The sequence below is a fragment of the Nelumbo nucifera genome, chromosome 1, assembly GCF_055504915.1.
Source record: "Nelumbo nucifera cultivar China Antique chromosome 1, China Antique-T2T, whole genome shotgun sequence".
Taxonomy (NCBI): Eukaryota; Viridiplantae; Streptophyta; class Magnoliopsida; order Proteales; family Nelumbonaceae; genus Nelumbo; species Nelumbo nucifera.
In genome coordinates this window covers 82,202,263-82,441,375 of record NC_142649.1, presented here as the reverse complement: position 1 = coordinate 82,441,375, position 239,113 = coordinate 82,202,263, and the positions used below count along the sequence as shown (strand labels likewise).

Genomic DNA, 239,113 nt, shown 5'->3' with positions numbered 1-239,113 from the left:
TATATGAACTTTTCCTCAAAGTAATAAAAGATCCGAATGTCCTTTTCATGTTGTGCATTCAATGTATGGAGCCTTGCTTCTTTTACTGATGAGGGCGGTTACAAATATTTAATTAGCTTTATTGATGATTACTCGAGGTGAACATGGATATTTCCTCTCCACTCTAGGAGGAAGTTCCCAAGGATTCAAGACTTCCATCATATGGCCTCTACTTAGTTTTATATTGAGATACAGATGTTTCAGTATGACAACACAAAGAATAGGATCTGTTGGGGTTGGTCAAAGTCTGAAGCCTTTTCAGTGAAATCTTTTTATTCTGGTTTGGAGCCTGCATCCCTAGGCTCTTTCCCCAGTCAATTAGTGTGGGGTGGTTTGGCCCCCTCTAAAGTGAAGTTTTTTGTTTGGGTGGCTGCTGAAGAAAAGTGCTTGACGACACGATACGATATGGGCTGGTACATAACGGTTTTTTGAACCTTGATTTACAAGTATGCCTTTTGCAAAGCAAATCAGGCTACGGATTAACTGGCCCACCATGCTCATGAAGCCTAATTATCGAGTGATAGCTGTATTTCTTTGAACCTTTGTAAACTACCTTGGCCTTTTGCGTTTATTTGTTGTAGTTATTTGTGGGGACATGCTACCTCTATCTTGTGTAGCCCCTTCTTTTATTATCAAAAAAAGTAATAATGATTTTTTTTACGAAAGAAATTAAAGTATTATTCATTTGTGTCGAAACTCAGAAGACCCACCTTACATTTCTTCTGTTACTAATATGAGGTTCCAGGCCACTAATAAATTCATAGGCCCCATGGTAAAAAGTATGGGTCCATATATTTAAATGCTGACGTGGAACCTTAACATTGGTTCCACAGCCTTTGAACAAGCACCTCGTTTCGATTTCTGCAAAAACTAACTACAGCTAAATCTCCACCATCAGGTTAGTTCAGTCAAATGGAAAATGTCCTTCCTCTCTTCTTCCTACACCTTCAGAACTACAACCTTTGAGTACACAATTCTTCATCTCAGCTTTAATCTTGTCGATCTTGTAGAGCTTCTCAGGGAGGTCAATCATGTTACTGTACCTTCGTCCGCTATCTTCCTCCTCGGATTCCTTTTCCCCTTCTCCCTTGATAATCAAGGTGTTCTTCTCCATGGAAGCCTTAACATTCTCTTTCCTAAGCCCTAGCATGTCGATCCTCACATAGAGACCATTTTCATCTTCTTTCACCTCCCATCCTTTTCTCGATCCAGCTTCCATCCCTCTCAATGGAGCCAAGAACAAGCTTCTCTTGTTGTCTGGAAGCTCTGTTGTTCTCACCTGTAAGAATCATCATATTTGGAATTAAATGATCGCCCAAAGTTGATTGGGTGAAAAATTTCGGAAGCCAAAGGTGTCCTTTTTCCATTGATACCTTATGATATTTATATACAAACGATGGAGTTCCTTGTTCCCCAAAACTTTCTAAAAACAAAGGTCTTCCTAATCCAAAAAGAAAAGCAAAACAAAAAGACTTCCTATCCGGGACTCTCACGAGTCAATCTGGGACTCTACTTCTTATCCGGGACTCTCATGAGTCTTATCTTTGTCCAATACTCCCCCTCAAGGTGGTGCATGAGGATTGCGAATGCCCAGCTTGGGAAAGAAAAAATCAAACTGTTTTTGTCCGAGAGTCTTTGTGAAAACGTTGGTAACTTGTTCACCGGTACGTACATAGGAAGGTGCAATGGTGCCAACTTGAGTTTATTGCGAATGAAATGACAATCAACTTCAATATGTTTGGTTCGCTCATGGAAGACAGGGTTCACAGCAATGTGCAGAGCAGCTTGATTGTCACAAAACAAGCGTATAGGTTGAGGATGAGATATACCCAAAAATGACAACAGACCTTTCAGCCACTTCAACTCACAACTGGTAGTAGCCATTGACCGGTATTCAGCCTCGGCAGAGGACTGGGAGACAGTATGTTGTTTCTTAGTCTTCTAGGAGATGGGGGAATGTCCTAAAATGACAAAGTACCTAGTAAGAGAGTGACGAGTTAGAGAGCAACTCGCCCAGTCGGAATCATAATAGGCATATAATTGTAAACCACAATCAGAACGCAAAAATATTCCTTGACCAGGATGTCCTTTCAGATAACGAACCACATGTAATGCCGCATCCCAATGATCAACACGAGGACACTGCATAAATTGAGCCAGGACATGGATGTAATAACTGAGCTCCGGCCGTGTAATGGTTAAATAAATCAAACGGTCCACAAGACGTCGATATCGTTCAGGGTCATACAGGAGTGCTCCGTCAGCAAGGGCAAGTTTATGATTCTGAGTAATAGGAAAGGGAGCAGGTTTGGACCCTAATATGCCAGTTTCTGTAATAATATCAAGTGCATATTTTCTTTGGCAAAGAAATATCCCTGATGATCTGCGAGTCACTTCGATGCCCAAAAAATATTTAAGAACACTCAAGTCCTTCATGTGAAAACACCAGTTCATATACTGTTTAAATTTGTGTATGAACTCCGGGTTATTCCCACCAACAATTAAGTCATCAACATAAACCAGGATGTGCAAGACAAGCCCATTCTTGTGATATGTAAATAAGGAATAATTGGAATAGGACTGTTCAAACCCAAAAGTTTTCAAGGCAGCACCTAACTTAGAGAACCAGTTCCGGGGGGCTTGCCACAGACCATACAAAGATTTCCGGAGTTTGCATACCTTTCCAGTCCCGGAGGCCGAAAAACCTGGAGGAGGTTTCATATAGACCTCCTCATGGAAATCACCGTACAGAAAAGCATTGTGGACATCCATCTGATGCAATTCCTAATGTTGGGCCGCAACAACTGCTAAGAAAGTTCAAACTGTGACCATTTTAGCCACATTGGCAAAGGTCTCGTTATAATCAAGACCTTCAACTTGAGTGTTGCCCAGGACTACCAACTGTGCTTTAAATCTTTCAATGAATCCATCAGAGTTGTACTTGATTTTGTAAACCCATTTACACCCGATTGCCTTTTTTCCAAGTGGGAGGTCTTCCAAGGTCCATGTCCCATTGTCTTCTAAAGCCTGTATCTCTTGGCGCATAGCCTCACGCCACTGAGCATCAGTCATTGCCTCAGAGAAACGAGTAGGTTCTCGGCCTGTAGTAACAACTGCCAAGAAATGCTTGTGTTTCACAGAAAAATTATCATACGTCACATAATGAGTTATGGGATAAGGAGTACCTGAGGACTGAGATGATGCGGGAGAAACAACGGAGGGGTCTAAATGACGAGAAGAGTGTGTGACAAAGTCCTATAAATAGCTGGGGGGCGTTTTTCTTGATTTCCGTGGCCTAATATCTCCGTGGTGGGCTGAGGAGCAGTTGGAGTTTCATTATTTCTGCAATCTGTATGGCTCCTTGTCTCATCAAGAGGACCTGCCTCCTCATCATTACCCGTGTTCTGATGTCCTTCTTCATTGATCGTGTCGCTTCCTCTAACTTCTATATGAAGTGACTCAGATACCATGTTATGAGGAGTGGCCCAAGGCAACCCAACATTTTCTTTGGCTACGGGAGGACTGGTTACTAAGGGTTGATGTTCCGGAGTGGCAAAGGGAAACTCGGCCTCACCAAACACCACGTCTTGTGAGACGAAGTAATCACAACACTCAAGATCGTATAATTTCCATCCCTTTTTCCCAAAAGGATACCCAACAAAGACACATTTCCTACTCTTAGCAGCAAATTTGTCACAGTCCCGAGTATAAGAAAAACACAAGCAACCAAAAACTCTGAGATGTTTATAAGAAGAACTTTGTCCAAACAGCATCTCGTAAGGTGTTTTACCACCAAGAAGGGTCGAAGGTGTCCGGTTAATCAAGTACCTTGCGGTCAAAACACACTCACCCCAGAAATTGATCGGAAGATGTGCTTGAAACCTGAGTGCTCTGGCCACATTCAAGATATGACGATGCTTTCTCCACACGACCATTTTGTTGTGGTGTTCCAACACAGAAAGTCTGAAATAAAATCCCTTGCTCGTCAAAATATGATTTCAAGGATTTAAACTCTGTTCCATTATCACTTCTCACCACCTTAACCTTTTTATTAAATTGTCGTTCAATCATTGCACATAAATTTTTGAGTGTTCGACCAACTTCACTTTTTTTAGCCAGCAAATAAATCCAAACTGCTCGAGAATAATCATCAACAATTGTAAAAAAATATATAGCATCGCAAGATGCAGGTACTCTATAAGCACCCCATAAGTCACAATGAATCAATGCAAAACAATTGGTCGCTTTATTGCCGCTTTGAATAAAAACATCTCTAGTTTGCTTTGCCTTCAAACAAACATCATAGGTTTTGTTCTTACTATTACTGATATTAAGAAGCAAAATAACCGTTTGATAAGAAGGGTGTCCCAATCTCCGCTGCCACAAATCGCATGATCCAATTCCATCTGTCTTGTAAGCACGAACCGGCGCCACACCCTTGAAGACATAGACCCCATCAAGTTGTTCACCCGCACCGATCAGAGTCCTCGAGATGCGGTCCTTTATCACACACAACTTATTAGTAAACGTCCAATACAATCTGTGTCACGAAGTAACCGACCTACTGACAATAAATTACAATTGAGTTTTGGGGCATATAATACGTACAGTAATTTAAAATTATTTCCAAGTTCAACAGTGCCTTCTTTCACGGCCTCGGTGTGTGCACCGTTGGGTAAGCTAACAGGACAAGGTGCAACATCATAGGTGTCGACGAGCACCTTTAAATTCCCTGTCATGTGATGTGATGTCCCAGAGTCAGCAATCCATTCAGTGGAGTAATTCTTACTAGAGAGTTTTTCATTAGTCCTAGTTTTGTAAGCATTAAGCATGCTTACAAGAGTCTACCATTGTTCGTCATTAAGCCCATTCAGTCCAGTCCTGTCTTCGTCAGTCACAACTGCATTAGCAGCCATCTCACGCCCTGTTGATGACTGAGCAGTATGAGCCTTTGCCGTACCTCGGCCACATCCGCCAGAGGGTCCAACAAACTTACTCGAGCTCTCACCGTTCCTATCATTGTTGGCAGCCATGGTGACCGATCAACAAACTTATTTATTATTTGATGCAGACCCCGACCACCTTCTTTAGTTTTCATCTCCTAGGTGTAACCATGTCTTACAGTGACTACACGATCTGCTGCTCTCAGGCCAGCTGCAAGGACCTTGAAGTGTTCCCCACCTCCTGGGTCATGTACTTTGAAGTAGTTTTGTGGAAGATCCACATAACAAAAATCGCGTATTGGACCACGACCCCAGTGTGCTATGTTGTGGATCACAAGAACGCACTGGGTATGCTTACAGAAGAGAACCTCAAGAGCAGCCTCCATATCCTACCCATCCACCTTATATCTCTTGCGCACCCCTGTTTCTTGGACTTCTGCATAGCTACCATACCGTGGTGTCACAACCATAACTCTATGTCCACGCCGAGCCAAAGCATTCGGTAAAGCCCCAGCAACATCGCCAAGTCCACTTGACCAAGGAGCGCATTCGGCAGGTACCAATATAATGTTCATGACATTGTCCCTAGCCAAAGGAGACCTTGCAGTTTCATCCTCCGTGCGCTGATCACGAGCGAATTGCTCACAGCGGTACAGCATACCCAATGGGTCGCTGCTGCCGTTGTATGAGGGAAACCCCAAGCAGTTATACTTGGGAATAACTGCGGCTGTCGGGGCAGCAATATGCTGTTCACTGGATGCCTCTGCCCAGGCCGGACGACGACTGTTTGTATTGGCGATTCCCTCAGAACTCCCTTCTTTGTTGGAGAGGAATGCTTCCAGCAGGTGTCGCAGCTCCTGGACATCTTCCTTGACTTCACGAATCTCCATGTTGGTTTCAGCTAGCCTATGTTCCAGTTCGTGGACCTTGGATGATAACTGCTCCATATCGCCCATGACGCTTGGCTCTGATACCAAAATGTTATGGGCCCGCGCGTAGGATCTCGTCACGGGTCGGTCCACAGGGAGAAAGCCCTGCTTTCCCTTGCGCCTTCCCTTGCATGCAGAGCCTATTGTGGAAAACTGAATGGGTGATTTGTCCAAGAGACCACCCGAACTCTCCTTGCTCTTTTCTTGACTGAAAAACTCAATGCTTTACTTCAATTCGTAGCTCCTTAAATAGGAGATTACAGGAGGAAACTCCTTGTTGGATTCGGCTAGGCTAGGGTAATCCAACTTAAACTCAAACTCCTAATTACCTACTCCTAATGGTCACACAACTCCTACTTCTAGTGGCAAACCGAACTCTTAAGAAGATAAGATAAGGTAAGGATAAGGGATGAGGGGTAATACAGCTGGCGACGAGTTGGCTAGAGTGGCAAGGTAAGTGGGCTCCCCTCCTATTGCTGCTGTCGGCGGTGCGCGCGTCTCATAGTGCTGCTGCCGTGTGGTGCGTGTTGCTGTCGTGCGGTGCGTGCTGCTGCCTAGTGCTGCTGCCGTGCGGTGCGGCAGTGTGCTGCTGGGCGGTGCGTGCTGCGCGCTGCCGGGCGGTGCGTGTTGCTGTGCGGCACTGCCGTGCGTGCTGCTACCTATGACTGCGCTGCAGTGCGCTGCCGGTTGGTGTGTCCATAACATACCCGTTGTGACTGATCAACAACACTACTTGAGTTGAGTGACCGATCAGTATTGTCTCTAATATAATTCTAAGGTGAAGTATCAAGAAGTCAGCGTTGCAGGGGTTTCGACAATGGTGCTAAAAAAATTGGCTAATTCTTCGACTGTACCCAAGGAATGGCTTTCCCTTTCCCTTTCAGTTGGATTATTTTACTATCACCAAGTTTCTGCAGAAGCACAGGAAGTCACCTTCTCCGGTTTCTTTGCTGGTGAGGAGAGCAACAACGGAAACCTACAAGAAATCATATTCCCCATCGTCCACGCTGCCGCAATTGATGAAAGGATGAATCCACGCCACAACCGCCTTGAGAGAGGAGATCAAAGTGATGAGTTTTTTCGGATCGATCCTACCGCAGTTGAAAGGATGAATCGCTAGCATGATCGCCCCCGAGGATTAAACGATGATCACTTCGGTATATCGACAGAACTGAAGTTGCACGAAGATCCCTGGGTATTAAGGAAGACGCTGACGATAAGCGACGTAGACAACCTTTCTCGGCTTATGCTGAAGAAGGCGTTGGTTCAAGCTCATGTACTCCCATTCATGGAAGGTGAGCAGGTGGAGGAGGTGAATAATGGGGCGGGCATGCAGGTACAAATCAAGGATCTAGATACAGGTTCGGATCACGAGTTGATGTTGAGGATGTGGCCTGGCAGTCGGCGGTTCCTCTATGCCACGGCTGCAGCGATGACACCCGGCGATCGAAAACTCCTCTTCTCTCCAGTTGACAGGCAAAGTCTGTGAAGAAAAAAATAGTTGAAGTCTCGAAGATAACAAGTTGTGGTCGGATCAAAGATCTGCAGCAATAACCGTTGGTTGCGCAGCGAATAGCAACGACTCTAATACCATGAAAAATTTCGGAAGCCAAAGGTGTCCCTTTTCCATTGATACCTTATGATATTTATATACAAACGATGGAGTTCCTTGCTCCCCAAAACTTTCTAAAAACAAAGGTCTTCCTAATCCAAAAAGAAAAGCAAAAGAAAAAGACTTCCTATCCGGGACTCTCGCGAGTTTATCCGGGACTCTACTTCCTATCTGGGACTCTTGCGAGTCTATCCGGGATTCTCGTGAGTCTTATCTTTGTCCAATATTGGGTGAATATTTATTTAAGTGAAGAACGAAGCGGGATTTGTTCCTCACAAATGGGCGCTTCACAGACACATCCACCGTGCATTGGGAACATCTCCCATGAATAATAATTATTAAGTATGGGAGATGTTCCCAATTCATGATAGGATGTGAGTGTGAGGCGCCAGATGTGAGGAGCAGATCCGGTCTCGTGAAGAACTCATAGTATTTGGCATTGGAAGCATGCTCCATCAACAGTTTTCAGCAATGGAACTGATCTGTATCAGAACTGATTTGCTTCCGTTTCACAGTTCAAATGATCTGTAATGATATGTTCCAGATTGTTCTTGTTCAGATGCAAATAGCTTGAATTCTTTTGATTAATGACAAGGAAGAGTCATTTTTGCGCTTCCATTCTTCCCTTCTTTCGGATTTGTTTCCTCTAGCACTTGAAAATGGCATGCCAATTAGGGATGTAGTTCAAGAGTTCACAAAAAAAAAAAAAAAGTGAAAGCCCATAATAGAATGACATTTGGAAATTCATGAGAAGAATTAAGAAACAACCAAAACCATAATAATGTTGTTTTGATGGGTAAAGATCCAAGTGAGAGAATCTCCCTGATTTTCTGGTTCAAAAACAAAATAAACGAAAACACAACACAAGCTTCCTACTTCTTAAGAAGACCAAAAGAGGCAGGGGAAGGGGAAGAGGAGAGAAAGAGGCAGAGCCGTTTTTAGTTTTTGAGGTTGTAGCTGGTGACGGACACCAACAACAACATTAACTGCAACTAACCGAATCAGAATTCAAGGTAGGAGTAGGACTCCAACTAATGGGGTGCCAGTATTAGGTCTCTCTTCCGAAGGTGAAACACAGTTCGCCGGAAAAAGAGATTAGGCATCATCATTGAAATTGCTCATCAGTTGGGTTTTATTTTGAAATTTGAAGAATAATAAAGGGCAAATTCAACATTTCGTTTCTTTCTGTTAGCACTTAATGGTGATGTCAGTTTTTAGAAACAATAAGGTATTTTAGGACAATATGTAAACAGTAACATACAATTCATGGCAGAGTTCTCCCTTTTTTTTTTTTGAAAAAAAAGTAAATTGTATTTTATTTATTATTTTTTTGACAATTGAGAAGGCATATTGAACTCTTTTTTAACGCTATTATTTTTTGAACATTTGGTAGTAAATATGTGTCATGCATAGGGAAAAATCAAACAGCTTGCGGTGTTTTGTGCAAACAACCAAAATTTTCCCTTCTAATAACTAATAAGGGCTATAGCCTAGGCTGAATAAGATGGGGCCTAAATCGTAGCCTATGAATTTTATGTATAAAATGGTAAATACATAAAATATTATATATATAATATAATATAATATCATTAATATGTACATAAAAATTATGTTATACATTTTGTAATATAAAATTTTATATATTATTTATGGGCCATGCAGAGCTCGAGTCAGGCTTGATGTTTTGGGCCCAAGCTTAGCCTTGAAGTTAAGTGCATTTGAAATTAATAAATACTGATTTTAAAATTAAAATTTTTGTGTAATTTTACTAGATTTTTTGACAATTTATGTTATATTATTAATTGGTTAAGATTAATTAAATTGTTAAGTTTAATTAATTAAGTTATAGTTAACTATGCATTATTTATAAATAAAATAATTATCATACTATGATTTATTAACAATATAATTAATAAATATAACCTATTAATAATACTTGATATTTATGAATAATAAATTATCTTTATTAAATTATATTTATATTGCAAAAAGCAATTATTAATATCCTCTAACACAATCCGTACAATAAGGACTTTTTTTTTTGTAAAAAAATTAACAGCCCCACCTATGAACTCAAAAAGTACACCCCCTAACATATACAAAGGTTAATTAGAGAAATTTATGGTTCAATCCACTTAGGAATTTTTTATTGTTTTTTTTATTTTAGGGAAAATTCTTGATCAATACCCTAAACTTTAGGGGTTGTGTTAAGTCAGTCCCCGAACTTCAAAACATATCTATGTAGTATCCCTAATTTTTAGAATGTGTCTAATAGGTCCCTATCATTAACATTCCGTCAGTTATCTATATCACGTGATGACATGTGCCACTTAAAACTTTTAAAATATCAAAACTATCCTTTAAAGAAGACATTGTTCATTGTCTTCTATATATCTTGAGACTGAAGAGCTACGCCATTGCTACGACGGTGCCAGGAACTGACCACGGTGCCAATAACATATTTGAATGAACCAATGGTAGTGCCAAGAATTGACCAAGTTTCGGCGATGACTGAAACCACATTCTGTGTTGACTTGGATGGTCAGACCGTTGGATCTGGGACCATCCAGGCAACCGGTTCCGTTTTACCCCAAACCCGGTCCTTGGCTAAAAACCGTTGAATCAGTCAAGTTGATTGATTCTACGACTCGTTGACTTGAGTGGTCAAATAGTCTGACCCGTTCATTGGTTTTTAGTCATTTTTATTTTTAATTACTTTTTAAATTTTTTGTCAGAACGGGCCGTTTGTTCGAACCATCGACCCGGAAATCGGTGGCCAGAACGGTTCCATTTTAAAACCATGCTCAAATCCATCTTGGATGGTTGCTTCAACCTTCCTATCTTAGCTACGATTCAAGGTTGAATGACAACATAGTTTACTAGAATCCAGATTTAAATGGAAGGAGTTTTATAATTTGGTTTATGTGGAAGTGGCAGATAAAGAAAATTAGATGACACCCGATGGGTAGTTTTGACATTTCCAAAATTAACTGACAGACTGTTAACGATAGAGACCTGTTAGACACATCCTAAAAGTTCAAGGTACTGCATAGACACGTTTTGAAGTTTAAGGACTGACTTGACACAACCCCTAAAGTCTAGGGTACTCATCAAGAATTTTCCCTTTATTTTATTTACCAACAACTCCACCTTGAATTTTGATTCATTCCCCCACTTAATACTGTTCCAACTGTACAACAACAAAATTCATTACCCCCTTAAATTTTGATTCATTCCCTCACTTGACACTTTTCCAATTGTACAACAACAAAATTCATTACCTCCTTGAATTTTGATTCATTCCCCCACTTGACACTATTCCAACTATACAATCCAATAAGAGTTTATGAGGTGGATTGAACAATAAAAACAATTGTACATTAAAGGGATTCTAAAAGCAGGTCATTTGCTTACATTAAATGACCGTAAATCTCCATTACTCTCCCTCTTTTCGATAATGATTGGAAATCTCTCTTGCAAAACACAAAAGTGTTTATTGGCTTTGTGCAGTGGCGCCTTAGACCATAATAGGTTACACATGGAAATATGGAAAATTAAAAAAAAAAATCAAAAATTAAAAAGAAAAGAGAAAAAAGACAAATGCCATATCAAATTATTCCATTTTAATATCTATACTATATATATAAAGCAAGGTTGTTCATATCACATTGCCTCACCTTTCTCTAAACCCCCTTTCTAATTCTCTCTCCCTTCCCATTCTCACCCCTCCCATTAAGCCAAGTCACCAAACTCTTCCTTTCTATTTCCAACCCAATTACCTAAAAAATATTCCTAGAATCTATTTCTCTTAAGATATCTCCTCTAAGCAATTAGGAACATATCATATTACCCCATTCCCCAATCAATTCCTAAAATCTCTCTCCAATCTATATCTACTCTCTCACCTAAAATATTCGTATCAATATATCTATATACTAAAGTAAAGAGGAACACATCAGGTGGTCTCTCCTTGCTCCATTACCCCAATTAAGATATTCTAGAGGGGTGCAAGATTCCCTTTAGAAGCCCATGGAGTTGCCACATCAACATGCCTTATTTTCCTTTTTCTTATCCTTTTTATTAGGAAACTAATAAAACTAAATTTTTAGGAAAGAAATAAGAGTCTTTGTAAAGCCAATCCTTACTCTAATTTGTTCTTAATCCATAAATTATAATTTTATAGATTATTCAATTTAATAACTAAATAATATTTTAAAAATTAAGTAAAAAATATTTAAGTGTTATTCAAATAATAAAATTTTAAAATTTTAAAAATATTATTTAAATATTTCAATATCTACATATTTTAAAGAACAAAATATTAAAATAGCTATACAATTATATAACAAAATATTTAAAATTATTTAATCACTTTAAAATAAATAAAATTTAAATAACAAAACATATTTAAATATTTTACATATTATTTTAATATTTAAATAACAAATATTTTAAATGATGAAAAATTTAACATAAATAAATTTTTAATGGTTAAAATAATGAAATTATGTAATAAATTTAAAAGATTTCTTAGGAGTAAAAAAATAATGGTAATGGATTTCATAATATTCGAAATAGTATAAATTATAATTTTATGGATGATTCAATTTAATAAATAATTAATATTTTAAAAATTTAAATAATGATAATATTGTAAATAACTAATTTTAAATATCAACAAATCTATGAACTAAATCATATTTTAAATATTATTTAAAAAACTAAAAAAATAGTATACAATGAAATTATGTAATAACTTTTAAAAATATCAAAAACACAAAAATAATCATAATAGAATTAATAATATTAGATAATAAGAATATAAAATATAAATAATTTAAAAATAACTAAATAATATTGCAAATAACTAATTTTTAAATGTTTCAAATATAAAAAAATTAATAACTAAATCATATTTTAAACATTATTTTAAAGACAAAAAATAAATTAAATAATGAAATTATTCTATAACTTTAAAAATTTTAGCAAAACACAAAATTAATTATAATAGATTTAATAATATTCGATAATAAGAATATAAAATATAAACAATTTTAAAAAGTTGGAATATGATTGAAATAGTAAAAATATATTAAATAACTTAGAGGTATTGAAGCTTTTTTTTTGTATTTTTGTTATAAATTTATTTTCAATAATTGTGTATTTTTGCTATAAATTTTCAATAATTATTGGGGTGTTAAACTATTGTTATTTGTTAAATATTTGACTATTAATTTAGTTAAAATTAGGAGTTTTCACTAGTTAGTTCAGTTGCAAATTGTTTGGGCAACCAAACTTATTTGGTTAGGTTGGAGTGTTGGTCATTTGAAACTAACCAATTAGCGAAAACTGACCAACTTGAGTTGTATCGGTCAATGTTTAAAAAACTAACCCAAAGACCGACCTGCTTTTGCATCCAGGTTGCGTTCACTAGTTCAACCATTTGGGTTGAATGGGTTAGACTCTTCCATGTTAGCACTCTATATATTAAAATAAATATATATTTATATACATATATAAATGTGTATATAATATATGTATTATTTTATATTTTATTTATGTTTATTAATTCAGTTTTCTATTTTTTTATTTATAAAAATATTAAAAAAATTGTGATTTGAGGCAAAAAAGGGTTGTTTTCCAAAAATAGCAAGGCAAGACACCCATGGCACCTTGCGATGCATAGATCTCGAAAAGTTATCCAAAAAAAAAAGATCACCTTAATTGGACATTGGAGTGCAAAGTTATGGCCTTTGAAAGTTTGCACATACATTAAGTGTGCAAACCCGCAACCTAGTGACCACTGACCAGGTCGAACGGGTTAATGGTTGAACCATTTGGGTTGGGTAGTTTTGACCATGTCAACGGTTTTTGACAGAAGGGCAAGTTTCAATACCAGATCCATAATCAAGGCATGGTGGTGGTTCAGATGGTTCAATCGGCTAGGTTAGTGACTGGTTAAAAATGCTAGTATCAGTTTTGGTCAATTTTTGGTTTGTTTAGTTGGCTTAAAACATTTAAACTTTGAAAATTAAATTTAAATTTAAAGTTACAACAATATTCTTAATAAATACATAAATAATTTAAATTTATAATATAAAACATTTGAAATTAAAAAACATGGGATTTTTCCCACTTTCCTGTATTAAAATTATATTTAAAATATAAAATATTAATATATATCTATGATCGGGTTGATTCGATTTTGGTCGATTTACAAATGATCAAACCAAAACTTACCCAACCTGGTTGGGTTGGCAAATTTCTCAAACATTCTTCACTCCTATTAATTTTAGAATTATTCTTATTTAGTCATCAAATGTAAGAAAGTGAACTACTTAGTTTTCTTCTAATGGGAATTAATTGGGATCTATAAAATCATTAGTTTAATCTTTTGCTTTAGTCAATTTGTATTGTAAAACTAATCTGGTGTCACAATCCTGGTTATAGTGTCATGATAAAGTAATACAAAATGACTTGAGACAAGTTTGGGTAAGAGTTAAAAATGGCTCTTAAACCCCAAGGAGAAGAGAATCATACATTTCTAACATAAGGGCATTGGTAGAGACAACATGCAAAAGATTCTCATTTTGATGACCACAAAAAGTACAAATAGAGGAAGCAATAAAGCCCCTAGCCAACAAAATATATATCAGAGATTACTACCAAACCACGTAAAACTCTCCAAAGGAAAAAACCTGAATCTTTTTGGCACCTTCAATTTCCAAACTATTTTAGTAACTGAATGGATAGAGTTACAGAGGTCACTAGCTTGGTTGAGGTTTGCTCTAATGTGAATGGATTATTCCATTTGTATGTGAGTGATAGCTAGGCATGGTAAACTACCATACAAGTCCATTTGAGCCAATATACTTGTAGGATTAGTTTCAAGGTTATTCTACTTAAATTGTAAAACCAGTAGATGGAGCATAATGAAGTCAGAAATAAATGGCCATGAACAGTTATAGGGTAAGTTGATTTACAATGTATCCAGAGTATAGATGACAGACCCAAGCCATTGATCTGGACAACTGAAATAGTGGATGAGTACAAATATAAATTATGGTAAGATGTATGGAAAGAATGATGAAATGAAGGCTATATAGGTATTTTCTATTCTGATGAAATTCTCTGTTGTTGATAGAGAAACCTGAACTACAAAATGGACCTAAAAAATGGAATGGGGCAGTATATGGAATTAGAATAACTCAAGAATTAGGTAGTGCTTGTTGTAATACATGGCCTTTTTCTGTATTTTTTTTTGAACATTTCAAACTGATTTGATGACTAAGACAAGCTTAGGATGAAAGGTTAGTTTCCATATGTTATCCATAAACCATTGTCTGAGTGTTTGGTTTTACATGTTAAACAACCTGCATTTTATGAGCAATTACCTTCATTGGAAGAAGAAAAGAAATTACTAGAAATAAAAGTAAAGCATTAACTATTAGCTATTCATAGCTTTTTCAGAGAGGTTCATAGCTATTCATACCTTCATATGGGTTCTTTAGGACTCTCTCTAGCCAGAAAACATTAGCTATTCATAGCTTTTTCAGAGAGGTTTGCAAACATTATCTATTCATAGGTTTTAGAAAAAGCATTAACTACTCATGGAAAGTGTGGCCAAGGGTGGTCAACTTGAGCAGTTCTTGATTGTTGTCATGTTTTTTTTTTTTATCCCCCAGGTTCTTGCACTTTGTGATCTCCCAGCACTTTTGAACAAACGTGAAACACAAGGCTTGTTCAAGTATGCTAGAATTATTGTTTTCTAAAAAGATTTATAGTCTGTAAATTGTAAAGATGAACTATTAGACTTTCTATAGGGATTATTGTTTTCTAATACAAAAACTTGTGATCCTGAAATTTCTCAAAACATTTGTGTGTGATCAAAACCTATACTCTGAACATATAGACATGCCCCTAGGTCATCTTGTGTCTCAATGGCTCAAGCCAGTCATGCAGTTGTACACAAAAGCATGCCCTTTTTGATGGGAAAGTTCTGAGCCTTCATATTTAGGTAACAAATTGATCAATGGACCAAGACAAATTTCCTTCTGGGTTTGGGTTGTGGGCCTGAGGCTCAAATTGTCCTCAGATGATTATGAATTAAGAGTTAGTATCAGCCTCAAAGGGGATCATGGACCATGCATTATATTATATAATATGTTACATAATATGAGAATCAACTTCATATGCCATGGTTCTATTTTATAATATGATACATGATATGAAGGGGATCATGGTTCTATTATTGCTAAGTATATTCTAGATTAAATATTCGGACACCATCTTGTTGCCAACACTGCAGTGGTAATTAAAGAACTTTAAATAAGTCTCCTATTTTCATACATGGGATTCTTTAAATATAATTCATGAATGCAATGACATGATTAGAAAGGGTTGTTTGTGTGATATGTACACAAACAACTTTTCATAATTTGTTTGGTGATGAGATTTTTTAATTCTTTCTCATTCAAGATGGTCCGAGGAATCTTTGTATTCCTTTTTATGTTCTAGTGCAGATCTTTCTCATTCAAGTTGGAATTAGAATCTGATACTTTCCCAAGTTGAATTTATTTACAGTGTTCTGGTTTTTTCAAACTAAGGTTCTGCCTTACAGTTGGGTGATTAGAACTTTATTGAAGGATTGTGTGGTTGAGGAATTTGATAGAGTTTTCTTAATCATCAATAGAAAGTTGCTCATATTACTCAGGTGGCCAGAGTTTGCCACTTCAAATGCTTTATTCTTTATTTTTTATTATATTGTAATTGTTTTTTAAAACATATTTTCTTGGTTTATTCTACATTAAATGTATGACCTTGATTATACATTTATACTGAGTGAATTCCAATAAGTGTCCAAGCCTGTATTTTAAATCTTTTTTCTATATTCTAAATCTGTGCTTCACTAATTTAATTTCTACTAACCAAGTGCTGATTATACATTTATGTTGAATGTACAAAATCAACTTTTACTAACCAAGTGTGACCAAGTGTCCAAGCACAAATGTGTGCACCCTAGGTAGCCTATACTGGACCTGTGAAATCAGGTTGCAGCCGCTATGGCTTTGTATAAACTGTTACAAGTCCCATTTCCTCCCACATCTTTGCAAGCAGTTTGTGCAAATTCAGCTGTAACCAGAATATACATTCATTTGCTTTTGGAAACAAAACTATCTTATTTACACTTCTCAATACAAAAACAATGTTAGAGAATCCAATCAGTCCACTATGAGCCCAATAGACATTGCCATCCCCACCTCTGACCAGACCCCCCACTCCCCCCATAAAATATGTAAATTAACCAAATTATCCATATGACTACAAAGAAAAGCCATGAGTTTTATTATTGGTAATAAAAGCCAATCGATTATCTGAGCCCATGTGAGAAAAAGTCAATAAATCTATGGAATTCACCTAACTCTCTCCTTTTATAAAACAATGACCTATAGCAAAACTTAAGTGCAGAATGTTAAAGCTACAAATCCATGCAGGTCCTATGATGCTGTGTCATAAAAAAAAAAAAAACCTCCACTAACAATGTCCTATGATAATGATTTAAGAGCAAGGAAATATCAGTTAAAAGTGTTGTCTTCTTTTCTGAACTTTTTTTCCAATGTAGCCTTCAAACCTGGTTCAACCTGCCCATGTTGGATCTTTTAATAGAAGATGCAGAACGGATGGGTTATTTGGTAAAGCTAAACTTTGGTGTCTAATAAAGCAACAACGAATTGAGTTCAGATTCAGATGTTGTACTAAACAATCTGAGATGTCTAAAATGTCTTCAGACCTCAGATGTCCATTGAGTGAAAACAAACAATAGGAATTATATAAACAGAAGAGCCCAAATGACAAGGGATATAAACAGAAGAACCTATCAAGCCATTACATGCATTGTATATCATTTGCAGTTTGCTTGATGTATGATAACTGAAAGCTATTTGTTAATGGAGGTCATTTCTGTAATTCATATAAAGGGAGTAAATGGGTGATGCTTGTGGTTCTTGAAGTGGATAAGGTAGAAAAGTCCAATTGTGGTTCCATTTGTCGGCTCCAATATTAATTGCTTTTGACATTATATGCTATCAGATCTGATTGAAGATCAAAAGAAAGAATATCACCAGAGAACACTTTTGTCCTCGTCATAAGAATATCACCACCTATTAAGGCCATTTCTCATTGCCTTCACTATCTTATGTAGGAATGTTGAAGACTAGTATTAGATGGTTCAGTTCAGATTGGTGAGTAGCACCTTTCCAGTTCAGATTTCAATCAGGAATAGGAACTTTGAAACCTGGAGTTAGGAGAATTTATGTTACATGTGAGAGAATGTGAGTTCGAGTCATAGAAACCGCTATGCAGAAAAATTCCAAAGATTAGGACCATTAGGTAATGACCCTTTAGTTTAGGAACTTCAGTTTTCTTTCTTTAGAAATTACAAATTGAAATCCCAAATCAGCCCTCATGCCTTCAACTTTAAAATTGAAAATTTTGATACTGGTATGGTTTATGATCTGAAATTTGAAGTGGTGTTACTAGAGAGTTTTACCAATAAAGAAAAAATATATTCAAAGAATGTCAGTATATATGCTTCTACATACTTTAAATAAAAGGTAAAGATAAGTATAAATTGAATATGAACAAATAATATATGGCACAAGAAACATTGCACATGAAAATTAAGAAACTCCTAACAAAACATAAATATAGCATTCACCTCCCAAAAAAGAAACCAAGGCTCAAATCTCCCCATTTGTGAATGCATCTCATGGCTTTGTATGTAAATTAGTGACAATATATAGTCGAGGAATTCAATGATTTCTTTAAAAAAATAACATATACAGAAAGATCAACAATCTTGTTCTTATCTCTAAACTAATGGGTTGCTCTTAGCTCTATTCTAATTTTATTAGACTTTGATAGAATATTAATTATTGTTCTACTATCCTTTTGTTGTTTGTTCACCAGACATGACACCCCCATTGGACAATGCCATATGAAGGAGGGTTGGTGGGGTCATTACAGCCATATTTGGCCTCTTCATGGTAGTTGTCATGATGAGATATAAAAAATTGGTTGCAAGCTGAAGAATAAAAGAGATTAGAAGTCTGTGTAGAGGAATTTATCTCAAGTGCATATTTATGAATACAGTATGTCTTTCACAAATTAGGATGAGAAGAGTGTGTTTCTCGACCTTGTGTGATTTGCTTACATTACATGGTGGACTTCAACCAACCAATCATATGAATGTAGAGGAGCAAGTTGCAATGTTTTTACACACTATTGGACATAATGTCCGGAATAATGTTACTCATGCACGGTTGGAACGTTCTCATGAGACCGTAAGCTGTTATTTTCACAAAGTCCTACATGTTGTTCTTAGATTATATCCCATACTAGTCATACAACCATCTGGAGAACACATACCCCCCAAATCAGTAATGGCCCTCGTTTCATGCCCTATTTCAAGGTATGTTCCAACTATCCATCTAATTAAGCATACACATAAAATCAACACACAATAATAGTGACCCTATTTTAGTGTAACTTTAGGACTGCGTAGGTGCAATAAATGGCAATCATATCCTATGCAAGGTGCATGTTGAAAAGCAAGGCACATTTCATGGAAGGAGGGGAAAGACAACGCAAAATGTGATGGCAATAGTCACATTTGATCTAAAACTTACCTATGTACTAGCTGGGTGGGAGGGTTCAGTTATAGATGCTATATCCTCTATGATTCCTTACAAAAGGATAAAAAACTTAATGTGCCTCCAGTCAAACTATATAGTTATCTAATCATCCTTAACATACCACCAATCATTACGTAAATTTTGAGCTGATTTCTTTCTTAATTGTGTTTGGTGTAAATATAGAGAAGTACTACCTCATAGATGTTGGATATAGAAGCACGTCAGGATTCCTATCTCCTTATCGAGGCACAAGATACAACCTCAATGAGGTATGAGGTTAGTTGTCGGAATCTCCAAGAGAGATATAGTAGAGCGTGCTTTTGGCATTTTAAAAAAGAGATGGGCCATTCTTGATGCCACCTAACACTTCGACCTTCCTACACAAGTTAAAATTATGTGCTTCATAATCACATAATGGGAGTTGATCCATTCAACCAGGTTACTTGAGAAGGGATCCAAGAAGCAGATAAACGTGTTATGGTATATGAGGTTGAAGATGTAGATAATGACCCCCTCCCATTATTTCTAACACGGACTCCAAAGGAATGAATTAGTAAGATGGCTATCATTTAGGTATCAAATTGGATCAGACATGTTCCATGACAGGAGGAGAATGCGTCGAGGTCTTATTTGATGATGTGTCTTAATTACTAGAATCTCATCGATGTTGAACCATTGCTTTTATTATTGCATGTGTTCTTTAATTAGCTTTTTGAACATGTTAGTTTATTATAAACATCTTTAATTGGATTAACCAATATGTTAATTGGATTTTATGACTCGTTTGTGTTCTATTTCTTAATGTATTTGTTAATCACATGTATGCTATTTATTTATGGGATATGATGCCTGTTAGGGGTGGTTTTGGAAAGGATACCCAAGTTTTATCTATTGGAAGCAAAAAGGATGGTAAGGACATCCTATCTGCCCCTCACTCTACTTATACTAAGCATGAAAGAATCTGACAACTTTGTTGGAGTGGTTCGATGGATAAAGTATTAATTGAACTACTTACTGATCAAGTTGCCTTAGGCAACAAGATTGACAAGGGGTTCAAAACATTAGCATACCCATATGAATGCAAGGAAATGGCTGATAGATTCAGGGTTGAACTAAAAACACCACACATTAAGAGTAGGATGAGAACCTTAAAGCCAATTTACACAAAGTCTAAGAAGTTGTTAGGTACAAGTGGTTTCGATTGGAATGAAACAAAAAAAAAATCAAATTCAAGTAGATCCTGAAGTTTGAAAAGAGTATCTACAAGTAAACATATATTTATGTAAGTTTTCATTTATAAAAAATTGGTTAGTGAAGCATGTATTTATTATGAATTGTACAATGCAAGTCAATCCACTTGTAGCTAATGTAAAGGGTTGTGTCATGGAGATGTACGATGAAATGCAAGAGATATTGGGAATTGACCAAGCAATGAGTGAAGATGCTAGAGCAGGTATTGAGTTGGCAAATGAAACAGAGATTGAAGGAACTGGTTATGATGAAAATGATGTTGTTCGGGTCATGGCTGAGCTGGTCCAGAGAGACATGTGGCTGCCTAGTCATCGCCTGGGCAGCCCAGCCACGTCGGCATAGCTCGGCCAGCTCTGTAGCACGCTCATTCCTCAACCTGGGCCAGGCTATGCTATTACTGTGGCCCCCCATCTTATCCCCCCAGCCACGTCAGCTACTCGTGGCGTGGATAAGCATAACTGCGAATAAAGAGGAGTGGGGAAGACAACTCTGCCGGGGATTAGGACTTTGCCCCGAATACCTCAACGAGTAACCTCATCCCAACAACCCCGGAAGCCCAATCCGACCAAGAAATAGATCTTTGGCTATAAAAGGTATTCCATGCTCACGGTAAGGGATTCCGACTTCTGACACCCATACTTCTATTCTGCTCGGACCAGCATCCCTATAGCTCGGCCCAACCATCCATCACCTCCTACTAACTTGAGCGTCGAAGTACCTACCCGGGGATAACTCATCGGGTCTCTGACTTCTCCTTTCTTGATCACAGGTCTTGAAGCATGGCCTCGTCCTTGTAGCTGGGCACTGCCCTATTGGCAAGGATTATTTGGTTGCTCTTCTCAGTTCGTGCACCACCTTGGATTGAGCAGCATCAAATTGGTGTCGTCTGTGGGAAATGCACAAAAGCCTTTCTTGAAAATCCTTCCCTCCTCACCGCACAATCAAGAAAGCGATCAAGATGCCCAAGAACTAGCTTGAACGATCAACGGGCCGATCACCATCTCGGGAGTCTCGGCATCACAACCCTCTGCATCAAGAAATTCCACAAGCAAAGGCCAATAAGATCTTCAAAATGATGCAGAACCAAGGATCCGTGGCACTGCCCAACAAGACTGTCCCCCCTCATGCCCCGACGCATACGAAGTAGGGCTGTTCATGGGTTGGGTTGGGTCGGTTTACTACAGTTTTTCCAACCGACCCGACTTGGTCGGGTTACCTGACATAGAAACCGAAACCGACCCAGTGTTAAACAAAACCGACCTGGTCAGTTTGAGTCGGGTTGGGTCGGTTTCGGTTCTAAGTTCATCCCTATGATAAAATCTTGCTAATTTTAAAAACAGTCATGAATTGAACATCATTTCAGCCATCTCCTATGATAAAATTTAAATGAAAAGTTAATCACAAAAGTTGTTCATTAATCACTATTCACTAATCCAAAGTTTCTTGCAACCATTCAAAAACTAGGTGGCCTAATGGGCTTTGGAACTTCATGTTTAAACTAGGAACTATGTCGGTTTGGTTTTCTTGTGTGAAAACCGAAACCGACCCGAATAACCGGTTTAGGAATTTGCACAACCCGAAACCGACCCGTGCTGATGAAAACCCGACCGACTCGGGTTGGGTCGGTCCGGGTTGATTGGTTTGGTCAGGTTGGACCTTCTTATGAACAGCCCTAGTACGAAGGATGATCCTCGCCTCGAGGACCCCAAAGTGCGCCGGGCAGACAAGGGTGTAACATTGTCCAACCAAGAAAAGCAAGATACAACAAGAAGGTCGGCCCCCTCCGTCCGCTCTCATAGTAGGACGCACCAAACCACATGGATCTCTGCCAAAGAAAGGCTCGGTAGACGAACGTTGCCTCGCATGGTTTTTGTCACCGAGTCTAGCTTCATGAAAGACCGCACAGTACGCTTTAAGAAGGAAAGGGCAATGCACACCGCGGCCCTAGACCATAGGGATAACGAGATTCAGGAACTTCGACAGCGCTTGGAAGAATTGGAACCCAACCAAGGCTAGAGAAGCATGGCACTGATTATAGATAAGCCCGCGCAATCAACTGCTTCAACCGCCAAGGAACCACCTTTCACTCAGGAGATTGTGGACGAGGTACCTCCCACAGGATGGCAGGCACCTCAGCTTGACAAGTACGATGGAAACACTGATCCCGCCGTTCACATCGAGGTACTGAAGGCTCAGCTAATGTTACACAGATCTTTCGAAGGCCTGATGTGCAAAGCCCTAGTGGCCATGTTCACAGGTCTAGCCCTAACCTGGGATTCATCTCTGCCTCTACGCTCCATAGTGTCATGGGAGCAGTTGGAAACTCAAGTTTGTGTACAGTTCACAGCGAGTCAAAAGCACTAGAAGACCTTGGCCAGCCTCATGCAGGTACGCTAGAGGAAAGTCAAATCTCTCAGGGACTACCTGGCAAAATTCAACAAAGAGGCACTACAGGTTAGAAACTTGAACCAGTCTGTGGCTGTCACCACTATTCAACACGGCCTCAGCCCATCGTCATTCAACTTCTCCATCTCCAATAACCCTCCACGAACCCTGGCTGCGCTGATGAGTCATAAGGAAAAATACATCAACGCGGAAGAAGCGCAAACATAGTTGCAGGACGAAGAAGAGAGGCTCGACAAGAAAATGAGAGATAATGAGGAGCAGAAGTCAGAAAGATCAGACCGAGACCATAAGAGGCAAGACCGCCAACCCGATCATAGACCACGGACACCTCTGCCAACCTATCGAAACTTCACACCGCTGAATACACCGTGGTCTAAAGTTCTGATGAAAATCCGTGACCGCAACTATGTCTGATGGCCCGAGAAGATCAAGACACAAGCCAACAAGAGGAATCGCGACAACTACTGCGAATTCCACAAGGATCATGACCACGACATGGAAAACTACTTCGACCTACGCAACCACATCGAGGACCTGATCAGGTGCGGGTACCTCAACGGGTTCGTCAACAAGAACGAGAAGCCCACACAGGAAAAACAACGTGTAGAGAATGCTCGACCACCACCCCGAGCCCCTCCTGCTAGTGTGATCTACATCATATCGGGAGGAATCGCCGCAGGAGGGAAGAGCAGCTCGGGGCGCAAGAAGTATGCACAACTATGTGAAATCGATAACCACGGGCACAATAAGAAGCGCAACCTGTCTATCACCTTCATTGACGATGATCTTCGGGGAGTCCAAACCCCGCATGACGACGCCTTGGTCATCACAACCAAGGTTGTTAACTTTGAGATGCAACGGATCATGGTTGATATTGGTAGTTTCGCTCATGTACTCTTTGAGGACGGATTTGAAAAGCTTGGCATAGACAAAGAGCACCTCACCCTCATCAACACTCCCCTACTGGGCTTCTCAGGGGAGTCCCTCTTGCCCATTGGAAGGATAACCCTTCCCCTCTTGATCGGAGAAGGTGACATTACCGCAATGACCATGGTAGACTTCATCGTGGTTTGTTGCCACTCGTCCTACAATGCTATCCTCGGCAGGCCGACCCTTAATGCTCTATAAGCCATGATCTCAACGTTCCACCTCGCCATGAAGTTCCCCACCGAGTATGGAGTGGGCATGGCGCGTGGGGACCAAAGAACTACGCGGCAATGTTACTTGCTCTCCTATCAAGGACCACGCCCAACCATAAAAACATTGATGGCCGAGGCCTATGATCTAAGGGATGAGGTGAGAGCACAACGTGGCCAACCTGTCGAAGACCTCGTCCAGGTGCCACTCAACGAAGAAGAGCCCGAGAGGACGGTCTAGATCGACTCTCTCCTAGATGACTGCCTTCGGGAAGATCTTGCGCATCTGCTGAGGGACCACGCCGATGTGTTCGCCTGGTCGGCGGCGGATATGCCGGGGATCGACCCTGAAGTCATCACGCACTGCCTGAACACCGACCCCCGCTACCGACCTATCAAGTAGAAGAAGAGGAGCTTCACAATAGAACGATGACAAGTGATTGTAGATGAAGTGCAAAAGTTGTTCGATGCCGGCTTCATTCCGGAAGTCAAATACCCTGACTGGCTGACCAACGTGGTAATGGTGAAGAAAGCCAATGGGAAGTGTAGGATATGCATCGATTTCACTAACCTAAACAAAGCCTACCCCAAAGACAGCTTTTCTCCATCGAGGATCAACCAACTCATTGATGCAACGACAGGCCATGAACTCCTGAGCTTTATGGATGCCTTCTTGGGGTACAATCAAATCCGAATGCACCCTGGTGACTAGGAGAAAATAGCTTTTGTCACTGACAACGGCTTATATTGCTACAAGGTGATGCCCTTTGGCCCCAAGAATGCTGGTGCCACTTACCAACGGGTGGTGAATGAGGTGTTCAAGGATCAGCTCGGCCGAAATGTGGAAGCATACGTCGACGACATGCTCGTGAAGAGCAAAAAGGTTGAGCACCACCTTGCCGACCTAAAAGAAGTCTTTGGTACCCTCAGGAAATACAAGACGAAGTTGAACCCAACCAAATGCGCTTTCGGGGTCAGCTCGGGTAAATTCCTAGGGTTCATGGTGACACAAAGGGGGATTGAGGCAAATCTAGAGAAAATACAGGCCATCCTCGACATGCAATCGCCCCGAACTCACAAAGATGTGCAACGACTCACCGGTAGAGTAGCCACCCTAAACAGGTTCATATCCAAATCTGTGGACCGGTGTTTGCCCTTCTTCAAAGCCTTCAAGCGACTGAAGGACTTCCAGTGGACTAAGGAATGTGAACGGTCCTTTCAAGAGCTGAAACAGTACCTGAACTCGCCGCCTCTTCTCACCAAACCGAGCCCAAGGGATGAGCTATTGGTCTACCTCTCAATTGGGGATGTGGTCATCAGCTCGGTGCTGGTTAAGGAGGAAGACCAGGTACAGAGGCCGATCTACTATACCAGTAATGTCTTCAGCGACGCAAAAACCCGGTACTCCAACTTGGAGAAAATGGCACTGGCATTGGTCACCTTGGCCAGGAAGCTCAAGCCATATTTCCAAGCCCACAACATCAAAGTGCTCATTGATCAGCCCCTCAAGCAGGTCCTTCAAAGGTCAGAAGCATCTAGCTGCCTAATCAAGTGGAGCGTAGAGCTTAGTGAGTTTGATGTTGAGTATGCACCCCATCCTGCAATCAAGGCCTAGTCTCTGGAAAACTTCATTGTCGAGTGTACCTTTACTTCCGTAGACCCGGCCCCACCGCCATTAATATGGACTTTGTATTTAGACAGCTCATCGAATTGACAAGGCAGCAGGGCCGACCTCATCCTCCTCAGCCCAGATGACACTGTGTTAGAGCACGCCCTCAGATTAGAGTTTAAGCATCTAATAACGAGGTTGAGTATGGGGCCTTGATCACCGAACTTTGCCTTGCCTTGGACCTTGGAGCTTGAAGAATAGAAGCATTCAGTGATTCTCAACTAGTAGCTAACCAGATCCATGACCAATTCAAGACACGAACGCCCACCATGGCAAGCTATCTACAGAAGGTGCAAGAGCTCATCCATCGGCTTGCGCACTTCAACATCCAGCAGATCCCTCAAGTAGAAAACATACGAGCTAACGCACTACCCAAGCTAGCTAGCTCTCCAAAAGCCGACCTCAACATGACAGTACGGTTGGACACACTGGCCTAGTCGAGCATCACACTGACGGCCCTCATCTTCTCGGTATAATACGGTCCATCCTAGATGGACCCCATTACACAGTACCTTTGGAAGGGCACACTTCTGGAAGATCAGACAAAAGCAAAGAGGTTACAGCATAGAGCAACCTAGTACTGCCTTATCCAAGGTCAGCTCTATCGCCGCTTGCATACTCTCCCATACTTGAAGTGCCTCTCCCCAGCTGAAGCAGATTACATCCTCATGGAGATTCATGACGGTATTTGTGGAGATCACCCCGGCGCGCGCGCCCTGGCACACAAAGCACGCCGGCAAGGTTATTTCTGGCCAACGATGAAGCAAGACACAACCCAACTAGTTTGGAAATGCGATAGTTGCTAGTGACATTCCAATCTCTATCATAAACCTACAGCCCCTTGAAGCCAATCACAAGCCCGTGGCCATTCGCACAATGGGGTATGGACATCCTCGGTCCCTTCCCCACTACAGTTGCACAAAAGAAGTTCCTCCTGGTAATGGTGGATTACTTCACCAAATGGGTGGAAGCCGAAGCTTTGGAACGCATTACCACACAAAATGCCCAGAACTTTTTCTAGCAAGGTATTATCTGTCTATTCGGTATTCCGTGCATCCTCATTACAGACAATGGGACGTAGTTCACCAACCAAAAGTTTGAAGCTCTCTGTGTCGACTTAAGAATTGATCATCGGACCACTGCCGTACATCGACCCCAGAGCAATGGGCAGACCGAGGTAACCAACCGAACCTTGTTACACGACCTGAAAACTCGATTGGATCAGGCCACTGGAAGGTGGGTCAAGGAACTTTCGTGCATACTCTGGGCATACAAGACTACTCCACGGACGTCTACAAGAGAGACACCCTTCAGCCTGACCTATGGGGCTGGTGTATCCGGAAGCGTGTTGTTAACCACTTCGGAACACTAGTTTAGAGATTTATAAATTGTTCCAATCCTCACGTAACCTTAAACATTGTAGCACGTGGTGAGGAAGGGGTCGAACCCACAGGGAAGTGAGGAAAAAATTATTATTTTCTCGTTCTGGACAAATAAAAAGAAAATGGAACTAGGGATTGTAGAAAATAAGAAAATAAAATTTATTAATGCTGAAATTAAAGGTTCGGAATTAAACAAGACAATAATCAAAATTCAGAAATAAAAGAGCACTGAAATCAACAAAAGAAATAAATAAAAGTGATCCAAAATTCGGATCCAGTGGCGGTAGTTGTAGATTGGCTGGACGGCTTGCAGGAACCCTTCCTAACAAGATCTGGGCGTCCTTCCCTTCTTTAGCCCTCGAACCCCTTGAGACACCTTAGCCTTGAACCAGATGAATTCGGATCTGCAAAACACACAAACGAATAGAAATTAAATCTAAAAGATTGCTGAAATAAAAATAGCATGATAGAAAATAAAGAAAATAAAAGGATGGTTGATCAAATCCAGTGGCTGTAGCTGCAGATTGGCTGGATTGTTTGCAGGAACCCCTCCTGACAAGAACTGGGCGTCCTTCCCCTCTACAACCCTTGAAATCCTCAAGAAACCTTAGCCTTTGTGAACTAGGTGAATTGACCAACCCTTTCTCTAGGGCCCCTAGGGTCCTTTTTATAGAGAAGGGTGGACATAACTGGGATTAGAGAGAAAGAGGGGGGCGACAACTGGGTTTTTGCAGAAATATGGGTGCCCTAGGGTTGAGAATGGAGGGTTAGGATTGTTCTAAGGTGATCCTAAGGCTGAGAAGAGAAGGAGAGGGTGCCCAATATTATGTAGGGCTGCGATTTGGGCACTCAGAATTGGGTAGTGGAGATTTGGGCGCCTAGGGTTGAAAGGTGGAGATTAAAAGGAGTGAGTGGCACCCTAGAGTGGATGGCTGATATAAAGAGTGGAATAGAGGGCTGAGATCTAGAGGCTAGGGGCTGAATGGCGAGGATTAGAAGTTAGGTGGTGCCCTAGGGTTAAAAATCTAAAAAGAGAGTGCCCTAGAATGAATGGTGGAAATTAGAAGGGATGGAAGGTGGAGATTAAGCAACTAGGGGTGGCTAGGGTTTGGTAAGGATTAAAGGAATGAGTTAGAAGGCGCCCTAGGGTTTGTTAAGGAGAGGGGAGCATGCTAATACAGTAGGAGGGGCACCATTTTGGGTTTAACAGATAGGAGGTGCCCTCCTGTGCTCAGTTTTTCACAAAAACACCCCCTTTCTCAGCTGGACTTCACACCAGCTTCCAAAAAACTGCATTTTATCCGTGGAACTTCCCCAGTTTTCCACAAGATTTGCACAGAGGCCCTCAGAGGTCACAGTATTGAATTTAACTGGGAAGAGGGCACATTTTGACTATTCTAATGCTGAAAATACCCCTGAAATGATGCCCTTAATGCAGAATGTTGAGGAGTTGGAACACGGGGAATCTACGGATGTACTACCAATAATTTGATTATTAATGTTGAATGTTTTATCCGAGCCACATGTCTGATTGCCTGACGTGTCGCACACACACGCACCACACCAGATTGCATACACACCTCACTACACATGCCACGCAACACTCTCGTACCTCGGCACACCTCGCCAACCCAACTGATCTTTGAACAACTTGGGCCCATGACGCGTAGCTCGGTAGCGCTTTTCCGACCAAGTAATTTGACTCAGCTGTCGACAATTGAGCCTAAGGTAGAGAAGAATGCCCCCGCCCATCAAGGCATGAGGGCGGTCATTGAACTCCACTCGATCACAGACCATCGGTCAGAGCTTATCTAGGAACGATCTGCCCTAGAAGAACCCCAAAAGCTCCTGGACCAGAAATTGAGCATCACAAACATGAGAGCTCGGAACATACTCCAACCCCACTAGCCGGAGGCTAAAGATCTCGGTCAACTCTAGACCTCAACCAAGATAAGGCCAAGGAACCCAACAAAAGAGAAAGTGAAAAGAAGAAGATATTTACACCCACAAGTTCAGAACAAAAAGTTTTCATTAAGTTAAAATAACTAGTACAACAGTTCAAGCCCGGCATAGTGAGCCAATACAAAAGTAGGGAAAACAAAGAACCCCGCAGCTATTCAATCCTCGGTGGGGGGATCAGCGGCATCATCTTCCTCGCTATCTTCGCCATTCTCCCCATTCTCATCTTTGTCAGCCTCCTCTTCAAGGTTGTCCGAAGCAGGTGGTGTCTCTACGTCATACACCTCCCAAGACCGCGCAATCTCAGCCAGCTCCGAACAGTGGTGCAGTGCCTTCCTGTGGAATACGTTGAACCCATTCTCGTAGGAAGCCATGGCGTACTGATTCATTTCCCACTTGAGCTCCTCTAAGGCCTTATAATGCACCACCACCACCTCGTCGAACACTCACTTCACTCGCTCCCTTTCCACCTTCAGCTCAGTGATCTCCTACCTCAGGCTACGAACTGTGTTCGCTTGCTTAGCCAGCTGGGCCTTCAGCTCAGCTACCTCCTTCTCTAGTGCGGCTGACTGCTCTCCTGCCACTTGAAGCTCAACCAACTAAGCCTTCTGCTACAGGAACTCGGAGTGCTCTGTCTCGTACATTGCCCGTAAATGCCGAAGGCAGTCAACCAGAGCAATAGCCAAGAACGCATTCTGTGGACACAAGAGGCATTGCCAGCATAAAGAAACCTACTCAAAGCAACAAAAGCAGTCATTAACTCACCTAAGCCACAGCCCAAATAAGCGAACACTCTAGGGTGCCGCTTCCAGTGGTTATAGCCTTCTCAGACATGTAAGCTGTCATCATACCTCGGAGCAGTTGCTCAAGAATCCCTAGGGTTTCTAGCCCATCCTTGGTATGGACCGACCAATGCAGAATGTGGATATCTGAGTTGCTGCCTCCAACCTCGTTTTGCGAAGGAGCGGCAGCTTGATGGACCTCGGCGGGATCTACGATAACTACATCATCATCATCATTTCCTCGTCACCGAACTCTCTTTTGGTGTCGAGACGCCCTCTCAAAAGACCTCGATGAAGGAACCGTCTCAGGGGGAACCTGCAGCGGCGCACTAGCTCGGCTTTGCCTTTGCTGGTGCTCCCTCATGCAGTGGATAATCTCTTCCTCGGTTGCCCTCTCAGCACCTGCAGCACGGAAGCAGAGCAATTAGTACAAGGTTATGCATATAAGGAAATAAGCATAATTCAATAAGTACGACAAAGCAACGAAAAGAACAGATTGGCCACCCCACGCATCAACCCAGTGAGCATCAACATCTCCGAGCATGTGTAAGCCACCATGTCTATCTCATGAATCATGCCTAAAGCTGACTTCTCCTCCTAGGTGAGTGTCGACCACAAAGGCTGGGGCACTTTCATCCTCGGCACCTGCAATGCAGCAGAAAGGGAGAACCCTCCCCAAACAATGCACGAAGAAGAAACTCTCCTTCCAATGCTTCACAGAACTGAGGGCTCCGACCAACACCTTGACATTCTTCCTAGTTGAAAAGTAATAATACCCCTGCTAGTGATGCTTTAGCTGAAGAAGGAAGCTCACCATGCCCAGGGTCAGCTCGATGTCACGAACGACGCAGTAAGACATGAGGCCAAACAAAATCCTAAAGGAGTTCGGCATTAGCTGCACTAACAATACCCGGTACCACCCAAGCACCCCGACGATCCCTTCATTTAGAGGAAACCTCAGCCCAACTTCCAAACTGTGCTCATACACACATATCTCGCTGGGCTGAGCATCTGTCGCCATCTCGCCAGGCTACGGGCACCTCATCTGGAATTCCTTGGGGATATCGTGCATAGTTTGAATCCGAGCCATATCCTCAAGGGTTAAGACACGGGGCGTGGTCCCAAACCGATGACCAGCCTACAGGGGAAGCTCTACCTCTACCCTCGAAGGACCAACCTCGGTAGACTCAAACTCCTTGACCTCGGTAGCCTCAAGCTCCCCAGCCCTTGACTCATAGTCGAAGTCGCTAGAACCCGAGGAAGAATCAGAAACAGAAGAAGAATGGGAGGATGAGGAAGACATCTTACCAAACTTGAACCCGAGGAACAAGAGTAGAAGCCAAGCAATGCAACAATGCCTCATTGAGAAATCGAAGCAATCCCTCTCGCAAATGACAAAGGAGGAAGGCCCGTCCACCCCTTCTTATAACCCCTAGGAATGCGAATTGACGCCAGATCAACAGCACGGATCAAGCGCCGCCCTGACGAAGCTCGGGAAGACCAATCGACGTGACTGTTACCACACGCGCAAGGCCTTGGGAACCGAAGTGACGACCTTGACAAACAACATTCAGAGCATTAATTTCCCTGGTTCGCCCTTCAACAACGGTCCAACCAATGCCACAGATGCCTTGGATTCACCCTGGACCACCGGTTCAATTAACTCCTCGGGTCTCCTTAGGACCCAGACCAAGGGAGGCCACGCTATGCCTCGGCTGAACACTCGACCTCGAAACTAGGGTAGTGTTCGGATTCCGAAATTTCAAGAGAAAGTTCCTCAATCGAAGAATAGAAATCTCGGCATAGCGTTTTCGAGCATTAGAGAGCTCGGCACCCTTCCTTGGCACAGCGCCACTGAGCACCAAAGAGGCCTAGGCTTCGGATCCCAACTCAATGCCTCGACACCTTCCTCGGCACAGTGTTGCTGAGCATCAGAGAGTCCTCGGCTTCGAAGCTCAACTCAATGCCTCAGCCCCTTCCTCGATGCAACGTTGCCGAGTATCACCAAAGATCGGCCTCCATCGACGTAGAGGAGCCCTTCCTCGGCACCCGGCTGAGCTAAACCCCTGACTTTGGAGCTCAGCACACCATGGTCGAGCATCATAGGGGCCTCAATATTGAAGCTCGGCCTCCACTGACATCAGAAAGCCCTTCCTCGGCATGCCATGGCCGAGCATCATGGTAGCCTCAACACTGAAGCTCGGTCTCCATCAGGAATCAGAAAGCCCTTCCTTGACACTCGGCTGAACTAAGCGACCACACAGCGTTTCAGCCGAGGAACGAAGAGCCACTTGGAAGACAGACCTCGAAGCTCATCTTGACACCTCGGTGCCCTACCGAGCTATACGACCACGCAGCACTTCGGCCGAGCACTGCCCCTCCTTAGCTCTAGAACTGGGGGAGTGGTGTTCGGATTCCGAAGTTAGAGTTCTTGGAGTTCTGTAGTCGGCGATTGAAGGACTCCTCAGATACAACCCACATTGCACAGATCTCACATTCTGGCAAACACCGAGGAACATCAAAGTTCAGACTTCAACTAGACTTCGACTTGGAGTTCCTTAGCCGAGGAACAAGGCGTCCTGTTGCGCTACACCTCGGCCGAACACCTCATGCCTTGACTTCAGAATTGGGGGAGTGGTGTTCGGGTCATGGCTGAGCTGGTCTAGAGAGGCACGTGGCTGCCCAGTCATTGGCTGGTCAGCCTAGCCACGTCGGCATAGCTCGGCCAGCTCTACAGCACGCTCATTCCGCAGCCTGGGCGGGCTACGCTATTACTATGGCCCCCCACCTTATCCCCCCAGCCACGTTAGCTACTCGTGGAATGGATAAGCATAATTGCGAATAAAGAGGAGTGGGGAAGACAACTCCGCCGGGGATTAGGACTTTGCCTCGAATACCTCGGTGGGCAACCTCATCCCGACAACCCCAAAAGCCCAGTCCGACTAGGAGACGGATCTTCGTTATAAAATGGTATTCCATGCTCAAGGTAAGGGATTCTGACTTCTAACACCCATACTGCTATTTTGTTCGGACCAGCATCTCTATAGCTCGGCCCGACCATCCATCACCTTCTACTAACTTGAGCGTTAGAGTACTTACCCGGGAATAACTCGTTGGGCTCAGACTTCTCCTTTCTTGATCACAGGTCTTGAAGCGTGCCTCGTCCTTGTAGCTCGGCACTACCCTTTTGGCAAGGATTATTTAGTTGCTCTCCTCAGTTCGTGCACCACCTCGGATTGAACAACATCAAATGTAAATGTTGATGATGATGCATCAACACCGGTTTTTATCAGTGGTGGAACCTAATTAGAGCCTAATACATAGCATAAGACAACCTCATCAACAAGTACAAAGAAGAGTGTTCATGGGTGTAGGACGAAATCTGGTAGTAAATTTATAAGTGCAATTGTTGGGATGAATGAAACAACGAACAAGGTTGCAAATGCTTTCACAATTCAAAGCGAGCAAGAATTTCTTGGTATGAGGTCATGGACTTGGACGGGTTTGATCACGAAGAATGAGATGATGTATTTGGCTACTTTGCTCAAAATGATAGGGAAGCCAAAATATTTCTTACTAGAGATAAGCCTCATAGGGTCAAAATGGTCCAATCCATCATCCCTAAGTTGCGTTAGTAAATTGACTCAGTAGTGAGAGGAAAACCACTCTTATCCCTCATTTTGTCCCTTTCATGCTTTGATCTAATTGGGTTTATAAATGTTTTGTCTATTGACTCTTCTTCTTTTTTTCTGGTTAAGTGTTGAGTAGTGGGAGAAATACAATTGGCTGAGGATCCGAAGCAGTGCATAGTATTTTTTGGGGCTATCCCATGCATACATGCCCTAGCATGTCTAAATTGTTGATTATGGTTTTTATTTGTCGTGTTTTGGTTAAACAGAACAACTTTACATAACATCCACATAAGGATATTATTAGATACAATTATTATTATGGCAACTTTGGGTTATGAAAAAACAAATATATTTATGTTGAGATCCTGTTTTTCTTATAATTAGTAAACTTGATATTTATAGGCACGAAACAAGTTTCTTCAGGTTTCTTGATGTAAAGCCAATTCTACATTGAACTACGTTGGCTGGAACATAGCAGCCCACTAGTTGGAATATACTAAAGCATGGCCAAAGATCATCTTCTACCCTTTGGGTATGTCATATGTGATTTCGTGCAGGTACATCTTTAGGTGATTGCAAGGCGTATTGAAATGCTTCAGTTTCTAGCTTCTGCCTTAACCTTAAATCATGCCCAGACTGGTCAGGTCAAGAAAATACCTTAGGTGCAGATTATTGATGATTATGTTCTAATATAATAAACTTGCTTCTTTTTAATATTTCAATCTATATGACAAGCACTGTCAAAAACATCGACCGTCGATCAGCTCTTCTATCTGAAGGAACAGTTTTCACTATTAGAACCAAACAAAGACAACAATATTAACTTAGAGAACATACATTAAGGCGGTGAGTTTATTTCATATATTCTTTAGATGCCTTTAGTAATAGTTGTAAAGGATATCTGAACCATATTGTTTTGGACAGTGATTGTGAGTGCAAAATCAACTGTCATATCCGATGAGAAGTAATGTCATTAGCTATGGCTATGAAGATTAGACAGATTGAGGAAAAGAGGTAAATCACTGGTTGGATTCTTCTCTAGTCCTAGTCCTGTATATAGAGTTGGTTGTTTGTTTTCAGACTTCACATTTACCCTCTACTAAGCACATATTCTCGCCAAGTTGGTTGGATCTATGGTTCTGTTACACAAGATATCCTTATTGGTAGGGGTGTCATTTGGATTGGATTGGGTCTAATTCGACCCAGTCCAATGTGAGTCCATTAGAAATGGACCGGGTCCAATCCAATCCAATGGATATTTTGAATCGGTCCAATTCAATGTCTGAATCGTCCAATCTGTTCAAATTCATTTTAATTTAGATTGATTTCAACCAAAATCCAGTCCATTGATGCCCTTATTCTTATCTTATATCAATGGACCATGTATTGGCTTAATCCAGCCCAATCCAATACAAATTTATTATGAACGGATCAGATCCAATACAATTTAATAAATATTTTGGACAAGATCGGTCCATCCAATCCATCCAAATTGATTTTGGTCCATTTACACCCTTACTAGTTTTAAGATGCATTGTCATGGATTGCGATCAATATTGTATCAGCACTTAAGGGATCTGCACCCATCAAAATCTCTGATCGTCTACAGCGGCTCCTTTGATGGGCTCTTGGCTCTGTAGAAATTTTCTTGAGCAAGCACTACCCTATATAGTATGGATATGGAGGTGGGTTGAATTGGTTGGAATGTTGGTCTTATATAGGTTTTACAGTATACCCGTTGGCACCAATTCCATTGTTGGGCATATTGTACCTTATCTGCTCTATGCTTGCTTACAAGAAAATTTATCACACCAGAGGTACGAAAATTGTCATTATATTAGGTACGATCACCACGACAGTAGAACTTAGGTAGTGTTCTTTTTTTTGGATTTTGAGAGGGGAAAAGTTGATGAATGGGATTTCGATTTCTACTAACCAAGAAATCCATATATTTTTTTTTTCATATTTATGTAGGGATTAGGGAATGTTTATTTTTCTGGGTATCACTTAATTAGGTAAGTAATACCTATCTCCTAAGTGGGTAAATAACTTTCCCACCTGGGGGGAAGTTGCCAACACTTAAATGGGACAAAAATGTCATTTTTAATATTGGATTTTTATGGTTAAAATGGTCATTACCTTATTTTTACGGGAAATAAAAGAACATGGTAAATACATTTATTCGGATAAATCTTTCCTAAAAAACACTTACCCGAATAAGTAACTTATTGAAAAGCAAATGGAGCCTTAATGTAAATTGGATGCCTCTTCCACAAATGATCATACCAGAGCCACAAATCCTGTCATAGGTTATTTTGGTGTCATTGCTGTTTTTCATGAAATGTTTGAATTGATCAATACAAATTTGTTGGTTGTTATTTGAAGCATCAAATTTGATGTTTCAATTCTAAACATCAATGATTAGTCCTCACATGCATTTTTTCTATACTTTTAGTGGATCCCTTTATTTTTCAAAAAGAAAAAAAAAAAAAAAAAAACGGAAGCTTTGGGCGTTCATAGGGATTCAAGTTGGGTACCCGATTTTGAGATTGTAAACTTCATCCGGTCCTGGGTTTTCAGTTCGGGTGCATTCAAATTTTTACAAAACCCCAATCTGAGCCCAACCAAATTGAACCCCTATGAGTTCAGCCGTCCATAAAGCTTTGTGGCCGTATTTTTCTCATTGTCAATCAATCGAATTCAGTCTAAGGTTATAATAAGGTCAAGGGCTGAGTTGAAGATTTAACTACGCTGATTCAACTGTTTTGAAGCACTCTCAATAGGCTATTCCAAAGAGATTGAAGTGGACAGCCCATCAAATGACTGTCTAACTGACTGTTAATTTGGCCTCCCCGGATTTTTCACGAAACTGTTGCACTTCAGCCCTATAACCTCTCTTTACCAAAAAAAAAAAAAAAAAAAAAAAACGAAAAGAAAAGAAAAGAGAAACCTTATAACCTCTGCAATCTAATATGTTATTATTTAATCATCTTTCCACTAAAAAGATAATGTCATTCAATATTACTTCAGCCGTTACCAACCAAACAGCCCCTAATAAGTCTCTTTTTTTTCTTTGGTAAGGGTTCGACTATGATGCCGGAAAGATATGATATCTAAAACACTTACAGCCAATCACACCAAGTAGGGATCGAACCTACAACTTCCTACTTAAGAAACGGGCGCTCTATCCACTGAACTACAGGGGCTACCGATGAGATTTATATCTACATACAATAGACAATAAGATAAAAAGGAGATCTATATCTCCACAGCTTGTACTTGAAGATACTACACTTAACCGTTGAGGTGCGAAAGCCTAAAAGTGCAAGTCAGGTAGCTGATTAAAGTTGAGGATTTTAAACTGCATTGGTCAGCTTCTGGCCAAGCCTATTCAAATTTTAAGAAAACCATAACCTGAGCCCACCAAGTTGCATGCATCATGTAAGGGTGTCAATGGATTGGTTTTGGATTGAACCTCATCCAAACCAAAATTAATTTGGACGGATTGGACAGATCAATAAGACATATTGAATTGGACCAATCCGGACTTAATGGTCTAAAGTATTTATTGGATTGGATTGGACCTGGTCCATCCATAATGAATTTATATTGGATTGGGTCAATATCTGATCCATTGATATAAGATAAGAATATAGTTGCCAACTGGCTAGATTTGAATCAAACCAATCTAAATTAAAACGAACTTGAACAGATTGAATGGTCTAGACACTGAATTGGACCAGTCCAAAATGGTCCAAAATATTCATTGGATTGGATTGGACCTGGTCCATTTGTAACGGATTCACAATGGACTGTATTGGATTGGACCAAATCCAGTCCAATTGGATTGGACTGGATTGAATGGTCAAGTTGGATTTTTCCGGGCCCAGCCTGAAGTCCCAAGCCCAAAGCAGTGTAAAATGGTAATTCAGACCAACCGAATGCGTTAATCAGGCCAACCGAATGCGTTATGTAATACCAAAAAATAAAAAGGAAAAAAAATAGAGATTAAAGTTCAGTTTTTAGCTAGGTTTTTTTTTTCTTTTTTTTTTAACGATGTTTCTCCATCCACCATGAGAATGAATTTGACTCCAAAAAATGGATTTGGCTCCAAAAAATGGAAAATCTATGAAACGGAAAAGATATGATATGAAAAGAGTTTTAACCAATCAAAACCACCTCTCTAACTTCTACAACTGCCAAAGACGAATAGACCCACAACTCATCCGCCTGATAACTAGTTCTATCTCTGCTCCTTGAGCAATGGATCCATTAATTGTTAACCGGCAGATTCAGAGTGTCCTTGAACACGCAAGGAGAAGAAAGATCTGAGGCAATGAAAAGGAAGACATATAACAGCACACATGCCCAATCAGGCCAGATCACGCACCACTACAATATCAACTCTCTAATCTCAATGGAGTATTCCGGCAACTTAAAGCCAAGGTTTTGGTTCTCAGGGGAGTATCTGTGATCTTTTGTAGGCTCCACTCCACCAACAGAGAATGATGACAATGAATAGAATCTTGAGGCCCTGTCCCATGTCATCGGTAATGAATCCGGATTTGTCCCTCAACCGTACATCCGGAACATTGCTGTACCTGTAAATTGTCATTCGTGGGGAGATATTCCCAGCTTCAATGTGATGCGAGGTTGATGTGAAGCACGCTACGTGAGGAGCAAATCCAAATTCATCAATACCATGCAATCAGGCCAAGGCCTTCAAAGATGGATTCAGTCCTCACGATTGTGCTCATACCCTTCTCACTTTTATCTTTTTATTCATGGAGAGATATTTTCAATACACAACTGAAAAAGTCTAGAACAGTATGAACACAATTTTGTGAGTACGAAATCCGATTTCCAAACATCCTTTGAACAATAATTCTAGATACAGTGGTGGCTTAAGATAGATACAATGAACTGTTGCCTCATCATTGTCCTTGGTACCGGTCCCATGATTTTTATTTTATTTTTTTTCGTGTGTGCTTTAAAAATACATCGGATCAGATGCTCAAATATCGATCTTCTAAAGCATTTTAGGCTGCGTTTGGTTTCAAACCAAAAAACAGCCTTAATGGTTCCTACTGTTATAGCCTTAATGGAAACCACAAGAAGAAACATTATAAAAAAAAAAAAACCATATAACAGCATTAAGCTATGAACAAACCATTGTTGAAGTGAGCTACATTTGTCATGTACTTCCATTCAGTCTGAGATAGGTCCTATTCCATGTTGGATTTTAATCTCATAAGAGATTAAATCCAATGGATTTGATTGGTCAATTATATGAGAAATTGCACCTGCACACTTGATTGAAAAATTAGCTTTTTTCTTACAAAACCCAGTTTTGAACTTGTCCCACATTGAAAAATTATAAGCTTTGTTTTCAGTATTTTAATAGGAGCTGATGTACACTCCTTAGAAATATTAGAGGAGAGTATAGGGTTTGATACCGCGCAATACGCGCACGTGTGTGTGGAGCAATGAGGCGCACTTGCTCGCACTTCGCGTGCACCAGCACCTACCTTTTCTTCATACCTCTTCATAAACTATTTAAGGAGCATGAATTAGACTCCAAAAACACACAATTTTCGAAATCCACTTTCTTTCGGAGATTCTTCAACTTTGCTGGTTGCAAATTCTCGCCCAAGGCTCTATTGTATCCTGGTAACAGTGTCTTCAGATGCGCCTCAGAGCTTCTCCTCCAAAGTTATAGTGACCCCATTTTTTCCAACAATTTTATAACGTTATTTTGCAATGGAAGCGGAAGCAAACATGACTTCGATCAAGATGATGAACCAAGATCTTGTTCGACTAGACCAGTTCGATGGAACAAACTTCAGCCGATGACATGACAAGATGATCTTCTTTCTGACCACACTAAAATTATACTATCTATTGGACCCGAATCTGCAATCACTTCCTGAACCCACTAACAAAGACTCAGAAAAACTAAAGAAGGAAAGAGCAAAACGAGAAGAGGACTCACTTCTGTGCCGATGACACATACTGAATGCCTTATCAGACCGGCTCTACAACTTCTACAAGGAACTTACATCTCCAAAAGAAATCTGGAAGGCCCTGGAATTCAAATACAAGGTGCAAGAAGCAGGTACGAATAAGTATCTTATTGCAAAATATTTTGACTTCACCATGAACGACCATAAAACCATACTGGAGCAAGTTCATGAACTATAGATGATAGTTAACAAAATTTGATCCCTTAACATCATCCTTCCTGAATCTTTCCAAGTGGGAGCAATCATTGCCAAACTTCCGTTCTCTTGGAAGGATTACAGGAAGAAGCTTCTGCACAAGGCTGAAGAACTTACCCTGGAGCAAATTCCGCAACACCTTTGTATTGAAGAAGAGTCTCGGATTAGAGACATTATAGATAAGACCCTAGCTAGTATGTTGAACTCTAAGGTCAATTTTGTGGAAAACGGATCGAAGAAGACTAACCCTGCATTACAAGTAAAGAAGAAGGATGAGAACTTCAAGAAGAGCAACAATAAGAAAGGATCATGCTATGTTTGTGGAAAAAAGGGGCATTATGCCCGAGTCTACCGACATCGGAAAGGTGGAACCAAGTCTGCAAACATGGTAGAAGACAATCTAGTGGCCATGATTACTGAAATCAACATGGCAGAATCGTCTTATGGATAGTGGTTTGATTCAGGCGCCACAGTCCATGTTTGCAAGGACAAGTCCTTGTTCAAGACATATGAAGAAGTGACTGATGGCTAGGAGGTACAGATGGAAAATCAAACATGTGCCAAAGTTGCTGGAAGAGGCAGTGTAGAGTTGAACTTCACATCCAGAAAGACATTGACTCTCCTGAATGTTCTCCATGTTCCTGACATTAGAAAGAACTTGGTCTCAGTAAATCTTGTCTGTAAGAGGGGATTCGGAGTTGTCTTTGAATCCGACAAACTAATCCTATCCAATAATGTGATGTTTGTTGGAAATGGATATGGTTGTAATGGTATGTTCAAACTAAGTATTAATGAAGGAAAAGTTTCTGCTTATATTATTGATCATTTCTCTTTATGGCATGATAGATTAGCATACTTGAATTTTAATTTCATAAAGAACATGAGCAAACTTGGTATAATTGCTTACGATAATGAATCAACTGAAAAATGTGAGATATGTTTAAAATCTAAAATGGCTAAGAAACATTTCCCTAGTGTTGAGAGAAATTCTCAACTCCTAGAACTAATTCATTCTGACATCTGTGAACTCAATGGTGTATTAACTAGATGAGGTAAGAGATACTTCATAACATTTATAGACGACTTTTCTAGGTACACCTATGTCTACCTTATGATAACTAAGGATGAAGCCTTTGACATGGTTAAACTGTATAAGACTGAAGTTGAAAATCAACTAGAAAAGAAAATTAAAATCCTTAGAAGTGATAGGGGTGTTGAATACTTTAAAAATGAGTTTAATTCTTTCTGTGAAGAATTTGAAATAATACATCAGTGTTCTGCTCCCTATACCCCTCAACAGAATGGCCTGGCCGAAAGGAAAAATAGAACACTTATAGAAATGATAAACTGCATGTTAAAAGCTAATGCACCCTTAAACCTGTGGGGGGAAGCACTCTTAACAGTCTGTCATTTATATAACATAATTGTTTCTAGAATTAATAACAAATGCCCATATGAATTATGGATAGGAAGAAAACCTAATTTAACATATCTAAAAGTGTGGAGGTGCTTAGCATATTATAGAGTTCTAGATCCTAAAAGAACCAAATTAGGACTCAGAGCTAAGAGAAGTATGTTTGTTGGATGTGCAGAACATAGCAAGGTCTATAGGCTTCTAGACTTAGAGTTCAACATAATAATTAAAACTAGAGATGTTGAATTCTTTGAAAATAAACTGTGTTCTGAATCTACAGAAAATGAATCCACAGAAAATGATAGAGAACCTGAAAGAGAAACTCATATCTCAATACATGTTGAAAATAATGAGACTGAAAGAAGAAATGACACAACTGTAATACCTACAATAGGACCTAGAAGAAGTCAAAGATAAAGAATAGAGAAACACTTAGGTTTAGATTTTATCTCTACTCAGTCAATTGTATTTTTGGTTGAGGCTAATAGAGAGAAGATTTTAAATAAGATACCTATTGTCCTAAACATTGAAAATGATCCAAAAATCTACAGTGAGGTCATGACCTCTAGAGATGCTGCCTTTTGGAAGGAAGCTATAAATGATGAAATTGATTCAATAATGTCAAATAACACATGGGTACTAGTAGACCTGCCTCCAGGATCAAAACCAATAAAATGTAAATGGGTATTTAGAAAAAAATACAACATTGATGGAACTGTACAAACTTTTAAGGCTAGAATGGTAGCCAAAGGATTTAGTCAAAAGGAAGAGATTGATTACTTTGACACCTATGCACCGGTGGCTAAAACAGCTTCTATTAGAACACTCATAGCATTAGCATCCATTTATCACTTATCTGTTCACCAAATGGATGTTAAAATTGCTTTCTTAAATGGTGATTTAAATGAAGAGGTTCATATGGAACAACCAGAAGGATTTGTTCTTCTTGGAAATGAGAAGAAATTCTGTAAACTGGTTAAATCACTATATGGATTAAAACAAGCACCTAAACAGTGGCATGAGAAATTTGATTCTTGCATCATAGCTTTTGGTTTTAAACATAATAGTGTTAATAAATGCATCTACTCAAAATTCACTGAAAATTATGGAGTAATTGTATGTCTTTATGTTGATGATATGCTTATTGTGGGTACAAATATGATTGGCATAAATGAAACTAAAATCTACTTATCCTCTGTCTTCAAGATGAAAGATTTAAGAGAAGTAGATACCATCTTGGGAATAAAAGTTAAAAAGCATAGTCGGAGCTATGCATTAAGCCAATCACATTATATTGAGAAAGTACTTGAGAAATTTAAGCATTTAGGGTTTAAAGAATATAGCACGCCATATGATTCTAGTATAAAATTAGTAAAAAATACTAATAGAGCAATTGCACAACTTGAGTATATTAGTGTAGTAGGAAGCTTGATGTATGCTATGCTTTGTACCAGACCTGATATTGCATTTGCAGTAAGTAAACTCAGTCGGTTTACAAGTAATCCCGGTGCAGAGCATTGGAAGGCAATTGGGAGAGTTCTTGGGTATCTCAAGAGAACCTTGGAACTTGGCTTGTTTTATTGTGATTATCTAGCTGAATTAGAAGGGTACACTGTTGCAAGTTGGATTTCCGGTAATGGAGATAACAAGTCCACCTCTGGATGGATTTTTGTCCTTGGTGGGGGTGCGATCTCTTGAGCATCCAAGAGACAAACTTATATATCTCACTCGACCATGGAATCCGAATTCATAGCCTTAGCGGCTGCTGGAAAAGAGGCTGAATGGATTAGGAATTTATTATTGGATATAAAACTTTAGCCTAGTCCTATGCCTCCAATTTCCATTTAGTGTGATAGTGAGACAACTCTGTCAAGAGCCTACAGTGGTACCTACAATGGTAAGTCCAGACATATAAGTCTGAGATATGAATTTGTTAGGCAACTGATTCAAAATGGAGTCATCACTATAACCTATGTGAAGTCAAGTAAAAACTTGGCTGATCTTCTTACCAAGGGCTTGGCCAGAGAATTTGTAAGAATGACAACCAAAGAAATGAGATTAAAACCCTTTACTTAGTCACCTGTAATGGTAACCCAACCTGAACTGAAAAACCATCAGTATTGGGTTTAATGGGTAACAACAAGTAGGGCTGTTCATAAGAATGCCCAACCCGACCAAACCGACCAAACCGACCAACCCGGACCGACCCAACCCGAGTCGTCCGGGTTTGCATCCGTACCGGTTGGTTTCGGGTTGGGCACAAAACAAAACTGACATATTGGGTCGGTTTTGGTTTTCTTGCGTGAAAACCGAATCCGACTCGACCCGAACCGACCTAGAGATCTACTAGTTTGGTAGTTCCTACTTCCTAGTTTGAGTAGTTTCCTAATTCCCACTAATCTTCTACTTTTAGACTTCTAATAGAATTAGAACTCTAGAAGGCCCATTAGGCAATTACAATTAGAAATCAATTAGGTGTCATTTTTTAGTTTTTTACCTAGATTAGAAATTTAGAATTTAGAAGGTTTCGAATTTTTTATTCTTTACCTGAATTAAATTTAGATTTACTTTGGACTCTTGAATATCAAATATTCAAATTATCAAATAAATCAGATTTTATTTGGCTTTATACATACAGGAGCAAAATCGACCAAACCGACCAAAACCGACCCAACCCGACTCAAACCGACCTGGTTGGTTTGGCCTGTCAGTGGATCGGTTTCGGTTCCCACCTTAGCTAACCCGACTAGGTCGGGTCGGTTGGGAAAATCCCAAGAAACCGACCCGAACCGACCCGTGAACACCCCTAACAACAAGTTACAACAATGTGATTGTTACCATTGACATTGAGAAATTTCCCATCACAACATAAACAGTGTTGTCCATTACGATGAAAGGTTGAGTTAAACTCTTAATGAAGTTTTGAAATGTGTCAAATAACGGAACACATAGTGGAACTTCACCTATGTGAACATAGAAGTGGTGTCGCTTCTCATGAGAATTTGGGTATGCTCTCGGGATTGTTCATGAAACCAAGAAAGAAGCACATGGCCATAACAATGTTGAGCAAAACTTGAAACTCTTGCAGAGACTGGACGTTATTGTGTATATAGGTGTCTCCGGTCTATCTTGAGAGTAATTGGTTTAAGGTCTTACCACCAATAACTTTGACAAGGCTCTGAGATATCTATACTAACAAAATGTTTAAGTTGATAAACACCTTTTGTATGCATAACTGTGTCATAGTAGTTTGGATTGAGAGAGAACTATGTAATTGATCAATCAATGTGAGGGATAGTTGGATTTTAATCTCATAAGAGATTAAATCCAATGGGTTTGATTGATCAATTGCATGAGAAATTACACCTGCACACTTGATTGAAAAATTAGCTTTTCTCTTACAAAACCTAGTTTTGAACTTGTCCCACATTGAAAAATTATAAGTTTTGTTTTTAGTATTTTAATAGAAACTGATTTACACTCCTTAGAAATAGTAGAGGAGAGTATGGCGGTTTGATACCGCGCAATGCGCGTGCACGCGTGTGTGCGACGCAATGAGGCGCTTTAGAAGCGTAATTTGCTCATACTTCGTGTGCACCAGCACCTACCTTTTTTTCATACCTCTTCATAAACTATTTAAGGAGCATGAATCAGACTTCAAAAACACACAATTTTCGAAATCCACTTTCTCTCTCTCTCTCTCTGTCCGATCTACTACAATCTCACAGAAGGTTTTTTCGGAAATTCTTCAACTTTGTTGATTGCAGATTCTCGCCCAATGCTTTGTTATATCGTGAGAATGGATTTGCCTGTAACCCAACAGCAAACTCAGTGAAATTGAGTGGGAACAAATAACATTCTAAAGACAGTGTCTTCAGACGTGCCTTAGAGCTTCTCTTCCAAAGTTACAGTGACCCCATTTTTTCCAACATTCCATGTGTGGTTTCACATGCATGGGTATTTACACAAGTGTAATGGGACACCTATTGCAAACTAAATGCAAGTTCAAGACAAGAGCAACACAAACAACTGCAGAAGATGTTGTCTGCTGCACTTTGCCATGCACTTCCATTCGGTTGTTACCTAAATTTTAATGTCTTTTTTTTCTGGTTATTTACCTTGAAAAATGCTACAGACCTCAATAGTAACATATAACAGAAAACCCGTATTTTTAAATAGAGATAATATCTTTGTATCAAGCACACACAACTCCAGTTTCCCCTTTTCTTGAGTTCACACAATCACACATACAAGCACGTGGAACTAACAACCTTTAACATCCTTAGATATGTATAGGTCAAGTACCTTAATGTTTACATACTTAGTTTACCACACCTTCATTCCCTGGCTCAATAAATTGGCTGCAATCGATTCCCTTATCTGTAAAACTCTCAACAAGCTTAGGGAAGATCTTTGCAAGCATGATTTTAAAACCCATTGAGCTGCATTTTTTTGGTTCCTGCTCAGTAATACCACGTCCCAATGCACAGCCAACTGGAGTGCCGTCCATATACGCCTTACAAGCAAGGAGAATGGAGTGTGCATGATTGCGGAAGTGCTCCTCCACGAGGGCCTCAAAATGCTGCATTAGTATGCAATAAATAAATAAGCAACTCACATTCAACTTTATGGTACTCTGGTACTTGACAAGAAGAGTTGCAACAATCTTGGATTCCAAGATGTCCTTTATCATACCTTGGGTGGATTCTGTAGCAGGTACAACATGGACTTGCAAGAGAGAAGGAAAGCATTTTCATTATAAGTTATAGAATTTTTCTCTCCTTCGGCTCTTCCAATCTGCTTGTCATATCCTGCCTCATTGAAGTATGGTTTCTCATTAAGCACAAGTGCCTGGAGGGAGAGAAGAACTTGAAGAATGGTGGAGCTCCCTGGATTCCATACTTCTGTGCCTGTGCCTGTCCATGTCCTGAGGAGGCTGAGACAGACCCTTCCTGATTCATAGAGGTTTGGGTTGAGACGGAGACCACCAGAATTGTAGTGAACCAACTGCATACGTTGTGTTAGATTTGACATGGACGCATATACATATGTAAACATGTAGACAGATACATCTATGCTTAATTGCTTAGTATCGTATGCAAGTTACAACTGCAAACACTAAATAACATACTTACAGGGGGTTCATGAGGATAATCTGGAGGAAAGCAAAAATCAAAGAAGAAGAGGTTGTCATGATATGGAGTTCCAGGTGCCCCAACAATGGCTGCTCTCAGAAGATCAATCCTTTCCTCATAAACACGAACATAGATTGTATCTTGAGGTAAAAAAAAAAGAGTATCATTTTTAAAACAAAAGGAAGACCACAGAATAGCTTTTTTCAATCTCTTACAATTCTTAGACATGGCAGATCACAGAATAGCTTCCTCATATTGTTTATTGCAATTTGTGGCCTGGGTGATCAGGGTTCAAATATTGGAAACAGCTTCTCTGTATGTGCAGGGATAAGGATGCGTACATGCACTGGGCTGCCCTTTTATTGTTTATTGCAATTTCAATTTCCATACACTTAATCTTGTACAGATTTGATAAGCACAGTCATCATTAAGATTTAACCCCAAATAGTGAGCAGTTCCTGGTGTGTGCATAGTTCCGCATGCATGAAACTATGAATATAGAATCATTAATTTACACTGCTATTTTCACTTGATCAACAATTTATTTTTCACCATAGTTAGGAGTATCATTTTGTGTGTATACACATCCTTGCCATCATAAAAATAAAATATGATAACTATACATGAAAGCATTATTTATAGATTGCTGTAAATTATCATACAACTATGGAACCAGATTAGTTGCCCTTTTCTTTTTTAAGCAAAGATCTCCCATTTGCAAAAATAAAGACAACGAAAACATCTTAACCTACTTTTTGTTCAGTAATAGAGCTTCACTAGTGTGCCCGGTCTATTCATTCCTTCATCAGACACAATCCTCTTATCAAATATGATCATAAAGGTTCATTTGGCATTTCATAATAGATCAAAATAAGTAAGCAGAATAATCAAGGAATTTAGCTATATAGAAGATTCTCTCCTTCCTTTTTCTTTCTCCCTGTGGAATCATCAACTATCTGCTCTCTCCATACATAGTTGCATACTGAGATCGCATATTCAAAACTCTTAAGAATTAAACTTTACTTTGGTGTATCTCATTGTATTAATATCTTACGTATTTAAAGATATAAAAATAATGACAAGATAAGGATCTGGAAATTTCATCAATTGTTTTTGGCTCAAAAAAGCAACAAGAATACCAAAATAACACATCACTTGAATATCGACCAATCAATTACTGTATAACTGAACTTAGCAGTGTATCCATCATACCAGAACAATGTAATCCAGAAAATTAATCATTATTAGAACAAGTAAATACCACTTGATGCAATGCTTTATCCCAATACAAACTGAAATAAGAAAAAAGGAAAAGTGCTGACCAGGAAGATCTTTCTCCAGAATGCTCCAGTCTTGCTGTACCTTCTTCAACCAACTTCTTTTCATCTATAGAGGAGAGAATGCACACAAATAACTATCCATAGTGGTGGAATGAGATAATAACTGATTTAATTTAAGGATGGAATTTCATTTCTGACCTGAGACAATATCAATTCTTTGCCAGAGCCATTAACAAAATGGTGATCTTTACAATCATCAACAATATCAAATTGCTTGAATAATTTCTCACTGCCTGATAGAATTAGTCCTTTGTTCTCTTCAGTCTCCTCTATTTGTGGCTTCAAATTGATCTCTCTAAACATTTGCAGTTCATCTCCAATTGATGGGCATCCCTCAGTGTTCAAACTGCAGTGTTTCAGCTCTTCTTTCTCACAGAGAGATTCCGATTTTGCCACATCTTCTAAAGGTAACTTGTTAGGATCAGGTTTATAATTTTCATTGAGACCACCAAAGTCACCAGATGTCATCAAGCCTGAATGTGAAGTGGAACCACGAGAACCAAATAAATTTGCTGCAACATTTGAGAAAAACCCAATAGCAGCTCGTGGAAGTAAAAAGGTGCTACTTTCCCATATGTTTTTCTTGCATTCTTCATCAGTAACTCTGAATGCCTTCTCTGACATCTCCTGTACAAATAGTTCCTTTTTTCAATTTATCAAGTCCGGACATATTGGTGCATGTGTGTGTATGAGTTAGAGAGAGTTTCTACTGGCTTCACCTTTTCTTTCAATTCCCAAGATTGCTTTCCATGGTCCAACATCTCTTGACTCAAATTATCCTCAGTATCTTCTTCATATGGATCACTTGCATCTGATTCGGATTCTTCATATTTTTCAATTCCAATGATTTCATAAGGCCCAACCTAAAAATAATTTACAGCAGAATAATTTACCAGATCCTTAATGCACAATTCAAGGTTCCTTTTAAATACATAAAAAGCAAAAGAAACAGTCAGTAGAAAGTTTGGATTTCAAATTGATTTCTAAATGTACAATCAAAATCCTGCCGGCTAAGCTTAAGGTAACACATATAAATATGAAGATACCCTCATTTCATTTGTTTCAAATTTAGTTAATAATGCAAATACTGTTGATACAAAATCAAATACTTCTAAGAGCATGGATCTCGTGAAGATCAGCCCTGTATTAAATTACAAAATTTTTCTGTCTATCCTGGATCATATCTATGTTTGGACCACTGAATATGGGTACAAGTCTTACATGGGCACGACTCCTGCACAGAGAAGACTTAAAAGAAAACACACCAAGAAAGCATAATTGACTCCTGCTTCAGATACTGATCTGGTAAGTGCATGTAGCATCTAAAGGAACTGTGGAAGCAACTTCCAATTGTCTTCCTTGCCAGACTTTCTCATTAGTGTTCCTTCCATGAGCAGTGTTGAGAAATCCTTAGCTTTTTTGTAAAACATTTGATTTCTAACAATTACTTTTAAGGGTCTAAAGGAAGGAATCTGTTTATAGATTCTAGATGCATTTGCTGTTTGCTGACCCCCCCCTCCACCCCACAATTTTAGCAAGGCTTAGTTGTCCACCATCTGTAGATTATCACTATGAATCACATTGACTTCCTAAGGACAAATTTTCAAGTGTCTCATTTATGTCTTAGTCCAATACTGGATCTAACTAGGCTCATTATAATGTAAGATCCCCTGTTTTGATTCTTCAACAATTAATAAATGGAGCTTATTTCCTTACTAATAACTACTTTTTGTGGCTTGAATTTATTTGATTAAAATAAAAGATGAAAAAGACAAGGACAAAGAAAAAGAAAAAGTGAAAAACCATAACCTGATGGAATAAAAAATAAATCTTGAACAGGTAACTATAACACAAAATGGAACTTTTACTTTATGTGTTCTTTTTCCACTGAAAAATAAGTTTGCAAAGAAAAGGAAGGAAACATATTGGACAAATGTGGCATTAACAAAACATGCTTTGGCAACATCATTAAGAGAAAGGAAATCATTTGGAAGGGAGGTTTTATTCACTCTCAAGAGAGCATGAAACAAATTAAATCTGTCAAATTCACAAGGACTCAGCATCCAAATAACCATACACATTCTCATATCCAAACATCAATCCAGCTTATACCCAAATTCCAGGATCTAATATATGAGCTAATATTAGAAGAAATATGATTCACCAAACAAGTGTGGGGAGAATTTGAGAGTACATTGTTGAAAGAGTGTAGCCAATTGAAAAGAAACTGAAAAATGATGGTGGATCATCCATTATTTAACCCTGCTGGGTCTGTAACTGGATGGGATTTAGGTATCTAATTGGGCCTTGCAGTGAGTCTTGTTACAAGCCCCAACATGTGCCCTTGACAAGATTGCAGATCTTACCCATCAAAATCTATATTCTTGATTTTCCTATCACCATTCCCCATATTTTAGCAGGACAAAAATTCCACCAATTCTCACCCATAACCCTTTCTATCAACCCTAATCTTTACCTGAATCTTCACCCTGAGTTTGTGATGGAACCTGCAAACCCTCTTGCTTAACCATAGACCATATTGGCATATTCTATCAGCCCTAGGGTTTTGTCATAAATCTTAAGGGCCTCAAGATCCAACTGAAGGGACCATTACCGATAAGCTATATCTTTGCACAACTGAACATTTAATATCCACTTTGTTATAAAGACCTGTTCTCTCTAACTGTCAATTCCCTATTGGGTCAAGGTATTACATGCTTATGAGATCCATTCTGAAAAGAAGAAAGAAATTTACAAGAATGTTCTAGCAGCTTTTAGTATGCTACTATGCTGATCTATAATTCATGTGAAATACAACACAAATGGCTTAATCATCTTGCATCATGTGAAAAATATACAGCCTAAAATATGCATAAAGTATACAACTGTAAAATGATAACTAGTCACATACCTTTGACGTGAGACCATTGACCCACCTCACCTCAATGCTGCCATTCTGAAATCCAGTAACAGTTCCTATGCAGGATAGATAACAGTTACTAGCGTACTGGTCCTGACCTTCACTAATGTCTTTACTTTTAAGATGATTCTCTCCTAACTGCTGGAAGGAATACTTTTCCATATTGGTTTTCAGTTGATCATCATGGCCCTTAATGACATCATCTTGAACAATACAATGGCTCTTTTGAAATCTGAAAACAACATCCCCAAGTGAGTAAGAGCAATCAGGATGCTCAATCAGTTCATATGCACTCACAGTCTCTTCATTGTTATCTATGCCTAAGTCAACTGTTTGATTCACCATTTGAGTTCTCCATTTCACTTTAACAGTCCGTTCCTTTGCATCCACACTTTTCACAATCCCAAATCTTTGGCCACTAGAAACATGTAAATCATCATTAGTGCTCTTCTCAAGCACAAGCTGTTCAGGCCAAAATTCATGATCACCAACACTGTTTACTGGGAATAAAGACTGTGAATCTAAGCCAAATGAGCGGCTACCATCCTGCCACAGGATGTCAACTTTTGTTTTTGTCTTCACGACAACATATATCTCTTTACAATGGACACAGAGACCACTTTGTTGTTGTCCTATTTTTTTGTTCCAGCTAAGAAACCCTTGAGTCGCAATGTTAAGAAAAACCTGCTCCTGAATGCCCCTGTGATCATCAATTGGAAGTATACACCAATCACCCAGTTGCCAATTAGCATAGGGAAAACAAGACAATAAGGTTAGGTCCTTTGAATACTGATGACAAGAAGGAGCAGGAAAATTCAAGTTACTACCAACAGTTGCAGAGGCAACCCAATCAACATGAACCAATCCTGCTTCAACATGGCACACTGTGCCCTCATACCGGTTTTCCTTCCATACACCACACAACCACTTCGCTGACTTCAAAACAGTGGACAGTCTAACATGGACACGTTGACCAGGATAATAAGGGTATTGTGCATCATCAAGTATGTTGGGAGAGGGAGAGATAGGTAGGAGAGCTTCTGAATCAGCTGCAGTTAACTCACATTTTGCCCCGTCATCAAACAGGATTGTGACACAATCAACTACTCTCCTCACTCTTCCAAGCCATGGCCCATGAACTACATAGTCCCCTGGTGAGAATGTGCGGATCCTTAAAAGCTTTTTACTGTTTATATCTTTTATTATTTCACCATAAATAGTTTCCAAATCCACAACCATATCAATATCTACCACTCTTCCCAATTGTCCAGATGGATCTGTTATCAAGCACACAATATCCCCATGTAAAAATCCTCTCCCAAATGCAAGAAAATCATCTATCTTCCCAATGCTCTTTTCCAGGCTTGAGAAAATGCTCTGAGCCTGCCCACCATACATAGACTCAATGTCATCTTGGTCCTCACTGCCACTACTCTCACTTAAGCTTTCACTATCTGAGCCACTGAGGAGTATATCCATCTTTCAGATGCCTGAAAGTATTTAAAGAGATTATTTCAGTATCAAATAATGTGTAACATGCATGTTTATATAGTGGGAACTAGAACTATGTTTTGTTAGCATTCTTCACTCAGAATTCAAAAACAAGATTCTTTCCTTGAGGTGGTGTTTGGTTTGATAGAAGTCCATTAAGGACTTTCCCTCGACTTTCTGTTTTTCTCTTATTTTCTATCAAACCAAACATAGCGTGAATGAAATAAGAGCAACCAGATAACTAACTTCTGTAGAGAAGTCTAACAAAATCAAACAGAACTTTTAACCAAATACATAAAATCTGCTGCAATTTTAAGGTACTAAAATGTACTTCAGATGGTTTAAAGAAATAGAGAGGTTACCTTTGGGGCTCTGCCAAACAATTTCAAGCAGCAAAACAAGAATCCAAGTCCTTCAGAAATGATCTTAATATTGATTGCAATGGTGCAGTCTGTGGTTGTCACTTGGTACCAAATGGGAAGTAGTACTAGTACTTCAACTTTAATTCTTTAAAGATGACAACCAAATGATTAGACAACCAAAATCATCTGTTTGTGGGATAGAGAGATTGAATCTGGAGAGTGATGCCAAAGAAGTGTCCAGGAGAAACCGAAGATGCTAACACTGGAAAACTTAAGAAAACCTTGACATACAAGTTTCAGGTGCCAAAGGAGATTTGCCCAGCAACCAGAGAGAAATTTCTATGAGGATTAGCTGCCAATGAAGATTCTCCAAACAACTTCTGCTAACCAAAGATGATAACAATGGAACACTTATAAAAATCTTGTTATACAAATTCCAGGTGCCAAAGGAGATTTGCCGAACACATAGATTTAAATGTTCACTATGACAATTACTCAAGAAAAATTTTCTAACAACCAAGGATAGGTTTCCACCAGGTCGAACTGCCAAAGGAGATTTGCCCAACAATCAAAGCCAAGTTTCCACAAGGACTAGTTGTTGAAGGATGTTTCTATAGATATAGGAGTCAAGCCAAGATATAGATTTAAATTTTTATAATGACAATTGCTCAAGAAGATATTCCAACCAGGGATAAGTTTCCACCAGGTCTAACTGCCAAAGGAGATTTGCCCAACACTAGAAGCCAAGTTTCTACAAGGACTAGTTGTTGAAGGATGTATCTGTAGGTATTGGAGTGAAGTACCAAGAGAATAAATGCCAAAGGAGATTTGCCCAACAATAGATAAATTTTCTTTAGATGCTGTACTGCCAAAGGAGATTTGCCCAACAATAGATAAATTTGCTTTAGATGCTGTACTGCCAAAGGAAAGTTGCCCAGAACACATAAAAAACTGAATCTTGCCAAAGGAGATTTGCCCAACAGATCTGAATCTTTCACATGTGTCACCAAATATCCCTGAGGAAAATCTTTGCCAACTGAAGCCAAAGTGTCCTCAAGTATTAATGACAGAGATCTTTAAAAAGATATGTACTTTACTGCCCCTGAGATTTATTGCTTTAACTGTTAAGTTTTCTAGGACTTCTTGCCAGAGGAGATTTGCCCCCAGACAATGTAAAACACTATTTAATGCCAAAGGAGATTTGCCCAAAGAAAAACATTCTCTCAACCAAGAGAAAACATTTCCAGAACATTTCCAGACTGATTCCAGATTCTACTTCTATCCATCAAAGTGAGAAAAAAGAGAAACCACTCAAGCCACACTACAGCCAACTAACCAAGACATTTTGCAAGTAAATACATGTAAGTGTTGGCTTATATTGGATGAATTGTCTCAATGAGCTCTATATGAGAAACCACCTCAACTTGCTAAGAATTGAAAGAGTTTCTGGGTTCATTCAACTCTGCTGCAAAACCTGTAAAAAATAGCTTGTTAAAAATACCCTTATAAGAGAGACAGACAAGCATACTAATTTGAGAATGCAGGAAGCTATAAAAAAAAAAGATAATGCAGGAATACTGAATTGCTTTTGGCCTTCTATGTGCATGGTTCCTTGGTGCATCAAGAGAGAGTAGCATCTAAGAACATAATTTAGGGGGATAGAAAAGAAAGAAAAAATATAAAGAATGTTAACCATATATTAGAAGAGAGAAAAATGGAACCCTTTAAACCCAGAGAGATGATTTAATATCAACTTCCTTTTTTTCAAAAAATTTATTTATTTTTAATCCAAAAACATAATATCTAACTTGCCAAATTTTAAATCAAGTTCCTTTATTTTTCACAAAAAAAAAAGATTTAATTCTATGTATCCAAAGACCTAATATCTAACTTAAACTGTTCAATATTTTTCCATGTAGTGTCGTTGGAATGAATAAAATTACTTGAACTTCCAAGTTTCATCCTTGTCAGAACAATGGAAATAGACATTACACAAAACTTCAAGAAATTCAAAAACCATCCCCGCTTTTCTTCTTTCCCTACAGAAAATATAGTAATCAACTACTTCTTTTATTTGTATTACTTGGCAACAAACAAATCACGTAAGCTTAATGCTAAAATGTGCCTTGAAGAATTTCAAATTCAATCCACCCTAAAGAAAACTTTTGCGGAAAAAAAAACTTATATCTCGGTATTATTTCATTTGAAGTTGCAAAATAGAAAGGCGGGGAGAGAAGTGAGAAATCGATATCATCAAGTCTACCAAAACATGAGACGACTACAACCAAATTCCTTCTTGGTATCACCAGATAACTAAACTAAAACGAATATAGAAAACATTAACAAACGAAAAAACGACCAAGGTTTCAAAAATTAATTAATAAAAAAAGTGTACCTGTGCTAATGATAACAAATCCAATCTCAGTGCAGTTGACCAAGAAAGCAGCTTGGATTCGCAGCAAGAGAATTAACTCATCGAAGAGAGCTAGAGTCGGAGCTAAAACCAATGATTTTTGTCGTTCTTTTTTTACTTCCTTATTTCTTCGCCAGAGAAGCTTGTAAAGATGAAGGTGACCCAAGAAAAGGGAAAATTTAATGAATACAGAGAGGCCGAGACCCTCCCCAAATTCCGTCCATCACTCCATTTTCAAACCACCCAACCATGGCAGAGATTGCAGAGAGGCCCCTCTGCTCAAGTATTGACTTCTCTTCTGTTTTTCCTTCTTTAGTGACCACATACGGCAGCAGTTTGAAACTTTGAATGCTTTCACAATTCACATCCAAACAGAGACCGCAAAATATAGAGTGGAAGACAGAATATACCAGTATGAGCGTTTCCCGGTTAAAAATAACAAAATAAAGAAAAGATGGAAAATATTCCTTGTACAGTTGAAATGGAATCTTTAGTTTTCTGATAGAAATGAATATAGTAACAACCGTGAACATAACAAATATCAGATTCCAATCCGACGGTAGACAAACAAAATTTATATTCTTTGACCACTCTTTTGGAAATTTACCTAAATAGCCTTAGAAATTTGTAAGTGACTTCGCTCTGTAACGTTTTTTGTTTTCTCTTGGTTCATTTTCGGAGCATAATTGCATAATGAAATGCACTTTATTTATGCTGATCCATCTAAGTTTTTCTTTTTTGTTCCTTTGAGCCCCAAATGGAAAAAGATTCCATTCCTGGACTCATACAACTTTTTGTTGGATAATTTTTTTCTCTTTATGCTCATTTGGAAGCAGTACAAATGCAAATATATACAACAAAAATATATTGCACTCTACATATTTGTATTTGTATTTCTTCCAAATTCAGCCTTAACTCTTATCTCTTAAGAGAAATCTTTTAACTTAGAGAAAATTGATTGTTCATTTCCTCTTATCTCTTATCTTTTAAATTGCAACCATTCAACTTTTTGTTTTCCAGTGATATCTCCAAAAAGACAAATAAAAACTCTCAAATATGGGGTCAAAATGGATATTTGATAGCTTTCAAAATTCAGAATTCAGAATTCAAAATGAGAATTCTCTGCATTCAAAATTCAGAAGAAAGAAAAGTTCATCAATACCAAGATACCTCTTAACTTAATACAAAATATAAAGTTTTTACACTGTACATATTTATACAAATTTGTAAGTTTTTTTTCGTTAACTTTTGAATATGCTTCCATTTGATTAATATAAATTGTTATTTCTACATAAAACATCAAATTTGATGTTTATATACACACATGCACTGTTTTTTTTGGTTGAAATAGCAATACTCTGATATGATGTGACAATACTAGGCAATACAACACCATTGCACCAAACACCTCCTTAAGTCTTTACTCATGATTTTAAGCACAATTAATTGTGTAGAATATGGTTTATCACATTCTAATTTGTCTTCTGCTTCTTTATGGCAGCACTATTATTTACTTCTATGCTCAATTGTCATGGACAAATGAGAGGTCAAAACAGTTAAATGATTAAAATGTAAAACAGTTCATTAAATTTATCTTCCGACACATTGATTCTACACCTACTTGCCAAACACACGATTTTCAATCTGTTGCAATGTGATTTGACAACATTGATTTAATTACTTCACCCCTTTCTCAACAAATTTTTGTTAAAGAAAAATGAAAAAAAAATTATGTAGTTGGAGTGAAATCCATGGGAACCCATTTAAGGAAATCATCAAGTTTCTATTAAAAAGGTTTTCAATTAGGGATGAATAATGATGATCAAATCAAGTCTGGAGTTTTGTTTGAATGATTAATTAATAGTTGTAAACAAGAGTTTGACACTGAACCATGTGAGTAGTTTCCAAAATTCCATATAAGAAATGGAGGAAATTGGGAGAGATACTTTAGGAATTAGAGAAAGGTATAGTCTGGATTGAAGTGTATGAATAGTTTCCTAAATTTTGAATGAGACGTGGTGGAGATTGAGGGAGAGATTTTATGAGTGAGATATAGGTAAGGTTATGGATGTGTTTGAAACGAAACCCTATGTGGTGCCTAATTGTTTCAAATCATATCACCTTTAAGCTTTTGTTTTTGTTCTTTTATAAAATTCAAAAATGTAGAAAACTTTGTATGTATTTTTCTTAAATCGGTTGGTTAGATGCTTCATAAGAAAATGGAACTAATTGGACATGAGATGGAGGTGGGATTGTGGGAGTTGGCACATTAGCAAAGCAAACAATTTAGACAAAAATGGGATTCGTAACTAGAATCAGAATTGGAATCGAAATCAAAATCCTTCAGAATTGGAATTGGAATGGCCTATTCCCATAATATGTTTGGTTCAGACAAAAATGGGAATGGGAATTAGAATCAAAAGGAATGAGATTTCGTTCTCAAGGGAGGGACAAGGAATGGCCATTCCCTCAAATGGGGGAATGTCATTCCAGCAGGAATGGGAATGGGATTACGATTCTTCTCAACCAAACAGTTGGAACCAGAATAGTCCATTCCGATTCCAGTTCCATACTCTTATTCCCACAAACCAAATGGGGCCTTAGTCCAGTTATTGCAGAAGTGAGTGATTTGAAAAAGGTTTCTTGGTTAAACATAATGTTGATAATCAGTAAATTAATTAAGGAAAATTCTATGATGCCGGAAAGACATGATACTGGAAAAGGCTTTGACCAATCACCCCCGGGTGAATTTTGATGAAAACCCACTTGATTGGTTACCACTTTTATGATGCCAGTTGATTGTTTATAAGTTTTTCCTGTGTCATGTCTTTCCAGCATCATAGGTGAACCCATTTCTTAATGAGTTACATACCAGACTGATATTCAATTGATGGGTTATATTGCAAGCTCTATTTGTCTGCTTCCAGTTTACATTTTGCAGTAGTATACTTGATTAGGGTGCCCTCTAATAGATCAGGGTATGCTATAGCATGTTATGAGACAAGTTCAAACCTATTGCATGTTCAGTTTTCACATTGTTAGTCTCCTAATGTCATATACTGTTCAATAATCAAGCACTACAGTTATGATCACTTCTGATTATTTTTACCTGGTTAATGCTCTAGTTTGTTCTATATGGTCCAATTGTTTTCAGCCACTTCAGAAGAAACATAACTTGATTTGGTCATATAATAGTTTCAAGTTTTGAATTATAACTTGGTAGTTATTGGCTCATAATCACAATGTCATTTCCTATAAAGTCTAGGCTTGATTAATAGAAATGACCATATATGGAATATAATATAATCTCTTTCCTCTTTTGGTTGGAAGGTGGATTTGGGGATTGGTTTGTTTTCAAAAGGAACTCGTTTGCTTCAGTAAAAACAAAGATAAACTTATCTGTATTTCTGTTCTCTTTTAGGTACATCTTGATCCCAAGATCTTAGTCAAAAGAAATTTTCTTTGTTTCAGTTCTTTTTTAGATTCTATCTTGATCAAAAGGTTTTAGTCAGTTAGCACTGAAGTACTTTTACTAGGCTACTACTAAAGAATTTGATGCATGACAATGACTGATTCCTAACTATCTTTTTTCACTTCATAAACAAAAGTTAAATCTGCATTATGCTTGATTCGAATCGTCGAAAATATTTCACACCGCACAGTGCACACTAGTCATCGCTTGCAGATCGCCAAATTAGGCAGCGCGCCTAGCTAGCATATTTTTTTGGTACCTGGTTAGAACCTTGGATTCACTAGAATTGTGTTGATAAACTATCTCAATTACAGTAATATTGTCTTCATGTTTGAAGGCTGAAATTGGTTTCCACACTAGTAAACAACTGACAGTGTTTCCCATCATATGAAAGCATTAAGTTGGTCTATGGAATAGGGAACAGGGGTATTCTTGGAGTAGCTTAACCATAGAAGGTTGATCAGAAGAATTCCTTTGTATATATTCCACAAAAGGTAAAGTTTACAGTGAAAAGGCTCACACTAAAAGTGGGCTTCCATGTTCTGGAATTAAAAAAGTATGTCGGTCTTTGGAGAAATATACAACATGTCCTATTATAATGCCCATAATAGAATGTAAGATTCCTTATATTGCTCATTGCAAAACTGATCTGGATTGAAGACCACATGAGTGTATGTCTGTGTTCCTGAACAAAGCAAGAAAAGTCTCAACCCATGTTTATATTTGAATAAATCAAATCATTTACAACTACAAGTGGTTTTGGATCCATCATCACCTGATGAAATTCCTGACAAAGAGATCCAGAGTTAAAACTAATCCAATCAGATTATCAATGAGGATCTGCTTTCCCCTACACCAACCACTTCTCATAACTTGCATTTCTGTCAGCCTACTCCTAAGCATTTTATTAAGGAAAAGTCTTCACAAGTCTCTGCTTCAAGCATAAGGAGACAGTGAGCTTGGCTTGAACCATTCTTTAACTTAAAGATCCTAAACATCTTTTTGTGGAGTTTTGCTCACTTTCCATGGACTTTCCAAAAAGAAATCAACCAGACAATTAGGGCTGATTGGCGTGATATCAATTATGTGTGGTTGATATAACTCACCACTATAAAGTATGAACTTTTAGGTTAACCAGCTACCTTTTTTTGACCCATAGTCCCATCCAAGAGGCACTCAACTAACTAAGTTCTCTTTGTTGATTGGTGGATCATATCTCTTCTATTTAGATTTGCCTGTTTGAATGAAAGAAATATATAAGTAAACACATAACATAAGCTCTCTCTCTCTCTCTGGTTTGAGAATCCAACTATTCATTTGAAAAATAGAGGAATTCCAAAGATGGGCCTACTGGGTATTTTTCAGATTGTTTGGTAACAAATATTATGTTATCAACTCCTTTTTGGGTCTGACTGAAATTCCAAAATGCATCAATGCAGCAACTATTTGCTCTATTTTAAGCCCAAATCGTGATCGTTTTGGCTCATATCTTTTCAAGATGCGTCTTAACCCGACTAAATTTTATAATAATCGGCATAACAAACCTCTCTTCATATGCTTTAAGCATGAAAATTGATCCTTTCGGCCCACATTTCATTCCAAGAGGCATTCAACCCATTAAATTTTATTGCTGCAAACTGTATTGCCACTTTATTAGTTTATGTGAGTGAAACATGAACAGCCAAATACATAAAGCTAAAAGCTAAGGGATGAACCTAAGTGCGGCCTACTGTTCATTTGAAAAAAAAAAGTAATTTTCAGGAAACTTGGTTTGCTTTCCTTAATTTTGCATGCAACCAAACGGAACCTTAATACACCATCTATTGAAAGTTGAAACCTAATCCAAGTGAGCGCTACTGTTCATTTGGAAAATGAAAGAAGACCAACGGATTGGCCTGGTTCAGATTCCTTTGTAGTTTGCACAGAGAGTATATGGCGTAAGGCACATTATGCTTGCCACATTCTTTCAAAGACTGAACAAAAACGTCATAAGACAGTAGCTTCCAATATGCTGTGTTTGGTTGCAATGCAAATAAATTTGCACTGGTGCAAAATTATAACAGTGCAAATGATTCAAGTGTAAATTCTTACCTATTTTTGTTTCAAATTTTGTTTGCTTGCAGTACAAATGGAGTAAGTTAAGATACGAAGCAGATTAAAGTAAACCCAAAACAAAATTAATGAGAATATGCATTTTTTTTAATTTACACTCCCATGCATTTATACTAATTGCACTATAACCAAACACGGCCTTAAGTACAAATTTGACATTCATCTGAAACATCTTCTGATTGCCTTGAAACTGCAAAGCCTAATCCCAACAATTTTCCATTTGGGGTGCTTCCAGTAGTTGATTTCCCACTTCATGAAATCCCATTTTTCTATTTAAAATCAACTTTGGTCTTCCATACGTTACCAAACACCACTCATTTGTGTTTTGTGTGTTTAGATATATTTTTTCAACATTATGATGAATGTGAATGGTGCACATTCTTTTCATCTTTTGCATAGTTGTCCCACTAAAAAAACAATAATATTAATTTTTGAGCATTTATTCTTTAAACTAGAGTTTCACACCTGTCTGTTTGGGTGGAAAGAAAAGCCAATTAATAGAAGATTGTGTAGAAAGAAATGCCCCACTCTGAATACACCATGAATACAATGAGCATTTCTTTATGTGATGCAATAAAAAAAAGATCAATTGATTAGTTTAATTTCTTTTTATAAAATGCAAAAATGATGATACACCACCTCATCCCTGATACTCTGCTAGTGCTTCTCCACAAATTATTAAATTTAAAAAGCACGTTGCAGAGACTAATGCATCCACGCTTTAAGTTGATATTTATATATAAAGGAAATAATATTCAACTTGGTTGTGTCTCTATTGCGCATATGGTGCGCATTATTACCAGTGAAGCTCACTATTGTTGTGTTGTTCAAGGGAATTTGGGGACCAAAAGATTAGTCTGATTGGTTGATCACAAACATAGTTGCATCTAATTATGCATGCTCTTCATGGAGATCACATCTCAGCCCCACAGCACATTCCCACCGTGTAATGATAACATCTCTCGATGATGATATCATCAGTTTTGGTATTATTATCGGGAGATGTTCCCAATACACGGTGGGGATGTGCTGTGAGGCAGAGATGTGAATTCCTCTTCATGATGGGGTCAGATAAACAATCGCAATAATTTAGAGCAACAATAAATCCAATATTTCTTTTAGGCTGTATTTGGAAACGATGTAAATAAGTGTGAATGCAAATATGTAGAGTGTAAAACGGTTCATATATATTGTAAAATTGGGTTAGTTTTGCACTAACAAATTTACCTTCTTACCAAACAGACTTTTAGCTGTAATGGATGCAAACATGAATTCCAATAAAACATATGCTTTTTTTTTTTATCAAAAGCCCACTTGAATGAAAATTTACTTCTTTTTTATTGATGTACTTTTACATCTTATTATCAATGTAAATATGCATTGATCTGTCATTTGTCAATCAATGCATAAATGTAGTATTGTCAAATACAGGAAAAAGTGAACCAGAGTATAAATTTACCCTGAACCGGGATTTACAATCCATTTGCATTGTTTCCAAACACAGCCCTAAGATTGTCCACTTAGGTTAATCTTGGCTCAGGAAATTAGATCATCACGTTTACCACCATTATCATTTAAGCTTTATCCCAATTATATGTGGCAGGCCTACGTAAATCCTGTTTCTCCATTCTATCTCTTCTATTCAATGCCATATTTATTGCTAAATTATAAGTGCTTAAATTATTTCTTAATTCTAATTATTTTCACTAAAATCTTTTTCAATCTGGACCATGATTGACAAAAATCATTACAAGTTTATAGGTCATTGAATTTTGAGTCAAATGGAGCCTAATTGAACCTTTTATTTTTCACATGCGGGTTTTTTTTTCTAAGGCAAAGAGTGTATAAATACAGATATAAATATGTACAGTACAAATATAAAGTTTAGAAATACAAAATACAAGGTTTTGAATTGTATATAGTTGTATTTGTACTCTTCCCAAACTTAGCCTACACATATGAATGGGGTTGCCCTTTGGGCTCCTTCCCTTACCCACCCTTCTCCTGGCAACCTCAATTGTGACAAAAGGCATGCTTCTATCCCGATCGAGTACTTGTAGAGTTGTATCCAAGATTTTTAAAATTGAAACGGACAACGAACCGGTTAGGGATCTGATTCCTAAGTTGAATGATCTGATCGTTTGAACCGAATGGACGGCTTATTTTGACAAAAAAAATTAAAAAATAAAAATAAAATAAAAAATAATCAAAACCATTGAATGGTTCGAATGATTCAACCACCCAGGTCAGCGGTATACTGACCAAATCAACGTTTTTTTGGCAAAATTCCGATTTTGGGGAAGAACGGAACTAATCACCTGACCGATTCCCGATTTTTCCGATCCAACCATCTGGTCCGATCCAACTTTGAAAACCATGATTATATCCATTAGTATTCTTCAACATCTGAATTTCAGCATCAATCTTATGGTCTGGATTGTTGAGAGTAATTAAGTGAAGATATAATATAGTTTCCCTAACTAGTATGTATCTTAACAACTTCATAATTAAAATAGTAGTAACTTTTATTCTAAATTGTTTATTCTTAATGGTCCTGTCCTTGTCAGGAAAAAAATTCTTAATGGTTCTGCTACGTTAAAAATATAAAAGTGTAATTGTCATTATTATTATTATATAAATCCCAATGGATTTAGTTGGTCTCTATGAAGTGGGGAGTTATAGTGACTAGCTATGAATTCCATTATCTTATACTCATATTTAAAACAAAAAGTAGGAGCACTCAAAATAGCCTTAGAATACTCAACTTCAACCCCTCTTAGGTGGCATTAATTGAAAGTGAAGCCACCAGTTCTCTCTCTCTCTCTCTAAGCTCCAATTACAAAAGCTCAACTCCTCAGCCATCCATGGTAGGCAGGGATTGACTTAGAGAAACTATAAAAAATCAAATCAGCAGGTTTAAAAAATGGGTGATCAGGGCACTAAAGTGACCTGTAATGAAGCTCCAAGTTTATATGGATATCATTATCCCCACTTCCTCCCCCACCAAAAAATAAAGTTTAAATTAAATCAGGAATTTTTTAGTTTGAGAATGAAGAAAATTACAAACAACCCCTCCCTCCCTTAAATGAAAGAAAAAACAAACTTGGATGTTTGGGAAAACAAACAGTCTTGGACTGTTTTGAAGCTTCTTGCACATGATATGTCACCCCATTTACCTTTTTTTATTATTTGTCTTTTTAACTAAAAGAATATTGATGAAAATTACTCTTTTACCCCGCATCCATGCTAACTTATCATGCACACGAAGCTTCAAACCAACTCGGGCCATTTTTTCCAAACAGACAAAACTTATATCCTCCCCCTTAATAACTTGAAAATCCAGTTCTTAGGCTCAAAAAAATGCACATGTGTACATGTAGGAGGCATGCAAATGAGCAAAACAAACACATAATAGGTTCAAGTTGGACCTAAGCAATGGAGCTCAGATTTATTACCTAAACCTACCCACAAGACACTTCGATCACACATCAGAAACGACTTTAGATCTGATCCCAACAACTATTGCAGCCATGGATACATTGGCAACACCTTGCCGTAAGGACAAAAGAAATGTTTGCAATGGCTGTTGGGACTGTATTGCCACCCGGAGTTGAGACTAGATCTGAATTATTCATTAGAAACATCTCCTGTACTTGTATTTTATTATTGATGGGGTGACATGTTTTGTGGGGAGCATTCTTATGGGTAGGCGGAGATTTAAAGTCATAGTTAGGCAATGAACTATTTTAATTTCGTAGAGACTTCAGAATTAGGTGAACACATTTGTATCAATCATCCATGTATTTTTATACTTGCCTATTATTTTTTATGAACTTTATATTTATCTAATAATTAATATTATTAGATGATATTTGTTCAATCCCCTGAAGTTTCCAATGACTCCATTTGTTTTAATATAAATTTGAGCTATTTTTTGCTCATTTACAGTAAAAACTTTTTTTTTCTTTAACATTTACATTATAAAATATTAAAAGTGGTGGGAGATAAAGTTTCAGTTGTAATATATATATATATATAAAGAGAGAAATAATTTTTTTGGTAAACAAAATATAAAAATAATTAATAGTTGAAAGTTCCAGTGATAAATTTTCTTTCAATACTAATTTTATGGAGAAACAAAGGTAGCTTTTTTTTTTAGATTGCAAATGACAAAGAGCCTTCGTTGAATGGTATCATTATTTTAGGAAAAAAAGAAGATGATTGGCATCTCGTGGGTATGCATGGATGAAATAATATATAGTATAAAAGTAGTGAAACAACAGATAGAAAATTGTTAAAACTAGCAAAGGGAGAATGACACAAGTATATCAAACACAGAGGAATCGATGTAAAAAATAAGAAAGCAGAATTGCTTGACTTTGATTGATTGATTGATTGATAGAAGTCCATAACGAGTAATTGGCAGAATGTATTTGAAGGTTGTAAAGAGGAATTGGCGCATGATTGTGATGGCTAAAAGCAACAAGATTCGTCCTAATCGAGTTCGACGCAAAACCGGTGAATGGCTTTGTCCAATTATTAAGACAGAATGGCTTCATGACCACTTTCAGACGCACCGGGGTCGGAGGGTGTGTGGTTGGAAGATGGGAGTTGGGACCCGCGTGCGCGCTATGGTGGGGAGGGGTGTTCAATGTCTCTATCTTGGACCTACGCACCGAAACTAGAGAGCTTTTGCTCAAGGCACTGAATCAATAAGTAAATTATGCCACGAAGCCAGAAGATGAGTGGTACTAATATAATAGCCACGAAGCCACCTGGTTTTCTCCATGTCAAATTAAATTAGGTGTTTCGATTCCATTGCTGGCCAGCGGGCCACGCAAACAGGAAAAGGAGTAGAGTTAGGATTTTTTATTGAAGGAGTTAAAAGCAAAGAAATACGGGTAAGGAGGCTAAAATATAAGTGGAACTTAAATAGATTTATTGATAATTTTGAAGGCATAGAGGGGTCATGGCTCCCCTCCGCCACTCCCGCCTCCACCCCTGCATGTCGCGATTGATGCGGCAATGATCCGGGCACTCCTAGCTGGCTGCTGACTGGCTCCTTATTGGCAACAGACAGCACCTGAGAAGATGAAGAAGAAGGATTCCCGGGGATTTGCTCGGCGGGAATACTCTGAAGCTTAAGTTAGAACGCTGGGGAGGAAGAAGAGAGAGTATAAAAGGCTAAGAGTGTAGATCGCGCTAGATCACTATGTTTCGAGATTAGCTCGTGAGCAAGTAAGAGTGCAAGTTCAGATCTAATTCGAGAGAGAGTCCTTCTCTCCGCTTAAAGGGATTTTATAAGGGCGTTCTTGTCAAATTAGGCGTAACCGCCACTGGGCTCCTATCGCAGTCGTTACCTGCCAGGGCTGCGCAGGTGATCGTTACAATGTACTATCCGCTTGGCTGAGTGACACGTCTTGGAAGGGACAGGCACGCCACCATCTGTCGAGAGACATGAGGCAGACTGTCAAACGGGCAGGGACTGCGCCGTCAGTCGAGAGACGTGGCACAGTCTGACGAGTACGGTCATCAGATAGAAGCTTCTTGAGGGCGTAGCATTGCTTAGCTGCGAACTACTTTGTAGCAAGCTCTTAGGAGTACTTCGGGGTGACCCTTATCAAGGTTGGTCTTCAGGGCAGTTCTTCTGCCCAGGTGCTGAAGCGAGCTAGTTTCCCTAGCTCGCGAGCTGAAACAATCTTGGAGTATTCCCTTCTCAGTAGCTCGGGGGACTTGGAGCTCGCGTTGTAGCGAGCTCCCCCTATAGAGAGCTATGACGTAGCGAGCTGTTCTACAGACTCGTTACTTGGTCGCGGTCAAGCCATGCTGCTGAGCTATTGCTCGTGCTGAGTCAGGTCCACGTGTCATCATCTCAGCAGGTCGGGTCAAATCATCCTCCATCAATTGCCCCCCACTCCTCGAGCTAAGAGTGTTTCCTTAGCGCGAGGAGTTCATGAAGTGTGACGGATTGATTTGACCGAAATTCAAACTTGATTGACTGCTCATATTAAATGCCTGCGCGGGAATCAGGGGATTTTCTGGCTTTTCAAATACCGAAAACGTGCTGAAGTGGCTCTTAACTCCGGATGTTGTGCAACCGTCATTACCTCAATCATGGGATACGTGCAGCCAATCACATTTCGGGTTCAGAAGGCGTGCGGTCAGCTTGACTGCGAACTATCAGATATGCCTCGACCTGGGCCGTTGATTCGGGGGCACAATGACTATAAATAGGAGGACCCCCTGGGCTTCATTTCCTTTCATGCCATCTTGCTGCCTTCGGATTCTGAGGTCGTGCATCCATCTAGTCTACCCGAGTTCCTCAGTTTACTTCGTTTTGTCTTTTCCGGTGAGTCCCAATCACTGTCAATCATGTCTGGGTACCCATACCATACCTACCACCGGGGCGGTAACTAGGACGATGATGCTCCCTCGAGCTCGGGGGGAGCTTGGGAGCAGGTCCCGGAGGCTCGGAAGACCTCCGGTGATGTAGCATCTACTTTCCGGGGGAGGGAGCCTGACACTTTTGGCCCTTCCTTCATGACAGCGGAGAGACTCAGGTCTCTAATCCGCTATTTTCACCTCCCTGGGGACCTGGTCTACAACCTCCCCACTGGCAACTTCCCTTGGGAGCATGGTCCCAATGATATAGTTATCTTCCAAGAACAGCTCGAGGCTGGCCTACGTCTCCCTTTGCACCCCTTAATAGTGGAGGTGCTAAACCATTTTAGCGTCACCATCGATCAGCTTCATTCCAACGCTATTCGGAACATGGTTGGGACTATATCTTTTTGTTACGAGTACTGTCTTCCCTTGAACCTTGACATTTTTGCCTCTATTCTTTGTATAAAAAATGCCACTCCTGGGGTTCCACTGGAGAGGCGCTTTTACTACTTCTCTCCCCGCCGCAGCTATAAGCTCTTGTACGAGCTACCCAATAAGATTCCCGCCTGGAAGCGGGATTATTTTGTGGTCCATAACCCCGAGGGGTGGCCCTTCCCAACTTCTTGGAGGGGCGCCATCCAGGACCCGAGGCCGAGCTGGACCCCAAAACTCAGAAAACGATGTTTTCCTGGGCATCGGTAGGCTTCCTCTGTTCGGACTACTTGACCGAGGAGAAACTCGTGCAGGCCGGCCTGAGTCCGGGTAGGTTGTCTTTTTAGGTCACGTAGTGCCTTGTAGTAATATTGTGTATATACATATACTTTGTTATTTACCAAACTGATATCTTGTGGTTTCTTTTTTGGCAGCCATCATGTCTGGTGTTGACTCGCGCCGCCTCCTCTCAAGCAACCAGAAGCGCAAAGTGAAGAGGTCGCGCCCCGACCGGACCCCTACCTCTGGGGGTACCAAGTTCGGGTCTGTGGAGCCAGACTTCACCTCTCTGCCGCCCGAAGTTCCACCGCCTCCGTCTAAAGGAGGTGCTGGCGGGGCCAACCTTGAGGAGGGCAAGCTCCCGCAGCAAGGGGTGATCCCTCCTGGTCCTTCTTCGTCGTTTCCCTACCCGCGGTTCCCAGTGGGGAACTAGGAGGGTGTGAATGATTTCGTTGTGGCTTGACGGAGGAGCCGAAGGGCGATCTACAACAAGGAGGTTGCTAAGTGGGGGGCGATGGAGCCTAGGGATCTTGCCGCGCTCGCGCCTCTCACTGTATGGTGGTAAGTGGTCCTTCTCTTCTTCTCGTCTTTCTCTTCCTTTTGCTGTCTTCTGACTCCAGTTACTTGTTGGCAAGTGAACACCGCCATCCACACCATGGCCCTCCAGACGCACATCCACTCCGGCGACGCTCACAACCAGAAGGTCATCATTCAGAAGCTCCAGGGCGATCTCGACCGGACTCGGGGCGAGCTCCTTCACACTCGCAAGGGGAGCGAGTCCCAGGAGATGCTCGTCCGAGACCAGGAGGCGCAAATTGCCAGGCTTTCTGAAGAGAGCGTGCGCTATAGGGAGGAGTCGTTGAGGGTGGCAGCGGAGAGGGAGCTCCTTCGCCAACAGGTTCGGGACTTGGAGTCCACTCTTCTGGACCAAACTCGGAACTTCGACAACATGGTGGAGGCCGAGCGGGAGAGAGCAGTCTGGGACTTCAAGGACTCCTAGGAGTATCATGACCTCCAGGTGGAGTATGGCTCGAGCTCGTACCGCTCCGGATTCAAGCTCTACCACTGGTTGGTCCGAAAGAAATTTTTCGGGCTCAACCTTGACGGCATCACCATGAATGGCCTGTCTCTCGAGACGGCGGACCAGGCGGAGGAGGAAGAGCCTGACTCCCCGGAGGACGAGGACTAGGTGGAGGAGGTGGACCCCTAAGGCTGACGACGCTGGTTTTCTGCCTTGATTTCTGGTGGCTCCTGGGTGCCATAAACCCGGTCTTGAAAAGACCTTGTTGGGCGGTTGTGCCCTTTTTACCTTCTACTAAACTTTCTTGAGCTGTTTAGCTCGCTTTTTTTTTTTTTTGAAATGGTAATGAAATTCCTTCCTTTTTCTTCTAAGTATGGTGTGCTCCCTTTATTTTTGCTAAAGCGATCTCGTCACTTGAGCTTTCAGAGCTACATGCCCGACTTGTCCTTTAACGTTTAAGGCATCTCTATGGTGTACCATGAAGTGATTACCATGTATGCCGAACTATGCGTTCGTTGGTTATTCCTTAGTTCAACCATCGTACTGAGAGGATTTATGCTTCGTGGGTTTAAACCCGAGCTGCTTACACCTCTGATATTTCATACTTTGCCCTCACTACTGAAGTGGCTAAGTCTTTCTTGATGCTGAGGTCTTAGTTAGCTCGGTATTTTAGCCCTTAGGCTAAGGGGGTGACTTATAGTCTACCCTTGAAGTTTGCCCATGCCATGGAGGTGACTAGGTCTTGTTGCGCCGAGGTCGTGTTAGTTCGGCATTTTGGCCCTTAGGCTCTGGGAGTGACTCATGGTCTATTCAGTAGTTACAGGTAATATTGCCTTAAGTTGACAATATTCCATGCCCGAGGTACTTGTTTCCCTTCAAGGGTTTCGAGCTCGTATGTTCCTTCCCTGAGAACTCGTTTCACCCGGTAAGGTCCTTACCAATTCGGTCTGAGCTTACCAACACCGGGCTCAAGTACCATAACTTTTCAAAGGACTAGGTTGCCAACGCGGAGGTTCCGCTTCTTGACCCTAGCGTTATAGTACCGAGCTACTCTTTGTTGATAAGCTGCGATCCTGATATATGCAAGGTCCCTTACTTCGTCGAGTAGGTCGAGGTTGGTACGTAGCTCGTCTTCATTTGCCTTGTCTTCGTATGCTTCCAGTCGTAGCGAGGGAACCTCAATCTCAGCTGGGATGATTGCTTCGGTGCCATAGGTGAGGTTGAAGGGGGTTTCTCCTGTGGCAGTCTTCTCTGTGGTTCGGTAAGCCCATAGAACGCTGGGTAGCTCGTCTGCCCATAGTCCTTTAGCTTGGTCTAGGCGCGCTTTGAGTCTGCGAAGAATAGCTCTGTTCGTAACCTCTGCTTGACCGTTTTCTTGAGGATGTGCGACCGAAGTGAAGTTCTGTCGGATCCCCATGTCTTGGCACCAGTTCTGGAACTTGATGTCCTCGAACTACTTACCATTATCAGAAATCAATACCCGAGGTAACCTAAAGCGGCACACTATGTTCTTCCAAAAGAAGTTCTGAACGTTTCGGGCTGTGATTGTTACAAGGGGTTTGGCTTTTACCCACTTGGTGAAATAATCCACTACAACCACTAGGAACTTCCTCTAGCCTGTTGCTGGTGGAAACGGTCTAATTATATCGATGCCCCATTGCACAAAAGGCCACGGGCTAGTGAGATACTTGAGATCGGCAGTGGGCTGATGGTGGATGTTGGCATGCCTTTGGCACTTGTCACACTTTCTGACGAGCTCAATGGCATCTGCTTTCATTGTTGGCCAGTAGTATCCCTGTCGTAGTGCTTTTTGGGTGAGGGCCCTGTCCTCCAAGTGTCCGCCGCACAGACCCTCATGAGTGTCGCAGAGTATGAGCTCGCTTCGATAGGTCACAAGCAGCGCATGTAGGGGAGCGTGTAGGATCTTCGGTACAGTCGTTCATCTATTATGACATATTTGGCCGCCTGATGCTTTACCCTTCTGGCGGCGTTGCGATCTGCAGGGAGGGTCCCATGTAGCAGGAAGCTCGCGAGTGGGTCAATCTAGCTCGGCTCTGCTTGAACGACAGGAGCGACCTCCTCTGCCCCCCCCCCCCTGAGAATGCTAGGCCGAGGCAAATTCTCTATCTACACGGTTCTCATATTGTTATCACTGGTGCTGGCTAACCGGGACAGGGCATCGGCGTCGGCCTCAGCGTTCTCCAACCTTGGGATTTGCCTGATGAAGTATGACTGGAAGTTGAGCAGGGACTCTTGTACATTGGCTAAGTAGGCAATCATAGTTAGTTCGTGAGATTCGAATTCTCCTGTGACCTGATTGACCACGAGTTGGGAGTCACTGTAGATGATGATGTGTTGGGCTTTCATTTCTTTGGCTAGAGCTAGCCCGGCTATCAATGCTTCGTATTCCGCTTCATTGTTGGATGCCACGAACTCGAAGCGCAGTGCGTACTCCAACTTTGTGCCACTTGGGCTGTGCAGGACTATTCCAGCTCCGCTGCCCTACTGGTTCGAGGAGCCATCTACGTGAAGGATCCAGGGCTCCTCATCCCAGCTCGCGCTTGGCCTAACTATGAGAGATGTCGCACTGGCTGCAACCTCACGGTGCTCGGACTCAACCAGCCTGGGAGCTTCGGGCTCGCCCAAACTGGGGGCCTCGTGCTCAACTGGCCTGGGGACTTCAGAGCTGAAAGTCCATTCTGCAACGAAATCTGCTAAGGCTTGGGCTTTAATAGCAGTCCGTGGCTTATATTGGAGATCGTACTCGCTGAGTTCAACGGACCACTTCGTCAGTTGACTAGAGACCTCGGGCTTGAGTAAGACTTGCCTCAGAGTTTTGTTGGTGAGGACGATAATAGTGTGAGCTTGGAAGTATGGGCGGAGCTTTTGGGTTGCGATAACCAGTGCGTAGGCCAGTTTTTCTATCTCCGAGTATCTTGTCTCAACTCCCTGCAGCTTACTAACATAGTAGATAGGTCGCTGGACCCGATCTACTTCTTTTATTAGTACCGAGCTGACCACTTCGTCACTTGCCGAGAGGTACAACTCTAAAACATCGCCCTCTTCGGGCCGGGTTAAGAACGGTATACTAGCAAGTTACTTTTTGAGCTCGTCAAATGCGAGCTGACAATCTTGGATCCATTCAAACCCTTTGCTTTTCATCGCCTTAAAGAAAGGCAGGTAGCGATCTGCCGATTTGGACATGAAGCGGCTCATAGTGGCTATTCTGCCGTTCAACCTCTGAACTTCCTTCACTTTCTGAGGTGGTCTCATATCTATGATGGCCTTTATTTTGTCTGGGTTGGCCTCAATGCTGCGCCGGTTCACAATGTACCCCAGGAATTTACCTGAGGTGACTCCAAAGGCACACTTATTCGAGTTCAACTTCATATTGAATTTACACAGAATTTCAAAAACTAACTTCAAGTCTTGTATTAAGTCGCAAGAAAGCTGGGTTTTGACGACCATGTCGTCTACATAACATTCAACCTTTTGGCCAATCAATGGCTCAAACAGTTAATTTACAAGTCTTTGGAAGGTTGCCCCAGCATTTTTTAATCCGAAGGGCATGACCTTGTAACAGTACAGGCCGAGCTCAGTTATGAAGGCAGTTTTCTCTTCATCGGTTGGGTCCATCCTGATTTGATTGTAGCCCGAGTAGGCATCTAGAAAGCTCAGCAACTCATGCTCCGAGGTCGCGTCCACTAGGCGGTCAATCCTGGGGAGTGGGAAGCAGTCCTTTGGGCAAGCTTGGTTCAAGTCGGTGTAGTCGACGCACATGCGCCATTTACCGTTAGCCTTTTTCACCAGAACGGGGTTGGCCACCTAGCTCGGGTAATGGACTTCCCTAATAAAATTGGCTACAAGGAGCTTCCCAACCTCCTCGTCGACTACCCTCCACCGCTCTGGGGTTAGGTTGCGTTTCTTCTGTCTAACGGGCCTAACTACAAGATCGGTGTTAAGGTTATGAGTTATGATGCTGGGGTCTATGCCGGGCATTTCCATCGTGGACCAAGCAAAAGCATCTAAATTCTTAAGTAGAAAGCGTACCAGTTTGGATCGTAGGGGCTCCTCGATGGAAGCACCGATCTGAAGCGTTTGGATAGGGTCCTCTGCCGAGGTTGGGATAGAGATGGTCTCCTCCGTAGGCGCAGCTCGCTCCTCGCTCTGCTCCGTAGGTTGTTCCAGCTTGAGATTGTCAGCCACCTTGGCTTTTCCCTTGAGGGTGGTGACATAGCATTTGTGAGACTCAAGCTGGTCACCTCGCGCTACCCCGATGCCGAAGTCCGTGGGGAACTTCATGGCCAAGTAGTAGGTGGACACCACAGCCCGTAAAGCATGGGTAATCGGCCAACCTACTATGGCGCTGTACGGGGAGGGGGTTGCAACCACCAAGAAGTCGTGGTTGAGCCTCACAATGCTAGGCCAGGTGCCGACTTCCACAGGTACTGTCACCCATACTAGGGGCTGAACTTCCTCTCCGCTGAAGCCCACTAGGGGAGTGTTCGCGGGCTCTAGGTCGCTCTCCTAAAGCTGAAGTTTGTCGAAGGCCGCTTTGAAGAGGATGTCTGTCGAGCTGCCTGAATCGACGAGGACTCGCTTGACTTCGAAGTCATTAATCTTCACCTTTATGATGAGCGCGTCGTCATGGGGGTAGTGGACCCCGCGTACATTTTCCTCTATGAAGAAGATGGGGTCTTTTGTCCTTGGTCGCTTCGGAGGGTTCTACCCTTCCCTGCCGGTCTCGCGAGCTGACGCGCGAGCTACTACTGAGGTGCAGCCCACCACAATCGAGCCTCTGACTATAACATGGATGATCCCCTGAACTGGTCTCTCCTCGGGGGGCTGCTTCTGTGGTTGCTCCGCTTGCCTGCTGGACTCGGGAGCATCTCTACTTTGCTCCCCTTGTCGACCTGTTCTATTATTATTATTATTATTTTGTACAAAATTTCGTAAATATCCGTGATGGATAAGATCTTCTATCTCATCGCGGAGGTTTTTACAACTTTCGGTACTATGACCATGATCTTTATGTAAACTACAATACAAATTTTTATTCTAGGTGCTAGGTTCAGCCTTCAGCCGAGGTGGCCACTTCACGTATGGAGCATCCTTGATTGCCATGAGGATCTCAGTCCGTTTTGTGTTGAGTGGCGTGTAGTCCCTTTCTGCTGTTGGAGCTCGGGAGGGCTGGACTGGCCTCGCCCCCTGAGCTATGTCCTTCTTCTTCCTGCCGTCGCCCTGAGATGGGGGTTCTGGCTACCTCTTTCTTTTTTCTGGGGCCTGCTCGCCCTTCTGGTTGATCTCCTCCCCAGTCCCAATAAACCGATCCGCGAGCTTAAGGAACTCGGTTACGGTTTTGTGTTGGTTGACAACTACATGCCACTTGAACTCCTTATGGGTGATACCTCGCTTGGCTGGTGTGAGGCGAACTGCGGGATCCAGGTTGGGTATCTGCAAACAAGCGTCATTGAATCGCTTGATGTAGCTCCGGATGGACTCCCCTTTTGCACTATGCCGAGGAGGCTCTCCTGAGTTCGCGGGCACCTCTTGCTAGAGACGAAGTGGGAGGTGAAAACTTGCACGAACTGCACCCAACTTCTTACCGAGCCGGGCGTGAGGTTTCGGTACCTGGTGCGGGCCACTCCTTTGAAGGTAGTGGAAAATCCCACTTACATGCAGGACTCGCTGGCTCGTGCCAGGTGCATATGGGACTGGAAGGCATCCACATGGTCATTTGGATCGAAAGACCCATCATACTTGTCTAGAGGAGGGAGCTTGAAATCCCTTGGCATGGGGACAACAAGGAGTTTTGGAGATAGCGGGGAAGAAACCGAGAGGAGGGGGGTAGCTTTCACTTCACCTGAGCATACCTCCTCCTTTCCTTTGAGCTCGGGAGAGGCTCTGGAAGCAATTCGGTGAGCTCGTCGACGTCTTCACTGCTGCTTTGCTGGCTCGGCGTTGGTGCTCGACGCTTCGATGTTGCCGAGCTCGATAGGCTCGGACCGCTGGTGACGACTCTGGACCGAAGGGCCCTGTCTGCAGTCCACTGCCAGGACCTCGAACGGATTGTTCGCGAGCGGGAGCTCGAACTGCGAAGGCTGTGGTGACACGGGCTTTGTTGGGTGAGAGGCCGTTAACCCGCCCACAGGCTGCGAGGTGGGGGTAGCCGGCCTCTCCTTCTTGCTATGGGAAGAGGCTTGGCTCTTGGCTGGATCCTGGACCTGGGAGGCTTCTCCTCGATGAGGCCGCTCACTCCGGCAGGAGGGCTTGGTCTGCTTTGTGGCCGGGTGCCAAGGGGGAAGCGACGGCTGGGCCTGAGGTAGAGAGGGAAATTGCTGCTGGTACTGGTACTGGGAAACCTGGTGCAACACTTGTTGTTGGTAGAGTTGGAGTTGTTGAAACTGTTGCATTTGAACCTGCATGGCCCGCATGTATTGCACCAAGTCCTCCAGTTGGTTCGGGTTGGCCATTGGGGGCACAACCGAGGGTTCAGCAAAGATTCCTTCTACTGTAGAAGGGAGCGGAGCAATGACGGGTGCCACTGTAAGAGGCACATTCAAACTGGGGACTCTGTCCACGGAGAGGGGGAGGGTAAACTATCCAATACAGATAGTAGGAAGCTGGGGCTGCTCCCCATAAGCGTTTTGGTTGTTGCCACGTCCGGCATTGCTGGAAGAAGCCATGAAGAATGCTAAGTTTTTGGAAGAAGGTGCTGTAAAAGCTTGGAGGAAGGCTTTTAGAAGCGTTTTCCACAGATGACGCCAAATGATGCGGCACGATCCGGACACTCCTAGCTGGCTGCTGACTGGCTCCTTGTTGGCAACAGACGGCACCTGAGAAGATGAAGAAGAAGGATTCCCAGGGATTTGCCCGGCGGGAATACTCCGAAGCTTAAGTTAGAACGCTAGGGAGGAAGAAGAGAGAGTATAAAAGGCTAAGAGTGTAGATCGCGCTAGATCACTATGTCTCGAGATTAGCTCGTGAGCAAGTAAGAGTGCAAGTTCAGATCTAATTCCAGAGAGAGTTCTTTTCTCCGCTTAAAGGGCTTTTATAGGGACGTTCTTGTCAAATCAGGCGTAACCGCCACTGGGCTCCTGTCGCAGTCGTTACCTGCCAGGGCTGCACAGGTGATCGTTATAATGTACTACCCGCTTGGCTGAGTGACATGTCTTCGAAGGGACAGGCACGCCACCATCTGTTGAGAGACATGGTGCAGTCTGATGAGTACGGTCGTCAGATAGAAGCTTCCTGAGGGCGTAGCATTGCTTAGCCGTGAGCTACTTTGTAGCAAGCTCTTAGGAGTACTTCGGAGTGACCCTTATCAAGGTTGGTCTTTGGGGCAGTTCTTCTGCCAAGGTGCTGGAGCAAGCTGAAAGAATCTTGGAGTATTCCCTTCTCAGTAGCTCGGGGGACTTGGAGCTCGCGTTGTAGCAAGCTCCCCTATAGAGAGCTATGACGTAGCGAGCTGTTCTACAGACTCGTTACTTGGTCGCGGTCAAGCCATGCTACTGAGTTGTTGCTCGTGCCGAATCAGGTCCATGTGTCATCATCTCAGCAGGTCGGGTCAAATCATCCTCCATCACCTAGATGAAAAATATGATTTCATTTCTATGTTTATTTTAAAATATAAAATTTCATTCTATTAATAATTATCGTATATGGATTTATTATTGGAATTTAATCATGATAAACAAAAGTATAAATGTTGGATTCAATGAGAGAGAATGTGATTTATTTAATGACTTAAATGTGAGGTTTCATGATAGGTAATTGAATGTACTTAATGGTGTTTTTTTAATTATATTTTATGCATTTTCAATGGAGATGAACTAAATTCAAGAAGAGGGGTATTTTAGTAAAGAAAAATTCCAGAAACCAATACCTCATCATTCGCACTTTTATAAGTAGTATAGTTATAGATATTGATACCATATTCATTTTATCGACATCTTATGTATTGACTACTCAACATTCTTGCTCTACGCAACATAATTGTCCTTACAATTGTTTTGTAGAAATCTTTTTAATATAAGTGATATTCGATTATCACACACAAGTACAAATGTAAATTAAAATATTTATATTAATCTATTTTATATAAGTTAAAAATTAATTAAGCTTTTACATTTTTTATTTTTGAAATATGGAAGGGAATCTGATTAATTATGAATCCGATATGATTCAAATACGATTTGAGATACTTAAATTCAACCAGATTTCATATTTGATACTAGGGCTGTTCATAACAAGACCCAAACCGACCAAACTGACCAACCCGGTCCGATCCAACCAAAGTTGGCCGGTTTTTCTTCAACACCGGTCGGTTTTGAGTTACATAAAAACATAAACCGATGGTTCGGTTCAGTTTCGGTTTTCGTGTGTGAAAACCAAAACCGAGCTGACCCGAACCAACTTAGATATATATTATATATAATATATTTCAGATATATCATATATATATATCTGATATATTTTAATTTACTATATATATATATATATATATTTCAGTTTTAATATATATTTCAGACATATATATATATATATATATCAGCTTTATTTCAGAAATATACATATTATATATAAAATTTCTGATATATAAAATATCAGTTTTAATCCATCAAATCAATTTTAATTTCTAGGCATCCAGCCTTTGCTTTCTTAGACTTGAATCCTTTACCGTTCACACCAAGAGAATCGTTCACAAAATCGACCCAAATCGATTCAAATCGACCAGGTCGGTTTTATTTAGTACTGGGTCAGTTTCGGTTTCATTTCTAGATAAACCGACCAAGTCAGATCGATTGGAAAAACATCAATAAACCGACTCAATCCGACCCGTGAACAGCCCTATCTGATACTGAATTTAAACTTCCTTATTCGATGTTTATTGCATCCAATCCAAATCCGACTCAATTATAATTTACCTTTCCAAGTGACAATTAGGCAACTGCCCCTAATATATCTTTTAGATAGGGGTGCAATATGCAAGAAGCTTCTTACAGGGGAAACAAAATGTTATCAAGATCGTATCCAATCTCTCCCAAAACAGAATTGAGATCGCCTGCCAAGAAAAGATGTTCCAACAACCCTCCCAATATAATATGACTCAGCACATTTCATATATCACAGGTCCTACTTTTATGGTAGGTCCCAGTCTCTTACTGAGATCTGTCCAGATGGCCCAGATGATGTCTTGTGAACTTGTTATCAGTTTAATATTGAGACCTGAGCCGTTCCCACAAGTTATTAAAAATGTAAGGCCGGTTTGGGAGGACTGAGCTGAAACTTAACTTAAAGTGATTCAACTACTTTGAGAAGCACTTTGTATAAGCTGGAATGAGCAGCCATTCAAGTAACCGACTGCATGCCGATTTGGGTTTTCCAGATTCTTCACCACACATAACTTATAAGCGGTCTGTGTGGGGATCATCCCGGAAAGCCAGACGCTGCTGCACATCAGCCCTCCGAAAAGGGCAGGCAGAAACCTTTGAATTTGAAGGGCTGTCCAACTGAACCTGGAGATCACTAATCATGAAGAAAATAGCTTTCAAGAACCGATCAAACAATAGTTGATAACACTACAAAAAGTGTGTCGTCCATCCAGAGAGCCCGTTCAAAGCGCTGAAGATTCAGTTAAGCTGGTTGAGTTGTTTTGAAGTGCTCTGAATAAACTTTCAAAAAGGCCGAAGTGAATTGCCCGGAAATTTCATTAAAACCGACCCCATAAATTTTTACTTCATCAAACACTCACAATATAGAGATCGGCTTCCGTCAGGGCAAACCTGTGCCCATATCGCCTTTTGCAACCTTACATTGGGAATATCTTCCCATAAAATAAAACACATAATCAAGAAGTATTCTCAATGTAAGGCTCATGTTTGAATGGACTTTGTCATGGACGATGATGATGATGATGATGCATTCATTAGAAGTAATGCTGATAAGTTGATTTTTTCCAAATACTATTTTGCACGCATTGGCATAGACATGGTTGGATTCTAATACAAGACGTTATTCATGATTTATAAATTAAGTCAGATTAAAAAATGCTAAAATATTTGTAAATTAGGTAAAATATTTTTTATTTAGGCTCAGTTTGGAAGGAGTATAAATGCAAATTTGTAGAATGCAAAACTTTATATTTTATATTATTTTTTATGTATTTGCACCATACATATTTGTATTTGTACTCCTTCCAAACTAAGCTTTAGTAGAAAATGCTATAGATGCAAAATTAAATTAAAAATATCATCTTAAAAAGAATATATATGCATGTAATAGAAAGTAAAATACAAATTAATTAAGAAATAAATATTTTATAGAAAATATGCATGAATAAACTAGAAAAATATGCAAATAAAAAAATTGATTATTTATTTGGATGAAGAAATTTATAACCATAAAACACTGTTATCTTTTTTCGAAAAAAAAAAAAAAACACTGTTATAACCTGCCTTTGCTCCTTAGACTACAACTACCCTAAATGAAGGTAAGAGAGTTTGATGTTGCCAAGCCGGAATTTCCTCCACAACCTCTACAGAAGAAGTCCCCACTATTACCTTTACAGCAGGTAGAGAACCTACCTGCCTTAGAGAATCGAGATCGGATTAGCTGAATTCGATGGCCGTTAATTAACGGGCTGTGGAACCAATGATAATGCATTGCATCCAGGATGAATACATGTGACCTATAATCATTCAATCTCTCACTTAGCATTTATGACTGGCATGGGGCATTATCATTCGTTCCACATCCCACTAAACAGCTAAACAGCCATCTTCTTCTGCCAATTATCTGAATTAGAGAGAATCGCTCTCTATGAATCCTCACTACTAGGGCTACAAATAAGTTGCATCATATTCGATCCGAATCCGATATTGATCCGTTAAGAGGTGAATTCGGATATCCCTATTGATCCTAACAAATCGGATCAAATTGGAAAAGCTGATATGTTAACTTAATGGATCAAATTCGGATTTTGACTGATTCGACCTGATCTGTTAATTATGAAATTTTATATATGTATATTTTATATATTATTTATATAATTATATATTATATAAATAATATAATATAATATATATTATTTATATTATATAATATAAATATATTCTAATTGTATCAGATATATGATAATATATTCGAATTCGAATTCAAAACATGTTTTTGAAAATCTGACGGATCTTTATCGGATTCAGATCAATTGGATTTTCTTAACGGATAGGATTGGATCGGATCCATTTGCAGCTTACTCACTACCACACCTAGGCCAAATATGGATGCATGTCATACTGCCGAGGCTGCATTTGCTTTCACTTTAGCCATCCTTGGGGTGGCTGGCTGCCATGGATATTGGACTACTACCACCCAAAGGAGTGGTTTCATTGTACCGAGTACCATTGCTTCCAGCCGAGTTTGGCTTTAATCAGGGCAAACTCTGTTCAAGCAGTATTTACTGTCTTGCATTGAGAATGACTTCATACTTATATGTTTAATTTTATGGGGAGATATTTCCAATGCAAAGTTGGAAAAGGCTGTTAGAACGGTGTGAGCATAAATTTGCCCTGACTGAAGCCGGTCTCCTTTGAGCCTTTTACATCTAATCTAGTGTATTCTTTATGCTATAGTTTTGCAATGCAATTTCATTTGCACTAATACAAATGCAATGAGGTATGAATCTGATCGAATATTGTAAAAATTATGATTTACTTTTGCTTTGAGCTTCATTTCACTTTGCTTTATTTTTTTAATTTAACTTACACCGCAAACAAATAAAATAAAGTGAAACTTAAAATAGAAGTAAATCAAATTTTGCAATCAATTTAATTGCAGTCCCATACTTTTGGATAAATACAAATGAAATTGCATTACAAGCAAAAGCCTTTAGAGTTAGAGAGAATGGTAGGTGCTGTTGGCTCACGCCAAAGCATCCATGCTTTGATCAGCTTCATTAGTTGTCTAATTATGTTCATGCACTCAACCTAGAAACTATTGGCTTGTGGACAAATATTAATCATATATGCCGTTAGGGGCATATTTAATTCAAATTTTGGAGTTGGGAAGCAATATGAGGGGCTGCATCTTAGAATCTATATCTTATCTATACTACTATTGAAAGTGTGTGAATGATTGTATGAACTTTTTTTTTTTTATTAAATTACCCTAATTTTTGAATTTGGTCTCTCTCTAATTGTAAGGATAGAAATATAATTTGAACTACTACCTTTTCTCTTCATTCAAATTCCTCTCATTAAATCTTATATTCAAGGCATTAATTTCCATAACATTCATTGAAAACAACTCTTAATTAGAATCCCCTTGTTTGGGTTATGGTTGAGCTGGTCTTGTGTGCCACGTGTCACCTCCACAACCATCTTATCTCATCGGCCACGTCAGTACCATGTCATATGGATAAGCATGACCAAGGCTAGAGAACATCGTACGGATGAGGACAATTCCGTTGGGATTAGGTCTTATCCCGAATACCTCAGTGGGCAACCTAATTCGATTAGGACATGGATCTTCGGCTATAAAAATGTAACTCCCACTCAAGGTAAGGGATTCCACTTTTGACTTTTTAGCACCCATACTATTGTTCTACTCAAATAGCACTGTTCTCTCAACTGCTCGGCCCAACTTCCCTCGGGGAATAACTCCCCGAGCCTCTAACTCTGTTCTTGGTTTTAGTTCTTGCTGTGCGGCTTCTTCCTTTCAGGTAGTTCTCGCACAAAAAACCATTCCAAACTCTCTTTTCGCACAATTAAGAAAGATGCCAAGAAACACATCTGACCGCTCTATAGGCCGATCCCCATATCAAGGATTCTGCTCTCCTCACCACAGTCCCCCGTTGTGTGAGTTTCAGCACCAACCTCAGCCACAGGCCACAGTTGGCCCCGTCCAGTTCCAAGCGACCTCCTTAGACTGTCTCTCTCTTGCCTCGATGCTTACCGCGACCAATCCTCGCCATGAGGACCCCAAAAAGTGTCAGTCAGAAAAGGATAGGGCGTGGTCTGACCAAGAAAGACAGCCACAATCCAGTCCCTTGAGCACGGCAACTGCAGCAGGACACACCGCTCTGCCCGAGTACCAGCCAAATATAGGCTCGACAAACGGACGCCAAATCAGCTAGTCTCCATTGTCAAGTCCAATTCAGTGCACGAGCGGTGCGGCCCTAGAAACAAAACTATTTTCTACAGAATCTGGCTACCTATCTCTGAAACACCCGCTTTCCTTCAATCCATGGAAGGCCTCCTTCTCAGTTTGTTGCTTTCCTTCAATCCTATCTCTGAAACACCCGCACTACAATTTCAGTTTTCTGCTAAACCCCTGTTTAGCAACCCACGATCATGAACTCTTTCTCAGTTTGCCACTACTGAAAGGGGGATAAGCGTACACATAGATCTCCCTTATAAACAAAACCCGCAATGTAGGCCTCAAGATTTGGAAATGAAAATTGTAGTGCACGAGCGGTGCAACCCTGGAAACACAACTATTTTCTGCAAAATCTGGCTACCTATCTCTAAAACACCAACTTTCCTTCAATCCATAGAAGGCTGAAAAGGAATAAGATTTTAGAATTTTATTATTTTATAAGTTGATTCAAGAAACCCAATTAAAAATTCCTAAAATGTCAACCAATTCCAGGAGCTCCAACAGGGCTTGATGAACCAACATTTCTTTCCCCTTTCCCTGTTTTATTTTGAAAAATTGAAGAAGAATAAAGGGTAAAATAGTCTTTTTCGTCTTTCTACTAACATGCACTAACAATAAGGGAAGTATTAGTCAATTGTCAAAAATAGTAGGGGTAGTTTAAGAAATTTACCCTATTTATTTCTATTTAAAAATTGTATTATATAACTTAGATTTCATGGGTTGGTCAATTTGATTCGAATAGTTGAATTTCTTAGTCATCAATTGGATAAAGAATGATTTTGCTATTAAGTTTTAAAATATATGGGTTTATATTGTTAAAAGTACTGGACATAGATCTAATTAGTAGCATTTATTAGTGAAAATTAACTTAAATATGAGATTTAATAATTGAGAGTGAGAGTTAATACCTTGAATAAAAGAGTTAATGAGAGGGTATCATAAGAGGTGAAAAACATTATTAATTGAAATTACATTTTCAACTTTCATAATTAGAGATGGACTATTAACAAATAGGGCTTTTTAGTCAAAGGTTCCACACCCTCATTCATACTTTGTATATTACTAGTAATTAAGCACATGCGTTGCATGTGATAAATTTTTCTTCATATTAATTACTTGAATTTAGATATATCATAGTTAAGATAGAAAATGAAAATTAACAAAGCTAACAATATGATTAAAAATAAACTTAAGTTTTTATTGTTCAATTATGACACTATGGGCGTCTTTGAAAAGTTAGATTGCTAACCCACCATCTAGATAAGAAAATAGCTTTGCTTTTGGATTAGTTTTAAATTAGGGAAAATTATAGCCAGAGTCGATTGTACATTTAAAATTAGGCTACAAGTAGGTCCATAAACCAACAAAACTTTGATAACTAGCTCTACATTCCAATTTATAAAAACCCTTGCCATGTCATCAGAGGCTTAATTATGTGGCTGTTGCCAACATGGGACTCTTAATCCATGTTGGACACAACAAAAAGCTTATACTAAAAATGCCCTTTAATGTTGGGTGATTGAAAAAAAAAAAAGGTTTTCAGTCTCTATCCTCTCTCTCAATCATCTTTATCTGCTCAATGGCTATGTGATTTGAAAATAAACAAAAATTGTTTTTGGTTTCTGTATTTATGTTCTCTATATCAATTTCTCTCATTCTCTCTCTACCTATCGTTCTCCCTCAATCTCTCTCATTTTCTTTCTCGATTGATCTTCCATTCTTCCTTAATTTCTATCATTATCCGTCATTTTCTCTCTCGCTCCCTCTCTTATTTTTTTACTTTCTTAAACACTTATATGGTATTAATCAGATGATATAAAAGAACATGAGATCAAATTGGTATGGTTCAAAAATTATTACACCAACTTGATACTTGGCTATGAAATTTACACCAACTAGACAACGATAGAGGTTGAGGGAGAAGGAGATATTGACTGAGAGGGAGAGTGAGGGAGAAGAATGAGAAAGATTGAGAGAGAACAATAGAGAGAGAGAGAGAGGGTGAGAGGGAGGGAGAGAGAGGTTTTGATTTGGCTATAGACCGAAGCTGAGAGAGTTGGAGAGACAGATGGAGTGGGAGATCGAGAGATGACTATGAGAGTGAGAGAGAAGGGAGGCAGATCGATGAACAAAGGGAGTGGGAGAGAAACTAAAAACTTCTTTTTGGTATAGGTTTTTCGTTGTGTCCAACATGGACTAAAAGTCCCATGTTGGCAACAACCACATAAGCATTCGATGACATGGCGAGGGTTTTTATAATTTGAAATGTAGAGCGGGTTGTTAGAGTTTTGTTGGCTTTTTGACCAACTGCAACCTAATTTTAAATGTACAACCGACTTTGACTATAATTTTCCCTTTAAATTACATATTTCATTTACATTATATAAAATTTTTTTTACTTATTATACTTAATTTTTGTTTGTTTGTGGTATCATTTGACTTAAACCACTAATCCACCATCTACAAACAAAAATTGTTTGATTTATAAGTTTACATTAAATTTTGTATTACATTTCCATCATTGATAAAATTATTTCTTATATATAAAACTTATTTTTGTTTAATATAATGAATACACAATATTAGAGATGTACCCAATATTTTATTTTTTTTATAAATATATAACATTAGATATATGCCCAAAATTTTCTCTATCCTTTTATTTTTTATTTTTGTGATTCTTTGTATTTTCTATTATTAAATGCTTTATTATTTGACTATGGCATCATTTCATTTATAGGTAAATTTTGAATTTGGCATTCCATTTTCATCATTAATAAAAATACTTTTGACATTTTATAGTTATTTATTTTAATTTTTATTATTTAATTATGACATTATTTATTAATCCATTTGACCCTAAATGGTCGAATTGCTTACACACCACCATGAGGGAAGAAAATGGTTTTGTTTTTAAATTACTTTTCAAAATATTTATTTTTATACTATTAAAATTAATATTGTGGGTTTAATTACAAGAATTTAATGATGAGAAAAATATATCTTAAATATAGGATTTAATGAGAGAGATTAGGAAAATATTTCTATTTCCAATTGGTTTTAAATTTTACATTCCATTTCCATCATTAATAAAAACATTTTTTATATATCATACTTATTATTTTTAAAGATGTATGTTAAAAATGTTGCCAATTTTTTTAATTTCTATTTTTCAGTTTATATGTTTTTTATATTATTTAATCATGGCAACATGGATTAACCCATTTGACCCAAAATGATTTAATTTTTTAGCACACCTAGATGAAAACATTATTTTTTCTATGTAGATTTTAAGAGTATAAGCTTTTATGTAATTGGAATTATTAATTTATTAAGTGTGGATTTAATTAATAGAAATTAATAATGAAAAGAAACAAAAATGACTTAAATATATGATTAAATGAACATGAATGCAAATTAATAACTTAAATGTTGGATTTATTGAGATAGAATTTAATGCATTGAATATCTTTAAATTACATTTTTTCAACTCATTTAATATCAAGAATTGATTACCTTATTTGCCATCATTTATTATCAATAAATTTAAATATAGAGGGGTAAATTTTGTCCTTAGAAAATGGTTATTTATTTTAGTTTTTATTATTTAATTATGACATTATTTATTAATCCATTTGACCCTAAATGGTCGAATTGCTTACCCACCACCATGAGGGAAGAAAATGGTTTCGTTTTTAAAATACTTTTCAAAATATTTATTTTTATACTATTAAAATTAATATTGTGGGTATAATTACAAGAATTTAATGATGAGAAAAATATATCTTAAATATAGGATTTAATGATAGAGATTAGGAAAATATTTTTATTTCCAATTGGTTTTAAATTTTACATTCCATTTCCATCATTAATAAAAATATTTCTTATTTATCATACTTATTATTGTTAAAGATGTATGTTAAAAATGTTCCCAATTTTTTTAATTTCTATTTTTCAGTTTATATGTTTTTTAATTTTATTATTTTATCATGACAACATGGATTAACCCATTTGACCCAAAATGATTTAATTTCTTAGCACACCTAGATGAAAATATTATTTTTTCTACGTAGATTTTAAAAGTATAAGCTTTTATGTAATTAGAATTATTAATTTATTAAGTGTGGATTTAATTAATAGAAATTAATAATGAAAAGAAACAAAAATGACTTAAATATATGATTAAATGAACATGAATGCAAGTTAATAACGTAAATGTTGGATTTATTGAGATAGAATTTAATGCATTGAATATCTTTAAATTACCTTTTTTCAACTCATTTAATATCAAGAATTGATTACCTTATTTGCCCTCATTTTTTATCAATAAATTTAAATATAGAGGGGTAAATTTTGTCCTTAGAAAATTTCAAAAATATTCTTAAGGCCATTCATACCTTTTAAAGTAGTATATATATATATATACATACATATGTATGTATATAATATAAAATAAAAGGTAAATATACACAAAAGTTCTAACTTCATGTGGATTGCGCATGTGAATTTTAAATTACAATTATTATTATTATTATTATTATTATTATTATTATTATTATTGTTATTATTAAATTTTAACCATGAGTTTATTTGAAAAGTTGGACCATTGATCCACCATCTAGATAGGAAAATATCTTTGCTTTTAAATCAATATTAAATTATATATTTCATCTACATTATATAAATATGTTTTACTTATTACACTAAATTTTTGTTTGATATAATTAATATATAACATTAGAGATGTATATATATATTTTTTATAATTTTTGTATTCTTTTGATTATTTGTACTTTTTTTTTACTTTTTAAAGATTTATTATTTCAGTATGACATCATCAGTTAATACATTTGACCTAAACCAATAACCCACCACCTGAAAAGGATAATAATAGTTTTTTTTTTCAAAAAAAGAAAGGAAAATCATTTGGTTTTTAATTTGACTTTAAATTTTTATTACATTTACATCATTGATAAAATTAATTCTTATGTATAATTGATGCATCAACTTAAAGTTTTCGTCTAAATCAGTGATGGAAGGGAGGTTTCTGTTGAATTTCTCAAATGTTCAAGGGAGGTATTTATTATAATGAAACAATGGAGGAGGTTTTTATGATTTTTAAAAACTTCAGGGGAGGTTTTTGTATTTTACCCTATCTCTTATTTCATTTCAGAAATCCATAACCAAACTTGACACCAATCTTCTTAGCCAGCACTGGATGACCGATTCCGGCTATTACACCATTTGGCAATAAGAAAAAACAAAACCAAATATTAACTCTAGGGCCAAAAATTACCAAACCTTGATTTGCCACCGTAGGCTTGACGACAATTCGAGTTAGGTTTCTGCAAAGGCAAGCAGCCAAGCATAGCCGGAACGACCTATTGCAAACACTGGAATTGGAAAAACCAACCCTTAAGCACTCCATTGATCATGTTACCACTTACCACTTAGTTCAACCACCTCTAACTGGGGTGTCTCTTGAAACAAAAATTGCAATAGAAGCCTAGATAACGAGATGGTTACCATCTCCAGTAGATTGAAAGGTAGTTTAAGTAGAAAACTAGCTAGTGAGCTTGTTGAAAGGTGGTTTGGGGGAGGCTTCTGGTTAGGGGGTTGTGGGAAATGTCCAAAGATCTAAGATGTAAGTTGGTCAAAAAATATACGTCTCTTCTCTGTAGCTTGTAGGTTCTTAATTAATTTAAATAAAAAAATGAGATTTGAGAGGGAGAGAGTGTGCTTTTCAATCTTTTTCTTTTCGAGCTCTAATGATTATGTCAATGTCGGTCGAGAATTGAATTTGGAGTAGCTTGAACTACTTTGGATAAGGTGGAAACGACAAATATTTGGCACTCGTCTGACCATTGGAGTTGGTTGTTCGGTGTTGGAGAAGAAACTTGGAGTCCAAAGTTGGTTTTGGACTTTTGGAACAAGACAAAAGAAGCAGAGGGACCTGTTCTTATGCCATGGACCATGGTTGTTGGGGGTTGTAACAGGTAAGCTGTTTTATTTTGAAACATCATGGTTGTTTTATTTTGAAAATTTGAGAAGTAATAGAGGGTATATTTGACATTTTGCTTCTTTCTGTCAATATTTAATGAGGATGGCCATTGTTGAAAAACTTAGGGGTAGTCTAAGACAATATGTAAATAGTAAAGGTAGAGTTAGTCAATTTCCTAAATCTTAGGGGTACTTTAAGAAATTTGTCCTTTAATTTTAAGTTGATTTTATATTTGACATTCCATTTTCATCATTAATAAAAATACTTCTTATATTTCATACTTATTTTTGTTGAGTATAATGAATATACGATATTGGAGATATGCTTAATTCTTTTTGTTTTTCTATATTTTATATTTTATTTATTTTAAATTTTTAGTATTAAATTATGACATTGTTGATTAACCCATTTAACCCCAAATGTTGAATTGCTTACCCACTACTGGAAGGAAGGAAAATGGTTTTATTTTCAAAATAAAATTCAAAATATTTATTTTAATAGTAATAAAATTAATGTTGTGGATTTAATTAGTGAAATTTAATGATGAGGAAAATATATCTTCAATATAGGATTTAATGAGAGAATATAACTTGGATATGAGATTTAATAAGAGAGAATATGAAAATAATTTTATTTCAAATTGATTTTTATAAATTTATTCAATTTATATATATATATATATATATATATATATATATATTTTACATTGTATCTATTTTTGAACTTTTATTATTTAATTGTGGCAAGATGAATTGGCCCATTTGACCCAAATGGTTTAATTTATTACCACCACCTAGATGAAAATACTATTTTTTTTCATGTAGATTTTAAAAGTATAAGTTTATATGTTATTGGAATTATTAATTTATCATGTATAGATTTAATTAATGGAATTTAGTGATGAGAATAAATAAAATTTTTTTAAATATATGATTTAATGAGGGTGAATGAGAGTTAATACCTTAAATGTGTGATCATATTTCAGAAAAGAGGTATTTTAGTAAAAAAAATCTAGAAATTTTAGAGGCTATTCCTACTTTTTATAGTAGCATAGATATAAATATCTTATCCATTTATAAAAATGAAAAAGGGATTAATCATCAACACACCCTGATTTTAGATTTCCAGGATTACCCTTTTAAACACACCCCTGATTCCTTTTTAACATGTCCTCATTATGTTATTAGTTTGTTCCTTTTAAACAAACGTTCCGGAATATGGTAGGAGAAGATCTAAACTGCAGCAGAAGAACATGTTAGCACTTTTTTGACACTTGGCAAAAATGAAATGCAAAATGTTCTCTGCTTTGAATTTGATTGCAATGAGTATGTGAGAGGGCGAGCCATGGCAAGATGAGTCAAACAATTTTTGGTTTTCTACATCTTAGTCTTGTTTTGTACTCCATTGGTGGTCGATTAACACAAATCAAATGTCATTAACATTGTCATAACACACTTCAACAAATGTTGGTTAGGTAGGACAAATCAAACCCATTGGCTACAAGCATTACCTGGTAAGTTCATGTTTTATTTATCATGTATGTTCTTGCAAAGCTACTCAAACATTGCTGCAAATCTATTATAAGAGAATATCATTTTGATCAAATGTAGGACCCAATTAACCAATACTGGCAATATATATGTAAAATATAGAAAGAAACAAGCATGTTATGTTTATCAATTTGAACTTCTATTGTTGCAATACATGCACTAGGTGGGAAGTCTAAAAAATTAGCAAACTGACTATTTCCTTGATAACCCTCCTACTTGACTAAGGAAAAGCTTAGATCTTCACAGTCGTCACATGCCTCATAAGCATGTGGATAACATCACAGGATATCGTTGCAACCTCTGATTTCAAGTGTTGAATTTTAGCATCAGTTTCTTGCTCAAAGTGTTTTACATTAGCACCTGAATCTCCACTACTCTGTTTGGTGATCAGAGAGGGAGAGAGAGAGAAATAGCTCAAGTTAGAATGGAGTTGGAAAAAAATATGAAAAATAGGAGCTTCATAATTAGACAAAGGTGGAACTTACTATTTGGCAAAAAAAAAAACGAAAAAACAACAGTTAGTTAAAGTATACATTTGAGGTGTTTTTCACAAAATAAAACAAATACATGCATTCATACAATTTGTACAAATACATCCAATTCCAAGCTTGGATGAAGGAGGGTGGTTTTAGGTTGGTAGTGGGCACAAGAAACTCTAGCTAATACAAATATACAATATGAAGACAAATCCTGAACTTTTAAGGACTTACTATTTGACAAAAAACATGGCTCTTGATGGAGCACAATGGCATGATAGGATTTGCGTAGCTGACCCCAAATAGTTGGAATTAAGATTGAGTCAAGTTCTCTACATGACTTAGGAATCTTCTAGTGGCAATATGGAGGATTAGAGCTCAAAAGGGTGATATATGTTCCTCCGACTATCCTCTATATTTGCCATGTGGCAAATCACTTTTCTTTTTGTAAATTTCACATGTCAAAAATAACAGAATTATCAAGACTAAACCCATGAGATTTTTTTGAAGTGGACCAGTTCCTAACCTTGGTGGTTTGACCCCCAACAAAAAAATCCTCTCTATGAGATCCCCCTCTTGAAAGTAAATCATCCAACACATTAGCTCATGTTGGAATTGAATTACATGTTTTAGCCAAATATTTAGTTTCCTGAATGTGATTATCTACTATGGACCCATGCCTCCATCTCTCATCCAACAAAAATCACATCTAAGTCCAAATTGAATCTCCATGAAAATGTGGAGCCTGAACAACCCTCTCTTCCATCCCTTAGTAATTGAAATTCATTCATGATACGACAGAATAAAACTATTGATTCCCCAAGATATATTGAACCTAAACAACCCAATTATGTGTTTGCCTAAATCTAATACAAAACCTAAAAATCTAAGATATCAGGTATAGTACAAATATACAATACGAAAATAAATCCTGAAATGTTAAGGACTCGCTATTTGACAGAAAACATGGCTCTTGATAGAACATGACGGCATGATAGGATTTGTGTAGCTAACCTCCAATAGTTGTGATTAAGATTGAGTCAAGTTGTTTGCATGACTAAGAATTTTGAACTAGTTAAAGTTCTAGACAAAGTTGTGAAACAGAATTTTCTTGAAAAGATTATAATGAGGTCACATGACTTGAACTCAATTAGAACTATCAAACATTGCCTTGATATAGGAAATGAATCACTAAACCATTTGTCAGACATGGAACTTAGCCTAAAAGTTGAGTTGAAGTGCCCAATTTTTATTTTTCTTTTTTTTTGTAATAGCCCAAAATGGATATGGAGTAAATATAAGCTATACATGACTAACCAAGGTTGTGCTTTTCAAATTAAAACTATTGGATTAAAACTTGTAACTTCGGGGATTGATACAAGACAATAAGTTGAATATTTATAATACATAAAAAAAAATCTTGTGTTGAACCTTGTATCTTGGTTTAGCAGGGTACTGAAGATCCTTTCTCTAAAGGCTCCATTTTATTTCCCATGTAAATAAGTCAATGACCATTTTAGCCATAAAAATTTGATATTAAAAGGGGCAATTTTGTTCGATTTAAGTGTTGAAAACTTTTCCCCCAAGTGGGAAAGTTGCTTACCCACCTAGGAGATGGATAGTAAGTGATACCCAGGAAAATAAACCTTCCTGTTCCTCACATAATGATTAACATTATAATGATAATTAATAGTAAATATTAATTATTATAATAATATAATTAACTAATGTTAACGTTAATTAACATTAGTATTAAAATTTAATGATATAATTTACATTAATTGTAATTATATGGGTCATTATTATAACATTAATAATAATGTTATTAATTATCATTATAAAGTTATTATAATATTAATATTATAATGTTAATTATAACAGGAATGTTAAAAAATAACATTAATATTAACATTATTAATGTTAATAATGTTAATATAATGTTATATTAATATTAACATTATAAAAACATCATAATGTTATAACATTAATAATGTTAACATTAACATTATTATAACATTACTAATAACATCAATGTTACTAATAATATTAATAACAATATTATTAATAATAGTATTAATAATATAATTAACAATGATTATTATAATTATTAATAACAATGATGTTATTAATAATATTACAATGTTAATAACATTATTATAATGTTATAATATTAACATTATTATTAATGTTAATAATGTTAAGCATTTCAATAATTAAGATGTGCAATAAGAAAAGTCAAAAGGCATCTCAATTATAGAAGCTTTAGATATAAGATCGAATAAAGTGGCTTCAAGTTGTCTCTCTCTGAAAGTCTCGACAGCCTCTATTTAAAGAGCTCTACCCCATTAGACTTGTCAAAAGTAAGTTATCAGGAATTATCTACTAAACTGATATTCCCATCAAATTGGGAAAAGGGAGAAACTTCAAGATCCTTTAAAAATAAGAAAGATGACGATCTATCAGATTCCCGCTCAGTGAATTTTATGGGAGAAGAATCAAATGATGAATCAGTACTAGAGGATGAATTTATAAAAAACTTGGAGATAAATAAACTCTTCTATCATAGTAGAAAGCCTTATTATCATAGGCATACCCCAATTGATCTCTTATTCGAAGAGCCAATGAAACCCCAAGTTGGATATAACTGGAACATATTCTACGAATAGAATTTAGATGGAAAATCTGAATACCAGATCTATGATACAACATATAACTATGTATGCATGTGCCCGTAAATTGGGTGGTAACGATGAAAAGGTGATAGCAACAGTCATCACAGAATCTTTTACGAGGCAATTAAAAGGCTAGTGGATCAATTATTTCATTGATAGAGAAAGATATTATATCATTAATGTTGTTAAAAGGGATGAAGATGGTGAGAGAATCCTCAACCATGGCCAACCAATACCTGATGCAATTATGACTCTAATCCTTAATATCTTAAGTCAGTTTGTAGGAAATTCCTATGACATTGCCGAGAGAATAAGGGAACAATTAATAAATCTTAAATGTAAAACTCTATCTAATTTTAGATGGTATAATGACCTTTCTACCCGCATTTGAAACAAGTTGGGGCTGAAGGTTTTCTTGTTTTAGAAAACCTTTTAGATTTCTTGTATTTCTTCTTTTCCTTTTTATTCAGCAAATACTGGCGGGAGTCCAGAAATGAATTCTTCTTTTCAGAAATCCTGCCTGGAGTTGGTTAACCTATGTACTTTTGACAAAAATACATCCTTGTACCATCTAAAATCATATATAATTTTACATTTAAGATTTATTAATTGTTCCCTTATCCTTTTAGCCATGTCATAAGAATTTCCTACAAACTGACTTAAAATATTAATGATTAAAGTCATAACTACATCAGGTATTGGTTGGCCATGGTTGAGGATGAACTAGAAGAAGAAGAAGAAGAAGAAGAGGTCTCTCTAAGGGAATCCTCTACTTCCTTAGAAGAATGTTGCGCCAATGACGTATGTACTTGTAAAAATGAAACAAGTATCGAAGAGGAAGAGTCAGGAAAAATCAATGTGTTAACCTTAGATGAAGAATATCTTCTTGAAATACTCAATGAAATTCTTAATGAGGAATCTAAGAAAAAAATACCTACTTATAACTTTACAAAACAGAGAAGAAAAAGAAAAATAAAATAAAGAAAAGACCAAAAAGCTATTAGATGAGAAAACCTTTTAGATTTCTTGTTTTGTGTGAGATTGTGTGCTGTTGTATCACCACTAAGAATCTATCTGTTTGTTCGATATCTCTATAAATATCAATAGTAAGAAATATTTCAATTTCTGTTTTCATTATATTAAGAAATATTTTCGATCATTATTTTCAATATGTTTTCTACATAATATACTCATCTGCATGTTCTTATTTTCATCGGCTCCATATCCATCATTTAATATTCATATTGTTCTTCTAATTTATCCATTATAACTCTCTTATTATAATACGGAGAAGTTTGGGAAGGCATCAGTCAATAAATCCTATGAGCCTATAGAGGCAGATTTTGAAATTAATATGTTGGAAATGGAAGAAGATTTCCAAATAGACAAAGACCTTATTAGGTTAGATTTCAATGCACAACCCTTGAAGAAGAAATGGTTCTTTGGAAAATTCTCTAAAGAAGAGAGAGATCGTATCAGAGAGTTATGGTACGATAATATGAAAGAAGTAAAAGAAAATATCCCATTTTGGGAATGGTTTGCAACACAAAAACAGTTCAAGAAAATAAAACCTCCCTTTGAAAAATTAGATTTGTGTGTTACCGAAAAACTATCTAAAGTCTAGAAGATTGCAACAACTGGAAAACTATGGAATCAATACATCCACCTTTGGAAGCAATAAAAATAGGAAAAGATGAACTCATAGCTAGTCCAATAAAAAACTCAATGATAGTAAAAGAGTCTGAAAAGATCTCTCTATAACATTGTTTTCAAATTATAGAACAAAATAATTATACAAATATATGCCTAAATATTTTAGGAAAACCAACTAATAGGATATAATCCTTATATCTGATTTTAGATGGTATAAGGATGTATTTTTGTCCAAAGTACATATGTTAACCAACTCTAGGCAGGATTTCTAGAAAGAACAATTCATTTCTGGACTCTTGCCAGTATTTGCTGAAAAGGTTAGGACTTACCTTAGGCAAATAGGATGTGGTAAAATTCTTTACTCTAATTAGTCATATGCATATCTAGTCTAAGTAGTAAATCAAATAGGATTAATCAATGTGTTAGCCTTAGATGAAGAATATCTTCTTGAAATACTCAATGAAATTCCTAATGAGGAATCTAAGAAAAAATACTTGCTTACAACTTTACAAAATAGAGAAGAAAAAAGAAAAAGAAAATAAAGAAAAGGCCAAAAAGCTATTAGATGAAAGAAATGTAATTTCCTATAGGGAACTTATTAAAAGATCTTAGGTAGAGAGTTCCAGTTAATGTCTACTCCCGAATTTATTAGGGATACCACCGAGAGGTTGTAATTTTTTATTCTAATGGTAATTTTAGAGTACTATTTTTGGTACGTTACTTCCTCTATAGAGTATATGAACTCTTCATCATCTCCGACAAACTCAGCGAATTCTTGTTCTAATGATTTTTTCTAATTGGTTTTCCCAAAATTTCTCTAGGTTATAATATTAACATTATGTTAATGTTAACATTAACATTATTAATGTTAATAATGTTAACATTATAATAATGTTAATAATATTAGTAACATTAATGTTAATGTTAATAATGTTATTAGTTAATAATAACATTAATTAATAATTATTTAACATTAGTGTTAATTATTAATAACATTAATAATGATAATATAATAATAATGTAACATTATTAAGATTAATGATGTTAACATTATTAACATTATAATGTTAATAACATTATTAATAATAACATTAATGTTAACACTATAGCATTAGTAATAATGTTATTAATAATTAACATTAATTAATAATATCATTAATTAAAAATGTTAATAACATTATTAACATTAATATTATTATAACATTAGTAACAGTAATAATGTGAATAACATTGATGTTAATAATAATATTAAAATTATAGCATTAACGTTAATAACATTATTATAATGTTATGATGTTATTTTTATTAATGTTATTAATTATAATTATAAAGTTATTAGTAATGTTAGTAATGCTATTAATGTTAACATTATAATAATATTATTAATAACATTAATAATAATAATAATAATATTATTATTAATAACATTATTATTAATAATAACATTATTAGAATTATTAATAGCATTATTAAAATGTTATAATATTAACATTATAATAATATTTTATTAATGCCTATTAATTATCATTATAAAGTTATTATATGTTATTAATGTTAACATTAATTAATAATATTAATAACATTATTATAATATTATAATGTTATTAACATTATAATACGGATGTTCGAGGCAATAACAGGTCTATGATGCCCTTAGATATTTTGGGCCGCACACGCGCTACACTAATGTATTCAATGAATATATAACCTTGGCAATAGGCCGAGTAATCTTTGAAAATTTCATCGTGATGGGGATAGATCATTGCAATTCTTGGTTTTCAACGAGGAATTCCTAGTAAGTGCGAGTCATCTGCTCGTGTTGACTATGTCCCTGCCCTTTTTATTTTAAATATTATTTTAAAGTATGATGCCTGTTTTATTGGAATGAAACATGGAAGTTAAAATAATAGTTCTTTTACCGAGACCTTTTTTTTGAAGCCTGAACTTATGAACCATTTCTTAATTAAAAAATAAAAAATTATGAATTCAGATTTCCCTGATCTTGACAAAACGACAAAAATAATAGTTCTTGATGGTGTAAGTTATCCACTTATCTGAGCTTAGTCCAATCTTCTACATGTAGTTGTTGAACAGAATTGCTAAAAATCAATGTATCATGTCCAAAAACTGTGGTATCCGATTGGTGATTACACAAATTGTGTAGCAGATCCTAACTCGTTTCCCTCACGTGCATTGCCGAACACACGTTACCCGACAAAGCAAGATTTTTTATCTTATCGCACCGTCCGAACCGCATGTCCACGTGGCAAAATAAACACTTCTTTTAAGGAGGGTAGGTAGTTGGATCCTGAAACGACTTCTACAAGGAGCAGTTGGGAGTCTCATTTCTGGTTTACGGTTATGGGTTTCGGATTCTCTTTTGCCCAAATTAACCAGATCATTTGTCAGTTACCGAAAATACCTTTCCTCCTATTTAACTCACTTCTGACTCGTGCCCCCTTTGCTAGCTGCCAACCATTAGAAATGAGGTAAATTCTTAGAATTACAAGGGCATAAGGGTCATTCTGATTAAAAAAGAAATTAGTTGGTTAGAGAATCTAAAAATCGATTGGAGGTCCAAAGAAGTCAACAGGCATAAGAGAAGATGAGAAGATATAAGAATCCTCGCCTTGGATTGATGTATGAATATTTGTTGCTTTTGTCGTTGTGTTTGCTTTAAAGAGGAGTGTTTTGATATTTGAATTGAAGACTGAAATTGGGTCTAGGTTTGAAGAAAGGAGTTAGTAGAGAAAGATGGATAGAGAGATGGTGAGTGCTACAGGACTGGGATTCATGGCGGCTTTTGCGGTTTCAGGAAGTCTTGTTCTTATTGTTTTCCAACTGCATAAGCGTCTTCTTTCGGAATTTATGAAGAAGGCTGAACTAGAATTGCATGGTATGACTTTCATTCATTCATTTTTAGAATTAAAAAGTTTGGTTTAAGCTTTTATTCTTTTTGAAATTTGGGGTTGTAGAGATGATAATTAAATTCATTTATATGATTGAATTTTAATGGGATTTTCAAGAAAACGTTAGATTGGAATTTGGTTGTTGGTGGGTCTTGGCTATATTTTGTTTCTCATTGAGATATTTTTAATCTCTCTCTCTCTCTTCTCTCTTCTCTCTCTCGCTCTCCTCTCTCTCTCTCTATTGTTTTACAATTGATAGGATATGGACATGGGAGATGTCATGGTCAAGCCAAGAAGAGGGTCCGGTTTGCAGAGGATGTGGTGGAGCCATCATCCAACAACAAAGAATACCGACGACGACATTCAAGAAATCCGGCGAAAACCAACCATTTTCCGGCAAGGCATGGCATCCTAAAGTGGAATCCTGTTGGAGAATTAGAGAACATGCCACTTAATAGGCTGGCTCTCTATAGAGGGATTTTGGAATATAGAATGCTCAAAGGATACTCTCTACCATACTTTTGAAAGTTTCACAAAATGAGAAAGGGTTTACCTCCAATTTATGTTCATCCAAAACCCTTGAAAATATTTTTTCCATGAAAAGTCAATTTTGAGATTTTTCTTGTAAATCATGTAAGGTATTTTTTTTTACCATTTTCAATTGTAATTTTCTTTTATGAATCCCCACCTCAAATGTTTTAAACATTTTCATTTTCCTCTCAATCTTGTAACTATTTTTGTTCCTTTTCCTTAACATTTTCCAGCCATGAAAAGTTAAATTTTAAGTGTTTTTTTTGTAAATATTGTATGGTATTTTATCTTTTTTATTTGTAATTTTTTTTAATTCCCATCTAAAGTGTTTCAAACAATTTCCTTTTCTTCTCAGTCTTGTGACCATTGTCACTAATTTGTTTCCTGTATAAAAGTACTAGAATTTGGAGATGTAAACAATAAAATGGAAAAAAAAACGAATAAAATAAAAAGGACAAATTGCTTCTTTCCTTTGAAACAATTATTCTTTCACCCTCAAATGGCTCTTAACTTCCAAATGCTAGATATGCAAAAAAAACTTGTATGAATCATAAATGTTTTTGAAAATTTTTAGTGGTGAAAGGTAATTTTTTTTCAAATTTTCATAATATCTTATAATTTTTTCCTTTAATGCTTGAAAATATTCAAATCTATGATGATCTACATTAAATATGTTCAAAATCACATTTTTATGTGTTATGAGTAGATTTATGAAAATTTTATGAAGAGATTTAAAAAAATAAAATAACAAAAAAAATTGAAAATGTATTTTTTATCTGCTTAGAAAGACTTATGTTTTAGATCAATGGATTATTTATCATATCCATAGATCAATTGCAATTTATTCTTTAATAATGTTTTTGATTTTTTTTTTATATTTTTGGAATTAAAAATAATTAATAATTAATTATATTTTATAATCTAATCACAAGGACTGATTATATTATAGATCTATGGATGATCTATCATATCCATAGAGCAATTGAAATTTCTTCTCCAATAATTGTTTCTTTTTAATATATTACATAATGTTTTTTTTATTTCGATTTTTATAATTTTTGAAAAAACGAAATAATAATTATTTAATAAGAAATAATTATTAATTATATTTGCAATTAAAAATTATGCAAATGCATATTTTATGATTGGATAGGATAGTTGGGTTTTCTCATCCCTTAAAACTTAAGAATTACAATTTATAAATTGTAATTAAGCATAGGGTTCTTTAATGAAATTATAATTAACTATGATGTATATTTAATGTATATTTACATAAAAACTATTAAAATATATTAATTTAATGCATGTACACCTCATACCTCAACGAGGCCTTATATTTAGTCTTATTGATGTATTTTTCTTACTTATTGAATTATTTATAGTGTTTCTATGCATATCTATGAATATCTTAATTTTTCTCTGATACACATAGGTATTATTAAGGTATATTCTGATACATCTCTTAAAATTGCCTTCTGATACATTTGATATATCTAATACTTTAAACTTTAGGTCATAGGTAGGGGCTGCATTGGTGGAGATGAGATAGGGACATGGACGGGAAGTGAATATATATATATATATATATATATATATATATTAAATATATATATTTTTTAAAGTGAGATAGTTGTTTTATTGGAATGAGACATGGGAGTTAAAATAGTAGTTTTTTTACTGAGGCATTTTTTGGAAGCTTGAACCTATGAACCGTTTCTTAATTAAAAAAATAAAAAGCTATGAATTCAGACTTGTTGGTGTAAGTTATCCACTTATCCTAAGCTTAGTCCGATCTTCTACATGTAGTTGCTGAACACAATCGCTAAAAATCAATGTGTCGTGTCCAGAAACTATGGTATCTGATTGGTGATTACACAAACTGTGTAGCAAATCTTGACTTGTTTCCTTCACGTGCATTGCCAAACTCACATTACTCGACAAAGCAAATTTGTTGATCTTATCGCAATCGTCCGAGCCGTATGTCCACGTGGCAAAATAAACACTTCTTTTAAGGAGGGTAGGTAGTTGGAACCTGAAACGACTTCTAGAAGGAGGAGCTATTGGGAGTCTCATTTATGGGTTAGGGTTATGGGTTTCAAGTTCTCTTTTGCCCAAATTAACCAGATCATTTGTCAGTTACCGAAAATACTCTTCCTCCTATTTAACTCACTTCTGACTCGTGCCCCTTTCGCTAGCTGCCGACCATTGGAAAGGACGTAAATTCTTAGAATTACAAGGGCATAAGCGTCATTCTGATTAAAAAAGAGAATAGTTGGTTAGAGAGTCTAAAAATCGATTAGAGGTCCAAAAAAGTCAACAGGCATAAGAGAAGATGAGAATATATAAGAATCATCGCTTCGGATTGATGTGTGAATATTTGTTGCTTTCGTTGTTGTGTTTGCTTTAAAGAGGAGTGTTTCGATATTTGAATTGAAGACTGAAATTGGGTTTGGGTTTGAAGAAAGGAGTTAGCAGAGAAAGATGGAAAGAGAGATGGTGAGTGCTATAGGACTGGGATTCATGGCGGCTTTTGCAGTTTCAAGAAGTGTAATTCTTATTGTTTTCCAACTACAGAAGTGTCTTCTTTCGGAATTTATGAAGAAGGCTGAACTAGAATTGTGTGGTATGACTTTCATTCATTCATTTTTCTAATTAAAAAAGATTGGTTTAAGATTTTTTTTTTGAAATTTGGGGTTGTAGAGATGATAATTAAATTCATTTATATGATTGAATTTTAATGGGTTTTTTTTTTTAAGAAAACGTTAGATTAGAATTTGGTTGTTGGCGAGTCTTGGCTATATTTTGTTTCTCATTGAGATATTTTTAATCTCTCTCTCTTCTCTCTTCTCTCTCTCCTCTCTCTTTCTCTCTCTCTCTATATTGTTTTAAAATTGGTAGGACATGGACATGGGAGATGTCATGGTCAAGCCAAGAAGAGGATCCAGATTACAGAGGATGTGGTGGAGCCTTCATCCAACAACAAAGAATACCGACAATAACATTTGAGAAATCCAGCAAAAACCAACAATTTTCCAACAAGGCATGGCATCCTAAAGTGGAATCCTATTGAAGAATTAGAGAACATGCCACTTAACAGGCTGACTCTCTATAGAGGAATTTTGGAATATAGAATGCTCAAAGGATATTCTCTACCATACTTTTGAAAGTTTCACAAATTGATGAAGCGTCTACCTCTAATTTATGTTCATCCAAAACCCTTGAAAATATTTTTCTTCCCCTTGACATTTTTCCCATGAAAAGTCAATTTTGAGTTTTTTTTTTATAAATCTTGTATGGTATTTTTTTTACCATTTTTATTTGTAATTTTCTTTTTTGAATATCCACCTCAAATGTTTTAAACATTTTCATTTTTTCGCTCAATCTTGTAACTATTTTTTTCCCTTTTCCTTAACATTTTCTAACCATAAAAAGTTTAATTTTAAGTGTTTTTTGTAAATATTATATGGTATTTTATCTTTTTTATTTGTAATTTTTTTAATCCTCATCTAAAGTGTTTTAAGCAATTTCCTTTTCCTCTCAGTCTTGTGACCATTGTCATTAATTTGTTTCCTGTACAAAAATATTAGAATTTGGAGATGTAAACAATAAAGCATCAGCCTCTACAAGAGGAATTTAGAGAATGTATTCCAATTTTTACCATTGTCATTAATTTGTTTCTTGTTTATAAGAATGTTAATAATGTTAACATTATTATAATATTAATAACACTATTATAATGTTAACATTAATATAATATAATATATATTATAATGTTAGTATTATTAGTAACATTAATAATATAATTATTTATAACATTAATGTTACTAATAATTAATAATAACATTAATGTTAATAATATTAATGTTAATTATTAATAACATTAATAATGATAATGTAATAATAATGTAACATTATTAACATTAATGATGTTAACATTATTAATATTATAATGTTAATAACATTAACATTAAAAATATTAGTGTTAACATTATTATAATAACATTATGATAATAATGATAATATTATTATTAATATTATTAATGCTATTAATATTAATGTTAATTTTATATTGTTATTATTATAGTTAATAACTTATAATGTTAATATTATAGCATTAGTAATAATGTTATTAATAATTAACATTAATTAATATTATTATTAATTAATAATGTCAATAACATTATTAACATTAATAATGTTAGCATTATAATGTTAATAACATTATTATACTGTTATAATGTTCACATTATAATAATATTGTTATTAATGTTAGTATTTATAATTATAAAGTTATTAGTAATGTAAAGAATGTTATTAATGTTAACATTAATTAATAATGTTAACATTATAATAATTTTATTAATAACATTATTATTAATTGTAATGTTAATAATGTTATTAATAATGGTTATTATAATTATTAATAACATTAATATTAATAATAATGATAATATTATAAGATTAATGTTATAATAGTGTTATTAATAGTATAATGTTATAATATTAACATTATAATAATATTTTATTAATGCTATTAATCGTCATTATAAAGTTATTATAATGTTAATTGTAACACTAATGTTAATTAATATTAACATTATTATTATTAACATTAAAATGTTATTAACATTATACATTATGACATTAATAATAATGTTAACATTATAACATTAATGTTACTAATAATATTAATATATTAATAATAATAATAATATTAATAATGTTTTTGACAATGACTATTGTAATTATTAATAAATATTAATAATATCACAATGTTAATAAAATTATTATAATGTTATAATGTTAACACTCTTAGTCAACTGTCAAATGGAGGTTCTCAACCGTCAAATTTTCAAATAACACCCTTAGTTAATCGTCAAATAGAGGTTCTCCTAGACTCCCGCGTATTATTCGCTTGAATAAATAGAGGTTCTCAACCGTCAAATTATCAAATTACTCCCTTAGTTATCGGATCCCCTCATTTGTTTTCGTTCCTTAGAACCGAAGGAAAAAACTGTTACTTTCGTCTCTATTACAGTCGCTGCAAGGCCTTGAGGCAACGTTTCTCTATTTGATTTTCTTCAATGACGGGGAGAGGTTCAGCGAGTACGAATGCTCCTATCACTATGATCGTCACGAATACACCATCCGCAGATCTAGCTCTCACCAATCTCGCTTATTGCTCAGCTTTGGATCTCAAAAACTTTGCAGTTCCTGGGTCTAATCTCTTCCTAGCATTAGTGGCCGATTCCTTCGTTCTGTCTCTCCGATATCCTTTCATTCCCGGTTTTCTTTGGAGCCAGTTGTTAATTCATATAGTTTGTGCTTGGTGCTTTCTATATGGACTGTTTTACATTTTTGTCCTGATTGGTAGACTGTTTTATATTTCTATTGGATGATAAATTGCTTACTTTTTTCCTATTGGTTTAAATCGAAGATCATTTAATTGAAGTGTTGGAAATGATGATTTGATTTTACTGAATAACTAGGACGAGCAATAACCAATGCAAGGGACATAACTTTTTCAACATTTACCTTCATTTCTAGCTTCAACTAGTAAATATTCTGTTATTATTTATTAGTAGTCAATAGAAATGAAATGAGTCCCATGAAATTGTCTTAGGAGGGGTGGGTGGGATGCTTTTGAATTTTGACTCAACCAGCCTCATTTTCTTCATCTTTATGGTCCTCTTGTTATTTAATTCTAGGTTTGCTTTTACTGCCTCTCGATCCATCCAATGTATTAGTAGAAGGTCTCCTTCACATGAAATATATATTTTTGTTCTACAATGGGCAATGCTCTGCATGTGAGTTTCTCCGTTAATTGGTGGAAATGATTTCTTTATACGTTACCTTCTTACAACATCATAAGTAGAGAATATTTCGATAAAATTGTCTTCTGGCTTAAGCATTTCATATTGTGCCTTTTTAGCAACTTTTAATTGGTTAGCCTATCTCATAAGGAATGAAAATCATACTCCTAGTTTTCTGATGATTTTGCTCCATAAATATTTGTTTCTGTATTACCTTGTAATAAAATGTGGATAAATTTCGAAAGAAAATTTTCATTCACTGTTTCAAATTCGAACTATTTTTTTTACTTATATATAAATTGAAAATTATAAGCACAATTTGTATTGTGTTTATGTGGACTTCTGTAGGGTGCTAACAAATTGAGTATTCCTTGGTGCCTAACATGTTTTTTATCCTTGTGTTTTGGTGGTGCTTGATGTCTCTTTTTGGAATTTTAAGTTTCTAATCAAGTCTATATCATTCTATTTATCAAGTATTTGTAAGGTTGTGGGGACTGGGAAGCATACACCTTATGGAAAGGTGCCATTGAAATGCATCTAGGTGCATTGCTTAATGCATAAAATGTTGGTGATATTCACCTCAAAGTGGTAACGTTACATTTATTATTGGGGTTTGCTTTTAAAAAGGTTTGTATAGCAATCAAGTAAACTGTTGTCAAATTGGAACAAACTAATATTTATATTTATTTAATATATTGTCATATCTAGTATAACTTATATACTTCTATTGTTTTCCTTTGTGGTTGGTAAAAAGCCACATGTATAGGCATGGTAGATATGAGTGTATTGAATATATCGAATATCTACTTAACATTCAAGGGAGATTTACTTCTCCTTCAAAGTTTTTAGCTTTAGAATTTTCATTGTATTTCACTAATTCACCTTCTATTTGACAGAATCAAAGTTTTTGAGTTGGAAATGTTTATTATCAAGATGCATCAAATGCATGAAATAGCTTTAAATAACTAATGCTGCTTTCTTTCATTTCTTTTTCTTTTCTTCACTTGGTCAACTTATATAAATACATCTTTATTTCTCAACCCACATCATATCGGATGAGATTAACAAAAAATGATATACCTCATAAATTGCTTTCCAAGGAGAGATCGAAGTTGCATTAGTAGCTACCATTGCACCCCATCTATTGTCCGATTGACCATTTATGTTTTCGATTACCTTGTGCCACAGCCTATCTCTTTCTAAAGGAAACCTCCACAACCACTTCTCTAAGAAGCTGAATTCTTTTGGACCATGTTTACAACCCCAAGCCCACATTTTTCTTTGGGTCTACTAACTTGTTCCCATTTTACCAAGTGGTCTTTCTTCCCATCCCTTGGTTCCCACAAAAATCCCTCATTAATTTTTCTAACTGCCTACCAATTTTAATAGAGATAAAGAAGGTAGAGAAGAAGTAGATAGGAAGGTTAGCTAATGTTGCTTTGATCAAAGAAATCCTTTTTTTTATTGGAAACAGTAGCTTCATGAATACAACTTAAGTATAACTTTCTAGAGTTAATTACAGCTGTCAACCCCTAAACAGGTGTTGAGCCCCCAGTAATCTTTCTTACAAAACTGCCTAGAACATTCTCTCCCTCACAGTCCCTTGTTTAGCCAACATGTCAGCTAAACCATTAGCTGATCTCCTTGTTCGTTTGAAGCACACACTGATCTCCCTTGTTGTGTTGAGGATTTCTCATATGGGCTGCTTATAAATCCAGGCTCCCAACTTACCAGATTGCATCCACTCAATCTACAATTTAGAGTCTCCCTCTATCAAAATTTGGTATCCTCCCACCCAAAGAAATGTAATTTCTTTTCCAAAGTTCCGGCTTTATTTGCAAATCTCTCCAACACAAGCTTCCAAAAGCTCTTAGATCTTGACTTTGTAGCCTAAGAAATCTGCTATTCTAATGACTTCCTCATCATGCAAATTCAGACCCACTAGACAGCCCTTCCCCAAGTTGATCCTTAAGTGAGATAACTTCTCAAAGGAACTGATAAGGGTCTTTAGGTTTCTAAGGGACTTATTGCTAATGTCATTACAAACAAAAACTCAATGCTAATGTCATTACAAGTAGAATTATGTCATCTGCAAATTGCAAATGTGTAACTACAACCTCGGTCCTTCCCACCCTTTAGCCTATGATTAGGTTATCCATGTCTATCTTTAAGATCGTTCTACTTAGGACCTCTGCAATCATAGTGAATAGGAAAGGGGACAAAGGGTCACTATTTCTCAAACCTCTTTTAGTTGGGAAGAAATCTCTAGTAGGCATATTGATCAGAATTGAATATTGCACTGAGCTCAGGCATCCTTTAATCCACAATCTCCACCTTTCCTCCCAACCCAAATCTCTCCATAATCTCAAGGAAGGACCAATCCACTAATTCATAAGCCTTTTCTAAGTCCAATTTACAAATAAACCCTTTCCCTCCTTTTTCTTCTTACCTACTACACATTCATTTTCCACTAGAATTTGGTCCACAAATTTTCTCCCTTCCACAAATGCACCTTCCACAAATGCACCTTGATTTTGTGAATTCACTATGGGAAAAACCTTCTTTAGTCTATCTAACAGAACCTTTTCTATTATTTTATATAGGTTGCCCACCAAGCTAATTGGCCTGAAGTCCCTTGGGGTTTTAGCTTCCTTTTTCTTGGGTGTTAGGGTAATGAAGGTTGAGTTTGTTCCCGGGGAGATCTCCCCTTTCTGGTGAAACTTATCAAATACCTCTTTCAAATCATTTTCCATTAAGAAAATCCCAACAATCTTGGAAAAAAGACATAGTAAATCCATCTGGCCATGGTACTTTTAATCTTTCCATGGAGAAGACAACCTTTTTAATTTCCTCAATGCTAAAATCACTCTCCAAAGAACTTTGTTGACTGCTTATCATCCTATCTCATTCCAGATTATGGAGTTCTTGTCTGTTCCCCCCTAGTTTGGAAAAAAAATGCTTCTGAAGTGGCCCAAAAAAACCTTAACAATCTCCTCTTCTCTTCTTACATCAATTCCATCCACTTCCACACTAGTTATGAAAATTTTCCTTCCCCTCCCATTTTCTAAAGAATGGAAAAATCTCGTATTTCAGTCCCCTCCTAAATCAATTTACATCTTGACTTTTGTCTCCTAGAAAATTCTTACTTTTCTTAAAAGATCTTCCAACTCCACCTTCAACTTCTAACGCTCTATTCTTTCTTCCTCACTAAATTCTCTCAAATGTTTCTTTTTGTTCAACTCTATCCTAGAAGTGATTCTCTCTTGAGCTTCTTCAATTCTTCCAAAATGATTCTTATTCCAATCTTTTAAATTCTCTTTTGAGGCTTTCAACTTCCTCATAAAATCAACAACCTATTTAGTTTGGACTTTGGAGTAGATTGGATTGGTTTGAAAGTTTGATGAAGTGAACTCAACTTGGAATAGAGGGGGTTCCTTTAGCTCAAAGGATTCATTTAGATTTTTAAACTTCCTCATGATGATAGTAATACCTTGGTTTGGGTTGTTTGTTTCCCTTGAAGACCTTAAAGATTGAAGTCTCCCCTAGACACCAAGGCCCCTCTCACTCTCATTATTACACTTTCATTGTTAATGCAACAATTATTGATAAAATTAATGTGAGTGTTTTGCTTTCCTCTTTCACATTTTTATAATTTACTAGCAAATATGTATGTGCTTTGCACGTGGCAAGTTTGGATGATGATAATGATAATAGTAGTAATAATATGTCTCCAAAATTTTCTACAATTTTTTTATATTTCTATGTGTAAAAACCTGTGTTTAGAAAACCAGACTGAACTGACCGATCGAACCGGTTGAACCATGACCCATGGCACTAACCGGTTCGGTTACACCCCAATAATCGGAATTGCTCAAACCAGTTGAAAATCGGCTGACTGGCCTGTTTAACCAGAAAATTGGTGAACCAGTCTTGGTTTCATGAAACTACCTAGGTCTATACATAAGTGAAATTTTAAAATGTTGTTAACAAGATTGGAACCCAAGACCTCTTATTTTCACAGATTACTTAATTACTACTAATCCACCTCTTTACTTAATGCTAATTAATGACTCTTTTTTGTTCATATTACATTATTATGCACGTATTTTAAAGTAAATGTAGATTAAAAGGTTTGAACCGTAGTCATTTGTTTTAAAAATTAAGAAACTCACCTTCCATCCACCATATTTATGTATATTAAAAGTTGTAAAATATATTATATATAGTATTTATATGACTCATAATATATATATGTATATGTCACATCATCACGGTTCGACCTTCGATTTGGCCCCGATCGAACCTCTGATCCTTGAACCTCTCCTTTCTCCGGTTCTATGCCCGGTCTAGTTCTCTCAACATTGATAAAAAAATTCTTATTTATCACACTTATTTGTTTTTTACAAAATTTCTAGATTTTTTCTTTATTTTTCTATATTATTTTTTTTATTATTTAATTATGACATCAAGGGTTGACACATTTGGCTTGAAAAGGAGAACTATTGACTTGTCACCAAACAGAAAAACAATTTTTTAATCAATAACAAAACCAATTTCATTAAGAAGGGGAATTTTAAATTTTGCATCAATTTTAAATTTTGTATTTATCACATTTATTTTTCTTTGATATGATTAATGAAAAATATTATAGATGTGCCCATTTTATTTGCTTTTTTTTTTAATTTTTGTATTTATCTCTATTTTTAAAAAAATCATTATTTAGCTATTGTATCATGGGTTGGCCAATTTCACCCGAATGGTTGAATTGTTTCCTTGCCACATGGAGGAAATAATGGTTTAGTTTTGGGTCAGTTCTTAAAAACATGGGTTTTAAATTGTTAAAAGTATTAGATATAGATCTAATTGGTAGAATCTATTGGTAAAAAACACCTTAAGTATAGGATTTTAATGAGAAAGAATTGGAGTTAATACCTCCAATATAAGACTTAATGAAAGGGAATTGAATGAAGGGAAAAGTAGTAGTTCAAACTAATTACCTTTTTCTGCCCTCACAATCAAAGAGAACCAAATTAAAAAATAGCGGCATTTTTGTCAATAAGAAAAGTTCCACATGCTCATTGGTACTTTAGTTATAGGCCTCATGTCCCGGGGGATCCATGAGGCACTGTTGCACTTGCTTTTCAAGGTGTTGGTTCATTTGTATATATTTTTTTGAAGTTGAAATTATAATTCACTTATAATATTCTTTGGTTATTATTATTTTGCATGCTATTTACTTTTTTAGGCCATAACATGGATTTGCTTGCAAGTGTATTCCTCTTTTGATATTGAGTGGAAAAAATTGCCCCTCTTGCCCCTCTGATGTGGTGGTAATTATTTTTTTGATCAATAACTACAAATTTCGTGGTAGGAATTTTTATACAACACCAAAATTTTTAAACAATTTAAGAATGGTTGGCTGGTGTCTGTTTTTGAAGGAGTTCACATTTTTTGGACCCTTAACTAATACATACTGCACATGAAAGTATACATGATGGTAATATTGCATTAAATGCCATCCAACGAAGGTATGCAAGAGTTTCTACTGGGGATACAGTATCTGCTAGCAGGTTAGATGATTGGGCCTTGGATTTTTTCTTCTAGATGTATTTTATGTGTTCTTCATGCTTTTTTTGTAATTTTCCAATGGTACCATATTACCTAGATTTATTCCACCTGACGGTTTCAACCTAGCACTGCTTACATTGGAGTTGGAGTTTGTGAAGAAAGGGACTAAAAGTGAACAGGTAAGCCTTTTCATTGGATAGGTTGTACCTTAAGTTTGTTTGAAGCAATGTGATATTTATGATACTTGAGCCTAAATGAGTTATATACTTGGTTTTTTGTGGAGAGTGATTCCTTGGGGTGGACACAAATCGAGCTTTGCACAAGCTTTTGGCTTAGTCTAAACTGAGCTTTGTGGTGAGCTCTAGCCTAATAAAGCTCAGATCGTAAGGCTTGTGAATATATACATACATATATATATGCATTACATGTGGCAATTTCAGATAACATTAATAATTTTAATATCCTTATTAGAACCATTTAAAAAGGATAAATAATCAAAGCATGGTGTGCTGGTGGATTTAAATTTTATATTTCATTTCCATTGTTAATAAAAATACTTCTAATTTATCATATTTATTTTTTTATTATGATAAATATAGAATATTAGAGATGTACAAAAACTTTTGTTGACAGTTTTTTGTGTTTTTTATATTTTTTATTTCTCTTTTTTTTATTTTTTATTATATAATTATGACATCATGTGATGGCCTATTTGACTTGAAAGAAATCAATCTCATTTTTGGGTAACTTTAAGTTCTTTGTTCCATTTACATAATTAATTCTGAAAATAGTTTTTGTTTATCACACTTATTTTTATTTGAAATGATAAGTTTATAATATCTTAGATATGTCAAAAATTTCTATTAATTTTATGTTTTTATCTATTTTTAAAATTTTATTATTTAATTATGACATCATTGGTTAACCCATTTACCCAAACAATTGGACCATTATGGTGCAAGCCAAGTAGGTTGGGCTGAATTTAAGCTTAACCTAGGCCCAACCCTATGCATTGAACCTAAGGCTTCAAGACCAAAGTCAAGCCCAATTTATCCAACATGGGCCTAACTTGCATTGAAATTTGATGCACTTGGGTCTATCAATTAGCCTCATGATAAAATTTGATATAAAATGTATGTGTATAATTGCATATACATGCATGTATGCAAATATTTGCTATATATGTATTTATGATTGTATGTGTATAATCAAGCTTGGCTTTAGCTACCGAAGGGATAGGCTTAGCTCAACCCAAAAAATAAAACGCCCAAACCTTTTAAGCCTAGGCCTAGGTGAAGGGATGAGAGATCCATCATATGGATGGCCGAACCCTGCAGGAAGGTTGGGTGAAATTTCCAAAATTTCTCTCTCTCCCATGTGGGAATCACATTCCCTATTTTAGAAAACTGCATTTTCAATGATCAATCTTGAAACCAAACCGGACCAGATCTGAAATCAAAAGGGAGTAGAGGGATATACCTGATACGGAGTAATAATAAACCCCCAATGAAAGTGTTCATGCCCAAGGAGAAGACCAAAGACTATTTGGTCTTAATGGGCTCTTAATAAACCCCTAGTGAACCCCCAGTAAACCCCTAATAAACCCCCAGTGAACCCCCAGTGAACCCCTAAGTCCATCACCATGGGCTCTTAATGGGCCCAACATTTACACTAAATGGTCATTGGGTCAAGCCACCTTATAAAAAACCCATGGACTGTGGGAAGATGCAAGATTAGCCCATCAGGTATTACCCTCAATGGTTTTACACTTAACCTCATAGCCCATAATGATCAAACACTGCCCGACAAGAAAGGACCTCTCCCTCGGCTACAAAGTACAGTGTTGCACTCTCTACTCACATGAATCCCAGGAATTAAAACCTTTTGCAAACATTTTGAAACCATAATATATATATATATATCTCTATATAAATATATTTTGCAAAACAAATTTCAACGGTTGAAATTGACTGTCGGCAGTTTTGGTTTCCATCAGAGAGAGTGCATCCCCGATCATTCACTTTGTCCAACAAAGGGGCTGATCCTGTCACTATGATCACCCACTCAGATGAATTCTCGGACTGTCCCAACATACCCAGGTTTTGACCCCCACTAAGGATCTCACTGATTGGCATATCAAAGACAGCTCAATCCGACACCTAGTGTAGTATCATAATCGAGTCTAGGGGTCAGGTGTAACATTCTAGTTTTGCCCATCTATCTCCAAGGTCCAGGGCAATATTGGAATTTTGGTCCAGTTCAGGGTTTCAAGAAAACCCACATTGCATATACCTCAGGTCTCACCCTGGCAGATGAGACAAGCTACCCCAACCAACTTGGCGGCACATCAATGTCAGCCTTGGCAGGATAAATCTCCCCAGATCTATCCAATGGCTGTGAAGATTCTAAACTAACACAAGTCTCATATGTGTCTAGTTTAAGGGTATTACACAAAAACACACCATAATAACATGAATCAAATATGTACTTTATTCATTTACAATAAATGTCATAATGTACATCATTCTGATTGGACCTAAGGGCATACACTGTCTAACACTATGCCTAAATCAAGGATTGAAAATCGAAGTTAGCTTGTCTAAAATTAGGATCAATTTGAGTTCTAGTTAATCCTACTTAATTTGCCTCCCTATGGACCATTGATTGTCAATTAGATGCAAAAACAATTTTCATTTTATGTTAGTTTATTTTTTAATTCTATTTCTATCATTAATAAAAATAAATCTTATCTATCATACTTGTTGTTTATTATGATGAATACATAATATTAGAGATGCACCCAAATGTTGTTTTACAAAATTTCTATGTTTTTAACAATTTTTGTGTCTCTATCTTTTTTGAAGTTTTTATTATTTATTTATGATATCATAGGTTGATCCATTTGACCTAAAAGGTTGAACCATTGACTACTACCACTTGAATAGGAAAATGGTTTTGTTTTTGGGTCAATTTTAAATCTTGTATTTCATTAATTCATTTTCATTGAATAAAAATACTTTTATTTAGCATACTTGTTGTTATTTGATATGATAAATAGATAATATTAGAGATGTGCCTAATTTTTTCACAATTTTTTATAATATTTGTAATATTTATATTTATTTTTAATTTTTTATTATTTAACAATGAGAACATTGGTTAAAAATATTGGATATAGATTTTATTTGTAGAATTTACTGGTGAGAAATAAAAGTACTTATAATTAAGTATGTAAGGAGAGAATGAGAATTAATACCGTAATGAAAGGGAATTTAATGAAGTGGAATTTAATAGTACTTTAAAGTACATATTTTGTCCACACAATTAAAGAGGGACCTCAATTTCATAAATAGAGGTGTTTTTAGTCAAGAAAAATCCACAAATCTCATTTATTTAATGTGCTTTAAATATAAGATTTAATGAAAATAAGTAGGAGTTAATACCTTAAATATAAGTGTTAATGATGAGGAATATATTGAATTTAGTAAAAGTAGTAATTCTTATTATGTTTTTTTCCCTCATAATATAGGGAAACCAAGTTCAAAAAATAAGGGTATTTTTAGTTAAAAAAAATCTAGAATCTAGACCTCATTCACACTTTTAATAGTCGTATATATATGTGTATAATAATATCTAGTTTTTTAATAGTATGTATAGTTTTTTATATGTATAATAATATCTAGTTTTTATAATTGCTATTTTTTTATATATAAAGTAAAAAAGATATTTTTTATATGTATAGTTTTTTGTTTTTATAGGAAGTTTGGCTTACAGTCAAGCTTGAGCCGAGCCAAGCTTGAACTTATGAGCTTTTAAGTCAAGCTGAATTCGTGCTCAAATCTCTAGCTTGAATCAAGCTCGAGCTCGAGCTTCATAGTGTTTTGGCGAACCGAGCTTGAATAGCTAGATATTCAGCTTGGTTTGGCTTGAATTCACCCCTAGTGATGCCCATTTGCCTACAACTATTTTTATCTATTACCCACTTGGCATGTTTTATGGAAGTTAATATCACTTGTATATACTCCATTGCAGATTGATGCCAATCTTCTGTCACAACAATTTCACAAGAGATTTATTAACCAGGTATGAGTTATTTATGGCTTGCATATTTATTTTCTAATTTCAGTTATATGTATTTTTTTGTCAATTATTTGATCTTCTGTTTCTAACCAATGTTTGTTTGAATCTTAGAGTGTCTTCCAAAATTTGGGTGGGTTGTTTGTGAAGCTGTGGGGTTTTTGGGGGATTAGTGGTGATTTGGGATTCTGAAGTGTGGGCTAAGGTGTTTTTTTTTTTTTTTTTTTTTCAGGAGTCGCATTCTGTTTTGTGGTGCTGGATAACTTGGGAGTGAATTGTAGGGTGCTGGTTTAAATGTTTATGGACCTACAAGGGAGGGGGTAAAGAAGAGCTATGGGAGGAATTGGAGGGATTTGATTGTGTGTGTGTGTGTGTGGGGGGGGGGGGGGTTGTTAATGTCTGTCACTGAGTGAGAGGAAAGGGGGAAGGGACAATAGGGTTTCCAGGGCTATGAGGAGTTTCAGGGAGTTTATAAGAAGGAATGGGCTGATTGATTGTAGTAGATTGGCATCTGGTTTTACTTGGTTGAATGGTCAAGACCCACCTATTTTAAGGAGACTAGATAGATTCCTTTGTAATGGAGAATGGGAGGAAAATTTTTCTGACTTGGTTCAGGAAACCCTTACTTTGGCTTTGTTGGATCATAAACCTATCCTCTTGAGAAAATTCCACAAACTTGATGAGCCAAAACCTTTTAGATTTGAAAACATGTGGCTTAAACATCCTCCTTATGTTGCCTTTGTGGAGAAGTTATCATTTTAAAGGAAGGGCTGGTTACATTCTGATGAGAAAGCCTATTATGGCTCTAAAGGAAGATTTGGGAGTTTGGAATAGGGAGGTTTTGGGAACATCTCAAATAAAAAGCTGAGATTCTTAGAAAAATGGCAGAATTGGAGAGATTAGAGGAAAGTGATGTGCTCTCTAGGGAAGGCAAAAGGGAGAAAGAAAGTGTGAGAGAGGAAATTTTGGATGTGATTCACAGGAAGTCATGTGGAGAAGAAATCAAGAGCAATTTGGCTAAAGGAGGGAGATAAAAATACAACATTCTTCCATGCACTAACAAGAGGTAGGAGGAGAAGAAACTTCATCTCTAGATTGAAGGGGGGGAAACAGAGTCATTGATGACCCAAAAGAAGTGATGGAGGAAATTAGGAACTTCTACATCAATTTGTACAAGGCAGCCCCAAATAGAAAGGTATTCTTGGGAGATTTACAGCTTAGAATGATTAGGGAGGGATTGAGAGATTGGTTGGAAAAAGAATTTGATGAGAAGGAAGTTTGGGAAGCAATAAGTATCATGAAGGGTGACAAGGCTCCAGGTCCTGATGGTTTCAATCTTTGTTTCTTCAAGAACTTCTGGCATGTGAGAAAATGTAATGGGAATGATGTATGAATTTTGGTTGGAAAAGTTGGTGCAGAGGAGTGCAAATGGAGCTTTCAAATCTCTAATCCTGAAAGTGGAAGGGGCATCTAGAGTCAAGGAATTTAAACCAATCAGCTTGACCTCATTCCATATAAAATCATTGCTAAGGTGCTTTCTAGAAGTCTAAGATCAGTTCTTCATGAAGTTGTGGGTCCAACCCAAATGGCTTTTGTGGAAGGTAGGCCTATTCTTAATGGAGTGATGATTGCAAGTGAATGTGTTGATTCAAGACTAAATAGTGGACAACAAGGTTTAGTTTGCAAGATTGATATTGAAAAGGCGTATGACCATGCAGAGTGGGGTTTTCAGAAGATGTTTTGTCTAGGATGGGCTTTGGAGGAAGATGGAGAAGCGGGATGTTTGCGTGCATTTACTCAGTCTCTTTTTCAGTCGTTGTTAATGGTTCACCCATACCTCTTTTTCAAGCCCAAAGGAGCATAATACAAGGAGATCCTTTATCCCCCTTGTTATTTGTTCTGGTGGCAGAAGTTTTAAGTTTGTTTGTTGTGCAAAGGAGCAGAAATTGGGAGGTTCGAAGGATTTAAAGAAGGTAGAAATGGAGTCTCCATTGTTCATCTTCAATTTGCTGATGACACTCAGATATTTTTGGATGCCTCGTCTGTGCAAGTGCTGAATCTAAGATAATCCTCAATTTCTATTAAATGCTAGTAGGACAAAAAATCAACTTGAAAAAGAGTGTGATGATTGGGGTGGGTGATATTTCTAAGTCTCTCTTGGAAGACTATGCAACTACCTTAGAGTGCTTGGTGGGGGAGTTCCCTTATACTTATTTGGGTCTCCCTATTGGTGCAAAATATTAGATTTCTTCAACATGGAAGCTGGTTCTTGATAGAATAGATCAAAGACTAGAATTTTGGAAGGGGAAGTGTCTTTCTGTTGGTGGTAGGATAACTCTTATTAAGTGGGTGTTGTCTAATCTCCTAGTATCTTACCTTTCACTGTTAAAAGCCCTAACTTCCCTGATAATTGAAAAAAAATGCAAAAGGAGTTCTTATGGGAGTTAAAGGGATCAGAAAGAAATTCCACTTAGTTAAGTGGGATGAGGTTTGCAAGGATAAGAAAGACAAAGGCCTAGGAATAAGAAGATTGAAGAAGTTCAATAAAGCTCTTTCGGGGAAATGGTTGTGGAGATTTGGTTTGGAGAGGGAGGCTCTTTGGAGGAGGGTGGTGGTTTGTAAATATGGGGTGATTGGATTTGGGTGGGATGCTAGAGAGGTGAATTGGAAAGCAATTATGTACTTCCAATCAGCTTTTCTCAACCTTGTATCCTTCAAGGTTGGTGATGGATCAACAATCAAATTCTGGGAAGATGATTGGCTGGGTATTGGAAAGTTTTGTGATCTTTGTCCTCGGGTGTATAGGTTGGAGATGAAAAATAGCTCTGTTGTGGAGAATTTTGAGATTATTCAAGGTAGAGCTCTGTGGTGCCCAAAGTTCAGGAGATCTGTCTTTGATTGGGAAATTCAAGAGTGTGTGGGTCTACTTGCAAGACTTCAATCAACTGAAAAAAAGGTGGAAAGGAAAGATTCAAGACGGTGGAAAGAGTCTTGAAATGGTTTGTTCTCAGTAAAATCTTTTTACAAGGCTTTTCCAAGGTTATGGAGGTATCCCAGACCTAAGAGGAATTTGGGGAAACCCTGTCCCTCCAAGGGTGGAAGCTTTCTCATGGTTAGTTGCATTAGGCAACATTTTGACATTAAATCATGTTCAAAACTGAGGTTTTCACTTAGCTAGCAGATACTATCTTCGTGAGAATTCTGAGGAGAATGTCTATCATTTGTTTGTTGAGTGCCCCTACTCAAAGTTCTTATGTGGTTTCTTCTTTGGTCTATTCAAGACTAATTGGAGGTGCGTTCCTTTTCTCCAATTGGCCAAGTGTTAGTGGAAATGTCAAGGCAAAGATTATTTGGAGCTGCGTTCCTTTTGCTGTCTGTTGGGAACTATGGAAAGAAAGACGGGGGAATTTTTGAAGAGAAGGCTTGAGCAAGGGACCTTATCACCTTATTATGCAGTAAAAGGATAATGCACTGGGTGCTCATTCTCCCAGAGTTTGAAGGAATCACAAAAAAAGACCTTGGTTTTGGATTTTGGAAAATTTTGGAATTGGCTTAAAGTTTCTCATGTTTTTGGCTTTTGTACTTCTTTTCTTTTTCCATTGAGTGTTCTCTTTTGTGGCTTTGTATCTGTAGTGATACCTCATTACTGTTTGATGTACTCTTTTTTTTTCTATTAATAAATTTTGTTTTTATTTATTACCAAAAAAAGTTTAAGATATCTGCAACTGTACTCTCATTATTTGTATGAGATCTTGGATCAATACACAACATAGTAGATATCTGTGTTACAACCCATATTGTTCTACTTGATTGCAGTGATATGGTGTGATTAATACCTTCTGAAAGGATTGCAACAGTCCAGATGCTTCTTTCGTTTAAATGAATATCTTCTTTTTTCTTAGATGGAGCATTTTAGCATTGTATCCTTGCCAAGGTTCAACTAAAGCTGCACACTTGTATTGAAAAATGATTGTGTATACCAGCATGCAATGGCCTTTTATCCTCCTCCAAGCTCTGGCTCAAAAGCTTTCACACTAGCTCATGCTTCCATTTTCTCTCTTGCTGTCTCTCAAGTTGGGGATGTGATTGCTATCATTCAGTTCTGTTGGATGTGCAAAAGAAAATGAGAAATAATTCATTATCAAAAGAGGCCAGGCTTTGCAGAGCAGACTTTGAACTACATCTCCCAATCAAAACTGCTGACCTGACCTTGTTTGCAAGGTTCTCTTGAAATATGGTAGAATGTGGAGTTTAAGATTCTCTTAGAACAAGAGAGATCATGTAAACATGGGCATAATGGCCTGCTTTGACTTGGGTAGTTAGCCTAACTAATCTTGAGATCACTTTTTCTCCTTGGTCTTGACAATTTTGTGGTGTTTTTTTTTTCTTTACCGGGGGAGGGGGGGGGGGTTTGAAACAATGCTAGTGCTTTGATTTTAGGGTTTTGTTGATGAGTCTATGTGTCCTTTCCTTCTCCTTGGAGAGACATAAACTTTTGTATCCAAATTGAATAATTTGTTCTTATGAGTTCCAAGTTCTATTGCTGCTTTGGTGGAATTGTTGGAATAGGGATACTTTGCAGTTATTGTTTGGTTTTTGTTTCCTTCACTTAATTTGGGCTTTTGATTTCTCATGGTATCTTCCTTCACCTGTTAATTGCCAATTAAAATTTTCCCTTGGTTGAAATTCCAAAGGAAAAATAAGAAAAGTTAATGAGCTTTTAAAGGCAAGGAGTCATCTTTGGAAGCTTTGCATGAAAGAGTAGCTTTTCTTTTAAATTCTTGGTCCCTTTCTGCAAAGGAATTCAAAGACAAGATCCACACCATTGATAAGGGATACCTCTGGAATCCTCTCCCTCTTTTGATTGCTCTGCATAAGCTTTGAGGAATCCTCTCCCTCTTTTGATATTAACACAATACCTTTACTTTCAAAAAAAAAAAAAAAACAGGTTACATGCATAAAAATATGGTGGATATTCTCAGATCTTTCCCTAATCCTCATCTCTCTAGGGGGGATCCTCTTCCCATAACAGAGAAGGCAGAAACAAGAAACAAGAAGGACCTTACAAATTATAGCCTGGCCCTAGGCACCCCGTCTAAATATCTCTTCCTAACCCCATTTCTTGCCAACTCATCAGCTAGCATATTTGCACTCCTAGATACCCACCCTTGTCTTGTATTTCTTATTTTATTCCCTCTTTAATGAAAGTTTCTGTTATTGTTGATTATCAAAAATATAAAAAATATCCTCTTACAGAGTGTGATTGGAAATGCTACTGAAGGGATGAGAGATCCATCGAATGGACGCCCAAAGATTGCGGAATAAGGGGGCGAATTTCAAAAATTTTTCTCTCCCTTCAACTGGGAATCGCATTTCCTATTTAGAAAATCATATTTTCAAGGATCATTCTTGAAACATAAACTGAACCAGATCTGAACCAAAAGGAGTAGGAGAAGATTATACCTGATACAGAGAAGCAGTATCACCCAACGAAGGTGTTCATGCCCAAGGAAGGATCCAAAGACTGCTCCCACTGAAGATGGCGTAGTGCAGGATGGAGCAAAATCAGCAGTGTTCTTCTCCAAGAACTCTGTCCTTCACAAGAAACAACAGAATGGCATGTGAGCACAGCTTCCTTTCATTTCTTCTTCCAAGAACTGATGTCAAGATCGAATCTTGACTTCTCCCACAACTTGAGATCGAACTGGCAAACAGGGCGGCAAGAACAGGGAGGCGGCAAGAAAGAATTCTGCAGGGTTGCTTAATTCTTTCTTCTGTGTTTCTCAGCACTAAAGAGGATGTGAATCTGTGTCTAAGGCTGCCGCCCCCTCCTTCTTTTGTTAACCCAAAAGATCAGCCCCTAATCCAATTAGGAGCTGCTTATCTAAATCATATTTTGATCAGCCATCTCTTTAGGTGATAAGGATAAACCCTTATCTTATCTGCAGATTAGATTAGCTTTCTCCTAATCCCATGAGGAGGTTTCTAGATCTGAATCACATTCAGATCAGGACTCTCTGAGTGGATAGGATCAAGACTCTATCCTATCTGCTAACATCTCAGAATTCGCCCCATAATTAACTAATTAAATAGCCCAGTTCGAAATGGGCTTTAGGCCCATTAAGCTTATGTGCTCACTTAACCTTCCTAACTACTACCCAGTTGGGCTTCCTTGTATGGCGTGGGACCCAAGCATTGATCTACACATCAGCCACATGGGTTCAGCCCAGCCTTTGTTACAAGGCCTGGTCAAATACACTGTTATGGACAGTGCACCCCCTGAAACCCATCAAATGGGCTCTATGGGCCCAACACTTACCCTAAGTGGTCCCTGGGCCAAACCACCTTGTAACACCCAGGGACTGTGGACAGATGCAAGATTAACCCATCAGGTATTATCCTCAATGGTCTTACAGTTAACCTCTTAGCCCATAATGATCATACACTGCTCAACAAGAGAAGACCTCTCCCTCGGCTGCAAGGAACAATGTTGCACTCTCTACTTATATGAATCCTGGGAATTAAAACATTCTTGCAAACATTTTAGAAACCATAATATATATACTTTTATATCTCATATAAAATATACTTTGCAAAACAAATCTCAACGATTGAAATCGGCTGCCGGCAGTCTTGGTTTCCATCAGTGAGAGTGCATCCCCGATCATTACCTTTGTCCGACAAAGGGGTTGATCTTGTCACTATGATCACCCACTCAGATGAGTTCTCAGATTGTCCCAACATACCCAGGTTTTGACCCCCGCTAAGGATCTCACTGATTGGTACATCAAAGACAGCCCAATCTGACACCTAGTGCAGTATCATAATCGAGTTTAGGGGTCGGGTGTAACTTTCCAGTTTTGCCCATCAATCTCCAAGGTCCAGGGCAATACTGGAAATCTGGTCCAGTTCAAAGATTCAATTAATCCTACACTGTATGTGCCTAGGGTCTCACCCTGGCAGCTGAGACAGGCCACCCCAACCGACTTGGTGGCACCATAGTGTCAACCTTATCAGGATAGGTCTCCCCAGACCGACCCATTGGTTGTGAACATTCTAAACTAACACGAGTCTCATTAAGTGTCCAGTTTAAGGGTATTACACAGAAACATACCAAGGGAACATGAATCAAATATGCACTTTTATTCATTTACAATAAACTCATAAAGTACATCATTCTAATTGAAGCTAAGGGCATACAAAACTGTCTAACAGCTCCCACTTGCACTTAGGTCCATTCAAGTACAAGCTGGAGTCCCATGCCTTCCACGTGTTTCTCAAACACTTTCTGTGATAGTAGCTTCGTCAATGGGTCTGCTACATTTTCCGCTGACGCTACCTTCTGAATCAGGACGTCCCCTCTACCAACAATCTCCCGTAGTACGTGGTACTTCCTCTCGATGTGCTTCGACTTCGAGTGGGCTCGTGGCTCCTTAGCCTGAGCAATGGCTCCATTGTTGTCACACAACAATGGGATGGGTGATGTGCTGGTTGGAACTACTCCCAACTCGTGAACGAACTTCTTCATCCACACGGCTTCTTTGGTAGCCTCACTTGCGGCAATGTACTCGGCCTCGGTCGTGGAGTCTGCAGTGGACCCCTATTTGCTGCTTTTCCAGCAAACAACACACGATCCTCTCGTGAAAACATATCCAGATGTAGACTTTCTATCATCTGGATCCGACTGGAAATCGGCATCTGTATACCCTTGGATTTGTAGTGAGCTACCGTTGAATACTAGACAAAACTCTTTTGTCCTTTGAAGGTACTTAAGTATGTTTTTCACAGCAGTCCAGTGCTCCTGCCCTGGGTTGGCCTGAAATCTGCTTACTACACTCACTGCCTGTGCAATGTCAGGATGAGTGCACAGCATGGCATACATGATGCTCCCTACAGCAGAGGCATAGGGAATGTCTTTCATGCCATCAATCTCCTCAGAAGTCTTGGGAGACATCTTCTTGGAGAGAGTGACTCCGTGCCTGAAAGGAACATTTTCTTTCTTGGAGTTTTCCATGCTGTATATTTTGACTATTTTGTTAATGTAAGCAGATTGGGATAATCCTATTATCCGCTTTGATCTATCTCTATAGAGTCGAAGACCCAGTATATAGGAGGCTTCTCCAAGATCTTTCATGGAGAATTGTTGTGAAAGTCATACTTTCACCGTAGTTAACATTCTTACATCATTCCCAATGAGTAGAATGTCATTTACATACAGAACCAAGAAGGTAACCTTATCTCCACTGTACTTCCTGTAGACACAGGGTTCATCCGGATTCTGCTTGAAGTCAAACGATTTGACAACAGAGTCAAAACCGATGTTCCAACTTCTAGAAGCTTGCTTAAGTCTATAAATGGATCTATTAAGTTTACATACCATGTTTTCCTGACCTGCAACAATGAAGCCTTGCGGCTGCTGCATATAGATATCTTCAGTAAGATCTCCATTCAGGAATGCAGTTTTGACATTCATCTGCCAAATCTCATAATCATGGTATGCTGCTACAGCTAGCAGAATCCTAATGGACTTAAGCATGGCCACAGGCGAAAAGGTTTCCTCATAGTCGATGCCCTCTTTCTGAGTGTACCCTTTCGCCACCATACGAGCTTTGAAGGTCTCAACCCTACCATCGAGCCCCTTCTTCCTCTTGTAAATCCATTTGCAACCGATTGCTTTTACCCCGGAGGGTGGATCTACTAGAGTCCAAACTCCATTGGTCTTCATTGAGTCCATCTCTGCTCTCATGGCCTCCACCAACTTCTGGGAATCTATGTCCATCATAGATTCCGCGTAAGTCACGGGATCCTCCTCACTAGTCAAGGTTTCTACCAGGTAACTATCCTGGTCATAACCATAACGGACTGGTGGCCTAGATACCCGAGTGGATCTTCTAGGTTGGTCACTACCTAGAACTTGTGGGACATCTCCCACTGCTCCTGAGCTCTCCTCATCCAGAACAACTTCCTGATGATGGGTGTCCAGGATGTTATCGGTTTCCAAGAATTGTGCATTTCGACTGCAGAACACTTTTTGCTCACTTGGGTCATAGAATAGGTAACCTACAGAGCCTTTTGGGTAGCCTACAAATAGGCAACGGCTGGTCTTGGATTCCAACTTGTCTGCACTCGTTCTTTTAACGTGTGCTAGACAACCCCAAATCTTTAAGTATCTGACACTTGGTTTCTTTCCGGTCCAAAGTTCATATGGAGTATTCGGAACCGATTTGGTTGGAACCCGATTCAGCACGTAAATCGCAGTCTCTAATGCGTAACCCCAAAAGGATGTGGGTAACTCTGAGTGTATGAGAAGCGACCGGACCATATCCAATAAGGTCCTATTCCTCCTCTCTGAAACACCATTAAGTTGTGGTGTAGCAGGAGGAGCTAATTGTGATACTATCCCATTTTCCTTTAAGTAGTCCCTGAATTCGTCAGAGAGATACTCGCCACCTCGATCTGATCAAAGGGCTTTAATTTCTCTCCCCAACTGTTTCTCGACCTCTTGTCTAAATTCTTTGAACTTTTCGAAGGATTCAGACTTGTGTCTCATTAGGTACACAACCATATCGTGAAAAATCATCTGTGAAGGTGATGAAATACACGTGTTGATTCCGTGTCCTAACACTCAGGGGACCACATACATTAGTATGTATTAGGTCAAGTGTGCATGTACATCTTTCAGGCTTACCGTTAAATGGCCGTTTCATCATCTTGCCGTGTAGGCAAGGCTCACAGGTGGGAAGATCTTCTACAGTTAGAAAATCCAAATGACCATCCTTTACCAACCTTGTGATTCGGTCAACACCGATGTGGCCAAATCGGTAATGCCACAGACACGTGGGATTAACTGTATCACGGGCTCTCTTCTTGGGGATTTCAGCCGACGTAGTTTCGGTTATGTTAGTTTCTAGAAAAGGATGTAGAACATAGAGACCGTTCTCCAGTTCCCCGTATGCGATGAATCTGTTATTTCTTTTAATAGTAATCGTATTACTAAAGAAGACAGAATAACCATCTGCACATAGTTTTGAGACAGAAATCAAATTTCTCCTTATATTTTGTACATAAAGACAATCTTTCAGTACAATTGTTCATTCTCTAAAAAATAACTCCACGGTTCCTATGGTCGCGGCTGCAACAGTTGTAGTAGTCCCCAAGTAGAGCGTGACTTCTCCATCACTCAGGCTTCTGCTTACCTTGAACCCCTGCAGTGAGTTACACGCATGAGTTGAAGCCCTAGAGTCAATACACCAGGACGCAGAAACTACCAACAGATTGGTTTCTATAACACAAGTTTCAAAATTACCTTTCTTGGGTTCCAGGTAGGCAGGACAGTTCCTTTTTCAGTGGCCAGTCTTCTTGCAAAAATGACAGGCATCTGATGCCTTGTCCTTTCTCTGTTTCTTGGGTTTGGTAGCCTTCTTCTGGGTCTTTCTCTTTGCCTTCCTTTTCTTGCCCGATTTGCTAGTTTCAACAAGCATGGCAATGGGCTCATCCTTTTTAATCAATTCTTCGGCCCTCTGCAACATATTGTTGAGTTCTTGCAAGCTGACGTTCAACTTGTTCATGTTGTAGTTCATGATGAATGGATTAAAGGATGGAGGCAGAGAGTTGAGAATATCATCGATCTGTGTTACCAGATCCAGCCCGGATCCAAGAGCCTCCAGTTCGTTGATATAGCCTATCATCCGGAGACAATGGTCGTGAACTTGTTGGCCCTTGGACATCTGCGCAATCATGAACTATTTCAAGACCTTCTACCAAGTAGAACGATTCTGCTCTTCGTATATTGTCTTCAGACTGTCCAATACGTCCTTAGCAAGTTCGATCTGATCGAATTGCCTTTGAATTGGGTTGTCTAAAGAGGCAATGATATAGCAGCGGGCAAGGGAGTTTTTCTCCTCCCATTCTTGGTATTCTCTTCTCCGGGCCTCGGAAGCCCTATCTCCCGGATGATCTGGGGCAGGATTCTTGGCTACCTTATCCAACTTTTTAGAGGTTAAGACCAACATAAGGTTCCTGTACCAGTCGGCATAGTTTGGGCCCTTCAACTTGTTGTCATCAAGCAATTTTGCAAACGATCCGTTTGCCATTTTCTGATAAAAGAGCAAACATCAGTCCACAACCTAAATTGATTCATGTTCATTTCATAGATATGGATTTTAATCTACGTTCCATTTCCATTTATTCATCTCTGAGATTTCCCTCCTTTCTCAGTGACGGAGACTACGGGTTGTCTCTGGAAATGTGGGAAATCACATAGGGTGCATGGAGCCAACTGTTTCAGCTGTATAACCCCACCACCTTTCTGTGAAGGATCATATCCACTCATCATATGAGTTTTCCCTATGGCCTCTGTCAGACAAGGTTCAGAGTCATTTTCAGGTAAACATTTCTATCTAGTGAGTGCTTACCCATCATATTCGTGAACGCCAAGGTACCGTGAGAGAGTTCCCATTTTCTGGTGAAGCCCCTCCCACATCGGTCTATGACGCCTCTATCATCTTATGAAACACTCAGACAAGCCCAACAGCAAATGGATAGCCCATTTTCTGGTGCGTTTCCTCATTACTGAAGGACCCATCCTCATGCTAATGATGGAAGGCCTTTAGAGAGTTCATCATATGAATCTCCCTATCACATGCACTCATATTAGCTGGAGGGAACAGTTAATTACGCCCAAGTTTGATCTAGGTCAAACCAAAGTGGCTCCCACTGACTTTCATAAAGTCAGATTTCGGTGGGCCTCAATCGGATAGGGTTCCGCAAGTAACCTCTTGATGAGGTGTGGGGCCCATCACTGAGGGAGGTCATCCAATGACCAAAAGGGACACCATGGCAATGATGTGCATTCAGCCATGGTGTGCGCAAGAGCCACTGTCGATTGAGCATGGGCCAAGCACTTATGGCCCATGTACGTAGCACATCACACATCCATACATCTAATGCAGGGATAAATTGACCCAATCAATTAATCATCTGTAAGGCCCATTCGAAGCCCATTTTAAATCCATAATATTAACCATTAATATTATCTAGGTATATGGGCCGAATGGTTCTACCCATATAGCTTTGTGTGTTAAGTGGGCTTTTAGCAGTTTTATCTATTTAAAACTGGGCCTTTACAGGTTGGGCCGAATTAACCATTTAATTAAACATCAATCTTTAGGTCCATTAGTGGGAAAATTAGGGCTGACTTTCAGCCTTGATTAAAGCCTAGATTCGGTCCAAACAGTTTGAACCAATCTTGGTTCGAATGGGTCTAGGGTTTGATCCTTAATTAAATCTTTAATACAATAAAATAATCTGAAATTAAATACTGATAAAAGAAAATCAAGAATCAGTCAAACAAGGCTGTTCGCACAATCCATCCTGCAAAATAGAGGTTAGATCTCAGTTTGCAAATCGCAGATAGCGATTCTCCCATCTACGAAATCTCCTTCTCTGCGAAATCTCCTTTTCTGCGCCGCCATTTTCGATCCAAAAATAAAATAAATAGAAATCCTAATTTCTATTAATAATTACATCAGATCGAATACCTATACATTCAGTCTAAAAATAAATAAAAAAAATTATTTTACAGACCAAATGTAGAAAAAATAATCCAGAAACTACAAAATCGCAGGTTCCCTGCGCAAATCAAGATTTCGATCTCCTCTTGTACGAACAACCCATAAATCAAGAAAATCATAAAGAACAGTTCTAAATAATAATCATATTTATATAAAATTAATTTTAGATTATTTGCCCATTAATTTTGGGAACAAATTTCCCAAAACCCATATCTGTGCAAATTGGGTGGAACGCCTTCTGCCTATTTGCGCAGGTTCAGATCTGAAACAAATTGGTTCAAGATTTGAACCATGGCTCTGATACCACTGAAGGGATGAGAGATCCATCGAATGGACGCCCAAAGATTGCGGAATAAGGGGGCGAATTTCAAAAATTTTTCTCTCCCTTCAACTGGGAATCGCATTCCCTCTTGAACCATATACTGAACCAGATCTGAACCAAAAGGAGTAGGAGAAGATTATACCTGATACGGAGAAGCAGTATCCCCCAACGAAGGTGTTCACGCCCAAGGAAGGATCCAAAGACTGCTCCCACTGAAGATGATGCAGAGCAGGATGGAGCAGAATTAGTAGTGTTCTTCTCCAAGAACTCTGTCCTTCGCAAGAAACAGCAGGATGGCACGTGAGCACAGCTTCCTATCAATTCTTCTTCCAAGAACTGATGTCAAGATTGAATATTGACTTCTCCCACAACTGGAGATCGAACTGGAAAACAGGGCGACAAGAACAGGGAGGTGGCAAGAAAGAATTCTGTAGGGTTGCTTAATTCTTTCTTCTGTGTTCCTCAGCACTAAAGAGGATGTGAATCTGTGTCTAAGGCTGCCGCCCTCTCCTTCTTTTGTTAACCCAAAAGATCAGCCCCAAATCCAATTAGGACCTGCTTATCCAAACCATATTTGGATCAACCCTCTCTTTAGGTGATAAGGATAAACCCTTATCTTATCTGCAGATTAGATTAGCTTTCTCCTAATCTCATTAGGAGGTTTCTAGATCTGAATCACATTCAGATCTGGACTCTCTGAGTGGATAGGGTCAAGACCCTATCCTATCTGCTAATCCATCTCAGAATTCGCCCCATAATTAACTAATTAAATAGCCCAGTTCGAAATGGGCTTTAGGCGCATTAAGCTTATGTGCTCACTGAACCTTCCTAACTGCTGCCCAGTTGGGCTTCCTTGTATGGTGTGGGACCTAAGCATTGATCTACACATCAGCCACATGGGTTCGACCCAGCCTTTGTTACAAGGCCTGGTCGAATACACTGTTATGGATAGTGCACCCCCTGAAACCCATCAAATGGGCTTTATGGGCCCAACACTTACCCTACGTGGTCCCTGGGCCAAACCACCTTGTAACACCCAGGGACTGTGGGTAGATGCAAGATTAGCCCATCAGGTATTATCCTCAATGGTCTTACACTTAACCTCTCAGCCCATAATGATCATACACTGCCCGACAAGAGATGACCTCTCCCTCGGCTGCAAGGAACAGTGTTGCACTCTCACTTATATGGTTCTCGGGAATTAAAACCTTCTTGCAAACATTTTAGAAACCATAATATATATACTTTTATATCTCATATAAAATATATTTTTCAAAACAAATCTCAACGATTGAAATCGGCTGCCGACAGTCTTGGTTTCCATCAATGAAAGTGCATCCCCGATCATTACCTTTGTCCGACAAAGGGGTTAATCCTGTCACTATGATCATCCACTCAGATGAGTTCTCAGACTGTCCCAACATACCCAGGTTTTGACCCCCGCTAAGGATCTCATTGATTGGTACATCAAAGACAGCCCAATCCGACACCTAGTGCAGTATCATAATCGAGTTTAGGGGTCGGGTGTAACTTTCCAGTTTTGCCCATCAATCTCCAAGGTCCAGGGCAATACTGGAAATCTGGTCCAGTTCAAAGATTCAATTAATCTTACACTGTATGTGCCTAGGGTCTCACCCTAGCAGCTGAGACAGGCCACCCCAACCGACTTGGTGGCACCACAGTGTCAACCTTATCAAGATAGGTCTCCCCAAACCGACCCACTGGCTGTGAACATTCTAAACTAACACGAGTCTCATTAAGTGTCCAGTTTAAGGGTATTACATAGAAACATAGCAAGGGAACATGAATCAAATATGCACTTTTATTCATTTACAATAAACTCATAAAGTACATCATTCTGATTGATGCTAAGGGCATACAAAACTGTCTAACAGCTACCACTCCACAGCCCAGGGCTGGTTGGTGTGGATAGAATTCTAATCAAATCTGATAGCAGTATTGCATGGGCCCAAGGTTCAAAGTATTGATACTCCTCTGTGTATTGGAAGAGAAGTATCAGTGCTTTATACAATGCACTTTTTATTTTTTGTTCTTTTCAAAGTTTCATTTTTATAAGTATTTTTATATTTATATAATAATCAAATTGAGTAGTTTCCCCAAAACACCTTTAAATAGGTGTATTGTCCGATACAATACAATACGCCTGATATGAGGTGTATCATATCGAAATTTTGAACCTTGCATGGGCCTTTAGTGGTCCTTTTTGTGGAAGCTACAACTAATAAAGATGAGATTCTTTGCTTTTAACTGGGGTTCTAATTCCAAAAGGCTCATGTCTGCCTCCCTAGATATTGGATGAGACTTAACCAACACAATTAGATGTTGCAGTACTTGGAGAATAACAGTCATTTGGAACTTTAGTATTTATCTTTCTGAACTAGTTTTACTGACCTTTGAAATTGGAAAGAAGTTCCAGATTTTTGGAAGTTCTGATGAAACTTAAATGTACAATGTTTATCAATCATCTCATGTCAAGGTATGAATTTGTTGTTTGTCAATAATTTTTTTTTCATCCAGGATGTTATGAGTGGTCAAAACTCATTTGTTAAATTATTTAAAAAAGATAAGTTTTCCCTTTCTCTTTCTCTCTCTCTCTCTCTCTCTATTTAAGAAAGCTTGCTGCATTATTTCTTGATAAATGGTAATTATGAAATGGAAAAAAGAGGGAGAAAGCCCCCATAGAGGATTAGATCCTCTTTACATGGTTAATGAGATAAAACCATGTACAAGCATATATAAACATACTTCTAAACTTCTATATTTATCAGAAAAAGAGTTAAACACTGTCTCCTTCCATTGCTGACTGAAGTTGCTACATGTTAGGCCAAGGAACTCCTTCAAAATTATGTACCAGTAAATTGCAAATCATAGTTCTTTCATCTCTTTGTCCAATACATCAGTTGAGAAGCTGGTGTCTTCATATGGCAAAGGGGGAAAGGATTCCACAATAGAGTAATGCCTCTTCTTACCTCTTACTTTTCATGGGTAGAACTAATGTTTTCGAACCGCCGTTGATCTAGACAGTCGGACCGTTCGGCCCAGGAACTGTTCAGGCAACTGGTTCCGTTTTACCCAAAACCTGGAATCTGGTAAAAAACCATTGAAAAAGTCAACAAACCGTTGATCCATTGACCTGTTCAATGGTTTTTGACCTTTTTTTATTTTTTTAATTATTTTTTAATTTTTTGATTTTTCTATGAGAATGGGCTGTCCATTCGAACCGGACGGTCAGACCGTTGACCCGGAAACCGGTGACCAAAACGGTTCCCTTTCCGGGTTGTTTTTTAAAACATTGAGTAGAACCACGCAGGAAGGTTCTTTGAAGTAACCCAATTTCTTTTAAACAGCTATAAGAAATTAGACCAGATGCTGAAAGTACATTTGCAATTGATTAATAGATATGTGACCAGTCCGTGCTCAATTCCACAAAGATACACTGGTTTTTAAAGTTAATATGAGAATTGGTTAATTACTTCATAAAAAAGAGAATTATGTTTGTTTTGTCTCTTAATTTATTCAGAGTCCTATGTAGGATCTTGTTGAGAAAGAACATCACTTGTCTAAATGTACTACAGCTGTGATGTATCTTCAGTGAACTTTGTATTTTGTTTGCTGTTTTCATGAAAGATTTTAATGTTTTATTTTTGTTTTAGAGCTAGATGATTGTATTCTTGTCAGCTTTTGCATTAATAAAGCTCTTTGACGTTCAGACCAAAATATCTCTTTGATTTTACTAATGAACAAAAAGTATTAGAATTTTATATTACATCTTAATATTATTTTCAAGTCTTTTCTTGGAAAAATGGAAATGATTTGTCTCTGATGTACTCTAGGATCTAGCTTTAAAACTGTCTCATGTGCAGGTTATGACAGCAGGACAAAGGGGATCTTTTGAATATCATGGTAACAACTATATCTTTACAGTCACACAGGCAGTCGTAGAGAGTGAAAAGTCAAAGACCCTTGAGAGGGGAATGATATCAAGTGAGACATACTTTGTTTTTGAAGCATCAAATAGCAGTGGGATAAAGGTAAACTTCATTTTTGCTGATATGCTTTCCTTGTTGTCTCTAGTTCCTCTTATTGGTTCAGTGTGATAGTTCAAATCATCTTGAAATCATGTAAAACTACTAAATTTTCATTTTCAAATGGAGTTATGAAAATAGCTAAGACCCTTTCTTTTCTTTTGTCATATGCTTCTTTCTCTTCTCTCTAAAATTATTCCATCTTTCTGCTCCATTATCTATTAATTATTGCTATTATCATCTTTGGTGATGACAAATTATATTGATTCACCATTCTTGAGTTGTGCAGATTGTCAATCAACGTGCAGCAGCCAGCAGCAACATCTTTAAGCATAAGGAATTCAATTTCCAGTCATTGGGTATTGGTGGTCTAGATGCAGAATTTGAAAATATATTTAGACGAGCATTTGCCTCTCGAGTTTATCCCCCACATGTAACGAATAAGTAATTCACACTCTTGTCATTTAAACCTTTTGGCTCAATGGATTTTTATTTTGGGGTTTGTGTGTCTGTTGGGGGGGGGGGGGGGGTATGTTGATTTCTTTTTGGTCCTCATTAGAAAAGCTTTTGATATTCCAGATTGGGCATCAAGCATGTCAAAGGGATGCTGCTTTATGGGCCTCCTGGTACTGGGAAGACACTCATGGCTCGCCAGATTGGAAAGATGTTAAATGGGAAAGAACCAAAGGTATTGTATAAGCTGTACTCAGAAAAAAGGAGATGAATAGATACTCAAGACTTATTACTTTGGTTTCTGTGTTCTTTCCTATTTGTTCTGTGCATCAAATATTTAGTGACAAGGATCAATTCTTCCGTTATGCTTGCTTGTTCCTATACTAGTAGGTGCAAGGGTGGAGCCAGCAGTTAGGTGGCATGTGCAATGCACATGGATAAACACAAACATAAATTGTATTTCGTTTCAAGTGGTGAAGCATTAGAAGCTTGCTTATATAGTTTTTATTTAAGGACTTAGCATTTAAAGTCTGCATTTATGCTTCTTGGGTATGAGCTTTAGAGGGTGGAAAAGCATTTCATCCTTATTTTTGTATAAAAAAAGTAATTCATTAGTTTGTCTTTTTGCATAGAAGCCTCTTTCCAAGGCAAGTATTTCTTTTATAGTAACGTAAAAATTTCATTAAAAGGAAAAAAGAGAATATGCTAGAAAAATGTTGAGTGAAACACTTTTGCCAAGGCAAGCATTGGCATTACATGGAATTGGAGTAACTGCTGTAACAGACTTAGGTTTAGTGTGAGATCAGTCAAGAAAAAATAGAAAACAATAATTACACTTAGCCCTATCTCCCTCTGTTGAGCCCGCTTGATAGTTGTCTTTATCTTGAATCATTGGGAGATTTGTAAGGGTAGTTCTTACATTTATTCATGTGATTCCTAAGGTTAGTAGTCCCATTTATCTTAGGATCACAATTGTAAGTTGTAGGGCAATAATTACACTTAGCCCTAATAACCCCTTGTTCATTTGGCTCAAGTCGAGTAAAATGATCCCATACCTCTGATTTGTCCTTCATTTTTGCCCTCTTACAAGTTTTCTTCTGTTCCAAAGCTTCATCATGAGTCTCTTGTTGATTTGAGCATGGCGGATTTGTATTGCCAACCATGGTTATATTTCGATTTTTATCAACATGCTCCTTAACTTGTGACATCTAAGATGATGTGGACAAAAAGACAAATTACATGCATTACTTAAAGTATACAACGATAAGCACAAGAAATACCAAGCTGGAAACAACAAAACAAGTTGGATTTTTAGGGATTTCAGACCTGAACTTGAAGTAAAACTCCTCCTAGAACAGTCTGTTACAGTAACAATGGCAACAAGCTGGTCTCCCGCGCAAACACGCAGCGATGGAGGGATTGGGTGGTGCCAAAATTTGTCGATTCCTCAAAACCCAAGCTCCCAATACTTGAAAACCCTAGCTGGGGCTGAACTACAGCTCAAACAAGAGAGAAAGAACCAAAAAGACCCTACAGAAACAACCCCATTCTCTTTTATAAGACTCACTGGCTAGCTGGACAAGCTAGTTAAAATGTTTACACATAAGCCCCTTACCCCTAGAATGTTTCCCTCTCACCAACAACTCCTTAAGAACAAAACTAACTTCAAATGAACCCCCAGAAGATAACTTTAAGAGACCAAAACCCAACAAAAATGCACCCAACTGCCCCTGACCAAAAATCTGACTTATAAAATGATGAAAATACCCCTGATCCCAAACTATCAACAAAGGTACCCAAAACACCAATTTGGGATCCCACTACAAAAAGCATACAAAATAGAATACATTCACAATTTTTTTAGCCTCATCATTCCCGCTGGGTTAAAAAGAGCTTGACCCCGTATGAGCAACAATTTTAGCAGCCTTGCACATGTTTCCACCTAGCTTCATAAACTCCTCTTCACTAATCCAAGAGTTCTCAATTGATGGTTTCCCGTTCCACTTGACCAAGAACCTGAAATAGGCCTCATTTCGAGTGTTGGTAACTTGAACATCTTCTACACCCTCTACTTGTTCAAACTCATTAGAATTACTATCCCTTTGTGCTAGTCCTCGCCCATCCTTCGTTGTTGGTTCTAGCTCCCCATGGTAATCAAAGAGGTCTGCTACATTAAAAATGGGTGAAATGGACATGGACCAATCTCAACACTTGACATGGACCAATCTTTTTCTGCTTCAACTTATGTTAGGTCCCAACGGGAAACCTTTTAGGCCGCAAATAAACCATGACTAGATCACCTTCATGAAACTCTTTCATCTGACGATGCTTATCCTTAACTTATTTATACCTTTGGTTGCTTTCTTTCAGCTTCTGTCGTACATTCTCTTGAATTTCTCGAATGGATTCAGCTAAAGCTTCAGCATCATCACTCACTCGCCGCAACCCTGTTATAGGAGCTAGATCAACAACACTTTTAGGTGACCGACCATATACAACCTCAGAAGGAGTCTTCCCTGTAGATCTATTAACTGAATCATTGAAGGCAAATTTAGCTTGTGGTATGATAAGATCCCATTGCTTTAAGTAGTCTCTAACTAGGCTCCTCAACAAGTTGCCTAAACTTCGGTTAACCACTTTAGTTTGTCCATCAGTTTCTGGGTGAAATGTACTGCTATATTGTAGGGTAGTACCCATATGCTTCCATAAAATTCTCCAGAAGTGGCTAAGGAATCTTGTGCCACGATCTGATGTGATAGATCTTGGCAATCCATGCAACCGAACAACTTCTTTGAAAAACAAGTTAGCTACATGAGAAGCATTAGAAGTCTTTTGGCAACCAATAAAGTGGGTCATTTTAGAGAAACGATCAACTACAACAAAAATAGAGTCATTACCCCTAGCTGTTCTTGGTAGCCCCAACACAAAATCCATAGTAATATCAGTCCATGGTGCTTTTGGTATGGGTAAGGGAAGATACAAACCTATATTTTGACGTTGCCCCTTAGATGTTTGGCACTTGTGATCTATCAACATAATAGAACACATACCTTTGTAGCCTTGGCCAAAAGTACTTTTTGGAGATCATTTCAAGTGTCTTCTTGTGACCAAAATGTCCCTTGCAATGCAAATCAGTAATGAGCAATGCCCTCAAGGATCCTGATGGAATACATAACCTATTGCCCATGAATAAGTAACCATCATTCCACACAAACTTGGCTCGAATATCCTTGTCACCTGCTGTATAGCTTCTACAAATAGGGCCAAAATAAGGGTCATCTTGGTATTGGTCTTTGATGGAGCTGAATTCCACAACATTAGTAGACATTGTTGACACCAAGTGAACTCTCCTACTAAGAGCATCAGCTACCCGGTTTTGCTGTTCATCCTTATGCTTCAAAACAAAACTATATTCTTATAGAAAGTCAACCCATTTAGCATGTCTTCCCTTTATCTTCTATTGAGAGTTAAGGTGTTTCAATGCTTCATGGTCTGAATACAACACAAACTCCCATTGGATAAATAATGCCTCCAAAACTTCAGCACTTGCACAATGGCATAAAACTCAACATCATAAGTGGAATACCTCCTTCTAGGCATCATTAAGTTTCTCACTAATGTAAGCAATTGGACGGCCTTCTTGCCTAAGGACAGCTCCAATCCCAACATGGGATGCATCACATTCAACTTCAAAGAGCTTGTTAAAATCAGGTAAAGCCAATACCGAAGCCTTTGTCATCCTCATCTTTAGCACTTGGAAGCTTTTCTCAACAATGGGAGTCCAAGTAAACTCACTTCGTTTCAAGCATAGTTGTCACAGCGATGCCTAGGCGGGCGCCTAGGTGATACCTAGGTGACAAGGCGCCCTTTGAGGCTCGCATCGCTTAATTGCCTAATAGTTTTCTACTTCTTACTATAAAATACTTTTTCATTCATTCCTTTTTGAGATTATAATTATAAAATGGGCATTATTAAACTAAAATAATCATTTTGTGTGTTTATATACTAATTTCTTTTTATTATTTTCTTATTTATTAGGGTTTAATCAACACAAACATTGCTAAATGTTGTATTAAACCCTCAAAGACTTAAAAACCTGAACCAATATGCAAGGAAGAACTAAATATTTTATCTAATCAAAACATTTTCCTCTTCCATATATTCTTCTTCTTCTTCTTCTTCTACTACTACTACTACTACCAGTACTTTTTATTTTCTTCTTTTCCTATAACGAAAATAAGGGTTCAGCCCTTATATTTTTTGAATTTTATTTTCCTTCATCCTTTTCTTCTCATGAATATGTTGATTTCTATACTTTAATATGAAATTTATACTTTTCTTATGAAAATCATGAATAATTATTAAAGAAATATGGTTATGGTACCTAGGGAACTACCTTAGGATCTATATTTCTAACAGAAAAAATCCATCGCCTAGGCAACTAGGTGATAAGGCGCCCCCCAGTTGCCTGGCCTTGCCTTGGTGCCTTGAAAACTATGCTTTCAAGCATTCAGTAATGGGTGCTACAATAGTGCTGAAATTTTTTATAAACCGACGATAAAATGTTACTAGCCCATGGAAACTACAAATTTCAGTTAAGGTCTTTGGTGTTGGCCACTCTTGAATAGCTTGAACATTTTCTTCATCCACCTCAATCCCCTTGGTTGAAACAACATACCCCAAAAATACCAACTGATCAGTCATATAATTACACTTTTTCAAATTTATATATAGTTGATTTTGTCTCAAGACTTTTAGGATTGCTCTCAAGTGTTCTAAGTGGCTGTCATGATCTTTGCTGTGGATGAGTATGTCATCAAAATAAACTACCACAAACTTCCCTATGAATGGTCGTAAAACTTGGCTCATGAACCTCATAAAGGTGCTAGGAGCATTAGAAACCCAAATGGCATAACCAGCCATTCATAAAGACCTTCCTTAGTCTTGAATGTAGTCTTCCACTCATCCCCCGCTCGATTACAAATTTAATGGTATCCACTCTTCAAATCTATCTTTGAAAAGACTTGTGAGTCAGCCAATGTGTCTAACATATCATTAAGGCGGGGTATGGGAAACCTATATTTAATTGTAATCTTATTGATGGCATGACTGCCAACTACCATCTTTCTTTGGTGTGAGCAAAGCTGATACAACACATGCACTTAAGCTCTCACGGATCAGCCCCTTCTTCAACAACTCTGTTACTTGTCTTTGGAGCTCCTCATGCTCCTTAAGACTCATTCTATAGTGGGGTAGATTAGGAAATGCTGCTCTCGAAATTAAATCTATATGATGTTGTATATCTCTTAGGGGAGGAAGGCCATAAAGTAATTCTTCAGGCATCACATCAGCATACTCATGACGTAGCTTCTTCACCAACTTTGGGACAGGTGCTTCTTTGCTAACTTCTTTTGTAACCAGGACGTAAATAACATCCACATTCCCATCTTCTTGAACCAATTTATTTGAGGTGAAGAGAGTTGTGGTTGGCTTTGTTTCCTTCTTTGGAAATGAATCAAGTTGCATTGGTTTAAGAGTTATCTTCTTATTGTCTTTGACAAAGCTATATGTGTTCTTGTCCCCATAATGAATGGTCTTACAGTCATATTGCCATGGGCGACCTAAGAGAATATGGCATGCATCCATTGGAACAACATCACACCATACCGATTCCTCAATTGTATTACCAATAGAAAAATTAGCTAGACATTTAGAAGAAACTCTTACCTCATTTCCTTTGTTGAACCACAGAATACGATATGGTCAGGGGTGTTGAACAATCTTGAGCTGTAATTTATCCACCATCTCTTGAGAAACAAGATTCTCTCTACTCCCACTATCAATAATCAGGTTACACAACTTCACACCAGCTGTACAACGTGTTCTAAAGAAATTCTTTCTCAACAAGTCCCCTGGTAGTGGTTCTTAAGGTTCAACCATAGAGTGTTGTATCACTAGAGCTTCACCCTCAATATCCCCATCCAAGTTTTCTTCCTCTAAAGCATTAGCTTCAGTAGTCTCAGCCACTTGCACATCCTCAACATGGCCTATATCATCTTGTTGTTCATCAGTTACTTCATTAACCAGATGTGTTTGCCCTTCAATCATTCTTTTAGGACATTCATTTGAATGATGTTCCAACTCCATACACCTAAAACATCTAATAGTAGGCTGCCCTTGACTGCTCTTTATTGCATTTGAAGTCCCTTGGACTGTAGGTCGTGTTTGGTTGATCACACGACCCTCACCAGCCCCAACACTTCAACCTACTGATGAAGATGTACCTTGGACAACACTTAGCCTCTGCCCTGAGCTCTGACTCAATTGAGCTTCAACCTTTAGAGCTACTTGATATGCATCCTTTACCTTATACGGGCAATGTAGGCTGACTTGATCTTGTATTGGCAACCTCAAACCATTGACATATCTACTGACTTTTTACTATTTAGTCTCTAACATATTACTCTGAAGAGTTAATCTATTAAACTCTTTTGTGTACTCCTTCACACTCTTTTCCCGTTGCCTTAAATTCTGCATTCTTTGGGAAAGAGTTTGCTCATAGTTTGGTGGTAAAAATTGGAATTTCAGCTTCTCTTTCATTCTTCCCTAGGAACTAACCTTTCTTTTCCCCTTCCTTTCTCTGTCCCTTTGGTAATTTTTCCACCAATCTAAGGCTGTTCCACGCATCTCTGTTGTTACAAGCTTCACTTTTCTTTCTTCATTTATTTCTTTCCAATCAAAATAATTTTCAATGCTATCTAACCAGTCTAGAAACTTTTTAGGTTCCAACTCACCATCAAACTCGGAAATATGAAGTTGAACACCATGACCTTGATTGGATTGTAAAGCTTGCACTATTCGGTCTTCCAACTGTTGGTTGTTATTCCTTCCATGCTGATTACCTTCAGGTTGCTCAATGTCTTCACTTGATTCTTCACTAACAATGTCAATGAGTTGTTCATCAACTCTAGGATCTTGTCCTCTTCTTCCTAGCCCCAAATCATCTGTTACGTCACCATCCCTAGCAGCATTTTAAGTTACAAGTTGAGCAAGACGTTCAATTTGTTCTTGCAGTCCTCTTATAGCCTCTTGGAAAACCTCTACAGTGACATGTTGTGGTCTTCTACCACCCCTACCATGTCCACCCCTTGCAGCCATGATAATATAGAAAACACGAGGAATGAAATTTGAAGCAAACCCAAGGAAAGAACTTGCTCTGATACCACTTGATGTGGATAGAAAGACAAATTACATGCAGTACTTAAGTATACAACAATGAGCACAAGAAATACCAAGCTGGAAACAACAAAACAAGTTGGATTTTTAGGGATTTCAGACCTGAACCTGAAGTAAAACTCCTCCTGGAACAGTTCTGCTATAGTAACAATTGCAGCAAGCTGGCCTCCCGCGTGGATACGCAGCAATGGAGGGATTGGATGGTGCCAAAATGGGTCGATTCCTCAAAACCCAAACTCCCAATACTTGAAAACCCTAGCTGGGGCTGAGCTACAACTCACACAAGAGAGAAAGAACCAAAAAGACCCTATAGAAACAACCCCCTTCTCTTTTATAAGACTCACTGGCTTGTTGGACAAGCTAGTTAAAATGTTTATACATAAGCCCCTTACTCCTAGAATGTTTTCCTCTCACCAACAACTCCTTAAGAACAAAACTAACTTCAAATGAACCCCCAAAAGATAAATTTTGTTACAAAAAGACCCAAGAGACCAAAACCCAACAGAAATGCACCCAACTGCCCCTGACCAAAAATTTGGCTTATAAAATGACGAAAATACCCCTGGTCCCACACTGTCAACAAAGCTACCCAAAACACCAATTTGGGATCCCACTACAAAATGCATGCAAAATAGAATACATTCACAATTTTTTTAGCCTCATCATAGGACCACAAAAAATAAAAAAATAAGTATTAGAAAATAGAAATCAAATGAAAATTCAAATTAATTATGTCATGCATTACGAATTTATGATCCTAGAAAGAAGATAAGTATCCTTGGTTTAAGATTTATTTTTTTAACTAACTAATTATAATTAATCAACACAAAACTATCTCTAAAAGCATGGTAACAATAAAATTTATTTAAGGAATCCTCCTATTCCTATCCATATCCTTTATTCATGGAATTCTCTTCACCTCAATATATATGCCTTTTGACATATGCCTCTTTTATTGGACAACTTATATATTAAAAAACTAAAGATTTCAAACAGCTACAGATCTGATATATTATGCTTCATTATCATTTCATGATATTTTAAAAAATATTTTTAAATATTTTTAATATATTTGAAATGTAATATTCAGGAATATATTGATAGAACATGGTAGGTACATCTGTACATGTATGACACTAAAGTTGAACCCGGGCCTTTTTTCTAGCCCAGTGAAACCTTGTGCTGGGCATATCCTACTAGGAACTGGTGGAGCTGGGTTCAGGCTGGATTAGCCAAAGGTCATACAGACGATAGACAGATGAGTGGAGAGACTCTTTGGTTCATTTTAATCATTTCCTATCAATGCTAACTATTCTAATACAAATAAATGAAGAGAAAAAAAATGCTAGCAAATCTGAAAATTGGATCATAGGCTTGATGGTTAAGAAGCCAAAAGAATGACTAACTTTAGATGTTTGTAAATGTAAATGATATCAGATAATAATCAATAGGTTCTGAAGTTAAATTTATTTTTTTTATTCAAAAAGTTCTGAATACATTACAATGTACAAGTCATGGTTGTGTCTTTTATTGAGTTTTATTTTTTATTTTTTATTTTTATATTGAGCTTGGACGTTGAGTCTTACAAAAAGTTCTGAATACAAGCCAATGATTCAATCTATCGAACAGTATAATGTTTGAATAGAATAGTAAAACACCTCTAAGGACTAAGGCTCTAATATTCTAAATTTCTAATAGCCTACTAATATGAAGTAAAAGATTAGAGAAAACTGATAAAAAAAGATTTTGTGAAGTGTGAATTATAAAAATGATAAAAAAAGATTATATTATATAAAGAACAAAGGCTAGAGAAAACTGAAAAGGAGAACAACTCACTTGGATTAACTGGTGCAGGTCTGAATCGTCTTGTCTGTAGTCCTGTATTCCAGTTGTACACCCGTACTGCAACCTCTCACAGACTCTCAAGTCTCACAGTCTCAACTCTTATGTCTGATTAAGTGAGACTGTGACTTCTCTAAACTCTAAAGTCTCCACTCTCTAGTCCACTCACATAGTCACGTTCTCTGTAGTCTGTTCTCTGTTCTCTCAAACTGACATTCCTTGAGAGTTCAGGCTTGAGTTTTGTCAATTCTGGCTTCGTGTTTTTCTTGCCTCTTGAGTTTCCAGTTTCCAGTGGAAACTTTCCACTTATCACTCTGACAATTTGACTCCTAGCCCAACTCGGCAACTCCAGTCTGGCTGTCTTTTGAGTTTTCCAAATCGGCAAATCCTTGTATCCCACTCCCACTTACTAGTTATTAGTAATTACTGATACTAACTAAAATTAATTAATTTAAAGTAGTGTTTTTATTTATTACTGATACTAACTAAAATTTCGATTGGGCCCAAAGCCCAAAGGTGGCTCTGTAGTTCGGTTGTATTAATAAAACATAATACAATTAATATAAATAAATAATTATATAATATACAATTATATATAGTATAGTATGGTTTTTGGTTCAGTTCGGTTAATTTTTGTAGACAAACCAAACCAAAACCCAAAACTGAATTTTTAACACATCAAAAATCGAACCGAATCGAACTAGCTTATTCGGTTTTCAGTTTCTGATCCAAATTTGAACACCCCTACCCAGAAGAAGAGGAGGCATCTGTAGTAGTGGGTGCATTTGCATTTCCATTCTTATTCTTAAGTCTTGTAAGCACCAAATGGGGATGGAGCTTCTAGAAAGTGTCTTTGGTGTGTCAAGGTTTCTTGCAATAATCACATATTACTTCCCTTTTTTCTTTCTTCCTCATCTCTTTCTCCTTATCACCACCATGCTTCTGCTTCATAGCTGCTAAGGCCAATTCTATTGGGGAATTGATGAGGCTAAAAAAAAATTGTGAATGTATTCTGTTTTATATGCTTTTTGTAGTGGGTTCCCAAATTGGTGTTTTGGGTAGCTTTGTTGACAGTTTGGGGACTAGTGGTATTTTTGTCATTTTATAAGTCAGAGGATACTGCTTCTACAATGTTTTGACAATTCACGTAACTCACAATGAAGATTGGATAGACTAATTCCTTTAAACAATTATGGGAATAAATGACTTAATGCAGAAAAAGAAAGATTACCCAAACGAAAGTGACATAACATGACTCGGCTGATGGACTCTGTAGATGTAGACCAAAAAGCAGTCTTTCTAGGTTGTCCATGGCTTTGTCCAGGAGTGTCCAGCAGATATATTCCATTCGGCTCATGGCCACTCCTAATCACTTTCTAAGACTCCAGATCCTGGAAAACACAGTAGGATGGAAAGAAGGTTACACAGCAGTTCAATGACTTAGTTAGGCAACTTACAGATAACAAATTTGTATTTAGCTTGGGTACATGAAGAGTAGAAGGAAGTTCCAAGGAATCTGTAGCCTTGATGGTTCCCTTGCTAGAGATAGGGGCAAGAGAGCTATCAGCTAGGGTGATTTTGTCATGGTCATGAAGTAGATCGTAAGAAACAAACAAACTTGAAAGGCTAGTCATATGATCAGAAGCACCAGAATCAATAATACAAAGGGATCCTATGATTACCTAAGGTAGTTGCATGATTGGCAGAAGGCCGTATACCTGAATGAGCAAATGCAAAAGATGTTGAATTTCTTGGAGGGTTGGAAGAAGAGGCCACACCCTCTAAGTGACTGATCATCCTTCCAAACTTCTCATATTCTGCCTTCATAGCTGCTAACTGCTCACTAGCACTCATCTCTTCAGTTTGGTATCTGTCACTATCTAGACCAGCAGCAACATTGACACTCCCTACCTTCATATTATCAAACTTCTTTTGAAACCGAAGAGGAAGAAGCTCAGGATGCAATTTCCAACACTTGTCTTTAGTGTGTTTTGGCTTCTTACAGTACTCACAAATAATTTCTTTCTTCCTTGAGCTACTTGGAGTCCCTACAACTCCCTTGGGTTTCACTCCCATATTAGCAAAGTGATCGTTTAGATCAGCCCCTTGAACCTGGACAAGTCTCCTGCTTTCTTCACTGCCTACCAAGGCATAAGCTTGAGACAGTGAAACACTATCCTTGGATAAAATATTTTGCTTTGTGATGTCATACTCTAGATTCAGCCCTATCAAAAACTTAAATACCTTGTTTCTCTCAATAAGTTTCCTATAGGTCTCAGCATCATTAGTGGTGTCCCATGCTACAACTTCTATCAAACCAATTTCCCGCCATAAAGACTTCAGTATTGAGAAATAAACAGCTAACGGTTTTTCTCCCTGTCTTAAATTCTTCACATCATTTCTCAGCTTGTAAACCCTGACCACATTTAATTTCTAGGAATAGGTTTCAACAACACTATCCCAAATTTCCTTTGACAAATTCATCCACAAATAGTGTTGACTAATCTGCGGTTGCATTGAGTTCACAAGCTATCCAATAACAGTATACTTTTCTTGCATCCATTTTTCATATGATGGATCATCTTCCGAAGGAGCCTTCTTGCTATAGGAGATAAAATCCCATTGCTTCTACTACAAACATGAATTTTTACTAATTGTAACCAAGCCAAATAATTAGTTCCATCCAGCTTTACTATGGCCAGAGCTAGTAGAGAGTCTACAGAGGTTCCTGGAACCTATCCGGATTCAACAACATGCTTGTTTTCAACTTCTAAAGGGTTCATCTTCTTAAATACTTCGAAAATAACTTCTAACAACTTCGAATAACAACAAATGAAGGTAGAACAAAAACTGTGTTGTGATCCAACCTCTATGAAGTCGTACCAGTTACATATGTCACACCCGGAAGCTGGGAGAAATAGAGAAATCTCAGCCGCTCCTTGTAGACTTCACAGAACACCAATCTACTTGATTCAATCTTCAAGATGAAGGATAAGAAGACTTTCAGTCACTGAGCACCCAGGTCAAACTCCCTGTAGGGCCCACAAACAGATTTCTCTAGAGAATTAGGGTTTTAGGCAACACACTTGAATCTGTTAGGAGGACGACAAAACTAGTCCCCTTCTCTCTAGAAACCACTAACAACTGGGCTGAAATAGGTTTCTTTACCTATTCATACGATTCAGTTCTCCATACACAGTGTGTATGGGAAGAAAGACAGCCTTTTGAACAGAAAGGACTGTTTAAAAAGTTCTAGAAAATCAAAAGAAAGTAGCAGAAATCAGGTTCCAAGAAGAGAAAAGAAGAAGAAGAAGAAGAAGAAGAAGAAGGTGGCGGCAACTAGGGTTTAGAGAGAGAGATTTTCAAACATAACTTTCTCTCTTAAACCCCTAATTCTATTTCATTAAGCTAAACTTTAATAAAGCCCAGATTAAGGCCCATTACAGCAAAGAACGTAAAAAATAAAAAGGATTAACAGCCTATGGTCCATTTAGTCCATCTTCTCTACAGTATCGTTCCGACAAGAACCCGATACACGGAATGTGTAGAAATCATTTGTGCCATTTCTTTTTGTATGTATTGTGTAGATATGGGCCCAAAACAGCCCGACTTAATTTTTTGGGTCCCCTTCTTAATCCATATTTAATACTGAGTTTTCGCACATTAATTTCATTAGTTACTCCTATATTTAAGTCAATTTTCTCTTTCACTTATTAGTTAATTACTCGTATAATTTAAGACAATTTTAAATTTAAATTTGAATTTTAGCGCATAATTCAAATTGTCTCATTAATTCTGTTAATTAATGATCCTATCTCTCATTAATTTCGTTTTGGTAGTATAAAAACTATAAACTTTAGGCAATAGCAAGACTTGAACCTTGGTCATTAGATTTTAATGACCATAAGTTCACACTATATAAATCATTAAATTATGGTTTTTTTGCATTTAAATGACTTATTTAGAATCATATAAAACTTGTAATTGTTGTTGGTAATATATTTTTTTTGGATTTATTTGAGTTTCCTAGCATATTTATGTGTATCTTGATTTTTCGTCCATATCCATACGTATCCAAAGCGTATCCTGATATATCTCTTAAAATTGTCTTTCCGGTACACCTTAAGTTTCCAATACTTCAACCTTGCTCTCAATAACTGATTTAGTTTTTCTTTTATTAGGAAGTGAGATAATCTCCCTAAAGGTTATCTCATTTTCTACCTTGAAGAGGAACTTGAATCCCCATCCCTAACCCTAGGAATGGCGATGGGGTGGGTTCAAGCGGGGACCATACTTCCCATCCTTGTCCCCAACCTCAATCTTCGCTAGGGATAAAAGTTACCATGCATCCCCAGTTAGGGACCCTAATCCCCAAACTTTTTTAATTAAAAGCTTTTTTGGAAAATATATTTACTTAAAATAAAGAAAAATGTAAAATATAATTAATATTTGATGGGGACTTCACTTGCATCCCCATTCCCAACCCCATCGGGTAGGAGAGACTGGTTACCTAGCAGAGACAAGGAAAATTTCCATTCCTACCCATGGAGGGAAAAGTGGTTCTGTTTCCATGTTATTTTTAAGACATGGCTTTAATTGTCTTAGCTTTGTGCTTCTACAACATTTAGTCTGCATGGATTTTGCTGGATCTTTCCTTTACCGTTGCTTTGATGCCAATCTTTATATTATAAGTGAAATAATGGTAGGATCCATCTAATGGATGCCATGAAGGTTGCGGAATGGGTGGGCGAATTTCAAAAATTTTCCTACCTTCTTCTAACTGGGAATCATATTCCCTAAATTCAGAATACAATATTCAAGGATTCTACTTGAACCATAATCGAACCAGATCTGAACGAAAAGGAAAGGGAGGAATTATACTTGATCCAGAGAAGCAGTATCTCCCAAAGTTGGTGTTCACGCCCAAAGAAGACACCAAGATCCACTCCTGCTGAAGATGACACAGTTGTATGTGGAACGGAACCAATAGAGTGCGTCCTACACACTGGATCCTTTGCAAGAATCCTCTGGAAACTCTGAGCACTAGATCTTTTTCAGTCTTTTCTGCAAAGCTGATGTCAAGAAACAATTTCTTGATCTCTTTCTTCTTCAAAGATCGAATCTTGAAGAGAAGAATGGCGGCGGTTGGAGGAGAACTCCTAGGACGAAGATGGCTGAACAGCTTCTCTTCTTTCTGGAGTCTGTATGAGATCCAATCTCTTTTCGTAGGATGCTTTCTTGCTTGCACCAAAAACCCTAGGTTTGAAATCTGATATTAGTCTCTCTTAGGGTTTCTCCTTCTTTCTTCTTGATTAAGAAACCTCCTAATTAGGAGTTATCCCAATCCAAATCAGTATTTGGATAGGGGATGATCTTAATCCTATCTACAGATTAAGTTAGCTTACTCCTGATCTTATTAGGAGGTTACCAGATTCAAATCTGATTTGAATTTGGTCTCCCAGAGTGGATAAGGTTAAAAGGTCCAATCCTTTTCTAACTTTAATCCCAGATACACCCCATAGATGGGTGATCATATCAGCCCAGCTCGAAATGGGCTTTTGGCCCATTTAAGTGTTCAGTGCTTAACTAGTTTCCAATCTGCTGCCCAGTTGGGCTTCTTTGTATGGCGTGGGACCCAATCATTGATCTACACACTAGCCACATGGGTTCGGCCCAGCCTTTATTACAAGGCCCAGTCGAATTCACTGAAAATCTCAGCAAACCCCTAAGCCCATCACATGGACCCTATGGGCCCAACACTTACATTAAGTGGTCCCTGGGCCAAGCCATCTTATAAAAACCTAGGGACTGTGGGCAGGTGCAAGATTAGCCCATCAGGTACTATCCTAAATGGTCTTACACTTAACCTCTCAGCCCTTAATGATCAAGCACTGACCGACAAGAGAGGACCTCTCCCTCGGCTGCAAGGAACAGTGTCGCACTCTCCACTCACATGGATCCCGAGAATTAAAACCATTTGCAAACATTTTTGAAACCGTACAAATATATATATATATATATATATATATATATGTATGTATATATTAATTTTGCAAAACAAAATTCCAACGATTGAAATCAACTACCGGCAGTTTGGTTTCCATCAGAGAGAGTGCATTCCCGATCATTACCTTTGTCCGACAAAGGGGCTGATCCTGTCACTATGATCACCCACTCAGATGAATTCTCAGACTATCCCAACATACCCAGGTTTTGATCCCCGCTAAGGATCTCACTGATTGGTACATCAAAGACATCCCAATCCGACACTCACCGCCTGAGCAATGTCCGGGCGAGTGCACATCATGGCATACATGATGCTCCCTACGACTGAGGCATAGGGAACATCTCTCATGCTCTCAATCTCCTCAGAAGTCTTTGGAGACATCTTCTTGGAGAGAGTGACTCCATGCCTGAAAGGAACGTTTCCTTTCTTGGAGTTCTCCATGCTGTATCTTTTGACAATTTTGTCAATGTAAGCAGCCTGGGATAATCCAATTATCCGCTTCGATCTATCTTCATAGAGTCGAAGACCTAGTATGTATGAAGCTTCTCCAAGATCTTTCATGGAAAACTGTTGTGATAGCCATACCTTGCCCGAAGTCAACATTCCTACATCATTCCCAATGAGTAGGATATCATCCACGTACAACACCAAAAAGGTGATCTTATCCCCACTGGACTTTCTGTAAACACAGGGTTCATCCGGATTCTGCTCAAAGTCAAACGTTTTAACAACTGAATCAAAACGGATGTTCCAACTCCTAGAAGCCTGCTTAAGTCCATATATGGATCTATTAAGTTTACATACCATGTGTTCCTGACCAGCAGCAATGAAGCCTTGCAGCTGCTGCATGTAGATATCTTCACCAAGATCTCCATTCAGGAATGCGATTTTGACATCCATTTGCAAAATCTCGTAGTCATGGTACGCTACTATAGCTAGCAGAATCCTAATGAATTTAAGCATGGCCACGGGCGAAAAGGTTTCCTCATAATCGATGCCTTCTTTCTGAGTATACCCTTTCGCCACCAAACGAGCTTTATAGGTCTCAATCCTGCCATTGGGGCCCTTCTTCCTCTTGTAGATCCATTTGCAACCAATTGCTTTCACCCCGGAGGGCGGATCTACTAAAGTCCAGACTTCATTGGTCTCCATCGAGTCCATCTCAGCTCTCATGGCCTCCACCCACTTCTGGGAATCTATGTCTAACATAGCTTCCGCATAAGTTACGGGATCCTCCTCATTAGTCAAGGCTTCCACCAGGTAACTATCCTGGTCATAACCATATCGAACTAGTGGTCTGGATACCTGAGTGGATCTTCTAGGTTGGTTACTACCTGGAACTTGTAGGACATCTCCCACTGCTCCTGAGCTCTCCTCATCAAGAACTATTTTCTGACGATGGGTGTCCAGGATGTATTTGGTTTCTAAGAATTGGGTGTTTCGACTGCAGAACACTTTCTGCTCACTTGGGTCATAGAATAGATAACTCATCGAATCTTTTGGGTATCCTATAAATAGGCAACAACTAGTTTTGGACTCCAACTTGTCCGCATTTGTTCTTTTAACGTGTGCAGGACAACCCCAAATCTTCAAGTGTCTTACACTTGGCTTCCTTCCGGCCCATAGTTCATATGGAGTTTTCGGAACCGATTTGGTTGGAACTCGATTCAGCACGTAGATAGCAGTCTCTAATGCATATCCCCAAAAGGATATGGGTAATTCTGAGCGTACGAGAAGTGACCGGACCATGTCCAACAAGGTCCTATTCCTCCTCTCTGAAACACCGTTGAGTTGAGGTGTAGCAGGAGGAGCTAGTTGTGACACTATCCCGCTGACCTTTAAGTAGTCCCTGAATTCGTCAGAGAGATACTCGCCACCTGGATCCGATCGAAGGGCCTTAATTTCTCTCCCTAACTGTTTCTCGACTTCTTGTCTGAACTCTTTGAACTTTTCAAAGGATTCAGACTTGTGTCTCATTAGGTACACTTAACCATATTGTGAAAAATCATTTGTAAAGGTGATGAAATACACGTGTTGATTCCGTGTCCTAACACTCAGGAGACCACATACATCAGTATGTATTAGGTCAAGTGTGCCTGCAGATCTTTCAGGCTTACCGTCAAATGGCCACCTAGTCATCTTACCTTGTAGGCAAGGCTCACAAGTGGGAAGATTTTCTACGGTTAGAAAATCCAAAGGACCATCCTTTACCAGCCTTGTGATTCGGTCAACACTGATATGGCCAAGTCGGTAATGCCAGAGGCATGTGGGATTTACTGTATCACGATTCCTTTTCTTGAGATTTTCGATCGACGTAGTTTCAGTTAAGTTAGTTTCCAGAGAAGGATGTAGAACATAGAGACCGTTCTCTAGTTCTCCGCATGCAATGAATTTGTTATTCCGTTTAACAATAATCATATTACTAAAATAAACAGTATATCCATCAGCACACAGTTTAGAAATAGAAATTAAATTTCTTCTCAAGTTCTGTACATAAAGACAATCTTTAAGTACAAGCACTCCTTATCTAAATACTAATTCTACAGTTCCTATTGCCGCAGCTGCAACACTTGCAGTCGTTCCCAAGAATAGTGTCACTTCGCCTTCACTCAATCTTCTGCTAACTTTGAACCCCTGCAGTGAGTTACATGCATGAGTTGAAGCCCCGGAGTCAACACACCAGGACACAGAAGTAACTAACATATTAGTTTCTATGACACAAGTTTCGACGTTACCTTTCTTAGATTCCAGGTAGGCAGGACAGTTCCTCTTCCAGTGGCCGGTCTGCTTGTAGAAGTGACAGACATCAGATGCCTTGTTCTTCTTCTGCTTCTTGAGCTTGGCAGCTTTCTTCTGGGGCTTCTTTGCCTTTCTCTTTTTCTTGCCCGATTTGTTAGCTTCAGCAAGCATAACCATAGGCTCATCCTTCTTGAGTAGATCCTCGGCCCTCTGCAACATATTGCTGAGTTTCTGGACGCTGACATTCAGCTTGTTCATGTTGTAGTTCATTGTGAACGCATTGAAGGAAGAGGGCAAAGAATTCAGGATGGCATCCACTTGCGTTCCAAGATCTAGCCCGGATCCAAGAGCTTCGAGTTTGTTAATGTAGCCCATCACCCGAAGACAATGGTTATGAACTTTCTGCCCTTTGGACATCTGCGCGGTCATGAACAGTTTCAGGACCTTCTGTCGAGTAGAACGGTTCTGCTCTTCATACATCGTCTTTAGACTGTCCAATATGTCCTTAGCTAGTTCGATCTGATCGAACTGCCTCTGTATTGAGTTGTCTAGTGAGGCAATGACAAAGCAGCGGGCTAAGGAATTCTTATCCTCCCAATCGTGGTAGTCCCTCCTACGGGCCTTAGAAGCCCTATCACCTGGACGCTCCGGGGCAGGATTTTTCACTACCTTATCTAACTTTTCAGAAGTTAGGACCAGCATGATATTTCTGTACCAGTCGGCATAGTTTGGGCCCTTAAGCTTGTTATCGTCTAGAAGCTTTGCGAATTGACCGTTTGCCATTTTCTGATAAAATAGCAAAGACGTTAGTCCACAACCTTAGTTTGATTCATGTTACCTACATAGATATGGTTTTTAATCTATGTTCCATTCCCATTTTTTCATCTCTGAGATTTCCCTCCTTTCTCAGTGACGGAGACGATGAAATGTCTCTGGAAATGTGGGAAATCACATGGGGTGCGTGAAGCCAACTGTTTCAGCTACATAACCCCACCACCTTTTTGTGATGGATCATATCCACTCATCGAATGAGTTTCCCTTTGGCCTTTGTCAGACAAGGTTCAGAGTCGTTTTTAGGTAAACCTTTCTGTCCAGTGAGTGCTCACCCATCATATTCAGGTTACGCCAAGGTACCGTGAGAGAGTTCCCATTTTCTGGTGAAGCCCCTCCCACATCGGTCTATGACGCCCCTATCATCTTATGAAACACTCTGACAGATCCAACAACAAATGGATAGCCCAATTTTATGGTGCGTTTCCTCATTACTGAAGGACCCATCATCGTGCTAATGACGAAAAGCCTTTAGAGAGTCTATCATATGGATCTCCCTATCACATGCACTCATATTTGCTGGAGGGAACAAAATTACGCCCTAGTTCTAATTTAGGTCAAACCAGAGTGGCTCCCACTGACTTTCATAAAGTCAAATTTCTGGTAGGCCTTAAGCGGCTAGGGTTTCCGTACGCATCCCTTTTCAGGGTTGTGGGGGCCCACCAAGAAAAGAGGGGTCATCCAATGACCTTAAGGGACACCATGGCAATGATGTGCATTCAGCCATGGTGTGCGCAAGAGCCACTAACGAATTATCATGGGCCAAATGCTTATGGCCCATGGTCGCAGCACATCCAACATCCAAACATAATATGTAAAGGAAGAATTGATCCAATCAATTAACTGCTGTAAAGCCCAATAAATAGCCCATTAACAATTAATGTCTACTAGGTGTATGGGCTGAATCGTAGATAGCAATTCGGCCCATACAGCGTTTCTCACAAGGGTGGGCTTTTACAGTTTTAACCTTTTAAAACTGGGCTTTACAGGTGGGCCGAATTACTCCCTGTAATTGAACATCAGATTTGGAACTACAAGAAGGAGAAAAATGGACTGAAAACAGTCCCCTTCGAACCCTAGATTCGGTCCAAACAGTTTTGGTCCAACCTAGTCCGAAATTGTCCGAAACTGATTTTCAATTAAGAGTTAATTCATGAAAGATTTGAAATTAGTAATTTCGATTTTAAACAATCACAAATCAAATATGGACTGTTCGCACCACCTGCAAAATAGAGGTTAATCACTAGGGTTGCAGTTTCACAAACTGCAAATCGTAGAAAGCGATTTCTCCATCTACAAATCTCCAGCGCCGCCTTCTTCTTCCTTCTTCTTTAATCAAGAAAATAAAAAAACAGAAATCCTATTTCTATTAATTAATTACATTCTTGATCAAATCCTATACATTCAGCCTAGAAAATAAAAAAAAAATTATTTACAGACCGAATTGAATAGAAAAAAGAATAAAGGGTGCGCAGACCATCTGCGCCAAATCTGTACTGCGATCTCCAGGTTTGAACAGTCAATTAAATCAAAATAAATAAAGAACAGTTCTAAATAAATTTTGGATTTAACAAAATTAATTTCAGATAAATCGCCCTTAACAAGAAACTGTTTCTTGAAATAAAGAAAACAATCTGCGCAAATCTTGGCAGAACATCTTCTGTCCATCTGCGCAGGTTCAGATTTGATTTTCTTTTGGTTCAAGATTCGAACCTGTGGCTCTAATACCACTGAAAGAATGGTAGGATCCATCTAATGGACGCCATGAAGGTTGCGGAATGGGTGGGCGAATTTCAAAAATTTTCCTACCTTCTTCCAACTGGGAATCATATTTCCTAAATTTAGAATACAATATTCAAGGATACTACTTGAACCATAATCGAACCAGATCTGAACCAAAAGGAAATGGAGGAATTATACCTGATCCAAAGAAGCAGTATCTCCCAAAGTTGGTGTTCATGCCCAAAGAGGACACCAAGATCCGCTCCTGCTGAAGATGACACAACTGTATGTGGAACGGAACCAGCAGAGTGCGTCCTACACACTGGAAGATGCACTTAATGGATCGTGCATCAAACTTGTCCCTTCCTAGCCCCAGATTATGGACAAAGCAGACACACCCAAAAACCCGAGGAAAAAGAGGAAATAGAGACAATGTAGGAAACAAAGTGGTGAATGGAGAATGACCATCAAGGGTAGACATGGGCATCTGGTTAATCAAGAAGCAAGAAGTAAGCACCACATCACTCCAAAAGGGTTTGGGGACATTCACGTGATGCATGAGAGATCGAGCTGTTTCCAAAAGATGAGGATTCTTCCTCTCAGCCACTCCATTTTGTTGTGGGGTGTAGGTACATGAAGTCTGATGGATAATGCCATGTTGGTCCAAGTAATCTTGAAATGATGAAGAGAAATATTCATGACCATTATTGAAACAAAAATTTTAATGTGAACACTAAATTGGTTGCGAATCTCAACATAAAATTTTTGGAAAATGGTAAACAACTCACTCCTTTCTTTCATTAAATAGAGCCATGTCATCCTTGAATAATCATCAACAAAAATGACAAAATATCTATATCCATTGTATGACATTACTTTATAAGGACCCCAAACATCTGAATGAACCAAAGAAAAAGGACTTGACATACGATTATCAGCCCTAGGACTAAAGGGAACACGATGATGTTTCCCCAACTGACATGACTCACAATCTAAAACAGAAAGATGACTCAACGAAGGAACCAAAGACTTCAAAACTTTCAATGAAGGATGACCAAATCGATAGTGCCACTGGAGAGGAGAGAGAGATGACTGTAGAGCTGTTGACGTTCTTCCACCACCGTCAAGATAATACAATCCACCGGCTTCATGCCCTCCACCAATCTTCATCACCATCTTGAGATCCTGAAAAACACATGAAGAAGGGTAAAAAGTAATAGAGCAATTAAGAGGCTTGGTCAACTTACTAACTGACATAAGGTTAAACGGAAACTTAGGGACATACAGAGTGACAGATTGTGATGTTGAGCAAGGGTGACAGATTGTGATGTTGAGCAAGGGTGACAGATTGTGATGTGGAGCCATTAGCAAGGGTGACAGATTGTGATGTTGAGCAATGAGAGAGGGAAGAAAACACACATGGAGTTTTAGTCATGTAATTGGAGGTTCTAGAGTCAATAATCCAGGGATTAGGTGTGGATGCCAGACAAGCCATACCTGAGTGTGCGAGAGTGGCCGTGTTCTATTGAGATGTGGACTAAACAAACCTCTCATACTCATCACAGGGAACACTCATCATCTCCTTCTCGGGAACATCTATGGTTGTAGGAAGTATCTGATCAGCTAAACAACTCTCCTATCTGAAGCTACTGTCACTAGTCATGGCATGATTGGTCCAAGTTGAAGGTGGACCATGCAAGTCATAGCAATAATTAATGGTATGTCCATCCATACCACAATGTGTACACCTCCTTGGACCCGAACTACATCCTCGGCCACGGGCTCCCCCTGAATGTCTACCTCCAGTGCGACCACCACCACGGTTATAGGTAGGTCCACCACCACCACTCTGGCCATATACCGGTCCACTGCTACCACTACGGCCAGACTAAGCTCCTCGAGCTCCACCTCTAACACCACGACCCCTCGATACTGCAAACATGAAGTTTACACTAATCTTGGGTTCCATACTGTTCCATAACCATGTGATAATCTCTGCATCTTCTTATTCCCAGTCATCATACTCATGAGAATCGGTGGAGGGTTTTTCTTCCCTTATGTGTTTCACCTTCTTCTTTGCCTTAAGAAAAACTTCTACAGGTTTAGCCCAAGGTACATAATTTTCTCCATTCAGTTTAATGGAGGTCATTTGAACATTTAGATAGTCAGTAGGGACCATCACATTAGTCTTGCTATCACTGTTGTATCCCATAGTTGAATTCGACACACTGCACACTAGACCACACCACACTGAACACACTGGTTTCAACACTTAGCAATACTAAAAATTGCACTCTTTACACCATAAACCCTACCCCACGACTACCTGAACACTCACCACATTGTTTGAGGACCATTCCCCATTCGAATCATACTAAAAGAAAACATAAACTCTAGCACACTACAATCTGAAATCCCACCATACAATTTTGAACATACTTATGATTTGATTCACAACACGAAATTTCATAGAAATCTCTTACCTAATCACCCAAAAATCAGACCACACAAGACATCCACTGCACCACACGAATCAGCCCTCTTCTCTTCATCGATTAGGGGAAGGCTTCTTGTAAACCACAGCAACCAACCACAAACAACACAACTGGAGGCATAGAAACCTCCAAGGGAAGAGGGAAACCACTCCTTTTCAGCCCTTTCCCTTATCTCCAACAAATGGTGCAGAAACCAAGAGAAAACCCTAGACTGGGTGTGCAGAGAACATAATTCTGGGCAGGTCTGATTTGCTCAGTTTGGCTCTGATACCATATTAGGATTTGACCTGCCCTTGAATCCTATTAAGCTGATAACAGTCAAGAAGAAGGAAGAGAAAGAGAGAGAGAGAGAGAGAGAGAGAGAGAGAGAGAAGAAGAAGAAGAAGAAGAAGAAGAAGAGAAGAGAAGAAAGGGAGAGAAAGATCTGGTTCGAATGAGAGAAAAAGATCACTCTCCCATTCGGCCAGAATTGATTTATATTACTTATATTGTGGAAAAGACACATGTGCCCCTACTTAAGTAAGGGACACTAAATCTAACATAATCTTATACATCGGCACATAAACATAAGTATAAAGACAGAAATACCCCTACATATTCGACACTAACAATATGGTTTAAAATTTGACAAAACCATTCTGAATTATGTTATTCTCTCTGCATTAAAGCAATGAATGCTTATTCATGCTCTATTATCTGGCTGTAACATTTTTCTTTCAACTTTAGGTTGTGAATGGGCCCGAAGTTTTGAGCAAATTTGTTGGAGAAACCGAAAAGAATGTCAGGGATCTATTTGCTGATGCTGAGAATGATCAGAGGGCTCGTGGTCAGTAGTTAAGATTTATATGCCAAATGAATTTATTGGTTATTTTTCCATTATATAATTCTTTTTTTTTTTCAGGGGATGAGAGTGAATTGCATGTTATCATCTTTGATGAAATTGATGCTATTTGTAAGGTGGGGGATTTAAGAATTCTACCAAATGATATATACTTTTTTCTAGCTGTACTTTGATGAAGATAATGATGTAGTGCTAGTGGCAGCTTGCAATATTGTAGCAGTTGAACCTTTCCATTGGCTTTATTTATGCACTACTCATTTGGTTTAAGTTCATGCTACTTAGAATTTAAGAGGCTCAACTAGAAATGGTACTGGATTTCATGATAGCATTTCTTAGAATTTATTTAGCATTGATTGATGTCTCTATTTTGCATTTGTAGTCAAGAGGATCAACTAGAGATGGTACTGGGGTTCATGATAGCATTGTGAACCAGCTTCTTACAAAGGTCGGTTTTATTTTACTTTTTCTTTCTTGGCAATTGGTAGAATCATTTGGACGTTCTTATAATTTAACATGCTTCTACTAGTATATGTCATTGGTTTGACTAAACAAGTAATTGTTTTTCAGATAGATGGGGTGGAATCGTTGAATAATGTTTTGCTCATTGGTATGACCAACAGAAGGGATTTACTTGATGAAGCCCTTTTAAGGTAATCTGTTTGTGTAGTTGTGCTTTATTCTGTGCAGGATCGTTTTAATGTTGTGAAATTTTTCTTTAGATTTTAAGGGAATCATGTTTTTTGACAATAAATAACTAGTAACTGGAAAAGATGGTGTCTGGTGATTAGTGTTTGTATTTCTTTTTCCTGCTGCATCTTTTTGCTGAAGAGATAGCTGAATCGTGGATTGGAATTCTGTATAGTAGGCCTTTTACAAGGATTTTCCTGCTTTTATTGACAGAACCTTTTCTTTTGGTGATTGTAATACACACTTTGGTTTCTATTGGGAAATATCCCACAAAAATGAATGCAGGCAAAAACAAAATATCAAGTCCAACATCTTGGGAAGAATTCCTTACTGAAAAAATTCTATGCATCAAGGCATCCTTCTCACAATGTATCGGCCCATATCAACTGATACATATTGTATTGGCAGGTCAATGATACAATGCTTTAAGTTTTTTTTTAAACATAAAAAGCATTAGGTTCAAATGGGCTGATACATTGTTAAAATATAGGTTCAAAGCTTTAGCTTCGAGGAATAGGTAAGCTTTTACATGTGTTATAAATTTCAAAATATATTATATACTATTTATATGACTCGCGATCAAACTGTTTGACCTGGCAGTCAGCCTACTATAAATAATAGAAGGGGTGCCGCCATCCCAGATTTTTTGCTCTCTAATCATTCTTTCCTCTTCTTCTCTCTCTGCTTCCTACTGTTGTTTTTTGGTGAAAACATGGTATCAGAGCAAGGTTCTGGGTGGTAGAAGCATCCAGAATTTTTTTCTCACCCAGAATTCTCTATTTTTGGATTGTGAAGAAGAGCACACCTAATCGACCTGGTCAGACCAATAATTTTTCTCTTTTTTGTTCTCTCTCTTGGTTGTAGTACCAGGGAGACTAATTGGTAACAGTTTGATGCTATGAAAGGGATATTTTTGGAGGTGTGTGCCTCGTGCATGTGTGTAAAGGGTGTGTGACTCCTTCCTAGTAGGTATGTGCAGCTCCCTATTGCTGAATGTGGTGTGTAGACTGATAGTGGTTAAAATTTAAGTTTTTGGGACTCCTATCTGTTATTGGTGTTCCAATAGGTTTCTTAGTGTTTCAGCAGTTTGATTGATATTTTTTGTACTTCTATCTGTGATCGTAAGTGTTAGAAGTCAGGGGTGGACTGTTTTTCGGTATTTCAGCTTCTTTATTTGGTATTTGTCGAACCTGTCTTGATGGCAACTGATGATTCTGCTACTTGTGGGGTTATATCATCCCAAGGGATAGCTAGTGTAGGGGCTGATAGTATGATCTTTCATATGCTAATCACCCCCTTGAATTGTCTAAATGGGGTGGTCTAAGGGCATAAAACTTTATGTTTAAGTAAGGGGAAAGGCTGGATATATTAATGGGAAGGTGAAAGAATTTCTTCCAAGATTTAGGCATTGGATAGAAAAGAAGCACAAAGAGACTTTAGTGAGGAGGAAAGAGAAGAGTACTATAAGCTAAAGATGAAACTAAAAGATCTTCTAAGAAGGGAAGAAATTTCTTGAAGACAAAAATCTAGATGTAAGTGGCTTCTGGAAGGGGACGGGAACACAAGGTTTTTTCATTCCTTAGAAAGTGGAGGAGAATAAAGTTTTTATGGATCATTTCAAGGGAACCTTTTCCAGAATGGAGGGGAATAGGAAAGAACTTCTTGAATTGGTATGAGATAGGGTGACAGATTTTCAATCTAGAGCCATGTAGGAGCCTTTTAGCATTGAGGAAATCAAAGTGGCTGTCTTCTCCATTGTAAGATCAAACGCCCCTGGGCCGGATGGCTTTACCATGGCATTTTTTCAAGAGTGTTGGGAGATTCTGGAAAAGGACCTAAAATAAGTGTTTGATGAATTTCACCAAAAAGGGGAAGTTTCACCAGGACCAAATGCTACCTTCATTGTGTTAGTGCCTAAGAAAAAGGAAGCTAAAACCCAAGGGATTTTAGACCAATTAGTTTGGTGGTAGCCTCTATAAAGTAATAGAAAAAGTTCTTTTGGGTAGACTGAAAAGGGTGTTAACCACAGTAATTTCACAAGCTCAAGGTGCCTTTGTGGTGGGTAGACAGATAGTTGACCAGATTTTAGTGGCAAATGAATGTGTAGCTGAGAAGAAAAGAAGAGGGAAAAATTTTATCTACAAACTAGACTTAGAGAAGGCCTACGACTTGGTGGAGTTGGCCTTTCCTTCTTGAGGTTATGTAGATATTTGGGTTGGGGGAAAGGTGGGGAGTGTGGATTAAGGCCTTTCATTTTTGTGATGACTGTAGCCTTAAGGTCCTTAGGAACTTAAAACTTCTTCTAAGCTCTATTGAGGAATTATCTAATTTATGGGTCAACTTGGAGAAAAGCTATCTTGTGGGCCTTAATTTGCAAGAAGAGGAAATCCTTAGAATATCAGATTTTTTTTTATTAGTAAAGAGAAATTTTATTATAAGATTGAAGATAAAAGCTAATACAAAGAGGAAAGATTACCACCCCAAAATGTTACACTTAATATTACATAGCGGCCCAAAACAAATGCTATCTCATAAATCCCTGCATAGTAAGGGAATCAACTAGTTTGCATTTCTTCTCACCCATTTAAACTCAAAAGCTATGTCCTTAGCAATACTTTCCACCTCCTTAAAAGCATGCCTAAGAGTCCAAGGAGTCTGACTGCTACCATTAGCCCATGAAACAATTAATTTTGAATCTCCTTCCACCTCTACCTGTTTGTACCTCAGTTGTAACCAAAGACCTAAGACCTTGTAGCAAAGCTAACAATTTAGCTTTCAATGAGTTCACCACTCCAATGGGACTTGAATAAAGAGCCAATATTGAAGGGATGAGAGATCCATCGTATGGATGCCCAAATCTTGCGAAATAAAGGGAGCGAATTTCAAAAAAAAATTTCTCTCCCTTCAACTAGGAATCGCATTCCCTATTTAGAAAATCATATTTTCAAGGATTATTCTTGAACCATAAACTGAACCAGATCTGAACCAAAAGGAGTAGGAGAGGATTATACCTGATACGGAGAAATAGTATTCCCCAATGAAGGTGTTCACGCCCAAGGAAGGATCCAAAGACTGCTCCCACTGAAGATGGCGCAATGCAGGGTGGAGCAGAATCAGCAATATTCTTCTCCAAGAATTCTATCATTCGCAAGAAACAGCAGGATGGCATGTGAGCACAACTTTCTATCAATTCTTTCTCAAAGAACTGATGTCAAGATTGAATCTTGACTTCTCCCACAACTAGAGATCGAACTGGAAAACAGGGTGGCAAGAACAAGGAGGCGTCAAGAAAGAATTCTGTAGGGTTGCTTAATTCTTTCTTCTGTGATTTCAGCTCTGAAGAGGATCTGATTATGTGTCTTCTAAAGGCTGCCGCCCCCTCCTTCTTTTGTTAACCTAAAAGATCAGCTCCTAATCCAATTAGGACCTGCTTATCCAAATCATATTTGGATCAGCCCTCTCTTTAGGTGATAAGGATAAACCCTTATCTTATCTGCAAATTAGATTAGTTTTCTCCTAATCTCATTAGGAGGTTTCTAGATCTGAATCACATTCAGATCTAGACTCTCTGAGTGGATAGGGTCAAGACCCTATCCTATCTACTAATCCATCTCAGAATTTGCCCCATAATTAACTAATTAAATAGCCCAGTTCGAAACGGGCTTTAGGCCCATTAAGCTTATGTGCTCACTTAACCTTCCTAACTGTTGCCCAGTTGGGCTTCCTTGTATGGCGTGGGACCCAAGCATTGATCTACACATCAGCCACATGGGTTCGACCCAGCCTTTGTTACAAGGCCTGGTCGAATACACTGTTATGGACAGTGCACCCCCCTGAAACCCATCAAATGGACTCTATGGGCCCAACAGTTACCCTAAGTGGTCCCTGGGCCAAGCCACCTTGTAACACCTAGGGACTGTGGGCAGATGCAAGATTAGCCCATTAGGTATTACCCTCAATGGTCTTACAAATAACCTCTCAGCCCATAATGATCATACACTGCCCGACAAAAGAGGACTTCTCCCTCGGCTGCAAGGAACAGTGTTGCACTCTCTACTTATATGGATCCCGGGAATTAAAACCTTCTTACAAACATTTTAGAAACCATAATATATATATACTTTTATATCTCATATAAAATATACTTTGCAAAACAAATATCAATGGTTGAAATCGGCTACCGGAAGTCTTGGTTTCCATCAGTGAGAGTGCATCCCCGATCATTACCTTTGTCCGACAAAGGGGCTGATCCTGTCACTATGATCACCCACTTAGATGAGTTCTCAGACTGTCCCAACATACCCAAGTTTTGACCCCCGCTAAGGATCTCACTGATTGGTACATCAAAGACAGCCCAATCCGACACCTAATGCAGTATCATAATCGAGTCTAGGGGTCGGGTGTAACTTTCCAGTTTTGCCCATCAAATTCCAAGGTCCAGGGCAATACTGGAAATCTGGTCAAGTTCAAAGATTCAATTAATCCTACACTGTATGTGCCTAGGGTCTCACCCTGGCAGCTGAGACAGGCCACCCCAACCGACTTGATGGCACCACAGTGTCAACCTTATCAGGATAGGTCTCCCCAGACCGACCCATTGGCTATGAACATTCTAAACTAACACGAGTCTCATTAAGTGTGCAGTTTAAGGGTATTAAACAGAAACATACCAAGGGAACATGAACCAAATATGCACTTTTATTCATTTACAATAAACTCATAAAGTACATCATTCTGATTGAAGCTAAGGGCATACAAAACTGTCTAACAGATATTCTGCTTACAAAATTCCTAACCACACCACCTATTCCAGCCATGCCCGGATTTCCAAAGGATCTCCCATCAAAATTCAGCTTTACTTTGATGCCTTCTCAAGGTTTCCACTCCACCCTTACTTTTCTTTTTCTCTAGATGATTGTGCCACTTCTGAGCTATTCATTGGCTGAAATTATAGGAGCTATTCAACGATGTTTCTGGGGGTGAGAGAAACTGGAGAGAGATTGTTAGTTCATCCCCCTTAGGGTGGTGGTCAGAACTAAATGGTCCCCACCCCCTAGAGGTGCTGTTAAGCTCAACTTTTATGGTAGTAGTGAAGGCAACCTCGGTCTGTTTGGCATTGAATGAGTGTTCAGGAATGAGGAGGGAATTGTCATTGCATTTTTCTCGGAGAGTTGGGCACTTTTTAAGGGCTGAAATTATGGGAATTATGGAAGGAATTCAAAAGGCAAAGGAGATGAACATTAGGAAGCTATTAATTGAAGGTGACCTAAAACTTGTAATAAGCTGGCTCTAGAAGGAGGAGGCTAGAGTCATGGATCACAGATTAAAACAGATAATGTAGGTTTTAAAAGAAGAAAGAGATGGAGAACTTTGTGGAGGCCAATCGATGGAGGAGATTTCTAAAGGTGGAGGCGAAAAGCTTTCTGTTGGAGGAACTAAAAATAAGAGGGAAGATTAGCTTGAAAATCAGGGAGCTAAGAAGGCTTTAGTGCTAAAGATAGGTTTGGACGTGATAGAATGGTTCACAGATTTTGTAGAAAAAGCAAGTGCAAGAGGGAAGGAGAGAAGCTGGAAAGTGATCACCACGAAAGTGGGAAGAAGATATGCGGTGCAATGCAGAAGAAATCATAAAAGGTTCTTTCATATCTCTTTCGGAGTTGACAAGAATAGGAAGCAACTGGTCTGTTTTCCTGAAGGAAGAGTTTGTCGAAGAACAGGGGTGTGTTACTGTTCACACCATGAAGAGCCTTTCTTAACATTTTAAGGAAATTACAAATGGGCCCTTGAATAGGTGCCCAAATACAAAAAGGATGAAAGGACATAAATGCCCTTACATCCTCAACACTCCCCCTCAAGCTGGGCATAGATATTTGTCATGCCTAGCTTGTTCAAATTGTCGTCAAGCTTTGATTTGGAGACACCTTTAGTAAGACAATCGGCCAATTGATCTTCAGACCTCACAAAAGGTAAACAAATCTCTCCATTGGCAACTCTTTCTCTAATGAAATGTTGATCAACCTTTATATGCTTTGTACAGTCATGTTGAACAGGATTATGGGTTATGTTTATGGCTGTTTGATTAAGACAATATAATATCATTGGAGTATCAATCTGCACTCCCATTTCTGTCAACAAGTTCTTCAGCCATAAAAATTTGGAAACTCCATGAGCCATAGCTCTGTACTCTGCCTCTGCACTAGATCAAGCCACAACTGATTGTTTCTTACTTCTCCAAGATACAACATTACCACGCACCAAGGTACAAAAGCCAGAAGTAGACCACTTTTCCTAGACATCCTTTCAAATAGGCTAGTATTCTATTCATTGCTTGCATATGAAATGATCTAGGCTTGTGCATATATTAGCTAACCACACTCATAACATATGATATATCTGGTCTAGTCAAACACAAGTAGAGGAAGGCGACTGACAAGTCTTTGATACACAGCTTTGCCAGGAAGGATATCTCCATCATCAACTCCCAACTTATGATTGGGATCAATTGGAGTTTCATCTGGTTTACAATCCAATTTCCCTACTTCCTGAAGCAGATCAATGACATATTTCCTCTAAGAAATATAAATGCCCTTATTTGACCTTGCGACCTCAATCCCTAGGAAATACCGAAGATTTAAGATTTCCAAGATCTTTAATTTCAAATTCAATAGCAAGAAAATACTTTAGTTCAGCAATTTCAGAGATATCATCCCCTGTGATAACAATGTCATCAACATATACTATCAGCATAGTCACTTTTCCATTCACTCTCCTAATAAACAAGGTATGGTTAGCTTGAGATTGAGAAAAGCCAATTTTTAAGATAGCTTTTCTAATTCTATCAAATCAAGCTCTAGGGGACTGTTTAAGGCCATAAAGGGATTTTTTCAAACGACAAACCTTTCCTTTACTCCTAGGGATGTTCACTCCAAGAGGAAGTTCCATGTAAACTTCTTCCTGAAGGTTGCCATTAAGGAATGATAATCAATGCTGTAAGATTGAGTGTACCCTTTTGCCGCAAGTCGAGCTTTATACCTTTCAATTGAGCCATCAACTTTATGCTTCACTGTGTAAACCCACTTACATCCAACAGGAACTTTGCCCATTGGAAGAAAAACAATTTACCATGTCTGATTTTTCTCAAGCTCCTCCATTTCCTAGTTCATAGCATCCTTCCAATAAGGGAACTGCACTGCCTCAGTAACACTGTGAGGGATAGAAAAAGAAGCAATGGAAGAGATATAGGCACAATAAAAGGGAGATAAGGTATTATAAGAGACATAATTTGAGATAGGATATTTAGCACATGTCCTTTTTTCTTTACAAACCGCAATAGGAAGGTTAAGGTCAAAAACCACACTAGGAGGCTCTTAGGTTCACCGCAAGTATCAAAAACAAGAAGTGGTTCAGAATCCAGACTACCTGAGTCCAGGAAGTCAGATTATAATGGACATTCAATCTCTGGAGTCATTATCTTTTTTCGTCTAACAAACCACTAGTGCCAAGACCGAGGAATAGGAGGAGGCACAGGAGGAGTATTACTACCACTACAAGGAGGAAGGGGAGAAGGAGAAGGATTGGCAATACCAGTTACAGTTGGAGAAGGATTTGGTATACAAAAAGGAGTCCGATCTTCACTAGCATTCTCCCCCTGAAGAGAAGGACGAGAAGAGGAAAAGAAGGGAGTATACTCAAAGAATGTAACATCTTTGGACATATACCATTTTCTAGAGCGAGGGTCATAACAATGGTACCCTTTTGGATTGTAGAATATCCCAAGACGACACACTTAATAGACTTTGGATCAAATTTCAACCTAGATGGACTCATGTCATGGATGAAATAGACACACCCAAAGACCTTAGGAGGAAGGTGGAAGGTATCCTCATCAGGAAAAAGAAGCTGATGAGGAGACTGGAGATGAAGGGTCCGCGAAGGAAGTCTATTAATAAGATATACAACTGTTTGTACAGCATACCCCCAAAATCGAGTTCGGACATGCATCTGGAATAACAATCCCTTGGAAACTTCAACCACATGTCTGTTTTTCCTCTCTGATACCCCATTTTGTTGGGGGGTATGAGGACATGAACTTTGGTTAATTACTCCTTTCTCTTCAAGGAAAGTTTGTAAGTGATTCTCAAAGTATTCCTTGGCATTGTCAAATCTAGTAATCTTAATCTTCTTTCCAAATTGTGTCTCCACCATATTAAAAAAGCCTTTTATAATTGAAGAAACTTCATCTCGGCTCTTCATCAAATATAGCTAGGTATACCGCGAGTACTCATCAACAAAGAGAATAAAATATTTATAACCACCCATACATGGAATAGAATAAGGTCCCCAAACATCAGTATGTATTAAATGGAAAGCAAAAACAGACTAGGAAACAAAAACTTTAATGGACCAAAAGACACATGCCCAAGACGATGATGCCACAATTTCAATTGACTTAGTTTTTCATCATGACAAGACTCAGACTGACACATTAACCCAAACTTTGGACACTGATTAAGAAGATAAACTCCATCGGCTTCATGTCCACTGCCAATCGTCTTCCCCGTACTCAGATCCTAGAAGACACAATAAGATGGAAAGAATGTTACAAACCTATTAACAACCAAACAGAGGAGAGGAGAGGTAGAAAAAGAGAAGAGGAAGACAGATTTGGAGTCTACTATAGTGCTGGCGGTGCCTTGTGCCCCTACTTAAGTTACAACATAAAAAACAAAAGAAAAAACTACTTTAATTTGTCCAAACAAACCCTAACTCAACAAAATACAAACATAATAAATAAAGCTAACATTCCAACACTCCCCCTCAAGTTGGGACATGGATGTCAATCATGCCCAACTTGTCACACAAATTATTGTGCCACACGTGTTGAAGGCCCTTGGTAAAGATGTCTGCAAGTTGTTCCTCTGAACTAACATAAGGAGTGCACACTTCTCCGCTCACAAGTTTTTCTCTAATAAAATGCTTGTCCACTTTAATATGTTTTGTTCTATCATGGAGGACTGGGTTAGCAGCAATGTTGATAGCAGCTTTGCTGTCACAGTAGAGTGACATAGGTTTGCCTAACAAATTTTTTATCTACATCATTTCAGTAACTCCATGAGACATGGCTCTGTATTCTGCCTCAGCACTGAATCTAACCACCACACTTTGCTTCTTACTTCTCCAGGTGACTAGGTTTCCTCCTACAAAGGTACAATACCCACTGGTAGATTTTCTGTCATTGGTTGCCCCTGCCCAATCAGCATCTATATACACCTCCACTTTCAAATGCCCATGTTTCTGGAACCAGCTCTTGGGAACTTCATGAGGTATTTAAGGATTCTTTCTACAGCTTCAAAGTGAGTTGTCTTAAAATTATGCATGAACTGACTAAGAATACCCACTGCATAAACAATATCAGGTCTGGTCATAGACAAATATAAGAGTCTCCCTACAAGTCTCTAGAACTTCTTTACATCTTTCAAACACTCCCCCAGACTATCTCCTAGCTGATGGTTGGGTTCAATGGGTGAATCAATTGGTTTCACTCCCAACTTGCCTGTATCCTCTAATAGATCCAGTACATATTTTCTTTGGAAAATAAAGATGTCCCTTTTTGAGCAGGTAACTTCAATTCCAAGAAAATAACGTAAGGGGCCTAGATCTTTCACCTCAAATTGAGTGGCTAGGAATTTCTTCGGCTTCTGTATTTTAGTCTTCCAGTCTCCTGTGATTACTATGTCATCAACATAGACAATTAAAACTACAATTTTCCCTTCACCTTTTTTCACAAATAAAAGTATGATATGACTGGCATTGTTTGAATCCCATTTGTTGCACTGCTAAATGAAACCTACTAAACCAGGCCCGAGGTAATTGCTTCAACCCATATAAAGATTTTTTTAACTTGCACACCTTTTGCTCACTACCTTTGGCACAGAAACTTGGAGGTTGAGTCATGTAAACCTCTTCCTCTAGGTCACCATTCAAGAATGCATTCTTGATATCCAACTGATGAAGTTCCCAATCATGGTTAGCTGCCAATGAAAGGAGGATTCTGATTGAATTCATCTTAGCTACTAGAGCAAAGGTCTCTACATAATCTACTCCTTACACTTGTGTAAACCCTTTGGCCACCAATCTAGCTTTGTATCTTTTTACAAAACCATTAGCTCTATGCTTTACTGTGAATATCCACTTGCAACCCACTGGTTCCTTCCCTTCAAGAAGATCCACTAACTCTCATGTGCCATTTTTGTGTAAGGCATTAATTTCTTCCTTCATTGCATTTGTCCATTCAGGTTTGGATAAAGTTTCTACTACATTCTTAGGAACAGAGACACTGTCAATAGAGGAAAGGAATGCACGGTATGAAAGTGTAATATGATCATAGGGCACAAAGTGAGAGATATGATGATTAGTAGTACAAGACCTAACACCCTTTCTCTTAGCAATATGAACATCAAGATCATTAACAAAAGGAGGATCAATGTTAAGAGATTTAGGCATATCAGTGGGAACAAGTGTACCTAGTTGATAAGGAGGATCTACCTCTAGAGATTCTGATTATATTGGTTGCATTGTTTCAGGTTCTATAACTCTTGAACTCTGTTGGCTCTTATGGCGGCGAAGAAAGACCCAAAATAGAGAAGGGTCGGGAAGAGGAGGTAGTTGAACCTGAGTGTGTATCTCCTCAACCCTACTCTCCCACTGAGGAGAAACCGAGAAGAAAGGTTGACTCAAAGAATGATACATCCATAGAGACATAGTACTTGCGTGAAGCAGGATCATAGCAATGGTAACCCTTTTGAGATAATGGATAACCAAGAAAAACCAGGAAAAAACACAAGACATGCATTGGAATAGGGGACAACGGAGCTATAAGAAACAATAGTTGATGTGGGGCCTTATACTCTGGTAATCGAGATTTTATACGGTTGATGATATATGCAGCACACATAGTTGCATCCATCCAAAAATGTTTTAGAACCTTTATATGAAGTAATAAACCACGAGCTACCTCAAGTATATGAGCACTTTTCCTTTCAGCAACACAGTTTTGTTGAGGTGTCCTAGCACAAGAGCTTTGATGAAGAGATCCACACGAAGCAAAGAACTCCATGTGGTCACTATGGAAGTACTCTTTTACATTGTCCGACTGAAAAATGTGAATTTTAGTTTGAAATTGAGAGAAAACCATTCGTTGAAAGTTTTTCATAATCTTTGGCACTTCATCTATAGATCGCATAAGATACACCCAAGTATATCTAGAGTAGTCAGTGATCAAAGTAATGAAATATTTATATCCAGTCTTAGTAGGTAGAGAAATAGGGCCCCAAACATCAAAATAGACAATATGAAAAGGAAATTTATCTTTTATTTTTTCAAGGAAAGGAATTTCTACAATGTTTGCTCAATTGACACGTATGACACTGCAATTTACTAACTAACAAAGGCTTAAACAACTCAGGAAACATAAGTTTTAAAGACTCAAACGAAACGTGATCAAAATGATTATGCCACAAGTAGGCATGACTCTCACTAGAAGAACTTAAAGACTCTGTAGCCATAAGACCAACTTTATTCTCCAACATGTAGAGGCCATCCACCATGCTTCCTCTACCAATTGTCTCCCCTGAGGTCAAATCCTGAAACACACATGAAAAAGGAAAATTCACTAAACAATTCAAGGAATGAGTAATACTACTAATGGAAAGTAAATTGATAGGTAATTTAGGAACACGCAACACATTAGAGAAGGTAAGACCAAGAGAAAGGGAGATGGTTCCTTGCCCGTCTATGGTGGAATAAGACCCATCAGCCAGTCTCACCTTATATCTCCCAGAGAGGAGGTTATATGCCTGAAATAAATTTGACTTACCAGTTATGTGGTTTGAGGCTCTAGAGTCAATTATCTAAGGGGAATCAGATGTATGAGATGATACATGGAAGGCAGTGGTAGTGTTACCTGATGTAGATGCAAAGGAGGTAGAAGGAGTAGGGCCAGAATTCATCTGGTGAAGTTTCCTACCATATAATTCCAAGTGTTCATGAAAAGAGTTGAAGATCTCTTCCTTAGGGTCAAAACCCAAGTGTTACTCTTGGGGTACCATGGGACTAGTCTCTTGAGATGCTACATTTGCTGAGTTATATTTCTTTTGACTCTGCTGGGTTGGCTTCTTACTTGGATCAGACTTCTTACTCAATTCCTGAGCCCATTTCGGCTTGCCATAAAGATCCCAACATGTGTCTCTAGTGTGCCTAGACTTTTGACAGTGAGTGCACCAAAGTTTGTCTTTGTCATCCACTCTCTTTTGTGAATCTCTCTTTTTAAAAGAACCTCCAACATTTGAACTTGTACCCCCTCAGACAGCTAGTGCAATCGGTTCCCCTTTTGAACAATTCATCACACTTCTTCTGCTCTCTTCAGACTGAACTAGGGCATAAACTTCTTGGACTGAAGGTAGGTTCTTACTTCCTAAGATTTGTAACCCCATGGATTCATATATAGGATTCCGCCCCAAAAGAAAGGAAAATACCCATTGCTGGGAAACAAGTGATTTGTAGGCCTTTGCATTCTCATCGCACTTCCAATTCACATTTTGATAATGATCCAGTTCCTTCCAAATTGATGTCAAGTCTGAATAGTAGTACACTGAGAGACTCCTCTCCCCTTGCTTGCAAGTGGAGGATTCTGCTTGTAATTGATATATCTTTGCATAGTGTCTCTGTTCTGAATAGGTAAATTTTGCTTGTTCTCATATTTCACAAGTTGTTTCAACCCACATAAAGGTCTTCCTTACTTGTGGCAGCATGGAAACCAAGAGCCATGACATAACCATGCTATTTTCTTGGTCCCATCTGTCATATTCAGCACTACCAATCTTTGGTTCCTTGATTTTACCATTAATATACCCATTTTTTCCTCTAGCAATAATATAAAGTTTAATTCCCCCAGACCATTCAAGATAGTTCAGTCCATCAAAGGGGATTACAGCCATGGGGAAACTCATATCCATCCCCCCACTCATTCCATTTTGAACTCCTAAAATTCCTGAAGTTGCAAAATTCTCAAAGGACATGATTCAAACACCTTTCAGACCTTACACACACCTTATGATCTCTCCTATCACCAAACAAACAGTCCTAGAAACACCAAGGATGAAGCCCACATGCACACACTGCAATCTGGACACAATTTGACCACAAACCAGCCTAGATTGTCCAAAAAAGGCAAGATTTTAGGGTGATCTCAGAATTGATCTGACCTAGTAGTCACACTCCAATTTCCAGACACCCCAAATGCATCGACTGCTAGGAGGGGTCATAAACCAATATGGTTACACCATAAGGGTTAAAAGATCAGGTCATCCACAACCCACAGATCTGAATTCTCAGACATGGGATCAGGTTAAAAGAGGTTTGAACCTCATAGCTTCTCAAAAAACATTTAGTAGTCTAGAGTCATATAGTTTCTTCTTGGTACACGACCAAGGAAAAGGAAAAAAAATGCTAAAAAAATATGTACCAGTCATAGGTCTACACTTTTTTTATTTCAGTTGAAGAAGACAGTAGGTTGAAGCTTGTTCGATCTGCTCATAGACCTAGCAGAACCGCTCTGATACTATATTAACAGCCGAACAAAGGAGAGGAGAAGTAGGAGAAGAGAAGAGGAAGAGAGGAGAGAAGAGAGAAGATAGGAGAGAAGAGAAGAGAGAGATTTGGAGTCTGCTACAGTGCTGGTGGCGCCAGCTTATATTAATATATATAGGGCGACCATAATTAGAAGGAAAGGGACCCATGCCCCTACTTAAGTTACAGCATAAAAAACAAAAGAAAAAACTGCTTTAATTTTTCCAAATGGACCCTAACTCAGCAAAATACAAACATAATAATAAAGCTAACGTTCCAACAAAAACAATTATGAGACTTTGTAAGAAAGCTAACAGATAGGAGATTCCTATGTAGTTGTGGGACATGGAGAACTGATTTCAGAGAAAGGTTGTTGGTAAGTTTGACTTCATCGAAACCCGAGATTGGGGTTTGAGATCCATCAGCAACAGTAATATTACCTTTCCCTGAAAAATTTTATATGTGGTAAAGTAGGAAGGCATACCAGTCATATGATCACTGACACCTGTGTCAATTATCCAAGAGCTAGAGGATGAGTTATGACACGTAAGTGTAGTACCTGATTTTGCAAAGGCACTAGAGGGAGTATGTGAACTAGTAGATGTAAGCAACCCACTCTTTTCAAGATGGAGAAAGATGCCTCTCAATTTTTCCATTACATCAGAGGTGTCATGAGTAGATGCCTGAGTAGGATAATTTCCCTCAAGCATGTGAGTTTGAGAATCATGACTAGTTGTAGCAACATGAGCATTTACCTTCTTTCCAGTTTTAAACTTCTCAGGCTTTAGGTGGGGATTTAGTTTCCAGCACCTATCCTTGGTGTGTCTTGGCTTCTTTCAATATTCATAAACTACATCTTTAGGTTTACTAGAACTTTGTTTGGGTTTTGTAGACACAAGAACTGTGTGCTCATTGACAAGAACTTGCATCATGGCAATCCTCCTACTCTCTTCATCCTGCACCAAAGAATATGCCATAGAGAGTGACAAAATTAGCACTAAGGATGTGTTGCCTGGTGAAATCATAATCGACATTTAGTCTAGCAAGAAAATCAAAGACTTGGTTTTTTTGAATGCACTTCCTGTATTGTTCAACATCAATAGGATCCTTCTACTCCAAAGCTTCTAAATGGTTCATTTCTTCCCAAATTGATTGTAAGGAAAATAAATACATGGGCACCAATTTCTCCCCCTGTCACATATTACATGCTTCTCTTCGCAACTAATAGATTCTAGCTGTATTCTTCGCTTGAGAATAAGTTGATCCCAAATGTCCTTAGCTGTTGGAAGGAACGTATTGTTGCGGGCAATATGAGGCTGCATAGAGCATACCAGCCAGGACATAACCAACAAATTATCCTACTCCCATTTGTAATAATTTAGATCTTCAAGCTTTGGCTTAGCTTCCTTACCAGTAATAAACCCAAGCTTACCTCTTCCTCCGATTATGAGATTAGTTGATTGGGATCATTCAAGAAAATTTGTTCCATCAAGTTTTATAGTAGTAATTTGCTCTCCAGCACTGTCATTACTTCCCAAAAAGACATAGGTAGGTACGTACACATCCTTGTGTGAGTCCATTGATCACCACCCCTCTAAAAACACTTTTCTCACCAACACCACAATCTCCCAACACTAGTTGAACATCCAAACACCTTTCCTTGAAGGTTAAACATGGGCTACAACAATAAACAGAAGAAAAGAAGGTGTTGGCAGCAAAATAGGGGAAGACAAAAATTCCCAAAAAAAGTTTTAGGGCTCCAAAAAATATGAGGCTGCTTCCTGTAACCTCAAAAAATTACCACACTTCAAACGCAAGTGGGTTTAACAGCAACCATCCCACCATGCAAGCATGCAAGCCCTAAACTCCAAATCTACAATTTTTGCCAATTTCATCTAAAAAATCCAAGAAAATGTAAAAAAAGCTTCAAGCCTCCATGAAATGTATACCAAAATTCCTCTAAAAAAGAGGCGCATCAAGGGGTGTCAAAACTGCAAATGAACGCCACCAACTATATGGACTGCTGATGTCAATCGGTGGTGTGTTGATGTCAGTAGGTTTGTATGTGAGTCACGGCCAGTGGCAGATGCTCTCCTTGATCTTTCGATGCTCTGATACCAAGTTAAAGTAGTCGACACTCGAGAAGAAGAAGAAGAAGAAGAAGAAGAAGAAAGGAAGAAGTGTTTGTCAAAGAACAAAGGTGTGTTATTGTTCACATCCTGAAGAGCCTTTCTTAACATTTTAAGGAAATTACATATGGGCCCTTGAATAGGTGCCCAAATACAAAAAGGATGAAAGGGCATAAATGCCCTTACATCCTCAACACAGGAAACCAAGTTGGCAAAATTATATAGAAGATGGGTCAGAAGTGTGTGGAAATCAAGAGGAGTTTGCTGGACTTCAGCTCCCTCTTGGGGAGACCTAGGAGGGATAGTTATTTTTTGGAGGGAAGATATTGTAGAATCAGTGGATGAACTTATAGGGAGATTCTCTATGTCTTTAAAATTCAGAATGTGGAGGATGGATTCACTTGGGTGTTAACTAATGTCTACGGGCCAAATAATTATAGAGAAAGGAATCAAATGTGGGAGGAGCTGTATGTAATACAAGGTTTGTGGGATGGCCCATGGTGCCTGGGGGGAATTTCAGTGTAATCAAGTTCTGTAATGAATCAAATAATCCCCAAAGAACGATTACAACAAGCATGAGAAAGTTCACTGACTTAGTTAACACCTATGGTCTAAAGGAATTACCTCTTTTACAAGTCAATTTTTCTTGGTCTAATTTCCATGAAAACCCCCTTTGCTCCAAACTTGATAGATTCCATTTTAATGTAGAGTGGGAGGACCATTGGAGGAATCTGGTGCCTAGAATTCTTCCTAGAGTTACTTTTGATCACTACCCTATCCAATTAGGCCAAGAAACTCTAGGCTCTAGGCCACAACCCTTTAGATTTGAGAATATGTGGCTAACTCATCCGGATTTTGGACGCTTGGTGAGTGGTGGAATGAAGAATTGAGAGGGGTAAAGTGGAAAGGTGTTAGGTTCCACAAAAAGTTGAGGAGATTGAGAGCCAAGATTAAAGAGTGGAATCAAGAGCATTTTGGAAGGATAAAGGAACAGAAGAATGATTTGTTGTCCAGGATTGATGATCTAGGCTCCAAAGAATCTCAATGAATTGTGAATGAGCAAGAAAGGATTTTGAGAAGAAGCTTAAAGAAGGAATTGGAAGTTCTTCTTAGAGAGGAAATTTCCTAGAGGCAAAAGTCAAAACACAAATGGATCAAAGAAGGGGACAACAACACAAAATTCTTCCATGCTTTGGCTAATGGGAGAAGAAAAAATTGTGTGACCAAATTAGAAGTGGATGGAGAGGAAGTCACAAACCAAGATGAGATAGCCAAAGTGTTTATGGATCACTTCAAATCAATTGTTGGGAAGCCATTGAATAATAGACTAAGGCTGGAAGGTTTAGATTGGCCCAAGATGTCTGAAGAGCAAGCAATCTGGTTAGAGAGAAGTTTTGAAGAAGAGGAAATTAGGCATGAAATGTTTTCAATGGACAGATCCAAAGCTCCTATGCCAGGTGGTTTCACCATGGCTTTTTCTCAAGACTGTTGGAATGTGGTAAGAGAAGACCTTTGTGATGTGTTTAAGGAATTTGAGGACAATAATAAAGTAAGCCCTAGAGTTAATGCTACTTTCAAAGACTTAATCCCTAAGAAAGAAGCAAAAAATCTTAAAGATTTTAGGCCGATCTAGTTGGTGACTAGCATCTACAAAATCCTAGCTAAAGTGTTATCTTTGAGGATTGAAGTAATTCTGCCCTCCATCATTAGTCAAGCTTAAGGAGCATTTGTGCAGGGGAGACAAATAACGGATGAGATCCTAATAGCTAATGAGTGTGTGGAGGACATGAGAAAGTCTGGAAATCAAGGTTTTGTTTGTAAGTTGGATTTAGAAAGGGCCTATGATTTTGTGGATTGGAGTTTTTTATTAGATGTCCTAGGGTTTTGTGGGTTTGGAGTTAGATGGTGTAATTGGATAAAGGTCTGCATAAGTTCTTGCCATTTTTTAGTCTTGGTTAATGGGATAGTCAAGGATTTTTTCCCAGCTTTTAGAGGTTTGAGGCAAGGTGACCCCCTTTCCTCTTTCCTCTTCACACTAGTCGCAAATGTTTTCAACAGTTTGATCTCTATATTAGACATGGAAGGAGTAGTGAGAGGTTGGAAGATAGGAAGGAATGGTATCAAGGTGACCCACTTACAGTTTGTTGAAGACCTAATAATCTTTTGTGAAGAGGATGATTGGGGAACAATAAGGAACCTCAAATCTCTAATACAACACTTTGAAAGGGTCTCCAATCTAAGAATAAACATGGATAAGAGTTGCATGGTGGGTGTGAAATGGATGAGAGGGCTATTGAGTCTGTGGCTGAGTGTCTAGGTTGTCCCATTTCCTCTTGGCCCCTACAATATTTAGGTCTACCTCTAGGAGCCAATCCTAAGGAGAGAACCTTTTGGGCCCCGGTTCTGGAAATGTTTGAGAAAAGATTAACTTCATGGAAGAGGAACTATATTTCTTTAGGGGGTAGAGTAACATTACTGAGAGCTTCCCTAGCAAATCTGCCAATCTATTACTTCTCTATATTCAAGATTCCTATTAGGGAGGCCAAGAAGTTAGAGATATTAATGAGAAATTTTCTTTGGGTGCCAGGGGAGGAAAAAGAAGATCATCTAATAAATTGGGGAATAGTTTGTAGGAGGAAAGAGGAGGGTGGGTTAGGTCAAGGGAATTTAGTTTTAAAGAATAAATCCCTCTTAGGAAAATGGCTATGGAGGTGGCCCATAGAATGGGAGAGGCTGTGGCATGAGGTGATAGATAGTATACATGGCAGTTTGGGAAATGGATGGGATGCTAGTGTATCACATCGGGCCACGTTGGCAACTCCTTGGAAAGCAATTCAGAGTATCTTCCCTCAATTCCTCAATTTTATTAGGTATGATGTTAACTCTGGTACTTCTGTTTTGTTTTGGGAAGACATCTGGGTGGGCAATTCTGCTCTTAAGGACATTTTCCTGTCTCTCTATTCCCTTTCTCTCTACAAGGATAAAGCAATCTCTCAGTTTCTTCCAACTCCTGTTTCTCCATCCTCTCTGAATTAGGACTTTGGGTTTTGTAAGGGCTTGAGGGATCATGAACTCTTGTGTTTCAGACCTTTTGTCACTACTTGGAAGTGTTTTTCTGGAACCTCTTAGATCTGATGTGAGACTATGGTCCCCTCATCCAAAAGGTTACTTCACGTGTGCCTCTTTCTTTAAGTCCTTTTGCTCTTCCTTGGGATAGTTGGGTTTTCCAGCTAAGGAGATCTGGTCTACACATGTACCTCCTAAAATTATTATTTTCTGTTGGGAGGTGTTCTATAGAAAAATCAACACTTTAGACTACTTGTAGAAGAGAAGGCCTTCCATGTGTTTGTCTCCTAACTGTTGTGTACTTTGTAGGGCTAATGGTGAGGATTGCTCTCACTTTCAACCGGTTCCTTTTCTCCTGCTATTTGGGGTTGGATCTTTACCTTGTTTGGGTGTAGGTGGAATTTGACTACAGTTGTAGATTAGATCTTTGACCCTTCCTTCTTTGTGTGGCCCCCAAAAACTGGTAAAACAATGTGTAGGTGCATTAGAGCTGCTGCTTTGTGGACAATTTGGGAAGAAAGAAATGTGAGGCTTTTCCAAGAGGAGAGAAATATTCAAAATGTAAAGAATTGTATTTTGACTAGGACAATCCACTAGCTGAGATCTTTGGACTCCTTTCACATATTCTCTTTTAATGACATTTGGAGGGACTGGATAGTTGTGGCTAGTAGTAGTACCAGGAAGAACAGGGTACCAGCTGTGTGGGTGCCTCCTTCTGAAGGCTGAACAAAGTTGAATTTTGATGGTAGTAGCCAAGGCAACCCAGGTCCCTCAAGGATAGGAGGGGTGGTAAGAGATAAAGAAAGCAATATTTTAGCTTTATTCTTAGGTTCCATGGGTATAGGAGATTCTATTAGAGATGAGCTTCTAGCGGCAATATAGGGCATTCAGATTGCAGATCAGTTAGGAGTTTAGAATCTAATTATTGGAGACTCCAAAGTTGTTGTGGGTTGGTTAAAAAATCCAGATTCAGTTATTTGGTGCTACAGGGGCCTTCTGAGGAAATCTAATTGGTTTTCAAGGAAAATTGATGTGTGGTTCATTGTGACACTAGCAAGTGCACTAGCCACTCAAGTAATAGAGTAGTGAGTAGAGTATCGTTCCCACGAGGACTTATGTAGCAACTACTAGTAATAAATCAGTCTACTGTTATCTGATCAGCCGAAATGTAAAACTAATGAAGAACTGAAATTCTAACTACAAAGTTATTTCTAACACATTGGACCAAACACCTTGTATGCAAGTGAGGAGACAAGCTAAAGATGCATAGAAAAATAAATTCAGCAACTAGTTTTCTAGGCAATTCGAGTAGAATAGGATTTAGCCTTGGTTTGGTGAAATCCCAAAGCAATGAACAGCCTCTTTCAAGTGCATGTTCAATCTATGTATGAGTGACGGTTCTTCTATCTCTAGCAAGAATCTAATCCCCATGCATGCATTCAAATCTAGCAATTCTAGGACTTCATTTCAGCTGGATGATCATCAACTCAGCTGAATGAACACCAACCGAATTGTGCAAGTTATCTCTAACCTTGCACTCAATTCGGCTCTTGATTGGCAAATCTGAATTCTTAGAGTCTTTTTCAAGCACTCTAGGAATTCCAAGAAAGATGAGCAATTCGGCCAGACTGAATTAAAGCTACCTGAATTCTTTCTCAAGTAATTCAGGTATTACAAGTTCATGATCTGAAATCACAGATCTGATTTTATAGAATAGCAGTTCAGATCTCACTATTTCATGATCTGAATTTACAGATCTGAGATTGGAAAATAGCAATTCAGACCTTGTAAATTCATGATCTGAAATTTCAGATCTGAGATTTCAGAATAGCAGTTCGGCCAACAATCCACAATTGAAATTCCAAACAAGAAACTTCAAGATTGAATCTACTTTACTCGAATGAACTTAGAAAACAAATTACAGAATTGAATTTACATAAAACAAGCTTTGATTACAGAAAGAAAGGAAAATTTGATGGAGAAATTACATAAATCTTAGCTGAATTCGATTACCAAATTGTGGAGAAATCAAGTGAGGATGAAACCTTGATCTCCAATTGCTTTCTCCCCCTTCGAGTTCAGCTTCTTCTTCTCTTGAAGCTGCTTGTTCCTCCTCTCTTCTCCTCTCTTGCGCCTATCTCTCTCTCTCTTCTTCTCTCTTAGAACAAGAGCTCAATGAGAGTTTGAAATCAGATGTTGGACCCCTTTTTCCCCCTCTAGAGGCCTCCTTATATAGGCTTTCAAGGAAGCTCTTGCCTCTTCTTGAAGTCTCTAGAATTGGGTGTATTACACCCCTCATGAACCTTCTAGAGTGCTCCCTCCTTCTCTTCAAGAAACTTCTAGGAGTTGCCGCCCCTAGCTCCCCTTGGGCTGCTATTTGGGCTGCAACTTAGCTTGTTTTTGAGCACATGTAGGCTGCACTCTAGGCTATTCTTTGGGCTGAAACTGGGTTGGGCCAAAATTTCCATCTTGCTAGGCTTCTTCCCTTGAGTTTTCCAAAGAGTTAGCTTGCACTACTTGGGCCGAATGAAAACTCCCTTGCTCTCAAGGCTGGGCTGGGCTGAACTTGATAAATTTTGGGCTTTCTTTTCTTGCTTTTGTCTTCTTTTTCTCGAATTGGCTGCCCCTGAAATTTTTATTGCAATTAAGCTAAAAACAGGGCAAAAACTAATTAAACCGACATAAAATTTCATGCAAAAACCTCATAAAATATAGATAAATTGTAGGTTCATCAAACATGACTGTTAATTCTTAGTGGGTGGGTAGAACAGCTAACACCATAGTGGATGGGTTAGTTAAGCAAGGGGCATCAAGGGAACATTTATTCTGGGCAGCTCTATAAATTTTCATTTCCTAGTCTGATGTAATACATTGTTGTTGTTTAGGAGAGGTACCAGCTCGTGCCTCTCCTTGGGCAGTCTGTATTGTATTATCATATTGTTCTTTTTTGAATAAAATATCACTCATTTATCAAAAAAAAAGAGAAGGTTGTATGGTGGTGCTATATTTATGAGAAGAGGAAAACCATGAAACTGTTACAAGGGATAGACGTGGCTTGTAATTGGATTAGAAGAGATGCAAATGCCTTTGTTGATACACTTGCTAAAGAAGGGGTGGGGAGAAAGGTAAACTTTGGTGCAAAGCCATCTTATATCCCACTTGAGATTAATCATAGACCGAGTGGTTGCGATGGAGAACCCTTGAAGGATGTAAAATAATTTCAAAGGTTAGTGGGAAGACTACTGTACTTGTCTATAACACATCTTGATATTGGCTATGCTGATGGGGTTCTAAGTTAGTTTATGCATTCCCCTAAAGTACCTCATTTGGAAGTTGTTGAGAGGGTCCTCAGGTACTTGAAGTATCCGGGAACTAGTTTATTTTTCAAGAAGCACAAGCACCTAAGTGTGGAAGTTTATACAAATGTAGACAGGGCAGGTGCTATTGATGACATGAAATCTACTAGTGGGTAATACACCTTTGTGGGTGACAAACCTAGTGATTTGGAGGAGCAAGGAGCAAAATGTAGTTGCAAGGTCGAGTGTTGAGGCTGAGTATAAGGCTCTAGCACATGGGGTGGCTGAGTTGCTTAGGTAAAGAACTTGTTAGGAGAGTTGGAGTTTGACGTTGATAGTCCTATGTCTCTCTACTGTGACAACAAGGCAGCCATAACTCATAAACATTGCAACTAATCTTGTCCTTCATGATGGGACAAAACATGTGGAGGTGGACAAGCATTTAATAAGGGAGAAGCTTGAGAAGGGTGAATTTTAAACTCTATATGTTAGCTCAAAGGAGCAACTTGCTAATGTTCTCAGTTCTCACATAGGGGCTTCAATGCTTGTAGCATAATGAATTATGTGACAAGTTGGGCATGATTGACATTACAGCCCAACTTGAAGGGGAGTGCTGTTAGTGTGCTGTCAGCTTAGTTTTTTTGTACTGTTTTATTTTAGTTTGTGCTACCAAGGGCACTCTTGTAATTTTCCCTTTTTATTGTAACCACTCCACCAGCCCAACATTTTTGCTCTCTAATCATTCTTTCCTCTTTTCTCTTCCTTTTCTCTTCTCCTCATTTCATTGTGTTTCTATTGTTGTTTCTAGTGAAAATAGAGTAAAAATACAATGATACCCTTATGTAAAGAAACTTGATTCACAATACCATAGAATAATGCCAAGCTATCGCCAATGAAAAAAAGGAATCAACTATAACAAGAGCTCTTCATTGATTTACATAATGCTCAAAATAAATTTTAATATATGGAGAGGAGTCTCTATCTATTGAATCTCATAATAATTTTGTCTACTTTAAAAGAAAGAAAATTTTAATGAAATCTTATCAACAATTATGTGAATTTTATATAACTTTTGTAATTCATGGTTGCTCACTTTACCATGTTGGTTGGTCTTTCGATTATGTTTGCACTATAGGAGTTGTTTGAATCTTCTGGAAGTCCTCTGTTTTCTGCCTCTTGTTTGTTTGTTAAGGGCTGGTTGGAGTGCTTTTGGTGTGACTCGAAGCGTGTCATTAACCACTTCGGAACACCAGTTTTAATATGTATAAATTTTTTCTGATTTTCAAGCAATTACTAACGTAGTAAAATGATGAGAACGGGTCATATCCATAGGGAAGCGAGGGAAAAATTAATATGTACTCAAATCCAAACAAGAGAACACAAGAGGGAAGTGCAGAAATATAAAAATTAATTAATTAAACTAAAAAAGATAGAATTTGAACATTGCATAAATTATACGTGCAGAAAAATAAATAAATATAAAAATAAATAAATGAAGGAAATGAAATAAAAAAAATTGTAATCCGATCAAAGGTAGCAGTCTCCGGATCTCTCCTTCGACCCTCAAACTTCTAAAGCTAGGCCTTCCATCTTACCTGAATGAATTCTAGATCTGCAGAAAAGGAAATGAAGATCAAATAGAATGAAAATAAATTGCAAAAAGGAAATAATGAAATTGGATTTAAAAGAACAAAAATTAAATCTAAGACTAATGGTTGGGATCCAATTCCAAAGGTGGCAGTAGTGGCTTTGGCGAACTGCAAGCAAGAACCCCTCCTCTTGCCTAGGCATTCTCCTCTTCCTCTATCCTTGAACTTCTTAAGATCAGCCTTCTGTCTTACCTGGGGACAGAATCCAACCCCTTCTCAGGAGCCCATGGGTCCTTTTTATAGAAAAGGGTGGACACAACTGGGATTAGAGAGAAAGAAGGGGGCGGCAGCTGGGTTTTAGCAAAGTTATGAGCATCCTAGGGTTTCTAATGAAGGGTTAGGATGGTTCTAGAGCCTAGGGCTGATAGGAAAAGGAGAGGGTGCCCAATATTATGTAGGGCTGAGATTTGGGCACCCAGAAATGAATGGAGGAGATTGAGGCACCTAGGGTTGAAAGGTGGAGATTAAAAGGAGTGGGTGGTGCCCTAGAGTGGATGGTGGAGATAGAGGATGGGATGGAGGGTTGAGATCAAGTGGTTAGGGGCTGAATGGTGAGGATTAGAAGTTAGGTGGTGCCCTATGATTTAAAAGCTACAAAGAGAGCGCCCTAGAATGAATGGTGGATATTAGAAGAGATGGTGGGTGGAAATTAAATAACTAGGGGCGGCTAGGGTTTGCTAAGGATGAAAAGAATGGGTTAAAAGGTGCCCTAGGGTTTGCTAAGGAGAGGGGAGCATTCTGGGTTTAGCTGATAGGAAGCGCCCTCCTGTTCTCAGTTTTTTCATAAAAACACCCTCTCTCTCAGCTGGACTTCACACCAGCTTCCCAAAAACTACAATTCAGCCCTGAAACCTTCCCAGTTTTTCCTAGAATTTTCACAGAAACCCTCAGAGGTCACAACATTGAATTTAACTAGGAAAATGAAACACTTTGACTATCCTAAGGCTGAAAATACTCTTGAATTGATGCCCTTAAGGCATCAAAATGCAGAGTTATCGCACCCCCAACTTAACCATTGCTAGTCCCTTAGCAATGCAGCTTTAAAATTACACTGAGCATAGAAATCCTTCCCATCTCAAGATCATCCCAAACAGAACTAGTCAAGCATCCTGATTCCAGCATTCTCAAACTCTATATAGATCGGTATTGGGCTTTAGGGGTAAAACCGTCTTGTTTTGAATATTACAGAAACTTGGCTTAAAAATCTTATTTACCCTTCCATTTGCAAACTGTCTTGATAAGTTGAGATTAATTGTTTTAAAATCAGACGGGTATTCTTCCTATCATTTTTTACAGTGGATTTCTACCTCGGAACTTGATATGCACACTTATTTTTATCGCTACCTTCCACCGATTGATGTGAATCTCGACACTTGCCTTAGGTGAAGAGACCTGGTTACTATGTGTTAAGTAAGTTTTTTTGGCATTCCCTTTTCCACTTGACGCGAATCTCGATACTTAACTTAGGTGAAGAGACCCGGTTACTAAGTCGAGGGTGTCCATTGACCTTTTATTCTCTTTTTTTTTTTGCAACATTGTTCAGGGTAGTCCACTACTTCTAACAATTTGTAGAACTTTTGTCTAATTTCTCAATCTTTCTCTTCTTGTCTTTTTAGGGGCAAACTTTGGAGTATTTTCCAATTTCTAAATGGTTTCAACAATATTCAAATAAGACCAATTTTCACTCCTATCACTTGCTACCAATTTCTACAAAATTCAATATTCTTTTATCAGTTTCCTCAACTTTTTCTGTTTGGGAATCTCTTTTAATGGAAAGAAATTTTAAATTTTCTAGTGAAATTTTAATTCTACTTATTTAAAGACTTAGCTTCTCAATTTTTTTTTTCAAAATTTCATTTTTTTCTCTCGTTTTCCTCACCCCCAACTTAAGTGCCATTGTCCCCAATGGCATGACTAGGTTGATGCAAAAAGGACTTGGGCCAAAGGGAACAATCAATAGGGTTTTCCTGAGGGGTTTAAGGTCTGCCACCTGGTCTCGAATCAAGAAAAGAAAAACTCTAATCCTAAAATCAACTGGAAACTACGTTGGATTGCCTCCCAACCAACACTAAGTTTAACATCTTCAGTCAGACGCATTCACTCACTTCTCTCGGGATCACTTAAGCCTATCTTCTCAACCTTTCTGCTTTCAGAGACTCCTTCAATATGGTTTAAGTATTTGACCATTGACTTTGAATGTGCTTCCATTCTTTGGATCAACAATTTTATCTGCACCATATGGAAACACTTTTTCCACAATAAATGGCCCATCCCACCTAGACCTTAATTTACTAGGGAACAAACGTAGCGTAGAATTAAAAAGCCAGACCTTTTGATTCGGTTCAAAAGTTTTTCTTGAAATGTTTTTATCATGGAAGGCTTTTGTTTTGGCTTTATAAATGTGCGAGATTTCGTAGGCCTCATTGCGCAATTCCTCTAGTTCACTTAATTGCAAGGCTCAGTGGGATCCAGCTTGAACTAAATATAGATTGAACTTTTTGATGGCCCAATAAGCCCGATGTTCTAATTTGACGGGAAGGTGACATGCTTTACCAAAAACTAGCCTATAAGGAGACATTCCAATGAGAATTTTGTAGGCTGTCCGATAGAACCAAAGTGCGCCGTCCAGTCTATCAGACCAATCTTTTCGGTTGGGCATAATGGACTTTTGCAAAAAATTTTTAATTTCCCTATTGGACACTTCCACTTGATCATTTGTTTGGGGATGATAGGGGGTTGCTATCTTATGGGTGATTCCGTATTTGCAGAGCAAAGCACAGAATTGCACATTAGTAAAGTGCGATCCCCCATCATTGATGATTGCTCGCAGACACCCAAACCTAGAGAAAATGTTCTTTTGAACAAATTTCATTACAACTTTGTTGTCATTGGTCCGGGTTGCTACCGCCTCAGTCCATTTTGACACATAATCAACAACCACCAGGATGTATTCGTAAGCGGATGATGGCGGAAACGATCACATGAAATCAATACCCCGAACATCAAAGATTTCTACATCTAGAATAGGGTTAAGTGGCATCATGTCTCTACAGGACATATTCCCGACAGATTGGCATCTCAGGCAATTTTGGCTAAAGACATGGGCATCCTTAAATAAATTGGGCTAGTATAAACCACTCTTCAAAACTTTTGCCACAATCTCTTTTCCCAAAAAGTGCCCCCCACAAGCGAGAGTGTGACAAAAGTTGAGGATGCTTTGGTGTTTAGACTCAGGGACACAACGCCGGATCACTTGATCCGAGTAGATACGAAATAGCTCAGGATCTTCCCAAAAGTAGTATTTGAGTTGAGAAAAGAATCTGTCTTTCTCATTCTTAGACCACCCCTTGGGAATTTTACCTACTACTAAGTAATTGACAATATGATCGTACCACAGGGGAGCACTATGAGAGACAGCTAAGAGGTGCTCATCTGGGAAGGATTAGTCATGGATGGGGTCACTCTTTTCAATTTGAATTCAGGATAGATGATCAGCTACTACATTTTCAGAGCCCTATTTATCCCGCATCTCAAGGTCAAATTCTTGCAAAAGAAGGATCCGTCTGATGAGCCTAGGTTTGGCCTCTTTCTTAGACAACAAATGTCTTAAGGTCAAGTGATCAGAGTAGACAACCACTTTGGTGCCCAATAAGTACGGGCGAAACTTTTCCAAAGCAAACACTACAGCTAACAATTCTTTCTCGATAGTGGTGTAATTCAATTGAGCCTTAGATAGGGTGCGGCTAGCATAATATACTACCACAGGACATTTATTCACCCTCTATCCCAAAACTGCTCTGATGGCATAGTCAAAGGCATCACACATTATTTCAAAGGGCAACGACCAGTTGGGAGGTTGGAGAATTAGGGCTTTGGTCTGTGCCTCTTTTAGATAATCGAAAGCCTTAAGACAAGCCTCGTCGAAATTAAATGGGACATCCTTTGCCAAAATATTGCACAGAGGCCTAGAGATCTTGGAATAGTCCTTAGTGAACCTACGATAGAAACCAACGTGTTCGAGAAATGAACGGATTTGCTTGACAGAGGTAGGAGGTGGGAGTTTAGAGATTAGGTCAACTTTTGCCTTATCTACCTCAATCCCTCGTTTGGAAACTATGTGGCCTAAGACAATCCCCTCTTGGACCATGAAGTGACTCTTCTCCCAACTGAGTACCAAGTTTGTCTCGATGCATCATTGTAGAACTTTTCGTAACTGTTGGAGACAAGTTTCAAAGGAATCCCCGAAGATAGAGAAATCATCCATAAATATTTCCAAAAAGTCACATACCATTTTCGAGAAAATTGCCATCATGCACCTCTGGAAGGTTGCTGGTGCATTACATAATCTAAACGACATTCTTCAGAAGGCAAATGTGCCATATGGACAGGTGAAAGTAGTTTTCTCTTGGTCTTCAAGGTAAATGGCTACTTGGTTATACCCAGAATACCCATCTAAGAAGCAGAAGTATTTCTACCTTGCAAGTTTTTCTTGAATTTGGTCAATAAAGGGTAGAGGAAAGTGGTCCTTTTTTTTGAGTGCGTTGAGTTTCCTAAAGTCGATGCATACTCGCAACCCTGTGGTAAGCCGGGAGGGGATCACTTCACCTTGATCACTGGTGACCACGGTGAGTCCATTCTTCTTAGGCACCACTTTTGTAGGACTTATACAACTGCTATCTGAAATTGGGTAGATAATGCCCGCATCCAACCACTTGACTACATCTTGCTTGACCACTTCTCTCATATTTGGGTTCAACTGCCTTTGCATTTCCCTACTTGATTTGGCACCCTCCTCCATAAAAATATGGTGCATACAAATGGATGGACTAATCCCCTTCAGGTCAGCTATCGACCAACCAATGGCACCCCTATACTCTCTTAAGACATAAATCAATTTCTCTTCTTGTATAGGGGTTAAATCATTTGCTATAATTACTGGTAGTGTTTGGTCGGGTCCTAGAAACACATACTTAAGGGAGTCCAGCAAGGGTTTTAATTCTAGCTGTAGAGGAGATTCAAGAGAAGGCATGGGTGGTTCACTCTTTAGCTCTGGGAGAGGTTCAACAGTAGGCCAAGACCGTAATGGGTGTGGAGACTTTGCTAAAACATTAGCTTCCTTCATCGGGTCATCCGCTATGACCGGTTCAGTTTCTCTGGGGTTTCTATTTACATTTATTGTACAAAAATCTTGTTCTGGGTAGGCAGAAGGACTTCCAGACTCATACAGGTCTTCACACTGTCCCTCCCTTTGAAGATCTGAGATTTCTTCAGCATTTTCTAAGTATGGGACATTAGAGGTTGTAAGATCTTGGTATTGGGGAAGACCTAGGGATTCATTTCTGGGGTCTACAACCGGCTGACTAAGAATTGAATCATTTCCTCACTGCGGGTTAGCTTCCATGAGCTGAATTACTTGGCTCTCTAATCTATCAATGGACTACTGCTGAACTAAGATCAGCTGTTGGAGCTGTAAAAACCTATCATCAAGTGAATCGGTTTAATAAGGCTGAGGGGAGGTTTGGCATGGTTGAGCCGGTTGAGTCCTAGGGTAATCATTGTACTCATAGTGAGTCTTGGCTTTAGACCATTGAGAGTGCACATCTGGCAAAGTGGTTTCTTGGGCTTGGGCCCAATAAGCGAAATTGGGTTGATTTTCCCACCTAGGGTTATATGGACTAAAGGATGGGTTAACATTGTGTTGGAGAAATCCGTTAGCTACATGTACTTGCTCTGGAATGACTGGTTGACATGGGCCCGCCGTAGGGCATTGACTAACATGATGGGCCAGGCTTGCAAAGATGGAACATGTTGGGTAGGATGACAAGGTTGGGAATGGGCTAAATTGTTGACGACATGCAAGGATTTGGTCAAGTCTTTGGGCTATCACATTGATCTTGTCCAGTTGTCAAAACACATGGTTCCAATCTATCTATGGCTTAGGTTGGAAGTAGTTTCTCATTCCACAAACTCTTGCCATTGACTTTTTTTATTTTGTTTTTAATTAACTTTTTTAATTTTCTCTTTTTTTTTGAAATTTGATATTTAAATTCAAATTCAAATTTTGAAATTTAAATTCTTGAAATTTAAATTCAAATTTGAATTTTTAAAATAAAAAAAAAATGCAAGCAATTCATACACATGACCTAGGGCTGACCTAGGTTTCCTAAACTAGTGGTTCAACCAATGTGAATCCTCTTAGGTTCACTTGGAATTACACCACTTCCTTTGGTTAGCCAGGTAAGAAGTGGGGATGTGGGAGGCTCCCCTTGCTATTCTAAAAGTTAAACCGAAAATAAAATAAACAAAAGAAAATTATGCGGCAATAAATAAAACAAAATAAAATAAACAATTTGTTTTTCTATTTTTTTTCTGTAATAAAAGAAAAACACAAACCTAATAAGACAGAAATTCGAACAAGAAATTAAAATAAATAAAGAAAAAATAGATCTAGAAACAGAATGGAAGAAAAATAATACTAAAAAAATAAATCAGATCTAAAAAAAATTAATTAAAAATTCAAAAATCACTATTCTACCAAAAAAAGAGTTTGAAAATAAAAACAAAAAATCAAAAATAAAATGGGACGACTACACCTGAAACGCAATCCAATTTCTCTTCTCTTCTCTTCTCTCCCGTAGTCTCGCAATGCTCCAGTACCCCACCTTTCACTATTTCGTCTTGCAAAATCAAAGAGAAGTAAGAATTAAAATGAGATAATGGATCAAGTAGTAAAACAAAAACAAAAAAATAAAGAAACAGATCTGGATAAAGAAAATAAAAATTTCTCTGTTGCTTCCTCGGCAACGACACCAAAAACTTGGTGTGATCCGGAGCATATAGTTAACCACTTCGGAACACCAATTTTAATATGTATAATTTTTTTCCAATTCTCAAGCAACTACTAATGCAGTAAAATGATGAGAATGGGTCGTATCCACAGGGAAGCGAGGGAAAAATTAATACGTACTCAAATCCGGACAAGAGAACACAAGAGGGAAGTGCAGAAATATAAAAATTAATTAACTAAATTGAAAAAGATAGAATTCGAACATTGCAGAAATTAAAAGTGCAGAAAAATAAATAAATGAAGGAAACAAAATAAAAAAAAAAATCCATAATCCGATCAAAGGTAGCAGTCTCTAGATCTGTCCTTCGACCCTCGAACTTCTCAAGCTAGGCCTTCTGTCTTACTTGGCCGAATTCCAGATCTGCAAAAAAGAAAACGAAGATCAAACAGAATGAAAATAAATTGCAGAAAGGAAATAACGAAACTGGAATTAAAAGAACAAAAATTAAATCTAAGACTATTGGTTGGGATCCGATTACAGAGGTGGAAGTAGTGGCTTTGGCGAACTGCAAGCAGGAACCCCGCCTCTTGCCTGAGCGCTCTCCTCTTCCTCTACCCTTGAACTTCTCAAGATCAGCCTTTCGTCTTTCCTAGGAGCAGAATCCAACCCCTTCTCAGGAGCCCATGGGTCCTTTTTATAGAGAAGAGTGGACACAACTGGGATTAGAGAGAAAGAAGGGGGTGGCAGCTAGGTTTTAGCAAAGTTATGGACACCCTAGGGTTTTTAATGAAGGGTTAGGATGGTTCTAGGGTGATCCTAGGGCTGAGAGGAAAAGTAGAGGGTGCCCAACATTATGTAGGGCTGAGATTTGGGCGCCCAGAAATGAATGGAGGAGATTGAGGTACCTTGGGTTAAAAGGTGGAGATTAAAAGGAGTGGATGGCTGAGATAGACTGGGATGGAGGGTTGAGATCTAGTGGTTAGGGGCTGAATGGTGAGGATTAGAAGTTAGGTGGTGCCCTAGGGTTTAAAAGCTACAAAGTGAGTGCCCTAGAATGAATGGTGGAGATTAGAAGAGGTGGAGGGTGGAGATTAAACAGATAGGGGCGGCTAGGGTTTGCTAAGGATGAAAAGAATGGGTTAAAAGGTGCCCTAGGGTTTGCTAAGGAGAGGGGAGCATGCTAATACAGTAGGAGGGGTGCCATTCTGGGTTTAGCAGATAAGAAGCGCCCTCCTGTTCTTAGTTTTTTCACAAAAGCACCCCCTCTCTCAGTTGGACTTCACATTAGCTTCCCAAAAACAGCAATTCAGCCATGAAACCTTCCCAAATTTCCCCAGCATTTGCACAGAGACCCTCAGAGGTTACAACATTGAATTTAACTAGGAAAATGGTACACTTTGACTATCCTAAGGCCTGAAATACCCCTGAATTGATGCCCTTAAGGCATCAAAATGCAGAGTTATCAGCTTTCCATTTGGAATAATTGGAAACTTGTTGATGCAAAATATAGAGAAAAAACTTCAAAGAAAACAAGGAGAAAAGAAAGATGAAGTGAGAAGAGAAGAGAGAAAAGAGAAGGATAGAAGAAAAGGTGCCAAAAGTGGCTGCCCCATCACTTTACTATTTATACAAGAGTAAGATGCACATGATGACCAATATGCCTCTACTAAGGCAGCTGCTGCTAGAAACACTAATAAAACATTATGGGCTGGGGCCTAATAACAATAAAAGATTAAATTAAATCCCAGACAACTGTCAACAGGAAGCAATTTTTTTTTCATTTCATTTTTGTTTACTTAGTTCTTTCCCCTGTCTCCACTCTTTTACAGCTCTTGTTTACCTCTATTGCTTCTTTTTCTTATCAAATGTTGTTTATGGAAATGGTTGTGTAAATGTTTGTGTCTGTTATAATTTGGTTTCAAAACTTGAAGAAAGAGATGAGAGGAGAAAAAGAGGTTTGAAGAAGAAAGTGGTGGCAGCTTGTTGTCTTTGCTGTCCAGCCTACATTAACATATATACTTAGGTTTAAAACAATTTAAAATTACATGGAAGCCCTTAGTAGGACGGTAGAACAAAAAATAACAAATAGAAATCTTAACATAAGAGGCCCTAGCCCACAAAATACAACATAAGAAGACCATATGTAAAATAGATAGACCCGGCCCAACACTGCCCCTCAAGTTGAGCATAGATATTTATCATGTTCAACTTGCCCAACAATTCATGGACCTATCTTTTGACAACCCTTAAGTAAACACATCTATGTGTTGTCTTCTAGAGGGCATGCAAGGAATACACAGGTCACCATAGATGATCCTTTCCCAAATAGAAGTGTCTGCCAATTGCTGCTTGATTGTCACAATAGAGCTTGAGAGATCCAGCAACTTCAACACCCAGTTCCTTCATCATAATTTGAAGCCACAACAGTTTGCTTTTTATTCCTCCATGTTACTAGCTTCCTACCAACAAAGGTGCAGAACCCAGTTGTGGACATCCTATCACCAATAAAACAAGATTCAGGTGGACTAAACCTGTGCAGAACCCACCTTGAAACAGAAACCGAGGCTGTCTTCTCTGGTTACAGGCAGTCACAAAATGAATGCTAGGTAACCCCAAAAAAACCATAACCTTCAACAAGAAGATGTCTTCTTTCCAATACAGTAGTTGTGCTCAAGAAGAGAATGAAAAAACACCAAGTTCTTTCCATATTCAAGGTCTAGATCTGTTCCAAACATATATGTTAAGAGAGTTGACTGTTGAGGCCAAATCTTGCCTTAAAATGGCATGCCACAAATTGCTTAGGGTCTCTTTGGATAAACACTTCTGGAAGAACCCTAGAAAAGCTTCTTCCTTCCCACCAACCAGTTCCATGTCTCACAATATCGGTCATATTTGGCGTGATTTCACTGAAATAACCCCATTTTTCTGGATCAATGCTCTCATACAATGTTTGTATTCAGAGCTTGAAGAAAGAGATGAGAGGAGAAGAAGAGGTATGAAGAAGAAAGTGGAAGCAGCTTATTGTCCTTGCTGTCCAGCCCACATTACCTTGTATACTTAGGTTTAACATAAGAGGCCCAGACCCACAAATACAACATAAGAAAACAATACATAAAATAGATGGGCCTGGCCCAAACTATTTATCTCTTACAACAATTTTAATACTGCACTAACTGTTAATTTTTCAGCTTCACAAACTGGATTGAACCTATTGATCTACCGTGCATGTTGAGTGCATCTACCATTATCTTATCCATCTTATAATTTTTTTTGTTTTAACTGTTTGGTTTGTAGACCAGGGCGATTGGAGGTTCAAGTTGAGATAAGCCTTCCTAATGAAAAGGGTCGTTTGCAAATTCTTCTAATTCATACAAACAAGATGAAAGAAAATTCTTTTCTTGCTCCGGACGTGAGCCTTCATGAGCTTGGTATGTATGCAACTGAACCATCTTTTGAATGGTTATTTTGTGGTTTTGCTTTTAACATTTTCTTGGATGGTGATAAAGTTCAGACCTGTGATATTCTTAGGTTCGAAATAACGAATAGAAATAAATACTGGAGAAAGGTTAGGAGAAAGAGAAGAGAAGAGAAGAGAAGAGGAGAAGAGAAAAAAAAAAAGTCTGGTTCAAACAATACCTGGGTTTCCGATTCTGTTACACAAGCTGCTATCATTGACAAAGCAAGGGGGCAGAGAGAGCACATGGAAGAACTCCATTGGATTCTTGCATGGTTTCCAATATGTAGAACCTGTTGGTGATCGTCAGAGACTGTCAACTCCGGAACCTGCGACAAGTCCTAAATACTACAACGATGAGAAAGTCAATAGGAATCAATTCAAAATCCTTTGAGTTCGACACAAAACCTTTCAAACAAGATGATTTTCTAATGCTTACAGAGAGAGGAAAGGGTGGTTGGATGAGAATATCCTTGAATGTAGAGGAGATGACCTGAGTGAGAGATTTCCTCCGAGAGGTAATCTCCATGCAAATGGGAATAGTTAAAGAGTGTAAACACGCTCACAGGGGGAAGGTGTTATTAATTCAACAAAGTGAAAATCATTGGGGTAGATTCATCCGTTTAAGTGTTCGGGAACTCAACAAAAAACAAAGGTCAATTTGCATCCCGGAAGAAGAAAAGAAGTTAGGTTGGAAGATTTTTTGCGAGGTGCTAGACTCTTTCATCCCTAAGCTTGGACTTTCAGCCCCTGAAACTACAACTACTTTCCCGTCAATAACGATTGGACGGAGCAGAGTTGTGAAGTCTGGAGGTTTGGCCCATATCTCTATCACCACTCAAGAAACCTTTTGGTTTTTGGAAAAATGCATTTGTGTGCACCAGAACCGATGAACTAGGTTGGAATTAAAGTGAACCCGGCCTCTCAGCAAACCTTCACTCTCCGACCCTCATCCATCTTTACCCTTTCTCTAGCAACAGAGCTGTGGGGTTCACTCCCTCTGAGGACCTAGCTTTTGCTTGGGCTAGATTGGGGAGTCTATACATTTATTGAAGTTGGGTGAACCTAAACCATTGGTGGCCAACTATAAATGCAGTTTCCTCATATTTACTCTTTGATGGATGGATTACCATTCATGGACTCCCATTTCACTTGTGAAAGGATGAACTTTTTGAGCTGATCGGAAGTATCTGTGGAGGACTAGAAGAAATTGATCCAAAAACAAAAAACTTATCCGATTTGAGGGAGGCTCGTCTGAAGGTAAAAAATCGAGGAATACACTTTATTCCTCGTTCAATACCAATCCTCAATAGGAATGTTTGTTTTTTTACTTTGGTCGTAGTGGAGAAGACAACCGAGTCAAATACCAAACTCGTTGAGTCATAGTGGAGCAATGGTATGCAAAATCGTGTGAGTTCTACAACTCCTGGCCAACCAGGAGATGGGGCAGGCCGGTTATGTGCAAAGGAAGGAAAACCTGTGGCGGGATCTGAAGGGATGGGCGGAGTCAGGAATAGGCGGGCTTTTACCCTTCCGGGAAAGAAAAAGAGAAAGGAAGCAGAAAAGTTTAAGTTAAAGAGTCGGATTAGGAAGGCTATTCAAATTTCAAAAGGAGCCTCGGCTTGGAGTCTCAGCTCAGAGAAAGTGGGTTCTCTTTCGGGTCGGACGAGCCATGTCAGCATAATTTTGATCCGGCCAAGAATCCTAGCCGTGCATCGAGTCGAACACAACCATCTCAAGTAGTTTGCACTTACCAAGACAATCACATGCATAGCCTCTCTCCGACTCCCACATACACTAGACGGGACTTCCTTGAAACCCCTCTAAACTCAAAATCTCGCCAGAAAGAAGTGCTCTAGTCACCAATAGTCGAGTACCCATTGTCAAACTAGTCAGGAGAAGTAGAAGAGTTTGAATTAGATGAAGTCTCGAGTACCTACAAGGTAGAGATAGAGGTTGATCCACAGGAAGTGGCGCTATCCAAAGCCAAAGCTCTCCTGAACAGGGGGAAGGAGTGGGGGTGCGTCAACTTGTTGGAAGAAGTCTATTTAGTCGATCCAGAATACGGGATTCAGTTGGTTACTCACAGAAGCCCTGAGGACAGACAAGGAAGAAACTCACCTTTCCCTTTGAACACAACCTCATCCAGATCTTGCTCCCATTCAAACCCTGGCTTTCCTTGCTCTTATTCAAACCTTGATTCTTCTGGTTCATTTCTTCATTGTAGCTTTCCTTCATCTCACTATAGCCATTTGTTTACTTCTGATTCAGGTTCAGGCGACCGACAATCCCAACCGTTGGACAATACCAGATTTCATGATCACAATTTGGGTCCAAAGGAAATTTCGTCGGTCATAGCAGGGACCAAAGCTACAACAAGCCAAGAAGAGGAGAAACAAAAAGTATCTGAAGTCTTAGAGATGGCAAGGAAACTAGGAATTCACTGTGGTGGAACTAGTGGGATTGTGAGCTTGGAAAGAAATAAAACAAAGGAAGCTAGTGAGTCCAAGGAAGTAATCGGCATAAAGCAAGGAAAAAGAAAGGGAATCAATAGGGAATTAAAGCGTTTGCAATGGGGGATAAGGGGCCAGAATGCAGATAGCAAAGGGGAAGAGAGTAGAAGTTAAGTAAGGGAAAGCCAGCTAGAGTTAACAAATGAAGATATTGAGCTAGAATGTAAGGGGGTTGGGTGGTGATGTAAAGAGAAGCATATTGAAAGACACGTTAAGAAGAGAGAATCCCGACATAATCCTCTTGCAGGAAATAAGAAAAGAATCCGTGCATAGGATATTGGTAAAATCAATTTGGGGAACAAGAGGTAGAAATTGGGCAACCCTTCCGACCACAGGCACCACAAGAGGGACTATCATAATGTGGAGAGAAGACATAGTATTCGGAGTAGAAATAGACAAAGGTGACTTCACGATTTTAGTCCTATTCAAAAACAAGAAAGAAGATCTTACTTGGATCCTAACTGCAATTTATGGTCCAAACACCCCCTTAAAGAGGAACCAGTTTTGGGAGGAGTTGGACTCCCTTCATGAATAGGCAGACATCCCCTGGGTTGTGGGTGGGGATTTCAACGTCACTAGATTAAGTTATGAGCACTCAAATGGGAAAAGAGTAAACAGAAGTATTGAGGAACTTTTCCAATTTTATTTCTAGACACAAGCTGCATGACCTTCCCTTAAGAAATGGTAATTTCACCTGGTCCAACATGCAGGAGAATGCTTTAAGGTGCAGGCTAGACAGATTTTTAATCTCCCCAGAATGGGAAGATGTATACCCTTTGCCCTTTCAAGAGATCAGGCCCCGATGCATCTCTGACCATTGGCCAATTGCTCTTACCGCAAATCTGAAGCTTCGGGAAAAGCCCCTTTCAAATTGGAAAGATTCTAGACTGAGCACAAAGATTTTTCCAAGAAGGTGGCAACCTGGCGGGAGGAATGCAAAGTGGAAGGCTGGCCAAGTTACAGATTTCTGGAAAAGCTAAAGTATGTGAAGAGGAATCTAAAAAGATGGGGGAAAGAGGAATTTAAAGATTTAAAGGAAGAGAAATCTCTCTTGTTATCAGAACCAGAAGACCTGGACCAAAAGGAGCAAACTGGCTAGTTAGAGGAGAGTGGAAGAAGGAAGCCACTTTAAGGCAAGAATGGGAAAAGGTGGTAAGGCACAGAGAAGTGTATTGGAGACAAAGATCAAGAATCAAATGGCTAAAAAAGGAGATAAAAATTCCAGATTCTTTCACATATATGCTTCTAGAAGGAAGAAAAGGAATCACATCTCAAAAGTAAAAATCAAGCAAAGAGAGATGGAGGATCCCGAAAAAATCTCTGAAGCCTTTGTAAGTTTTTTCAAAGATCCCTATTCAAAGACTGAAAGTAGAAGTTCTCATCGAAGCTCTTGGGAAGGCTAAAAAATTTCAGAGACAAGTGAAATCTGGTTAGAAAGGGAATTTCAAGAACAAGAAGTGTTAGAAGTAGCCTTCAATATGAATGGAGACAGGGCACCAGGGCCAGATGGATTCCCTCTCTTCTTCTATCAGATTTGCTGGAATACCATAAAACAAGATCAGCTAGAAGTGTTTAAAGATTTTTACCACTTGGCCATAGTAAATGAGGGAAATAGCTCCAACTTCATATGTCTAATCCCAAAAAAGAAAGGCACTCCTGAAGTGAAAGGTTTTAGACCGATCAATTCAGTGGGAAGTGTTTACAAAATTCAAGCAAAGGTGCTAGCTAGAAGATTAAAGGAAGTGTTGGGTGAGAGTGAAGCTAGACTTGGAAAAAGCATACAACAAAGTGGATTGGGAATGTCTATTAGAAACCCTAAGGCTAATGGGGTTTGGAAGAAGATGGATTTAGTGGATGGAGGGATGCGTTAAATCCTCGTGGTTCTCAGTTCTAATCAACGGACAACCTAAAGGCTACTTCAAGGCCAGTAGGGGTTTAAGGCAAGGATGCCCCCTTTCCCCCTTACTTTTCACTCTTATAATGGAAAATTTCAGTGAACTGGTGAAGAAGACAAATCTGCTAGGGTTGGTGCGAGGTTTTGAAGTTGGAAGAAATTCAATTCAGATGACACACCTCCAATTTGCATATGACATTATGATGTTTTTAAAGGCCGAAAAAGACAATGTTGTCAAGTTAAAAAGGATCATAATCTGTTTTGAATGGATTTTAGGGCTTCGCGTTAACTTTTCAAAGAGCAGTATTGTAGGGCTGAATATAGCAAGCACCCAGTCCCTAAACAATTTCAAGGAATTTCTTGGCTGCAAAGTTGAAAGTCTCCCTTTCTATTACCTTGGAATGCCCCTTGGAGGAAACCTGAAGACTCAAAGCTTTTGGGATCCTATAATTGAAAAATGTGAAAGGCGGGAGACTCACCCTAATCAAAGCCTCTTTGGCAAACTTTCCCACATACCATCTCTCATCTTTTTGAATGCCAACCAAAATTGTTAATCAGCTGGAAAGACTTCAAAGAAATTTTCTATGGGAGGGAAGTGGGGAAAAGGGATCTCATCTTGTGAATTGGTCCTAGGTATGCAGCTCTAAGGAGGAAGGTGGTTTGGGAATAGGTCATTTGAGAGAAAAAAACACAGCTCTTCTTAGTAAATGGCTATGGAGATTCCCTCAAGAACCGGATGCCCTTTGGACTAAGATCATCAGCAGCAAGTACGGGAAACATGCAAACAGTTGGGATTGCAGGCTGCACTTGAATTGAATCAAGGACATAAACCCTTGGAAGGTATACTTCAACCTACCAAATTTTCATTTCCTTTATTAGGTACAAAGTGGGAAATGGGGATAAAATAAAATTCTGGACTGATGTTTGTTGGGGTGACTCTACCTTGGATGAATCCTTTCCTCATCTCTATAGCCTTACCCGAAACAAAGAAGCTCCCATCTCCCTTGTCCTATCCTCTCATCTCTCCTAGATCAACTGGAACCCTAGACTTTAGAAGACCTCTAAGAGAAAATGAGCTTGAGGAAATATCTAGATCCCTTTACACTCTCAGAGAAGTGTACCTTTCCCTAAACACCCTTGATACTCGAGTCTGGGCCCTACACCCAACAGGTAAGTTCTCAACCAAATCTTTCTTCAGGGCTCTAATCAAGAAAAACTAGGTATCTGATCTTTTCCCGTTTATGACAGTCTGGTGCACACACATTTCCTCCAGAGTTTGTTTTTTTGTATGGGAAGCCAGTATGAAGAAGATCAACAATTTGGATCTTCTCCAGAGAAAGAACCAAGGAAGGTCCTGCCTATCCCCCATGCTTGCTGTTTGTGTTTAAAATTTAGGGAACCATCCAATCACATTCTGATTCACTATGAGGAAACTAGAAAATTCTGGAGTTTCTTCCTCAACCCTTTTAACTTTAGTTGGGCTTTCCCTGAAAATGTGATAGACTGTCTCAGACAATGGGTAGCAAGAAGGTTAAGCAAAACAGGAAGGATCCTTTGGATTTTCGTAGTACATGTCATCCTATGGAGCATTTGGAAAGAAAGAAACAACCAAATCTTCAACAATAGAGAAAGGAACTTCGAGGAGCTTTTGTCTATCATCTCCCAGGGAAGTCTTAATTAGAGATAGTTCCCTCCCTATTTAACTTCTGAGTTGTAATTTCTGTGTACATCTTCTATGTACAATTTTTCTTTAAGGAGAATGTTTTGGGCTAGATTGAAAGATTTTTTTTTCTGATTTTCCACCCATCCTTTGGGTGGTGTTGTCTACATTCTCCTTTTTTATCTTCAATGAAAGTTACCGTTTCTTATTAAAAAAAAAAAGTCTAATTCGAACAAGAGAGTTCTCTCTCTAGTCGGCCAGTTCTATCTATAGCTTTCTAAAACATTGCACAAAGTCTATTGTGCCCTCACTTAAGTGTGGGACACATCACTTAACTTATGATCTACTTGTAACTACATCAGCATATAAAACAATGTAAATTGACTACGCTACCACTCAACAACTGACTCTAACTCTCCCCCTCAAGCTGGTGAGTATATGACATATAGTTCCAGGCTCCCAGCTTGTTACATACGTAATCAACTCTTCCCTGACTCAACCCTTTAGTAAAGAAGTCTGCCCATTGATTTCTTGTATTCACATATTTTGTGCTTATCACTCCGCTAAGCACCTTCTCTCTTACAAAGTGCCAGTCAACTTCTATGTGCTTCGTTCTTTCATGAAATATAGGATTGGAAGAAATATGAGCTGCAACTTGGTTATCACAATACAACTTCATAGGTGTGTTAATCAAGTACACCATTTCCTCTAAGAGATGCTTCAACCATACTAGTTCACATGTTGTGGGTGTCATGGCTCTAGATTCATCTTCTACACTGCTTCTTGCTACCACTATCTACTTCTTACTCTTTCGTGTCACCAAATTGCCTCCAAGAAATGTGCAATACCCTATAGTGGACCTTCTATCAGATATGAAACCATCCCTTAGCATCAGTGTATCCTTCTATTTATAAGCTCCCTCCACTCTTATATAACAAGCCATGACCTGGAGCTTCCTTCAAATACCATACAATCCTTAGCACCACATCCCAATGTGGGATCCAAGGATTCGGCATAAACTAACTCACTACACTAACTACAAATGAAATTCCAGGTTGAGTGTTGGTTAGGTAGTTCAACTTAACTACCAACCTCCTATTCCTTCTAGGATCTTAAACTCCTCACCCGCATCACTACTCAACTTGACATTCGGTTCCATGGGTGTTTCAGCTGGTCTGGCACCTAACAACCTTGTCTCCTCTAGTAGATCAAGAACATATTTCCTCTAACACATATTAATACCATGTTTGGATCTTGCTACCTCTATCCCTAAGAAGTATCTTAATTTTTCAAGGTCCTTTGTCAAGAAGTGATCATGCAAGAAGGTCTTTAACCTATCAATCCCCAACTTGTCGCTGCCAATGATAACAATATTATCTACATATACCACCAATAAAATCTTTCCAGCACTAGACTCAACTAAATACAAAATGGTTAACTTAACACTGTTTCATGCCAAATTTCTTTACCACCTCACTAAATCTACTAAATTATGCACGAGGAGATTGTTTAATCCCATAAATATCCTTCTTGAGTTTACACACCTTACCATCCTCCCCTTGATCAACAAGCCCTGGTGGATTCTCCATATACACTTCCTCAAGGAGGTCACCATGTAAAAATCCATTCTTGATGTCAATCTGAAACAAAGGCTAATAATACATAGCAGCAAGGGAGATCAAAACACGTATGGAGCCAATCCTGGCAACTAGGGAGGTGTTTGTATAATCTACACCATACAACTATGAATAACCTTTAGCAACCACCCGGGCTTTCAACCACTCAACACTCCCATCAGGTAAAAACTTAATAATGTACACCCACTTACAACCAACAACATGCTTACTATGTGGAAAAGTGGTAAGTTCCCATGTATAATTATGAGCTAGGGCCGAGAGTTTTTACTCCATTGCTTGGCGCCAACTTGGAAAAGTAAGTGTTTCCTGGACATCCATAGGAATAGAAACAAAGGATAACGAGGAAACAAACTGGCGATGGGAAGCAGAAAAGTGAGATACAGAGCGACATAATTAGAAATGGGATAAAGAATGCAACAGAGTTTACCTTTCTGCAAAGCGATAGGGAGATCAAGGTTAAAAATAGGGGTTGAGGCTGGCGAATCTGTCGACAGTGATGAAGCTAGAGGAGTCGGTACATGACGATGCATATACACTTGCTGAATTGGTGATCATTCAACAGGAAGTGGCACTAGAGGCAAAGACTTGGTCACAACTAGAACAAGAGGAATGGGGTCCTCCATGAGAGTCGGAAGTGGAGGTGGACAAAGGCATCTAACCCAGAAAATAAAGGAACATACTCAAAGAACATAACATCGAGATACACAAAAGAACGTTGGGAATTGGTGTTGTAACACTTATACCCTTTCTGAATCTTGGAATAGCCAAGAAAAATGCAGTTAGTGGATCGAGCATCTAATTTGTCCATCCCAGACCCAAGATTATGGACAAAATGCACACACCCAAAAACCCTGGGGGTAAGAGAGAAAGGAGACAAAGCAGGAAACAAAACAGAAAATGGAGAATGACCTTTAAGGATGGACGTGGGCATGTTGTTAATAAGGAAACAAGATGTAAGCACAACATCACTCCAAAAGTGTTTGGCAACGTTTTTGTTTTTTGATAAATAACATCAATTCCATTAAAATAATGAATAGATACAATAAAATCCCCTTTGAGGCATGAGGAGCAGCCTCTCCAAATAGCAAATACACAAACTACAACAGAGAAAACATGAATGTTGAAATTAAAACAATAGTTACAATTGTGCCCAAAACAATGTTTCCCTATTTATCCCTTGTTTTGCCAAGACATCGGCAAAAGCATTAGCTGATCTCCCAACCCATTGTACTGTTATAGACATATTTCTTGTCAACCATTTGAATTTATTTAGCTCATTTTTGTAGCCACAAGTGACATCCTCTGGATTAGTTAACCAGTCCACCACTGTCTTAAAGTCTCCTTTGATTAGAAGTTGCTCCACGCCCACTTCTTTTGCAAGAAGTATTCCTTGTATTTTAGCTAACAGTTCTACCCAGATAGAGTTCCCAACTCCTCAAGGGCCAGAGTAGATTAAGACAACCTCTCTAGCCTCATTCCTCAATACACCTCCACAAGGAGACACAGAAGAGTAGACAAACACTCAATTTTCTCATCCCTTAACCCTCTACAAAAACCAAAGTCCCAAGACAATGCTGACAGAATTAAAACCGACGGAAGGAATTTTGAGATCACCTCTTTTTTATACAAGGAAGTAGAGTACAATGAAGGAAAAAGGTCTTTCAGAGGGAGATCTCCAACCCAAATGCCCTCCCAAAACCAAATGGAATTACTTGAACAAGCATCATACCTGACACGATTGAGGAATTGTGGAAGAATTTTGTGAATTGATTTCCAAGGTGTGGCTAGGTTAGCCCTCCTTGATGCAACAGCATTCCAACCACTCTCTAAACATCCATAAATACTCTTCACTACTTCATGCCAGAGTCTATCCCACTCCAAAGGCAACCTCCACAGCCACTTCCCAAATAGAGTTGAGTTCTTTTCAAGCGCATTCCCGAGCCCTAATCCTCCTTCCTCTTTGCTTCTACCCATAACCCCCCCAATTAATTAAATGATCTTTTTTACCTTCTCTCAGTTCCCACAAAATCTCTCATCAATTTTTCCAATTTCTTTGCTTCCCTAGACGGTATACTAAAGACAAAGAGACAATAGGTAGGTAGATTCATGAGGGTATAATTTTTCTTCCACACAGCTAATCTCTTTTCTAACTTCTCCAAGATTGGGGTCTAGAACCTACTCTCCCTAGAATTTTCTTCCATCGGAAGCCCTAAGTAAGACAAAGGCCAGGAGGAAATTGAGCACTCAAGACAACCTGCAATCACCTCAACCTCCTTCAAAAACTGTAATCAATTCTTTCAAATTTTCCACATTTTCACTGAATCCTCCCTCACAAAAGATCATCAGGTCATCTGCAAACTAAAGGTGAGTGACTAGAAATCGGTTTGTGCCTACTCTCCAACCCCTTCCCTATCAGCCCTAGTGATAATTCGACTGAACACATCAGCTACCAAGGTAAAGAGGAAGGGTGAAAGTGGGTCCCCTTGTCTAATACCCCTACTAGCTGGAAAAGAATCCCTCACCACCCCGTTTACTAGGATGGAATGGTGACAAGAGATAACACCACCAGTAATCCAACTATACCATCTTTCCTCAAACCCACACTTCCTCATAACCTCTAGTAGGAACTGCCAGTCCACCAAGTCATATGCTTTTAATGGAGGGAAGGATTTCTTTAATCCTCAAAGATAGGACCTTGACCAAGATTATACTAGTCACCAAACTAATTGGCCTAAAATCTTTAGGATGAAGAGCATCAACTTTCTTTGGAACTAGGGCCAAGAATGTGGAATTAATGCCTCGGCTGACTATATGCTTCTTTGCAAACTCATTAAGAACCTCATAAAGATCACCTTTTATCACCTCCCAACAATCCTAGTAAAAAGCCATTGTAAAACCATCTGATCCTAGAGCTTTGGATCTGTCCATCAAACACAATGCCTTCCTAATCTCTTCTTCCTCAAAGTTTCTTTCCAACCATCTAACCTGTTCTTCCTCCAACCTTGGCCAATCAACACCTTCAATTTCCATCCTTTCTTACAAGGGTCTTCTATAAATCGATTTGAAATGTTCCATAAACTTCCAGGCAATATCATCCTGGTTAGTGAATTCCTCCCCCTACCTCTAACTTAGACACAAAATTTTTTCTCCTCCTACCATTTGCTACTATATCATGAAAAAACTTAGTATTCCCATCACCTTCCTTAATCCATCTATGCCTTGATTTCTGCCTCCAGCTTATTTCTTCCCTCAGCAGGACCACTTCTAGGTCCTTCTTCAACTGTCCCCTCAGAACTCTCTCCCCCTCCTCCATTCTAGATTGGGCCTCTCTTTCATCCAACTCTTCTATCCTAGAGATTAGATTTACTTTTTGCTCCTCAAGTCTTGCAAAATGTTCCTAATTCCAATCTTTTATTTTGGCTCTTATCCTCTGCAGTTTCTTATGAAATCTTACCCCTTTCCATTTTATCCCCCTCAATTCCTCATTCCATCAAAGTTTTACTTTATTCACAAAACCCGGGTGGGTCAGCCACATGTTTTCAAACCTAAAGGGTCTAGGACCATTAATGAAATCTTCCACACCTATTCTAATAGGACAATGATCCGAGATCACCCTAGGCAAAACTCTAGACACCAAGTTCCCCCAATAGTTCTCCCAATCAACATTAAAGATAAATCTGTCCAACTTCGACCACAAGGGAACTTCCTGTAAATTAGACCAAGTAAATCGAGCTTGCAATAATGGGATCTCCTTTAACTCACAATCAACAATTTCCCAAGCTAGTTGTGATGGTTTGTTGGGAGTTATTAGTTTCTTCAGAAAATCTTATCACATTAAAATGCCCTCCTAAGAACCATGGACCTTCCCTTAAACCCTGAATTGAAGACAGCTCCTCCCACATGTCATTCCTTTCTCTATAATTATTGGGACTATAGACATTAGTTAACACCCAAGGGAAGTCATCCTCTACATTCTTAAATTTGATGGAAACTAAGAATCTCCCTATTAACTCCTCCACTACCTCTACTACATCATCTTTCCAAAGTGTGACAATCCCCCCTGAGGCTCTCTAAGATGGGGCTGACGTCCATCCTACTCCTCTAAACTCTAAGTTCCCTTCTATGTCACAAATTAATCTATCCACCTCTGACCTTTTGTTCTTTTCTTTTTCTTTTTTCCTCCCTCTTCTTATTACATGTTTCCACCTATTCACTCCTTTCAGGCCTTGAATCAGCCTGATCCCCCTCACCAAAAACTTCCACTAATGAGGTCTGAACTTCTCCTCTAACAGGGTCATCCCCTTCCTTTCCCCTACCCATGACCACTTCATTGAGCCCATCCATATATCCTTCATTTTGTTTGAGTAACTCAAACTCTGTGCAAATCAATCTCCAAGCATCATCCAATTCTCCATTCTTTTCTTCACAATTCCCTTCCCCAACTCTCCCTTCTTCCACCTCTAAGCATACTTTTGTCGTAGCTTTTGGATGGGATGCTGGTACATCTGTTTCGGGCATAGTACACTGGTTAGTATCCACAAACAAATTGGCATTCATACCTGATTGGTTAGGGAACGCATACGGAAAGCTAGGACTAGGTTGTTTGCCAAGAACAACCGAGTCTGGTGTCATTTCCTTACAAGGGAACTTTTGTAGAGTGTTCATGGTAAAGTTAACAGCAACGCCTAACTTACTCCCTTGATGACCCGAATCCAGTACTCCCCTTTCTAGCTCACCCTTATCCAAGTTCAATAGAGAGGGTTGTGTTTTTCCATTTAAATCCCAAGTGCCCTAAGAGATTACGATGACTTCCTCAGCTTGAGATAGAGGGATCTTTCCAGCATTTGCAGTGCCTCCTGTACTTCTTTATTCCTTGTAATAGTCCACAATAGTCCCCTCTTCTTCTAAGAATAGAACCTCTGTATTCAAGCTTCCTGTTTCTAACAAGTTTTGTTTTGCGCACAGATCGAGACTACCCAGACTCGAGGCTCCATCTGACTCAAAGTCTTCGTCACTACTACTTTCTTCTCCAGGCCAAACACTAGATTTTAACCTTTCTAACACAAAACGCTTGATGCTTCTTGGATTCTTTATCTCAGGCGACATCTGATTCAGCCTCTTCGTTGGGATCCACTGTAGGGAACAACTTGAGTGTTGACTCTGCCCTACCTTTTGAGAACAAGCAGAAGAGCTCAAGGATGAAGATGATAGATGATTAACATCGTCTATCAAAAGTTCCCTTCCACTGCTCGCGTGCTGCATTAAGTGATCATGTGACCTCCCTTTGGTCACGTGTAGAGTTAAGTGATCATGTGACCTTCTCTTAGAAATGGGCTTAAAAATGGGCCCAACTGAATAAGATTTTCTCTCCCTTGGCCCAGGAGAAATAAGAGGGTCCACGGGCTCAGCACTCTTGTCGGACCCCACTTGAATATTAGGCCCACCATCTCGACCCACCCTCAGTTCACCCAGTTTCTTTCTTGGCCCAAAAGTTGGCTTCTTAATACTTGCCTCTTCTTTATTCCCCTCCCCAACCTTAAAACTTTTTGTGGCATTGTTCCCAACCACCTATGCAAAAGATCTGCTACATGTCAAGGGGGTTTCTTGTGTTTTAAGCCTCTAACTTTCCAAAAGCCCCTTGTTTTTATGACTCCACAAAACTTGTTGGCCCGTTTTAGTGTAAGACCCAGATTATTTTGAAACTTCCAATCTTCTTCCTCCACGTACAGCTTCTTCCTCCACCTGTTCTCTTCCCTCCATTCTTGCTTCCTTCCACAAGCTTGCTTCAATGGAGGAAGTCAGCCAGCCAAACATGAAAACTCTCCCTCCACTCTAATCTCCACCTTTCTTGGTATATCTTCAAGCCTCACTCAACTGAGAAGAATAGCCACAGAATGGCAGCCCTATTATCTGTATCAGAACCCCATCTTCAATCGAGAAGTTCTTGGCATTAGAGAGGGGATTCCATTTGAATATTGTGACAGTCCCTAAATTAGTCTGGAAGTTGACAGCCAAGAGGTCTACTTTGTTCTCCCCAAAATCAACTACAACTTTACATTTATCAAAGGGAGTCACGATAAACTCATGTTTCAGTTTCAGGTTTAATATTAAATAATCTGCAATTCTCCTCCATTCAACATTCTTCATCCCTACCTCTACTATAAATTTGTTCTCCTACTTTTCCTTCTTCGAGTAATCTGAAACCCTGCATTGATCATTGGCTTTTGCTAAGATTGCAGATCCCTGCTCCACGTTTCCAGTTAAAGTATCTCTCTCAACCACTCCATCTTCCTTTCCTGAACTCTCCTTTGTTCTTGTTACTCAACGGAGCAAAAATTCCTGAAGCACCTTACTCACATCCATCCACCCTTGATTTTGTTGTCCTGCTGGAAAACAATCCAGCCGTTTCTTTCCTCCACCAAAAAACTCAGCCAGAGCTATGTACCACCCATTCACATTCTTTCTACTCTCAACAATATATTTCTTACCTTCATCAACTGCAAGCTCTTAACTGTTATTTTACTTAACTTTCAAACTAGCTCCTTCCACAAACTCAGCCATAGCCCTCCTTGCTTCCCTTATCTTCAAACTCAGCTTTCCTTTACCTTTCTCTTCCTCAAATAGGAAAACCTTAGCTTCAACCTTCAAATTTCTTCTCCATCTTCCTGCTTCCACAAACCTTTTCTCCATACTGTTGATACTACTACATGTTTGGAAACATTCATATGGTGCAAAAGGGACCAAGTAGTTTTCAAAAGGTGGCGGTTCTTTCAGCCACCCCATTTTGTTGAGGGGTGTAGGTACATGAGGTTTTTGATGGATAATGCCATGTTATTCCAAATATTCCAGAAACGATGTATAAAAGTATTCTCGGCCATTATCAAAATGAAGAATCTTAATGTGTACGCCAAATTGATTGCAAATCTTAGCATAAAATTTTTGAAAAATGGTAAACAATTCACTCATTTCTTTCATAAGGTAAAGCCATGTCATCCTTGAATAATCATCAACAAAAATTACAAAGTACATGCAACCATTATATGACACTAATCTATTTGGACCCCAGCAGAATGAATGGACTAAAGAAAAAGGACTCGACACATGACTATCAACCCTAGGACTAAAGGGAACACGTTGACATTTCCCAAACTGGCATGACTCACAATCCAAAGTAGAAAGACGACTCAATGACAAAACAATTAACTTAAATACTTTGAGGGGCGGATGAGCAAGTCTGTAGTGCCACTAAAGAGGAGAAAGAGATGTCTAAAGGGCTATTTTCGAACCACCTCCATCAAGATAATACAGCCCACCAGCTTCATGTCCTTCACCAATCTTCATCACTGTCTTGAGATCCTGAAAAACACAAGATGAAGGGTAAAAAGTGATAGAGCAATTAAGAGACTTGGTCAATTTACTAACAAACTTAAGGTTAAAGGGAAACTTGGTAACATACAAAACTGAGGATAGGGATAATGAATCTATGACAACATTAACAACACCATATATGGAAGATGTGAAACCATTATCAAGAGTAATAGAATGTGATATGGAGGACTGAGAAGGGGAGGAAAATACACCTAGAGTCCCAATCATATGATCGGAAGCTCCAAAATCTATAATCCAGTGGGAAGGTTTAGAGGCCAGACAAGCCATACCTGAGTGTGCAAGTTTTGCTGAGATATAGCCTGAATAAACTGCTCATACTCATCACGTGGGACACTCATCATCTCCTTTCCGGTGGCATCCACAGATGTAAGGGGTATCTAATCAGTTTGTTGCGTTTCCTGTCTCAAACCACCACTAGTAGTCACTACATGATTTGCCCAAAAGTGGGCCATGTAGATTATAACAACAATTGATAGTATGTCCCTCCATACCACAATGTGTACACCTCCTCGAACCATTACAACGTCCTCTGCCACGAGCTCCCCTTGAATCTCAACCTCCAATACGACCACCACCACAACTGTATATGGGTCCAAAACCACCACCACGACTAGTTCGAACCTCTTAGGCTCCTCCTCTACCTCCATGACCTCCCCCACTTGTGATTGCAAATGAAAACCTATCTGATATAGTGGAGTTCTCCGTAGGTCCAATCAAGATCCTCTAGAGACGGGCAAACACCTCTTCACTAGATTATTAGTTGGATGTCACTAGATTATTAGTGGAGTTCTCACTAGTTCATATTTAGACTTTAACCCTACTAATAATCTAGTGGCATCCAACTGCTCTCTCTGTTGTTGTTGAATCTTGACATAAGATGTAAGGGGGTGGTACACATTCAACTCATTTCAAAGATTTCTCATACTAGCATAATATTCCTCAAGACTTTGATTACCCTATTGCTGATTAAAATACTCTTGGTACAGTAGGTAAACCTTAGTTGTGTTGTCTTGTCCAGAATAAAGCTTCTTTGCATGATCCCAAACCTCCTTGGTTGTATCTAAGAACATAAAGTTCACGCTGATCTTTGGTTCCATACTATTCCATAACCATGTCATAATCTATGCATCCTCTTGCTCCTACTCATTGTATCCTTGAGAATCATTTGAGGGTTTTAAAGGGATGAGATATCCATCACATGGATGGCTGAACCCTGCAGAAAGGTAGGGCAAATTTTCAAAAATTTCTCTCTCTCCCATCTGGGAACCGCATTCCCTATTTCAGAAAACTGCATTTTCAAGGATCAATCTTGAACCAAACCGAACCAGATCTGAAACCAAAAGGGGGGAGAGGGATATACCTGATACAAAGTAGTAGAAACTCCCAATGAAGGTGTTCATGCCCAAGGAGAAAACCAAAACCCGCTTCCACTGAAAATGACATAGTGTGTGGTGAAGCAGGATCAGCAGGACAGCTCTTTAGCAAGAACTGGATTCTTCAGCAAGAATGAAATAGAGGGCTGGTGAGCACGACTTCAAATTGCTTCTTCTACCAAGAAGAAAGATCAAAAACAATTCTTGATCACTCCCACAAGTGGAGATCGAACTAGGTAGGGGCGGAAAGAACAGGGAAGAACTTTGCAGATTGTTGTGGTGTGTATTACTGAGGATTTCACCCCCCTTTATTTATAGCCTTCTTAGGATCAGCCTCCTAATCCAATTAGGAGAGAGTTCCTTAATCCAAATCAGATATTTGGATCTAGACTCTTGAATGGATAAGACTTATCTTATCCTTTAGCTAATCCTAACCAGATTATAAATCCTATCTTGCCTCCTTTTAATTAACTAACTTAAGCCCAGTTCGAGTTGGGCTTTAGGCCCATTAAGTTTATGTGCTCACTTAACCTCTTAACTTGCTGCCCAGTTGGCATCTATACATCAGTCACATGGGTTCAGCTCAGCCTTTGTTACAAGGCCTGGCCGAATTCACTGTAGAAGACAGTGAACCCCTGAGTCCGTCACTGTGGACACTTAATGGGCCCAACATTTACACTAAATGTTCCTTGGGTCCAACCACCTTATGAAAACCCAAGGACTATGGACAGATGCAAGATTAGCCCATCAGGTATTACCCTCAATGGTCTTATACTTAACCTCTCAGCCCATAATGATCAAACATTGCCCGACAAGAGATGACCTCTCCCTCGACTACAAGGAACAGTGTTGCACTCTCTACTCACGTGGATCCCAGGAATTAAAACCTTTTGCAAACATTTTGAAACCATTATATATATATATATATATATATATATATTCTGTAAAACAAATTTCAACGATTAAAATCAACTGCCGGCAGTTTTGGTTTCCATCAGAGAGAGTGCATCCCCGATCATTCACTTTGTCCGAAAAAGGGGCTAATCTTGTCACTATGATCACCCACTCAGATGAATTCTTGGACTGTCCCAACATACCTAGGTTTTGACCCCTCTAAGGATCTCACTGATTGACACATCAAAGATAGCCCAATCCGGCACCTAGTGCAGTATCATAATCGAGTCTAGGGGTCAGGTGTAACATTCCAGTTTTGCCCATCGATCTCCAAGGTCTAGGGCAATACTAGAATTTTGGTCAAGTTCAGGGTTTCAAGAAAACCCACACTGCATACACCTCAGGTCTCACCCTGGTAGCTGAGACAAGCCACCCTAACCAACTTGGCAGCACACCAATGTTAGCCTTGACATGATAAATCTCCCCAGATCTATCCAACGACTGTGAAGATTCTAAACTAACACGAGTCTCATAGGTGTCCAGTTTAAGGGTATTACACAGAAACATACAAAAACACTTGAATCAATTATGTACTTTTATTCATTTACAATAAATGTCATCAAGTACATCAATCTGATTGGAGCTAAGGGCATACACTGTCTAACAGGTTTATCTTCCTTCGCATGTTTCACTTTCTTCTTAGCTTTGAGAAAAACATCAACAGATATAGCCCAAGGCACATAATTCTTACCATTTAGTTTGATAGATATCTTCTACACATTCAGATAATTAGAGGGAGCCATTACACTAGACATGCCTTCACTATTGTCTCCCATGGCTACCAAAAAAAAGAAACTATCACTAATCTGTCACTCCACTTCATTAAAGAGTCACATACTACACCCCAACAACTTTTTTTTGTTAGAGTACTTACTGTCACAAGTTTCAGCCACAACACTAACTTTTTTTTCACCACTTTCAACAACAACACCATTGCTGTCTCCCACTTTTAGCACCATAAACCACCAAAATACACCTAAGATTCATAGTATTAGGTTTTGCAACACATCGAAATCTATTCCTCTTTATTAACACTCATGTAACCTACCTATTTGAACCCCCCGCAAATCAGACTTGTGTTGTCATTCAACTACACCACTGAAATCAGCCCTCTTCAAATCAAATAGAGGGTTTTCTACCAACCACACAAAACAGCCACAACACCACCCATTGGAGGCATGGAAACCTCCATAACAAAGAAATGATCACTCCTTTTTAGCCTCTCTGTGAATCTCCTATCGGTAGTGAGGAAGCTGCAAAAACCTAGGAGGATAGGTGCTGAAAAGGAGAAAACTAGGTTGATCTAAACTAGATTATATTGGCTCAGATACCATGATAAAGTTAGAAATAATGAATAGAAATAAATATTGAAGAAAGATTAAGAGAAAGAGAAAAAGAGAAGAAGAGAAACAAAAATTCGTTCGAACAAGAGAGTTCTCTCTCTAGTTGGCCAATTCTATTTATAGCTTTCTAAAACATTGCACAAAGTCTATTGTGCCCTCACTTAAGTGTGGGACACATCACTTAACTTATGATCTACTTGTAGCTACATCAGCATATAAAACAATATAAATTGACTATACTACCCCTCAACAGCCGACTCTAACAATACTGTCAGGGAGTTATAATTGTTCAGTAACCCCTTTTCGAGCATAAAATTCTCTTTAGAATTTGTTCATAAGAAATGATAAAATTTAAGTGTAGTCTCAAAAGCATTTTTTTCTAGAATGTCTTTTACCAGGATTGGTATTGGTCAAGTTTTGGAAAGAATTCGCATAGAGTTGTTTTGCTAAATTCATACATTGTAATCACTTTTTAATTTTCATAGAAAATTATCATATTCTCTTTTTAGTTCCAAACTTGATATTAAATTTATTTGTTTTATCTATAAAAAGAGATTAGTATCGAATGATAGTAAAGTACCTTACATGAGAAGATGGAACTTGACATTGTTTCTTATTTATCATCTTTTATCCTTTAACTAGGTCATAAGAGGCTGAAGCCTTTGTTCATGTGAAACAGTGAAAGTGAGGATTTGGTTGATTGTATGATCCTTGAAGTGGTCCGTGAATGAGAAGCTCATCTATATCAATATCTTGTACAAAAGGGGAGGGCTACTTCTCATACTACCTTTTGGAGGTTGGGGGGGGGGGATATGTTTCAACTGCCTTGTATTTCTGTTGTGGGAACTTGGACTTCCATGGTAATATTAATTAGGATTCTCAATGGCTGACTTATATGCAAAGTTTAAAGTATAGTGTTGGTGGAAATGTCAGTCAACCAAATATAGAATGATATTTTGTGAGATTATAAAAGGAGAATAGGCACACCTTTTTAAATTATTAGCTTGTTCCAAACCATTAAACATAGATAAGAAACTAAGGTTATAGACAAAAAAATACATTTTGAAGTTGTTTTGTAAACCTTAAGATTCAAAACTACATGACAGAATTGGCACTAAACCAATTCGAGGGAGAGGAGAGAAAGAGCCATATATATTAAATAATATTAAGAATTACAAAAGAGTCCTTGGAGGACTAGAAGATAAAATAGGAAAATACAAAAGAGCCCTTAGAGGGGCTGAAATAGAAATACAAAAAAATATAAAAAGAACAAGAAAGATCGAGACTATGTACAACAGGGACTATAGTAATACAATACATCAAGTTTCTTTGCATTCCCCCTCAAATTGATTCCGGAACATAAGCATCAGTTTGTCCACAAGAAATAGATGTCTAGATCTTGTCATGGGCTTTGTAAATATATCAACAATCTGCAAGTTTGAAGCTACATGAGGAAGAGAGATGGAGCTGGGAAGAAACAAGTCTCTAATGAAGTGATAGTCCACTTCAATATGTTTAGTCCTCTCATGGAACACTGGATTGGATACAATCTTTATGACACTAGTGTTATCAACATAGAGAAGAATAGGAATGAGAAGATGGACACCAAGATCAGCAAGGAGACACTGGAGCCAAACTATCTCATTGTAGACAGAAGACATGGACCTATATCCGGCCTTTGTAGATGACTTACAAACTATCTGTTGTTTCTTGCATTTCTAAGAAATGAGGGAGTCTCCCATAAAGTCACACCGCCCTGAGGTAGATCGTCTGGTGTCAGGACAACTTGCCCAATCTACGTCAGCATAGGCCCTCAACTAAATAGGAGAATAGGAAGAAAAGAATAGTCCTTGAGATAAAGTACCACAAACATAAAAAATAATTCGATGTACAACAATCATGTAGGGTAGACAAAGAGATGAAACAAATTGGTTCACAACCTGAACCACATGAGAGATGTTTGTATGGGTCATAGTGAGATAAATGAGAGAACCAACAAGTTGCTGATATTGAGTAGTGGTGTGTCCGGAAGCGTGTCGTTAATCACTTCGGAACACCAGTTTAATATTTATAAAAAATTTTTTGATTCTCAAACAATACAAATGCAGTAAAATGATGAGAACAGGTCATATCCACAGGGAAGCGAGGGAAAAATTAATACGTACTTAAATCCGGACAAAAGAACACAAGAGGGAAGTGTAGAAATATAAAAGTTAATTAATTAAACTGAAAAAAAATATAGAATTTGAACGGTACTGAAAGTTAAACGTGCAAAAACATAAATAAATAAACGAAAGAAATGAAATAAAAATTTGTAATCCAATCAGAGGTAGCAGTCTCCGGATCTCTCCTTTAACCCTCGAACTTCTCGAGCTAGGCCTTCCGTCTTACCTGGCTGAATTGCAGATTTGCAGAAAAGAAAACGAAGATCAAACAGGATGAAAATAAATTGCAGAAAGAAAATAAGGAAACTAGAATTAAAAGAACATAAATTAAAACTAAAATAAAGTAAAAGTGGTTGGGATCCAATTCCAGAGGTGGCAGTAGTGGTGTTGGTGAACTGCAAGTAGGAGGAACCCCTCCTCTTGCTTGGGTGTCCTTCTCTTCCTCTACCCTTGAACTTCTCAAGATCAGCCTTCCGTTTTACCTGGGGGCAAAATCCAACAATTTCTCAAGAGCCTTTGGGTCCTTTTTATAGAGAAGGGTGGATACAATTGGGATTAGAGAGAAAGAAGGGGCGGCAGCTGGGTTTTAGCAAAGATATGGGCGCCCTAGGGTTTCTAATGGAGGGTTAGGATGGTTTTAGGGTGATCCTATGGCTGAGAATAGAATGAGAGGGCACCCAATATTATGTAGGGCTGAGATTTGGGTGCCCAAAAATAGATGGTGGAGATTGAGAAGCCTAGGGATGAAAAGTGGAGATTAAAAGAGGTGGGTGGCACCCTAGAATGGATGGCTGAGATAAAAGATGGAATAGAGGGCTGAGATCTAGTGGTTAGGGGCTGAATGGTGAATATTATTAGTTAGGTGGCACCCTAGGGTTTAAAAACTACAAAAAGAATGCCCTAGAATGAGTGATGAAGATTAGAAGGAGTGGAGGGTGGAGATTAAACAGTTGGGGGCGGCTAGGGTTTGCTAAGGAGGAAAAGAATAGGTTAAAAGGTGCCCTAGGGTTTGCTAAGGAGAGGGGAGCATGTTAATACAGTAGGAGGGGCGCCATTTTGGGTTTAGCAGATAGGAGGCACCCTCCTGTTCTCAGTTTTTCACAAAAACACCCCTCTCTCAACTAGACTTCACACCAGCTTCCCAAAAATTGCATTTTAGCCATGTAACTTCCCCAGTTTTCAATAGAATTTGCATGGAAACCCTCAGAGGTCACAACATTGAATTTAACTGGGAAAATGGCATACTTTGACTATTCTAAGGCCAAAAATACCCCTGAAATGATGCCCTTAAGGCATCAAAATGTAGAGTTATCACACCCCCTAACTTAACTATTGTTAGTCCCTTACCAATGCAGTCTTAAAATTACACTGAGCATAGAGATCCTTCCCATCTCAAGATCATCCCCAACAGAATTAGTCAAGCATCTTGATTCCAGCATTCTCAAACTTTGTATAGATCATCGGTATTGGGCTTTATGGGTAAAACTGTCTTACTTTGAATATTGCAGAAACTTAGCTTAAAAATCTTATATACCATTCCATTTGCAGACTGTCTTGATAAGCTGAGATTGATTTTTAAAATCAGACACGTATTCTTCTTATCATTTTTTTGACAATGGATTTCTACCCCTGAACTTGATTTGCACACTTACTTCTATTGTTACCTTCCACCGTTTGACCTAAATATCGACACTTGCCTTAGGTGAAGAGACTCGGTTACTAAGTGTTAGGTGATTGTCTTTGGCATTCCCTTTTCTGTTTGACGTGAATCTCGACACTTGACGTAGGTGAAGAGACCAGATTACTAAGTCTAGGGTGTCCATTGACCTTTTATTCTGTCTTTTTTTTCTTTTTTTTTTTTTGCAAACATTGTTTAGGGTAGTCCATTGTTTCTAACAATTTGTAGAATTTTTGTCTAATTTCTCAATCTTTCTCTTCTTATCTTTATAGGGGCAAACTTGAAAGTATTTTTCAATTTCTAAACGGTTTCGACAATATTCAAATAAAACCAATTTTTACTCCTATCACTTGCTACCAATTTTTACAAAATTCAATATTCTTTTATCAGTTTCCTCAACTTTTTCAGTTTGGGAATCTCTTTTTCAGTTTGGGCATTTCTAAAGGCTTAGCTTTTCATCATTTTTTTCTCTCTCTTTCCTCACCCCCCAACTTTAGTGTCGTTGTCCCCAATGGCATGACTAGATTGATGCAAAAAGGACTTGGGCCAAAGGGAACAATCAATAGGGTTTTCTTGAGGGGTTCAAGGTCTGCCACTTGATCTCGAATCAAGAAAAGAAAAACTCTAATCCTAAAAGTAACTGAAAAATTACATGGGGTTTCCTCCCAACAAGCGCTAAGTTTAACGTCTTCAGCCCGACACATTCACACACTTTCTTCATCTAAACTCTCTGACTCACTTTCATCTTCTGACCGACAGGGTTAACCAAGGGGTAGGCAGGGCATCTAAAAGATCGTCCACTATATCCACCTTGCACTCATCTTCCCCTAGGTTTGGATAATTAGAGCCACTAAAAATGTTTAACCAGACTTTCTTCTCCCCTAATGAAATGTCCATTTTTCCCGATTTATAGTTTGTATTAGTTGTTGCTAGAAATAGGCATCTTAAGATTATCAGGATATGGTTCAGTTCCTCGGTTGGGGTCATGTCTAGAACGATAAAATCCACTGTGAAGTGACAACCCTATACCCTGACAATGACATCCTCAATAACACTTCGAGGAGTTTTGACTGACCAATCAGCGAGTTGTAGAATTACCAGGGTAGGTTTTAACTTGCCGATCCTAAACCTATCATAAATGGACAGAAGCAGATTTGTACTGGCCCCAAGATCCTATAGGGCTCGATCGAAGGTGATTCCAGAGTTGACACAGCTTATGAGAGGAGCACCAGGATCTTTCATTTGTCGAGGAAATTGGTTTAGGAGAGCTACACTAACATCTGTCGAGAGAATCATTTTTTCTGGGGCCGATTGTGGCTCCATCATTTGAGTACATAGCTCTTTCAAGAACTTGGCATAGGTCATTGGGACATGTTGGATCGTGTCGAGGAGAGGGAAGTTAATATGGACTTCCCTGCTCTCCTCATTACGAGTCTCTTTCTTCTTTCGCAATGGTCCGATTGTGAGTGCAGTTGGAAAGGGGACCACAGGTTGGTTTGCTAAAGGCTCATCTTCTAAATTTTCCTTTCCTTCTTCTTCTCCCCCCAACTTAGGGTCTTCTTGCTCCTTTTCACTAACTCTCTTTTTTTTTCACACGAGTCCACTAAAATCCTCCCACTCCTTAAGGTTGTAAAGCCTTGGTATTTTCAGGCTGAGGGTTCTTAAGAGGTAGTTGAATTTGTTGTGGAGTAAAACCCGGTGGCTAATTTCTAGGGCTCACAACCGGTTGATTTGGTAGTTGCCCTAGGTTTTCTTGGCTTCTGCCAGCTATCCTATTTGGCTCTCTAATCTATCGATGGGCTGCTACTGATTTAGGATCAGCTGCTGAAGCTGCATGAATTGGTCATCTATTGTACGGGCTTGAGGAGGTTGTGGGTAAGTCTGATAAGCTTGAACTGGTTGGTTCCTAGGGTACATCTGTTGGAATTGATTCTATACTTGTGGCCTTTGAAATTACTGGGCCATGGAGTTAGATGGATGGTATTGTTTTTGGGATTGTGTGTAGGTTTGACATGGTTGAGCCGATTGAATCCCAGGGAAATCATTGTACTCCCAATGAGTCTAGGCTTTAGACCATTGAGAGTGCACATCTAGCAGGGGGTTTCTTAGACTTGGGCCTTGTAGGTGAAGTTGGGATGATTTTCCCACCCTGGGTTATATGGGCTAAAGAATGGGTTAGCATTGGGTTGGAAAAATTTGTTGGCCGCATGTACTTGGTCTGGAATGACTGGTTGACATGGGCCCGCTGCAGGGCACTGGCTAACATGATGGGCCAGGCTTGCATAGATGGAACATGTTGAATAGGATGACAAGGTTGGGTATGGGCTAAATTGTTGACGACATGCAAGGACTTGGTCAATTTTGTGGGCCATCCCATTAATCTTGTCTAGTTGTCGAGACACATGGTTCCAATCTATTTGTGACTCAGGTTGGAAGTAGTTTCTCATTCCACAAACTTCGACCATTGAATTCATTTTGTTTTAACCCACTTTTTCTTCTTTTTTTTTCAAATTTAGATTTTGAAATTTAAATTCAGAAATTTAAACTCAAATTTGAATTTTTAATTTTCTCTTTTTTTATTTTTTTTTATTATTTTTTTATTTGAAATTTGAAATTTAAATTTTTGAAATTTGGATTTTTTTTAATTTTTGATTTTCTTTTTTTTTTTGAAATTTGAAATTTAAATTCAAATTCAGATTTTTAAATTTAAATTCCTAAAATTCAAATTCAAATTTGAAAATTTGAATTTAAAAAAATGCAAGCAAATCAACCACACGACCTAGGGCGACCTAAGGTTTCCTAAACTAGTGGTTCAACCAATGTGAATCCTCTTAGGTTCACTTGGAATTACACCACTTCCTTTGGTTAGCCAAGTAAAGAAGTAGGGATGTGGGAGGCTCTCCTTGCTCTTGCAAGGACCTAATTAAGTAACCAAAAGCCCGCTTAGTCGTAGCCATTTAACCTCTTTCCTTGGACACCAACTGCCGGTTATGGAAAGTAATTACAAGCTTTCCTAGAATTCAGCACACCTTTGAACCAAGTGTGAGACTTCCCTAAAGGATCTTGCTATCCAAATTTTAAATTAGGGTTTAGGGTAAACTACACGTGAAAGGTGGTGATTTTTGGGCCAAGGAGTGGTGATGAAATCCTCACCTTATCTTATTTAAGTTGGGTGCCCTTAAATGGATTAACGAAACAAAAACAATCAAACAAAATGAATGCAATTAATTACAACTCATGAACAATTATTTCTAAAATGCAATTCGGCAAGATAACATAAAAGAATAAAATAAACTAAGCACAAGAAACAATTAAAATAAAAAAAAAATAGCACATTCACTACTAACAAAATAATTTCAGCAATTAAATAAACCTATATGATGCATGCCCAAGAATATGAAACCCTAAATGGTGGGATGCAAATGCAAAATTTTTAAAATATTAATTATATATTTTTATATTTTTTATATTTTTTTATTTTTTTTTTGTAATTCGAAATTTAATAACCCCTCCTCTTGCCTAGGCGTCTTCCTCTTCCTCTACCCTTGAACTTCTCAAGATCAGCCTTTCGTCTTACCTGGGGGCAGAATCCAACCCTTTCTCAGGAGCCTTTGGGTCATTTTATAGAGAAGGGTGGATACAATTGGGATTAGAGAGAAAGAAGGGGGCGGAAGCTGGGTTTTAGCAAAGATATGGGCGCCCTAGGGTTTCTAATGGAGAGTTAGGATGGTTTTGGGGTGATCCTAAGGCTGAGAATAAAAGGAGAGGGCACCCAATATTATGTAGGGCTGAGATTTGGGCGCCCAGAAATAGATGGTGGAGATTGAGGCACCTAGGGCTGAAAGGTGGAGATTAAAAGAGGTGGGTGGCGCCCTAGAGTGGATGGTTGAGATAGAAGGTGGAATTGAGGACTGAGATCTAGAGGTTAGGGGCTGAATAGTGAGGATTAACAGTTAGGTAGCGCCCTAGGGTTTAAAAGCTACAAAAAGAGTGCCCTAGAATGAGTGGTGGAGATTAGAAGAAGTCAAGGGTGGAGATTAAAGAGCTGGGGGCAGCTAAGGTTTGATAAGGAGGAAAAAAATAGGTTAAAAGGCACCCTAGGGTTTGCTAAGGAGAGGGAAGCATGCTAATACAGTAGGAGGGGCGCCATTCTGGGTTTAGCAGATAGAAAGCGCCCTCCTATTCTCAGTTTTTCACAAAAACACCCCCTTTCTCAGTTAGACTTCACACCAGCTTCCCAAAAATTGCATTTCAGCCATGTAACTTCTCCAATTTTCCACAGAATTTGCACGGAGATCCTCAGAGGTCACAACATTGAATTTAACTAAGAAAATTGCATACTTTGACTATTCTAAAGCCGAAAATATCCTTGAAATGATGCCCTTAAGGCATCAAAATGCAAAGTTATCAAGTAGCATCAAGAAGCAAGTTACCCTATCTTAGAAGAGATTTGAGTTCCTGAATTATACGAAAGGAATTATAAAGAAGAGATTTGAGTTCCTGAATTCCATCCTCATCATTTCTAGTCAATAACATATCATCGACATACAATAGAAGAATTGTGATTCTTTGATATCTTTGACGAACAAAGAGAAAGTGATCTGAAGTACTCTGTTTATATATGCACCAACAACAACATCCAGAAATCTCTCAAACCATGCCCGGGGAGCCTAATTGAGGCCATATAGGGACTTCTTCAACCGACAGATTGGCATGCTGTATAGACAGATAGGCCATATAGTTAAAGCATTGCCCAAGCTACCACTTAGGTGTTTTGGAGGCTCATTGCGTAGGCAACAAATAGACATGCTTTATAGACAAAAGCATCTTACATGGACTATAGTCGTAAATCATAATCAATACTCTACTTTTTCAAAAGAAAGAAAAAAGAAAAGAAAAGAAATCTGGCTATCAAAAGGGCTTGTGGGCTTCAGCCTGTTGAGTAGTCTACTATTCTCATGGGTTTAAAAATCCATTTTAAGAAAGGAACTTTAGAACAGAAGGTTGTCAGTCTTTTCCAGAAGTGGTCTTGAGGGTTGGATAAATGTGATATTGCAGGGTATAGCAACTAGCAAGGTAATGCCAACATCATACGATGGGGTTATTTAATGTGGAGTTGTTATGGTAAAAACTGTCTTTTTATGATGTAGCACTAGATTTGTTACATCATGCCGAACATAGAGTTTAAAACTAACACTGACACATCACTGGTCCCACAGGATGCACCAGATTGCAGTGTTTGAGGCACCTTATTTTTTAGACTGGTATGTCAAATAATATCCCATATGAATTGTGTCCTCATTGATTTTTTTTTTTTTTTTTTTTTTGTACTGGGCTTTTGGGGTTGCACTCTTTTTTCTTGGACTGAACCCTCCTCTCTTTCTTATTGTCAACTTGTCATTAATAAAGAAAGAATTTACAATTGTTGTATCACCATCTATAAATTGTATCAGTTTCTTATGGTACTTCTCTGGCTTACTCTTTTGCCAGAAAGGGTAGAATAATAAAGGAAATGTACTGGGAGACCTCTTTCCCTGGTTAATGGAGACTATTGAGACTTGGTTTTGTATGATAACGAGGGTAAGCCGCCAAGAGGCTGATCTTATTTTTTCTTTTTTTTTTATGTACAATCCTTAGGTTAGGTATGAAGTTCAAGAGCATTCTGTGTATTTTCTGTGCTTTTTCCATTCTATATTAGTGAAGCATCTGATCTATTACCAATCAAACGAAAATAGGAAAAAAAAATAGAAAAGGGATAATGTCATATTGCTAAATTTTTCCTTCCATTATTGCCTTGAATAAGGCTCAACACATACATGTACCAGTACATGTTTTGCTAAGTTTGCCTAGTATATAATATAAATTAAAAATGCTGTAAATGAAATGTTCTTTTTTCTTTTCAATTTGATTCTGCTGATTTTATTTACCAAATGCCAGCCATGTTGGAACCAAGTGGTTATGATTTGAGTCCACTCCTCTCTCTCCCTCTCTCATTTGTAATAGTATGATCCTGGTAAAGGTTTAACAAGAATTGGTGAGCTACAATAGAGCACCAGACACAGAGAATGGGCTGAAATTGCTTTTAGATAGGTAACTATTTTGATGCCTCATCAAAGATTGTTCCTCTGCATGCAGCTGCACGGACAAAGAATTATAGTGGTGCAGAACTTGAAGGTCTTGTGAAAAGTGCAGCATCATTTGCCTTGAACCGACAACTAAGCTTAGATGATCTTACCAAGCCCATAGAAGAGGAGAATATAAAAATTACAATGGATGATCTTCTTCATGCACTCCAGGAAATTGTTCCTGCATTTGGAGCATCCACTGATAATCTTGAACGATGCAGGTAGATTTCATATGCAACTTTTTTCCTTTTTAGTATAAAAATGCATCTTGTTTTAAAATTTCTTTATCTTTGGATGGTTGAACCGATCCCGGCTTAGGATTTGACTATCTTTGGTTTCAAACATATTTCTTAAAAAATTAATCGATTGGAATTTTGGCATTCATTTAAACCTTTTTTCAGTCAGGACATTCATCTAAACATTAAGATAATGTTTTCTTTTACCTTGATGTACAAAATTTGAGTTTGTCTGATTACAGACTTGACTCCTGTATCCAAACCAAAACAATTGTCTTATTATAGTCCGACTCCTGTAACTCATTTGAATCAATATGCTAAGGTCTTCCTCCATAATCGTGCTACAACTCTGTAACTCATTTGAATCCTATTGTACCAGGTCCTCAATATAAAAAGTTAATCTGCATCTAAGCTTGAATTTTGTATATCTGATGTTCCACATAGGATGAATGTTACGCTGAAAGATTTAACTGTAAAATTCTGCATAGAAAACTTAGTAATGGAAATCCATAGTGTATCTTAGGAGTCAACATTCAAGGTTATCCTTAGGCAATAGCTACCCGAGATATTTTTCCTTGGATTGTTTCATGCAAATACTTGCAAAATGGTTAAGAATATCACAGCTAATATAGTTCGTGTTACTATAAGCATGATAGTTTATTAATAATCTATTAATTTTATAGCACCTTAGAATTAGAGTTGAAAGAAAAACTTCATGATTAGATGCTATCTCAATAGGTTTCTGGAAATGTATAAGAGCTTGACTTTTCTTATCTTTCAAAGCTCTCCAACAAGATCATTGGGACTATGGAAATGCTGAGAAAATGAAGGCAACATCATACCTACATACAAGGTTAAAAGACGACAGAAAGTTGCAGCAATTATCCTGGGGTTATGCATAAGAGACATAATAATTTTTTGATAAATGGTAAGCTATGGTATTATATTTACTAAATCTAAAAAAAGAGTGACTAGCCCCAGCAATACAAGAGCTCTACTGGGTAATGAGATAAAACCATGACCATACATTTGCATGTATATTTTCTCTACTTTCTATACATCAAAAGAAAAGTTGAATAAAATGTCTTTCTGTTGATTCCTGAAGTGGTCATGGTAAAAGTTCTCAAGTTCCTTGAAAATCAAGATCCAATGAACTCTCTCAATCTTTCCAATCAGAGCAATGTGATCAGACACCATGCCTTTGAAAATGTGGGAATTCCTCTCCCTCCAAATGATTGAACAAAGACTAGGGGTGTCAGTTGGACTGGATTTGGTCCAATCCAATCCAGTCCAATGTGAGCCCATTATAGATGGACCAGGTCCAATCTAATCCAATGAATATCTTGGACCATTTTGGACCGGTCCAATTCAATGTCTGGACTGTTCAATCTGTTCAAATTCGTTCTGATTTAAATCGGTTTCAACCCAAACCTGGTCCATTGACATCTATGTTCTTATCTTATATCAATGGACCAGATATTAGCTTAATCCAACCCAATCCAATATAAATTTATTACAGATGGACCAAGTCCAATCCAATCTAATAAATATTTTGGACCAGATTGGTCCAATCCAATATGTCTTATTGGTCCGTCCAATCCATCCAAATTGATTTTCAACCCAAACCGGTCCATTGACACCCTTAAAAAAGACTAAGACATAAAAAAGAAAAGTTAGAAAATCAGTCTAGTTTTATGCTTCGGAGATTCTCCTGTGGAACATAACTCTCTTTACATCAGTGATTGATGGAGAAGATAGAGAATAAGAAAGATCTTCGCATGGTATTCAAGTCTTTCTCAAACAACACCATTAATTAGGCTAGCATGCAAATCAAGACCAATTGCTGATAGTAGGGTTATAGAATGCATTTTCAGTTCATGCTTTCATCTCCTGTCCAGATCAGCTTCATTACATAAATATCATTGGCCACCTGATTTAAACTAACTGTAACATGCAGACTTAATGGTGTGGTGGACTGTGGTGAGCGGCATAAGCACATCCAGGATAGAGCTATGTTACTGGTAGAGCAAGTTAAAGTTAGCAGAGGAAGCCCACTAGTTACTTGCCTTCTGGAAGGCCCAAGTGGGAGGTATGTCTTCTTGCTTCTTCATATATGTTTTCTTTTTGTCACAATTCTAAACCTTTAATTTGAACAGTGGCAAGACTGCAATGGCAGCTACTATTGGCATTGCCAGTGATTTCCCCTATGTCAAGATAGTAAGCTCCTTCGCATTTTGAGTATTTATTGAATTTATTTGAACCTCCTTTTCCTTTTCTTGGTTTTGACTTCGAATGTCTCTGTGTGAGTGCAGATATCTGCAGAAACGATGATCGGTCTTAGCGAAAGCACTAAATGTGCTCTGATTGTCAAGGTCTGTTATATTAACCTTAATTTTCTAAACCTTCTTCAATGGATCTAGGAAAAATTACTGATTCATCTCAAGTAAGAAGAATGACTTGTGCAATCTTCTGGGTTGCTTCAATTGTAGAAGAAGAAATCTTGTATAGAACATATCATTGATTTGTCTTACTTTCATTTCTGTTTAGATGATCAGCCTTAAAAAATCTTGTTTGGAAAAGCTTAAACCCATTTATGATCAGATATTCTTCACAGGTGTTTGAGGATGCATACAAATCACCATTGAGCATTATCATACTTGATGACATTGAAAGGTAATTCCTGATTTGAAACTGTAGCTTTCATAATTATCTATTTTTCTTTTCTTCCTCTTTGTGTTAAATTTTTAAGCTCAACGGTCAGTCATATCAATACATGATGCAGGTTGTTGGAGTATGTTCCAATTGGACCTCGTTTTTCAAATTTGATTTCTCAGACGTTATTGGTCTTCCTCAAACGACTCCCTCCAAAGGTTTTCCCTTCTGCTTCTTTTCCTTGTTGACAATCCCAGAGACAATTAATAGATTAAGTATGTGGATAGAACTAAATTTCATGGAGGCTTGAGTGGCAAGACTGTCTCAGTACTGCAAAGCGTTCCCAGGTTTCAGCACCTCAAGGCAACCTTGTAATGTTCAGGTGGTAGTGGAGATGTCACTGTTCCATGCACCTTGTAGACCTTGAAAACTGCAATTTAGAGTTCTATTTAAAATATGTTTCACAGAAGTTCTCTTTTCTACTAAGATAGCTCTTTGGTTGGAACAAGTACCACCAGTTTTCCAGTAGGGTAATCACATCACCCCTGGATGTTTAGACACATGTTGAGGGAAATTAGATTCTCAGATGAGGATCTGAATGTGAGTTTTAACTGGTTAAAAGGTCTGCAAATCATCTAGCAGACAGGCTAGCTAAAGAAGGGGCTAACAGTGTTTCTTCCTACTTAATCCCTTGAGGGGAACTGTATTGGAGAATGGGCTTGCTAGTGTGATTAGGCCACTGTGGGGATGTAAGATATTTAGCATTATACAAGTTGAACAAGTTAGTCTTACTTTAGTTTAGTGCCGCAAGGGCAAATATGTAATTTTATATTTTATTATTTGAGTGGTCGCCGTAATATAAATATCAATCAAAAAGGCTGGCACCGCCAACTGATGTTTTTCTCTCTAAAACCTTTTTTTTCTCTTTTCTCTCTTCTCTCTTCTCTCACTATTCTGAGATCCTGCTGCGTGTTTACCAAGAAAACATGGTACTAGAGTGACAGATCAAGTCTTAGGATTAGTACGATCGGTCTTTTCCTTTCTCCAGTTGCTTTCTTTGTTCATTGGTGATGGAATCAAAGAAAAGGGATTTCTAGTTGACGTGGTGATTCTTCCTCTCCCCTCTTGGTCATGAGCCCAGAACTGTGATGTTGTGTGATCAGATTTGATTATACTATGTGAGAAAAAGATTTTTTTTTTTGTGCCTAGAACTGTGGCTGGACTAAGGTTTTAAAATTTTTGACTGAACTGTGAGTCTGAACTGAACTAAGAACTAGTTTTTGACTGAATTGTGACTGAACTGAAATCAAGTACCGTCTTCTGTCTTCTGAGGATTCTGGTATGTCTGATGTGACCTCTAGTCAGAGTTGAATGAGTGGAGGCTTTGACATGAGTTTTCCCATGGCTATGATTCCCATTGATGGTCTCAATTACCTAGAATGGTCAAGGAGAATCAAGCTCTACATAACTGCAAGGGGAAAAGTGAGGTATATCAATGGTAGAGTCAAGGAACCACAGTTTAGAGTTGTAACCACCAACATCATCAGATTCATTGGGGACAAATCCTATCCAACCAGGTACTCTCATTCCAATTGATTTTTTTGATCCTCTTGCTATTGATACTTCATTTGTTAATGACCTAGACATCCCTATTGCAAAAATGAAGGGAGTTAGATCTTGTACCACCAAGCATCCTATTTCACATTATGTTTCCTATGAGAACATCTCACACTCTTTTCGTACTTTCCTTTCTTCCATTGACAGTGCCCCTATCCCTAAAAATGTGGCAGAAACTCTCTTAGTACCTAAATAGATAGATGCAATTAAAGAAGAGATAAATGTCTTACATAAAAATGGCACGTAGGAGTTAGTGGATCTTCCTAAGGCACAGTGAAGCACAAAGTTGATGGCACAATAGAAATGTACAAGGCTAGGTTGGTGGCAAAAGGGTTTACCCAGGTATATGGAGTAGATAATGTAGAGACTTTTGCTCTAGTAGCTAAGATAAACTCTATTAAAGTTCTTTTCTCTTGCTGCAAATCTTGATTGGGATCTTCATCAGCTAGACATTAGAAACACCTTCCTGAATTGAGACCTTGAGAAAGAAGTGTACATGGTACAACCTCCTGGCTTTAGTGCCCATGGTAAAGAGTAGAAAGTGTGCAGGTCAAAGAAGTCCTTGTATGGTATAAAACAATCACTAAGAGCTTGGTTCAACAAGTTTCATCTGGCTATGTAGCAGATTGGCTACAAACAGTGTCAGACTGACCATACACTATTTGTTAAAAAGGGGGAAGGAAAGATTGCAGCCTTGATAGTGTATATTGATGACATAGTGATCACAAGTGACTGGAAAGTTGAAATTCAGAGGCTAAAGGATCTCTTAGCCACTCAATTTGAGGTGAAGGATCTAGGTCCCCTATGCTATTTCCTTGGAATTGAAGTGGCCCACTCACAAAAGGGGATCTTCGTTTCTCAAAGGAAATACATCCTAAATCCATTACAGGATTCAGGAAAACTAGGATTAAGCCAATTGACTTTCCCATTGATCCAAATCACAGATTGGGTGACTGTTGTGGTGAGGTTATCAAGGGTGTAAAGCAATTCCAAAGACTTGTGGGAAGGTTCCTGTATTTGTCCATGACCCGGCTAGACATTGCTTATACCGTAGGTGTTCTTAGTCGGTTCATGCATACTCCTAAGACCACACACTTAGAGGTAGTTGAGAGAATCCCCAAATATTTAAAGAATTTTCTAGGAGCTTGTTTGCTATTCCAAAAGAATGAAATTTGAAGATTGAAGTGTATACATATGTTGATTGGGCTAGATCAGTTGATGACAAAAAGTCTCACTAATGGGTATTATTATTTTGTGGGAGGAAACCTAGCCACATGGAGAAGCAAGAAACAAAGTGTGGTGGCTAGGTCTAGTGCTGAAGCAATGTCCCATGGAGTGGCTGAAGTTATGTGGATAAAGAATTTGTTGAGTGAACTGGGTTTTCTAGTAGATAGCCCCATGTACTTGTATTTTTATAACAAGGCTGCCATCAACAATGCAGTCAACCCAGTTCTTCATGATAGAACTAAACATATTGAGGTTGACTGATAACTCCCACCGTTATTTTGTCACCGGTGAGCTGGTTCAAGGGAGCTCTTCCTCCTGAAATGAAAGAGAGGTAGAAGATGCGAGAGAAAAGAGAGAGAGAGAGAGAGAGAGAAAGGAAGAGAAATCTCAATACTTCATTCATTATTGTTCATGCATTCGTTCATTGGCCTATATAGTGCATGGCCAGCTGACAAGCTAACAACCTATAACCGATTCTGAGCATTTCACACAGGCTATGATTACTAGTGGCTCGAACATCACTTCCCCTGCCTTTGTGAATGGTGGAAGAGTGGGGTTGATCACATAGGTGGAATCCAAGCACGGTTTCAGAAGGCTGACATGGAAGACAGGGTGCAACTGGCACAACTGGCACTCAGAAGGTAGGTGGAGACGGTAGACCGCAAGCCCAATTTTCTCTGCCACCTGAAATGGGTCGAAGTATCTTGGAGATAGTTTCTGGGATGCCCTCTTCACCAGAGAGGCCTGTCTATACGGTTGGAATCATAGATAGACCCAGTCCTCAACTGAGAACTCCAATTCCCGATGCTTTCTTTCATAGGCTAATTTCATTCGTTGCTGGGCCTGTTGTAAGTGGAATTTGAGAAGCTTGAGTGTACTGTCTCTCGCGTGTAGTTGTGTCTCCACCTCGGCTACTGGCTCATAAGGTAGGATGGAGGGAGGTTCGTAGCCGTACAGAACCTTAAAGGGAGTCGTTCCAGCTGAAACCTGGAACGTGGTATTATACCAATATTCAGCCCAGGGTAGCCACTGAAGTATGTCTCCAAGCAACGGTTGACAACTTCAGACTGCCCGTCTGTCTGAAGATGGTAGCTGGTCAATGCAATATCCGGACCCCTTGAGTAGTAAAGTATGCCTTCCAGAAAGTACTCATGAAAAGGGGATCCTGATCTGTTAAAATGGACTGTGGCATCCCATGGAGCTTGGCCACCTCCCGGATGTAAGCCTGGGCCACCGTACCTGCTGAGTAGGGTCTGGAGAGGCTTATAAAGTGAGCATATTTACTCAGTCAATCCACCACCACCAACACCACTGATTTCCCATGTGACCTGGGTAACCCGGTTATGAAGTCCACCATGACCTCTTCCCACACCCTCTCCGGAATGGTTAGAGGTTGCAACAACCCGGCCGGAGTCTGGGTGCTATATTTCTGCTGCTTGCAAATAGTACATCGGACTACACACTCCTGCACCATCCGTTTCATACCTTTCTAGTAGTAGTGGGCTGCAGGCGTTTATAGGTGCGGAGAGATCCGGCATGTCCCCCTTGGGCCGAGTCATGGAAGAGTCGAAGTAGCTCTTGATGATATTTGGATTCTCCCGACACCACCATACGCCCCTTGTAGTAGAGAACCCCATTTTGGACTGTGTATCTCGGGGCCGGTGCAGAATCCTCAAGGACCTGGGCTCGAATTTGGGTTAAATGGGGATCGTCCTGGGCTTCTTCCTTCAATTGTGTAGATAGTGGGTAATTCAGCCTAGACCAGCCCAACAAGTGAAAGTCTTTAGCTCTAGAGAGTGTATCTGCCACGGCATTAGAGGGTCCAGGCTTGTACTCAATAACAAAGTCAAACCCCATTAACTTGTAGGCCCATTTATGCTGATTAGGGCCCAAAACTCGTTGCTCCAGCAGGTGCTTAATGCTGCGTGTGGTCTATCCTAACAATAAACCTTCGGCCCAGAAGATATGCTCTCCATCTTTGAACTGCCAAAGCAATAGCCATGAGCTCCTTCTCATAAGTAGACTTAGCTTGAACCTGTGGAGAAAGAGCCTTGCTGAAGTAGGCCAAGGGTTGGCCTTGCTGCATCAGAACTGTGTCGATTCCTTTACTTGAGGTGTCGGCCTCCACTATAAACTCCAGATCAAAATTAGGGAGGGATAGTGTAGGTGGAGTGGTTACGGCTTCTTTAAGTGCCTGAAAGGCTTCCTCAGCTTGCTGGTCCCACACAAATGAGTGTTTCCTCCACAACCGTGTAAGGGGAGTGGCAAGAACCCCATATCCTTTAATTAACCAGCGGTAGTAACCTGTCAGCCCAACGAACCCCCTGAAAGCCCGTGGAGTGCTGGGTTGGGCCCATGAGAGTAATGATATGCAATTAATCTTCTCTGGGTCTGTGTACACCTGTCCTCCAGAAATGATATGCCCCAAGTAGCTGATTTGGGTCTGTCCAAACGAACACTTTGAGGGCTTGGCGAACAATTGATGTTGTCGTAGTAGATTTAACACACACTGCAAGTGTTCCAAATGGGCGGCCCAACTTGAACTGTAAACAAGTATATCATCGAAGAACACCAACACAAATAGGCGCAGATAAGTCTTGAAAATCCCCTTCATGAGTCTCTAGAATGAAAAGGGGGCATTGATCAGCCCAAAAGGCATCACTAGGAACTCAAAATGTCCATCTAAGGTCCTGAAAGCAGTTTTGTGGACATCCTTGGGGTGGACCCGGAACTGATGGTAGCCGGATTGTAGGTCCATCTTAGAGAAGTATTTGGCTTGGCCCAACTTATCAAATAGTTCTTCAATTAAAGGTATGGGATACCTATCTTTGAATGTGATGTGGTTCTAGGCTTTATAGTCCACACAAAATCTCCAACTTCCATCATTCTTTCTTACCAGAATTACAGGGGAGGAAAAGGGGTTGTTGCTGGGCTGGATAAAACCTTTGTCTAACAGCTCGGTCACCATACGCTCCACCTCCACTCTTCGGTAATGGGGGTAGCAGTAGGGTCTGACATTGGTGGGCGGGGCTCCAGGTTGGATAGGAATTCGGTGGTCATAAGCTCGAGTGGGTGGTAATGAGGTAGGTTCTTGGAAGATGTCGGAGGTGCGGGGGTGCAGCCCCTGCGACAGTATGGACCCGACCCATATCCATCTTATAGGTCCGAACCGAATACGAAGAGTCATATATTTTGGGGGTTTTCTCTTTTGTATACAGAGAGTCTCAGTCTTTTGTGAGAGGTGAGTGACTTTGGGTGTATTTGGAGCTTAGGGTTTTCTGTGAGAGCACAACTCTGTATTTCTTCTTCATTACCTACTCAAGAGTGGATTTTTGTTCCTCCTTCACCCGTTGACGTAGGCTATAAGCTGAACCACATAAATCTGTGTGTTCTCTATGCTTGTTTCTTTTTATCTCTGTTTTACTTTCATTTTTTGTTGCCATTTGAATCTATTTTCTTGGGTTTTTCGTAACAAACTGCTATCAAAGCCCTATTTTTCATTTGGCACTTATAATGTCATCAATGAAGTTTGATATTGAGAAGTTCGATGGTAGCATAAGTTTCAGTATTTGGCAAGTCAAGATGCATGCCATTTTGGGACAAGGCGAACTGCACAAAGCTCTGTACGGGAAGGAGAAGAAACCCACAACAATGAGTGATGAAGAATGGGAGGAGTTGGATTTTAAAGCCCTAATCACAATTCAGTTGTTGCTATCAAACGAAGTTTTGCGGGAAGTCATTCATGAGAAGACCGCTACAGGTTTATGGTGACAGTTAGAATCTATATACTTGTCAAAATCTCTTGCTAGTAAGCCCTACTTGAAGCAACGACTATTCCCGTTTCAAATGGCTAGAAGTACACCTATAAAATCTCATATTGATGAATTTAACTCTATTATTATGGACTTGCAAAATATTGATGTTAAGGTTGAAGATGAAGACAATGCCCTTTTATTACTCTGTTCCTTACCACCCTCATATAAGTCTTTTAGAGAGTCTCTCATCTATGGTAGAGACATCATTAGTACAAAGGATGTTAAAAAGGCATTACTCTCTAAAGAGGTGATTGATAAAAACTTGACTATGAATAGGGGTGATAGTCAAGACTTTGGATTACTTGCAAGAGGGAGGTCTAAGGTTAAGGGCTCAAGTAGTAAACCGAAGTCTAGATCTAAATCTAGATATAAGAACTTGACCTATAACTATTGTCATAAGAAAGGGCACATCAAGTCAGAATGTTATAAGTTGAAAAATAAAACCCAAAATGAAGAAAAAAAAAAAAGAATAACTCTACAGAGGCTGGTGTGGCTGAGATGAGAATGTGGATATTCTCTTAGTGAGAGATGATAGAACCAGATCCAAGGATGAATGGATTCTGGATTGGGATTGTTCCTACCATATGTGTCCCAACAGGGACTGGTTCACCTATGAATCTATTAATGGTGGGGTTGTATTGATGGGTAATAATGCCTCCTATAAAACTAAGGGAAAATGAATAATTCAAATCAAAATGCATGATGGTGTTGTGAAAACATTAACAAATGTACGACATGTATTAGACTTAAAGAAAAATCTCATCTCTCTTGGCACTCTAGATGCTGATGGGTGAAAATATTCAGCTGAAGGTGGAGTTCTGAAAATCAGCAAGGGTGCTCTTGTTGTGATGAAAGGCATGAGGATAAGATGTTTGTATGTGCTACAGGGTACTACTATCATAGGTTCAATTGTAATTTCTACATCATCTCTATCTGAGTCCAACACCACCAAGTTATGGCACATGAGGCTAGGACATATGAGTGAAAGGGGACTTACTATGTTAAGTAGGAGAGGTCATCTTTGTGGCCAAAGTACAGGAAATCTTGACTTCTGTGAACATTGTATTTTCGGGAAACAGAAAAGAACCAGTTTTAGTACAGTCGTTCATAGGACAAAGAGCACTTTAGATTATATCCACTCAGATCTATGGGGACCTTCACAAGTTCCATCAAAGGGTGATGCTTGATATCTTCTTACCATCATCGATGACTACTCCAAGAAGGTATGGGTTTATTTTCTGAAGCATAAGAATGATGTATTTGTGACTTTTAAATAGTGGAAAACTTTACTTGAAAAGCAAACAGGAAAACAAGTCAAGCAATTGAGAACAGATAATGGTTTAGAGTTTTGTGAAAATGAATTTAATGAGTTTTGCAAAAATGAAGGCATTGTAAGACATCATACTATTATCAAAACACCACAGCAGAATAGAGTTGCAGAACATATGAACAGAACTCTACTAGAGAGAGCAAGGTGCATGTTGTCAAATGCTGGTCTCTCAAAGGATATTTGGGCAGAAGCAGTTAATATGTCTTGTCACCTGGTAAATCGATCTCCATCTACAGCCATTGAATGTAAGACTCCAAAAGAGGTATGGTCTGGCAACCCTCCTAATTATTTAAATTTGAAAATATTTGGTTGTCCAGCATATGCACATGTGAACGAAGGAAAGCTTAAGCCTAGGGCCAAGAAGTGCATATTTCTTGGTTATGCTTCAAGTGTGAAGGGATACCGATTGTGGTGTCTTGATCCTAAATCACCAAAATTTATAATTAGCAGAGATGTTACTTTTGAGAAGTCTGCTATGTTTCACCTAAGAAATGAGTCTTTAAATTCTTGTGATGCAAATAAAACACAAGGTTCATGAAAGGTAGAGTTAGAAGTTAGAAGTGTTTCCTCACCTCAGTTTACATAAGTCCAGGTGCCCATTTCTATTGAGATAGAAGAACATGTACAAGAGGAAGAAGAGAATGAGCAGTATTCTATTGCTAGAGATAGAACAAGGAGAGAGGTTAGACCACCTCAGAGATATGGTTATACTAATCTAGTTGCCTATGCATTGTTAATTGTAGAGAATGTTGATGTTACAGAACCTAATACTTATGCAGAAGCTATCTCATCTGTTAATTTTTTTTGCTAAGTGGTTGACAGCTATGCATGAAAAGATTGAATCCTTGCATAAGAACCAAACTTGGGAGTTGGTAAGACCATCTAAAGGAAAGAAGATTGTTGGATGGAAATGGGTTTGCAAAAGGAAAGAAGGTACTCCAGGTGTAGAGGGTGCTAGATATAAGGCACGATTGGTTGCAAAAGGCTACAGTCAAGTATAAGGTGTTGATTTTAATGATGTTTTCTCACTGTTTGTTAGACATAGCTCCATTCGTGTTTTTCTTGCTTTGGTTGTCATGCATAATTTGGAATTAGAACAGTTAGATGTTAAAACTATTTTTTTTTTTGCATAGACAACTTGATGAATAGATTTATATGCATCAACCTAAGGGTTTTGTTGTTGAAGGGATGGAAGACCATGTTTGCTTGTTAAAGAAATCTCTATATGGCTTAAAACAGTCTCCTAGACAATGGTATAGAAGATTTGACTCTTTTATGGTGGCTCTTGGGTATTCTAGATGCAAATATGATAGTTGTGTTTATTTCAAGAAACTTGTAGATGATTCTTTTGTTTACTTGTTGCTTTATGTTGATGATATGCTTATTGCAGCTAGAGAAATATCTAAGATCAATAGATTATAAACATAGTTGAGTGGTGAGTTTGAAATGAAAGATCTAAGTGCAACAAAGAAAATCCTTGGCATGGAGATTCAGAGGGACCGAAAAGCAGGGAAGTATTTGACACAATAGAAGTATGTTGAGAAGGTCTTAGAACGCTTTGGCATGAAAGATTATAAACCATTAAGTACTCCTATTGCAGCCCACTTCAGACTTTCAACAAATTTATTACCATAGACAGATGAAAAAGAAAAATATATGTCACATGTCCCATACTCCAGTGCAATTGGGAGTATTATGTATGCCATGGTTTGCACATGACCTGACATTTCACATGTAGGTAGTATGGTGAGCAGATATTTGTCATGTCCTAACAAGACACATTGGCAGGCAGTGAAGTGGATTCTCAAATACTTGAAAAGAACATCAAATACTTGTTTGAAGTTTGGGAGTAGTGGTAGTTTGATGGGTTATGTTGATTCAGATTATGCAGGTGATCTTAACAGGAGAAGATCACTCAGAGGTTATGTATTATCTATTAGTGGTTGTGTTGTTAGTTGGAAAGTTACTTGTTTAGTGAACTCAGTTTGGGTCCAAAGGTGACTGTTGTTTATTGTGATAGTCAGAGTGCTATTCATCTAACTAAGGATCAAATGTACCATGAGAGGACGAAACACATTGATGTGAGGTATCATTTTGTTCGTGATGTTGTAGAACAAGGAGATATCATTGTTAATAAAACCTCTTCTTGTGGCTAAGTTCAAGCATTGCTTGGACTTGATTGGTGTTTGCAACATTTGAATTTGTCCTTTGGGGCTTTTGTTGGAGAAGGTGGAGGGAGATTACTATTCTGTGATGCTTGAGAGATATCAAGCTAAGGTGGAGATTTGTTATGTTTGTGCCTTGAATTCTTTATGGCAACCCGCTTCATGAATTCTTTGGGTGTATTTGGGGCTTAGGTTTTTTTGTGAGAGCACAACTCTGTATTTTTTCTCCATTACCTACTTCATAATGGATTTATATTCCTCCTTCACCCATGGACGTAGGCTATAAGCCGAACCACATAAATCATTGTGTTCTCTGTGCTTGTTTCTTTTTATCTCTGTTTTACGTTCATTTTTTATTGCCATTCGAATCTGTTTTCTTGGGTTTTTTGTAACAGTTTTTGTAAGTGGAGTGGGCCCAATGGGCATTGAACCCATGCTCATTAGCAATGGAGTAGAGTCTTGCTGACGAGACTTAAGAACCACCTCCAAACTGTCTGCGGTTATGGGCTGGGCCTTAATCCCTTTTAACGTGTAAGAACTGCCCTCATAATTAAACTGCATAGTCAAGTCAGCCCAGTTACACACTACAGGGCCTAACAATTGTAGCCATTGTATGCCCAAGAAAACATCTGCCCCGGTGAATTCTAATGAACGTAGGTCCACCTTAAATTGGTACCCCTGAATCTTCAATTCTATTGATTTGCACCTTCCATCAAAAGAGATTTGGTGGCCATTGGCCATGTTAACTGCAAACGAGGAGATGGGTTCTACAATTAACCCAAGTTGTTTGGCTAGTCGGGGAGTAATAAAATTTAGAGGGCTTCCACTGTCAATCAAGATAGTTTGGGTTTCAAAATCTTCCTCTCCTTCTACTTATAGAAGATAGACGTGCTGGTAGGGGTGAGCAAAACAAATGAAAAACCTAACCGACCGAAACCGAGCCAAAAAACTTGGGCCCCCTACGTGTTTTTAAAAAACCAAAGGTACCGGTTCGGTTTTGGTTAACCAATTTAAAAAACCAGCGGTCAACCAAACCGACCCGTATACATGTTTTTCTATATATTTTTTATATATTTTCTATATATTTATGTATATTATATATATTTTATATATTATAAATTAATAAATATGCATTATATATATATTTATAATATATTATATATTAGTTATTATTTAAAATATAATATTTTATATATATTTATAATTTTCTATTATATATTTATATATATTTATAATAAATATTATAAAGTCAAAAAACTAAAAAATCGATGAATCGAACTGGTCAACCGGTTAATCAATTGGTTTTGGTTCGGTTCCAGTTACCAGTTTTCCAAAAACTGGTATTACCGATTCGGTTTACACAGAAGGCCCCCTACGTGTTGGGCCTTGCATTTGTGGCCTAAGACGAATTTTTCGTTGCAATTATAGCAAAGGCCCTTCTCCCTACGAGCCTACATTTCCGACCAAGATAGTTTCTAGTAAGGGAGGGCCATAGCTCCGGTCCTTCTGTTAGGAGGAGTTGGTAAGGGAACCGGTTTGGGAGTAATAGGGGTTGGAAGTAGAGGCCTGGGTTTCGAATCCACCTTGGGATAGGGTCCTTTCTGAGTCAGGCCCGCCTGAGGCCCATAAGGCTTCCCTAATTTCTTAAGCTGGTCCACCCTCTCCTCTTGAAGTTTGGCCAATCCCACTGCTGCCATCAAGGTGGTCGGCTACATGGTGTTCACCTCTATTCGAATGTCCTCCCTTAAACCCCTTATAAAGCATCTCACTAGAGCGGCCTCCGGTCAGTCGTGAACCCAGGTAGCCAACCATTCGAATTCATTCTGATACTCTCTAATTATCCCCATCTATTTCACCCGAGAGAGTGACTCGTTGAAATTTTCATAACCAGAAGGACCGAACCTCACGTGTAAGGCTTCATAAGGTCTAACCAGGTGGTCTGAGGGTGAGTTTTACGGTACCATTGGTACCACATGATAGCTTCGCCATCCATGTGTATGGTGCAACAATGAAGACCCTCTGATCTACTAGGGTCTTGTGGAATTCAAAGTAGCGTTCAGCCCGGTAAATCCAAGGAATGGGATCATCACCTGAGTACAAAGGAAAATTGATCTTGGCAGCCTTGACTGGGAATGCTCCTCCTCGCTTAACTCCACTGCTGCTAGATCCTTCAACCTCCATGGATCTAGGAGATTATGACATTCGTTCGAATTGACCTACCAGTGCTGAGAGGGTCTCCTTGATTTCTCTCAGTTCATTGGTGGTCTGTCGAACTTCACCTTCTGTGCAGTCAATTCTTTCTTCTGCAGACGAGGCCCTGGTGGTTGGCATCGTAGCAAGGCTCTGATACCAATTGATAAGTCCCGTACCGATGAGCTGGTTCGAGGGAGCTCGCCCTCCTGAAATGGAAGAGAGGTAGAAGATGCGAGAGAGCAGAGAGAGAGAGAGAGAAAGAGAGAGAGAGAGAAAGGAGGAGAAATCTCAATACTTCATTCATTATTGTTCATGCATTCATTCATTGGCTTATATAGTGCATGGCCAACTAACAAGCTAACAACCTGTAACCGATTCTAAGCATTTCACAGGCTATGATTACTTTTCTATACGTGGGCGTCGGGTGTATACGAACTTGATGGGTGGTGCCACCCGCGTGAACCTTGTGGTGTTCTGGACTGACGTATGGGCCTGTTGGGCCTGACTTTCTCCATATGAGTCTTCTCCTCTACTAGGCTTAACATTGACAAACACTTTATCAGAGAGAAATTTGTTAATGGAGAAGTGTGCACCCCATATGTTAGTTGTGAGTAACTTTTAGATATATTTATAAAAGGCTTACATCACTATGACTTATATGACAAATTGGGCATGATTGATATCTATGTTCCAATTTGAGGAGGAGTGTTAAATAAGTTAGTCTTACTTTAGTTTAGTGCTGCAAGGGTACATATGTAATTTTACATTGTTTTATTATTTGCGTGGTCGCCCTAATATAAATATCAAAAGGCTGGCACCGCCAGCTGATGTTTTTCTCTCTTCTCCCTCTTCTCTCACTATTTTGAGATCCTGCTAAGTGTTTACCAAGAAAAAAAATACATACTATATCTGTGGTGAGTTCTTGAATCAATTACCACTTTTCTGAGAACTTCTTAGTTCTGTGCTTGCCTAGCACTTTGCCTCGTTATTTTGTGTATTTAACCAGAATTGTTTAAAATTCTTTTTTGTAATTTTGATTGTAAAGCTAGATCTATTTAGCATTATTGACCTCAGAATGAATACCTGAAAATGACTATCTCTTACTCATAGAACTATATCAAGTTCTAATTTAATCTTGTATGCCATAATAATACAAAGCTCCACCTGATCAGTATTTGGATACCCATACTGTGTCTGGAAATAGCTGATCCTTTGATTACTGATGTTTTTCGAACTTGATGTTGTAATATTTGGCCCAACTTTCTTCTGGTAGTTAATTTCATTCTTGTTTTTCTGAAAACTGTGTTTCCTATCTATCTATGACCTTATCCACCACTAGTTCTATAAAGGTGAATCCATTATTTGGACCAACTTCCTGTTTTCTTTTTCTTATCCATTCTTGTTTTGCTGTCAGGGGAAAAAGCTCTTGGTGATTGGAACAACTAGTGAGGCAGATTTCCTGGATTCACTTGGTATCTGTGATGCTTTCTCTGTGACTTACCATGTCCCACAATTGAAAACCGAGGATGCCAGAAAGGTAAGTCATCATCATCACTTGTCATAGCTTTGTCTTTACCATTTGGGTAATGAGTCTTCTTTCCCATTCCATTCTATATATGGTGATACCCTTCATCAATGCTGAGAGATGAATTCAAACAAGTGCCAAACAAGCACAGAGCAGAGTAGCTGTTAATGATCATGCAGCAAAAAACACTAAGTACTTTACTGCCTCTTAGAGACACTTGTTTCACTTAGCTTGAAATATTGTAACTTGCAAGAAGCCAATGGCAATACATGTCTCTTAGAGCCATCCAAAGTATACACATTTTGACATAACTTTTGGATACGTCTACATGTGCATTTTTAGATCTATATACAGTTTGTATGCATATATCACCATAAACAATATTTTTCTAGGTGCTTCCTACTTTATAATTTTTTAAAATATGTGGTGCCTGTTTTCATATGCACCAAATGAATGAATTCATGCATACACTATATATAGAGAGAGGAAGGAAATGTGTTTCTTTTCAGAGTTGACAGTCTCCTAGCTCAAATCCAGGAGGTTAGCTGGTTTGATCTTGACATTTTGTACACATGCTAGTTCTGTCCATCTTGATTCTGGGGAAAAATTACCCAATTTTGCTTTTGACAGAAGGGTGGTGAACATTCATATTTGGAGTTACTGGCTTAAAACCTCTATGGATATGCCTGGGGAGAAGATTTTAATGTCCATGTCTGAATTTAGATTGTTTTGTACCTCTGCCTTGGTATTAATATAGGAATGGATCTCATAGTTTTAAGATAGCTTATCTTATCAAAAATTACTGGAATCTCCTTGGTTGTTTGTAACACTTCTATTTTTTATTCCTGTATATCTGAGTTTGAACTTGGAAATATTGTCAGATTTAAGTCCTTCACTCTCACAATGTCAATCAGGTCTTTTATTGTGTTCTGTCTATGAAGCTCTGGATTATGTTTACATGACCCATGTTTCTTTGCACAGGTTTTAGAACAGTTAAAGGTATTTGCTGAAGATGATATAGATGCAGCTGCAGAGGCCCTTAATAATGTAAGTTTTAAGTCCATTAATTCTAATCTGGATATCATCATTCTATGACTATTCTTTTCTTTTGTCAATACTGAATATGAGGCTACAAAGTCTAAGCATAGTGTAAGATCGAGGAATTTGGTCTATCTTCCTGCCTCTTAGGATGTTTTCTGTTGAAATGTGTTATTAACTTATTATTAGAAGAGAAGCATATCCATAAAGGTGATGACTGTGCCTTTAAGTCGGTGAACTCTCCAATAATTGTGGCCAAATAAAGGGTTAAGGATCTAATCTTCTCTGGAAACCCAAGGATGTTAATGTTTGGGAAACACAAAGCTTTCTCAGTCTGTTGAGATTCTAACGTAAGCATCAATAATTAGTCAAACACACTGAATGCAAACAATGGGCAAGCAAGAGGCAATCTATTTTTTACATGGAATACTCTTCAACACAAAAAGGACCCAGGGATATTGGCCAAAATATCCACTACGAGAAAATATGTCATAATTGCCTGTAATTTCAACTAGGAGGCTACAATATAGATTTGTATTGTGAGACAACATTTACTTTGTTACACTCTTGAACTCTTGTATAGAATATCAAAGTTTGTAGGACAAATGGATTTATTTTCCAAAAACAAGGTTGTGATTCTCACTTCTCACCGGGAAAGTTTGTATCATGATACGTTTTCTCAGATGCCAATCAAGAAGCTCTACATGCTAATCGAAATGGCTGCCCAGGGAGCAAAAGGTGGAAGTGCAGAGGCTATTTACTCTGGTAAAGAGAAGATCGACATCTCTCATTTCTTTGATTGCCTTGGAGATGTCATTCGTGTATAATTTGTACATGTGCCACACTGTACAGCTCCTTAAGAGATGTGGACTCGTTATTATCACTTTTTCTTCAATTCTCTTGCCTTTCTCCCCCCATATTTTACAGTGTATTCTGGCCCATTTTGCCGGAAAATTCTGACATCAATTTGAGTAACTATTAATTATGATTACTTGCCATTTGTCAGTTCTAGTGGAAAAACGAAGTTCCTTGGTTTAGCTCTCATATTTCCAGGTGGTATGAGATTTAATTGCTTATACAGTGTACGAGATTTGTCAAACAAAAAGTAAAACAATGGAAACTTAGTTTAAAATAACTAATCTTTATTTTAGTAATCTTTTTACAAAAATAATTTAGTAATTTAGTGTTTTTGATTAATTATGTTAATAATTTTTAACAAAAATAACACATTAGTGCTAATTACTTAATAAAATAATTAATATTTCCATATTATCCATTAGTGATCTATTTTTATTTTACTTCATTAATGATTAAATCTTATAAATTTTTGTAAATGTTACTTAAATATTAGTAAATATATAAAATTTTAACTTTTTTAGTCATAAATTATTAGGTAATAATTTTTTTATAATAAATAACAGTATATTGATTATTTAAAGAAATAGAAAATATTATTTGAAAATTTGACTTAATTTATGTACATTAGTAATTTATAAGAAATTAAACTCTAGGCTTAATTTTTTTGGGAAAATTATAATAAGAGTCGGCTCAACATTTAAAATGACACTACAGGTTGGTTAAGAAACCCTTGCCATGTCATTAGAGGCTTATGTGGTTATTGCCAATATGAGATTCTTAATCCATGTTATTATTTGAAAATAATAAAGGGTTTTCACTTTCTCTCCCACTCTCTCACTCTCACAGTTGTCTCTCCCTGCTCAACAACTGTGTGATTTGAGAAAAGGGTTTTACATTATCTTAGTCAATCTTTCTCATTCTCTTCCTCTGTCAACCTATTGTTCTCCTTCAATCTCTCTCATTTTGTTTCTTGTTTAATCTTAGCTCCCTCATTTTCTCTCTCAATCGATCTTTCCTTCTCCCTCATTCTCTCTCTTAATCGATCTCTCCCTCTCCCTCATTCTCTCTCGGTCAATCTCTCCTTCTTCCTCAATCTCTATCGTTCTCTCTTAGTTTCTTTCTCGCTCCCTCTCTCGTTCTTTTTTTTATTATTTTTCTTACATATACGGTATTAACTAAACAATATTAAAGAACATAAGACCAACTTGGTATGGCTCTAACTCTCTCAGCCCAATTTTGATAAAAATTCACGAGAAACTCTTGGCTACGAAATTTACCCCAACTTGATAGAAAATTATAACTTGATTATACAAGTTGTTGGTCCCTTGACTAACTTATAACTTGTATGGTTTGATTAATTCCATATAAGTTTCTATAGAAAATAAAAAAGATGAGGGACGGAGCAGGAGAAAGGCTGAGGTAGAATGAGAGATTTACTTAGAGAGAGAGAGAGAGAGAGAGAGATTTTGATTTGGCTATAGATCAAAGCTGAAAGAGTGGGAGAGACAAAGGGAGCGGGAGGTCGAGAGATGACTATGAGAGTGAGAGATAGTGGGAGGTAGATCGAGAGGGAGAGGGAGAGACAAAGGGAGCGGGAGATCGAGAGATAGACGTTTTGGTCTTGGTATAATTTTTTTTTTTTTTGTCCAACATAGATTAAGAGTCCTATGTTGGCAACAGCTACATAAGCCTCTAATAACATGGCAGAGATTTTTATAATTTGAAATGTACAATCGGCTATCAGAGTTTTGTTGGTTTCTAAACCAACCTACAACGTAAATTTAAATATACAGTCGACTCTAGCTATAATTTTCCCTTTTTTTTGATAGTTTACAAAATTAAAAAGTAATTAAAATTTAATAATTGCCTTTTTATTTGTACTTTGCAATTTTTGATTTATAGGTTTTGTATATTTTCGTGGATCTATTAATTATATAATACATTGTCCAATGTTTTACCAGTACATTGTATCATCCATCTCCCAAACTCCTGATATTGTTGATTGTGACGATTTTTTTCATATAAATTATTAAAGTATGTACTTTTTATGCATCATTCATGATTATTTCAACTTGGATTTAATGCTATAAATACATTTGCGGGACCTTGGGAGTTTCCTGACGTATCCAAACATATCCATATCTTTTCACTTTATCCATGAGTGTTTAAAGTGCATTGTTATAGATGCTCACTTCCAAGATTATCGATACTGAGAGTTACCTATCAATTAATGTACAAATTCACAAGCAAAAGGAAGGGATTAAGGCCATGTTTTGGTTCGAAGGAAAAGATAGGGAAAGGAAAGGAAAAGTAGGAAAATCTATACAAGGTTTGTAAAGGTTCCCTTACTTTTCCTTTCCTTCCCTACCTTTTCCTTCAAACCAAACATAATAAGAGCAAAGAAGTATAAGCTTAAATAATCTTATTTAAGGTTAAGTTGGACCTTTGTGCAACATTTCTCATATCTTTGTAATACATGAAAAGTTAAAAAAAAAAGGAAGCTTTTGAACTTTTATTCCATTCCTGCCTACATTCCTAAGAATAAAATGGGTCCTTTGGCATACTGGATTCTGCTAAAACTGCAGCCAGCCAAATTTCACAGCAATACAAAGTCTATTCAAATTACAAAATCCAGAGACGGACAGGAATTGCAATTCCAATTATGCTATTGACCAAAACAACTATAAGAAGTTTGGCTGTCTGCGTCTGCATTCAACAGTGCTGTCCACACAGCTCTCTCCCTTCATGATGAAGAAAACTTTGGCTGTTCATGTTTGATAGCCTGGGTTGTCAACAAGGCTCTCCCTGCATAATATATTATTCCACACAGACTGCATCCAGTATATATACTGTTATGCCCAATCTGTGTGAACTAAGAGGTCTCACGCAGTGACAATGGTAGAATCATTGTTTAACCGATTTCCCCCCTAATTTCTCAACAACTGTTGTTGGATTAACATGTCAAGGGGAGGGAGCCCGTAGGCAGCAGAGGCTATCAAATGTGGACAGCCAGAGTTTTCTCAAAGCAATTTATGGCACTTCTAAGACTGGCACTCTACACGTACTCACTAAGAGAAGGATTGATTAGGATGCA

General features: G+C 38.5%; 3 protein-coding genes across 3 annotated transcripts; 1 reads left to right on the top strand and 2 right to left on the bottom strand.

The window, feature by feature from the left end:
- Positions 1-45,210: 45,210 nt before the first annotated feature.
- On the bottom strand, positions 45,211-55,013 carry LOC104599386 (putative ubiquitin-conjugating enzyme E2 24). The gene is made up of 9 exons (XM_010261896.3): positions 54,709-55,013; positions 52,314-53,787; positions 50,452-51,950; positions 48,260-48,403; positions 47,679-48,167; positions 47,523-47,586; positions 46,201-46,340; positions 45,761-46,072; positions 45,211-45,647 (listed from the first exon to the last, which is right to left on the bottom strand). Exons 3-9 carry the CDS (start codon positions 51,937-51,939, stop codon positions 45,387-45,389), a joined length of 2,898 nt encoding a protein of 965 aa, XP_010260198.1. The 5' UTR covers positions 51,940-51,950; positions 52,314-53,787; positions 54,709-55,013; the 3' UTR covers positions 45,211-45,386.
- A 47,321-nt stretch (positions 55,014-102,334) lies between these two features.
- Positions 102,335-236,203, top strand: LOC104599597 (vesicle-fusing ATPase-like). The gene is made up of 21 exons (XM_010262210.2): positions 102,335-102,642; positions 108,661-108,756; positions 108,852-108,933; positions 112,787-112,837; positions 129,610-129,777; positions 130,061-130,215; positions 130,351-130,459; positions 153,823-153,922; positions 153,998-154,053; positions 154,317-154,382; positions 154,505-154,587; positions 188,473-188,606; positions 217,374-217,584; positions 219,557-219,688; positions 219,756-219,816; positions 219,912-219,971; positions 220,214-220,272; positions 220,382-220,469; positions 234,013-234,135; positions 235,105-235,170; positions 235,845-236,203. Exons 1-21 carry the CDS (start codon positions 102,458-102,460, stop codon positions 235,986-235,988), a joined length of 2,229 nt encoding a protein of 742 aa, XP_010260512.1. The 5' UTR covers positions 102,335-102,457; the 3' UTR covers positions 235,989-236,203.
- On the bottom strand, positions 147,843-150,541 carry LOC148803489 (uncharacterized). Its single transcript, XM_088896821.1, has 2 exons — positions 148,045-150,541; positions 147,843-147,943 (listed from the first exon to the last, which is right to left on the bottom strand). Exons 1-2 carry the CDS (start codon positions 148,829-148,831, stop codon positions 147,930-147,932), a joined length of 801 nt encoding a protein of 266 aa, XP_088752947.1. The 5' UTR covers positions 148,832-150,541; the 3' UTR covers positions 147,843-147,929.
- Positions 236,204-239,113: the final 2,910 nt, after the last annotated feature.

Coding starts and splice junctions, on each gene's coding strand:
- LOC148803489 (XM_088896821.1), bottom strand. CDS start 148,831: ATGGCAAACGGTCAATTCGCAAAGCTTCTAGACGATAACAAGCTTAAG.
- LOC104599386 (XM_010261896.3), bottom strand. CDS start 51,939: ATGGATATACTCCTCAGTGGCTCAGATAGTGAAAGCTTAAGTGAGAGT. Junction 48,404..50,451: donor TCAATGGTCTCACGTCAAAG/GTATGTGACTAG, acceptor AATTATTTTTAG/GTTGGGCCTTATGAAATCAT. Junction 45,648..45,760: donor TGCTACAGAATCCACCCAAG/GTATGATAAAGG, acceptor ATACTAATGCAG/CATTTTGAGGCCCTCGTGGA.
- LOC104599597 (XM_010262210.2), top strand. CDS start 102,458: ATGACGGGGAGAGGTTCAGCGAGTACGAATGCTCCTATCACTATGATC. Junction 108,934..112,786: donor AAGGGACTAAAAGTGAACAG/GTAAGCCTTTTC, acceptor ACTCCATTGCAG/ATTGATGCCAATCTTCTGTC. Junction 219,817..219,911: donor ATTTCCCCTATGTCAAGATA/GTAAGCTCCTTC, acceptor GTGTGAGTGCAG/ATATCTGCAGAAACGATGAT.